Source organism: Thyridium curvatum (assembly GCF_004353045.1).
Source record: "Thyridium curvatum strain D216 chromosome Unknown NODE_42_length_358865_cov_86.645117, whole genome shotgun sequence".
Taxonomy (NCBI): Eukaryota; Fungi; Ascomycota; class Sordariomycetes; order Thyridiales; family Thyridiaceae; genus Thyridium; species Thyridium curvatum.
The window spans coordinates 1-265,097 of record NW_022156797.1 but is presented as its reverse complement, the minus strand read 5'-3'; the positions used below and the strand labels follow the sequence as shown (position 1 = coordinate 265,097).

At 55.8% G+C, this 265,097-nt stretch overlaps 86 protein-coding genes across 86 annotated transcripts in view; 39 read left to right on the top strand and 47 right to left on the bottom strand.

The window, feature by feature from the left end:
- The window catches only part of E0L32_007118 (uncharacterized protein), a gene marked incomplete at both ends in the record, with an annotated part of 2,501 nt that extends 1,492 nt beyond the window's left edge, over positions 1–1,009 (bottom strand). Inside the window, one exon of the mRNA XM_031141827.1 lies at positions 584–1,009. Within this exon, the coding sequence (XP_030993943.1) occupies positions 584–1,009 (426 nt within the window). The remainder of the gene's footprint in view (positions 1–583) is intronic.
- Positions 1,010–2,754: 1,745 nt separating this feature from the next.
- Positions 2,755–6,520, bottom strand: E0L32_007117 (uncharacterized protein; the record flags this gene model as incomplete). The annotated part of the gene is made up of 5 exons (XM_031141826.1): positions 2,755–3,927; positions 4,194–4,313; positions 4,370–5,685; positions 5,984–5,993; positions 6,044–6,520. 5 exons carry the CDS (start codon positions 6,518–6,520, stop codon positions 2,755–2,757), a joined length of 3,096 nt encoding a protein of 1,031 aa, XP_030993942.1.
- Positions 6,521–12,947: 6,427 nt separating this feature from the next.
- Positions 12,948–14,583, bottom strand: E0L32_007116 (uncharacterized protein; the record flags this gene model as incomplete). Its single annotated transcript, XM_031141825.1, has 4 exons — positions 12,948–13,064; positions 13,137–13,551; positions 13,638–13,988; positions 14,072–14,583. The coding sequence occupies 4 exons, from the start codon at positions 14,581–14,583 to the stop codon at positions 12,948–12,950; spliced, it is 1,395 nt and encodes a 464-aa protein (XP_030993941.1).
- A 1,516-nt stretch (positions 14,584–16,099) lies between these two features.
- On the bottom strand, positions 16,100–17,041 carry E0L32_007115 (uncharacterized protein; the record flags this gene model as incomplete). Its single annotated transcript, XM_031141823.1, has 1 exon — positions 16,100–17,041. One exon carries the CDS (start codon positions 17,039–17,041, stop codon positions 16,100–16,102), a length of 942 nt encoding a protein of 313 aa, XP_030993940.1.
- Positions 17,042–19,774: 2,733 nt separating this feature from the next.
- E0L32_007114 (uncharacterized protein) lies at positions 19,775–20,531 on the bottom strand (the record flags this gene model as incomplete). Its single annotated transcript, XM_031141822.1, has 4 exons — positions 19,775–20,131; positions 20,268–20,342; positions 20,400–20,438; positions 20,508–20,531. The coding sequence occupies 4 exons, from the start codon at positions 20,529–20,531 to the stop codon at positions 19,775–19,777; spliced, it is 495 nt and encodes a 164-aa protein (XP_030993939.1).
- A 1,014-nt stretch (positions 20,532–21,545) lies between these two features.
- E0L32_007113 (uncharacterized protein) lies at positions 21,546–22,037 on the top strand (the record flags this gene model as incomplete). Its single annotated transcript, XM_031141821.1, has 1 exon — positions 21,546–22,037. The coding sequence occupies one exon, from the start codon at positions 21,546–21,548 to the stop codon at positions 22,035–22,037; it is 492 nt and encodes a 163-aa protein (XP_030993938.1).
- A 604-nt stretch (positions 22,038–22,641) lies between these two features.
- E0L32_007112 (uncharacterized protein) lies at positions 22,642–23,445 on the bottom strand (the record flags this gene model as incomplete). The annotated part of the gene is made up of 1 exon (XM_031141820.1): positions 22,642–23,445. The coding sequence occupies one exon, from the start codon at positions 23,443–23,445 to the stop codon at positions 22,642–22,644; it is 804 nt and encodes a 267-aa protein (XP_030993937.1).
- A 3,860-nt stretch (positions 23,446–27,305) lies between these two features.
- E0L32_007111 (uncharacterized protein) lies at positions 27,306–29,153 on the top strand (the record flags this gene model as incomplete). Its single annotated transcript, XM_031141819.1, has 1 exon — positions 27,306–29,153. The coding sequence occupies one exon, from the start codon at positions 27,306–27,308 to the stop codon at positions 29,151–29,153; it is 1,848 nt and encodes a 615-aa protein (XP_030993936.1).
- An 817-nt stretch (positions 29,154–29,970) lies between these two features.
- Positions 29,971–30,598, bottom strand: E0L32_007110 (uncharacterized protein; the record flags this gene model as incomplete). Its single annotated transcript, XM_031141818.1, has 2 exons — positions 29,971–30,307; positions 30,408–30,598. 2 exons carry the CDS (start codon positions 30,596–30,598, stop codon positions 29,971–29,973), a joined length of 528 nt encoding a protein of 175 aa, XP_030993935.1.
- Positions 30,599–31,537: 939 nt separating this feature from the next.
- On the top strand, positions 31,538–32,139 carry E0L32_007109 (uncharacterized protein; the record flags this gene model as incomplete). Its single annotated transcript, XM_031141817.1, has 3 exons — positions 31,538–31,636; positions 31,718–32,078; positions 32,132–32,139. The coding sequence occupies 3 exons, from the start codon at positions 31,538–31,540 to the stop codon at positions 32,137–32,139; spliced, it is 468 nt and encodes a 155-aa protein (XP_030993934.1).
- Positions 32,140–32,216: 77 nt separating this feature from the next.
- Positions 32,217–32,654, bottom strand: E0L32_007108 (uncharacterized protein; the record flags this gene model as incomplete). The annotated part of the gene is made up of 1 exon (XM_031141816.1): positions 32,217–32,654. The coding sequence occupies one exon, from the start codon at positions 32,652–32,654 to the stop codon at positions 32,217–32,219; it is 438 nt and encodes a 145-aa protein (XP_030993933.1).
- Positions 32,655–33,539: 885 nt separating this feature from the next.
- On the bottom strand, positions 33,540–34,292 carry E0L32_007107 (uncharacterized protein; the record flags this gene model as incomplete). The annotated part of the gene is made up of 1 exon (XM_031141815.1): positions 33,540–34,292. The coding sequence occupies one exon, from the start codon at positions 34,290–34,292 to the stop codon at positions 33,540–33,542; it is 753 nt and encodes a 250-aa protein (XP_030993932.1).
- Positions 34,293–34,884: 592 nt separating this feature from the next.
- Positions 34,885–39,102, top strand: E0L32_007106 (uncharacterized protein; the record flags this gene model as incomplete). Its single annotated transcript, XM_031141814.1, has 5 exons — positions 34,885–34,945; positions 35,221–35,576; positions 35,682–35,849; positions 35,930–38,908; positions 38,977–39,102. 5 exons carry the CDS (start codon positions 34,885–34,887, stop codon positions 39,100–39,102), a joined length of 3,690 nt encoding a protein of 1,229 aa, XP_030993931.1.
- Positions 39,103–39,892: 790 nt separating this feature from the next.
- On the bottom strand, positions 39,893–41,212 carry E0L32_007105 (uncharacterized protein; the record flags this gene model as incomplete). The annotated part of the gene is made up of 4 exons (XM_031141812.1): positions 39,893–40,033; positions 40,103–40,444; positions 40,527–41,007; positions 41,163–41,212. 4 exons carry the CDS (start codon positions 41,210–41,212, stop codon positions 39,893–39,895), a joined length of 1,014 nt encoding a protein of 337 aa, XP_030993930.1.
- A 1,332-nt stretch (positions 41,213–42,544) lies between these two features.
- Positions 42,545–47,797, top strand: E0L32_007104 (uncharacterized protein; the record flags this gene model as incomplete). The annotated part of the gene is made up of 5 exons (XM_031141811.1): positions 42,545–42,668; positions 42,733–42,753; positions 42,811–42,848; positions 42,913–45,545; positions 46,927–47,797. 5 exons carry the CDS (start codon positions 42,545–42,547, stop codon positions 47,795–47,797), a joined length of 3,687 nt encoding a protein of 1,228 aa, XP_030993929.1.
- Positions 47,798–48,712: 915 nt separating this feature from the next.
- Positions 48,713–53,011, bottom strand: E0L32_007103 (uncharacterized protein; the record flags this gene model as incomplete). Its single annotated transcript, XM_031141810.1, has 5 exons — positions 48,713–50,145; positions 50,880–51,413; positions 51,569–52,443; positions 52,511–52,660; positions 52,713–53,011. 5 exons carry the CDS (start codon positions 53,009–53,011, stop codon positions 48,713–48,715), a joined length of 3,291 nt encoding a protein of 1,096 aa, XP_030993928.1.
- Positions 53,012–57,513: 4,502 nt separating this feature from the next.
- E0L32_007102 (uncharacterized protein) lies at positions 57,514–58,589 on the bottom strand (the record flags this gene model as incomplete). The annotated part of the gene is made up of 3 exons (XM_031141809.1): positions 57,514–58,143; positions 58,204–58,308; positions 58,380–58,589. 3 exons carry the CDS (start codon positions 58,587–58,589, stop codon positions 57,514–57,516), a joined length of 945 nt encoding a protein of 314 aa, XP_030993927.1.
- A 287-nt stretch (positions 58,590–58,876) lies between these two features.
- On the bottom strand, positions 58,877–59,503 carry E0L32_007101 (uncharacterized protein; the record flags this gene model as incomplete). The annotated part of the gene is made up of 1 exon (XM_031141808.1): positions 58,877–59,503. One exon carries the CDS (start codon positions 59,501–59,503, stop codon positions 58,877–58,879), a length of 627 nt encoding a protein of 208 aa, XP_030993926.1.
- An 854-nt stretch (positions 59,504–60,357) lies between these two features.
- E0L32_007100 (uncharacterized protein) lies at positions 60,358–62,655 on the bottom strand (the record flags this gene model as incomplete). Its single annotated transcript, XM_031141807.1, has 5 exons — positions 60,358–61,666; positions 61,730–61,836; positions 61,897–62,060; positions 62,119–62,411; positions 62,471–62,655. The coding sequence occupies 5 exons, from the start codon at positions 62,653–62,655 to the stop codon at positions 60,358–60,360; spliced, it is 2,058 nt and encodes a 685-aa protein (XP_030993925.1).
- A 6,206-nt stretch (positions 62,656–68,861) lies between these two features.
- E0L32_007099 (uncharacterized protein) lies at positions 68,862–69,532 on the top strand (the record flags this gene model as incomplete). The annotated part of the gene is made up of 2 exons (XM_031141806.1): positions 68,862–68,897; positions 68,978–69,532. 2 exons carry the CDS (start codon positions 68,862–68,864, stop codon positions 69,530–69,532), a joined length of 591 nt encoding a protein of 196 aa, XP_030993924.1.
- Positions 69,533–70,236: 704 nt separating this feature from the next.
- Positions 70,237–71,322, bottom strand: E0L32_007098 (uncharacterized protein; the record flags this gene model as incomplete). The annotated part of the gene is made up of 1 exon (XM_031141805.1): positions 70,237–71,322. The coding sequence occupies one exon, from the start codon at positions 71,320–71,322 to the stop codon at positions 70,237–70,239; it is 1,086 nt and encodes a 361-aa protein (XP_030993923.1).
- Positions 71,323–72,214: 892 nt separating this feature from the next.
- Positions 72,215–73,636, top strand: E0L32_007097 (uncharacterized protein; the record flags this gene model as incomplete). Its single annotated transcript, XM_031141804.1, has 2 exons — positions 72,215–72,432; positions 72,499–73,636. 2 exons carry the CDS (start codon positions 72,215–72,217, stop codon positions 73,634–73,636), a joined length of 1,356 nt encoding a protein of 451 aa, XP_030993922.1.
- Positions 73,637–75,065: 1,429 nt separating this feature from the next.
- Positions 75,066–76,815, bottom strand: E0L32_007096 (uncharacterized protein; the record flags this gene model as incomplete). The annotated part of the gene is made up of 3 exons (XM_031141803.1): positions 75,066–75,490; positions 75,563–76,099; positions 76,386–76,815. 3 exons carry the CDS (start codon positions 76,813–76,815, stop codon positions 75,066–75,068), a joined length of 1,392 nt encoding a protein of 463 aa, XP_030993921.1.
- Positions 76,816–80,240: 3,425 nt separating this feature from the next.
- On the bottom strand, positions 80,241–81,901 carry E0L32_007095 (uncharacterized protein; the record flags this gene model as incomplete). The annotated part of the gene is made up of 3 exons (XM_031141801.1): positions 80,241–81,067; positions 81,164–81,338; positions 81,425–81,901. The coding sequence occupies 3 exons, from the start codon at positions 81,899–81,901 to the stop codon at positions 80,241–80,243; spliced, it is 1,479 nt and encodes a 492-aa protein (XP_030993920.1).
- A 2,753-nt stretch (positions 81,902–84,654) lies between these two features.
- On the top strand, positions 84,655–85,820 carry E0L32_007094 (uncharacterized protein; the record flags this gene model as incomplete). The annotated part of the gene is made up of 3 exons (XM_031141800.1): positions 84,655–84,725; positions 84,793–85,665; positions 85,760–85,820. 3 exons carry the CDS (start codon positions 84,655–84,657, stop codon positions 85,818–85,820), a joined length of 1,005 nt encoding a protein of 334 aa, XP_030993919.1.
- Positions 85,821–87,733: 1,913 nt separating this feature from the next.
- E0L32_007093 (uncharacterized protein) lies at positions 87,734–88,415 on the bottom strand (the record flags this gene model as incomplete). The annotated part of the gene is made up of 2 exons (XM_031141799.1): positions 87,734–88,166; positions 88,249–88,415. The coding sequence occupies 2 exons, from the start codon at positions 88,413–88,415 to the stop codon at positions 87,734–87,736; spliced, it is 600 nt and encodes a 199-aa protein (XP_030993918.1).
- Positions 88,416–91,907: 3,492 nt separating this feature from the next.
- Positions 91,908–94,006, bottom strand: E0L32_007092 (uncharacterized protein; the record flags this gene model as incomplete). The annotated part of the gene is made up of 3 exons (XM_031141798.1): positions 91,908–91,968; positions 92,043–93,667; positions 93,752–94,006. 3 exons carry the CDS (start codon positions 94,004–94,006, stop codon positions 91,908–91,910), a joined length of 1,941 nt encoding a protein of 646 aa, XP_030993917.1.
- A 1,006-nt stretch (positions 94,007–95,012) lies between these two features.
- Positions 95,013–95,690, top strand: E0L32_007091 (uncharacterized protein; the record flags this gene model as incomplete). Its single annotated transcript, XM_031141797.1, has 3 exons — positions 95,013–95,019; positions 95,089–95,504; positions 95,559–95,690. 3 exons carry the CDS (start codon positions 95,013–95,015, stop codon positions 95,688–95,690), a joined length of 555 nt encoding a protein of 184 aa, XP_030993916.1.
- Positions 95,691–96,584: 894 nt separating this feature from the next.
- Positions 96,585–97,806, top strand: E0L32_007090 (uncharacterized protein; the record flags this gene model as incomplete). The annotated part of the gene is made up of 2 exons (XM_031141796.1): positions 96,585–96,942; positions 97,037–97,806. 2 exons carry the CDS (start codon positions 96,585–96,587, stop codon positions 97,804–97,806), a joined length of 1,128 nt encoding a protein of 375 aa, XP_030993915.1.
- An 814-nt stretch (positions 97,807–98,620) lies between these two features.
- E0L32_007089 (uncharacterized protein) lies at positions 98,621–102,547 on the bottom strand (the record flags this gene model as incomplete). The annotated part of the gene is made up of 1 exon (XM_031141795.1): positions 98,621–102,547. The coding sequence occupies one exon, from the start codon at positions 102,545–102,547 to the stop codon at positions 98,621–98,623; it is 3,927 nt and encodes a 1,308-aa protein (XP_030993914.1).
- A 2,716-nt stretch (positions 102,548–105,263) lies between these two features.
- E0L32_007088 (uncharacterized protein) lies at positions 105,264–106,086 on the top strand (the record flags this gene model as incomplete). Its single annotated transcript, XM_031141794.1, has 4 exons — positions 105,264–105,266; positions 105,587–105,679; positions 105,795–105,979; positions 106,047–106,086. The coding sequence occupies 4 exons, from the start codon at positions 105,264–105,266 to the stop codon at positions 106,084–106,086; spliced, it is 321 nt and encodes a 106-aa protein (XP_030993913.1).
- Positions 106,087–106,523: 437 nt separating this feature from the next.
- Positions 106,524–108,369, bottom strand: E0L32_007087 (uncharacterized protein; the record flags this gene model as incomplete). The annotated part of the gene is made up of 3 exons (XM_031141793.1): positions 106,524–107,320; positions 107,796–108,039; positions 108,250–108,369. The coding sequence occupies 3 exons, from the start codon at positions 108,367–108,369 to the stop codon at positions 106,524–106,526; spliced, it is 1,161 nt and encodes a 386-aa protein (XP_030993912.1).
- A 1,861-nt stretch (positions 108,370–110,230) lies between these two features.
- On the top strand, positions 110,231–117,409 carry E0L32_007086 (uncharacterized protein; the record flags this gene model as incomplete). Its single annotated transcript, XM_031141792.1, has 3 exons — positions 110,231–110,736; positions 110,791–112,974; positions 113,014–117,409. 3 exons carry the CDS (start codon positions 110,231–110,233, stop codon positions 117,407–117,409), a joined length of 7,086 nt encoding a protein of 2,361 aa, XP_030993911.1.
- A 448-nt stretch (positions 117,410–117,857) lies between these two features.
- E0L32_007085 (uncharacterized protein) lies at positions 117,858–118,634 on the bottom strand (the record flags this gene model as incomplete). The annotated part of the gene is made up of 1 exon (XM_031141789.1): positions 117,858–118,634. One exon carries the CDS (start codon positions 118,632–118,634, stop codon positions 117,858–117,860), a length of 777 nt encoding a protein of 258 aa, XP_030993910.1.
- Positions 118,635–119,421: 787 nt separating this feature from the next.
- Positions 119,422–119,910, top strand: E0L32_007084 (uncharacterized protein; the record flags this gene model as incomplete). Its single annotated transcript, XM_031141788.1, has 1 exon — positions 119,422–119,910. The coding sequence occupies one exon, from the start codon at positions 119,422–119,424 to the stop codon at positions 119,908–119,910; it is 489 nt and encodes a 162-aa protein (XP_030993909.1).
- Positions 119,911–126,395: 6,485 nt separating this feature from the next.
- E0L32_007083 (uncharacterized protein) lies at positions 126,396–127,571 on the top strand (the record flags this gene model as incomplete). The annotated part of the gene is made up of 3 exons (XM_031141787.1): positions 126,396–126,455; positions 126,531–126,990; positions 127,051–127,571. The coding sequence occupies 3 exons, from the start codon at positions 126,396–126,398 to the stop codon at positions 127,569–127,571; spliced, it is 1,041 nt and encodes a 346-aa protein (XP_030993908.1).
- Positions 127,572–127,675: 104 nt separating this feature from the next.
- On the bottom strand, positions 127,676–127,942 carry E0L32_007082 (uncharacterized protein; the record flags this gene model as incomplete). Its single annotated transcript, XM_031141786.1, has 1 exon — positions 127,676–127,942. The coding sequence occupies one exon, from the start codon at positions 127,940–127,942 to the stop codon at positions 127,676–127,678; it is 267 nt and encodes an 88-aa protein (XP_030993907.1).
- A 1,177-nt stretch (positions 127,943–129,119) lies between these two features.
- E0L32_007081 (uncharacterized protein) lies at positions 129,120–130,589 on the top strand (the record flags this gene model as incomplete). Its single annotated transcript, XM_031141785.1, has 1 exon — positions 129,120–130,589. One exon carries the CDS (start codon positions 129,120–129,122, stop codon positions 130,587–130,589), a length of 1,470 nt encoding a protein of 489 aa, XP_030993906.1.
- A 2,700-nt stretch (positions 130,590–133,289) lies between these two features.
- On the top strand, positions 133,290–134,374 carry E0L32_007080 (uncharacterized protein; the record flags this gene model as incomplete). Its single annotated transcript, XM_031141784.1, has 4 exons — positions 133,290–133,338; positions 133,491–133,778; positions 133,859–134,155; positions 134,268–134,374. 4 exons carry the CDS (start codon positions 133,290–133,292, stop codon positions 134,372–134,374), a joined length of 741 nt encoding a protein of 246 aa, XP_030993905.1.
- A 10,250-nt stretch (positions 134,375–144,624) lies between these two features.
- On the top strand, positions 144,625–145,700 carry E0L32_007079 (uncharacterized protein; the record flags this gene model as incomplete). The annotated part of the gene is made up of 3 exons (XM_031141783.1): positions 144,625–145,144; positions 145,236–145,540; positions 145,641–145,700. 3 exons carry the CDS (start codon positions 144,625–144,627, stop codon positions 145,698–145,700), a joined length of 885 nt encoding a protein of 294 aa, XP_030993904.1.
- A 1,454-nt stretch (positions 145,701–147,154) lies between these two features.
- Positions 147,155–149,365, top strand: E0L32_007078 (uncharacterized protein; the record flags this gene model as incomplete). Its single annotated transcript, XM_031141782.1, has 6 exons — positions 147,155–147,472; positions 147,533–147,722; positions 147,779–147,884; positions 147,941–147,967; positions 148,022–148,241; positions 148,331–149,365. The coding sequence occupies 6 exons, from the start codon at positions 147,155–147,157 to the stop codon at positions 149,363–149,365; spliced, it is 1,896 nt and encodes a 631-aa protein (XP_030993903.1).
- A 209-nt stretch (positions 149,366–149,574) lies between these two features.
- On the bottom strand, positions 149,575–152,554 carry E0L32_007077 (uncharacterized protein; the record flags this gene model as incomplete). The annotated part of the gene is made up of 3 exons (XM_031141781.1): positions 149,575–151,440; positions 151,499–152,238; positions 152,311–152,554. The coding sequence occupies 3 exons, from the start codon at positions 152,552–152,554 to the stop codon at positions 149,575–149,577; spliced, it is 2,850 nt and encodes a 949-aa protein (XP_030993902.1).
- Positions 152,555–154,174: 1,620 nt separating this feature from the next.
- Positions 154,175–157,319, bottom strand: E0L32_007076 (uncharacterized protein; the record flags this gene model as incomplete). The annotated part of the gene is made up of 3 exons (XM_031141780.1): positions 154,175–156,740; positions 156,800–157,182; positions 157,236–157,319. The coding sequence occupies 3 exons, from the start codon at positions 157,317–157,319 to the stop codon at positions 154,175–154,177; spliced, it is 3,033 nt and encodes a 1,010-aa protein (XP_030993901.1).
- Positions 157,320–158,609: 1,290 nt separating this feature from the next.
- E0L32_007075 (uncharacterized protein) lies at positions 158,610–159,401 on the bottom strand (the record flags this gene model as incomplete). The annotated part of the gene is made up of 1 exon (XM_031141778.1): positions 158,610–159,401. One exon carries the CDS (start codon positions 159,399–159,401, stop codon positions 158,610–158,612), a length of 792 nt encoding a protein of 263 aa, XP_030993900.1.
- A 1,853-nt stretch (positions 159,402–161,254) lies between these two features.
- Positions 161,255–162,098, top strand: E0L32_007074 (uncharacterized protein; the record flags this gene model as incomplete). The annotated part of the gene is made up of 3 exons (XM_031141777.1): positions 161,255–161,267; positions 161,333–161,792; positions 161,855–162,098. The coding sequence occupies 3 exons, from the start codon at positions 161,255–161,257 to the stop codon at positions 162,096–162,098; spliced, it is 717 nt and encodes a 238-aa protein (XP_030993899.1).
- Positions 162,099–162,822: 724 nt separating this feature from the next.
- On the bottom strand, positions 162,823–164,914 carry E0L32_007073 (uncharacterized protein; the record flags this gene model as incomplete). The annotated part of the gene is made up of 5 exons (XM_031141776.1): positions 162,823–163,634; positions 163,704–163,884; positions 163,937–164,272; positions 164,338–164,619; positions 164,687–164,914. 5 exons carry the CDS (start codon positions 164,912–164,914, stop codon positions 162,823–162,825), a joined length of 1,839 nt encoding a protein of 612 aa, XP_030993898.1.
- Positions 164,915–165,905: 991 nt separating this feature from the next.
- On the top strand, positions 165,906–168,017 carry E0L32_007072 (uncharacterized protein; the record flags this gene model as incomplete). Its single annotated transcript, XM_031141775.1, has 2 exons — positions 165,906–165,959; positions 166,431–168,017. The coding sequence occupies 2 exons, from the start codon at positions 165,906–165,908 to the stop codon at positions 168,015–168,017; spliced, it is 1,641 nt and encodes a 546-aa protein (XP_030993897.1).
- A 59-nt stretch (positions 168,018–168,076) lies between these two features.
- E0L32_007071 (uncharacterized protein) lies at positions 168,077–168,547 on the bottom strand (the record flags this gene model as incomplete). Its single annotated transcript, XM_031141774.1, has 1 exon — positions 168,077–168,547. The coding sequence occupies one exon, from the start codon at positions 168,545–168,547 to the stop codon at positions 168,077–168,079; it is 471 nt and encodes a 156-aa protein (XP_030993896.1).
- Positions 168,548–168,879: 332 nt separating this feature from the next.
- Positions 168,880–169,812, bottom strand: E0L32_007070 (uncharacterized protein; the record flags this gene model as incomplete). Its single annotated transcript, XM_031141773.1, has 3 exons — positions 168,880–169,000; positions 169,053–169,381; positions 169,462–169,812. 3 exons carry the CDS (start codon positions 169,810–169,812, stop codon positions 168,880–168,882), a joined length of 801 nt encoding a protein of 266 aa, XP_030993895.1.
- Positions 169,813–171,133: 1,321 nt separating this feature from the next.
- Positions 171,134–173,572, top strand: E0L32_007069 (uncharacterized protein; the record flags this gene model as incomplete). The annotated part of the gene is made up of 1 exon (XM_031141772.1): positions 171,134–173,572. The coding sequence occupies one exon, from the start codon at positions 171,134–171,136 to the stop codon at positions 173,570–173,572; it is 2,439 nt and encodes an 812-aa protein (XP_030993894.1).
- A 399-nt stretch (positions 173,573–173,971) lies between these two features.
- Positions 173,972–176,114, bottom strand: E0L32_007068 (uncharacterized protein; the record flags this gene model as incomplete). The annotated part of the gene is made up of 5 exons (XM_031141771.1): positions 173,972–174,536; positions 174,596–175,039; positions 175,275–175,473; positions 175,530–175,806; positions 175,860–176,114. 5 exons carry the CDS (start codon positions 176,112–176,114, stop codon positions 173,972–173,974), a joined length of 1,740 nt encoding a protein of 579 aa, XP_030993893.1.
- Positions 176,115–176,883: 769 nt separating this feature from the next.
- E0L32_007067 (uncharacterized protein) lies at positions 176,884–177,864 on the bottom strand (the record flags this gene model as incomplete). Its single annotated transcript, XM_031141770.1, has 2 exons — positions 176,884–177,645; positions 177,787–177,864. The coding sequence occupies 2 exons, from the start codon at positions 177,862–177,864 to the stop codon at positions 176,884–176,886; spliced, it is 840 nt and encodes a 279-aa protein (XP_030993892.1).
- Positions 177,865–178,485: 621 nt separating this feature from the next.
- Positions 178,486–180,203, top strand: E0L32_007066 (uncharacterized protein; the record flags this gene model as incomplete). The annotated part of the gene is made up of 4 exons (XM_031141769.1): positions 178,486–178,701; positions 178,765–179,153; positions 179,219–179,565; positions 179,632–180,203. 4 exons carry the CDS (start codon positions 178,486–178,488, stop codon positions 180,201–180,203), a joined length of 1,524 nt encoding a protein of 507 aa, XP_030993891.1.
- A 388-nt stretch (positions 180,204–180,591) lies between these two features.
- Positions 180,592–181,674, bottom strand: E0L32_007065 (uncharacterized protein; the record flags this gene model as incomplete). Its single annotated transcript, XM_031141767.1, has 1 exon — positions 180,592–181,674. One exon carries the CDS (start codon positions 181,672–181,674, stop codon positions 180,592–180,594), a length of 1,083 nt encoding a protein of 360 aa, XP_030993890.1.
- Positions 181,675–182,211: 537 nt separating this feature from the next.
- Positions 182,212–183,174, bottom strand: E0L32_007064 (uncharacterized protein; the record flags this gene model as incomplete). The annotated part of the gene is made up of 1 exon (XM_031141766.1): positions 182,212–183,174. One exon carries the CDS (start codon positions 183,172–183,174, stop codon positions 182,212–182,214), a length of 963 nt encoding a protein of 320 aa, XP_030993889.1.
- A 582-nt stretch (positions 183,175–183,756) lies between these two features.
- E0L32_007063 (uncharacterized protein) lies at positions 183,757–184,602 on the top strand (the record flags this gene model as incomplete). The annotated part of the gene is made up of 4 exons (XM_031141765.1): positions 183,757–183,803; positions 183,868–184,042; positions 184,094–184,264; positions 184,327–184,602. 4 exons carry the CDS (start codon positions 183,757–183,759, stop codon positions 184,600–184,602), a joined length of 669 nt encoding a protein of 222 aa, XP_030993888.1.
- Positions 184,603–184,844: 242 nt separating this feature from the next.
- E0L32_007062 (uncharacterized protein) lies at positions 184,845–186,118 on the bottom strand (the record flags this gene model as incomplete). The annotated part of the gene is made up of 4 exons (XM_031141764.1): positions 184,845–185,361; positions 185,415–185,768; positions 185,819–185,946; positions 186,098–186,118. The coding sequence occupies 4 exons, from the start codon at positions 186,116–186,118 to the stop codon at positions 184,845–184,847; spliced, it is 1,020 nt and encodes a 339-aa protein (XP_030993887.1).
- A 316-nt stretch (positions 186,119–186,434) lies between these two features.
- On the top strand, positions 186,435–187,231 carry E0L32_007061 (uncharacterized protein; the record flags this gene model as incomplete). Its single annotated transcript, XM_031141763.1, has 3 exons — positions 186,435–186,507; positions 186,567–186,985; positions 187,058–187,231. 3 exons carry the CDS (start codon positions 186,435–186,437, stop codon positions 187,229–187,231), a joined length of 666 nt encoding a protein of 221 aa, XP_030993886.1.
- A 382-nt stretch (positions 187,232–187,613) lies between these two features.
- E0L32_007060 (uncharacterized protein) lies at positions 187,614–190,079 on the top strand (the record flags this gene model as incomplete). The annotated part of the gene is made up of 1 exon (XM_031141762.1): positions 187,614–190,079. The coding sequence occupies one exon, from the start codon at positions 187,614–187,616 to the stop codon at positions 190,077–190,079; it is 2,466 nt and encodes an 821-aa protein (XP_030993885.1).
- A 971-nt stretch (positions 190,080–191,050) lies between these two features.
- On the top strand, positions 191,051–195,155 carry E0L32_007059 (uncharacterized protein; the record flags this gene model as incomplete). Its single annotated transcript, XM_031141761.1, has 8 exons — positions 191,051–191,187; positions 191,243–191,380; positions 191,438–191,742; positions 191,800–192,010; positions 192,075–192,199; positions 192,251–192,392; positions 192,459–192,539; positions 192,596–195,155. 8 exons carry the CDS (start codon positions 191,051–191,053, stop codon positions 195,153–195,155), a joined length of 3,699 nt encoding a protein of 1,232 aa, XP_030993884.1.
- A 444-nt stretch (positions 195,156–195,599) lies between these two features.
- E0L32_007058 (uncharacterized protein) lies at positions 195,600–196,199 on the top strand (the record flags this gene model as incomplete). The annotated part of the gene is made up of 1 exon (XM_031141760.1): positions 195,600–196,199. The coding sequence occupies one exon, from the start codon at positions 195,600–195,602 to the stop codon at positions 196,197–196,199; it is 600 nt and encodes a 199-aa protein (XP_030993883.1).
- A 58-nt stretch (positions 196,200–196,257) lies between these two features.
- Positions 196,258–198,607, bottom strand: E0L32_007057 (uncharacterized protein; the record flags this gene model as incomplete). The annotated part of the gene is made up of 5 exons (XM_031141759.1): positions 196,258–196,283; positions 196,336–196,628; positions 196,676–197,047; positions 197,094–197,732; positions 198,021–198,607. The coding sequence occupies 5 exons, from the start codon at positions 198,605–198,607 to the stop codon at positions 196,258–196,260; spliced, it is 1,917 nt and encodes a 638-aa protein (XP_030993882.1).
- A 1,696-nt stretch (positions 198,608–200,303) lies between these two features.
- E0L32_007056 (uncharacterized protein) lies at positions 200,304–200,816 on the top strand (the record flags this gene model as incomplete). The annotated part of the gene is made up of 1 exon (XM_031141758.1): positions 200,304–200,816. The coding sequence occupies one exon, from the start codon at positions 200,304–200,306 to the stop codon at positions 200,814–200,816; it is 513 nt and encodes a 170-aa protein (XP_030993881.1).
- Positions 200,817–202,093: 1,277 nt separating this feature from the next.
- Positions 202,094–202,645, top strand: E0L32_007055 (uncharacterized protein; the record flags this gene model as incomplete). The annotated part of the gene is made up of 1 exon (XM_031141756.1): positions 202,094–202,645. The coding sequence occupies one exon, from the start codon at positions 202,094–202,096 to the stop codon at positions 202,643–202,645; it is 552 nt and encodes a 183-aa protein (XP_030993880.1).
- A 712-nt stretch (positions 202,646–203,357) lies between these two features.
- E0L32_007054 (uncharacterized protein) lies at positions 203,358–204,883 on the top strand (the record flags this gene model as incomplete). Its single annotated transcript, XM_031141755.1, has 3 exons — positions 203,358–203,918; positions 203,976–204,023; positions 204,083–204,883. The coding sequence occupies 3 exons, from the start codon at positions 203,358–203,360 to the stop codon at positions 204,881–204,883; spliced, it is 1,410 nt and encodes a 469-aa protein (XP_030993879.1).
- Positions 204,884–205,416: 533 nt separating this feature from the next.
- On the top strand, positions 205,417–207,466 carry E0L32_007053 (uncharacterized protein; the record flags this gene model as incomplete). The annotated part of the gene is made up of 2 exons (XM_031141754.1): positions 205,417–205,701; positions 206,438–207,466. 2 exons carry the CDS (start codon positions 205,417–205,419, stop codon positions 207,464–207,466), a joined length of 1,314 nt encoding a protein of 437 aa, XP_030993878.1.
- Positions 207,467–207,616: 150 nt separating this feature from the next.
- Positions 207,617–209,867, bottom strand: E0L32_007052 (uncharacterized protein; the record flags this gene model as incomplete). The annotated part of the gene is made up of 7 exons (XM_031141753.1): positions 207,617–208,238; positions 208,300–208,347; positions 208,434–208,554; positions 208,654–208,679; positions 208,742–209,205; positions 209,276–209,602; positions 209,673–209,867. The coding sequence occupies 7 exons, from the start codon at positions 209,865–209,867 to the stop codon at positions 207,617–207,619; spliced, it is 1,803 nt and encodes a 600-aa protein (XP_030993877.1).
- A 2,327-nt stretch (positions 209,868–212,194) lies between these two features.
- E0L32_007051 (uncharacterized protein) lies at positions 212,195–214,009 on the top strand (the record flags this gene model as incomplete). Its single annotated transcript, XM_031141752.1, has 3 exons — positions 212,195–212,654; positions 212,708–213,036; positions 213,752–214,009. 3 exons carry the CDS (start codon positions 212,195–212,197, stop codon positions 214,007–214,009), a joined length of 1,047 nt encoding a protein of 348 aa, XP_030993876.1.
- Positions 214,010–214,640: 631 nt separating this feature from the next.
- On the bottom strand, positions 214,641–215,063 carry E0L32_007050 (uncharacterized protein; the record flags this gene model as incomplete). Its single annotated transcript, XM_031141751.1, has 1 exon — positions 214,641–215,063. The coding sequence occupies one exon, from the start codon at positions 215,061–215,063 to the stop codon at positions 214,641–214,643; it is 423 nt and encodes a 140-aa protein (XP_030993875.1).
- An 879-nt stretch (positions 215,064–215,942) lies between these two features.
- On the bottom strand, positions 215,943–218,457 carry E0L32_007049 (uncharacterized protein; the record flags this gene model as incomplete). Its single annotated transcript, XM_031141750.1, has 8 exons — positions 215,943–216,279; positions 216,339–216,604; positions 216,659–216,766; positions 216,824–217,407; positions 217,470–217,473; positions 217,540–218,060; positions 218,135–218,317; positions 218,385–218,457. 8 exons carry the CDS (start codon positions 218,455–218,457, stop codon positions 215,943–215,945), a joined length of 2,076 nt encoding a protein of 691 aa, XP_030993874.1.
- A 3,436-nt stretch (positions 218,458–221,893) lies between these two features.
- On the top strand, positions 221,894–223,132 carry E0L32_007048 (uncharacterized protein; the record flags this gene model as incomplete). The annotated part of the gene is made up of 1 exon (XM_031141749.1): positions 221,894–223,132. The coding sequence occupies one exon, from the start codon at positions 221,894–221,896 to the stop codon at positions 223,130–223,132; it is 1,239 nt and encodes a 412-aa protein (XP_030993873.1).
- Positions 223,133–223,442: 310 nt separating this feature from the next.
- Positions 223,443–225,196, bottom strand: E0L32_007047 (uncharacterized protein; the record flags this gene model as incomplete). The annotated part of the gene is made up of 2 exons (XM_031141748.1): positions 223,443–224,816; positions 224,885–225,196. 2 exons carry the CDS (start codon positions 225,194–225,196, stop codon positions 223,443–223,445), a joined length of 1,686 nt encoding a protein of 561 aa, XP_030993872.1.
- Positions 225,197–225,826: 630 nt separating this feature from the next.
- Positions 225,827–227,482, top strand: E0L32_007046 (uncharacterized protein; the record flags this gene model as incomplete). Its single annotated transcript, XM_031141747.1, has 1 exon — positions 225,827–227,482. The coding sequence occupies one exon, from the start codon at positions 225,827–225,829 to the stop codon at positions 227,480–227,482; it is 1,656 nt and encodes a 551-aa protein (XP_030993871.1).
- Positions 227,483–227,706: 224 nt separating this feature from the next.
- On the bottom strand, positions 227,707–228,804 carry E0L32_007045 (uncharacterized protein; the record flags this gene model as incomplete). Its single annotated transcript, XM_031141745.1, has 1 exon — positions 227,707–228,804. One exon carries the CDS (start codon positions 228,802–228,804, stop codon positions 227,707–227,709), a length of 1,098 nt encoding a protein of 365 aa, XP_030993870.1.
- A 4,004-nt stretch (positions 228,805–232,808) lies between these two features.
- On the top strand, positions 232,809–234,676 carry E0L32_007044 (uncharacterized protein; the record flags this gene model as incomplete). The annotated part of the gene is made up of 7 exons (XM_031141744.1): positions 232,809–233,234; positions 233,290–233,408; positions 233,468–233,545; positions 233,604–233,639; positions 233,694–234,054; positions 234,127–234,346; positions 234,411–234,676. The coding sequence occupies 7 exons, from the start codon at positions 232,809–232,811 to the stop codon at positions 234,674–234,676; spliced, it is 1,506 nt and encodes a 501-aa protein (XP_030993869.1).
- A 1,160-nt stretch (positions 234,677–235,836) lies between these two features.
- On the bottom strand, positions 235,837–237,531 carry E0L32_007043 (uncharacterized protein; the record flags this gene model as incomplete). Its single annotated transcript, XM_031141743.1, has 5 exons — positions 235,837–235,954; positions 236,009–236,363; positions 236,422–236,512; positions 236,576–237,344; positions 237,407–237,531. 5 exons carry the CDS (start codon positions 237,529–237,531, stop codon positions 235,837–235,839), a joined length of 1,458 nt encoding a protein of 485 aa, XP_030993868.1.
- Positions 237,532–239,321: 1,790 nt separating this feature from the next.
- E0L32_007042 (uncharacterized protein) lies at positions 239,322–243,160 on the top strand (the record flags this gene model as incomplete). Its single annotated transcript, XM_031141742.1, has 4 exons — positions 239,322–239,366; positions 239,441–242,101; positions 242,164–242,558; positions 242,632–243,160. The coding sequence occupies 4 exons, from the start codon at positions 239,322–239,324 to the stop codon at positions 243,158–243,160; spliced, it is 3,630 nt and encodes a 1,209-aa protein (XP_030993867.1).
- Positions 243,161–243,911: 751 nt separating this feature from the next.
- Positions 243,912–247,185, bottom strand: E0L32_007041 (uncharacterized protein; the record flags this gene model as incomplete). The annotated part of the gene is made up of 7 exons (XM_031141741.1): positions 243,912–244,307; positions 244,372–244,663; positions 244,728–245,133; positions 245,194–245,904; positions 245,962–246,235; positions 246,655–247,021; positions 247,082–247,185. The coding sequence occupies 7 exons, from the start codon at positions 247,183–247,185 to the stop codon at positions 243,912–243,914; spliced, it is 2,550 nt and encodes an 849-aa protein (XP_030993866.1).
- Positions 247,186–247,634: 449 nt separating this feature from the next.
- E0L32_007040 (uncharacterized protein) lies at positions 247,635–249,500 on the top strand (the record flags this gene model as incomplete). Its single annotated transcript, XM_031141740.1, has 2 exons — positions 247,635–247,668; positions 247,729–249,500. The coding sequence occupies 2 exons, from the start codon at positions 247,635–247,637 to the stop codon at positions 249,498–249,500; spliced, it is 1,806 nt and encodes a 601-aa protein (XP_030993865.1).
- Positions 249,501–249,645: 145 nt separating this feature from the next.
- On the bottom strand, positions 249,646–251,629 carry E0L32_007039 (uncharacterized protein; the record flags this gene model as incomplete). The annotated part of the gene is made up of 3 exons (XM_031141739.1): positions 249,646–249,813; positions 249,883–251,499; positions 251,585–251,629. 3 exons carry the CDS (start codon positions 251,627–251,629, stop codon positions 249,646–249,648), a joined length of 1,830 nt encoding a protein of 609 aa, XP_030993864.1.
- A 744-nt stretch (positions 251,630–252,373) lies between these two features.
- On the top strand, positions 252,374–254,081 carry E0L32_007038 (uncharacterized protein; the record flags this gene model as incomplete). Its single annotated transcript, XM_031141738.1, has 2 exons — positions 252,374–253,277; positions 253,390–254,081. The coding sequence occupies 2 exons, from the start codon at positions 252,374–252,376 to the stop codon at positions 254,079–254,081; spliced, it is 1,596 nt and encodes a 531-aa protein (XP_030993863.1).
- Positions 254,082–254,145: 64 nt separating this feature from the next.
- On the bottom strand, positions 254,146–256,565 carry E0L32_007037 (uncharacterized protein; the record flags this gene model as incomplete). The annotated part of the gene is made up of 6 exons (XM_031141737.1): positions 254,146–254,834; positions 254,892–255,237; positions 255,295–255,852; positions 255,907–256,058; positions 256,103–256,116; positions 256,195–256,565. The coding sequence occupies 6 exons, from the start codon at positions 256,563–256,565 to the stop codon at positions 254,146–254,148; spliced, it is 2,130 nt and encodes a 709-aa protein (XP_030993862.1).
- Positions 256,566–256,732: 167 nt separating this feature from the next.
- Positions 256,733–257,934, bottom strand: E0L32_007036 (uncharacterized protein; the record flags this gene model as incomplete). The annotated part of the gene is made up of 4 exons (XM_031141736.1): positions 256,733–256,910; positions 256,999–257,420; positions 257,484–257,762; positions 257,827–257,934. The coding sequence occupies 4 exons, from the start codon at positions 257,932–257,934 to the stop codon at positions 256,733–256,735; spliced, it is 987 nt and encodes a 328-aa protein (XP_030993861.1).
- A 530-nt stretch (positions 257,935–258,464) lies between these two features.
- Positions 258,465–260,842, bottom strand: E0L32_007035 (uncharacterized protein; the record flags this gene model as incomplete). The annotated part of the gene is made up of 5 exons (XM_031141734.1): positions 258,465–259,147; positions 259,216–259,402; positions 259,460–260,065; positions 260,134–260,638; positions 260,691–260,842. 5 exons carry the CDS (start codon positions 260,840–260,842, stop codon positions 258,465–258,467), a joined length of 2,133 nt encoding a protein of 710 aa, XP_030993860.1.
- Positions 260,843–261,392: 550 nt separating this feature from the next.
- On the top strand, positions 261,393–262,821 carry E0L32_007034 (uncharacterized protein; the record flags this gene model as incomplete). The annotated part of the gene is made up of 5 exons (XM_031141733.1): positions 261,393–261,589; positions 261,670–261,797; positions 261,851–262,010; positions 262,075–262,549; positions 262,615–262,821. The coding sequence occupies 5 exons, from the start codon at positions 261,393–261,395 to the stop codon at positions 262,819–262,821; spliced, it is 1,167 nt and encodes a 388-aa protein (XP_030993859.1).
- Positions 262,822–263,076: 255 nt separating this feature from the next.
- On the bottom strand, positions 263,077–264,669 carry E0L32_007033 (uncharacterized protein; the record flags this gene model as incomplete). Its single annotated transcript, XM_031141732.1, has 1 exon — positions 263,077–264,669. The coding sequence occupies one exon, from the start codon at positions 264,667–264,669 to the stop codon at positions 263,077–263,079; it is 1,593 nt and encodes a 530-aa protein (XP_030993858.1).
- Between the last annotated feature and the right edge of the window lie 428 nt (positions 264,670–265,097).

Here is a 265,097-nt window from a genome sequence, read left to right as displayed (position 1 = left end):
TGAATGCAACGGACGGGCTCGCGTAAAACAGCGATAGGGAGAAGCAAGAGTGTTTTTTTTTTCTTTTAGGTTTCAGGGAGGATTTGGGTGATTTGCTCTTCCTCCCAACAAACACAAGATTAAGCTCTTGTGTCAGGTCCGACTCGGCCGTGGTCACTTGAGCGCTTGCTCATCGCTCCTCTCGCTTACGAGGGATAAAGAGCCGGGGGCCACTGCGTTGCGTCATCGTAGCACCCAGATCTTCCCCAATTGACAGGGGACGACCGAGGAGGGAAATGACGGTCAGAGCTCAGATGACCCAGCGATCGCCGTCTGGACCGTGCTGAAGAGTGACAAGTGCGAGTGCCTCATGTGCCAGCATGGGGCCTTAGCTCGATACCAGCGCTGTCCTGGGAAGGGTTGGCGGTAAGAGGGTCGCCGAGAAAAGGTACCAGGGGTTTCCGAGGCAGCGCATGTGCGAAAGCATGGGGAGGTAGATATGCGAGCAAGACACCACAACCTCACCCACACCGACAGTTTTGCGACGGGCAGCAACGAAGGAAGACGCCTGGTCTTGACAGCGGAAGAAAAAGAGGCCACGAACCTTGTAGAGGATCTTGTCTGTGAAGTCGGGAAGGGTGACGGTCTTCTCGAAGTGGTCGCCCTTCTTCTCGAGCTTCTCCGTCTTGGCCCAGTTGTCAAAGGTGCCGGTAACGTACACCTCTTCGGCGGCGTGGGGCCTGTTGGAAAAGGGGACATTCCCCCGCGAGTTAGCATATCTGAACTCAATCGCGACGACGTTTGCCTTGTAGCCATGATGTGATGCTCCATTTGCATCCGCGATCCCCGCCGCCTGCCGAAGGGGGGTGGTCGAGTTCGGGGCACCAGGAGGACTGGACTGCCGAAGAAGCAATTGAGTGCGGCGACTGGCTCCCGTCTCCCTCTCGACCAACCACCACAGGCAGCGGCCAATCCGAATGCGACAGGGAAGAATAGCAGAGACGTACCACTTGAAAGTAAAAGTAGCCATGGTCAGTGGTGTTGATTAAGGGTCCGGGTATCAGGAGCAAAGCGTTTCGTGGGGTATCAGAGGGAGCGATGCGAAAACGAGGTCGATAAAAACTATTCAGGTTTTGCTTGCGCAGCGCAAGGAAGGTCAGCAAAAAATTGAACAGTCGGTATGACCTCAGAGGGCTGGAGCTTCGTGAGGTGTGGTGGGGGGTGGGAGAGAAATCCGCCGCCCGGCTTTCCGTTGAGAGAGATAGTGTCCATGTAGCGCCTGGTAGCCCCTTCAATTACAGCCAGTCCAGGTACCTCTTTCAGGCAGGCAACCAAGCTTGCGAACACGAGCCACTACCTAGGTACCTAGGTAGCTAGGTAGCTAGGTAGCTAGTCAAGCATTGAAAGGTCCATCACTCACCTTGAGAGTCACAAACAATGATACTGATTCAGATTGAAAGAGAACGGTAGAGCAAGGCAGAGGTGTCAAAGGACAAAGATGAGTGAGATGGAGAGAGACAGAGATTGTCAAGTGTCTGGTTCGAGAGGGCCAGTTCTGATTAGAGAATCAGAGAATATGAGCCAGCCCGCTGGCGAGATTGTAGCCTAGGTACCTTCAAATGCGAGAGGCTGGGCTGGCGGGGATCATACAGGAGTCAGCGTGCTTCCCAGGTTCATCAGCATCAGGACAAGCGGGTCCTCGCAGGGCCAGCGCTAAAGTTAATTTCATTCTTGCCTGTGAGGGCCGCTAGAAACAGCCAAAAAGGGCAGCTCGACCTCCACCGGTTTCTACAGCCTTCGCTTCTGCATCGGCCAAATCGGGGCTCGTATCTGAAGTCTCCTTACTCCGTGCAAACGGACGGACGCGGACTCCAAGGGAAATCTCCGATGTGATGTCGTGTGCGACGACGTCAAATTTGAGGCGCATGTCAAACCCGTCCGTCACATGCCTTGTCGTCTTGTCCGCCCGGCTATGGACCTCTGCTGAGACACTCGTGACTCAGGCGCTTGTTTTGAGACACTGAAAATGCCTCCCGTCTTGTTCTCGAAGCTATCGACAAGCTTCCCCAGATACTAAGTTGTCCGTGCCCGTTCATTGCCCAATGGGCCCAGGCGTCGTATGCATGCCCCTGTCTTTAAAAGCACCATTCAGCTGCCTCAGCCCCCGAATAGCGTCTCCCAATCGATCTAAATTCAAGCCTCCTCCAAATTACAGGTGACAAGCTGGACAGTGGTTGCTTGCTTCTTTTCCAAGATGCGACGCGAAAAACGTGCTGGATCGGCTAGTCTCAGGGGCCATGCAGGTGCCCAGAGGCCCTTCATCTACCATGTGGACACCGTCTCGTTGACGATGATCGCCAGTCACTTAGGCACACCAAGCCACACATGATCATGTTCTGCATCAAATCGAGCTGCGTCTTTCATGCGATATTCCTGACCAACCTGCTGAGGTCTTTGAGATGATCTTGTCACGAAGCAATACAGTTTAGTACCATTTAAGGACATCTAAAAGTACACGGATATACTGGAAAGGAGAAAAGAGACTCTCGAGAAATTGTATGAGAAAGAAGGAAGGAAAAGAACAAGTTGATGCCCCAGATTGCTTTCGCCAGCCACCATGTGTTTCCATCATCGTCATGTCATCCATAATGATACAATGTTGTACAAATGCCCTATATGTTACCCATATCCAATTCCTTCCCGAGCATGAACAGAGTCAAAGGAAAAAAGAAAGGAGAAGAAAGAACGTAAAGAAGAGAAATGTATAGGAAGAAACTAGAACCACCTCCAATTGGCCCCCTCTTCAAGCTTCTTCAAGACCCCAACGGCATCAACAAACAGCCGGCTGCGCGCACCCTCGACGCACTCGACCTCCAGACGCCGGCGAATCATCTTGACCACGCCACCGGCAGCCCTCCGGCTCGACTCCCGCGTGGCCCGCGGCAGCTCGTCAGCCCTCGTCCCGGCCACCCTCCGCAGCCAGCCGACGGCCTCGTTCTCGCTTGCGTCACCGTCGTCGCAACGGCCGGGGTACCGACGCCCATAGGCCCAGCAGATCAGCGAGCAGACATAGACGGCCCAGTACTCGGAGAGATCATACAACCAGCCGTTCTGGCCACCGTCGGAGAGAGTTTCATCCGAGTCGCGCTCCAGGAAGGCCACAAGTGCACGAGCGGCGAATCCGACAGCCTTCGCCACGGACATGCTAGTACTGCCGGCCGACCGTTGCTGGGCGCGGCCCTCCGCCCAGATCTTCAGGCGTTTCTTGTGCTCCAGGAACGACGTGGCGGGGAGGATCTTCTGCGAGAATATCCAAGTGTCGCCGCTAACGGCCAGGAGATCATGAAGTGGTGTGTGGTTGAGCGCCAGGTAGGTGTTAGCGATCGGACATCCACCAAACAGATAGGATATCCGGTCCTCGACGTCACTGTTGTCAGCCATGCTCTCGGTGTCATCCGGCCATTGTCCCTCAGGAGTGTTGCTAGCTGAAGCCGCGCCACTAGAAGCTGCCGAGTCTTTGCCCATGACGGTCCGCCTTGGTAGGCGCAAGGATTCGAATGCGAGAATCACAGCTCGATCGAAGATTGGGAGTGCCTGTATGGAGGATGGAGAGAGAACGTCTGGATGGGGAAGGAATCCTGGCTTTCCAGCAAGGGGGTCGGCTCTAAGCATGGCAGCCCACGAGTCGGCAGATGGTGCCCCCCAAAGAGCCGCAGAAGTCGACGCCATTGGGATGGGTGGGGTCGGGCCAGCCTGGAGCAGGTCGAAGCCTCGCAGTAGTGGTTGTTCCTGGTATTTAGAGGTATGGTTGTCAAGGAAGAAGCACATCGAGAGGAGCCGGCGACGGACTTCGGCCTCGATCCACGTGTGCCACCGCTCCTCGTTGGCGATGGGGAGGCCATCCTCGAATGAAGCCTCGTCGAAGAGTGTGTTGTTTTGATCCAGGACCTGTTTCAGACCGCAAGTTGACCATTTAGCAACAGAACCACCACCTGGCTGAGAAGGCGACGAAAGAAATAGTTGAGATAAGAGGGCTCGGCGACTTCAAGGTTGCCACGGGGAGCTGAAAATGCCGAAGAGAAATAAGAAGCTCCGAGGGCAGCCATGGCCAAGCAACTAGAAAAGAGTAGAGACAAAGGAAAAGAAGAAAAGAGAGTTTTGCGCGGCATGTCCGCTTCATGTTAAGATGACGGTAAAGACTTCTGGGAACTCACCCTCGAGTAGAGAGATTCAAACATCTTTGAGGGGCGCGTGACCACCTTTCTACCTCGGAAACGAGCGAAGAACTCGCATAGGATGATTGCTTGCATGGTTTGGGTCGTCCATGCCGAGCACTGGATGGTTCTGGTCAGCAAGCACTAACGAAACTCGAGTCTGTAAGGAGACCTACGCATTTTGCCTCCTGCCAAGCGTGTTCGTGCAGCAGGTTGCCTCTGAGGCGGTCCTCTTTGCTGTCGAGAAATTGGGTCGCGACAGCCGCCATGGCGTAGGACAGCACGGCTTCGGGAGCGGCCTCGAAGGAAGCACGGTGGACGACGGGGTAGATGATGTGGAAGCGGTTCCAGTAGACATTAATGTAGTTGGGGATTGCGTTGCGAATTGTCCGGGGCAGAGGCGAGATTGGCACTGCACTTGCAGCACAACCGCCACCGCCCATGCCGTTGAGCTCGGTGAAGCTGCCGGTACTACCGACAGTGAAGCCCATTGCGCCGCCGATGCCCTGGAATGTATCGTATGCGTTCGCACTTGCGTCCACCGCCAGCACTTTCTGGCGTCCTAGGCCGGCCGGCATGCCTGATCGCCCTATTGGTAGCGCCAATGATGGCGCAACTAAAGTCTCAGCGGACATGGTCGTAGTGGTTATGGGTGATGGACTACGAACTGAAGAAACAGAGGGGTCTTGAAAACGAGGAGAATTGACAGTCATAGAACGGGCACCGCCCACAGGAACATCGAGATAGTCGAAATTTGACGTCTGAGAAAGAGCATGGGGTTGAGGCGTGATGTCAGAAGGGGAGAAAAGATAGGAAGTAGATGAGGCCAGGGGGTCCATAGCACCCGGGTCTGGGCCAGTGGAAGGAGAGTAGCCCAAGAAGCTCTGATGCTGCCAATCGCCCATGGGCGAGGCATGGTTGGGAATCCAAGCATGCCGCAGCTGTCTCGAGTTGTCTGTGGCCGGCGTGGTCGAGTAACTACTATCAGTCGAAGAAGCCCAAGGAGAGATATCGGGGATAGTATGTACTAGATCAGGAGGGTTATCCAACTGCATGTGGGCATCGAGCCCCTGCGTGATCAGAACGAGGGGGACTGCAGGTGTGCGAGGGGTCATCTGGTTGATCATCTGGCCTCCTGCTGAGCTCGATGCCGGCGAGGACGATGTGTAGCGAAAGTTAGGAGCGTAACCTCCATAGCTTGGCTGGTTCTGATCACTGCTAGGGCTCCCGTATCCTCCAGCACTGGGTTCGTGACTGGAGGAAGGCGTACCCGCGGCCCGTCCCGAATCCCGCATGGATGGCGTGTAGGCACCACTGTTGTTCATATAGCTCGGGGCCGCGGTCGTGTATGCCGCGACTGACATTTGGCTCATGGGATCGAGCGGCGGTTGAGTGGACTGCAGAGTTTGCGGCTGCTCGGGCAGAGTCTGCGATGGTTCCCGGGGTCTTTGGCCCCCACGACCCGAAGCCTTGTCACCTTCTTGCGCACTAGCTGTCGCGTTAGCCATCGACGCCCTCTGTGCCGCGACCAGGGACCAAACCTACTGTTTTTGCAAGTGACGCGTTAGCAAGTCTTGTCTGTGGAACGCTCTGTCGCACCCCGGATAGGTACACGCATGCGCCGGCGTTTGGTGGCTCAACTGATGGCGCCTGTGATCTCGTTAGCGTTGCGGCTCTGCGGCCGATCTGGAGAAGGATCGAACCTCAAGTGCTCCGCTCTAGTAAACACCTTGACCAGCCAGTCATGTCAGTATAGAACGCTCGACCTATGCTAGAAACGAAGTGCGTACCTTGGGTGGCCTGCACTGATCACAGGTGTGAACAGGGACACCTTTCTTGGCCCGACTCACTCTTCCGGTGATCGGGGTCAACTTGACCGGAGACTCGCCAGGGGCAGTGTGATGCATGGGTCGGGATGGATAGTTCGAAGAAGTCATGGTTGGACCGCCACCACTGCCTCCCACAGACGACGAGGATGCGTACCCTGCTTGCTCCGCGGACTCGAGACTCGCGGTGCTTCTTCTCCTGCTGTTGGTTGGTCTTGACGATGAGGACGAAGCTGTTGTGGACCTAGATGGTCTGCTAGAGCGTGAACGTCTTGGACCAGGACCCGAAGTGTCTGAACTCGGGTTGATGTCGTTCTGTTGGCCGGGGCTGGTAGCATAGCTGGGATGATGCGTTGGGTCAGATGGCCGTGATCCTGGATGGGAGGCTGAAGCTGGGGTGCCGGCCGGGACCCTGTCCCTTTTATCACCATTATGGCTCGAGCCTGGGCGGTCATCATCGCCATCGACGCCCATAATAAACTGGAGGCTAGCTCTGGCCATGCTGGTGGTCACTCGAAAAAGCTGGTTAGTAATGGCTCTCCTCGAGTACACAGCCCTGCAAGCTGAAGGCTGATAGGATAAATAAAGAGCTACAGGTTTGAGAGATGGAAATAACATGAAGCAGGGTGAGATCTGGAGGGCATGGGTAACGGAGCGCAAGAAGCGAGGCTTGACGGGTTGGTCGAGGTAAACGCGGAGCAGCTCAGCCCTCGAGCCGTGACTTGATGTAGACTTGTCAGAAGATCGAGGGGACGTTGGAGAGGGCTGAGAGATGTCGCCTCGCCAATTTTGAGAACAGCGTCGCCATGGGGGTTGAAAGAGAAAAAAGCCCGTGATAAAGATAGTCTACCTGCGAGCGACTTTACTATATCAAGAATTGGCCAAAGAAAAAGGCACGACCCTAGCCCGGAAAGATGGGGACCAAGTGTTTCTACTGCCTCTATCGAGGCTTGGATTGGGGAATACCACCTCTCTCCCCTTTCCGTCGGGAGGCTGTCGCCATGCCCATGTCATGCCCCTGTCAGCACTGGCTGAGCTGGTGGACGAACAGGGTACACAAGTACATGGGCTGCTCGGGTCGTGCAGAAAAAATGCAAGGTACTCCATACACGGCGCGCCGCCCACGCTCGACTATCCTCTCTTGGGCAACAGGGACCCTCAACGGGGCGCTGGTGAAAACACGGTCGACTTTGAGCACTCCAGGATTGTACTTTGTACACCCCGGTCTTGCATCTCGCTCTTGGCTCGTGGGTTGCAGTGCTTGTCATCGAGGGTTGGCTTTACCGCGCTGGCGGGTGGGACGGACGGACACTAATCCAACGGCTTCCCAGCGCGCGTGCACACCCGGTATGGGGTTGGGACGAACCTCACACACGGCCCTTCTGACCTGCTACCTATTCATCTGGACCAGCCATCTAAAGGGCCTATTAGCTGCGTCGCGTCTCCCAAATTTAGAAAGAACCGTCCGGACTAAGCAACCGACAAGAGCACCAGGGCTCCTCTTCGAGGTCCATATTCAGAACGCGATCTAGCGGACTCCGTGTCGCTCAGACGACTCTGCCCTTTTCGACCCTGTCCAGAGGTCATGTGCCATCTGTTTGCGCAGGACCCCCGATGCTTGTCGCGTCCCCACGGATCCCAGAAGGCGGCATTGATAGTGCATGCCCATTCCGCCCGTAGGAATTCCCCGCTGGTTGAACGGGTTGCTGGGATCTCTCGCACCGTGGTGGTGGTGGGCAACCAGGGACATGCACCGGCCGCTCTTTGGGGTCAGTGAACCACGACGAGCACCTGCCGGCCTGCGATGCCAGAGGAGAGAAAGAGGCGGAGGCGGAGGTAGGTGGGCTAGTCTGACAGGCGGGTGAGTGGTGGGCGCAGCGAAAAGTCGGCAGAGAGCTGGCTGCAGGTCGGCGGCACCAGGGACAAGGATCAGACACTGGTGCTTATGAGGTGCATCTCGCGCTAGAGCAGCCGAAGATTTCAGGACCAGGGGGTGGTTCTTGGGGTCCTGTGTTTCGCGGCACCTCGCCATTCCATTTGGTGAAGCTGATGGCCGACAACAAAGAGGATGCAAGATGCAACATGACGTCCTCGAGGCGAGTGAGACGAGGTCCGAATGCCTTGCAGGCTGCAGTCGGGACAGACTCTTGATCGGGGAAGATTGCCCAGGGAAGGCATGTCCCACCCATACCTGCTTGCTGTCAGAGGGACCTCCTCTATTGATCCTTCCCATCCAAACACGACTTCCTCGAAGGACAAACAGGAAGGGCCTGAATGCTTTTCTAGTCCCGTGACTTGATCCCCTGTGTTATCGATACTGTTTGCGTTGGCTGCCTTATTCTGTTAATATCTTCTCGTCTCGTCTCCGATCCGCCATGTACAGCCTTGAGCAACCCAACTGCCATGATCAAGCAGACTTTGTGAGCATCGATCTCCTCTCCATAGGTAATGTAAGTCATCGTCGCGACCAAAAGGGCAGTTCATGTTCATAGGTACCTCCCAGCAGGCCGTGTGCCCCCACACACCCCTCGCCATCGGATGGTACGACTTGCTCCCACCCCTGTGCCGACAACAATTACAATTTACCAGGCCTGGCCTCTGCCGGAGGATCTCTATTCGCCATGGTCCGTAGGCAGGTAGCTGAGGGTGGGAAGCCAGCGATGCCCTATGGCTGCGGGCCGTGCTGGAGTTTTGGGGTAAGGGGACAGGGGTTGGCTGTTGGTGGTGGAACCTTGAACCTCTTTCGTCGCTTCGTTGGACAGGTAGGCCAGGGTTGCAGGGGGCTTAGGGCATGCCAAATCATCTCTGGTAAGATTCCTATTTTTACACCGTGGTTTGTAATAACGATGAACCGGGCAGACGTACCTACAGAGACTCCGCGTGTTGTTGTTGTCAACCCGGCCGGTCACCTGCAAGACTTGGGCTTCACGTCGGTATTGTCCGTTGTCATGGATTGAGCACAAGTCAAATTGGCTTGCGAGTGCGGGCAATATGACCCAATCTGGTCGATATCAAAAAATGGGCTTGCTGTGGGGGATATTTCTTGCCAGTTGCTGGAGGACGGCACGGAACCAACTGTCACTGGCGGATGCAAGGTAACCCAATCTCGAGACTGCGCCGGTGAAGGATCCAGAGGCCTGGGGGCGGTACCAAGACAAGGTACGGGGATCCTGATCTCGACAAGGGGAGACCATGCATCTCACCTGTCACAACAATACGTACCTACAAGCACCAACTGCAAGATTTTTACAGGGGGTTCGTTCTTATCTCCATACCGGCATCGAGCACGGATCGCTTTTCGCTCCAGGTTCATTTACCTTCGGAGTATTCTTTTCATCTAACATATTTGCAATCTGTTGGCGGACTCCCGGCTTGGAAGGGCCGGCGCGGAGTACGGTATCTCTTCTTGTCAGGTGTACGGAGACGGGAGCTTATATCGATGTCGTTAACAGCCAGAAGCTAAGCATGCCAACAGCAAGGATGTTGGTAGTGTCACCCAACTGTCATGCAAGGTCTTTTTCACCCTCGACGAGGGCGGCCAGGGGCTGACGTTATTTCATCTTGCAGAATCATCAGGCACATAGAGGTGTATGTACGTATGTACATATATTCATACAGGCGATGCAGGCCGGCACCATTTGCCGCTCTTTTCATGGTACGAGAACAGACTGATGTCGTTGGAGACATCGTAGGTTTGTTTTCCCAAGGACCCCGCCCTCTGGTGCCGGCCCGCTAAAGAGGATCCATGAGTGCTCCGCTGCTAGGTACCTAACTAGTGATTTAGTGACTGGGGGGAGCTCCCACACCACCAAAATGACCCTGGCCCAGTGCCAGCCCAGACTGTGGCACCCATCCTTCCCGGCGCTTAACTTAAGTTTTATTTTTAGAACCGCCCTGGTAGGCGGGTGATCCTTCAACGTCTGCCCGTCATCTAAGCCATTCTCTCCAGACTCGACCGACCTTCCTTACCTTGTGCTCGTTCGAACACCACGCATCTTCACCTTCTCCGAACTCTCTCCATCTCCAATGCGGCTTTGTGGTGGGTTCATCTGTCTCGCTAGACCTGTGTTATCCAAAGAGCACCCCGATCGACGACGCCCACCACGACGCAGTCAACAAATAGAAATCCTTGAAGCGATGATCTCTCGACCTACACCACCATTTCGGTAATTAGTGGTGTCTTCTGTTAGCCGCCAGATTCGGTGTGCCAGTCGGATGCCAAATACCGTCTGTAATTCCAAATTGGGAATACTTCTACTCTCAGCTGCGATTTCAAACAGACGAAAGAGGTGTCAGACCGTTGCACTGCATATCGCCAGCTCATCTCCCATGAGACATTCTAGAAATCGTCAGTAGATTCCCTTCCAAAATGGGACGCTTGGCTCGAAACAAGCGCCCGAATAGTCTTGATGCACCTTCCAGTCTGGGGTTAAGCGCTGAGCGGCTGCATGAAACGACGAATACGCGATGAAGAAGAGCAAAACGGCACCATTCTCTCTTCTATCACCAAAAATGGGATCACGCTTCTGATGCTTTGCGCATACCTCGCCCTCGTATTCCCTTAGCGCAACTTGACGAGCTTCTGCTTCACGTGCTATCAATAGGCCTGGTATCGCTGTATCAGGGTCGCTTCGAGAGCGGGAGCCAAAGTGATTGGCCGGGCTTCCACATGCGCGTGATCCTCAGCCTCGCGCAAAGTGCAACTCTCTTCTTACGCCCACGCGCCCAAGCTGCAGTAAGTCGAGGTAGGCGTCATTCCTATTTCTGATTCCATCGCAAGAAGCCCTTCCCTTTCTGGCAAAGGGGAAAATACTGTCTGCCTGACCGACAAGTCGCACCAAACATGAGACAAGTATCTCGCAAGTACCCTGCCTCACCTGCCCATCCATCCCCACGAAGGAAAGAAAGGCCGTAGACGAGCCGGCCAAGCAGGCGCTTCTGGTGCCGCCGACCTCTACCTGGTGGAGGCTGAGCCCCTTTTTGCACTGGCAAACATAGCATTTGTCATGTCCCTGCAGCACTGTTCACCGATCGAGCGATCGATCTCACGCCTCGATCAAGCGCAGGCAAGGTCCTTCGCTTCTCCTGTTCCTCACACCCTCTCGCTATCCTCTTTCGGTCATGCACCACCCCCTTCATCTGGACGGAAGTCCCGTCTGACCCAAGGGGATGCCGTCACGTCACGGTGACGATGGGGGGATGTGCAGCAGTCCCGATGACAATATACAACGTCTTTCCCGAGCAAGACGCATGCATTCCAGCTCTGTGCGAGGCTAGAGGGTGAAACAGGCCTCTCAAGCGCCCTTTGCGCGTGCCGAGCCGGCCGCAGACGCGAGCTGCGGGCCTGCCGGGTGGTGGGAGTGTGAGCGGGCGGGTGTGCTTTCTTGGGGGCCAGGAACCCAAGGCACCTCGACCGGCAAGGACAAGCTTGGCCAAGTGGCCCGGCAGTGTCCCTTTTGCTCCTGTCTCACTCGAAGATTCCTGGAGGGGGATAGATAGGGAGGTCGAGTACCGGTGTTTCATCCTCAGCCCTGCTCAGCCCAGATATGCCCCTGAAATCTGGGGGCCATCGGCCGTTGGAACGACAGCAGCTCGGCAAATTTTTCTGTCTTTCACTTGGTGATGCAGCTCCGTTTGGGGTCCCTTCCGCAAGGTGCCTTGGCACGTGGGGGACTGACGGGCTGCATGTTCGGACGAAATCCCCATGCAGTTCCCCAAGAGGCTGACTGTCGTTGGGGATGTGGGACGATGCACTGACAGCACCACCACCACCACCACCATCTAGCCATGTGTTTTCTTCCCTTGGTCCGAAGTAGGTACGCAGACGCTTCAACTGTCACTCTGGCTTTCGGGGGCGAAAATAAGGACTTGGTCATGTCTTGTTTCACACATGCACTCTCTCTATCTGATACAGCCCTGCAGCACACAAGCAGGAAAGAGAGGGGAAGCGAGGAGAGGGCATCGCCACATGCCCACTCCACGTTTGCGTAGGACCGCAAAGACGCCGAGCGGGGGGGATGGGATGCGGCGCAAGCCTTCCGGCAGCGTGACTTCCGGCGCTGGGGAGGGGGGGGGGAGCAGTCCCTCCCCCATGGGGGCCAGATACGCAGCCGCACTGTCTGCGAGACGAGACGAGACGAAACAAGGCCAGCCTTGCCACATGATCCCCCCCACGATCGTACGTTCCAGATAGATTGCGACTGGGTCACGGAGATGATGGGGTGGCAGTTCCCGCGTGTGGCGAAAACTTCTTGGTCGTCCACGACACGCCAATCATCCAGGCAGGGTGTCGGTGATCATCGTCGGTGCCTGTCACCGGGAAAAGGAAAGGGCAAGGGAGAAGGGGCTGGAGGCTGTGGACTGGGCAGACTGGGCATCCTGAGAACCGAGCACCAGGCAGGACGAGGCAGAAAGAATGGGTGGTGAGCCGTGCGTGCAGCTACGGTGAGGTATCACGGCGGCGCCTCAGCACTGCCCAGGCCAAGCTTCGTGAGATAGATTTCCGCGAATCCAAAAATACTGGCCGATGCGGCGGGCTGTTTCTCCCCCGTCCTTGCGAGCACGGGACAGGTTCAAGCCGACGGCGATATGATGTCCCGGGCAAGAGAGGCATCACAAAGTCGTCATCTTCCTGTTCCCCCCCAGAGGAGAGTGTAATTTTGAGTGTTGCTGTAAACAATTTTGTTGTCTCAAAGTCTATTATCGCAGGTAAAGAAAAAGAGAGCAAAGGCCGTGTATCATCCTTTTTCCCATGCTGTCCCTTCTCCCCCAGGCAGTGCTGTTTGCTGCCCTGCCTCCATTGCTCTTGCGTACCTATACAGAATACAATGCCACCCGCCCGCCTTGCGTGAAACGAACCTTCGGGCATTACCATTACTTGCTCCCACAAACCCGTGGCCATGATGGCTGATGGCACTCAAGGCGCTGTTCACCTCGCTGCAGGCACGGTGTTACGGCCGCGGCGGGTAGACTTGTCGTCTCCCTCCTCCGAGTCGTCGTCACTCGGCGGCCGAGAGTCCTGCTCTGACCGGCGGGACTTGGTCATCTAAAGTTTTTCACAAATTCAAACATTAACATATTAATCTCACAGATGAGATGGAAAAAGGATATGACGTACCCATGACCTGACACCGCCAATGAGACCCAGCGCGTAGCCCGCGACAAAGTCGTTCGTGTTGCCGCCCGCCCTGTCGATGGCCGGCGACCGGGGCGGGAAGACGCCCGACGAGGGCCCGCCGATGGGGCTGGAAGGCGGCATGCCGTCGCCGTTCGGGGCGGCCAGCATGTACGAGCCGGCGTTGCTGCGCTGGGGCGCCGGGCTCTGGGGCCGGCTCGAGGGCCAGAACTGGCGCAGCTCGCGGCTGAGCTCCTGGCCGGTGGTGGTCCAGTTGGAGCGGATGTTGTCGCGCAGGTCCTGGACGTGGCGCTTGAGGTCGAGCTCGTTCTTCTTGAGCCAGCTGACGTTGAGCTCCTGGCGCGAGGTGCCGCGCTTGAGCTGCCGCGAGATGTACTTTTCGTAGTCTCGGACAATCCTGTGGGTTGTGAAGAGATGGCTGGTTAGCAAATGACCCGGAACAAACGAGCAATTTGCAAATGCGCTTGAGATGGGAGATCTTACTTGGTGATGATGCCAGTCGTGCTGACACCCTCTGTCCGCTGGGTGACCAGGAACTTGCCAGCAGCCTTGATGGGCTGGTAGATGTCGTCGCCCTCGTCCGCGCCATAGGGGATGTCGTCGTGGGCCACATAGTCAATCTGGTGCTCGTCGAGAAATTCTGGCGTCACGATCCAGGGGCAGTTCTCGATGACCTCGTCCACCCACTTGACATGCCTGACCGTCTCGGCGCGCTCCTTGCCCGACAAGACCGTCAGGCCCTTTCGCAGATGTGTCTCCTCGTCGCCCGTCACGCCGACAATGAGGTGGACGTCGGGGAACGCCTTTTTAGCCTGCTCGAGCTGGCGCATATGTCTATGTGAAGCAAACTCATGTTAGTCTCTTTGCCCAGATCCGCATAACCTCTGATCCAAAGCATCAAGCGTCCGTCCACTTACCCAAGATGACACAGGTCAAAGACACCATCGGCATACACCCGGACCGGCCGTCCGACGGGCGGGTCATTGGTCTTGTACCCGACGGGGTGCGTCAGCCTGCCGATGGGCGGCGGCGCCATGGCCGAGTCCCTCCTTTCGATGGACGGGTCGCTCGCCGAGGAGCCGACGTCCCTGGGGAGCTTGCGGGCGCCCGCCTTCCTGCCGACGCGCTCGGCGATGTCGACGCTGGCCTCGGTGGTGTCGCTGGGCTCGCCGGGGTCGGCGCCGGCCTCGGCGCCCTGGTGGTGGTGGTGGTTGTTGCCGTTGGGGTCGCGGTCCGAGTTGGCGCGCTGCCGCTTGCTAGGGTGCTGCGCGGCGGGCCTGCTGCTCTCGGGCGCCGTGCTCTCGCCCTCCTCGCCCGAGGCGTCGCGCGATTCCGAGGTCTGGTCGATGCTGTTCTCCATGGCGTCGGCGGAGGAGGCGGCGTTGCGCTTCCGCTTGCCCGCGTTGGAGGCGCTGCTTGGGGAGGACATTGTGGTTGAGGCTGGCTGGGGAGGGAGAGGGAAGTGCGGGAGACTCGGAGGGCTTGTCAGCCAGCGGAAGAGGGCGGCTGCTTGAAAAACCAAGTCACGACAACCCGGAGGGAGAGGTCGATGGGAATTGACGCGAGGACAGGGCCGTTCGCTCTCTGTGTGTGAAACTGTGGACGTCGTGTCGAAGCTCCTTTTAAGCTTTGGGAGGACAGCTAGGAAGGACAAGGTGGGCAGCGCAATGGGCCCAGAAAGATAGCGTGGAGTCAAGCTGGAGAATTGGACTAATAAGGGCGGCCGCTACCGGGACGAGGAACCAAAAAAGGCCAGAAACCGGCTTGTGCGTCTGGTCAAGCTGGTTAGGCGTGATGACGATGTTGCGGAAGATCAAAAAGGAGAGGATGGGAATGAATAGGAGAGGAATGAGACGGCCAAGTGGTTTCATGCAGACCAAGCTATGGAGAAGAATTAGGGACAATAGGAGACAGAGTGTGATGATCTCTCTCCCGTTCACGATAAGATTGCGCTTGAATCCCACTGTGCCTACTTGTACAAGTACAAATGTCCAGGATTCCGGGGGCGTGATTGCCAGATCCCTGCTGTCTAGGAAATTTTTGTTCCCTGTTCGCGTTCATGCGTGCCGGTGGCGTCATTCACTAACTACGCCACGGACACGCTGAGAAGGGGCACTACATGGGCGTGTGTGTGTGTGTGTGTGTGGCTTGACCAGCCAGCCAGTTGCTTCGACTCGTGCTCTCCTCCCTTGGAGAACCAAAGAGTCAATTCCACGCTCAGGGTATATAGGTAGAGATCTCCTCTTGTTATCTTCATTGATGAAAAGGTTGGAGACTTTGGCAGCAATCCCGACCCAAGAGAGCGGCCACCATGAATCCAGATCTCTGCTCCAAGACCGGGCTTGAACATCAGCATTCCTTCGCGATTCTGCAGTGCTCACCGAGGCCACCTGCCTCTTACAGCTTGCTCAAAGCTTTTCGTTATTACAATCGAGGTTGATGAAAAGTCCTCACTTGAGCCTTGAAGCCGATACCCGTAAGGGTTTCGGAGCGTAGAGGCCGACCCTGAACTTCTGGTGGATGGTGACATATCCTCAATCGGCCGCGAAACTGCTCTAATGACGTTTCATTTGCTATCATGATGACTGCTCTTGGTGCAATCATCTATACGGTCTTGAAGATTCTCTTTATACTCATTCTTGTCAATGCCCAAAGACAAGTTGGCCCCTTCCGATTTCCCTTCCCAGATCCATGTTACCACCTTTCCAGTCTCGCAGAAGAAACCCAGGAGCCCGTAGACTCGACTCAAGAAAGTCTGTTCGTCTCGGATGTGTCGCGGAGAAAAGCGCCTCGCTGAAAAAAAGACAAAACACAAACAATGATGTCGACCCCATCTTGTCTCTTACACTCTTCATCTCTACGATCTAGGGCGGGGGGGAAACAAACTCCACAACCGCCAGTCATTATTACATCTTCCCCTAGAATCATCACACACAACAGCTTCCTCATGAACGAGCCGGAGGCGCCACCGCCGCGGGCGCCTGGGGCTTCTGCACCCGCGTCCGGTGCCGGCCGCACCGGTGCGGGTCGCGCGGGCTGCTCATGTAGCAGTCCTTGCTCGCGCCCTCGGGCGCCACGGGGCCGAACCTCTGCCGCACGCTGCAGTACTCGTAGCCGGGGCCCATCCACTCGCGGATGTGCTTGTGCAGCTCGCACCGCGACACGCCGCACTTGCGGCACAGCGCCTGCCCGCGCACCCGCAGCAGCGCCAGCTTTTCCTTGTCCGTCATCTGGTGGTGCTCTTGCGGGACGACGCCCACGCCGCCGACGTGCCGCACGTTGCCCGCCAGGTGCCACGCCCACTCCATGTCGTTGGGCCCGCTGCGCCGCGCCGACAGCGGCACCCTGCCGTGCATGCGCACGTGGATGTCGTAGAAGTGCTTGTTGGCGAGGCCCAGGCACGTGCTGTCGATGGGGTCGAGCCAGTCGAAGATGGCGTAGTGCAGCTCCGGCGGCATGTCCTCGAGCGTGAGCGTCGCCGAGGGCCGGTGCGTGTGCGGCACGGGCTCGTAGTCCATGACCGAGTAGGAGCGGCGCGGCGGCGGCAGCGGCGGCCGCTTGCGTCCCGCCGCCGCCGCCGCCTGCTCCCGCTCGTCCGGCTTGGGCGTGGCCTGCCGCGAGCCGGCGTCCGTGGGCGAGTTCTCGCCCGACGGGTGCTCCTGCACGGTGGGCTGGACGGAGATGCTCGGGTGGTCGCGGGGCGCCGTGGGGATCCTGTAGTCGTAGGTGGTGGACTGGGCGCGCTTCGGCGTGCGGTAGGGCATCCTCCTGGTCGTGAGCTCCCTCGTGAGCTGTGCGTACTCCTCCCGCGTCAGCGCCCTGTTCTCCTGCGAGCCCTGCATTGACCCAGGGCCGTTGTCGCCAGAGATGTGCATGACCTCGATCATGGTGACTGCCTTGGCAGGAAGCAGCGAGTTGGAGTTGGTGGACGACAAGAAGTCGTAGTAGTGTTGGGTGTGCACTTCGAGGTGTTCCACTAAAGGTACTTTTGCCAAGCCTATATGGAGGGAACGCTTCTCCAGTACTGGTGATGTCTAACGCTGGTATCCTCTATGGCAGGTTGTTGTTTCGTGGATTTGTTGGCGGTGTCGTGTGTGCTGTTGGTGGTGGGTGTTCAGGTACCGATGTCAGGTTGACGGGATGATAGTGATAGCGGGAGTATCCTCACTAGCAAGCTCATGAAAGAAGGGGGAAAAGCGGGAAGAGGGGCTATTTAAGCAAGATCGATCTACAGAGCCTGGTTCGTGTACAAGTGTGAGTTCGTGGGGAGGGTGTGTCTTGGAGGTGAATGGCTCTGGCTAAAAGGGCAATCGAAGGCGCAGGCAAGGGCAGGGCAGGGTGTGGTGACGGAGGTTGGCGTGCTTGGTCTCGGCTTGGTGACACGAGAGAGTGCGGAGGGGCTGCAGATCGCTCGGTGGTATGATCGCGGCCCTCCGACTGGGCGGGTTCTTTAGGGAGTTTGTTCTCGAAGCTCAAGGGGTCCAATGGGGTGGACGGGGCCCAGGCGACAGAGAACAAAGGGTGAATCCGGCAATGATCAGCGGATGTCTCGAGACCTCTCTTCTGTTCTGGTTTGGGGGCTTTCAAGATCAAGAAGAATGACCAAGAGCAGACCCGGCGTCGCAGGACAAGAACCGGGCAGTAAGTGGATAGCGAGACTACTTATTCAGGGCCGGGTGGAGCAAAGCAAGGGCTTGGGAAATTTTCTTGACTGACGGCGTCCTCCTACGCCGGACAGAAGAGGCGGAAAAGGCCAGACCAGGACCAGCACAAAGCGCGATGAAAAAGCCGAGCGGAGGGAACGATTCAAGCCAGCCATTAGCTGTGGTGCGGATCGCTAGTCATTGCTGGCTGTCATACGTCGACCACGCGGATATCTCCCAGAGTCCCAGACGGGTCACATTGACAACTCGAGCAGCACACCATTCCCTGATCGGTGGCAGCGCACCCACCCGGCCCTGCCAGTAGAGCGGCACCAGCGGCTGGGCCAGTCCTCTCGTGGTGTGGTGCATCGCGGGAGGGACGGTGGCCTGCTTCTTGTCCTGTCGTCATCCCGCTGTGCGGGCCAAGAAGCGAAGGATACGCAAATGCGTGATCACAAACCCGGGGGAATGGCATAACTTTGCCGGGACACCGTTGCGCAGCTTCCAACGTTGGGCCGTTATCTGGGGCGAGCCCAGGCCCCTCGTAAGGTCAGCTCAATGTTATCAGATCTCTTTCCCTGGTCACTGGAAACGATCCAGTCAATGAAACACGAGCCGCGCAATCACTGTTGCATTACACTGAGAAACCTACATTAGTTTGAATCATGAAGAGAGATCGATCCTGTCATCATATCATCCGCCGCCAGGTACGAATTCCTGACGGTTCGAGATGATAAGATGCAAGTGTGAAAGCATCATAGTGACATGTGCACACCCACCCGCCTTCGACAGTCTGACAGTCCGGCAAGAGAGAACAACTCTCATATCGACATACTTGACTGGCCACTTTCAAAAGGCATATCCTTACCTTTGAGAGCATTCTGAGCTGCTTTTCCGCAGAGCCGTGATCGTTCATGGGTACGGTAAGATCGCAACAGGATGGATTGTGCCTTACCGATGAGATCAGTGGCAAACTCGCTGGCTCGTAGCACGCAAGGGTCCAGTCCCCACCATGACATCGTTGGTTATTCCTGGCAGCTGGCAGCGCCGATGGCCCCACATCAGTCCATTGTTCGCTCTGCCCGGCACTGAGGAGGAACATGAAGAGATTCTGATAAGGACCCACTTATCCTTGCTTTGCGGGCCGGACATGGGCGATCGGGTATCCTCGGGAGTTCGTTTCGGTCATTCACGACACTGCAGAATGATTCCAAGTATGAAGAAGACCGTGAAAGTGATCGAATCTATCTGAAGCTGTGCGCGGTATCCGGAAGGTGGCGTCTCATTAGATCTCTGCAAGACAGCACTAGACCAAGCGGAAGATGAGCTAAGGCAGGTCTGAACCCCCTGACTGCCAAATCGATTGTCCATAGGAGCGTCTCGTAAGCCAAGTATAAGACTTGGCATTGAGCTGTAGCCAGGAGTTCAAGATATGGTGACCTAATTGACGGGCTGGTGATACAAGTAGAAGAACTCGCGCTTCAGTTTCCGGTAGTGGAACCCGTATGACTTCTAGAGTAACGATGTGCCTTGTTGGCATTGATATATCTCCGGGCGAAGTCCTATGAACAATTCTGACTTCAAATTGGAGAAACTCAATAGAAGATGCCAACACGCACGATGCAGGTACCATATACTTGGAGTCATTGTCAAGAGGCATCATGCCTCAGGGCAGGACACCTCAAGGAGGCGTGGTGACTCCTACAGCATTCTGAGGTACGGAGCAAATCCCCGGGCACCACATCAGCATCGATCCAAGTTGGCAGCAACAAATCATAACAATAAGCGCGCATACTCTATTGCATGCTAGCCTATGCTTCGCTGTCTCCGAGATTCGAGATTCATTACCGCTTCATGCTCTCGTGAATTCCATAATGCAGACAAAAACAAATGGTACTATTGTGGTCCCGCGCTGGGCCCCCGGCCAGGCGCCAGCCAGCCAGCCTTTGTGTTGGTACAAGCGCAGCTCGAGAGCGATCACAAGGCGATCCAGATCAGCATAATGATCACGTCCATGCCCTTGCCCTCGCCCCCGTCGTACTTGTACGTCCACATGCCGTCCGTCTTCTCGTTCCAGAAAGCACCCGTCGCGCTGTGCATGCCCCTGCGGCCGACATGGGGCTTGCCGTCGGTCGCGGTCGCGGCAGGCTTCTCACCGTCGGCGCTGGTGCTGACGCTCGCTTCCTCGCTCGAGGTGCCGGTGCCGCGGGACTTGTTGAGCTGGGACGTGGGGACGAGGTGCTGGACGATGGTGCTGTTGACAGCAAACTTGAAGGAGGGGTTGGTGCTACCGGAAGGGGTAGACTCGGAGATGACGGCCTTCAGGATCGAGTTCTGGTAAAAGTCAATCGCAGATTAGCAAACTGACTTGTGTGTTTGGCCGCCGCGAGGATCTCCGGTCTCGGGTCTCCAGTGGAGAGGTGAGGCGGCCTCAGAGAGCTTGGCGGTCAGGGCTGGACAAGTCACTCACAATGATGGTAGCATTCCAGTACTCGGTCTTAGCGTGGTCGTAGAACTCTGCGCTGCCGATTGCACTTTGGCAGGCCTAAAACATCATGTATATGTCAGATCCAGTCAGGGCAGATTGCTCCGGGGGACATACGTCGTTAGCGATCTGCTTGAGGCGGTTGAACGCAACCGGCTGGGACAAATGAGTTAGCACAACGAAGACTTGGGATGAAACGGCGAAGAGCCAGAGCAGGGCGCTTACCGGCGTGACAGCGGGGGAGGCCATGGTGAGTTGACGTTGAGGATGATGTGGTGTAGACACGGGAAAAGGAGAGAGGTCGCGTGAGTTGTCTAAAAGACGCGCTTTAGTAGGTAATTCGTCAGCTACCCAATCTTGAGCCCGATGTTTGGCAGGCTGGCCGAGAGAAAGGGGCGCTAGAGCAAGGCTGACCTACTGCTAAAGACTCCTCTGGCGAATGGAACGATAGACGATGCAATGCGGCTGAAAATGGGGGAGGAAACAGTGATGTCAAAGCCAAAAGTGGATGCCCGATTTGTTTGCGTGTTTTGGATCAAAGGACGGTCACTCAGTCTAGACGCTGGTGGACGGCGGGGCAACCAAATTGGAGCTTTGACCTCGAAGCTGAGGGAGAAATGGGAGCACAATGAGCGGGTCTAACAGGTACCTAGGTGCAGTCGAGGCAGCTGGCTGGTAGGGGATGGGCAGTGGCGTGAGCGAGCAGGCACTGTGGCTTGCCAAGGTCTGCGCTGCGAATGAGCGAGCTGTTTAGCAGAGGAGAGTCGCTCACGTGATCAGTAACACAGTCTTGGCCAATCAAAGCCGCACGTGGGCAGCTCCGTTCTCCTTACTCGTCTCGCGGCAGTTACATGTGACAGGGGTTCTCTTACGTCGAGGACAGGCGCGGAGGGAAAAGCTTCTTTGCTCTGTGGATGATCGAGGTCAATTGGCGTTCATTTGTGCTAGTATCGGATCGTGCGTGGGCTGTAGGGTGAACGCTCATTGATCAATTGCTCGTCTCTTCCCCGCCCGGCGTTCCTCTGGTAGATTGAAAACTTCTTCTACCTGCGACGACGTCAGGTGTGCGAGGATTTCTTTGATTCTTCCAACCGACGACGATAACCTCAAGAGTTTTGTTGTGGCTGGCCTTTGTTCCGGCCTCTCCGAGACCCGTGAAACTCTCCTCTCCTCTATCGCAGAAGCAAGGCTCGACAAGGAGCGTGCAGATAAGAGCAGGTGTCATTGTAAATACCGCTGTCGTCCAGCTGCGTTACCCCCGCCATGTCCAGCCAGCCTCTCCTCCAGACCGCGCCCGGTAAGGAAACCCCTCAAGCTCCGCCTCATTTCATCCCCGGAGAGCCCATTCACCAGCATCTCGAGCAATCCGCCTTTGCTAACAGACCAACTCTAGGCAAGCGCATCGCGCTCCCGACCCGCGTCGAGCCCAAGGTCTTCTTCGCCAACGAGCGGACCTTCCTGTCATGGCTCAACTTCACCGTCATCCTCGGTGCGCTGGCCATCGGCATGCTCAACTTTGGTGACAGGCCCGCCTTCATTTCGGCCTTCCTGTTCACCGGCGTCGCCATGCTCGCCATGATCTACTCGCTGATAACGTATCACTGGCGAGCGAGGTCCATACGCAAGCGCGGCCAGGCCGGCTTCGACGACCGCTTCGGCCCGACCTTCCTCGCCATCATCCTGCTGCTGGCCGTCGTCGTCAACTTCATCCTGAGGATCACCTACGCCTCCAACAACAAGTCGCCGCAGCCTTGAAGCCAGCCGTGTCTGTTTCGGTTGGCTACTGACCTCGTCAAGGGTCTCGTGGTTGCTCGTGCTTCACGTCTTACCTAGGCTGCGAGCCGCGCGCCTGGTGTGTATGCCCTTTTTGGTTGGCTGGAATGATTGGGCAATCGAAGGGGAGGTCTAGGTGGGAAGAGCTGTACTAGTACAGAAGAGGGCTGTATAGCCGTTGCATTTCCTTTTGGAGTTGTCGATTGCATCATATCACTTACGCGTCGGGGTGCATTAAACTGGCGATCAGCATTTTGTATAGGCAAGAGAGAACGGGCTGTGTAAGCTTCCAAGCAGTCAATGTCAACCAATTTTACAGATCAGTTCACCGAGTCACCTGTGTAACCGCTGGTCAGCGATGATGCTCGCTATATGAGGAGTTCGTGTGCATTGCTAGAAGGGTATCTCGGTGTCTATAAGCAAATCTATGGTAGCAAAGACCTCGCTCGCCGGCTCTGAAAATGCATATGCCGTTCTATCCTTGATCAACTGATCACCATCCCCATCCCCATCCCGTAAAGCAAATTCCAGGCGTCCAAACACCAGCCATGCCGCATATTATCGTGAAAACGCACGTATGCCGATCTCAAGCCAGCCCCATCTTCTTACGTCTTTGGTACTCAATCTGCGCTTCATTGCTCTGGCAGGTGAAGATAGCCTTGGCCTGCAGCTCCGGAATCGGCACGCGGGAGAGCATGACGCTCATGTACGGTTTTGCAACGGTGTTCTTGCGCTCCATGACAGCGTCTTTGAATCGAGTTGGCATAGCCTCAAAATCGTCTTCATCGTCATCCTCCTCCTCCTCGTCCTCCTCGTCTTGCTCATCCTTCTCCGCATGTCCACCCTTGCTCGGCCGAGGACCTTTCTTCAAAAGCACAGTCTCCTCCACCACAGAGGGCGGAGGGCCCGCGTCCCTGACCTGTGTCTCGACATCGTACAGCCTGTTATACTGGTACCACTTGTAACCGCCCTCGGCGAGGCGGCGGCGCACGAGCTCCGCAATCGAGATCATCTTGCCCGCGTCGCGGGCGCGCGCGTGCAGCATGACGACGCCCGGGCGCACGGCCATGTCGGACGGGTGGAAGCGGCCGAGGTGGGCGAGCGCCGCCGTCACGCGCTTCTCGATCTTGGACGACGAGATGACCGAGAGCGTCAGGACGTCGTAGCTCGCCCTCAGCTCGCCGAGCACGGCGCTGTGCGGCTCGAGGGGCAGCGTCCGGGCGATCTGGCTCGTGCTCGGGCCCGTGAGCTGCCTCTTGTGACGGCCGTTGTTGGCGGGGGGCGCCTTGCCGCCGCCCTCGGGCTGTGGCTGGTCGTCGTCATTGTCGTGCTTGCGCTTTTTGGAGGGGGTGGAGGATGGCTGGAGGCGCGTGCCGTTGGGGGAGGCCATCCCGTCTTTGGGTTTCTGGTCGATGCGGCTGCTCGGGGATCCGATTGTGCGGGGATCGGTGGTCCGACCGGAGGATGGCGGCAATCTGAGAGAGGGTTTTGGTCGCTACAGAATGCCGAGAGGGAATTGTTCAGATGAAGTCTGGGGGTCTGTTTGCTGTGGGGTGGAATTGGAATCTTTTGTTTGTGGCTTATCGATAAGCGAGAGCGAGCATCGTCACTTCTTGCTCAATTCAAGAGCCCAAACTTTGAGACGTTTGATTATCAGATGTGTTAAAATCTCTCAAAAGGGAATAAGGGCTTCATTATTTGGAGTCTTTCATTGCCACACGTGTGTTCCTGGCCCCTCTCCATCAACTTCGTCGAAAGACTCAAAAAACGCGTTCACTTGTTGTTTAGTTATCCGGAAGACCCTGCGGCACAGTGATTGTATAAACATGTGGTGCGGTTCCCTCGGTATTTTGCTGGCTCGACAAAACCATCGAGATGATACATCCTCCATGGCTAAATCGGACGGTACGGTGGTGGACAATAACATGGCGAACAAGCAAATTTTGGCCCCGGATTTTCCACCTTTTGTCCAACAGCCAAGATCCGGAAGTCCAGGTTACGTCTCGAATACTTTGAAAAATTGAGCAACATCTGAGGGGGCAGAACACATTTGTCGGCATCACGGCAATATCGCATCGGTAAGCCATGTTTCTTGATCACCCTGGCATAGCACCAGAGAATTCAAGTACCACAGCTTGCGAGCACGACGATAGCTTCCCTCTGCTATGGGTTCGTTTCTCCAGATGCCTACTTTCCTACCGAGGATTGGATCACAGTGGCTGGGGGACCTGCAGGTCGAGAGTGGAGTGCAGCAACGGCATGGCCGTCCAAAGTAACTCTTTGGCTTTGGGCTGGTGGCCTCCCCACAAAACTCCAGGGTTTGGCACCCGGTTGGATGGTTCTGGATCCAAGCTGCAGTAGTCTGTTGCGAATTCATGATTCTCCTGAGATATGCATTGACTGGACACTCTAGGCACAGGCTACCGAGGACGTACTTGTAGTCATGATATGATCGCTGCCTGCTCGACCTGGAAACGCGCAGCGGATGACTGGACGCCAGTGCTCCTTTGCTATCGGACGGATCTGCCTGGCATGCAGCTGTTGGTTGGCTGATCAGCTATCTCGGCCATCTATTCTGGAACAACTTGGAAGGCAGCCAAAGACTGGTGCAGAGCCACTACGGCCAATGAGGGCGATCACCAATGGTGATAGGTACGGCAGACCATGAAGTGTGGTATGACCATCCAAATAGATTAGCTGGGACGTAGCTCCGGCTCCTCAACTGGTCTGACATGCAGCGCATTGTGAAAGCGAAGGTAGCTCAGAGCCTGATAGCCGGACTCTGTACAAGTAGAGAAGCCATAGGCCTCATAATCTGGAATGCCTTTGCTCGATCGTACGACAATACGGCGATTCCCCAACTCTCATAACCTGCTGCTTGAGCTTCGCTGGATGATGGTAACCCCTCTTGCCCCTCAAACTAGAACAGAGCTATCTGAAACCAGGCCGATCTTACGAAGTAAGGTTGGAGCTGGCCTGGCCTGGCCTTGGACCGGCTCGCTGACGGGACCCATCCCAGATGACCCAATCACGACGGCGCATCCTCACGTCAGAAGTGGAAGCCGGAGCGAAATAAGGCACGGAACGCACGGATCACCGGGACCCGACCAGGAAAGGGACCAGAAGCCATCTCGAAGAAGCAAGGTGCGCCAAGTTTAGTTGGACGCGCGGTGATGTATTCTCGAGTCCTCAGCTGCTTTGTCGATGCCTTTTCGGCTGCGGTCGGTTACGCACAGGTATCTCCGACCACTGGGCGGATCGCATCTCCCGGCTCACTCAGTCCCTCGCCCGAGTGGATAGGTACCTAGGCAAATGCGATTGCCAAAGCAAGGAGAATCCTGCATCTCGTGCTGAGGGTCCCTCACCTATCAAGCGATGTGAGACATGCATGAAAAAGCGTTACCACCACTGGTCAGGTACCTCGCACAGCAGGTAGGTACTCGGCGCACGTCTTATTATAGCAGCCTTATTAGACCTTGATCAGCACCATGAATGGTTGAGAATTACCCTTTGCACGGCCGGAGGCCCGTGAGTTCAAGAACCGGTAAACAAACAAAGGCACAGAGCTGTTTTTTGCGCGCGAGAGTAGTATTTCACCTGCGGCACGAATGCAAGGGCGTCACCTTCTGCCGTGCGTGGATTTATTTGCTTTTTTTCTGCTGGCTCGAAAGCATCACGGCTTTGCCTCATATGGGTATGGTAGGTACCTCTTGGATTCGAGCTGCGCGCCAGGTAAGACACTTTGCAAAAGACCACACCCTCTCTGCCTCTTGCTTTTGCCAGAGGATTGCCCAGTCCATGACGGGGGGATGGAAGTGCCATGGTTCACGTTCCTAATTCCATTCGGCTTGAACGCTATTACGCCCCGTTTGTTTCTACCCACCCACACTGGCGTCGCCATCCAATGCTCGCTGTGCTTCCAAGGCCATCGCCCATGTCACCACTCATAGCGAGATGCAGTAATTTTGCGCAGCGATTGCAATCAGCCTCATTGTTTGGTACCTACCCGTAGTCCTCCACTAGTCACCCCCCGTCCGTGGACAGCATGAGGAGGGCCCCCCGCCAGCCAGCAGCTTATCCATCCATGATCCATCCCTGGCCAGCCCAGACCACCAACACCTGCTGCACCAACCTTGATCTTTGCTAGGGCCGCCAACGACTCGTACACGCTTTCCCCACTCCCTCCTCAGCACTGACTGCATTTTGCTGCATGCTGGCGACTCTTGCCCGTGTTTTCTCCACCCATTTCTCGATGCTTGCTGTCTTTTTCCAGACAGAGAGAACTGGGGACCTTGTCGCTGCTTGCACACGCTTCACACGGAGACACGCTTCACACGCTCGATGCCCACTCACTCCAGTCACCCACTTGATTTGCCTCCGCCCCCCGAAATCGAGTGATCCCACCCCCCCCCCAACTCCCAAACAAATCTCCCTCACATGCTCCAAGTCTTCGCGCGCTGCTGGTCGCCCCTGTTTTTGGATTCCACCAGCTTCCTCCTCCCCCCCGACAGACTGACAGAGGCAATTTCCACCCTTTGTCCCCTCTGTAAACCTTCCTCTCCATTCCCTCCTTTCGCTCAAACTTCCCCCCCAAAAACCATCACAACACCTCAAACGTCGCAAAACCTCAGTAGCGACGCGCGATTAATCTCTTTGTCGCAACGAATCTTCTTTTTCCACGACTTGCGCGCTCTCCTTTTCGCGCATACTTAATCCTCTTTTAATCGTCGAGGCTTTAACTAGTTCTCGCGCAACCTCTTCTCTTCCACGCGATCCAAATCTGCTGGTCGACTGCGTCGCCCGGTCGCATCGTCGCTTCTCTCACTCTCACGCTCGCACGCACTCTCTCTCTCTCGCAAGCCACGCACGCTCATTCTCCCTCTCGCTCTCGGCGCCCCCTGTGTGTCGCGCGCTCATTCGCTCCCTGCAGCCTGAGCGGTTTTGGTTGGGTTTGACCCAGGCCACCATCACTTCAGCCTGTTGGTCCGCCGCCCACTTTTCGTCACCCGAACGCCCCGACCAGTCAGTCGCAGCTGCGGCTCCACACTTCGCCCAGCGCTAGGCTGTTCTGGTTACGTCAGCCTGCCGAAGGCCGCCCCCCCTTTTTTGCCCCGTCTTACCTGCCTTGGTATCTCGATCTGACTTGGGTCGTGTCACTTGTTGAAAGCATCCTCACCACTTTGACACAACCTACAAAGCTTTGCTGCCGTGAAAGCCTTGTGGTCAAGTCTCACCCTCGAGGGTCTGCTGATGTTCCGCTTCTGGATCTCGGAACCAAGGGGAAGCGACAAGATTGCCGAAGCAGCTCAGCCTATGCCTCAGTTCACCGAGTCCACCGGTGGCGTGTCCAAGCCCAGCCCCAAGCAGCAAGCTAACCATGCCGTGAAGCGGAAGAGGCAGAGCGCTGACGGCGCTGACGAGCGCATCACATCCAAGCGCGCCAAGGTAGAAGCCCATGACAAGTCTTCCTCTGTCGGTGGAGTTGCGTGCAAAGGTCCTCCCGTGCCCAAGGCTGCTGGTGCTGCCTGTGATGTCGACCGCGCAAGGGAAGTCATTCAGTATCAGTTTGGTCTGGAGATCCTGTTGAAACATGACGAAATACGCCTGATCGACCAGGAGCTGGCGAAATGCCAGATCGCGCTCGAGCAGCTCAGGCGCTGTCACTTGATTCCGTATCCGATAAGCTGTCCCACTCCCGAACAGATGCTCGATATCAGCAAGGGCAAAGGCCCTTCTGTACGCAGCCGTCCCGGTCAGTCGGTGCCCAAATGGGCAGCGCCGTTTGGTGTCGTGGATGGTCCGTATGCGCGCCATTATGCCAAGTGGCTCATCCCGGACCCTGCTTTTGATGGTGTGCTTCCCGAGTGGCACGGCTTCTCCCAGGCGCCTTCTGCGGCGCTCGTGCCGGAGGGCAGGACGACGAGGAACAGTCTCAGTGACCCGGTTGCAGTTGGCAAGAACCGCCCCATGCGCGGCACGGGTGCGCAGAAACTGCATGCTCTGTCGAACGGCTACCCGCAGCCCAAGGACAAGGCTGGGCCGTGTATCCTCAAGCGGTCTGATGGTCAAACCGTCAAGCTGGTCTGTATCGATTGCCATCGGGATAACTTCTCGAGCACGCAAGGTTTCATCAACCATTGTCGCATCGCTCACAAGCGAGATTTCAAGAGCCACGAGGAAGCTGCTGTTCATTGCGGCCATCCCATCGAAGCCGATGAGAACCGTGGGACTACGAGTGAAGAGAAGCCTGCTGGCGTTGCTACCGCCTCTGGTCTCGTCCATGCGTTTGCTCACACTGACAAGGAGGACTCGAACAAAATCCTCTCACGCATCCACGCCACGCTCACCGCCTGTTCCGACCGTTCCTTGGACACCTCATCGTCCAAGTCCCGCGTCTCAAAATCGCAACGTCCGACGAGTTCCAAGGGGTCTCGCGCTTTTGTCAGCTCTGACCAGACGCCCTTCTTGTCCAACCTCATGAAGAACAAGAAGTTCAAGGGCAATCTGAAGGAGCAGGTTGAAGATGCCAAAACCAAGATCGACCTGGACGAGCTTTCGCCTGGCGACGAATCAGAGGAGGGAGATCAGAGCGCCGACCTCGCCGACGGCCTACAGTCGCCTCCTGCCTCTGCGGCCAGAACGCCCGCTGTCAAGCGCATGCCTGTCCGGCCTACCATGGCGCCCGCTGCGATGGGGGGGACGCGCCCTGCGAGCAGCAAGGGCGTCGCGTCTCACATGGCTTTCTCCACGCCTGATCTGACTCCCACCGATGAGAAGGAGGACAGCTCTGAGCTCTACGATGACGACATGGACACGGAACACAGTCCCAACACCATTGCCAGCAACAATGCGCCATCGCTTGTTAGTGACGACGGGGAGTACGATGATTCTGATGACGGTTCCTCATCCGAGATCAGCGATAGCGACGCTGGTTCCGTGTCTGACGTGGCCGAGATCAACATCGACGAGGACGATGGTCCTCAAGCCATCCGCCACCATCGTGGTAGCACCTCGACCAAGAAGGATGAACCCAAGCATGTCACCTTTGTCGGTCCTGTCACTACGACTGGCAAGGGCAGGAGAAAGCAGAAGGCCTAGCCCTATTCGACGACCAACGCCACTTTTCTTGCCGCGGCATTTACATACATCTTTAATTGCCTTTGCACATTCACGTACATATATTCACGTCACGAGCGCTTGCTCGGGACCATCGCGTTGCTTGGATTTATCTGCTCTTTCGGGCGCCTTCTGTCTCCAACGAATGGGATCCCTGCCGCTCGCCATCGTCCACCGAAAACGCTAGTTGCTAGCGCTACAGCGAGGGAGAAGACGGAAGGAGTGATGAGGATTCACTTATGGCCATCGACATGTCCAGGACGACGTGTTCGAGGTTGTCATCGGTGTCAAACCAGACTGGGGGGGAAACCACTTGTAAGAATTTGGTGGACAGCGATACCTTTTTGCCTTTGGATTGTTTGGAGTTGGGAAGAAAAGGAGAAAGGCTTGCACCAAGAGGGGGCGGACAATAGAACTGTTTGGCGAGGCCGCTCTTGTTATACCTTTTTTAACTGCACTGCGTGGATTTCCCAGCATGCTGCGTCTTACATTGCGTTGTATCATATGTCGAGAGCAGCACGCGCACGCCCCCAATACTGTACTTATCACGCAAGCAACAACTAGACGAAATGAAACACGAAGAAAATGATGATGGACAGGAGCTGGTCCCGTTTGGTTGTCATCTGGATGAGTGATTTCACAACAACATTGAATTATTATTCTCAGTGAGCATTACAACAGGTAAATAATTGTCATGAAGACTAAAATAGTCTCGTAAGTGTATCTTTTGATCCAGATCACTCAATCCGCCACAACATAATCATTTCATTGTCCCACAGAGAAATGACAAGACTCCTATTTACAGGACAGCGATGGCACCGACAGCAACGGCGGCGATGGCACCGCCGACGTTGAGCACCCGCTCGCGCGCGCCCACGGCGCCGTTCTTCGCCACGGCCGTCGGCGAGCTAGTCGGCGTGCCGCTGCTGCCGGCTCCCTGTTTCGAAGCGGTGGTAGTAGCAGGAGTCGCGGCGGCCGCGCTCTGCTCGGGCCCCTTGGAGCCGCCGGCGGTGCTGGCGGCGCCGGCGGAGACGGCCTTGGTGGAGGAAGGGTACTGCGAGGCGTAGCCGCAGAAGATGGACTGCTGGCCCTCGTTGGTCTGCTTGCGCGGGTCGGAGGGGCAGTTGATGAAGCACCTGTTATTTTCGGTATCTTTTTTTTAGTCACAGGGTCTGAGGATGGATGGGAGGGAGGCGGGGGGTGGCCGGTTAGGGAGGAAAGGAAACCAAGACGCACTGCACGATGGACTGCCAGGCGTGGCACTTGCAGTCCCAGTCGCCGTCGGTGCAGGTGGCCAGGATGGCGTTCTGCTGGTCGAGGCAGGTGTTTACGATGACGTCTGCGCCGTCCGGGCACGAGGCGTCGGCGGCCGCGGCGAGGGGGCAGAGGGAGGAGGCGAGGAGGGCTAGGGCGATGACGGGACGCATTTTTGCTGGCTTTTGTATTGTTGATATTAAAGGTCTTTTTAATGCTGATGAACGAGAGTGAGGGGATCTCGGATATTACAAAAGATTGATTCAGACGGTAATGAAGAGCTATCGGTGGAAAAACGAATGTCGAGCTCGAGATTTCCGTTGGGGAAGAAGGTTCGGGGAACAGTTGAATAGGTTCGAAGCACGAATTATTAGACTCCTGGGGCTAGAGCAAGTAATGAGCAGGTTCGATTGTTTGAGTTCGAGAGGAAACACAAAAACAAAAATACGAAAACAAATGTGACAAGTGAGACAAAAAAGCTTCAACCACCCCCTGCAGCACAGCAACCCCCTTTGTTGAGACACTGGGCAGACACGAAAGCGAGAGATACAAAGTCTAGTAAGAAATCCCGAGGAATGCAGGGTCATGCACCCATGCAGGCCCTGTGGGCATCAGGAGAGGTCACATTTCGGGAGAGGCAGCTGAAGTTGTTGGCTGACGATGCCGGGGCACTTGCACGGGCTAACACCCAGAACGGGAACTGGCGCATTCCGGGGTAACCCCGGCTAGCAAGGGTTGATGGGAGGACCCGGTGGGAAGGCTTGCATTAGCGACATTTGCACACTAATTTGATATCTCGCTTACCGGTTCTCGGCCATTATCTACTACTTCGACTCGGGGGCGGCCATGATGAACAAGTGTACCTACGTACTGTAGGTAGCTGGACACGCTGTTGGCGGCGGGCTTGATGGATGATTGAGTATCTGTATTATAACTTGTCACGTTGTCACGATGTTGGAGATCCTTTGTGGCCGTTTGATACATGTGCGTGCTACGGCACACGGCCCATACGAGCTTCCAGCACGCCGGGGTGTTGTACAAGTACAGCTCCCGGGCTATGTGGGTGGATCATCAGAGAAAATGCTTGGCTCACACACCCCTGAATTGTAACCATGATAAATGCAACGAAAACGCCCCCCGACAATTTCTTTAAGAACGAGACGACACGGCAGACATCCACAGAATCCACAGTCTCTGGATGCCAAAAACAGGTACAGATGTTTCCTTAGTACAAGTACCTAATACAAGTACTCATAAGCATGCCATAAGTATACCAAGCAGTGCAGTCGTAGCCTCGGAGCACTGCACCTCCCAACTCCGCCTCAGAACAGGGGGCCGACCCGGGGATCCTACCGTGCGTCGGAGTCGTCGCCGTCAAACCGCCTCAGGCTCGCCGCCCTCTTCAGCTCCGAGTTCTGCCGCTCCAGGTCCGCGATCTTGGTCTCCATGCCCTCCATGCGCTCCGCCGACGCCAGGCTGAGCTCGTTCACTATCTTGACCAGGCGGGTCAGGCGCAGCACGATGACCAGGGAGGCGATCTGGCCCGCGATGCCGTGCGCCAGCAGGTCCACGACGAAGCTGACGACGATGACGGCCGCGTCGAAGCAGTGGAACCACGAGGAGAAATACCTGCCACCCGTTTGCAAGGGATTAGTAACAAACAGACAGAGGACCCCTCCCCTGAACTTGACCACCACGGCATCCAGTGCAATAGAGTAGTTTTTAATCACAGAAACAAACCAAAAAAAAAAGAGAGAGACATGGGAAGAAAGACTGAAAATGGGCTCTTTCTTACGAGACGCCAAACGCCCACACGCTCACCGCCAGCTCGGCCAGGAAGAGGCAGCTGAACACGAGGCCGCAGATCTTGGTCGCCTCCTGCGTCTCGCCGACCCACGGCTCGTCCTGCCGGCCCCAGTCGCAGGCCACGAGCGAGACGAGTATGTCGACGAGCAGGGCCACGACGTCGAGCGAGACCATGGCCATGATGGCAAAGTGCTTCTCCCGCGACGCCAGCAGCGCCCTGCCGCGGCCGCGCGCCGTCTTCCACCACCACCGCCACTTCGGGCCACCACCGCCACGGCCGCGGCGGCGGTCGTGGGGGAGGCCGCCGTCGTCGTCGTCCTCCTCCTGGTCGCGCGGGTCTGGTGCGTCGGGGGGCCCTCCTTCCCGGTCGGCGAAGAGCGGGGTGCGGCTTGTGCTAGTCACAGGGTCGTCTTCGTCGGCCATGGTGGTGGTGACTGATATGTAGGGTAGAGAAGCGCCCGTTGCTGTCCCTTTTCTGCTTTTGGGCTGTATTTCCCGTTGGCAAGACGATTCGGCTGGTCCTGAGTCCAGAGCCCTCCCTGATGAGAGAATTGGTGATTGGGCCGCTAAGAACGCACTTGCATGTGTGCTAGGCTGCGCAATAGGTACAGATAGGGAGTTTTAACTTATTTCATAAATCTATTGAGGGTAAGGCTGCAGGCAACTCTCTAATGCCGATGATGCCAAGAACGAGACGTATTGAGAGATCTTATCAGGTAACAAGGAATACGGAAAGTGCGCAGAGTTGGAAAGAGGGAGAGAACTAGGGTTGGTCGTTGATGACGACGACAGCCCCTCCTAGAGTAGGACTCTGCGGAACTTGCTGCTAGTCTTCTTTGGTTGTCTTTTGATACAAACCATAGTTGCCTACTGTTATTGCACTCGCGAGCACCAGACAGGGACATGAAAAAAACTCTATTTAGTCAGGGAGACAGTAGAGGCTATAACTACGTACAGAAGAAAGCTCAAATTCGTCGCGGGTATCTTCAACCAGTTCCCTCCTCCGCTACGACATCTCGTGAAATCGCTGGTGCCCACCAGGCCCATGCTAAGCTTCAAAGTCATTGATGGTCGTTATCCCTCCGATGGAAATTGAAAAGAGAACAACAAACACCGCTCCATGCCCAGAGTCCGTCCCAATGTCGCTGATGCAATCGTGCCTTTAAACCGTGCGTCCTCGCAACTCACCACCCCCGTGTCTATGCTGAGTAGTGTCCCGTCTCCATGGCGAAGAGTGATGATCGTCTGTCGCCCCCCCAAAAGAACGCCTCCCGTAATAATGCTGAGTAAATGCCGAAGGCCCCGCTGCTAAGCGTGCTTGTTTCTCTTGCCGCCCCTGTTGCCGAAGAAGTCCTTCCCGTAATGCCCGAGGCTCTCAAAGAACTCCAGCTCGGGAATGTTGAGCTTGCGTTTTTGACCTGCGCCGCGGCCCAGGAGGTTCGACGAGCGAGACAAGTTTCTCTGGCCGGCCGCGTTATGGCGAGGTCTCGGTGGTCTTGCTATCGAAACTGCTGGTGTTGAGGTTGACATCTCGTGAGATCTCGAGTCTGACAGGTCTAGCGTGGCGATGGAGAGGTCTGAAGAGTCTTGCGGGTATTGCATTTGGGATCGGAACTCGAACGTGTCCTGTGAAGGGACAACTATCCCCGCATCCTCGACAGACGGTCTGACCGAGGGCGGTGCAGAGTCGGTTCGCATGGCCGTATAGTTCGCCGCGGGCTGCATGGGGATATTGCTGTCCGCCCGGTGCAGTTCTGGTGACGATGCAGTGTCCACCTTGTCCGCTTCCTCCTCGCCTTCGCTCTCGGCCGTCTGGGAGACGCCATCACGTTCCCGGCGGACCAACCGCTCGGATGCCCAGTTCCTAACCTTCCATCCCTCGCCAGCGGCCGCGCCGATGTTTTCCTTGTCGAGGAAGGCCAGCAGGTCGTCCAGGCAGTCTTGGTAGCCGTCCGCCCGGCCCTTGCCGTGGGCGGCAGCGGCAGCCTTGTACAGTTTGGTGACCTGGAAGGCGGCTTCTTTAAAGCTCCCGAGGAGCTCCTCGGGGAGATCTGTGTTCATACTTGTCGGCGTTTGATGGAAGGAGAGTGTTTGCCAGTTGCTGCGTCAATAGGGTTGAGAGAAAGGAGTGGACGTTGGTCGGGCCAGTTTGGCAGGATGCAGGCGCCGATGCAGATGTCGAGTTGTTTGCTTGCTTTTAGTCGAGGAGGGGTTTTTGGCGAAAACAACCGCCGTTGTATTGTGGGTCGTGCTTGCGGCCCTGACTGAATAAGGCGCTGCAGTTTTGCAGGTGGATACAGTGGACTCCAATGAACGGTACCGCTTTTTATGTCGAATAGTATAGTGGTGAGGAAGAAGCAGCGCTTCGCAGCACAGTCACTGATCTATTCGAAAAGGAGAGCAGGCTCGACTTTACGCGGGGTGAATTGACGCGATGATACGAAATGGGTGGTTTAATAAGGTCAGTGAGACAACCCGGATGGTATGTGGAATGATGGGAACGTGACCACTTTGGCGGCACTGGCGGGTAGCCTATCTTGTTTTGTTAGGGGTCACGTTGCGATGATTGAGCATTGAGAATAGGCCTAGTAGCCGCTAAAGAATAGGGAAGTATCCCCATAAGCAGAAAGCCGTAGAAAACGCAGCCGTAACAATGATGATCAAAGATGAGATTGAATGTGACACTGGCCCTATTGCTTTGCATGAATGGAAGCGTAGGAAGGGAAGGGTCCCTCACTGTCAGAGTTGACGCCTTCGGCTTGAGGCTTTTGGGATTGGGACAACTAACTCAACCAACTGCTTCTAAACTAGATCTCGAGCAATGGTAATTCAATTTTTGAGCCCGCCCCCAGCCCACATCAAGCAGCCTGGACGTCATTGATGGTGGAAGAACGAAGGCGGTGAGGCCTGATGGCAGTAAAACTCCCATCCGTCTCCTTTACACGTGACTCCCTGGGAGGCACTCTTCGCGACTGGCGACTGGCGCTAGTCCCCTTTGGGACGCGAATTCATGAATTTTGGGGTGCTTCGACATTGGAAGCCCACCCTGCCCTCTCTGCAGCACCCTTCTCTCCCTCTGCCACCACTCAAACACCAGGACAGGCTCCCTTCCTTACCATCGTCATCAACGTTCGGGGCCACAACCATCACGAGGACTCTCCTTGCCACAATACGACCTACTCAGACGATATCGCCAAGAGCTCCAGGCGCGTCGCAAACGCGTTAAGTGGCTCGCAGAGCAGCCCTGCCATCATGGCTCCTTCACGATCGAGACTGAGCGGTAACGATACCGACGCGTCAATGCAGGACGCACCAGAGCCTTCTCCGAGGCCGGCTTACGAGATGGTAAGTCCTCTCAGCAAGATATGCACCTGCGTTACATATTTCTCTGGACTGCCGTCCACTTATACAAAGCCAAAAATGGGTTGTCTGACATGTTCATCCTCGTAGGACATGGACGAGACGCCAGACTACACAGACTCGGACACCAATCCGAACACGACCGCCAGCAGTGTCGTTGGCGAGCCCATATCAGATGGCCGCAAGCGTCGCTCCGAGGCAAACCAGCTCAGGCGCAGCATCTTCGGCAGGAAACACGATAGATTGGGAGAATCCAAGGTAGGTCAACTAGAGCACTCTACGCACAGTCGCGTGAAATTCCAATGGCCAGTGGCGCTAATACGACATCCTCTGCCCAGGAAGATGATACCATTCGCCGATTCCGCTATCTTCTCGGCCTGACAGATCTCTTCCGCCACTTCATCGAGACAAACCCAGACCCCAAGATTCGCGACATCATGACTGAGATCGACCGACAAAATGCAGAGGAGGCCAAGGCAAAGAAAGGAGGTGCTCGACAGGGCGGTGCTACTAGCGATAGACGCCGCCGAACTGAGGCCGAAGAAGATGCAGAGCTGCTGAAGGACGAGAAACATGGTGGCTCAGCTGAGACTGTCTTCCGGGAATCGCCATCCTTCATCCAGGGCCAAATGAGAGATTACCAGGTTGCCGGCCTCAACTGGCTCATTTCTCTACACGAGAATGGTATCTCGGGTATTTTGGCCGACGAGATGGGTCTTGGCAAGACTCTGCAGACGATCTCGTTCCTCGGTTACCTTCGCCACATCATGGGCATCACCGGACCCCACCTGGTCACTGTGCCCAAGTCTACACTCGATAACTGGAAGCGAGAGTTTGCCAAGTGGACGCCTGAGGTCAACGTTTTGGTGCTGCAGGGTGCCAAGGAAGAGCGTGCGAACCTCATCAGCGAGCGCCTGGTCGACGAGAACTTTGATGTCTGCATCACGAGTTATGAAATGATCCTTCGCGAGAAGGCTCATCTCAAGAAATTTGCGTGGGAGTACATTATTATCGACGAGGCCCATCGTATCAAGAACGAGGAGTCTTCTCTCGCACAAGTCATCCGACTGTTCAACTCGCGGAACCGTCTCCTGATTACCGGCACGCCTCTTCAGAATAACCTGCACGAGCTCTGGGCGCTGCTCAACTTTCTGCTTCCCGACGTTTTCGGCGACTCTGAGGCCTTCGATCAGTGGTTCTCTGGGCAAGATCGTGACCAGGACACTGTCGTCCAGCAGCTCCATCGTGTTTTGCGACCCTTCTTGCTCCGAAGAGTGAAGAGCGATGTGGAGAAGAGTCTCCTACCCAAGAAAGAGGTCAACGTCTACATTGGCATGTCGGAAATGCAGGTCAAATGGTATCAGAAGATTCTGGAGAAGGATATCGATGCTGTCAACGGTGCTGGCGGAAAGCGCGAGTCGAAGACTCGTCTTTTGAACATCGTCATGCAGCTGCGAAAGTGCTGCAATCACCCGTATCTGTTCGAGGGGGCGGAACCTGGACCTCCCTACACGACCGATGAACACTTGGTGTATAACGCTGGAAAGATGGTCGTTCTGGACAAGCTCCTCAAGCGGCTCCAGACCCAGGGCAGCCGTGTCCTTATCTTTTCTCAGATGAGCCGTCTGCTGGATATCCTTGAGGACTACTGTGTCTTCCGTCAGTACAAGTATTGCCGTATCGATGGTGGTACCGCCCACGAAGACCGTATCGCGGCAATCGACGAGTACAACAAGCCTGGTTCGGAGAAATTTGTCTTCCTTCTGACTACCAGGGCTGGTGGTCTTGGTATCAATCTCACCACTGCCGACATCGTCGTCCTCTACGATAGCGACTGGAACCCTCAGGCCGATTTGCAAGCCATGGACCGTGCTCATCGTATTGGTCAAACCAAGCAGGTCGTTGTCTACCGTTTCGTCACGGACAATGCTATCGAAGAAAAAGTCTTAGAGCGAGCCGCGCAGAAGCTGCGTCTCGATCAGCTGGTTATCCAGCAAGGCCGTGCACAGCAAGCAGCTAAGGCCGCTGCTAACAAGGACGAGCTCTTGTCCATGATCCAGCACGGTGCCGAAAATGTCTTCAAGCAAAAGGGCGCGACTGGTCTCATCGCTGAGAAGGGTACGGATATGACGGATGACGACATCGACAAGATCCTGTCCAGCGGTGAGACACGTACCAAGGAGCTCAATGCCAGGTACGAGAAGCTTGGTATCGACGACCTCCAGAAATTCACTTCCGAGTCTGCCTACGACTGGAACGGAGAGAACTTCGCGGCCAAGAAGAAGGATATCGGTATGACTTGGATCAACCCTGCTAAGCGTGAGCGCAAGGAGCAGACCTACTCGATCGACAAGTACTACCGCCAAGCAATGTATGGTTCCTCGGGAGGTCCAAAGGAGCAGAAGCCCAAGGCGCCACGCGCACCCAAGCAGATCCACATCCAGGATTACCAGTTCTACCCCCCTGCTCTCCGGGATCTTCAGGATCGCGAGACTGCCTACTATCGCAAGGAGATTGGCTATAAGGTGCCACTTGCTGATGGTGACGAAGAGAATCTTTCCGACCGTGAGGCTGAGCGCGCTCTTGACCAGCAGGAAATTGACGAAGCCACACCTCTGACTGAGGAGGAGCAAGAGGAGAAGCAGAAGCTGTCACAGCTGGGCTTCAGCGATTGGAACCGAAGGGATTTCCAGCAGTTTGTCAATGGCTCCGCCAAGTTTGGCCGGACGGATTATGAAGGCATCGCGACTGAGGTCGATAGCAAGACGCCTCAGGAAGTCAAGGCGTACGCCAAGATCTTCTGGGTGCGATACACGGAGCTTGCCGATTACATGAAGGCGATCAAGACCATTGAAGATGGCGAGGAGAAGCTACGAAAGATTGAACACCAGCGGAAGATGCTGCGCAAGAAGATGCAGCAGTACCGCGTGCCTCTTCAGCAGCTCAAGATCAACTACTCTGTGTCGACCACCAACAAGAAGGTCTACACGGAGGAGGAAGATCGCTTCCTTCTTGTCCAGCTTGATAAGCACGGCGTCGACTCGGAGGGCATCTTTGAGACCATCCGCGACGAGATTCGCGACAGCCCGCTGTTCCGCTTCGATTGGTTCTTCCAGAGCCGTACGCCCAACGAGCTCAGCCGTCGGTGTACGACTCTCCTGACCACCATCGTCAAGGAGTTTGAGGATGTCAACACCACCAAGGCAAACGGACATGTCAACGGCCGCGGCAAGCGGGAGCCGGAAGACGAGGAGAACGACGAGGACAGCATTCTGGGCATGGCTCCTCCTAAGAAGAAGTCAAAGAATGGTGTCAAGGTTAGTATACTTGCCCAAAACTACTTGCCCAAAGAAAAGAGAACATTTTGGCTAATTTGATCAAACAGAACAAGGCTTTGGATAATGTCAAGTCCGGCACCGGCAGCAAGGCCACATCGGCTGCGCCCTCTCGCGCCTCCAGCGTAGCGTCCAACCAGTCTACCAAGGCCAAGCCGAAGGGCAAGAAGAAGTAGTCGTGTGCATGCAGTGTCACCCCCCCTACGCGTAGATTAATGTTTGGGAGTTGTCGTTCGATCCTTTTTGCGGCATGACTTTGGGGACTGTCTAGGTCTTGGGATGGCGTTTATCGGCTGGGACTTTGTTCTTGTGCTGGTCTAGGTTGGTGGACCTCAGTAGACTGTGACATGGGGCGGGAGGATATGGGTGGTCTGCCTTGTGTGTCTGCTTTTGATGCTGTGCCAGGAGTTTGATAGACTAGGGAGGGGGCCTTTGATGTGGATGCTTCTCTTCAGGGCCGTGATGCGAAGCACAAGTACCTCAAAAAGTTGCCATTACTTATGTACACATAAAAATGTCACCGCGATAAATCACCCATTCCTACAAGATTACTTTTGGTTCGTTGGAAAGATGTGTGTGACTTTGAACCCTTCTTTTGATGCGTGATGAATTATCTCTATACTCGAGGGTTTTGGAGGTACTTCACTCCAGCCCCCAGAGGCGAGAAGCAAGATCTTTCGGTACCAAATATGCCTTTTTGATCTAGAGTTCCCGTTGTCTTCCTCTGCCATTAAACGCCATAGATTTTGATGCCCTGAAATGCCAGAAAAAGTCACTCATGTCATGACACCATCAACTGCCGGTTGCCCAGCTCTCCCCAGGGAATCCCCTCTCTGCCCCATCCCCATCCCCTTTGCTGAGGACCCAGTCTCGTCTCCAGAGTGCGATCTCCTTCTGGGTATCCATCGGGGTTGAGTGCCGGCTTTTCGCCTACTTCGTCAAGCTGTCTGCGCACACTTGGCTCCTTCATGCCATCCTGTTTGCCCGTTCCCTCTCAACCTCGTACATGAAGTCGAAGTAGCCCTTGTCGAAGAAGTGCACTCTGACGTAACCGTCCTCACCACCACTCGCGTAGCCCCGGCCCGTAGGGTCAGCAGCAACAGTGTTCTAGACTCCTAATTAGTAAACGATTCTCCTGCCGGTAAATTCGGTATGGATTCTTGGGGGTTCCCTTACCAGAGGACCGAAGTGACCCCTGACACGGCCAATCTCCTCCTCAAAGATCTTGTGGTAGAACCTGGCCTCGAAACGACCCTGCCTCGCCGACGTCGTCGTGACATCCATGGCGGCCTGGCCACCTCCGAGGATGACAAACTCCTTCTTGGGGGTGATGGCGGCGCTGTTGAGAGGGGTATCGGCAACGTAGGTCTTGAGGACCTCGAGGTCGCGGGCGGTGATGAGCTTGGCGCTCTTGTCCTTGGAGGCGGTGATGAAGTAGGTCCGGTCTTGCGACCACTGGATGTCGGTGATGGGGGAGCCCAGGTCGTGGATTTGGATGTTGTAGATCAGGTCGCCGGTCTGCATGCAAGGCACTCATGTTAGTATCTGCCCACATCCCAATACACTGCAATCGGCTTCTTCTGCCTGTCCAGTCACGCACCTTTGCGTCGTATTGCGAGACGGAACCGTCCTCGTGGCCGGCAATGATGTACTTGGTCAGGTAGCTCCAGCCGGCGACGGTGGCCTTGGACTCGTCGCAGACGATGGTCATGGCCTTCTCGTCGCTCTGCTCGGCCTCGGGGTCGAGGTTGATGTCGAGGACGACGATGGTGCCGAGGTGGCCCATGCGCTTCTCGGTGACGCCGAGCAGCTTGGTGCCGTCCTCGTTGAACTCGACGCGCTTGACGGCCGTGGGGAACTCCCACGTGTGCAGGCACTTGCCGCTCTTGATGTCCCAGAGGCGGATGGTGTTGTCGGCGGAGCCGCTGGCGATCATGGTGTCGGTCGGGTCGACATCGACGGTCCAGATGGCACCCTGGTGGCCGTGGTAGGTGCCGAGGCGCTCGCCGTTGTGGGAGAACCAGGCGCAGATCTGCTGGTCCTTGGAGGTGGAGAAGATGAGGTCGCCATCGCGGTTGAATCTGCGCGGGCACACGGCACGTTAGTCTCTCTAGGTCTGTTTTCCTGTATGTTGCCCCCTCGTAGTGCTGCAGATGCCTTTGGAGGAGGTTTTCTTCGCGCGACGACGCGGGGGACAATGAAGATGGGAAAGTTGGTAGGCATGTGTTCTACGCACCGAATCTGGGTGAGAGCACGCTCGTGCCCTGCCAACAGAATGGGCCTCATGGTGCCGGATTGTTTGATGCAAGCTCTACTCGTCGAGAACTATGCGGTGCGTGGTCGTCGTGATCCGGCCTTTGTAATCGCGGTCGTGGCTGGGCCGTCGTCGTCGTCGTCCTCTATCTCTGGTCGCAGAATTAAAATTGCAGAGATTGTGCGAGGCCAGAAAGAGCGCGGGGCAAGCGGGCCCCACCAGTCCCAGGCTCGCCCGAGCCAGCCAGCCACACCTGGAATCCTTCTGAGGACAGTCATAGCTTGGGATTTTTTTGGGCCCCCCTGGTACGGTGGGCTGTCTCACCGCCTATGCACGTGACTCACCTTCTGTGGCGAGTGCCTTCCTCGCTCGGCTCTGTGCCGTTGCGTGTGCTTGTGCATGGAGAGTCGACGCCTTTAGGATGAATTGAGATCGCGGCCAGGAAAGAGCCAAGGGAGTGGAAATCTGTGACGATACGAATTCAGTGTACAATATGCAGTTCATGCCGCTTTCCTTTGCATCCATTCACTCTTTCTTTGTTCTGGCATCATTTCTGGTGACTCAACCGCAAGATACCACTTTGGTATAGTCACCAGCAGCAAGCATCACTGTCCACTTCGGCATCCGTTCTTTTTTTTTGCTTTCGCAGTCATCGCCATCCTCATCGACTCGATCTGGGCTTTTCTGGGGACATCATGCAATGATAAGCCTGCATTGTGACCATTCTCTCCACTCCAGCAAGACTTGGTCATCGTCCCAGTCTGAGTCATTGCCAAGGCAGCACTGCTTAGCACCGGCACACGCCCGAGATGCAGAGCCGCTACGGGAGCGTGAGCCGAGTTTGTTGCCGCCCATCGGCTGCTCTTGCTGCTGCGGTTGCTGGTGCCTCTGAGCGCAGCGCCAGACATGCGTGCAGCTTTGCGATAGGGACGCAAGGGCTGCGACAAAGCCTCTGGAGGCCTGCCTCGACTGCTACCAGTGCGACAAAAAAGAAAAGCTCTGGTTGCACCATCATGCTCACCGGCTCAAGCTGTTGTTGTGCTGCGAGACCGGCCCGCCTCGGGAACTCAGGGGCCCAAAAGTTCTCCGGGTCCCGTAGCCGCCCTTGTCAGCTGCCATTTTCAGCGCCCATCCACACCGCCTCAGCCCCGCGGTTCTGCCCGTCAGATCCAACGCCCGTCGCATCGCCCGTTGCCCGAAGTCCCCCGCCGAAAAACTTCGTTGCTTCGTCTTCGTCCCTGCATGCCTGTCCCAAACTGAGGCTATCTTCTCCGCTCAACTTGTCGGAAACCCGTCCCCTGGGTCAATTGCACTGTCGGAACAGTTATCCTGCCACTCGGAGCTTTTCCACGTCAGCAGCCACCATGACGGCCACACGGATTGACGGCACGGCCATTGCCAAGAAGATCCGGGAAGGTCTCCATGCCCAAATCCAGGAGGCGCAGAAGGCCAACCCTAAATTCCAGCCATGCCTGAAGATCATTCAGGGTGAGTAAATGCTGCACAAGCTCCAAAGTCTGCGTGCAGTGTGTGTTAATCAACCTTACTATAGTGGCCGACCGATCGGATTCTAGTATGACAACCCAAACCCGGCTTGTGCCTCGGCATTTTAGACTAACATTCACTTAAGCCACTTATGTGCGGATGAAGCTCAAGGCCGCTCAAGAGGTACCCTATCCCCAGCTTCAAGTAGTTGCTGCCCCGAAAACATAGACGATTGACGCGCGAACAGGCCGGTATCAGCTGTGATCTTATCCACTTGCCCGAGAGCATTACCGAGGCCGAGCTCCTCGATCAGATCGGCCAGCTCAACGACGATCCGTCAGTTCATGGCATCCTTGTCCAGCTTCCGCTGCCGGCTCACCTCTCTGAATACACTGTCACTTCGGCAGTGGCCGACGAGAAGGATGTCGACGGCTTCGGTACCCACAACATCGGCGAACTCGCCAAGCGCGGAGGCCGCCCATCCTTCGTCCCATGCACCCCTAAAGGAGTTATGGTCCTTTTGAAGGAAGCAGGAGTTGATCTGCGAGGCAAGAACGCTGTGGTTATGGGCCGGAGCGACATCGTCGGCAGCCCGGTCAGCTATCTCCTCAAGAATGCCGATGCTACGGTGACCGTATGCCACTCTCGCACCACAGATCTTGATGTCCATCTCAAGAATGCCGACGTTGTTGTTGCCGCCATCGGGCAGCCTGCCTTCATCCGTGGCGAGTGGCTGAAGCCTGGTGTCGTTGTGATCGATGTTGGCACCAACTACATTCCGGACTCGACGAGGAAGTCCGGCCAACGTCTCGTCGGAGACGTTGACTACGAATCTGCCTCACAGGTAGCATCCTTCATCACGCCTGTTCCTGGAGGTGTTGGTCCCATGACCGTCGCCATGCTTCTGCAGAACGTCGTTGATTCAACGAATCAATACTTTGAGCGGCAAAGGAATCGTCACATCATCCCCAGTCCCATCAAGTTGCAAGTACCCGTGCCCTCGGACATTGCCGTCTCAAGAGCCCAGGTTCCCAAGCAGATCACCCGCATTGCCCGCGAAATCGGCATCGCTGGTGCTGAGATCGAGCCCTACGGCGCATACAAGGCAAAGGTTCACCTTAGCCTGCTCAAGCGTCTAGAACACAGGCGAAATGGCCGCTATGTCGTGGTCACTGGTATCACTCCCACCCCGTTGGGTGAGGGCAAGTCCACCACGACTATGGGCCTTGCCCAGGCTCTAGGCGCTCACCTAGGCCGTCTCACCTTTGCAAACGTCAGACAACCCAGCCAAGGGCCGACTTTTGGCATCAAGGGTGGTGCTGCTGGCGGTGGCTACAGTCAGGTCATCCCTATGGACGAGTTCAACATGCACCTCACGGGAGACATCCACGCTATCACGGCTGCCAACAATCTGCTCGCTGCTGCCATCGAGACGCGCATGTTCCACGAGAACACTCAGAAAGATGGCCCTCTGTACAGACGGCTAGTGCCTGCAAAGAATGGGCAGCGTGTGTTTGCTCCTGTAATGTTCCGCCGCCTGAAGAAGCTCGGCATTGACAAGACGAACCCGGATGATCTGACCGAGGACGAGATCCACCGATTCGCCCGCCTGGACATCGACCCGGAAACCATTACCTGGCGAAGAGTATTGGATGTTAATGACAGACACCTGCGAGGCATCACTGTTGGTGTTGCTCCTACTGAGAAGGGGCAGATCCGCCAGACGGGGTTCGATATCTCGGTTGCCAGTGAGTGTATGGCCATTCTGGCTTTGAGCACAGACCTGGCAGATATGCGAGAGAGGCTTGGAAGGATGGTTGTTGCTACCTCCAGAAACGGCGACCCTGTCACTTGTGACGATATTGGAGCCGGCGGCGCGCTGACTGCCTTGATGAAGGACGCCATCAAGCCCAACCTCATGCAGTCCCTGGAGGGGACTCCTGTCTTTGTCCATGCCGGGCCTTTTGCCAACATCAGCATTGGAAACAGCTCTATCCTCGCGGATAAGATGGCTCTAAAGCTGACTGGTACCGAGCCTGATGAGGACCACTCATCCAAGGCTGGGTTCGTTGTCACTGAAGCTGGCTTCGACTTCACGATGGGTGGCGAGCGTTTCTTCAACATCAAGTGCCGTACTTCGGGACTCTCCCCCGATGTCGTGGTCATCGTTGCCACCGTCCGCGCCCTGAAGGTGCACGGTGGTGGTCCACCCATCGCCCCGGGTGCACCGCTCAGCCCGGTGTACAAGGAGGAGAACGTCGACATTCTCCGTGCCGGCTGCGTCAACCTGCGCAAGCAGATCGCCAACGCCAAGAGCTATGGCATCCCGGTTGTTGTGGCCATCAACAAGTTCGCTACTGACACCGAGGCCGAGATCGCAGTCATCCGAGAGGAGGCTATCGCTGCAGGTGCTGAGGATGCCATCCTAGCGAATCATTGGGCCGAGGGTGGCAAGGGCGCTGTTGAGCTGGCCAAGGGTGTCATCGCTGCCAGCGAGAAGCCCAAGGAACTCAAGCTACTGTACAAGACCGAGGGCAACACTGTCAAGGAGCGCATCGAGGCCATCGCGCGGGAGATGTACGGTGCCGCTGCCGTGGAGCTGAGCCCCCTTGCCGAACGCAAGGTCGAGACCTACACCAACCAGGGCTTCGGACACCTGCCGATCTGCATCGCCAAGACGCAGTACTCGCTGTCTCACGACCCGGAGCTCAAGGGCGCGCCGACGGGCTTCACGGTGCCCATTCGCGACGTCCGCATGGCGGCCGGCGCTGGCTACCTGTACGCCTTGGCGGCTGATATCCAGACCATTCCCGGCTTGCCCACGGCGCCTGGCTACCTGAACGTGGACGTCGATCTTGAGACCGGCGAGATTGATGGCCTGTTCTGAACCCTCCCAATTTACGAGATTCTCTCATGGGAGTACGTCTATGAGAAGAGATGACAGAGTTAGTAGAAGACGGAGCAGACGTATCACATGACTGTATGTGACAAGACTTTTTCTTTTAAAGCTAGATGGCTATGAACTAGACCAGAGAGAGGACGGGATGGGATAGATGTCAAGATCTGTTCCTTCAACAAACGGCGCTGAGGTTGGTTGGCACTTAACTTTTGCCAAACATGGGGGGACATATCGGATCTACCAAGATTCCTATTTTAGATATAATTAATGCCGAGAGCTGAGCAACATCATTATCGATTAAACTGAACGAATACTGTGAACATGTTATCCTTTTTGTCTCCTTGCTCCAAATAGCACCGTGCTTCCAAGCCCGCCGCTTATACGTTGATCGACGTCCAAGTTGAGTTGCCGTTGTTGCAGGCGAACAGGGATTCCCCAGGTTTTGTTACTTTCCGTGCCGTACACGGCAGATGATTAATACAGTAGAAGGACCTTTTTTGTCCCGTTCCCCATCTACCGTCCCGCTGCTACTTTCTGTTCCATATTCCGCGTGTCCTGTCAGACGTGCGTCTTGCGTCGGACATTTTTTTTTCTAGCCCTCTTCCCGCCCCCGGTGTGGTGGTCGATCCTCCACGGGACTCATATAAGTCAGACATACGAGGTCCACATGCCCATTGGTCGCTTATCTATTTTTTGTTAAAGGATCGCAACCGGCTGGTTCGGAATAGAGGACCGCTGCTTGCCATAGGGCTCTGCCAAGCGCGAGGACTAATAACGGGCACAGGGATTCGCAGACCGCAGTACACGCTGAATCACGATAATCGTAGAATAGCCGGAGAACGATGTTTTAATTTATTGAGGCGGCGCCATGAGCTAAGCGTCCGATACCAGTGAGTGTCACGAAACGATCTCCAAATCCACTGGTGGTTCCCAGCAAAAGTGTCCGCTTATTGTGGTGGGTGTCGAGGGACCAGCGAGGAGACACCCGACAGCCAACTCAACTCTCATAGAGGACCAGCCGGATATGGATCTTGGCCGTCGCACTCCCACGCGCAAAACGGCGAGGGCACACCTGATTCCCTGTGTTTTTCTTGGGGAAGAATGGGGGATGTCATTTCGGGCACAAATACCGTGCATGCACTGTGGTCAGGCGCCAGCTCACACTCGAGTGTAACTAATTGGTGGGTGATTATGAGAAGAGACAGATTAACGACAAGTGAGCCCCCATTTCCAGCCCTCGATTACCCCCCCCCCCCCCCCCCCCCCCCCAAATTGTCTCCGCCCTTATCGATGCTCATAGAAGCAAGCTGTGGAGGAGTCGAGTCGTTCGGTGCATGCACAGCCTGGACCCCATCTACTCAGCCTAGGTAGCACTGGGTTTACGTTCAAGCTGAACCAATATATCGCCGTAAAGAAGGTCCGCCCTGGCCGAGATCGCAACCTGGCCAACGAACGAACTATTTTCGACATCCTTGAGCGCCACCCTCCGTCGCCGTATATTGTCCGGAGCCTCTACCGCACCGAGGACGCGATCTTCTTGGAGTATGCCACGAACGGGGATCCTGCATCCCTTCTCAGGGAAGAACAGCAAAGAGACGAGTCATCCCGGCGAGTGATGGGGGTTACGAGGAGACAACCCCTAGAGCGTTGCTTCCGTTGGATGAAGCAGCTGGGCGCTGCTGCCGCTTGGCTTGAAGAGCTTGGTCTGGCCCACTGCGACATTCGTCCTGGGAACATGCTCTTGTATCCCGCCGGACACGTGAAGCTGGCAGACTTTGACCGTACGCTCAAGACGGGAGAGGATATGTTGTCTGGAACGGAGCCATTCGCCAGACTTCTCGGCGACGAGGGCGGCGCAGATCGCGGGACGTATGGAAAGGCTGGCTGCCGGACGGAACAGTTCGCCATCGGATCGGTCTTCTACTCATTGACTCGCGGCTACGACCCGTTTGAGGACCAGTGGTGGGGTCGGGATCACGGCCCGATTCGTATGCAGAAGCTACAGAGGATGGAATTTCCCCGGATAGGCCACTTGGGGTGTGATGGCGTCATATGGAGTTGCTGGCATGGCCGATACAAGTCCATCGCAGAACTTGCTGCTGACGTTGCCGCTGTGGATGGAGATGCCTGGAGGGTCACTGGCGAGGAGGATCCTCTTTGGATCAAGGCAAGAATTCACGAGTCCGAGACCATTGCCCAAAGCGGGATGCTGGAGGAGTTGATGACCTGCTAGTTACTCCGTATGTTGTCTAGATGGGAATAAGGCAACAAGCACCGAGTGGTGCACCCTGACGCGGAGATCGTAGCGAGTCCTTCGTGCGCTTGGGGTGCTACGGGGTAGCGATGCCACAATATTGCTCGAGCCAGTTAGTGCCAGCTTCTCTACGACCGCCTAAGCATAGAAGTGGTTGTGCTGGAGTTCTCGAGGTTGGAGACCAGCGAGCCGCGGAATCGTGCGTAGGGTTCTAAAAGGCTCCAATGAGAGGACCAAGTCCCCCGGTCTCCTGTTTGGATACTCTGCAGGTGTCTCTCTGGTTACCACGGGGAGAAGAACGGAGAACCGATCCCTGGATCCTGGGTAAATACACATTCACATGTCCCGGCACAGGGATGTGACCAATACCATAAAAAGCGTGGGAAATTACCCGAATGCGAAATAGCATGTGACCTTGTATTGATTGCAGTTCTCTGTTCTGACGCCCTGTCTCTTTCTATTGTACACCTCCTTCGATCTCCCCGTCATTTTGTATCCCGTCGCGCCAGCTCTTGCTGGCTCACTCGCTCTCATGCATGGAGAACGAAGATCTCGGTAGTTAAGTAGACGCAACGCAAGGAAAATATCAAACGGTCCATCTGTCGAGAATCAAGACCAACTGTGGTGATGATACACGGAAGATAGAAAAAAGAAAGCCACACAAAACATAAAAACAAATAAACAGGACCCTCCGCCCCTCCAAGTGACGACGATATCCTGCAGTTTTGCCAAGACCGAGAAATGAACTTGCCAGGCTTGGCTCAACCGACACAGGCAGGCGTCGATAACAGAAGGGGCAGTGTAAGATGTCTTCAGGAAACCGGGGTCGGGAAGACGGCAAGAGGCCATCATGTCCAGGCCGTAGTCAAAGTTGGGAGTAGTAGATGGGCCCTATCACTCCAGAAGAGAGATGCGCCTCTTCTTGGCCCTGGTCTCCAAGTGAATGGGATCGTCGTCACTGCCATACCGTTCCTCCCTCTGCGACTTTGGCCTCGAGGAGGTCGACTCGGTGTAAGCCGGAGAAACCACGCGGCCCGGCGGAGGAGGCCGCGGTGCGCGAGTGCGCTCGTCGTCGCGGTAGCCCTGGTAGTGCAGCTCGTGTCGCGAGTAGCTACTGGAGGACTGGTGATGGACGAATCCAGTCCTCCCTGGGACGAAGTGCGCAGGGCGGTGAGTCGACTCGGGCAGAGCATACTCCCTCTGGGCGGCGGTGACGCGGTCCACTGCGTAGTATCGTGGCGCTTCATCATGGGAGACAAATCCTCCCCTGGGCGCGTACATCCTCGGCTCCTCGCGATAGACCTCTCGCGGACGGCCGGAGGGGAGCGCCTGATACTCCCGTACCGAGTAGTTTTCAGCCATCATCCTAGGTCTGCCATCGTACGATCGACCCGAATCTTCCTCGGGCACCGGGTGGTGGCGAGCAAGAGCTTGAGAAACCGAGCGGGGTCGGTACGGAATGAGGGACTGTTGCGCCGAACCAGCCGTGTCGTTCTCGCCACGAGTGTCGCCACCCCTGGCGACCGATGGCTCCCGTGCGTGCTCAACCCTGCCAGGCAGCCTCGGGGAAGCACGGCCGCGAGGGCGGTCTTGACCTGCGCCCAGAGGAGGGTCGAAGTAGAAACCGGCCGAAGACGGCGGCTCGCGTCCGGATGGGAGCTCGCCCTCGTCCCTCTTCTCCTCCTCGGCATGACGCTGCTTGGCTCCTGCAGTATGCGGATCTTGTAGGTCGATGTACTCTTCGGCGTTCATGTCGCCACCTTGTCCGTCCGGCAAGATGGGGCTGCCATCTTTGTTGTCTTGAGAACGATCGGCGTGGACACCCTCGTCAGCTGTGTCGAGATCCTGACCCAAGGGGGCTAAAAGCTTGGCACCATCATGGTCATCCTCATAAGCATCATCATCGCCCTGCTGCTGGCGGTCCAGTTCGTTCAGAGCCTGTTGCTTCTCGCAATGCTCAGTCCACTCCTCCCTGGAGTTGAACAGGAGGAACTCCATACGTCTGATTTCGCTGAGGTGCGACTGGATGCGCCCATCCCAGTTCTTGACGCAATGGGATCGCATGCTCCGCTGGTCATAGACGAATTTCAGCTCGTCCCGCTCCATCTCAAGTCTTGCTCTCTTGCGAGAGAAGGACATCTTCATGCTCCTATACTCTTGATAGTCCATGATGGGCTTGCGGGTAGGGAGAGCCTTGTTTGTGTTCGGAGCCTGAGAGTGGAGGAGGACTGGTTGGGGACTTGCTGAGTTGCAGAATAGTTTTTGAGAAGTGCCTCCTCGAGACACATGAGGGTGAGGTAAAGAAATGCTGAGATCCTCAACCTGGTCTGCTTGACAGAATTCTCAAATTGACTTGAGATTTTTGTCAGAGCGTGTTGATCTAGAATGGGATGGAGTTGCGACCAGGGCAACGACCAACAATGGCGGTCGTACCTTCCCAGGAGAAAAAGAAAAAGCCCACAGGTTACCCCTGTTCAGCCTACTCTAGATATTCCGACTAGATGAGATGAATCACGGACCACGCTTAATCAAGCCTTTCCTTCAAGGCTTCCATATTCATTAAGGTATCTACCTGGCGCGCTTATCTGACAAGAACTCGCGTAGATTTCTGCTTTTTTTAATAGGTGTTCCCCCATTGCCTTTTCGAAAGGAAGAGCAGCCCGTTCATGATGTGGACTCTCCCCCCTACTTGAAGTCAAAAAGAAGAGAAGAGAGGTTCATAGACATCCTCCCTCTGCGTTCCTTTCCCATCATTCTACCGCACCACAGCTGTCGGTCGAGGCGCATTTCCGGCCAGGTCTTCCATGTCCGGAGCTCGCACCCCCTGTATATCGTAAGCCCGAGCACGATGCACCGTATCCAGTAAGTAGTAAAAAGAGTGTGTTTATCATCAATAGAAGCAGGGGAACCGGTAAAAAGAAAAGAAAAAGAAAGAAGTGTATTCAAAGTCCAGAGGAGCGAATGTTTGCACCCCAGAGTAATGAACGCCGTCCCATATGCAGTCTCAAGCCCGGATTCCCCATGTACATCGCCCCACGACCGGCAGGTTCCGATCACCAACCGAACTGCTCGCAGTGCAGCTCTACGCCGGGTCCGTTTAGCCGGATGGCGCTGGCGGTCGAGTTGCGCGCCACCCGCAAAAGGCTGTCGGGTCCGCACGCCGCGACCAGCACCCGCCTGTTCTTGTCTGTCGACGAGATGGCTGCGCTGATGAGGGTCGAGATGTCGGGCCGACCGGAGCTGACGGTGTGGTGTAGCCCCGGACGGTGCGGGCGGTTTCCGCCCTCCTCGTGCCTGGCGTGTGAATGGTGGTGCTCTTCTGCCGCCTTTTCCGGGTCCGTCGAGGTGCCGTGCGCATCGATGTGGGATGCGGCCTCGAGAACGGCCTTTTCAATGTCGGAAGGCGAGTTCTCGGTCAGAATCTCGGACGATTGGGACGAAACGGTCCGAAGCCGGATTGGTGGAAGTGGGCCGTGGCTCTCGGCCGAACTCGATGACCCAGGCGCCCGGGTTACATAGAGTGCGACCGAAACCTTGGGAGAGTGGGCGTGTGTCCGCAAGGTGTTGAGATGTTCCGAGAACCACGTGAGATTCTCTGCGTCACTGTGTTAGCCATTGTTCAAGACAGAGAGCGACATCCGAGGATTGCGGCGCCAATTAATTTATTTCTGACGTGGCGGTTTCTTGTACCACGATCTTGGCTGGTGGCTATGCGTGCCCAAAGGGGCCGAACAGGGATCGATGACTTACCATGGGTTTTGAAAGCCCACAGGAACACAATTTCCTTGGTTGCTGAAGGGCTCATTCTCTGCAGGAGATTGACGGCTAGACCAAATGTGTAGCTCGCTCCGCTCCCACCGGCGATCAAGATGATCTTGTCGTACTGCATCGGATCGGGGAAGGTACCATACGGTCCCTCCACTGAGGCGCGGAGCTTGACTCCGGGATGGGCCACAGCGCGAGCGTGTAGGTCGCGCGTGAAGCCATCGTAGGAGTTGACGACAAATTCGAGGGGGTTCGTCGAGATGATGGTGAACGGATGCGTCTCAAGCATACGGACACCCGGGATCCAGACGAGACAGTGCTTGCCGGGGACAGCCAGCGCGGGGGGCTTCGTCAAGACAATGCGCGTGCCGCCGTTGGGGAGCGGAGTGAGGGTGGCGTAGTTGTTGATGCTGTACAACAGGACCCGAGTGAGGCGGATCAGGCGGTCGGTAGCCCACATCCCACCAATAACGCAAAGAATGATCGGTGTCTTGGACTTCCATTCTGGTCGATGAAAGGCAACGGCAACGACCGAGCCCACGAACGAAAGCCAGTGGACAATGTAGAAGGCCTCGTACCATACCCTCCGGAGCCAGATAGCCGAAAGAAAGATGCTCAGAAAGGCAAATCCGGCGACGATACCAGCAATAACCGTCTCCTCCCGCATGACATGCCACTTGTTGGTACTGCCAAAGTAAGCAGTATAGGTCACTCCATGAACAACTAGCAACAAGAAAGTGGCGACGCCCGCAATCTGGTGAAGGCTATTCAAGCGCTCATAGGAGTAAGCCGTCAGGAAGGCCAAAGGGGTGTTCTTCAGAGCCAAGAATACGACAAAGGCATAATTGGCCGAGAGAACCCTGTTCGGCCAGTTAGTCAAGCCGAGATGATTGACTTGCTCAGACGAAGCAGGCTCATTTCACTCACCAGCCAAACCTCGCAGCGACGCTGCCGGGACTCCAGTCGACATTGGTGAAGAGGGCTGCGCAGTTGATGCCCACGTATGCGGCTACCAGGAGCCCATGGCCAGCTGAGTTGAAACCCGGAACTTTGCGGACAAGTACGTTTCTGATGGGTCTAATCGGGTATCAGCCAAATGTCTTGGTCTCCAACAATGCGAGAGGCTCACCTCGTGATGGCTACAACCGGCTTGGTGAGCAGCCGAGGCACTGGCGACACCCTCGACCGCTGCATCCTGACCACGATCAACCGAGTCCAGTGGATGATGACGAAGAGCGCAATGAGACCGCATAGTCCCTCGGCAACCGTGATTGTAGCGTCCACGCTGACCTTCTGTCTCTTGGCGAAGAATTCCGTAGATGGTTTCCAGGCACGACCTGGGCCGGCGCCGCCTGCTTGACCACCTGCCTGACCACCTGTCGAGCCATGCTCCCCTGTCACCGTCGGAGCTGCACCACCCCAAGCCATATTGAGGTCAAAAGGCAGATAGACCAGGATCCTAAAAGATTGTACGAAGCCTTGAAGAAGAGCCGATATCAGGTGTACCGTCCTTGGCGAGAGGAAAGAGAGGAAGTAGTCAAGGGAAGCGGGATGGATGCCCAACAGGGTAAAAGACTTATATACATGAATAGCTCCTGTTGAGCACTTACATGGTGAAGTGGGACTGGAGGCTGGTCTTGGTATGCCCTAGATTCTGTCATGGTCCTCAGTAAGTATCAGAGCCAGGGTTTGGTCTAGGATCATTGACATGAGTGTGACCTTGGTTGGAAAGGGCCAAGGGCAGGGACTCGTTGTAGTTGAATGATCAACGATAGATATGCCGTGGCCGTTAAGTTCAACCGGACAGGATCAAGGTTGCGAGTGAGGTCGCCCCTCCACCACAGACACTGCTTTGCAACTCATCCGATAGATTGAATGACAAGTACCAACGTCCCCTCAGCCTTTGCAGGCTGAGTAGTTGATTGCATTGCCATCAGATAAATCAAAACAGGACAGTAGACCAATGACACCCCCCTTTCGGGAGTGCTTCCCATCGTAACCGCAGAATTTTCCATCCACACGGACAAAGGCATGTGCGGTGCCCAGCGTGGCCACCACTTGGGAGAGCGCCGTGGAACGGGCTCGCGTCCCTACGATACTGCGGGCGCCCGATGTGACCTCTGCGGCCGGCGCTGGAACGTGCAAGCCGGGGCGTCTTAGACAAGCGATCCCACTCGGTGGGAAGGGCGGTATGAAACAATCTAGTCTCTGCGGCTTTGGTCAGCTTGACAAAGCAGTCAACGCGGCGCGCGGCTTCGTCTCCTGTATACGAAGTCCGTCCGTGGTGGTCTTGTGCCAGGCTAGGTGCATGCCCGGGGGCGCCGCAACAATGGATGATCCGGGCATTGATCTTGGTAGGATGGTGGTGGGCCCAATATGGATAAACTGGCAAATATGGCCGAGAACCAAACAACGATCATCTGCCCATTGACAACGCTGGGTGCACTGGGGTATTTCGGCATCCGAGTGAAAGGGCTTCCCCCACAGACGCAAGCAATATGCTACTCTGGGCCTCTGGCGCCTGCAAGCCCTGGTCCGGCTCACTGCGCTGTGGGGGAGAAGATGAAGCTTGTTGATGGTCACATTGACAGTGCTGGGCATGTCGAGACAGCGCAAACATGCAGAAGCAATCAAAGTAGCTCCGCTGACAAGCAAGCCCAGTGACCAGCTACGTTGAAGCGAGACAGGCCTAAAGCAGACCGAGGACTACTCTTCTTCTTCTAGGTACACTTCTCGGGGCGGGTTCGAAAACAGCAGGAACACCCGTCCTGCGTAAGAGTTGTCTCACGCACCAAGAACTGGCGTCTCTGAGACTACTTGTCCTGGGACGCTGAGACTAGGTTTGGCCACATGCCGTTGCCACAGCTGATTCGGAAAATAACCCTAGTATCCAAGCACAGCTGTGGCGCTCGGCGCGCGGCTTCTTCCAGGTTTCAAATTGAGAAACCTTGGCCTCATTAGGTGGGACGAGACCATTCTGCAAAGAGATCCCAGTGTGTAATCAACCGCTTCCAGGGCTTGTAGCAAATCAGCGAGCGTAGAGAGCCTCGCAGGTGGTTGGCGGTATGGGGTTGCAAACCCCAAGTACGAAGATCTCGATGCAGTTGTAGGTAAGGTTCTGCCCTTGTTTTCGGATGGTTCAGCCGGCATCTCTACCAACTCCGCAACGAGCCTCTCAGAACACGAGACTGGTCAAGGAAAACACAACATGTGGAACAAGCGGCATTGGAGTGGGTGCGGTTCGTAGATCGAGAGAGGTTAGCTTCAAAACCAGGAACAGGTAGGGGAATGTCCCGTGCAGATGAAGCTATGTTAGGTCCTTCGTGAGAAGAAATAGGCAATTGCGACGTGTGTAGATCTTAAGACGGCATAACAGATCTCGTCGAGGCAAGTCTAGCAAGACGCGAGCGACGGGTGTCTTGCAGAAAGTTGGGCCGACCCTTGGCGATGATGAGCTTCACAGACTGCTGCATTGACAAGGACCAGGATACTGCCTTCCAACCAGGCGCCCTACGGAGACGGGTTGGGGTGAAAGGGCAGAAAGGTGCTCGAGGGTATGATTGGGGACAAGGAGCCGGAGACATGGCAGATGTAGAATGACCAGAAAGAGAGCCGAGCGGAGACCAAAAGAGAGACCGTGCAGCAAGCACTAGGACGAAATTGGAAGCATGGAGAGCAAAGCAGAACGATGGTCATGAGGAGGAAGTAGATTGCTGCTGCGTAAGCGAGAACTAGCGGGCAGAAGGGGAGAAGCAGCGTGACGCAAGGCGACATGGCAATGCTCTGGCGAAGAAAACTTCCCCAGACTCGGTAGACCAGGTAGGGGAGATGCAGGCTGCCGGCTTCGAGACCCTCAATCCGGAACGGGAAACCACGCAGGGTTCTGGCCCGAGGGCGGGAGGCCTACTTCCTTGAGTGGGTGGTCCGGTAGATTGAGATGTGGACAGCGCGCGACAGAACTGGGGGGAGCCATCGACTGGATGGGTTACTGCCGGCTCGTGACATTGCTACTCTATCATAAAGCATAGAGTACCTAGAGAAAGAGCTGCTTGTCAGGTGAGGCAAGGAAGACAGAATGGTAGTACGCATCAGAGAACAGAGAGAAGAGAACGAAGCTCGTCTCGCGGGCCACACGCGTGTGCTGATGGTTCCTGGCGGCAAGACGTCCCGAGCAACGTGGTGAGTCTGGTCGATCTGGTAGATCAGCATGATCGTGTAGCATCCGCTTCAGGAACGCGGGCCTGAAAGTGGTCGGCGTTGGGAGCAGGACTCAGTGACACCTGTCCGTGTGGTGGTGCAACAGATCGAGAGAACGTCTGTGCGGTCGACTCGGGCGGCACGCTCAGCGGCGCTGAGACCCGCCTCAGCACTCTTCTTCGCCTGGCACGATGATGTAGTTAGGTATGTGCATCAGTGTGTGTGCGTGTGTGTGGTAGGGGTAATGCCTCTGCATCCGAAAAGAGGAAAAGACTGGACTCGGATTCAACGAGCACCACCAGCTTACGGACCAGGCGGTGTCTGCGTCCGCTAGCGTCTCATGACCAGAAGTCGCGTCCTCTCTGCTCTGGGGAGCTCGTCGTGTGTAAGATATCAGTCATCATCATCAACTGACCGATGGCTACTGCTGTGTCTGCCCGTGCAATTTAGTCAATCCTTAAGCGAATGCAGCATCCATGGATGGGTGCGAGAGGGAAACATGTGTTGCACAAGTAAAGAGGAAGCGAACCTTCCAGTCCACTTAGTTAGCAACTTGACCTAGAAAGTACAGACAGCGGCAGCGACGCACGCTGTACGCACCTTGGCACTTACCTGATTAACTCGATCCAGGGCGTGAAGCAGTGGAGCAGTCTCCAGCTGTTGCTAAACCCGTTTTGGTGCCGCGACGATACCTTAATCTGACCTCTTTCACGGGCTTCGTCCCGCCGTCCGCGCATCGACTTGCATCCATCACAGCCATTACTTGCTACCTCAGAACCCCCCAATTCATCCACCTATCTCGATACCCTCTCAACGAACAGATTGACGTGCACCGTACCCGTGAACCCCAACCTCCGACTCAGTCTTGGATCTGAATGGGGATTCGACAACGATTGAGGTGTGGAAATCAATGTCCGGACCCTTGATTGGCTGCTCGGTCCGTGACAAAACCAGAATTCCCTCCCTTGTTCTCCCCGCTGTCTTCATTTACGCGTCGGAGTGCCCCATCTGCCTCAATATAACGGCGAACGAACGCCCTTTCCTGCCCACCATCAAAGGTCCTATCCCACTTGTCTCCCGACCCCCGATAGGAAGAGAGTGTCATGGCGTGCATGGTCAGTGATATTGTGGCTTCAAGTCGAGAGCTTCTGGAAAACCTCTGCTCGGAGATTGACCTGGTGGTATCTTGGTTCCACGATCCATGCTTCACTTAGGTAGTTATGATGCGGCGAACTTTGCTCACCCCCTGTGTAATGGTCTAGACCGGTCTATCAACCTTATGCCATGTTCTATCGGGAGCTTGCCGCCAGGTCTCTACGATTGGCAAAGGGTGAGACTGAATGCCAGCTCGTGACGATATGGGAATCATTCCAGAGATCGAAACCCAGTCAACAAGATGGAGACTGATACCAAAATGACATCCGTGATCTAAGTGAAATAAAACCACTAGCATAACTGCCGAGTTGTTGTTCACCCTGGATCCCAGTATAACCTTGAGCAAAGCGGCGTCATCACAGGAGCAATGCTGCCTGTCTGGTTATTTTGCCAGGGCCTCCTTTCCACCGAACTAGCATGGCACGACTGGGCTCCCAGCCCAACACACCAGAGCCATTCACTTTCAGTCGTCAGGCCATATTGGCCACACAGCAATCTATCGTTCACGTCGCATCAGAATGAATGGCGCGCGACTCGAGCATACTTCGTGAAATTACTTGCCCCTGGCTTCCCCCTAGCTAGAGACGAGTAGATTGACCGCCTCCACGTCTTGAGGATCGTGGTTCTGACTGCACAGCGATACCTGCGTGCGTCAACTCGTCGTGTAGATAGCCCAAGAGCTGCTTTGAAGGAGCGGATGCTGGGCCGACGCCTATGCCGAGCTCGTCGGCGAGGTATACCGCCTCTGCAAACTCCTCGGTCACGCCTTGGGTCTTGAAGAGGACCAGGGCTCGTAGGACATGGAGTCGCCCGAAGGGAGAAAGGGGCAGGCGGTGCTGCTCGAACCTCTCCATGTACTCTTTGTGCAGAGTTTTCAACTTCTCCGCTCTCCTCAGCTTTTCCTTGTCCGGATCGTCTCGCCCCAGTGCCCTCATACATTTCTCTTGAGCGGTGTTCTTCTTGTCCATGAAGGAGAAGAATAGCTCCAGTTTCTTCATCTCCGGCTTGGAGAGGGATTTGGCCTTTCCTATACCGTCGGCAGCCCTTTTCTTGACCAGCTCAAAGAGCTCCGGCGACTCTTCAAGGTATGTCCGCATGGTCTCCCAGTTGTCCTCAGCGCCGCGCTCATTCTTTGGGCCCAGTGAGGTCTTTCCCCTGGACGACAAGTCCTCTTCCAACTCCTTTATTTCGAGCCTCAGCGTAAGGATCTACCCTTCACGTCAGCAATCCCCAACGAATAAGTACAACAGGGAGAAGTACGACTGTACCTCCATCTCGCTCTTTGCTTTGGCGAGGGCATTTTGGCAGCTTGTTTTCTGTCCCTGGAGATATTCGATCTCGGCCTGAAGGCTGTTATCGTGTTCTTCGAGAGTCTAGTTCCGCCCAAGCACCTCGATTAGTATACATGATCGTTATTGTCAATAATTATGGGATTTTACTGTACCTGATACCCGTCTTGACTTGCTCTCAAAGCAGCCTCCGTATCCAGATGTTTCTTCTCGAGTGACGCAATGTCTTTCCGGAGGCTCTGAATCAAGGTTCCGTGCTCCTGGCAACGCCGAGGCGAAGAAGGTACCAGGCCCAATTCATCGAGTACATCTTCATCCTGGTAAGTCCTCAAATTCAGATTCTCAACATTAGCTGGTCCGCCCATCTTCTGGTGCGTTAGGTACACAGCAGCAATCGGAGGCCACGAGAATGGATATTATTTTTGGGTTTCCTGATACCAGGCCGTGGGTCAGTAAGAGCACGAGAAATTCTATCTCAAATCATTTTAAGCACAATTCTAATATTTTATTCCAACTTTTGTAGTCCCAGACAAAGAGTCCGGACCGAATGTCAAAGTTGTGTCAACAAAGAGACGTATCTACCGGTTCCGCCGTTTGCATCTAGCCAACATCAAGAATGTGACAAAGGAAAAAAAATATTTACTGAAGAGAATTACGAAGACGAATACTTCATTGACGCGATACTTCCCTGAATGCGTCTCAGCTTCGGTTTGACGCTGTCAGCCTGGCTCAGCGTTGGGCAATCGTCAACGTGACCATCACTAGACTCTTCATCTGCCAACTGGAGCCAGATATCACTCTCGCTTCCATCAACACTGGCGTTGCTGGCACCGGCTACACACCCTCCTCCCATTCCACAACAGAGTACTGCCGGAGGAGGATCCCGACTGGACGTTCTTCCCATCTTGTCCAGACACTCCCTCGTCCGGACCTCGACGAGCTCCTGCGCCGGGCGGTGGCTCGCCGCGCGCACATAGCACTCGTGCGCGCTCTTCCACTGCTGCAGGTTGTAGAAGCAATGCCCCCGGTAGAGGTACACCTTGGCCAGGAGCTCGGGCCGGCCCAGCAGCTCGACGGCCTCGAGGACTTTGTGGCTCCGGGCCAGGGCAGCTTCGTAGGCGTGGGTGTCGACGGCAGCGGGTCGGCCGCGAGGACTCGTCTTCGCAGTGCCGGCGACACCCAGGGCGTGGATCTTGAGAAGATTCAGGTTGACCAGGCGAGTGATGTACTCATTGTCCGCCTTGGACAGGGACGCGCAGGGTTCGAATATCTTGGTCATACTGATCCGCTGTGTGGGGTGACGACGAGGACTTTATGCCCTGAACTCTGTGACTAGAACTTTCTCGTGAAGCTCTTATTTATATTCTGATCTTATCAAATTCGATACAAAGGATGCATTCTCATTGTTGGTTCGACTGTGAGCGCACAAAGGCGGACATTGTTGCCAAACATGATTGAGAACACAAAACCAGTTCATCTAGCTCGACTGAGGGAATGAGCTACCGCGAGCTTACTATCACCAAAGCATCCTCTATAGTTGCTCTTGCCCTTACTTCCAATATCAAACAAGATGAAATCTTTCCTTCAGCTTGGAGCGCTCCGCCTCGTTCGTAGCCTTGCCGTACCCGCCACCATCGAACGTCATAACAATCGCGCGGTTCTCTTTGTTTCTGGACGCCGAGGCCTTGCCGTCCACGTTGATCGCCCGCACCGAAGATGAGGTCGATAGCCCACTGGCTGGTATCGGCGTTTGTTCGCCAGGGTCCCCGTCTTGAGGCTCGAGCGGTAGCAGACTGGCTCAGGAGAAAACTCACTGGTCACAAGGCGCAGTAAGTTTGACAGTCGTCACTTGCGCGCTCACAATAACGCGCTGACCATGGAAGTACCTGCAAGCGATGCAGTCTTATTCCGAAACGACAGTAACCTATCTCTCCCCCGGTGGGTATCTTGCAAATGAGATATACGAACCCGCCTCTCAGCCAAACCTAAATCAACGCTTCACGGCGCTGAGTCCTCCCGAGGCCTGAGATGCAAAGGTGCCTCTTTCGAAGAACGATTGACGGTAAACAAAAAACAATGCTAGGTCCCTCCACGGTCAGAGGTGACCAGGAAAAGCAAACAACCCCCCCTCCTTCACTTGGGCAGCGCCAGCAGCGCAAACGTCCCGCCCATGACGGGCCTCGCCACGAAGGTCGGCCCGCCCTGCGGGTACCCGCCCGTCTGCGCGTCGTACAGGTCCGTCAGCGCCCTGCCGGTCGTCGTCTCGCCGATCCACGTCGCCATCTTGGAGATGAACATGGCGCGCGTCTCCGGGCCGGCGATGGCGGCGCAGTACATCTCCCAGTCGGCCTTGGTCCAGCCCGCGTGGCGCGTATCCAGCGCCGCGCCGTATTTCAGCGCGACAGTTAGGTAGAAGTCGCTCTGCATGTCATAGACCTCCTGGCCGACGAAGTTGAGTCCCAGGAGCCGGTCGGCGTAGAGGTTGTACAGCAGGCCGTGGCTTGCGCCGTCGCCGTACGAGAGCGTCGTGTGCGGCGGGGTCGCGGCCTTGTTGATGCCCAGGTCCTTCCACTGGCGCAGGTAGTCGTCGGCGATGGAGCCGAACTTGTCCTCGTTGCCGGTCAGCTTGGCGATCTCGCCCATGGCCTTGAGGCCGATGATGCCCTTGAGCGCGAGGTTGGTCTGGTTCGCCAGCGTGCCGGCAAAGTCGTCGGTCGACAGCTGGTTGGCCGGGATGAGCGAGTCGTTGACGAGGAAGTTGGCCCACTGCTCGAGCTTGGGCCAGTGCGCCGACAGGTAGCCGTTGTCGCCCGTGTGCTGGGCGTAGGCGAGCGACATGATGACCATGTTGCCGCACTCCTCGAGCGGCATCGGCTCATCGTTGCCGCCCGGGTAGCCGATGGCGTTGGGGAAGGTGCCCAGGTCGTGGATGGCCCACGCGTTCGGATAGTGGCCGCTCTCCTGGTTCTCATAAAGAGGGTCCAGCAGCAGCTTGCCCATTGTCGCGTTGAGATACAGCAGGATGGGGAAGGCCGGGAAGATCACATCCACGGTCTGGATATCGCTGTTGGAGCTGATCTCCTTGAGGAAGATGTAGTTCTGCTTCGATCCCTGGGCGACCTGCAAAGCCCCAAAAGTCTGACGCACGCTCAAAGTCGTGATGGTGGCATAGTCATCGCCAGCTGCAGCCTTGGAGTCGTCGTGGATCTGAGCGTCGAGATGCTCGGCATACGAGAGGGCATTGCTCCAGTCCTTGTGGAAAGCAACAAGCGAGTCGACATCGCTTCCGTAGGCGGAAGTCCACAGTCCCTTGAGACCAGCAGGGCCATCGGTGGCGCCCTGAAAGTTGATAACCTGGTCTTGGGCTACGCCGAGGGTGAACAAGACCTCCTTTTCGGTTCCTGATACATCTCCTAGGTCTTTTGAGAGTCCGAAAACGGGCCTAGGCACGGAGTCAGTCTCGACAAATGAGCTATCAAGTGCCATCCTAGCTGTTAGAACCTACCAGTTGTCGTTGACGGCTCGGAACTTGTCATCCTGGCCGTCGTCGAGTTTACCAGTCTGAGCAAACTGACCCCTGACATCGACATCACTTCCGCTCTTGTGGGTGAACTGCAGAAGGGTATTATTAGCCGGGGTATTGACGTGACACACGGAGATCGAAACACTTACCCCATCGCCGTCGGCCGTGGCAAAGTACCAGTTACCCCAGTTGGCCTGCTCGTGAGATTCAGAGAAGACCGCTGGCTGTGCCTGGACAATCTTGTGGTATGCCACGCCATTGGAAGTCTCAAAGTCCCAGTTGATCAATTTTGAAGCGTCACCACTCGTGAGTTCTAAAGCTGTGTCAGACCAAGCCAACACGATGCCCTGTTCTGCCCCGGGCCTACTTACCTCCACTGATGTCCATGTAGACCTGAACCTTGTGCGAGCTGCCGTCGGCCGACTTGACCTTGACGTCTATATAGGAAAACTGAAGAGATTGCTTCACGAGGTCATCTGGGTAGACGGGCGACATGAACGTCACCGTCATGGTTATCTTGCCGCCGACATCAAAGGTAAAGATGCTCTTGGTCGAGGTGTACTGGAACGACGTCTGAGATACCAGGGTGCCTCCTCCTGCACCCATCCAGTTGAAGGAGCTCCCGTCAACATTGATTAGACCTTGCCAGCCTATTATTTGGGCCCTGTAATGATAATGTGTAAGTTTCCTCACAGGAACGAGATTCAGTTGCAGCCGACTTACGTCCAAAACCTCGGCCAAGACCCCGGAAGATTGCCTCCGGAATCGCCATTCAGCCACACATTGAGGTATGGCGATTTGACAGCCAAGGGAATGGCTGGAGGCCTTGCGGGGGTAAAAGTAGAGGCGGCTTGCACCAGCGAGCTGGCGGTCGCCATCAATATGGCGCCGAGCTTGTCCCAACGCATGATATCAGGTTCTCCCTAGTACAACTTTGGTAGCAATAATGGCAAGAAGTGAGGCCAGTGTGGAGAGAAGAAGAACGAGTTAAACCAGGGCTTCTTGGTGAGCTGGTTAGAGTACGATAAAGAGAACCAAAGTGTATTGATAAGAACCAGGGTACGCCTTGGAGTTTAAATCACCAACGGTCCACGCCTGACCTGGTTTCAACCAAAGACTCACGAGGACACCGGCAAGCTCCCGGAGTGGAAGGTAAGAAGGCAGTTGAAGGGGTGTGTCTGTGGTGCGACCAAAGGTAGCGTGGTAGTGAACACAGCAGTGACCAGAGATGTCGACTCGAGACGAACTCGGCGCTTTAATAGGCGGACGGAGTGAGGTCTTGTGGACGGCTTGGATGGTTGGCACTGACCTTCCACAAAAGGATCTCACCAGGCCACATGGACTTGGGCACCATGGGTTGCCTTCGATCAGTTCCTGTTACAGGAGCCAAGACCCGGCGTAGCGGTGGCCATGCACGGCCGACGATCTAGTTCACTTGTATGCAGGTAGGAGGAAAGATCGTGGGTCTGGGCGGATTGGATGGTGCAACATCCATGAAGATCTACGCACAGAGGTAAAGGAAATGAGAAAAGTACAAGTATGGGATCCTTACACCTGCTGCGGCTTGGTCGGACCGCACCCATGTCATGGGAATCCTGGGAGAGAACGAGAGAATTTGAGAAGGTAGATACCTAGAGAGCGAATTCGCAACGGTATGTTGTGCTCAGCCCTACCAAATGAATGTCACAAGCGACAGGGACCCTTGGAGGAGGGTTGGAAGAATGCTGGACCTAGAACCGGTGACGCGAGATGCCCGCGAGTCTCAGTAGTATTAGGTGTATCACATAAATCATGTCACCTGAAAACAATGGATACTTGCCCTGGGTAGGGGAACAAACTGAGAGCCTGCCAACATGGGTCACAAGTTGTGAGCTGTCATGTCACTGTTCGTGATTTGGACGAAGCCAGCCGAATAATAAGTCGTTTCAATAAGAGCCAGGAGGCCCTTGAAAAGGCCAGGCTGGTTGGGCCGGGCCATTCCAAGGCGGCGATCCAACGCCGCCTGTGATCTAGGACAGCTTGTGCTTGAAATAACGGATGACACGCAGCAGCGCAGCACCCAAGGCAGCAAGGAAGCGGAGGTTCACGGATGGTTCCTCTTGGGCCTCGGTCGTGGCCGTTGACTCGAGGCGTGTGCTGTTGAATGCCCAAGTAGGCAGCGGAGATTGGGCGGTACACCTGCGCATGAAAGCGGAACATGGAGTCGATAGGGCGGTCAGTCATGCTGGCCGGCATTAGAGAAGAGCTTGGGAGGATCGACGATAGCCTAGACGGCTTTGGGCATGTGTTTGCAGGCTCGCGTGAGCCATGGTTGCTTCGGCCCTACCTTAGCTTCGCTGCAGCTCACGCGCAGAGAGGCCATGGCGAGTTGAGCTATGCAGGAACAAGTAAAGCAAGATGGAGCACACCAAGATCCTGCGCTTCCCCAGATGACGGGATGACGGAGAATGGCCAAAAGGCTAACAGCCGGAGGTGGAGGGTGGGCGATCAGACCTCAAGGTTTGGCACTCGGAACATTTTTGGGGGCGGATGGGTGCACCATGAGATCTCGCCTGCGGGCACAAGCACCTGTCAAAGCAAGCCATCAAGCCACACCCGCCTTGGCTTCTGAGTCAAACCCGCCCTGTGGACCTGTTTTGTGCCCTGGAAGAGGCCGCTAACAAAGGCCCGAGCCCTGGCACCCGTGCCCTGTACAACAAGTGCCGGGGTGCCGAGTATCCACCAGTGGGACGCTCCATCCATCCATCAACTAACTCCTTCGTACGGAGTAAAATCACTACAAACGAATGTACCAAAGTCGGGGTTACGAGCATCAGGGAGGATCCGCGTTCAGCCTTGGTCAACCCATTAGGTAGGATCCAAGTTGCCGTGTCTTGCTTCTCAACGATGAAGCCGTCTGCACCTGATAACTGCTGGACCATCAACTAAGGTGCCGATCGAGGGAACAAAAGCCAAGTGAAGAGAGCAAGCACAGCACATGTCCCCATCGGCTGCTCCCATCACACAGGCCGAGGTGAACGTTAGCTGCAGGCAAGTCAGGAGCCCAAGTACAACTCGAGTCGCGGGCATTAACGGGCGTGCTATTATGACGACAATGTAGCCATGTCGACCAACTACCTGCCTGACCTGCCTGGCCTGCCTGCTGACCTGCTCATTAAACCACAGGGACAACTGGCACCGTGAGTTTATGCATAAACATGTTGCCACGATCAAGGCACTAATTCCCAACTACAAGTACTTGTTCCACTCAGATACGCTGACTCGTACCTTGTTTTGTTTTTGTAACCAGGGTTCCTAAAAACAAAAGGCCCAAAGCACGTCCCTACGCGGCGGCGTTCAACTGGCCGAGATGAGTGGTACGAGGTTCGATCGCGCGCGCTTTGCCAACTTCCAGTATAATAGGTAAGTAATACACCAGGTCCCAGGGAGTCATCGTCGATGGGCAAACACAACCTAGAAGCGACTCTCGCATCAGTCACCAAGCCAAGAAGTCGACCAGCGTGCTAAGTCAGGGGCTGAGCCTCGTGTCTGTCCAATCTGCGCATCCGGTAACATCACGACTTGCTTTGCCCAGCTCAATGCGATGTAACAATGAAGTTCGACAAGACAGACTGGACAGCGGGAGACCTATCGCTGGGCGCCAGCACCGCAGTCCTGAGACGCAAATGTCAGTATCCATCCGCTCTTGCATCTTCTCTTTTCATTCCCTCTCGCCAAGATGTTGCGTCCGGGCCATCAGCATTAGGCCGTCACGGGTCCAGCTTCACGGGGTGCAACGCTGCAGTCGGATGACGTCGTTTTTAAATTAAGACATCCATCCCACCACATCTCTCCCCCCCCGCAATTCCGCGCCGGGCTCGACACCACACGGCGACATCCGGTCCTTTTCTTTCTGTCATGCCATTCCTACCTCGGCCGACGAGGACGGGACCACGTGCCGCAGGACATACACAACCCGGGCCGTCCTTCAGTGACACAGTCATCTTGGCGGAGACCTCTTCTAGGAAGGTAGGGTCTCAGCCAAGCCCGGTGCGACAAGCAAGACTATTACATGCGTTGATTACCTGAGCACGGCAGTTGGGCTCGGCCAGACGATATCCAAGACTTTGCAGAGGCCTTTTGAGGTGAGCAGGAGAGCAACTGGCCAAACGATGAAGAAGGCAAGGCGACGTCTCCGAACCGCGGCCTGTAAGCAATCCCATGAAGACCGGACCTGGCTCACGGAAGAGACAGCGCGATGCCCTACACTTTTGGTTCCAATCAACTTTCATTAATCTTGTCGTTCTTATGGCGTGCTTTTTGAATAAGCCGCCTGCTCCTGATATCTCCTGGCGAACCACTTGCACAGCATGTTGACGTCTAAGATCTTGTTCATGTGGACAGCGCTCAATATTGACCGAAGATGATTGTCCCGGCAGTGTATCCCAGGCCTGATACGGGCTTGGCAACGACTCGTCGTAGACCCTGAACTACGGGAGAGAAAGCCATCATGATCGAAGCACAGCCATTTGCCAGTCGGGAACAACACGCTCCTTATGCCCGCTAAGGGGGAATGTACCCGGCCCTTCATGGCCCTGTGATCTACCCCGGCCTTCCTGATCAAACCACTTTCACACGTTCACGAGATGTGATTGTAGGTCTGGTCCAATGTTTGAATATTCGCGTGAGAACCATGGACACAAAGACTTCTTCTTGCACCTCCACCCCTCTCCACGGGGACCCAGGAACTGGCCAGTGTGACGTAGCGTAAGTCTTCCTCTTTGCCTCGACATCCCAGGCCGGTCATTGGCAAAGACTATATACTTACATTGTGATAGACACGGCCGTTGCCATACAAAACATGGCAAAATGTTCAGGAGAGCGCTCGTGTCACAGCAGCGGGAGGTGACTGTTCGTCCGCGCTGAAGAATTCACTTGTGGCCGAACAGGCCGCAGCTCCTTCAGACAGACCATTACGTCTGCCATCGCATGTACCCGGGCGATGCAGCCAGCATTACCTTTGGCGCGAGGCTACTGTCGCTGATCGGCTTGGATGACTCCCAGGAACTATGGGCTCGCATTGAGCGTCAGCCTTACCCTATGGCTTCATCAAAGCAATCGAAGATCTAGCCTGGTGCGGGAGAGAGCACCGCAGCTGCGTTTGGTGGACGATCTAGTACCTCGAGTGCCTGTGTAGGTCCAGACTTGGGTTTCCCGTGCTGTTTCGAGACGAGGACATACCTTTGTCCAGTTGATCAGATGAGGACTAGCAGGGAGATTGTGTGTCGCCTATCACACTGATCGCGCAGCTGAAGCTGTCCAGGACTGTCAGTTTTATCTTCAGGGACCTGTCTGTGCAGATGAAGCATTCTAGCCAGTCATTCCCGGAGAACGTTCACGTCGGATTTCCACGGTTGGGGCGCTGGAACCTGAGGTTGCAGTCCAGCTTGAAGGATGATAGCGTCCATGAGGAAGCCGATTCGATTGATGCTGCCGGCCAGCAGTCCACTGACACCGAGACGAATCTGCCGCCTACGACTACACACATGAATAACCAAATTGGTGTGGCCAGCCCTGCATGGTGGATGCCATTGGCATCGAAGATGACTTGTTCTGAGGGAAGGCAGTTCCTGTGGCACGGCTTGGATTTCGTCATATTGTGTCCATGACTTTCCTCTGGAACAATGAAGGCTATTTCGACCAAGACTTTACACACGTCCAACCCTTACAGGTGCCATTAGCCTTACTTACCACGGAGTAAATTAAAGACTCATAGACTCATCAGGAGCTACAACGAATCGTCGACCGATCATGACAAGCTGGTCGGTCCCTCGACGATTAGGTAGCAATAGTGCTGTTAATCCTTAAAGGGGTTTAGCTAGCAGCTGGCCCGTCCATCCTTTAGAGCCATTCCTAAGCAAAAGATCGCCAGTGTAGGTGAAACAAACCCTGACCTGAAAAGGCCCTGGAGCCAAAAAATGGTCATGTGAGTGCTTTCACCTTCGAGAAGGCAATGGCCCGCCCATCTCCAAGGGCGGGGTTGGAATGTGCTATCACTGCCGGCCTCTTGTGGATATCGGGATCTGCTGCCAGAGCGGAGGATGCTCTGCAGCTTGTTATCTCCCGATGCTGAGCTCATGGGACTGTCATACTTCGTACACACGGACGGCTGGAACGGGAGGAGCAAAAGATAGCTTGGGATGGGAAGACAAAGAAGGTTCGCTCGGAGACAGAGGCCAAGCAATGGGAATGGTTGGCAGGTCTCTCTTCGGTTTCTGAAGGTGTTAGACCAACTCAGGTCATTGGACAGGGTGACACTCCCGCTTTAGTGGGAAACGGCGCTGGTTGTGACTGGCTCGAGCTTGGGTTGAGCCCCGGGTATTTTGCTCTCGTCTCGGGAGCTCATCGAAGCTGATTGATCGGTTGATGAGCTTGAGAGTATGTAATAAGAGAGAGAGAGGGACTGACTGGGTAGAGCAAGGATGATTAGTAGCTGAGGAGTCATCCATCCATGTTCCCATCCTTTCCCCATCATTCATCCCATCTGTACCCTGACAACCGCATGAACATTAATATCCAGGCTAAGGTAAACAACCCACTACCTACCAAGGAAAACCCAATCTAGACGCTCGAAGGCAAGATAAAAGTTTCGCATCTCGTGTGTTTACTGAAACGAAATATCTGTCTATTCCCGCAGCGTTCTCCAAACAAGCTGCAGCCATCAGCCCAGAATTCGAAGTAAACATTCTGCATCGCTACACAGCATTCAAGAAAGAGCACCCCTACATCTCCTCCATTTAAATCCCAGAGGTCCCCACTAAATGTGCGGTCATCCACGGCAGCAGCCACCCCGCTCTGGATTCTAGGCCGACCTGCCCAAGGACCACTCACTACACCACCTGCAGCAACCTCGATCCCCAAACCATCCATCCCACCACCACTAAATAGCGACGCCCAAAAGTACCATCACGACTCGCCGATTGCAAACGCTCCTCCGCCTCATTGCAACTCACTCTTCACCTTGAACCCAGGCGTATTCGATCATCGATACGGAGACACAGTCCTTTGCCTCTTTGTCAGGCTGCAATCGTACCTCCTACCGACCCCAGTCGACCAGACTGCGAACCCAGCCAAGATGAACCCCCACCAGAAGAACAAGGTTGACATCAACGTATGTGTGGTTTTCGCTCCCTCAGCATGATCCCCCTTCAAGATTGTTTCCTCTCTGTTCTATATCTGTCCTCCTCTTAGAAGCAAACCCGAGGCATTTGCTACCGCATCCCCCTTCCACCCCAAACCCCGCCCAAGGACCAAAACCCATCGCTGACCTTCTCTCCCTTGGCCCAACCGAAACAGTCCCTCTCCCCCGAGGAGCAGCGCCTCTTCCGCCTCTACGGAAAGCTCCCCTCGCGCTCCGACCACTTCGCCAAGCACCTCAAGGAGCGCAAGTACTTTGACAGCGGCGACTACGCCCTCTCCAAGGCCGGCAAGGCCGACTCGGTCGACACGGGCGCCGTCGGCTCCCAGCACCCCGTCCCCGAGAACATCCCGCACCTGTCGTCCCCCGTCGGCAGCAACGGCGGCGGCGCCATCGGCGGCGCCGTGCCCGGCAGCGCCAACGCCCAGCACAACTTCCTGCAGGCGCACCAGCACCACCCGCAGGGCAGCATGCAGGCCGGCAGCCCCGTCAAGGAGAGCAGCTTCCTGCACCGCGAGACGAGCGCCGACGAGGTCGAGTACGAGGCGCAGCAGCAGCAGGGCGGCGGCGGCGGAGCGCAGAGCGAGGGTATTCCCATTCGGCGATAGTGGTTGCGCATGGCGATGAGGGCTCGGGAGGATGGAACACAAACTACATCGTACCTGAGTCCACTTTTGTAGGCTGTTGGTTGCCCTCGCTCGGCACTTCTGTTGTCTTTTTTTGGTGCCGTTATCGAAGCGATTCGCTTGTCGAACTCGTGACACCGGCCTTTCTTTCTATCTTGTTATGAGTCTACGAAACATCTACCTCTACTGCGGGCGTTGGGAACTTTTTGACTTCCAAGGAATTAAGAGAGAGGAAAGAGAGAGGGAGAGTGAAGGATCGATCAGAGATTGGGCCGAGCTAGAGAGTCTGCCATTTCCTTTCATCGTCTGTTATTCTGCCGTTTCTTGCCGGTAGTCTACCGCGAGGGAGATTGGGCTGGTCCGTCATCCGCATTCCTATAACTTGAAAAAAGAACACAAACAATCTGGAAAGACGGCAAGTCTCGATGGTGTATGTTGTCCCGAATACAGTCTGTCGTGGGATTGAGTCACGAGCTTATGTACTCTATGTCTTACAAATGTAGTTTCGACTGGAACTGATTGAAATTCTGTGCTTTTGTATACCGCCCGATCCTGTACCTTGACCCTACGGAATTCCATCGACTGGACCTGCCTCTTAGACCTTGTCGAAGACATCTTTTGTGAACCGATAACTCCTGTACCAGTAGACGAACAAATTGCTTGCTGCCCTACCCTCCCGTCATGCCCTATAGCTCAAGACCCTTCTTGGCCATCGCTAGCGCGCCGTCAAAGGTCTTGTTGCCTCCGATGAAGCCAGCAGCATGCACAAAGACGCACCCGGGGATCCCCGAAATCTCGTCGAGCTTCTCGTCGCGGAAGCCCCTCCACGCCTCGGGGAGCGGCTTCCTGCTCTGGAACGAGTCCTTGGTCACGGGCACGCACTGCACGCGCCACTTGGAGTCGGGAGCCGTGCCCTCCGGGTACAGCACGTAGACGACGACCTCGGACCCGGGCCCGGCCTCGCCCTCGAGGGTGTACAGGTGGTCCTTCCAGGGCACGGACTGGCCCTCGAACACCATGATGCGGCCGCGCTCGTCGTGCCGCCCCCGCTGCGCAAAGGCCTCGGCGACGATGGACCGCGCGGGCAGCCACGACTGGGTGTAGTAGTCGAGGTCGCGGTCGAACTCCTCGCCGATGCGGGCGCTGGCGGCCTCGAAGCGCGCGTCCTCGGCGGCCTGGGCGGCGGCCGGGTCCGCGGGCCGGGGGTCGTTCCAGTTGGGGTTCAGGCGGCCCACCATGGCGCCGAGGGTGAAGCCGCCGTCGGAGAAGGCCTTGGCCAGGCCCGCGGCGGAGACGGCGGCGGGGTCGTAGGCGGAGACGCCGTTGTCGTGGGCGTCGAGGGCCTCGACGAAGTTCTCGTAGATCTTGCGGTAGAGCACGTCGACCTCGGCGTCGTCTCCCGCCTGCTGCTGCTGCTGCTGCTCGCGGCCGAGCCGGCGCGCGATGATCTCGCGGCCAAAGTGCATGTACACGAGGCCCGCGGAGGACAGCTTGGTCTGGCGGCCGGGGAAAGTGGTGGCGAAGGTGCGCTGGTGGTGGTCGAAGCGGTTGGCCTCGGGGGCGTAGACGCCGCCGACGTCGACGACGGTGTGGCAGGCGTCGAGGCGGGCCGGGTCGCGGGTGCGGACGAGGGCGGCGCCCGCGTAGGTCGGGACGTGCCGGCGCAGCATGTGGACGGCGAGGGCCTCGTCGGCGTGGAAGTGGCCGTTGTGGGTGCCGATGGTGACCGGGGCGTCGCCGGTCTTGAGGCGTTTTGCTGCGTTCTCGGCCATCTTGGAGAGGGTGCGGAGCATTCAAAGATGGGGAGAGGTGAGGGTTGAGGTGAGGTGCGAGAGGATGAGAGGGTGGAAGGAGGGAGGAGGGGGCAAAAGTTCGCTCTTCTCCCTTTTTTTGGTGTAGATCTTCTTCTTGGATGAGTCTGATCTAGAGTAAGATGTCGATAGATCAGGCTTCCGTCGGATCTTTTAAGAGTTCGTAACTATGAGCTCGTTGCGAACAAGCGAGGTATGAGAGAGCTTGAAAGAGAGTGGATGAATGACATGCAAGTGCAGGTGAGCTATGAGATTTCAATCAATCAATCACAGGCGCCCAATTACAGGCCAGGCCACAGGAGCTGGAGCTTGATGAGCTAGCAGCCTAGCGACCACATGTGCACTGTACAATGGGGCGCCATACTTGACATTAGTGCTGAAACGAGGACGGTACCGCATCAACATTCGCCCGTATTCCACCCGACTGTGCTGCACCAGACAGTGCTGTTCAAGGTTTGAATCGCCGAAAGCAGCACTGAGCCAGCACAGGGCCGCACGTTTGTTTGCTGGACTCGAAGGTGCCCGGCTCATTCACTCCACCCACCCATCCATCCCATCCCAGCAGGCCAGCCAGCCGAACCCGTGAACTCTTCGCGCGTCGCCGGTTGTGCCAGAATGCGCTATTGTCAGGATCATGGCTGACTGAAAGAGACGCACCAGCCCTGCCCAATTCTCTCAATTCTTTCCCACGCATCTACACTTTCCTTCTCGACTTACCCACTCCCCCATCCCACGCTCCCTTTTCTCCCATCCACAGCGTTCCTTCCCATTGCCTCTCCCCCTCGCATCGTTATCACCCCGAAACGCCAATTATCACGATAGCCTCATAAAGGGAGGGCCAACCCGCACAAAAATGGACGACGACGCAGCCTCAGTGCACGACGTCAAGATGGAGGATGCGGGTGGCGACGACGGCAAGGTGATCGACAGCAAGCCGGGCTACAAGTCATGGAAGAAGAAGTATCGCAAGATGCGAATCACATTCGACCAGAAGATGCACGATGGAGAGGAGCTGCACAGACAGGAGCAAAAAGCTATCGAAACATCCAAGAGGATAGCAGTCGAGATCGAGTGAGTCCCACCTGCATTTGGCTTTCTCTACACAGATTCAATTTGACTAACGATCGATCCCATCAGTCGCCTTCTCGACCTCCTCCTCGACCTCAACAACTCGGCCCAGATCCCGACAGACAGGCGCTTCGACGTCAGCCTGGACATGCCCGCCGACGAGGACATCCCCCATCTCGACATCGACGACCCCAAGAACAAGCGCTACGTCGGCGAGAAGCCCGCCAAGTCGCTGGCCGAGCTCCTCAAGGAGGTCCCGCACCTCGACTACGCCGCCACGGCCGAGCGCTACCCAGAGCTCGTCGCCGACCTCCAGCCGCTCGAGGACTCGCCCGCCATCGACCCGTCGCAGGCGCAGCACCCGCCCTCGTTCCTCTCGGCCGACGATCTAGACAACTACATCTACGAAGTCGACTCGCGCCTGCCCCGCTCGGGCTCCCCCCTGCCGTCCCTCGCCCCTGCAGCCCATGCCAACGGCCACCACAACGGGACCAACGGCGTCCTCGCCAACGGCGGCTCCTTCGCCGCGGCCGTGGGCGCCGGCAAGGACCCGGCCTCGTCGAGCCGCGACTTCATGCTGCGCAACCCGACTAGTGTGTACAACTGGCTGCGCAAGCACGAGCCCAAGACCTTTCTGCAGGACGGCGAGACGACGCCCGCCGACCGCGACGACGACGCCCACTCGACGTCGCACCACCATCACCAGTCTACCACGACTAGCAGCGGGCGCGGCCGCAAGTCGACCGGCGCGCGCGGCGACCACCACCACGAGGGCGGCGGGCGCCGGTCCATCGGGGCCCGGGCTTCGAAGCGGGCGTCGGCGGCGCACGGCGGCCGCGGGAAGCGCCACTCGATGGACGAGAGCATGGACTACCTCGACGACGACACCGCTCATCACCATAGCGACAGTGGTGGTGGTGGCGGCGGTGGCGGGGGCAGGGGAGGCGGTGCGGCCAAGCGCAAGCGCAACCTCGACGACGACGCCGGGTACCGGCCCAAGGGCGGCGCGAGCCGGCCGCTTAAGCGGAGCAAGCGCCGGAGCGAGGGCGCTGTCGAGACCGCCTCGGGCCGGGCACCGTCCAACAAGCCGCGTGCGGGGCGCAAGAGTGACGGCGGGGCGGTGCTGTCTGCGTCCAAGGGGGCTACCCCTGAGGACGGGCGGGAGGAGGGGACTCGAGGCGGGGAAGGAGAGGATGTTGAGGCTTGAGAGGTCTCACAGCAGATGTATTAAGGCTGCGTAGGGGGGTTGTCTTCGCAGCGTAAGATGAGCGTCTGAGAGAGCATCCTGCGTCTTAGGTTGAGATGCCAACCAGTCAGCGCCACAACTGGGTTGGGCCCATTGTGTATCGCTGAAGCTGAAGCTGAAGCTGGGGCTGTCGTGATATATGGCGTCTTGAAGGGGGCGTTCCACGCGGATAGAGGAAGGGATGGGCAACAGGACTCTTTTTTTTCCTTTCCCCATTTTCCATAATCGTACCGGGAGGCAAGCAATTAAGGTGTACATTATCTATACAAAGAATGGCTTGGCTTGATGGCCAGCCCATTGGCCGAGACCAGACAAGGGCGGCGGCAGGAAGCGGGAGGAGCCAAAGGCGTTGGTTTGGTTTGGTTTGGTCGGGCAAAGTCATATTCCAAAAGCTATATCGTTTCTTCAGATCTCATTTTTTCAGTCACCCTCGTTTTCGAAGTTTGTGATACCAGTGATGCTCCAAGTCTACTACTGTGCTAGGGCTCCAACGCACTCGATCTGATATTGAAACTTTTGTATCTATGTGCAGGGCGGGGAAGGGGAAAGAGAATTGTATCTGAGCATGCAAGTTCCTCCTCTCCTATGTGCAACCATCCAAAAAAGTCGGCCTGTCTTTTGATCCCTTCGATTCTCTCTTAAATCTCCCGTCTTTACATGTACCGTACCCTCTTGGCTTTCCTCCAGGCTAGTCTTTATCTCTAGATGCTTTCTTTTCTGTCTTGTCCAAGAAAAAAAAAATGATATCAAGCAGAGATCCTCGCCTCGAAGAAATGCACCACAAAACAAAGTTACACACTCTTTGCAACGACATGTCTATCAAGTGTATATGCAGAGAGGGGAGCAACGAAAGACGTAAGAAAGAAAGATGATGAGAGGAGAAAAAAGAAGAGTAGATGCAGGCTATGCAAAAAAAAGAAGAAAATGCTGATCCAAAAGGATGATTGCCCATCCAGAAAGATATATCTGATCTAGTATAATGCTCTTCTCGTTTTTTCTCTTCCTTCGTCTCTCTTGATCTCTCCGATCTCGCGCGGACCAACTTGGGGTGCGGGATCATCTTGGAGAGAGTGAGAGAGAGAGGGGTTGGTCGTGGTGGTGGTGCAGGTTGTCTCGTCTCTGTCCCTCCCCCCGCCCTTTATCTCATCGGATGCACGTTGTTGACCCCAACATTCTTCCATTCACACACTCATCAACTTCCCCTCCCAATCCCACGGGGGATAAAGCCGTTGCATCCTACTTCCCCTCGGCGACTTTTTCCCCCTTCTTTTTCCCCTTCTTCACATTCTGATTTCTTTTTCTTCCCCATTCTTTTCCAAACACTGGGGGGGATTTCAATTGCCCTTTCCAAGAATCTCGCTTCATCTCCAAAAAAAAAAACGCAAGTCTTTTACAACTTCTCCTTGAGCGCGTTCTTCATGCGGCGCTCCACGGCGTTGAGGTACTCGGTCGTGGTGACGTAGTCCTCGCGCGCCGTCTTGCCGCACGCCAGCGCCAGGTCCTTGGTCATGATGCCGTCGACGTCGACCGTGTCGATGCACGCCTTCTCGAGCGCCTCGGCAAAGGCCACGACCTCGGGCGTCTCATCGAGCTTGCCGCGCTGGATCAGTCCCCGGGTCCACGCGAAGATGGAGGCGATGGGGTTGGTCGACGTCTCGCGGCCCTTCTGGTGCTCGCGGTAGTGCCGGGTCACGGTGCCGTGGGCGGCCTCGGACTCGAACGTCTTGCCGTCAGGGGTGATGAGCACCGACGTCATGAGGCCGAGGGAGCCGAAGCCCTGGGCGACGATGTCGGACTGGACGTCACCATCGTAGTCTGCGTTATGTCACTGTCAGCATTCTGGAAACCAAGGTAGGCTATCACGAGAAAAAAAAAAGAAAAACTCACTTTTGAGGGCCATGATGTAGCCGCCGGAGCTCTTGATCATCTGGGCGACCATGTCGTCGATGAGGCGGTGCTCGTACCAGATGTTCTTCTTCTCAAACTCGGCCTTGTACTGGGTGTCGTACAGCTCCTGGAAGATGTCCTTGAAGCGGCCGTCGTAGCGCTTGAGGATGGTGTTCTTGGTGCTCATGTAGAGCGGCAGCTCCTTGTCGAGCGCCAGCTTGAACGAGGCGTGGGCGAAGCCGGTGATGGACTCGTCCGTGTTGTACTGGGACTGGGCGACGCCGCCGCCGTTCTTGAACTCGAAGACCTCGACCTCCTGGGGCTCGCCGCCCTTGGGGGTGAAGGTCATGGTCAGCTTGCCGGGGCCCTTGCAGACCATGTCCTTGGCGCGGTACTGGTCACCAAATGCGTGACGGCCGATGATGATGGGCTTCTTCCAGCCCTGGACGAGGCGGGGAATGCGGTCGATGACGATGGGCTCACGGAAGACGGTACCGCCGAGGGCGTTGCGGATGGTGCCATTGGGCGAGAGCCACACTGTGGTGAGACAAGAAAAAGATCTGGTCAGCTGGTGGTTCTTTCTTTTTCTTCATTTATTTCTCTCTCGAGGTCTCGTTATGAGGACGATGTTGCACCCCGCCACTGTTGCGGTGTATTTGCCGTGCCATGATTTTTCCTGGGGCAATGTGGCGGCTGTCTTCTCCCCGCAACGTCGCGCAGTTGTGCGGGGAGGGGATCGGCAGGCGCACAATGCTTTGGGGTCATGCATGGCGTATGCAACAGCGGGAGGGCAAGTGTCAGTGGTGGTGTGGGTGTGGCTTACTCTGCTTCAGCTTGAACTCCTCGACACGGGCCTCATCGGGAGTGATGGTGGCGCACTTGACACCGACCTGGTACTTCTTGATGGCCTCGGCGGCGTCAATGGTGACCTGGTCGTTGGTCTCGTCACGGTACTCGAGGCCGAGGTCGTAGTACTTGAGGTCGATGTCGAGGTAGGGGAAGATGAGCTTGTCCTTGATGTCCTTCCAGATGACGCGGGTCATCTCGTCGCCGTCGAGCTCGACGACGGGGTTCTTGACCTTGATCTTAGCCTGGGTGGCCATGTTGCGCGACGACAGTGAGGGCTGGCGGAGGTAGACCGATGTCGGCAGGACGAATCTCGGAGCGACGGTAGGGCGGAGGACGGGGGCAGCACGGCGGGTGATAAAGGGAGCAGCGGACCGGAAGGCAGAGGCGGCGACGGCGGGAGACATGATGAGAAAAGGACCCCGAGGGATTGGATCGGTGAAGCAGCGGTTTTGAGTTATAAAGGGGAGGGGGGGTTTTCTCGACTGCGATTTCTCAGCCACAGGAAAAACGAAAGCCGAGGGAGAGACCGGCTAGGCTTTTGGGACTAGGGATGCGGGCGGACAGGGCCAGAGTGTGTGTGCGACGCGCGACAGCGGCAGGCTTCGGCCAAGTTCCGAGCGGAATGGGAGGACGATGTTCGGGATCGGGGGGATCTTTTCTCGAGCTTTTGCCCCCCTAGCTAGTGGGAATTCCTTGGACGAGTCGGTAGCTTCGTGGGTCTCGAGGTAGGTATGGAGTAGTGTAGTGCGGTATAATCGTGTGTGGACTTTTGTGTGTGTAGTTTGCGTGCTTGGAGGAGTACCAAGGCTTGCAAGGACGGGTGTGCGAGGGCGGAGGAGACGACGTGTGGGTCGGGGGCTCTCAAAGTCGCGCGGATCGTGTCGGCGGCGTCGGGGCGGTGGCGTATCACAGCTGCAGGAACGAGGATCTGGGGGAGACAAGAGATGGAGACACCAGGTAGTTAGGTGTAACAAATACCCTGTACTAATTTGTATTGTTTGTAAGACGTTGCAGAATTGCAGATGCTTTTCAAGAGGAGAGAATACAGAGTCAAAGGTTCAGAGAGCACGGATAGAGAAGAAAATGTCTCAAGACAGAGGAGGAGTCGTCACAGCAGCAGCAGAAGAAGACAACATGTGTGCAGAACCACAGTGCAGGTGGTCACGGGCAGCAACAACGCGGAGAAGGCGGCAGCGGGCCAAATCAGAATGAGGGGAAATCGCGGATAACCTGGCGATCTGGCTGGCTGGTTCAATGTTGCTGGATTTGAGCTTGATGAGTGGTTGGTGGTGAGCCAGTTTCGACTGACTGATGTCTGTGTCTGTGTGTGGTGGTAGCCTTGGTACCTACACCGTAGTTAGTTGCCGCATTGGAACATTTGATCCCAGCATCCCAGCAAAACCCAAGACGAAGGGCATTGCGGATGCGGAAGGTGCCTGCCCAAACCTCAAACCTGCGCACGGCGCCCCGGAGCTTGGCTCGACCCGATCGTAGTTACGATGCGGCCGTGGTTCCAGGCGCAATGAAACCCCGAGAAGGGGCCTCTGGGGTCCTCTGTTGGGACAATGGCCGCGCTGTGATTGGCCGCTGCGACAGCACCCAGACGAAACACGGCCGCCTGCAACTACCGCTGGTCGGATCGGACTGCAGAACAATACCCGCCAAGATGGGCAACCTAATAAGCCCTTGGCCACCATCAATCACTGATGTTTGCTCGGACCGCAAACGGGGGTTTCGATCTCAATGCTGTGTCCCGCTTTGATATAACTTGTACATGTATCAAGTCCGGCATATCCTCCCTTCAGGATCTGGCCTTACTCATGTTTGATCTGGAAGCCCCTCAGTTTCCCATGGATCTCTGCCGGCCACACAGCGAGTCTGGTAAGACCTTTTCCGGCTCCCAAGGGCAGCCCTGTAGCGGGTAATTAGCAGGGACGACAGGCGGCTTGACAGGGAGCCCAGGTGGGCCGCCATGGCGCGATGAGGGGGTGCGGGCTTCTCCACAATGCCTTGGGCTGCCCTGCGTTGGCGGGGTTCAGTGCCTGGGTATGGTAACCTGGGAAGCCGACCGTAGCCAAGTACGCCGGATCATCACGCAACCACTCACCAGCCAGGGAAATGCGCAACGACACACCTCTTTGGGCAAATCAGAGGGCCAGAATTACACCTCACTCTTTTGTGTTGTCGTCCAGCCTACATCAACTGAGAGGGAGAGAGCACGATTGCACTGCCAAGGCGTCACCGGGGGAGTCCCACAGGCCTGTCTCCCACGAGAACCAAGGATAAATAAGTTGTGGCGTCATTGAACGAAGCATAAAAAACAGCTCCAGCGAGGGCCCTGGTTCCTTCTTCGGTGTCTCCTTGCGGACCATCAAAAGTCCTCCCGTGCATTAGCTCCGTGTGGTCTTTCATACCCGACATAAACATACCCTTGACGTTCTTTGTTCGCGAACCAAGCCCAGACGGGCATCAAGTCGTTAGCAATCCCACGCAAGCTCGCACGACAGCAACAGCCAAGCGCTGGAAGGTGGCGCCCCCCACGGTCCACACCGGGCCTCTTCGGGATGTCCATCAAATGAGACTTGTCGAGTTAAAGGGTCTCTTGGTCCTGGCCGAACCATCCGTTCCTCTGGGAGGTCCAAACTCGGCATCTTACGGGGTCCTTAAGTGCCCGTCGTGAGTCTTTATGTAATCCATCCCTCGCAAAACTGCCTCGAACCCTCACTCCGGTGGCCTTGTCTATGAATACCTACACCCTGCTGTCCTGTCTCCATCGACTAACCCCTTGGGCACTTGGGTGGGCGAGAGGGGAGCCAGCTCCGGACTGCTCTGCGGCAGACACCCGGAAGGTTGCTTCCCGCGTTCCGTGGTGCGGCAGGAGCCTTGATATTTCGAGTCTTTCGTGGTCTCAAAATCGATCAGGTACATGATATCTGGTATCCCGAACTCACACGTATAGACTGGAAGAATCGTCCCTATCTCCCCGATCACGTCGCTGAGATAGTCCTCAGTCCTCGCTACGCGGTTTTGTGGTCGGCAGACAAACTCCGCAGCTGCTCCACACGATGTCGGCATTTACGACCACTTTACACAAATTTTCGTTATTAATCGGGCTTACGTTTAGCATTGTGACATACATTTAGCATCATGACATACATCACCGTCCAAGGCCATTCCACTCATCTTCCAAAGGCCAAGTAGCTATCGTTCTTGTTTAATAGGACAGGCGGCGTCTCAGTGGTGGACTGCAAAGTTGCCCGCCGCGTACCGGCGCTCTGCGGGTAAGCGATGAATCAGTAGCAGCTCCGACGTACGGAGCCGGCTGCCGCCGCGAGCCACGACAACAACAGCCAATCGTCGTACTCCCACTCTCTATTCAAGGCTTAACAAGTCAGAACGAAGATCCTCCGCCACCTTCGCAAACCATACATCTTCAAAAGACTCTTTTATTCCGCTGCGTAGAACAGTTGAGCCTGAATTTGTGTTAGTGCTCCCTTTGGTGTGATCTATGTTTTGAAGTGTAAAGGTATCTCATTGATGGTATCAAACTGGGGTTCCAAGCATAGAGTGCATGCCCGGCACACACCTTCCTGTCTCCGGATATCGAGGAGGCAGACTCCTAGAGTCTGCCACTGCATCACATGATGTCTGGCCCCTTCCACGCAAACCATATGGTAATAGATCATCCATCGCTTTCAGAATACGAACGAGTAAAAGACAGTTGGTCGTTTCGAAGCCAAAATACTTTGCACCCAACGCCCATTCCCTCTCGGACCTTGGCCCCGAAGAGCCCTCCTAGGAGCCGCCGACCCGGCCCAGTCTGCCGAGTCTACCAAAGCGAGTCCGGATCGACCACGTTGTTGGTCTGCTGGTGATACTGCTGATGCTGCGGCTGGAGCTGCAACGGCTTCGGCCGCGCCGGTAGGCCCACCGCTGCCGCTACTCCCCTACTGCCTCCGGCGGCGGCTGTCTGGTTGCTCGACCTGTTCGACCGCGTTCCTTCCGACCGGGGGGATATCTCCCCGGGCAGCACGTACGGCACCGTCTGCGAGGGTGGTATCTCGTAAGGCGGCGTCTTCTGGGAGTATTGGTACGTCGGCGCCAGCGGCTGCGCGGACCTCGGCGTCGTCCGCGCGCTCGCGCTCGCGCTCACGCTTCTCGATAGCGTCGCCCCGATGTTGGGCTTGTAGTGCGGCGGGTACTCCTCCTCCTCCGCCTGCCGCTGTTCCCCGTACTGCTTGTTGCTATGCCGCCACGACTTCCTCTCCTTCTTTTTCTTCATCTCGTGCGACGACGACGCCGCCGCCGCCGCGGGGTGCTGGTCGTAGGTCCCGCAGTACCGCGGCGAGGAGGCATGCAGCGGCACGGAGCCGTCGGCAGCGGCGTTAACGTCACCGCCGCCGTGGTAATAGTAGCCATCGTCGTCACAGATGCTGCTGCTGCTGTACTCGGGGGAGGTCTCGGCCCAGGCGCGGCGGCCAAATGCGGCGCCCGGGTGGGCGAGAGAGAGCACGAGGCTGGCGATGAGGACAAGGGCGCCGTCCAGCACGACAGTCATAACCTCTGACTGGGCAAGGAGGGAGTCGAGGCCGCCCGCGAACTGGACGATGCGGCAGATGGTGCGGATGAGGAGCAGGGCTGTGGCGATTTGCAGGCCTGTAGAGAAGCAGGTCAGCGTGTTGAAGAAGCTCTCTGAGGGGTAAGAAAAGGCTACTGGTTCCCCCCTCATTGTTGGTTCTGCCTTCTACTTACACAGCCCAAAGATTTTAAAGTGCGTCGAGAGGAAGACGGCCGAGTGCCGGGGCTCGATCAGGTGGCGCTCCCGCGTGATGCGCAGGATGAACCAGTAGTAGAGGACAAAGAAGAGGATGAGGCTGCCGAGTTGGATGCCCAGGCCGGCGATGAGGACGTGGACGCCTTGTGTTATCTGTCACGCAATCGGGTTCTGGGTCAGTAGATGTCTAGAATCTGGCATATTTGCTCTGCCAAACACGGCAGGGGCAGGTCACATACTTCTCCTTTACTCGCGCCATTCGCAGCAAACGAGCACCCAACGGCCTGGAACGCGAGGGTAAACGCGTTGAAGGCGAGGAACAGGAACCCGAGGTACAGAGGCCTCGACACCAGGCTCAGCTCCCGGCCATAGAGGACGAGGACGTGCGGTAGCACGAGGTATATCGCGCCGCTGATGAAAGTCGGCCCCATGACGAGCCCGACTAACGAGACGGCAAAGTACTGGCGGCTGGCCTGGTCGGTCCGCAGCATGATGCGGCCGACGTAGCCCATGACCTCGCAGAGCAGGCCGAGCACGAACGTGACGGCGTAGAGGGGCGTGCGGTACCGCACGCCCAGGACGACCTGCACGGGGACCAGCACGGCCGAGGCGGCCAGCATGACGGCGCTGCCCTCGAGGCTCGGCGGCGAGGACAGGAAGCCGCCTGCCACGGGGCAGGTCGCCGCCGTGCAGTCTCCCGGGTTGAGGCTGGTCATGGTGGCTGTCAAAATACTGAACTTCGTTGCCCGGTCAAAGTCGTGGAAGTGCCTTGAACGGGCAGAGGCCTGTCGACAGAGGGCGTTTCGGTCTCTACATCTGAAGACTCAAAAGCCTTGGCCCCTGGAATAGCGAGATGACCGGAGGAGGTGCTTGGCGAGGAAAGGTGGAAGAGTAACGATGAGAGGAAGGACGACGAAGTAGAGTTCGGCAGATGGTAGTGTGCCGTGGCTGGCAGTTATAGCTTGGCATCCGGGAGTGAGTGCTTTTGTCGAGTGCAGGACCAACGACACAGTACGACCCAGGGCTCTGGTTCAACCTTGCATATCGTAGTTAGGCGCCCAGGATATAGTGCTATTGCTGCGGAGTGCAGGGAAAGCAATATGCGTGTAGCATTCTAGGTCGAACCCCAGTTGCCGTCACTTTATCCAGCATTCAGTTGGGAACTCGTGAGGGATAAGACCGGCTGCAGGCGAGCAGCAAAGCAGGAGTGTGCAGCGTCACAAGGAGGACGAGAAGGCCGTGGTGTGGGAAACCCCCAACGGAGGGTCTGCTCTACACCCTCTTCTTGTGGGTGGCTTGAATTTTGTTCCCTCATCTCGACAATGGCCAAGGTCCATTCTGATAGGGCAGGCAGACCAGGCTCCGATGTGGTGCAACGCTCCCTCACCGTGCTCCCGTGGCCCCCATCAGAGCATCGACTCGGATAGGATGCGGCGTGAACCCTACGGAGTATGTGGGTGTGGACTCGGCCGAACCCTCCATCTCAAGCAAACAGGCAGGTGGTGGGCAAATGGGCCTCTGGAGTACGGGCCGGGCAGCAAGAGCACCCTCTCACTCCTCGAGTCGGGGGGGTTCAGCAACTTGACTGGCCTCAGGAGCTAAGCACACCGTTGCAACGGAGGATCCGATGCTCTGGTACTCCCGCCAACGGCCCCGGGCGTCTCGAGGCCCTCGCCAATCACGACGCGAGTTCTGTGCCCTTGTCTGACTTTAGCCAAGCAAACTCCGCCCACCTTTTACTCAATCTGCGAGCATATGCAGCAAGTAATCAATCCACGGCCCTCTGCTCGTTGGTCCAAGACGCGAGGCAAGGGTGTGATTTTGTCCAATGGTGGATCTGCCGCAGCTTATTTCGTTTTCTGCTGTACAAAGTACCCCCCTGATCTGGGGAAACACGAAGGCCTTCACGGTGGCGGGCCACCCCCAGAGTTTTGGGGGCCAGGCCATAAAGCATATCTTTCGTGCAGCCAACAGCAGCTGGGTGTCCATTTCGGGACGCACAACTCTTCTGTTGTCACGCGTTCGTTCTGTGGAGGGCGGCCGTCTAGGGCGGCCCAGAGCAAACAAACATGTTTGCAGCGATCATCAGCCCTCCCGCCGGCGGGTCTTCCGGGGAAGCCAAGCTTGCCAACCGCGAATCCTCAATGCTACTCGTGAAGCATATGAGGAAGTTTGGACTGCAGATCTGCGAAGCTGCTCGATCCAGGCCTTGACGGATTGTTCCTTGGCCATGACTGGCATGATCCTAGATCCAGTGGCAGAAGATGTCCGTTCGACTGATTGGTCCGAGTTGACACCAATTCTGCCAACGGCTGGCCTGCATGGGCGCTTATTAGAGTGGCCTCATTTTCGATCAGCGCAGGGAAGAGGAGATAGCGGAAGATCGGATGCTGCGGGCCTGGTGTGTGCTGGAGGGCTGCGCCGCGATGCTGTTGGCTGCAGAGCGCAGATCGGAAGATACTAGGTACCCCAGCCCTCCATCTCGAGGCCTAATCAGGCAGCCAGCTCTCGAGATGTACGGAGTTACGTGCATTTCCATTTCGCATTCGGCTAGGGGCGGATGGTGGAGGGTTGAGTTGAAACAGAGTGGGAGTCCTCTCTCGGAAGAGGGTCCAGATGTTTGCATGTGCTCTTTCCCGGATATCGATAGTAGAGCTTCGTGTTGGACTGGCGCAGGAAGTATCCCATCACGGCAGGTGCTACCCCACAACACTCATGATACCTAACAAAGTTGATAACACGAACGACCAAAGACTTTGGTCTTGATTCAGGAACAGTCTTTGCCGGCGAGTGGCCATCAGGGATAGAAAAGTCATGCTGGACGAGGGAGGGTACGGGATTCTGGACACTAACCTGTGCTGACCATTCGGCAACCCTCACCTTTCACAGCACAAACACACAGTGCACTACCTCGGTTTCTCTCAAAGGGCTTTATGCATTGTAACAGCTGCACTGAATGAGACTTTGAAGTGTTCCTGACCATGATGACCTGCTCCCCTTTCCTCCACAGACATCTGTGCCAGTCTTCTCAAACCAGCAGGTGGTTGAGGATTGACGAACAGGGGGCACGGACGCTAACCCGTAGGCCGTAGGGCTAAACACGCTAATAAGAAGCCGACCCGCTGTTCTCCAGGGCTGTTTCTCGTCCGTCACATCCACTGTAACGAGATTTGGGGGCCGTTCGGCGGCTAATTTTTGTGACAGTTTTCCCACTAGGCGGCCTGCTCCCGTCTCGAGCGGGCGTGCGCGCGTGACGTCAAGGAAGAATGAACTCGCGGATCCTGCCGAGGACTGTCAAGCTTCCACTACGCCTGGCCACCACGTGAAAGTCTGGGTTTTCTTAATCAACGAGTAGGAGGGCAGGCAGTATTGAGATTGGCGCTCAGCATCCCATAGGTCTCGGCAGTTGCACCTCAGCCGGCGCACATGGATGTGGGTGAGAGATGAAGACTCTCGTGCCTGGGTCACCATGGCGCCACTCCTCCTCGTCGCTGCTGCTACTGGCAAACAGACCCCAGCCATTCCCCTCACCATGGCCAGGTAGCCCCCCCTCGCGCCGCCAAGCAGCAACAGCACGGCACATTGCCGTCTCGGCACCGCACCGGAGCACTTCCGGCACCGGCGGTGACAAGGGCGGGAGCCAAGACCCGCGCATCCGGGACCTCGGCCGCGAGATCGCCGACGAGTACGCCCAGATCCGCAAGCACTACGACGCGCCCCGGCACCCCATCGTCCTGGCCCACGGGCTCCTGGGCTTCTCGGAGCTGCGCCTGGCCGGCGACTACCTGCCCGCCATCCAGTACTGGCACGGCATCCAGGCCGCCCTCGAGGCCCAGGGCGCCAGGGTCATCACGGCCTCGGTCCCGCCCTCGGGCACCATCGAGCAGCGCGCCGCCAAGCTGAGCGACGACATCGCCGCCGCCGCCGCCGCCGAGGACGATACCGTATCCTCGGGCGTCAACATCGTGGCGCACAGCATGGGCGGCCTCGACGCGCGGTACATGGCCTCGCGCCTGCGGCCGCGGGGCGTGCGCGTCCGCTCCGTCGTCACCGTCGCCACGCCGCACCACGGCAGCGCCTTCGCCGACTACCTCATCGACGAGATGCTGGGCCCCGCCAACCTGCGGCGCGCCTACGCCCTGTGGGAGCGCACGACGGGCTTCGGCACCGGCGCCTTCGCGCAGCTCACGCGCCGGTACATGGAGCGCGAGTTCAACCCGGCCACGCCCGACGACCCGGCCGTGCGGTACTTCTCCTACGGCGCTATGGTGCGCGGCCGCCCGCCGCTCTTCAGCCCGTTCCGCCAGTCGCACCGCGTCATCGAGCAGCTCGAGGGCCCCAACGACGGGCTCGTCAGCGTCCAGAGCAGCAAGTGGGGCGCGTACAAGGGCACGCTCGTCGACGTGAGCCACCTGGACCTGATCAACTGGAGTAACAGGCTTAGGTGGGCTGTCAAGAAGTGGATGGGTCAAGATAAGATGTGAGTATTTTTCTTTTCTTTTTTTGCTACTGACACGGCTGCACGGGCTGGCGGGAAAGGATACTGATGAGTCTTTGCTGCTGCTGCTGCCCAGGTTCAACGCCATTGCCTTCTATCTTGATATTGCAGACATGCTTGCCAAGGAAGGGCTGTGAAGAGACACACCATAGCTGGGCACGGGCAATGTGTACATTCTAAACAAGGGTGGACCTCGATCGCAAAAGCAAAGGGGGGAGCTGTATTCTAGCACTGTACTCTTGACATAGTCAGCGGGCACATAGACGAGGAGGTTTGATGTATGATACACTGCAGGATGGGCTCCGTACGAGACATGGGAGCCGCGGGCGGTATTGCTCACGTTCACTGGATAGGAGCGCTTCGAAACGATTGGGGCTTGAAGTATCTAGAATGCTGCCAATAGAACCAGGCATCTATTACTGACTGCATAGGTCGGCCCGTCCGGGAGCGGCCGGACCTCAACATCAAAGGCACTGCCTCCACTTCACGGATTGCCTGGATTTCCCGCAGTACAATGTACAGAGCGATGGTCTCGTAGTTTACAAAGTTGCGCACTCTGATTTCAGTTCCAAGACGCACTAGAAAGCCTCAACTCAGAAGAACAGCTCAGGTGCTCGGTATCGGATGATAGTGCAGGATGAAAAGAGCCTCACCAGGCAGCAAGGTTGCCGTGTAATCAGGTCTGGACGAGAAGGAGGGGCGACAAGTGCAAGAGGCAAGCCAGCAAAACCACACGATGACGGCAGACCAAGCAGCTGCCCAAAGATCGAGCAGGCAAGGCTGAGCTCCACGATCCCACCCACACCACCACCACCACCACCACCCGCGGGCCTGCATACCCGTTCCCACCGCAGCAGCATGGCATGCATGCTGCTGCCCTGCTGCTGCCTACGGGCTAGGCCAGCCGTATTTCACTCTTTCCCGTGCTATGCGAGGCTTTCTCTCTCTGCGGCATTTGCACAGTCATAAAATGTCATTATTTGGGTATCTAAGATATCAATGTTGAGAAAACGAACGAACAGGACTGGGCGAGGCAGTCTTCCCTGCCGTCCCGCAATCCCATAACGTACCACACCACTTTCCCAGGTCCAAGGAAGAAAAGCCCTGCAGCTTGCTTGCTTGCTTCCTGGCTTGCATGCAGACTCCTCGGACCCGTTTCCCGCTCACACACATACACACACACACACACACACACACACACACACATGTCCCTCCCGCCTGTAGTCTAAACGCCCTGCGCCACATGCCATGCACACTTTCCGTAAGCGGAAGGGGGGGGTGATGCAAAAGTCCTCCCCGGAACGTTGTCTATGTGATAGAAAGAAATGGAGAGAGAGGAAAGGACGAATAAAGAGAACGGACGCAAAAGATTGAGCCTCCAATTCCACCACCCCAGCACAGGCTGCCCCTACCACGGGGAGAGGAGAAAAAAAAGAAGAACGCCGATCTGAGTGCGCCTGCGTGTGTGCCTGCGTACCGCAAGCCACTCCCGAGTCCCATGCACCCAGACAATAAGCGCCGCGAAATGGAAGACCCAAAAAGCAGTAAGCCAAACATCCTGGTTTCCTTTTTAATCAAGAAGAACGAGTGAGATGAGATGAGATGGGAGCGAGGGAGACGTGGTATAGCGTCAAAGGAGGAAAGCAAAAGCGTGCGATAGAGTGATGTCGGGAGGGGTTTGAGGCCTCCTCAGCCTGGTCGGAAAAGGCACAATGAGGCTCAACCAATTGGCTGGCCCAACTGACAGCGTCTCGGAGGGCAGCGGCATTTCGTAATTCGAGCAATCAGAACAGGTATTCCAACACCATCCGTACAGATCGTAAGGCCGTTTCCGGACACTGCTCTCTAAAATGTTACCCCCTGAGCAGTGTCAATGAGCGAAGCGAGCAGGTAGGTATCTCCAGTTGATACCGGGAGCAAGCTCGAAGAAGAGAGGAGAGCAGACGACACCTCGGACAGATGCCCGTGAGGCTTGTTGGCCCCCCTTCTGAAAAGAGAGAAGACGACCGAAAGATCGAAGGTATGCCGCGACAAGTGACGTCTCCAGAGCCTAAGCTCTCAAGCGGAGCTCGATCCGCGCCCTCTCGCACGGCTGCTGGCACTGCGGGCACTCCCAGCCGCACTCGTCGACGTAGACCCGCGCGAGGCACTTGCTGTTGCTGCAGCGCCACCAGCCCCGGTCGACGCGGCACCCGTCCGGAAGGCCGCTCTTGTTGCGCTTCATGAGGTCCTCCTTGTGGTAGTCGCGCAGGTGGTCGCGGTAGTGGTCGAGCCGGTGGAAGGGCTTCTGGTGCCGCTGGCACTTGGGGTAGTCGCAGCGGTGCTCCTTCTGCGAGCAGCCGTGCACCTGCTGCATGTGCCGGTCGAGGTCGGCGCTGCGCGCGAAGCTCTTGATGCAGTCCTTGAAGAGGCAGGCGTACTTCTTCTCCTTCTCGGCGCCGCCGCCGCGCCTTTTCTTGGACGGGCCCTGCTCCTCCTCGGACCTGTGGTTGGCGGGCAGCACCGTGTTAGCTCTTTGGTATTCCCCTGTCTTTGTGGAGAATAGAAAAAAGACTTTCGACCTACCCCTGATATTCGGTGTAGGGAGACTGTTGCATGTCTCCCCCTGAGTAAAAGTCAGAAGCGGAAGTCCCGGTACTGGCACCAGAACCTGAGCGTTGCATAGTAGTGGGATAGTAGTAGCGACCATCGGGCGACACCGGGCCGTAGTGTTGGTAGTGCTGGTAGCTCATGGCGAAGAATGCTCACTCCTTATTATATATATGCTTGATTATCTGAGGTAGTATCACCGTTCTGTATGCCGGTGCATTGTATTTTTATATGAGAAGGATGGGGTGGGTGCCAGACGAAGCTGCTATCTGAAGACACAGTTCATAGACGAGGAGTGTCGAGCAGTTCGAGAGATAGGTTCATTCAGATATATATCCTTGTGAGCTGGTGTTGTTGATGTCTGGGAGTCGTCTGAGTGGGCACGACGGGGTGGAGGATGTGTGTCAGGATGGATGTGTATTGCTCAAGTTATAGTCTGCGTTGATTTCAGAATCGATACACCGAATCAAGGTGAGGCGAGCAATGGGTGTGCTCAAATTTAAGACGGTGAGGGGGCTTTGTAAAAGGGTGCCATGCGTGGACCACAACAACACGCTGTCAACCACTCGGGTTTGAAGCAGAGATAGATCGTGCAGATTGAGGGTCATGGCTGAGCAATGAGGCACGAAGCACGAAGCGAACAGAACGAGGGCAAACACCTGAAGTTGCTACTCGATTATATGGGGAAGCCATGGCTGCCTCGAGATCGCCGTTGACGTGCGTTACAAGCAAGTGCAGACGTGGCTGGCATTAACTTCCATGAACATTTGTTTTGCACGTTGTAAGGGGTTTACCAAGCCACCGGCGGCACACCCCGAACTAAGACCACCTGTAGTGGAAACACGTTTAAGTAGTTTCGGTGTAGTAGCGAGGGTATAAACAAGACGCAGACCAATCAGGTCCTAGAGCGGAGGCGCAGGAGGTGTATGAGGGTAGTATTCCGACAAGATCGTGGCTACTGAGGCCGGAATCTGGAACGCTTCCGCGCCTATCGTCAAAAACGAGGCACCCATAGAAAGAAAGAATGTTGTCAACTATGATTGTGTCAAGGATCACATGAAGACAGAGGTCGAGGCGCGGTAGTGAGCCTCGTGGTCCACCCTGGAGAGAGACGCCGTGGCCGATGCTGTGCCTGGGGGTGCTAGTTCGACAACGATCCTAGCCAAGATGCGGACAGCCCCGAACTGCGTCCACTAGGGGTGTTTCAATGTTTGAGAGGTTCAGTCTCAAGTAATCGAGCCAGGGATGAGGGTCCGATACAATGCTGTAGGTCCCATCTGATGTGCCGAAGCCGGCTGGCAAGGACTCTGCAAGCGCCCTCGTCGTGGGGCAGCGCAGCTTAGTAGCAGAGAGTTCTGAAAAGAACAATGTACTTATTCAAGAGATGGCAGATACATCGTCAAGTGGAGGGCGCGCGAGTGAGCTGTATGTCGCTGAGGCTGATGGCCGTGGTATCTGGCACAGCCGCAGCCTGATGGACTTGCTGGCCGACCGCCGGCCACTTGGCCCGCGTGTCTGGCAGAGGTCCCTCTTATGACTCAGCCTCTTGTCGAGTGTAACTGCTTCCCCGATTTCCAAGAAGGGCTTGGATTGCTTTTGGGATTTGATACGTCCATGCCATAGGGCAGTGTTGCGGGGTGGTTTGCGCCTTGAGAAATGCCCAAGCCGCAGCCTCAGTGTTGCCTAACTGCGACTTGTCAGTCGTGACCAACCACAGCAATCATCGCTTTCAGAGCGGAAAGAATCGCGATGAACAATGAATGACCTAGAAACTCGATTCTCACAATTGGGGACCCCGGGCTCCTGCTCGGCCTATCTCGCAACGACTCCGGATGGGGCTGGAGGACTCGCGCGTGCCGCGGTAGGGCCGCGCATTGCGTCCTTTTCCCTGCTGCATAGATGGACATCTTTTTTTGACGCTTGCTTCTTTTCCTAGTTTTGCATAACATCATCTCTATCGCCGAATTTTCTCCATTGAATGCGAAAGTGCGAATGGTGGTAAGCCATCATCTGGAGGGCCGTTAGAACGCATGTTCGGGGATGGTGGAACGGGGAAGTTGAACGACCGTTCGTCGTTGTTCCTCTCTGCAAAAACACTCGTTGTTCCCCCTTGTCACTGTACACACACGTGGAAGGAACCGTCGATCACTACTTCCCTCTGTCCTGTCAGTTCGTCACAGCGCACGAGTGGCGCAGGCCTGGACCATTTCCCCGTCCAGTGCAGGGGACCTGCCTGTTCGACTTCTCGGTGGTCATCTTTCTTGATACCATCGTGATCATCTTTTCTCCCCTCTTCTCTTTCAAAAGTAATAGCACATTTGAAGCTCCGGCACCTCATCATGCCGCTCGCCTTGTTTCCAAAGATGAGCACTCGCCCCTTTTTTTCGGTAACAAGACGGGGCGAGCAAGCGAGCAGCAAGACAGCGTAGCTCGAGCACACCCGCACGCATAACCCCTCACCTGCGCCCTTCCATTCAGAGAGCTCGGTCAAGGCCCGGTCGAAGATCCCTCACCCCTCGACCCCTGCATCTGAGGCTTCTGCTTCTTCCTATTATTTCCTCTTTTCGCCAGGGCGGACGACGACCTGTAAACGTGTGTCATCGTGATTGAACCGGCCTCTTGAACCGCTCCCATGGTAGCGGATGAACGGAGATCGTCGCCGGCAAGGGTGTGTGTGTGTGAGATCTAGACCGAAATGTCCCTTGGAGCAGAGACCCCTCCCATTAGACATACATAACTCTGGTGTCGTACAGGGGCGAAGTAGGATCGAGGGAGTGCTATAGAAAAATCAAGATTCTAGAAAAAAAAAGGAGCAAGTCAGCCCGGGCGCGGCAGAAAAGAGAGCACGCAATAGGCAACCGGGCAGACTGTGGCTTTCATATATTGCTGAATCTTTGGGCATCAAGTCGCCAACCACGACCGAAAGGCATCAATGCATGCATCTCGCAGACCACACGAGTTACACTTTCTGCTCGTGGGAGATAATACCAAGAGCGGGAGCGCTTTGAGGTGTGGGGGGTGCTGCCACGTATTCCTGCTCGGAAGCGATCGCAGCTCATCCGTTGCGCGAATATGCGACTGCCCAATTGCTTTGGCACAAGATGGGTGCCAGGGAAAGCTGCACTTTCTTGAAGCCGAGTGCTAGACTAAAGTAATGGGTGGCAACCAATAGCTTCGGACGGACATCGACACCGATGGACACAAGATGCTGCAGTCATGTGAAGCATGTGAAGGACGAGGCTTCATCGATGGAGGCAGCTGAAGATGGAGACACGCAGAGACGCCCTGCTGCCCAGACCGTTCTCTATTGTAGACGGCTCAGAATAAAGTAGAGCTAATATCACAAACACACACACCCACACACAGGACATCTGACATCTGACATCTGACGACGAATGCAGACCCAACCATTTCAACCATTTCAACAGGGCCAGCCCGCTTCCCCCCGGGGAATTGCCCTTTCCCACAATGCCCAGAGAAAGGAGGCATGACCGTAAAAAGACAACGAAAAAAACCAGGCGAGATCGATTGGATGGCATCTAGCCGAACATGGAGGGAAAGTGAGGCCAGACACCTAACAAGACGACGAAAAAGGGAGTAAGAATGACGTGGGAGGCCCGAGCGAGACACAACGTCTAGACGTCGTCCTCGAGGAACTTGTAGGCAAACTTGAAGTCTGCCTTCCTCCGATTCATCCTGCATGGTGCTGTCAGTAATGCGTTCTCGTGCAATGCTAGGGTCCTTCGGTGTTTTATAACAGGTGCACTTACCATGTGCTCTCGTAGTCAAAGAACCGGTAGGTGCCTTGCTCAAACTCCTCCGTGATGCTCTTGGGCTCCTCGTGGCGCTGGAACCACGTCTGGTACTGCTTGTGGAACCGCCAGCTCTGGTCCTTGAGCGCCTTGGCCGCGAGATACTGCTGGTAGGTGCCCTGCTTGTAGTAAAAGACGTAGAACAGCGTGTCCGGCTCGATGCGGTTGTACAGACGCGGGTCGTCAAAGATGCTGAGGGGCTCCTGGGGGTACTGAGAGGACGATTGAAACTTGACATCCGGCTGGTAACCCCGCGGCGCCTCAGAGTCTGTCGTGTCTGGCGCGGTGGCCTGCGAGTGAGCGAGCATGAGAAGGGACGCCGCCGAGTTCGCCGGCGCGGCACGCTTCTTGCCCGCCTCGAAAGACTCGACGAGATCTTGCAGAGATGCCGGGAGGTGGTAAATCGACTCCTCCTCTTGTTCTGCTACCGCAGCCGGTGCCGCCTTGACGCCGTTTGCCATGCCGTTGGCGTGGCCTGCTGATGATGATGATGCTATTAGCCGAGGTTCATTCTGTTCATTCGAAGACGACTCGGCATTACCTTTTGAGGAACCCGCCATCTCCGCCGGCGTGGACGCTGCTGCTGCGGCTGCGGCTGCGGCAGCTGCCTTGCCCAGTGCTTTACTGGACTTGCCCTCGGCCTTGGTACTCGTTGGTGCGGCTGTGGGTTGAGTTGTCTGCGGCGCGACCTGAGCAGGCTGTATGGAAGCTATGCTCGGAGAATTCGCTGCGCTCGTCCTGACTTGTGCAGGTGTTGCTGATGGCGGTGGCGGTAACGGTGCAATCCCGACGCTGTTCTTATCACTCGCAGCCGCGGCGGCAGCGGCAGAGGCATACTTGAGACCCTCAGCAGGTCGCGCGGGTAGCGCTGCCGGTTTCATAGCGGAATTGCTTGATGCCCCATTGCCGATCGTAGGCAGCGGAGTATGTAGTGTTGCGAGTGTTGGTAAGGGCGATTTGAGTTGCGCCGATGGCCTCCTCCCCGATGACGCTGCCACGGCCTCGGTCGCTGGTGTTCGCGCTTTCCCACTCGTGACGTTCGGCGCCCTGACTTCCGGTTCTATCGTCTCCTCCTGCACTGATTGCGTGTCTTGTGATGATCCCTTGTCGCCGTCCTGGTTCATGCCGTAGGCATCCTCCTCGTCATGCAGCGCCAGGTCGTCGTACATGGTGTCATCCTCCATGAAGTCGTCGTTCATGTTGTCGGTGACATAGTACCGTATACTCTCCTCGAGCTCGTTGACCTGCTCGACCTCGACACCGCCGTTCTCGAGAGATCTCCGAATCAGCTCCAACTTCCCTTGATGCCACTTATGCCGCTCGATGGAGGCCTCGATCTCGGCTATCCGCTCTGCCTTGGCCGCCTGGCCCTTGCCCTTCTTCATGGTGGCTTGTATCGACTCGCTCTCGGCCTCGAGGGCCTCGATCTGTTGCTCCAGCTCGTCGACCTGACTACTCAGGAACTCGCCGCATTCTACCTTGGCCTGCTCTTTGGGGTCCAGCTTCGCCGCTGCAGACAAGCCTTCCTTAGAGTAGGCCTTGGTCTTCATCGCCTTCTCGACCGCTTTGAACTTCTCCATTTGCTATTTTGAAACGTCAGTACTTTTCTGGTAGACCAGAGCCCGCGTGCGTGTGCCCCTTGGGAGAGAGAGAGAGAGAGGCCGAACCGTTTCGATGAGCCTCCGGTGATCCAATAGAGGAGCCTTGTCCTTGATATCGTTACTTGCTGCCCATGTCTTGATCTGGTCACGAAGCCTCTGCAGCTTCTTGATCTCGCGCTTGAGGTTGTCCTCGAGCTTCTCCTTTTGCGCCGGGTTATTTGACTGTTCGATCTTCTCGTAGATGCCCTCGAACTCTGCGACGCCTTCCGCCACCTTCTTGAAGCACTTGTCCACCTCCTGCTGCAATTTCCTTGCCGCCATGGTGCCGGTCGATGACTGCGACGATGGGTTTTGAGATTGATCAGAGGCTGGGTGTGGAGGGGGAGGGGGATGAGGGAGAGCTCGTGATGGTCGTCGGCTGGCTGGTCCTTAAGCTTTTCACAAGCTCAATGTCAGTACTCGGTGAAGTTTGCTTGGCGGCGGGCTGGGAGTCGTACAAATGGGGGCCGGCACCGAAAATACAGGCACTGGTGTTGAGAACGCCCAGCGCGGGTGGTTTGGCTGTTTGGGGGGGTGCAGGATGACAGCGCAGCTGCTGGGTATCCGACTGGATGAGGCTGTTTGGTGTTCTGAATCGCCAACAAGCAATCAAAGGCATCACACAGGTGCAGTAGGGCGGTTGCAGGGGCCTGGCTTAGTGGAATGGGCCCCCACTTGTATCCTCAGGCTGGCCTTGTTAGGGGTTGAGGACCTGGGGATGCTCGCTAACAATGAGATTGGGGATATCTGAGGAATTTGTGAGAAGAAAGTCAATTGAGGGACTTCATTGACTTTATCTTTTGCCTTTAATTTCCAACAAGGAGCTGATCACAGGGCGTTTTCCCTCTTGGAGAGACTGACAGCACTATCTGGACGAGCCGGGAGTGACATGTGGGTGGGAGGCTGCATGGGCCAAACACGGCTGCATCTGGTGTGCGGTTCCACCAGGCCAGCTGAATTGGACAAAAACGCCAGTTCATCAGAGCAAAAGTCTGCGCCTCTCCATCAGGTCCCCACTTTGACCTCATTGCTTTTGATAACGTCTTCCGAGGCTGCACTAACAAGTCCTCGCCCGGGCCAGGCTGCTAGCTGTTAGCACACACACACCTCCCCTTTGTGCCGTTTGCTTGTTTTGCATGCAGGCTATGACTGAAGCCGCTTTTGGGGCTGTAGAAAAAGCAACCCGGGAGGGACAATAGGCCGGTTCTGGCCCTTGTAGTTGCATTGAATAAGCAACTTGCCACTTGTGCGCAAACAACGAGGAGAAGCGACCCCGGGCCGAGTCACAATGAAGGGTGAGTCTCCCAAATGGCAAGCCCCGGGATGCTGAGTTCCCTATCGCTGACATGAGACATGCTTTTCAGCGATCCTCCAGCGTGTTCTTTCCGCCTCGGTCACGGTGGACAAGGAGGTAGTGTCATCCATAGGCAAAGGCATTCTCGTGTTTGCTGCTGTTGCTCCGGGTGATACAGAGAAAGAGGCCGACAGTCTAGCAAACAAGGTGGTCAAGATGAGACTCTGGGACGATGAGGCCGGTGGCCGGTGGAAGCACAGTGTCCAGGACATCGAGGGAGAAGTTCTCTGTGTATCACAGTTTACTCTGCTAGCCTCAACGAAGAAGGGCAGCAAGCCAGACTTCCACGGTGCTCAGGGCGGTCCCGAAGCCAAGAGGCTGTATCATTACTTTTTGCAAAAAGTGCGGGATGGCTACAATGCAGACAAGGTCAAGGATGGCGTGTTTCAGGCCATGATGGAGGTCGCCCTCGTAAATGACGGTCCGGTAAGTGCTTGAGCATAACACACCTAAGATTGGCTCAGTTCTTTTTCTTCCAAGACTGACAAGGCAACCAAGGTCACGCTGGAACTCAATGCAAACCCTCCGCCTACAGTCAAAGGCCCCGAGAAGAAGGCCGAGAAGAAACCTGCTGCCAAGACAGATGGCCCAAGTGCCGATGGCACACAGTAGCCTCGTCGAGCGGGATGGATGGGAATGCTGGACATCACATGAGACGATGTAATGTTACGAGTAGTTTCTGCGAGGAGTAGGCAAGTAGGTAACGATGATATGTGGGAAGGGATGCAGATATGACTAGACATAGAAACAGACAAATAGAGAAGTGAAGCCTACACTCGGTACTGGCCGGGAGTCTTCGTCGTCGCTAGGTATCTCCCAGACACTACTGTTGACGAGGCACCGTTTCCTGAAATAGATTCATGATCGATTTGTTATCTAAAAACCTTTGCATATTCAATCAAGTGAAGAATTGCCAGGTAACAAGATCGAAGCTTGCGTAGCTGTCTGGACCAAAGATGTCCAGCTTCGACCTGATCTTTCTTGGCAGTCGAAAGGTACCTATGGTCTCATCGTCTTGTCAATGGAGTGAAAGCACGTAGGTAGGTACCTTACCCCACGCCGGGACGCCGGGAATGGAAGCTGACTGTCCCTCTGAAGACAGCTCCAATCCACTGTAGCTAGTGGCTTGTCCTCGGGGAGTCTTGCCCCACCAGAGGTGGAAGCCAAACAATGGCATAGAAGATTCCCGAAGATTGCCTGGCCCTCAGACAAGCTGCCCATAACTGCAACCGATCCAGGTCTGTTGACCATATTCTTAGAAGCCATTCACCTGTATTGTCAGATCAATTGCAGACTCTCTTCTGTTCAGCAGCGTGACTTTTCTTTTCGGCGCCAAGCGACCAACTCGCGCAAAAAGCACACAGCCCTGACTGACTCCTACCCCTCCTTCATTGTCACCCGAGCCTGATTCACCATTTCGAGAGCTCTCTCTCTCTCTCTTTGCAGCTCTCCGCTCTCAGCGCACTCGCAAAAGACAAAACCAACCTCCCCACACCTCAGATCAGCATGGCGACCGAAGAGGCCAAGAAGAGCCGCACCCGCGTCTTCTTCGACATCACGATCGGCGGCAAGAACGCCGGCCGCATCGCCTTTGAGCTCTACGACGACATCGTCCCCAAGACGGCCGAGAACTTCCGCTGCCTGTGCACCGGCGAGAAGGGCCTCGGCAAGTCGGGCAAGCCCCTGCACTACAAGGGGTCGCTCTTCCATCGTGTGATTAAGCAGTTCATGATCCAGGGCGGCGACTTTACCGAGGGCAATGGCACCGGCGGCGAGTCCATCTACGGCACCAAGTTCGAGGACGAGAACTTCCAGCTCAAGCACGACAAGCCTTTCCTGCTGAGCATGGCCAACGCCGGACCCGGTAAGCTAGCTCCCTCGTATAATCACTCGATTCGCTGCATCGATTTCTTTCTCCTGGGGTCGACCGCGAAGCTAACTCCGCAATTCGTCCGCAGGCACCAATGGCTCCCAGTTCTTCGTCACGACCGTCAAGACCCCCCACCTCGACGGCAAGCACGTCGTCTTCGGCGAGGTCATCTCGGGCAAGTCCATCGTGCGCCAGATCGAGAACCTGCCCACCCAGTCCGGCGACAAGCCCGCCAAGGACGCCGTCATCGCCGACTGCGGCGAGCTCACCGGCGACGACATCCCCGGCGACGCGCCCAAGGCGCCCGACGCCCTCGGCGACGCCTACGAGGACTACCCCGAGGACGAGGCCGACGGCGACAAGGAGCTCTCGGCCGAGAGGGTCCTCAAGATCGCCACCGACTGCAAGGACTTTGGCAACAAGGCCTTCAAGGCCGGCGAGTTCGAGCGCGCGCTCGACAAGTACAGCAAGGGCCTGCGCTACCTCAACGAGGACCCGGACCTCGACGCCGCCCCCGAGGGCACAAAGGCCAAGATGGACGCCGTCCGCTTCACCCTCAACAGCAACTCGGCCCTCATGAACATCAAGCTCCGGCACTGGGGCGACGCCCGCGCCGCCGCCTGCAACGCCCTCGAGGTCGCCGGCATCACCGACGCCGAGCGCGCAAAGGCCCTCTACCGCCGCGCCCTGACGAGCATCCAGATGAAGGACGAGGACGAGGCCCTCAACGACCTCGAGGAGGCCAACAAGCTGGTCCCCGGCGACGCCGCCATCACCAAGGAGCTGACGGCCGTCAAGAGCGCGGCGGCTAAGAGGCGCCAGAAGGAGAAGGCTGCCTACAGCAAGTTCTTCTCTTGAAGCTCCCATCGGCATGGAGAGCAACTTGTGAGCGTTTGATGGATGACGAGAGACCGGGTTTTTCGATCGGGCAGAAGAAGCATGATGACGACGACTACGGCATGGTTCACGGGCTTTTCTTATGGCCCATTCATTTGTACAGGAAGCCGGCGTCACCGGAACGGACAAAAAAGGACCAAGGCGTAGATACCTAGAGAAATTGCACTAGATACACCTCAAGACAAAGACTGCGGTGTACGTTTCTCATTCCAATAGCTCATCGAGGGCTTCTATGCTACCCTTCAAGCTGTATATTTCATATCTCTCTGTCTGTCTCTGCGCGTGTCTCCTCGAGAACACACACGTGTGGAAGTGAAAAAGAATAAAACCAAGCTCCCAGACAACGAATGCGTCCGGTATGGGAATCTTGGGGAACCTGTTCTCCCTTGCTTTTCCTCCCCTCCCCGTCTGATGCAAGAATGCCTGTCTCCTCCAACGAATACGGAAGTTCATGAATCTTTTTGCCGAATCGTGTCCTGTCTTTTGAGCGAAGGGATATAATAGTCGACAAAACGCCGTATGCTTTTGTTTCGTGCTAAACAGCCAGGCAAGAAGGACGAAAAGAAATGTGTGTGTGAGAGAAAGGGAGCAAGAAGCGAAAAGCTAGAAGAGAGAGAAGGAAAGATAAGAAAAACACAAGACTAGAGCCGCCGCCGAATTCTTTCGCCCATAAAAGAACCTGTCTCGAGATAGAGGTGAGATGAGAGAGGAAAAGGAAAATAAAGAAATCCCGTATCAACACCAGTAGCCAGTCGCGCTGCCTCGCCCTGCCGTCTCAGCTAAACCTCGACGTGGCATCGCTCCCGCTCATGCTCCCACTGCCCCACGACTCGCCAAATCCAAACCCAGGCGCCTTCTCCTTATCCTTGCCGTTGTTGTTGATATTGCCGGGCGCGAACCGCCCTCCCGCCGGGCTGGAGCCTTCGGGACTCCTGTCCCGCCCCTTGCGCGTGATGAACCCGCTCAGGAACTTGCGCGCGTGCTTGCCGTTGCGCAGGCTGCGCATCGTCCCGCCCACGTCCGACGACCCGCTGACCTGCCGCTGCGAGGACGGCCCGGCGCCGGGGTACACGCTGGTGCCCCTCACGCCGGTGCGGTGCTGCAGGCCCTCGGTGCTGAATTCGCTGCCCGACGAGCCGGGAGGGCGCATCATGCCGTCAAAGTCGGCGCCGACGCCGGCGTTGCTGGCACCCGTCCACGCAGCCGTCGAGGTCATCGTGTCGGACAGCGAGGCGTAGTCGAGCAGCTCCGCGAGCTCGCTGCTCATCTGGGACGCGCCGTCCTCGGCGGACGCGGCCGCCGCAGCGCGGCTTTCCTGCAGATGCTCGGCGCAATGCTCGGTACGGTGGTGCAGGTCGGCACAGAGGCCGTGAAACTCGAGCAGCGGACCCTCGTAGAGGTGCGTCTCGGTAGAGCCGGGCGGGTGCGACTCGACCCACATGCGCACAAGGGCGGCGTAATTGCGCGGGTAGTCGACGAGGTACGGCAGGCTGGGGAAACCTTCGCCGGCGATGGGGTCGAGGCGCTTGAGCACCGTGTTGGGCGCCGAGTAGGCCGGCACGTGGGCCGGGGTAGCTCGCTCAGCAGGGATGGCGCAGACGGCGTCGATGAAGTCGCGGACCGACTTGCGCTGGGCGTTGATGAAGCGATTCATGGGCTCCATCCAAGCCTCCTTCTTGCCGATGGCCGAGAGGTTCGCCAGCGCCTGCAGGGTTTTAGCGATGAGGGTTAGAGTGCGCTGGGCCCGCGGGCGTGGGTGGTCACGCAGCAGGCCGAAGAGCTTGGGATTCAAAATGGCTGGGCAGATGAAGCGCAGGAAGAGGAAGCCCGAGACGCTGGTGTAGGCGACGGTGCGAAGGAAGTCGCCGTACCGGTCCTCGGCGACGGCGCGGACGTACTTGAGGATCTGGCGGAGCTCGGGCGGTAGGCGCGCGGCCGACTTGATGATGCAGTCCCAGATCTCCTCCGTGAACTGCATCAACAGCTCGAGGTGCTTGGGTAGATCCTCGATAGCTGACAGCTTGGCGGGGTCTAGCTCGCAGTCGGGATTGATCTGGTTGATCTCGAATATCTTGGCTGCCAGAACTTGCTCTAAATATTCCTTGCCGAGGCGTCGCATGTGGCATTCGAGGGCTTGTGTGAGTAAGGAGTTGCCTCGGAAGAGCAAGTTTGCCTCTCCTGCCAATGACTTGCCCATGTCGCGCACGATTGTCTCGCGCTCGGTTGAAGAGTCAATGGATTCACTAGATTTCAGGCGTTTTGAGAATCGCAGTTTCAGGCTCTGCTGGTTGCCAATACCATCAATCTCTTCCTCCACGAGGGCCATGATCCATTCACTGGCCTTTCCGGAAGCCTGATAGATGTTGAGGAAGACTTCGGCAACTCGCCGCGTATTTGAAGGGAGGAAGGCAGCGATCTGTGCAGTCAGCTGAGAGCCGGAATGATGCAGAAGGTCTGCTATAGGTTGATAGTCTTTAGAGAGCAGGACGACGAGTTCCTCTTGATGTATCCGCAGCAGCAGAGAGCCGACGGCGCGCTGCCTCTCGTCATAGATCTGATGCCATTGCTCGTGGTCTTTGCCATTCTCCATTTGAGAAAGCGCTACGTCTACCGAGCCATATGGGAGCTCCTTCACTCCGTATCTCGGAAGGTTCGATGACGAACGGAGCGACTGGCCTAGGGTGTCGAGGTTGCCATCGACCCGTTTGACTACCACTGAGAGGTATGGTAGGGTGGAAGGTAAGTCGACGAAATCGTAGTCCTCTCGCCAGAAAGGGTTCTTTGTATCGGCTTTGACTGTAGTTCTAGCGCGTACCTCGCCGTCGAGCAGAACTTCTGCAAGGTAGTGGCCGACGAGAGAAGGGTCGTTGTCCTTGAAGTGGCGCTCTCCAGAGTTGGCCCCGTCCATCGTCTGGCTCCTCATTTTGGCTTCTGTGAGCCTCAAATTCAGACTCTTTTCTATCCGGAACATTTCAGCGGGCGCATCCGTATCGATGTCGAGGACCTCGTGGAGCGGTTCGTCCTTGGCAGGATCGATGCCGTAGAGCTCGGGAATGGTGAAAGCTCTCAGGAGCACAAACCAGACCTCAAATGCAACCCTGGTGTCAAGGGCTATATATACAGGACGAAAGACGGAGATCTGGGTTGCGGTCGATGCGTATGTGGGGAAGATGGCAATGCAGTATTGCTCTTCCAGTACAGATCTGTCGAGCTGCTGAATGGCGCAGCGCGACAACTGAGAAAGCCCTATGACGCAGAGAACAGAAACGTCGTTGATCGTCATGAGTCGGAGCTCTCCATTTCCTTGGAGCATGCAGGAGACTCTCCTCCAGGATGTCTGAGGAGAACGGAGATCTCGAGTCGATGCCCTCTTCATGATGGCTCGTGGCGTTGCAGCGAGACCTTTGTCCCAGAACATCATCTTTTCCATCTTGATGATGGAGCCATCCTTTGATTTCGCTGCAGATCCTCTCTTCCAAGGGTCATGCGACTCAACGACTGGCATATTTGACTTTTTACCACCACCGGCACCTCTGGCATTTCCAGGGCGGAGTTGCTGCCAGCCAAGCAAAGCGGCGAGCCACAGATCTAGTTCGTTTGTCACAAAGGGACGTAACACAATCTCCAAGGCGAGCTCTGTGCTTGATATCTCAAGAATCACACCTTCATCTTCTGACCTCATGATTGGCATGACTCGGCAGCCTCGAAGGTCTGGGACAATCGCGATATGGAAAGGCCCGTTTTCGCCAGACTCAAACATCAGACTTCCCCGCTCCTCGTCGATATATGCGACACCGGGGTACCATGGCCCTTGCGAATCTGTCTGGTATTCGATCTCACCCCTCATGCGTCCGCACAAAGTCTTCATTGCCAGGAGCATCTTCGGCGCATCTTGCGTGGGCACAGGGACTGGCAGCGAGTCGACGGACGGAGGTCCATTGATTATCGGCGAAGTAGGCCGTGATATCTCTGGGCGTTTCGTCAATCTTCGCGTGCTGTACTTCTTCTCCTTCGAAGCCGAGCGGCCTTGCAAGTCAGATGCCCTCATGGTCGAGGCAGAGTAGCCGTACGCGATCTCGGGCGGGGGTGAATGTAGTGACACGGTCCGCATCTCTTCGACTGGCAGCGACCCGCCCGACGAGAACGACCCCATCCTATGGCGTGCATCGGCGCTCACGGCCGGGGCAAGCTGCTGCCGGAAAACAGTGGCGCCGTCCATTGTGTGTGTTCGTGGCCGAGTCGATGCTTGCGTCTGACGGGGCGGAGGGCTCGACGAAGTGCTGTCGTAGGATCCGGCGCCGGCAACAGGGTCGTTGAACACTATGCCTTGCCTCCTGCTGCTCCCTCCTGCAGAGAGACTGCCGCCGCCCGGTATTGATCTCGGCGAGCTCTGAGGTGACGCAGATTCGAACGGCCGAGCGCCGCTGCGGCCGCCCCGCGCAGCTCCTACTGACCCATCTCGTATGCTCGACTCGTCGTCGGTCGGCTCCGGCGTCACAGACCGGATTGTGTTTTGTTTCATTGTGTTTGATCGGAAGCTGGAGAACAGGTTCCCGGCGGAGGACCTCCGCTCAAGCTTGATGCCTGGAGCCGCGGGCGACTCGGTTGTGGTGGGAGGAGAGATCGTGGGTGCGACAACGGCAGGAGATCTTGCTGGCAACGGCGGCGGATCGTCATCGTTGTGGGGGGAGTGTGCTTCCATTTCGGGCGGGAGCATGCTCTTGAGCCCTTGTCGTATCCCCATTCGCCACGATGCACATCGGGACCACTAGGAAGGATTGGCTTAGTGAAGCTGGGGAGATGCCTCAAGGGGTGCAACAGCTCTTGTCGGATGCGAGGCCTGCACCGACGTATGAGCTTCTCGACAAGAAGGTGTTCAATCCTTGGTTCTTATGGCGTGGACAACAGGTCGGGCAAGAAGCCCTCAAAAAGCGTCCATCTGGTTGCCCCGGGACTAGTTATCGTACGGTGGCCGCGAGCAGCAGCGACTAGAGCAAGGGTTCGGTTTCTGAGAGGCACCAGGAGTGCTGTGCGACCAGGTCTCGTTGAGAGAAGGGTAAGCTTGACTCGGGCATAAAAGTATATGGACAAACGTCACAGCGTCGCAAGCTGAATTGCACAAGATGCTTCTAGAGGCGGACAAGGTTTCCGGACAGCTGGAGATTGATCTTTAATTAGGGCCCAGGGAAGCGTGGGAAGGTAGCATCCGATTCCTCTGAAGTCGTCTGCCTCTTTTTCACCAGGGCGCAGGGGGAGTCAACTCGCACGCAGGCACGCAGGCAAGACCGGTCACAGTTGGAGAGGGATCGACACGGCGTGCGATCTCAGTGGCGGCCGGCGTCCTTGCGTGCATGCGGGGGGTTTTTTGCCTTTGCTCGGTTTGAGGAGAGCTGGGATCGGCTCGAGATCCACTGCGAATTTCGGGACCCTCCTCTGGCCTCTCTGGCTAGCTAACTTAATTAGCGAGCGAGGGAAGCTGCGGGGGAAGGGCACCTGGCTATCTCGAAAATGGGACGAGATGTGAGCGAGCGAGCGAAGCAGCTAAGGTAGCCAGCCAGCCAGCACAGGCAAGCATATGCAAACAAAGGATGGAGGAGGAGCTGCCTCGCTTGACTTTCTACAGTAGCTGCAGGACTTCTCGGCGTATCCCGACCACAAAAGCGATGATGCAGAGATCTCTGCCTGGTTTGTACCTGGGTAATGTAGTTACGTAGGTACCCCAATCTTACATGGAGGTAGGTACCTACTTTGTACTTGAACCTGAAGATCTCACAAGGAGATGATTGACAACTACCCCCAATTGATTTACGCACACAGATCTGGGTTGCAAGAAGAAATCATAATACGGGCATCTCCTCGCTAGAGCCAATATTAATGTCCCGGGCCCAGCTCACGATGTCTCACAGGAGCCCTGCATCCACAGGGGTTCATTCTGGCTGACCTTGGGTCAGGATCAGGGACAGCGACCAGGGTCGCATCCAGGAACGAGGAGGCCTTTGCTGGTCGATGGCTGAGCCGGGCGCGGGAAGTGCGGCAAATCCAAACACACTATCCGTACCTGGTCTGATCTGGCCAGCAGACCAGGACGTACGTACTCCGTACGTAAGTTCAATGACTGGACCTTCTGGGGTCGAACCTGGGAGGATGGAACGTCTAGAAGCTGTCCAGGTGAGCATGGGCTCCCAATTGACTCATTACGAGTGTACGAAGTTTGCCAGTGGCTGGCCGGAGACAGCAATACAGAGAGGTCCTTGGGGCTTAATAGGTAGGCCTTAACTGCTAGCAATCCGAAACACTGTGATATCCGTTGCTCGTTACTTCGTCGGCATCCAAGTCAGCACTAAAACCCCATCTGACCAGCCACTGAGTGCTGTTTCAGCTTCAGTAGCTCAGAAATTGAACCACTGTATTTTCCCATCGAGTCGACAGGACGACTGCCACGTTTCATCCCTCGCGACGCTGGTGATCAGTCTTCCCTTGCACGGCTTTTTGCGCGCCAATACGCTTGCGGTTCGCGCAACGACGAGGAAGATGCTCCTCACCTTGGCCGGCGCGGCACAGGAGGGTGGCTTTCCCTGCTCACTGGTGGACCAGCTCCGTAAAATCACATCACCAAAATGAACCTTGTCCCGAATCGCTCCTGTTCGCCAGGTTCGTACAAGCATGCGACTGTTTTCTTTTTGCGCTCCAAGAATCAGGTCCGGCGGTGCTGAGCAATCAATCACGATTACGATATGTGTACATGGGTTGTGTCTGATGCTCATTTGCGGTCTAAGATTGATGATACTGACCAAAATAAGAGCTCCTCCAGCGCCATTGCTCAACACTCATAATCATCTTGAGGGTCAAAGATGTCTCATCAATGCGTTCTTTTTTGCTTTTTGCCTTGCTCCTTTTCTTCTTTCTCGCCAGTGACCTTCAGCTTGTTTGCATATGGCGGTCTGAGAGCAAAGAAAGGCAAGAAAAAGCCTTCAGTCTTGAATGTGCCAATCAGCCATGGGGAGAGCTTCATCCCCACCGCTCGTTTCAGTAGCTCTTAACATCCCGTGTTACTGGACGGGGATAACCCTGCATCCAGGGCCGCGATCATACCCACCCAACCGGAGGTTTTTGGCATCTTGGTGGTCAGCAAGTGCACTGCTTTGGGATGCTTGGGGAAGCTCTCACGTGACAGCTGGGTGCCGGCTGTGTGGCTCGTGCAAACTTGATGTGGCTCGTGATTCTTGACGCCACACCCAATCTCCTCTCACGAAATTTCGTACGGGCCACCCCACCAGAGTTCTGCTTTTCGCCTAGCGCCGACCCTACCGACGCACAACTCGATTTGACCCAAATCCACGAACTTTTTACCACAAATTCTCACGACTCCTCCACTTACCAACCAGCCACATATCACGACTCGGGATAACACCGTCAAGATGGTACGTATGCAATTCATTGATGTCTTTCGGGGGTAGATGGATGCTCTCAATGTGACCGAAAACACGATGCGAGGAATTTGACGTTGGACATGGGCGGCTCGACTGGGAGAAACCTATCGACAAGATTCGGACATTCAACAATCCACAACGAAGGGTCGAAACGAAGCGATGATGCAGACGTCAGCTTGCGAAAATCCTATTCGAACATCATTCCACGACCCACGACCTTTCCCCGTCGAGCTGGAGCGGAGATATATGGCGCAGGGCAATGACGCATCAGGATCTCGAGATACAGAAGGCTGACAGTTGGCGGCAAACAGGTCAACATTCCCAAGACCCGTAAGACCTACTGCAAGGGCAAGGAGTGCCGCAAGCACACCCAGCACAAGGTTACCCAGTACAAGGCTGGCAAGGTGCGTGATGTGCCCTCCCACCCCTCTCGGCGATAGTTCGACTTTGAACTTTCCCCGGAGTCGGCTAGGAGCAGAGGAAGCAAGTCGAGGGCGCAATTGCTGACGGAGATCACAGGCCTCCCTTTTCGCCCAGGGAAAGCGCCGTTACGACCGCAAGCAGTCCGGTTACGGTGGTCAGACGAAGCCCGTCTTCCACAAGAAGGCCAAGACCACCAAGAAGGTCGTTCTGCGGTTGGAGTGCGTTTCATGCAAGACCAAGTGCCAGCTAGCACTCAAGCGCTGCAAGCACTTCGAGCTCGGGTATGTCGAGTCTTCCCCGGACGAAGTCGACCGCTGCGGACGAATGCTAACCTCGATGACTTCACAGTGGTGACAAGAAGACGAAGGGTGCTGCTCTGGTGTTCTAATTGCATTGTTTCTACGCTCATAAGGGTTCACGATTTTCTTGCACGGCACGCGGGTCACACGGCTGGAAACATTGGCGATGGGGAAAAGGAGTCAATCCTCAGTTTCGAGGAGCAGTATCTAGGGCACAAATAGAATCCCTATTGGACTGCGGTCAGAAATATCCGACCTGTTACGACCGTTCCTGTGGACATATATTGCGACTATCGAAGCTTGTGAAGAATCTTGTTGAGTGTTTGGGGCTTCGGGGCGTGCATTCTATCTCGAGGGTGTGGAAGCTCTGCCTTTCGCTATGCAGATGTGCCCCGGCGTGTGTGATGTGACATGAGATGAAGCACTCTTGATCATAAAGCAGTGGTATTATCTTTCGAGCTTGCATCCTCTAGTAATCTAGTCTATAAGCTGTGTCCTGGTATCTTGCACATGCCTTTAGCGTTCTTTAGAAGCCCTCGCCCAACATGATGGACCGACCACCTCCGTACCACAGAGGCCCGACCCGGAAATCAAGTCCTCTCTCCTGACCTACGATCCACTCGCCCAGGAATTCGCCGTCCTTGCGATCCCACACTTCTCTTTCCAGCCAGGCATTGATCTCGTCGATCTTGTTGATCCACCGCTGCCGGGCCTCGGGCGACGCGTGGTCGTCTTGCGTCAGGAACCGGCACAGCGTGATGTGCGCGCTCGGCACCACGTACCGCGACACGATGTCCACGCCGGCCTCGCGGACCTGGCCGAACAGGTCGCGCCGCAGGTGGTGGTACGTGTACCCGTCGTCCCGGGACGCGCGGTCGTCGGGCTGCGGCAGCACGGGCCGCGGCGAGAGGACCTCCTCGCCGGCGGCGGGCAGGAAGGAGACGGCGATGGCGGCGAGGTCGTACGAGAGCATGGGCTTGACGAGGCGCGCGCGGTGGGCGTAGGGCCAGGCCGTCAGCGCCGGGGCGCTGGGCCGCAGGGTCGCCAGCAGGGCGGCGATCTCGTCGGGCGTGCGCGAGTGGTCGACCTCGAGGGCCGTGAGGTGCATGCGGTGGGTGGGCATGAGCCATAGGCCTGGATAGGGAGGGTTGGTGTTAGCAGACGTACGCACGTGAAATGAGGTTTCTCTCAAAGCGGAAGGCTCGACTGTGCGCATCTCGTAAGGGCTGGGGTTCTTCTTCGGTATCTGTGTGCGTTCGGACGGAAGGGGATGGTTCGACTTGCAGCCGTCCATGAGGCTGCTGCCTCGGGGGTCCTGCCGATCTGGGCTGAAAGCCTTGCCACTACCCTTCTATTCAAAGGACTTTTCTTCTCATCCTCCTCAAACTCTTTTCCTTTCCCTTCTTCTTTTTTCTTCTACCACACTCCCATTCTTCCACTTCTTACACTGCCTCTTCTCTTCCTCCAAAACAGTGGCCCTCACTGAAGGCTCGCGAAGAATCCGGGCACGACTTGTGCCTTGGGCCATTGAACTTTACAGACTCGTGGCAAAACCATTCCAAGCCGACATAAGTTCAACATGGAGCCTGCGCATCACTCAGGGGGCTGTTGCGCCAGCCTCTTCAAGGGGTCGACTTTCCGCTGGCTGCCACCTCGGCATGAGCAGCTTTGGCATGCTGCCTCCGCAGCCTTCCGCCAGCCAACACGCCTTGGCTTATCTCTGCAGTTTACAGAGTATCTCTGACTTCAGAGAGTAGACAAGATCAACGAATCTGACCAAGGTTCTCGCTCAACTTACTTGGAGCCAGTTCCTTCAGCATCGCCTGAAGGTGGCTGGCAAGCTTCATGATGTGTTCTGGCGGTCTTGCCCACAGCACCATGCAATTACGAGGATCTGCGAAGCCTGGGAAGAGCTTCGGATTCTCCAGTCTGAAAAGGAACGGGTCTATGATGACCTCCTTGAACTCCGAGGTGAGAAATTTCTCTTTTTGTTGCGCGTTCCTCGTCACCCGATGGGTTGAGTAGAGGGTCTGGATCTCGGCCTTCAATTAAATGTCAGTACACGGGTCCTTTCATTCCGCACGAGCGCTTTTTATTCTGCCGTGAGCAACCCTCAGCTCTGCTCAGTGCTGCTCAGACTGCCTGCAAGCGCAGCCCCTTAGAGTCTCGTTCTGGTCTGCCAAAAGTGGCCTGAACTGCTGAACTGAGATCACAAGGTGTTGAGTGACAGCCAGAATAAAAAGAGGACTTACCGCATCATTATGGCAAGTGTCTATGAGAGCGTGGTAGGGATTCTCGCCGGGCTTGAGCACCACTCCGGACAGGTCTTCGAGCTTGTTTTTTGCGTCTGTCGACTCGAGTTTAGAATCCATCTTATGGTGCCGGTCCCGGACCCTCTCACAGTGTCCAAGTTGACTGAGAGGATTGGAAAGGCAATTCCCGCAGCTCTCAAATGTTGCACAGGTCGGTGTGTGCGGTGCTGAAGTATGGAGTACATCACCTGCTTCGAAATTGAATTCAGCCCGCACGATGTCAGACTGTCGAACGGTGGTTCCGCCACACTCTCTCCACTCCTTCCCCACACATGGCTGGAACCTGACACACTCGTCATAAAGCACATGGCTAAGACCCATGCAACAACTATACACAACCCACAGAAAGTCCAGAACCTGAGGTGGTATTGTCTTCCATAATGCTTTCCCCGTACTTCAAAAGCCCTGCACGAAATTGAGTGACCAATAGCCCATTTCACTTCAACACGGTTATTGGGGGAGGCATGACTGGTACGAGTGTACTTGGCTGTCCTAGTCCGTCATACTTCGGAATTGTTCGACTCGTGAAGTTGACAGTTGAACTATCCTTCTCGGGCTGCTTGGTTTGAGCAGCGTTTTGCTTAATGGGCGAAGATTTCGGTCTTACTGAAGAGAAAGGAGTTTCCAAGTCGCGACACTGTCTCCCTGTATAGTACCATCGTCAGCCACATTCCACACTATTCGCGGCTTTCCTTCTAAGGAACCTCACAACTCTCTATTCCTCCATCAACTATCCTTTACCCCGATATGTATTGCTGCCAGTTGTGGTCTTTCGTGGAGTCGCCTTCAAGTGTATCGCTATGAACTCCCCTTCCAGACCCATAGGAGTAAATGCTTCCGACACACACTGCTTAGGGTTTACAGGAGTATCTGCCTTCTGAGAGCGTCGATGCTATAATACTGCGTCTATTCCGATTTCAGGGTCGTTGGATCCGGCAGGAAGAAACTTGTGTGTGTGTGTACAACTGGGTCCTTGACTCACCTAACTGCAACTTTGAGCTCCGCAGAAATTCGAAAGGGATGCATCTTGGTGTCTTCCAGAGGAGCATCCATGGGGAAGATCTCTTCCTTGTTTGCCGGGTTCTTCCTCAGCGTGATGTTCCTCTACATTCACACCATCAAGAGAAAGGGCCATTGAATTAGCCACCTCTGGCTTTCACTGCTCAGCAGCTGACAGATCCATTCTCACTTCTCAAAGTCAGATCGATTCTGGCAGACTGAGGCCTGAGATGCTTTGGAGCCTGCTCATGGTCAGCCCAGGCTTGATCATGAAGTACTAACCTGTCTCCTATCTTCATGGGGAATGTGAAAGGTACATACCAAAAGGAGCCCCTGATATCTGGCCTCCGACAGCCTGAGACTGGGTCAGGGTGCCTCTGGAACGGTACCTTCCGGCATTTTCCAAGAGATCGGACCCGCTTCCGGCCCCACTTTCGGCGGCATCCTGACCACACCCGGTCCGGTCAGACTGTCGACGACTAAGCGGATGCACTGACCGCGGATCACGTCGCCGACGACATCCTAGCCCTCGAAAAGCCCTAATCTTTTTGGCGAGTCCACGAGTCCTGCCACTTGATCGCGGGGTTTGTTTATTTTCCTCGTTTCTCGTCCTCGCGCCTTTCCATCTCTTTCTTCCTCTCTGCTTCCACAACCACATCCTTTCTCCCTCTCCGCTTCCACAACCACCACCCCTTCCTCGACGCTCGCCGAGATTATTTGCTTGCATCATACTGTAACATCGCCACATCATCAAACCCTGCTGGATTGCAATTCTTGTATAGTTTGCCATCGGGCAAACTTGGCTGGGTTCGCCATCATCACTACGGTCCTCATCATATCGTCAGTACCCAACTCTCCCAAAGTCCCCGTTCCCATATATGCACAGTCGCCCTAACCAACCCTCAGGTAGCAAGACTCAGCCATGTCGTCAAGCAGCGGCCCGCAGCCAGACTCAGCCATGTCGTCAAGCAACGGCCCGCAGCCAGACTCAGCCATGTCGTCAAGCAGCGGCCCGCAGCCAGGACAGCCAGGCCGGTCTGCGGCTCAAGCCGCCAAGCTCAACTACTATAAGCTCGGCGACACGAGCAAAATCCTGAATGCCGATTTACCGGAGGCCAATGACATAGAGACTCTGTATCGAGAGATGGGTTCTTGTGTGCTCTCCAAATGTGAAGAGCTCGAAATCCTGAAGGAGGATTGCATGGAGCTACGTGTTGCTACCATGTACTCCGGAACCGACGCGCCCATGTTCGGTCTCGAGGCTTTGCAAGATGCCCTCAAGGAAGAGGGCAAATCTTTGTTCAAGCTCACACAAGTCTGGGCTTGCGAAAACAACCCCCAGAAACAGGCTTTCCTGTTTCGAAACAGGGACAAGCCAACGATCTTTGCCGATGCTGTTGATCTGAGCGACCCTGCCGCGACAGAAGCGTAAGTAGACTCCTCTTCGAATATTTCTGATTCACGGTCTAATTTGGTTCCTAGCATGACGGCTGCTGGACATTACGCACCCATTGACAAATACTACGATGTTCTTGTGCTAGGCAGCCCGTGCATCGACTTCTCGTCTTTGAACGCTTCAAAGCCCGAGAATAAGAAAATTCTCGCATCTCTCCTGGAGGAGCATGACATCAACCTGGAGCCTCCTCCTCATGATCAGAGATGGCTAGCACATGACAACATGCCTGCCTTCCTGAAGGATGGAGTCATGTCCAAGATTGGAGAATCACAGAAGCTGATCTTCGCAGCTTTGTCTGTTATTCTCCACCACCGCCCTACCGTCGTCATCATGGAGAACGTCCATGGTGTGCCTTTCGAGACAACCACTATCTATCTTGCTCTGATTGGATACCGGGCGAAGTTTGATTCCTTTGACTCCAAGGATTACGGCCTGCCTCAGACAAGGCTGCGAAAGTATCTCGTGGCCGTTCCTGACGAGTTATACGAGGACCACGCCACAGAGTTGCTGTCCATGGCTTTCAAACTTGCCGAATACCTGAAGCGTCCAGCTTCGTCTCCCGTCGACAAATTCCTGCTTGAAGTTGACGACCCGCGCGTCATCCGGTACAAGGCAGAGTCTGACCGAAAGTTTGAGAGCTTTCTGTCCCGAGACGGCGACTGGTGCTTGTCTGTGGATCGGCACCGAAAGTTTCAGGCTGAATGCAATTTGCCGAGGACTCACAAGTACACGATGCTCGAGCTGAAGGGCCAGCGCGTGTGCTCTGTGACCCCACGCGATAGATCGTGGAGGGCCTGGGTGTATGGCCAGCCAGGTCGCGTCCTCGACTTTCTGGACATCGCTTACCAGGTTGGCCTTGAGCTGGATTTTGACATGTCATACAAAGTCGGCACCCTTGAGCTCAGCCAGAATGTCGATAGGGGCAAGTTGATGCAGGTCGGCATCATCGGATGCTGCACGCCCAGTGGCATGATGTTTTGCACGAGCCAGGGCCGACCGATACTCGGAATTGAGGCTCTCCTTCTGCAAGGCATTCCCATCAACAAGCTCACCTTGTCGACGGAATCCAATCCTTTCCTGCAGGAGCTTGCGGGAAATGCCATGACGACCACTGTTGTAACCGCTATCATCATGGCAACCCTCATGGCCGAACGCCGTGTTTGCCCGAGGGGGTTCAATATCTTCCCGGCACCCGCCAACGGCATTCTGCCTCCGGTGATAGTTCCTTTAGAGCACACTTATTGCAACAACCGGAAGCTGATTTCCGGCATCGCTCACAAGGCCAGGGAGTCTCCGGCATGGTCGACCTCGAATTATGTCAGGACGTCTGTGGAAGCCGTGATTGACATCCTTATCCGGGGCAAGCGGTACTGCTATTGCAATGGGCCTTTCCTGACCAAAGACCACCATTGCTCAATCCTCAAGTGCTCTGCATGTGGCGGCACAGCCTGCGATACGACGGCTGGCAATCCTTTGCACGTGATGCAAAAGTGGTCGCCAGGACACGGAAAACCAGACTTTCACTTGCTTTCCAAGTCTGAGACCCTTCAGCGCCTCCGGAGCATCTTTCCTGGACGACTGCTCTTGCTCAACTTCCCTCAGCTGAAAGAATTGACGTTCTATCTGAAGGAATGCAAAGTGACCGAGGAGATCACCTTGGTCTACATGGCCAAGACTATGTGCCTTCGGGCAGTCATCAAAATGCATTGTGTTGCCTGGTACTTGTTTCCCCTACCTGACCAGGAGGCGGGTGCAAAGTTTGGTTATGGAGCTCTGGAGCAGCCCATTGGCAAAGTTGAGCTTGACATGGCCTCGGACCATGTGATTCCAGAGTATACGGACCAGTTCTGCATCTGGATACCCACGGAGAACAACGAGATCGAGCTGGTTGTTACTCGGAGCAATGATGGGCTCAAGATCGCCTTTGACAACATGGATTGTGGAGATGAGTTCTCCTACATCCGGTCTCTGGTCGAGGGAAGCTATTATAGGCTGCCACACTGCGGCACCGCCGAGGACTCTTTGTTCATTCACGAGGGCGAAGAGGTATTTCTTTTCAAGGAGTGCTCCCGTCTCGGGCCCGTTGAAGATGACCACTTTGTCTTTGCTCATGGCAAATCTCAGCTTGAGGACTTTGAGTATCGCGATGTGATCCTCCACTGCAGACCCGACTTCAAACCCCACAAACAGTTTGACTTTCAGACTAAGCGGTACGTTGGGTATATCACTGGCTTCTAGGAGAAGGCCAGACACCAAGTGGTCCTAATACCTGATCAAGCTCTGGCGGAGCATGAGAAGCTCTATGTCGGACACTCAACTTCGATTACCGAGGGTCTGGGAACCTGTGACGAGCGCAGTGCAAAGTTGGTGGCAATGATGCAAATCCCCGTCGTGGACTGTACCACGGAAGGCTCCGCCATCACTCGACTCATGGTCGAGCACAAGCTCGCCTGCGGTCCGTCTCTGAGCAGAGACCAGCTCTGGCATACGATTCACCGTTCGGAGCTCTCTGAGTTTGTCAGGAGCATGAACTTTGCGTTCAATACCCCATTCGCCTTTGATAATCAGGGGCGGCAGGTCTGGGACATCCCGCTGATGTATGATGATCTCTGCTCAACGTGCATCGTGCCTTCACCCGGAGTACACCTACTTCTCAACGCAGCAGGCAAGATTTTCCTCAACGAGGATCCAGACGAGGCAAAGGTCTATGACGAGACTCTGAAAGGTCTACCTTGTCCGTTGGTCGTCCAGGCACAGATTCACCTTCCTGGAAAAGACAAACCCCAGGAGATCACCAATCAACATGATAGAAACGTGTGCTTTTTGCCGACTGGTGTGACCGAACAGATATCTGTCCAGTTTAAGCATGATTTTCTTCTTTTCATTCGGATGCTCACCTATCCCCGAACCTTGGCGCATCGGGCCATGGCTCACCTGTTCTCGGAACTCCGTCACCGGAAGATGACGCGCGAGGCTATGGCGCAGGGAACCGCGCTGACTTATCGCTTTGAGAATGGCTTTGTCCCGGCACCGAGGCCGGACTTTCGCCCGCTTAGGGATTCACTTCGATCCGCCAATGCCGGCTTCAATGTCGGAATCGACGTTGCGTACATGATATCCGATCGGCACTTGACTCTGCGACATATGCTTCTTCCCTTGGTCGATGACCAAGGACAGGCAGTCGTGTGGATGTACAATCGGGAGCTCAGCCCAATGCCTTTCCCCGAGAAGGAGGTTGAAGAATCTGTTGTGGAGCCTTTGCACCTCAGATTGTCGGGGACTGCGACCCACAGCCATGACACGTCGAGGCTGAATAGCCGTGGAGGCGTTGCTGCACACCATATCGGCTATGGCAAGACAATTCTAGTCCTGGCTCTTCTGGATTTGCAATGGACCTGGGACCGCACCTTGTCCATGGCAGAGCGGAGCCACCTTCCCCTCCTCAACTTGCATGCAACTCTTGTCATCGCGCCCGCCGCCATCGTGCAACAATGGGGAACTGAGGCACGGAAGTTCCTAGGAGACAAATACGTGATTCTGCGATGGGAAAAGATCAAGGACATCCCGACTAATGTGACGGACTCACGCCTCCGGAAGGCTGACATGATCATTGTGAGCGATGCGATCTTCACGCCACCGAAGACGAACAGGGGCAAGACTTTGCCGTACCATAGTCGCCTGCAACTTGTTTCCGGACAGCCTTTTGTACCTGAAGCGAACTCTGAGCGCGAGTATGAGAAATGGTACCATGATGCCCTTGAGAATCTCTCTCGCGCCATGGAACACTACCAGGGCGGCGATCGCTCCGAGGAGGACATGTCTGCCTTTGTCCAGGATCTGCGTCGTAAGAAGTGGAACGACAACGTCAAAATGCTCAACAAACTCCACAAGAAAGAAGGGAACATGCCCGCGGAGCCCAAAGAGAAGTTCTTCCAGAGCTTCTGCCTTGAAATGTGCAGCTTTGCTCGCATTGTCTACGAGGAGTTCTCTTACGCCAACCCCGCGATCGCTTGCCTGGTGAAGGGATTGACGGCCAGCTCGAAGTGGCTTCTCTCGGGCACACCGCCCTTGGACTCCCTGCAGAGCGTGCACAAGACTGTAGCCATGCTGGGCGCTCACATCGCGCGGCCCGAGCCATGCGTGGTTGAGGGGCTCCCCAAGATGGCCCAGGGACCAGTTCTTGAGCCCATGACCAACGCCGAGAAGTTCCGCTCGTTCAAGGAGCTGAAGTCTATCGACTTCTCGCTCGAGCGTCTCGACCAAGCCCGCCTCGGCATTTCTCACTTCTACCGGTCGAACCGGTACTTCCACCAGCTGCCGACGCGCGAGACCGAGATCCGTGTCGTCATGTCCCTCGCCGAGGCCACCGCATACGGCGAGCTCGAATACAATCTCAGCTATACGGGCAACAACTTTGACGCGCTGCCCGAGAACCTTCGCATGTCACTTGCCGGCAACATCGGGTTCATGGAGGATGGCAAGGTCTTGTCGAGGAGGGCTCTGTCGGAGCGCGCCTCGAGCCACCTCGGTGATATTTTCGTCAACGATCCCGACTTGAGCGGTCATGTCGGAACCGAGTTCGAGCTCGTGCACCACCTCTTCAAGAAGCAGTTGAAGCAACTTGCTCATCTGGCACGCCTGATGAAGTGCGACTTTGACAAGCTGATGTATCTGTCCTATCGCCTGGAGAACAATAAGGACCTGTTGGGGGGGGACGTTCGTGGCTGTGCCGACAAGACAAAGGACGCCATCGAGTGCGTCAAGATGTTCATTGGGGACTTGCTTCAGCAGGACAACATTGACGAGTACGGCGGTTCGCAGATCAAGGAGCTGATGCTCCGTATCTTCACCGGCACCGATCCCCAAACCAATTTCGGACCTGAGCATGTCGCTCTAGCAAAATGGACGTTCGAGGCGTGGCTGATGGCCAATGAGGGCTTCGCCCTGTATACGCCTTTTGACTTTTTCTTCATGGAAGAGATCCTCGACAACCAGACTGCCGCTCAGAATCTCACGGACAATGACTGGCGGACCCTCGCTCGGGAGCTCGCTTTCATTAGAGAGCGCCAGCCCCTGGGCACCGCCCAGGGCAGTGTGGCGAATGACATGTTCCTGCTGCATTTCAGGCCGATGACACAGCAGGGTCGAGCCACCGGACAAGATCGCGCCGCCCTGTACGACTCCATGGACATTGCGTCCGTGAAGGAGGCTGTCCGTGGCTTCATCCGGAACCTGCCGCGCGCGGGTTGGAACTCAGACGTCACCGAAGACGAGATCGAGGGAATGAGGGCAGCAGATCTTCGCATCCTGTGCCGCAAGAAGGGCCTCACCGTCGGGGCGCAGACCACTGCAAAGCTGAAAGAGCTCCTCATTAAAGATGCTCGAGAAGAAGCATCTCCCAAGGACTATGACGAGAACCGGAAGAAGGAGGGCGTCAAGGAGGAATTCCCAAAGCACGAGAAGATCACTGTTCGCAGCACCAAGCTCGACAAGGTTGCCAATGTCGTGCTCTACCTCAAGCACACCATCATTGAGCATAGCAACCAGCTCTCCGAGGCTGCTCAGCGAGCACGATACCTCGCCAAGTTGCTGGAGCTCAACAAGCACCTGGACCCTCAGCAGTTCACATCCCACAAGTGCGACAAGTGCGCCAACGTCTACCCTGACAATGAACTCTCGCTTTCACCGATGTGCGGACATTGCGTCTGCAACAATTGCTGCGCGGGCGTCGTCGATCGCTGCCCGTACGAACAGTGCAACACTCACTGGCTGGGCGTCCGGCCCAAGGTGCTGAGCGACCTGCGAGATCCGAGCTGCCACTACTCCGGCGCGCTGAGCCTGGGCCAGCAGAGCTCCAAGATGTCCGCCGTGATGGCCAAGATTCTTTCCATCCCGAAGGAAGAGAAGATCGTCATCTTCATTCCGTTCGAGGCCATGCGCGCGCAGGTCGTCGGCGCGCTCCAGAGCCGAGAGGCTGACATCGGCCCCATCACTGGCGTCGATCCGGCGAACATTGGAAACGACATCGAGGCTTTCAAGAACGCGACGACTGGAAACCATACCCAGGCTGGAAACGACCCCGAGGCTTGCGAGGAGGCGGACGAAGAGCTCCGCGCGATCGTCCTCTTGGTCGACAGCGCAGACTCTGCCGGCAGCAATCTCACCAACGCCAACCACGTCATGTTCGTCGCGCCGCCGATCCGCAAGGACGAGGACGGCTTCAACATGATCATGGAACAGGCCAAGGGCCGGTGCATCCGGCGCGGGCAGGACAAGACGGTGCACGTCTACCACTTCTACACGGCCGACACGATCGACGAGAAGATCCACAAGGCGCACTACCCGGACATGGAGGCGGAGCCGCCCGCGAGCGCCGGGGTGCCCGTGGCCCCGATGCTGCCCGGCGGCTACGGCTACGCGGCGCACGACTTCGAGAGGGACCTGCGCGAGATCGACGTCTACGTCGAGGGTCGCCCCGCGGGATCGCGGCCTCCCCTCGAGGGCACGTACGACGCGGCGCTCGGGTTCCTGGACCGAGCGGAGCGTGCGGAGCGAGATAGACTTGACGAGGAGACTGAGGACGAGGATGGTGATGCCATGCAGGTTGATGGCGAGAATGTTGACGACATGATGGATGTGGATTAGAAGGAGGGCATCTACGGTTGAAAGAAGCCACCATGCTTCCTTGGTCTCGATGCGGCTTGACTTCCTTCATGGCCCGGAGAAAATGGTGAAAAGTTACTGCTTTCTTTGTATTTATATTCTCTCTCCACTCGATGCGCAGATTTTCAGGGAAAAGCGAGCTTCAAGATCTTCTAGGTCTTCCAGACCTTTTAGAGCTACGAGATTCGCGTAACCACTACTACTACTACTAGGGACTATCATCGGCGTTCACAATTGATTTTTCATTGACCACATATCCCTTCATTCTATCGTGATGAAATGACCATGATTGACTTCGTGACGGGTAGACACAAGGACGAAGTGCAGTCGAGGTACAGACTTGACGTTAATGCATATCTTGATCCATGGATCGAGGTAATATTCATTGCTTTTCTCCTCTCATTCGATTCTCCTCGTGGGTACAAGACCTCTACAACCTCGGCCCCAGCGCTATCTGACCAGTCAACGCCCTCGGCACCTCGACGACCACCGCCCCGCGCCCTCGGCCGTCAAACACAACCTCCTGGCAGTCCTCGTCGCCCACGCCGTTGGCGAACTGCGTGACGACAAAGTCCAGCGCCGTCCCCTCCCGCCCGAGCGCCACCATGGGCGCGTGCCACGTCCCGGCGCTGTACGTCACGGCCTGCGCCCCCGTAGCCACGAACGCCTTGAGCCGCTGCACGTCCGGCAGGCCCCTGCCCGGCAGGCCCTCGCCGTCCTGGGGCACAGGCAGACCCGCGTCCGCCTCGCCGGGCGGCCCGCTCGGCGCCACGACGACGAGGTACCGCGCCGAGGCGGCGGCGTCGTCGGCGCCCAGCGGGCAGAACATCTGCGTCGTGAAGGGGTGCCGCTCGAGGACGGCGACGGGGAATTGGTTTCCCGCCGGCCCGGAGAGCCGGCGGGCGGCGCACTGGAAGATGCTGGTCTGCGGGAGGGACGGCCTGCGGCTGCGGGCCTGGGCGTAGAGGTCCCGCGGCTGGGAGACCTGGGGGTACTTGATCGCTGTGCCCTGGTTGGCTACGACTGGAGGGTGTGCCAGCGGTGGTGATATCGCCGCGCGGAGGGACTCGGTCGTGTGGCTTGGGGAGGGGAGGATGTCTGGCCTGGGGTTCTGGACGACGTCGCCGAAGGGGCGGAAGGCGGCGGGCGTGAGGGGCTCCGCGACGACGGTGAAGTTGAGATCCCGTACGGAGACGGAGAGAGGCATGTTTTTAAGGGTGTTTTGTGTGCTGGGGGTGGTAGAGTTGCGTATGATGGAGGAGGCTCGAGATGAGGTTGAGGTATGCATATAGAGATAAGAATCTAGTGGAGACGGTGGCATGCATTTTGTGGAGATGGCTAGCTACAAGGAGAGTAGAGATGCTATCTTTGCGTGTGTGATTGTTTACATCCTTTCGGTCCGCTCAACTTCTCTTTTTAGCGACTCTTTTTCTCGTATTTGGATTTCAGATGGGCGCTTCTCAGCGGGTGACACCACGTTCACAAGCTCGCGATGCGTATGATCCGGCTCGACTGTGCCGCCAAGCCGCAGCGCGCTCAGGTCGTTGGGCTGACGGAATTGATTCTGATAGTTGATGACCCGCCGCTGGTGTAACATTAGCCTGTCAAAATCTGGATATGGACAGGGGGTCTGCAGGAGTTCAAGCCAAACAGGGCTGGCTGCTTGTTGGGCTGCCGTTGCGGAAAAATTGGCAAGTTGGCTGCCTATTCTCGTCAGTCACTCTCCTCGTCAACAATCAATTCAAAAGGGGCACATGCTTCTGCAGCAGTGGTGGACAATCAAACAAATCAAACACCATCAATCACCAGAGTACTGGGCGTCATATACCCTTCCATGAACCGTCTCGTTTCCTCATAAGTGTTCGCCTCCGCGAAGGAGGAAGCCATCCACAAACACACACACGGAAGACATCCATCCAAACCCCTCACCCGCAAAAGGACTGCTCCTCGTCAGGACCGACACGCTTGCGACGCACCGTAGAGGGCAAACAGCCATGGCCTCGAGGCGGGTCCTGCCAGACAACCTCGCAGGCCACGCTGCCGCGCATCCGCACCACCAGCAGCACGCCCGCCAGTTCGTCGGCCAGCCCCGCGAGAACTCGGTCCCCTTCTGGATCATCACGACCGTCATCATCGTCGGCGTCTGCATCTTTGCCATCGCCGCCGCCGCCTGCTGCTGGCACATGGGCCGCGACCAGGGCCGCATCGAGCGCGACCGGCGCGCCATGTGGCCCTTCGTCTGGGGCCGCGGCGGCGGCGGCGCTCCCCCTCCCGGCATGCCCCTGCAGCAACAGCCTCGAGGCCCGCCTCCGAACCCGGAGATAGCGGGGTACTACTCGCCTGCGGGGCCGCCGCCTGCGCAGGCCGGACCGAGGAGCGCGGAGGAGCAGGAGGCGAGGCAGCAGGTGAGGGGCTTCTATGAGCCGACGCCGCTGACCCAGGCACCGGAAGGAGGCGTCATGTCTGCGCCTAGGGTGGCATGATTGGGGTCTAGGTTGTGATGAAGGTTCATGGTTTACGACTGCTTTTGGTTTTGTATGTTGATTGTCTTTGAGCGGGCATGCCAGTTCTGATTGTGAGGATGGATTTCTTTACTTTGAGCATCAATATACCCCCTTGCATGATACAAGGTTTCCAATACTGCACTTTGTGCAGTCTGGCCACATCCACATCTCTTGTGACCTTAATTTAGGTAGTGTTGAAGACTGAGCCTGTAAACTTGAAATATATGTTGACATCCGGAAAAGCAGTATATGGTACTTGGCCTCGTTCTTTCTCGTCAAACAGGAAGCCACGAAAGAGGTTTTGCGACTCTACCAACTGGAGTATTCCTCGGCTAGATTTGTCGTTCCGTTGACTGAAAATAGATTCGAAACATCAACTTTCTTCTGTCCATTCGAGGGGACATGGAACGATCCGAATCAAGACGTCCAGACTCAAGAATCGGCTCTGCGGGCCCACCACTCAGTTATAGAGGTCAAGTATAAGCAGCAAATACTCCTGATCCATATGAGATACCATCGATATATTTAGATCCTGTGGTAACGTATCCATGCTTGCGTCCTGTGGCTTTCGATGCATCAAGCCAGGTAGAAAACGTTGCAATTGTTCACGAGATTCCAAGCTCCCTCCTGGGAACTACGTTACAATATCTCGTCCAACGTAGCCTTCTGCTTCAACACAGCACAATGTATGGGAACCCAACGAGCAGCAGGCTCTGCCATTAACTACGCCAAGCCATGCTAGGCCTCAAGATGGCTATTCATGCCACTCAACTACCTAAAATAAGCTCGTCTCCTCGCTTATTTTACTTTCCAACACCTCACAAGACCTCTCTAAATATACATCAACTCTCAAAAAAAAAAAAAAAAACAGCCAAAAATATTTCATACCTATGAAACAAGCCTTCCATCTGGCCTGATCTTGGAAGACTCTTCTCGGCCTCATTACACATCATCGCAACACCACATCACTGCCGGCAGCATCTAGACCGCCCTCATCTCGCCTTTCTCACACTCTATGATCTCCTCCCGTCTTTGACCACAGAAATAACGGAGAGAAGTTGCCGGTCCTCTGAGGTGCCCAGCATTCACGGAACCCACCTCCGCACGGGGCTCGCAAATGGACAAGATACGAACGCACACACCCGGGATCTGGACGCGAGGGCCCCAATGTCTCTGGACCTCCGGCGACCCACACCTGGCAGTCTTGTTATTTTCGTGCGTTGACAGCTGGTCTAGATGGGCCCAGGTCTGGTAGGGAGGAGAAAAATAAACGAGAAGAAATGGGACCCCCCCCCCGATCCCACTCTTCCTCTCCCCTCCAGTACAGGTCGTGCTGCGAAGAGACAAGAGACAAGAGACAGAGACAGTGGACGCCCGCTTCTTACCCCAAAGAGCTAAAAGTGTGCCTAGACTGCCCGCCGCGCCGACACAGCGCCGGACGTGGGCTCTTGCCAAGAAAGACACCAAAGAGAGAGGGAAGAGAGTACCTACCTAGGTAGTCCAGGTGGGCCTTCGTCCCGAGCTTGTGACCTTTTTTCCAGGAGGTTTGAATGGGGACTGTCTCTTCTCTCCTCTCTGCTGAGAGTCTGCGACAGTTGCATTCCAGTGCCTACCTAGTGCTGTACGGCACAGGCATGTGCTGTCCCCTGGACCAAGGACGTCTGGAATGCGTGCTAAATCGAGATGAAGGAAGACAAGGTACAGAAAGGTTCACTGGAATGTAGGCCAGAGGGGCCAAAATGCACGAGGCTGGCCCTGGCAGAGGCATGACGGGTAGGCGAGGGGCGCCCACTTCCCTCTTCCCCCCTAGAGCCAGAGAATGTGCGTTCCCGTGGAATTCTTCTTTGTTTGTCCCTGGCCTCTGGCATGGTGGCCAATCTCCATCTACATTTGCCCGCATACCTACCTACCTACCTAGGTACGTGCCTGGGTTCCTCATGCTTCATGCAAGGTACCCGGGATTCCTCTCTCTATTTACAGCACGAAATGCGCATATCTCGTTCTAAGTGGGATCGTGCCACGGGAGCAGCCATGCCCGCATGCATTCTTGTTCTATTGAAATGCTGGGTCCCAGAGTCCTGGGAAGGGGTTTCCCTGTCATGCTGACTGCGGGGAAAAGGAGACAACACATACGGTAGCCAGCGCTCGCTGCATTAGCCTGAGGGCCGCCGAAGAGCAGGAAGAGCAGGAAGAGTCAGGGCACCGGGGTGTAGGCAGTGGTGGGCGAACTCTTTCTCACCCGCCGAGAACAAGACTTGACAGAGGCACTGGCCCTCGGTTTGATCTCTGCCGCGAGGAGGGAGGAGAGGACTGCATGAGCAGCACCCACCACCCCGTCCTTCCTCTTGCTGTGCGGTGGTCTCACACGTGCTTTTTCCCTCGATGGGCAAAAATCGTATGACCGCGCGGGGACTCTCGCTTACAACGATCCAAACAGAGACAGGTCTCCCGGGGGAAAGAAGGTTGCATGTCCACCTGTCACAGCGGCAGTCGTTCGTCGCCAATGGGACTTCGTCAACGTGACGCCACTACGACGCCACGAAAAGAGGGAGGTTGGTAAGGCCGTAGAGAGAGGGAAGAAAGGTGACAAGTGATGAAAGAGGCGTCCACGATAGGGTTCGTGGCGTCCGCGCGGACAGGCTGTCAAGACCCCGGCTGCTGTCCTCGTCCTTCGCTGAAGAAAGCGGGAGTGGAGAAGGGAAAAAGAGTCCAGCATGTAGCTAGATGCTCGGTGCCCCATTTGGTTTTGCGCAAGAGCGCAGCGAATTGTTCTCACAGTGGCCAAAGACCGGGCTACAGAGAAGGCCCGCGGCGGCTTCCAGGATGGAGGCATCGGGAGGAAGGCCCCATTGTCCTATCTGTCGACTGAGGAGGAGTCGGCACCACGGCCGGGTGACAATGGGGTGGTCTGTCTGCTTAGTTCGGGCAAAGCCGTGGGTCTTTGTCACCATTGTGCTTTGCTGACTGACAGTGGAGGAACTGCAAGCTGAGGGAGAAAGGATGCATGCTACCTACAGGAGATGGATGACGGTTAGCGTTCATTCCACAGTACGGCGGGAGTCGAAGACAAGAAAGATGGATCTGCAGCCCCGGCCGGATCGTCTTGAGAGTTCTCCAAATCTGAGACAGAAATTGCTGCAGACACACCCTTTTGCCCACTTTGGGCAAGGCGCCAGGGTCAGGTGGTTCTGCAGCACTGCAAGGTACAGGGACATCGACATCGACCTTGGGCCTGGTGGGCTTCCCGGAGCAAACAAAGACATCGAGGGGCCAAAGAAGGTTTCGAGACGGCAGCTTCCACGATACCCGGTCTGGACAGCCTGATCAGAGACATCGCCATAGGCCAGAGTGGCTGGGATCGTCGAGATGGTTGCTCGAAAAGGAAGAGGCGACAGGATCTAGTATCACGTTTTATGTCAACGATGGCTCTCAAGCCGTCACTGATGGATGGATCTGGGGTCCCGCCATGGGCACATAGAGGTCGATGGACAAACTGGTCCGGATTCACCCTCTTCCAGTCTTGGCAGGTCGACTGAGAGCATTCTGTTCGTCCACGTCCCGTCTTGGGAAAGTTAGAACCCGGAGACACATCACATCAACTCGATAGGCTCGAGACCAAGGCACAGTCGCAATCTCGCTGGTGTCTCTCATCGTATCGTAGCTGCAGTTAAGCGTGCGTCTCGCTAAGTGAAGATACCCAGCGGCACATGGGTGCCTTCAGTGGCGACCCTCACGTCAGATCGTCAAAACGGCGTCTTCGACAGCGGGACGATGTCGTTGGTTGTTAGAAGACCTCTGTTTTGTAAGCCAGGTCGCCGTTCAACGTTCTAGGCGTCGATGGGCAGGCATAGATTTAGAATCGGCAGTCCTGCTTGTGTGATACAAATTATTCAGACAATTGTCGTTCCCTTGAATGTGTTTGGTCTTGATCCTCGGAAATAAGAGCACATTTCGGGAGTCGCAGACTACCAAACACTCCCCGCGCAAGATACAGGCTACCAGTGCCGCCCTGCTAGTGGCCAGTCGCACACTCGCCGCTGTTCTGCACGCGCATTTCTCAGGCTGTTTCGCACTAGGAGAAAGCCGAGCCGTGCTGGAGACCAGCTCTCGTGATGTTCCCAAGATGCGTGGCTTGCATGATGGGAAACACAAGGACAAAGGTTTTGAGTGCCGTGATCTTCAGCCGAAGAAATGGATGTCTGCCGCCTCACCGGAACCACATGTCTGCCGGACCGGGGTTGTACTGGAAACAGAATGGTCTCGGAGTCGTGCCTGGCGGCTCCCGCCGTTGACGTGGAGGGCGTTTTGGCGTGGACGGCGCGGATTAGTGATCGATCGGCTGGAGCAAACATCTGCCGCCATGTTGACCAGACCAGGCTATGCCTTTGAGTGAGAGTGCACGCTGCGGCTGCACCCCGATGGGAATGGCAAGTGCATCAAGCTGCATTAGTGATTACTGGTAGTATTGTTTGGGAATTTTGGTGAAGTTTGTGCTAATGATGCCCGCGGAGATGCGGGAAAGAGACGAAGGTCTAGAACTCTTTGAGAGGTAAGCGCGATGTATGTCAGCATGTATAAGAAGCATAAGTGGAGAGTACTCCGTATCGTAGAGGTAATTGAACCCCTGAGGCGCGTGGGAGATGTGGCTTGCGTCGCGCGCACGTGTGGTAGCCCGAGGGTTGTCTCGATCCCAAGCTGGTATTTCGATCTGTCAGAATGGGTCTCGAAGAAGTGGCACTCGCCATCGCGGCCATGAGCCAGGGAGATGCCGAGAATTCAACCTCTCACGGTGTGTGCCGAGCGAAAGGTCAGAATACTCCGTAACTACAGCTGGCCCGGGAGTTTGGTAACTGGTCCTGGTGTGCTGACTTGCCAAGAGGAATCCTGCCGGAGGAGGGTTACTGCTTATGGTAGGTTGAGCCAGTGGTGTAGTGGAAAAGGACGTGTGAGGCAAGGGCTCTTGTTCAAAGAACCGTAAAAGGATCAAATATTCACGGGCGTGCCGATAGAGGGCCAACACGAGATCAGATCACGAGATCAGACGGGATCAAATCTGATATTGCACAGCCTCTCTGCCGCATCACCGCTGTTTGGCTCACCGCTCGTCCCTTGATGCGGTTGTGTGTGTGTGTGTACGTAGGCGTGAGTGGAGCTGCTGGTTGGCCATAAAGCCAAGCCGTTGGTGATGCGAATTGGCACGGAATGGATGATCTGCAGGGTCCAATGAGGTGGATGACCATCTTCAGCTGAAGCTGTTGTTGTCGATGTGAACAAGGTTCAGTTCAGCAGCACTGGAGGTCCAAGGGAAGACAGAAGGGGCGTATGGTGTGGCCCGCCCTGCTGGAAACCTTGTAACCCTCAGCTGGACCGGGAGCAATGGATCAACGACTTACAGCGGGCATTGGCCACTTCAGGGGGCCTTTCACAGCCTGTAGTGGTCTGCAACCAACGCCTGAAAAATTTTCACCGGTCCAGTGGCGGTACCGGACACCCACTACGGAGTACACCCAAAAACGGTGGACATTCTGCAGTTGGCGGGCTCGGGCGCCCTTTCCGTTTGGCCGGCTTACCCTCCAACTCGGCGAACATCAAATCTGGAACCGCATCTGCATTCAATCTAAGTAGTGTCACCTAGGCGGTCGGCTATTTCACCCGCGGAGAAATCACCAGCACGAAGAGGAGCCTTGTTTCTCTTCCGTGTTTGTGTATTCCTAGGTGCTGCTTCTTCAGCTTGTCCCGTAGGCCGCAAGCTGCTCCCATCCTATCAGCCTGTTAGCCCAAAGACATGCATTGCATGGAAAGGGAGACGAGAGCCAACAAACAAGCAACGGCACCATCCAAGGCGGCGTGAAGCTGTTTGACCTTCCAAACTGGTTCCTTGCGGGGAATACGCCGAACAAAAGGCCCCGGACGGGGTGTCGTTAACACATTACGACATTACGACCTTGTGGTGTCTTTCTTGGCTTCTCCGTCCCCTGGTGCCGACGCAACCTCATTTGCTTGCCCGTAAACAAGTATCGGTACAGTGACAAAGTACAGGAACACGCTCTTGTTCGACCAATCCATCAACCTGGTTCTAGTTATGTACGGCGTTTGGTTTGCAGATAGATAAACATAGATTAACGAGATTAGCGAGATGCATCACAAGACATCTCGCTGTCCGGATTGGCCAGTCGTCGCAATCGTACAAGCCCAGGACCCGCTCACTGATGTTCCCCTCTTTTGCCCCGCATGTGCTCTTCCATAACGTGGTGTCAACATCATCAAACATCAATACAGCTTGCCATCAAGCTGTTGCTCGCTGGACGACCCCTTGCCGCAAAGGTTAGTTACCTCTGAGCGTGTGCGATACTGCTTGAGCATCTTCAAGACCAAGCTCAATACCGGCGAGAACGATCTCAGTGCGACAAGACGTCACCAGTCACTTAACGACGAACCTGCAAAACGTTTGATCACCAAATATCATGGCCCCCATTGGAGTCGCTCTCATTGGCGGGGGAATATTTGTCAAGGAAGAGCACCTGGTATGTGGCCCAAGATCAGCTATGCTTTCAACTAGGTGGTACAGCACGAGCTAAGACGCAACACTACCCTTTCAGCCTGGGGTTTTAGCGTGCGAGACCTTGGCCCTGAAGGCCATCTACTCGAGGTCGCTCAAGTCTGCCCAGGACACAGCCTCGCTGGTCCCAAGCTCGCACCCGCCTGTTGATCTGTATTCTGAGGACTCTGGGGAGGGCAAATCCTACGATGATGTTCTGAAGCGTACCGACGTCGCGGCAGTCATTATCGCCCTGCCCATTCGCAACCAACCAGAGTACATCAAGAAGGCTCTCGCTGCTGGCAAGCACGTCTTGTCAGAGAAGCCAGCCGCTCCGGACTCGGCTGCCGCGGTGGAGCTCATCAAGTGGTACCATGGCATCTCCGCTGAGAAGCGCGTCACTTGGGCCGTCGCTGAGCAGTTCCGGTACCTGGACAAGTATGTCTGGGCTGGCCAGGAAGCCCGTAAGCTCGGCAAGGTGACTGGCTTCGTGGTCAAAGTCTTTTACATGATGAAGCCTGGTATTCTCTCCTTGATTCGGTCCTTTCCATCATTGTCATGTTGCTGACTCTGCGCTCTAGACAACAAATATGTCGGCACCGACTGGCGTCGCAACCCGACCCACGACTATGGGTTTGTCTTGGACGCTGGCGTGCACTGGGTCGCTGCCATGCGGTTGATGCTTGGCGACGAGACGGTAGAGTCCGTCATGGGATTCTCCCACACCGGAACCCAGCATCTACCTCCGCCGGACTCTCTCCATGGCGTCCTTAGACTGAAATCCGGCGCGGCGGGCTCGTTCTTGTGCTCGGTGGGCTCCACATTCGCAGCCCAAGACTACACCGTTATCTGTGAGAAGGGAAGCGTGACAGTCTCCCGGGACCGAGTCACCCTCGTGAGTGGCACCGACAGGGAGGATAAGGATTTTGAGTTTCGGAGCGCCGTGCCCATAGAGATTCGCGCCTGGGCGGATGCCATGGCGGCCGGCAAGCCCGACCCACGCCAGAGTCCAGAGGAGGCTCTCGCGGACCTAGAGCTCCTGGAGGGGTTGCTCAAGAGTGCCGAAAAAGAGGGAGAGCGACGCTACTTGAAGCACCAGTAGGACTCCGCCCTTCCTCAGCAAGGCAATCACAAGTGGACAGCAGCGGCGACAACGAAGGTCTTGCGCCATAATCTGGGGTGCAGGACGCCGGCCTTGCCGCGATATCATAGCTTGCTAGGGCTAGATGCAACTAGAATCCGCTCTAATCCTGTTCGTAAGACACTGTTCATGCTGGCGACTGGCCGTCCAGTAGCTCGCTCCACAAAGACGTGGACGAACTCGCCCACAGCTCTGACCTCTTCCACCCCTCGCTCGAAGAGACCGATCTCATACGTGACGCTCGATTTGCCGAGCTTATTCACCCGCAGTCCTAGCTCAGCGACTGCTGGATAGCTGATGGAACCAAAGTAGTCGTTCTGAGTGTGTGCCATCATGGGATGCTGTGGTGAATTCTGAGGGTCCAGCCCGCAGTTCTCAATGAGATAAGCGTTCACGACAGAGTCATACCTTTCGAGAGAGGACATTTAGCCAAGGGGTGTTCTCTCCTCTCAGACTTCTGCTTCCTGAGGGCCGCTACTTACAGAAAGTTGTAGATTGAGTTGTTCATGTGATGATACATGTCGTTATCGGCCCTAGCAAGTTGTGATATCAGCACCGTCCTTTTTTTCCAGCGGCCAGATCTCTTAGGTCATAGATTTTGGACCAAGTCGATCTTGGCGGGCCTGGAAGCTTACCACCGCGTGCGATAGTCGAGGACGTAGGGATAGTCGCCCCGGGTCCTGGCCTTGAGCGTCGCGTAGTTCGCCATGGGTCACTGTCGCCTCGGCCGATAGCCTCTGGGGCGGGAGGGGTTGACCAGAGGCTAGAAAGAAGGGTTTACAGATCAAAGGGGGTGTGGGCGGTGAGACAGGTGTCTCGAGAATAGCCCTTGTTCTTCCTCAAAGAGAGATCGATTTGTCAAAAGACGGATGAAGTGGCAGGCAGGTCACACTTTGCGCCAGGCTCTTGTCAACTCTGCGATCCCGTTAAATGCGGTGCTAACGTTGACATCGTAGATGCTGGCAGGGCGCTAAGAAGACCGAGTCCCGAGGCTTCCTGGCCGGCCTAGTGTCGGAATAAACTTCGGTTAGCTCTCAGCGTTGCCAAAACAGTCCTAGATTGGGCCTCCAGGTCCCCTCAAGCCATTTACGTAGCGCCTGTTCCAGGGGCCCAATGCTGTAAGGTACCCCAGCATTCCTTCCAAATCAAGCTGCCGGGGCCTGTGCTCGCCGGGGTTCTGCCTTCTTTCTCCGCCCTCCTTAGCGCCAAATGATCCGCCCTGGCGCCTTGTCACATTCCCCAAAGGCAATTTTCAGGTGCAAAAAAAGTGAACCCCAATGCAAACCCAAAATACACACAACCACTGTCCTTAAGCGTTTCTTTGTCTTTTGTCGCAAAAGGACCCCTCTTTCTCGGCTAGAGGACCGAGAGAACTGACGAAGCTCTCGATTTGGAAAGGTGCCACTCGTTTACCCCAACCTCACGCTGGAATTGGCATTCGTCCCGCGCCTGCTTGCCCGACTAGCAGGCAAGCGCATCGCGCCTCTCCCGGTCAGGCTCCTCTCAACAATGAGTGCTGAGGCCAACCCACTGGGCGAACTGCCAGTCGGGGCGTTCGAGGAGCTGTCGATAGAGACGGTGGACAAGCCTCCGAAAGAAACTGCTCCCATCCGAAAGCCGCAGACCAAGCCACGCCAAAAGTCCTACAAGCACCCATGGCTCACCTTGACCACCCCTTGCGGTGACCCCTGGCCGAGACCGTACTTCTTTGAGGGTGGCCTGCGGCGTGTCGAGCCGTATTACTATACCTACAATACCTGGGTCAAGGAGAGGTGGCGTGGCCGGGTCCTGATCGATGTGTTCGAGAGTGAATTCCGGGACAGGCCCTTGGCGTACTACAGATCGGCCATGGAGAGGGGCCTGGTGCTCGTCAACGGCAAGGTCGTTGGGCCCGATCATGTACTGAAGAACGGCGAGATGGTGTCTCATACTCTGCATCGTCATGAACCGCCAGTGACTCAAGATCCCGTGGGCATCATCTACGAGGATAACGAGATGGTCGTTATCAACAAGCCCGCCGGTGTTCCCGTCCATCCCGCAGGCCGCTACAACTTTAATTCCGTCGTGGAGATCATGAAGTCTGAGCGAGGGCCGGAATGGATTCCTTACCCTTGCAATCGACTGGACCGCTTGACCAGCGGCATCATGTTCATTGCCAAAACCCCAAAGGCGGCCGAGCGTCTCAGCACCCAGATCCAGTCGCGATCCGTGAGGAAGGAGTATGTGGCCCGTGTCATCGGAAAGTTTCCGGATGGCGAGGTTGTTTGCAATCAACCTATTTTACAGATATCGCCCAAGCTAGGGCTCAACCGCGTGAGAGCTAATGGCAGGCATGCCAGAACCGTATTCAAGAGGCTTGCGTACTATCCCCCGGAAGCGTCAGGCTCCGGAGAAGGCGGCCCAACGGCAGAAGCGCTCTCCGAGGCGGAGCGCGCTGGGCAGCCGTGGAAAGCCAAGCAGGGCTACTCAATTGTGCGCTGTATGCCAGTGACGGGTAGAACGCACCAGCTCAGGGTGCATCTCCAGCACCTGGGCCATCCGATTGAGAACGACCCAATCTATGCCAACCAGAGGGTGTGGGGCATCGACCTTGGGCGGGACGATCCTGATGCTAGCAAAAACACTGACGACGACATCATGACCAGGCTGGCGCGCATGGGCAAGGAAGAGGTTGCGGACGCCGTGGCCTATTACGACGAGATGGTCGACAAATACCACGAAAAGAAGGCGGAGAAAATGTCCGGCGCACTCTGCGAGCTGTGCGACGCACCGCTCTACACAGATCCTGGCGAGCACGAGCTGGCGCTTTGGCTTCACAGCCTGCGGTATGAGGATGCGGACGGGAAGTGGTCCTACACCAGTCCGCTGCCAAAGTGGGCTCTTCCACCCCAAGGCACGAGTGGGCCTGTGGAAGTTGGTGGTATGGAAGAGCTGGTCGAAGCTGTCAAAAACGAGGAGGGCCCAGAGGTGGCATCGTGATCGAACAAAGGAGCAGCGAATTCCAGTCCGACAACTGCCGACAATGGACCTTGGCCAGAGACATTCCACAAGCCTCAGTGTGGCGTTGGAATGTGAATGACACGCCAGTCGTCAGGCGCAACCGGGCTGAGAAAAACGACGAGGCTGGGGAAGTGTGGCTGCTCATACGATCAAGCCTCGTCCGTCGAGCCACCGAGAGTGGACCTTACATTCCAGTCAAAATAGATCTGTCATCAGTCACTCTCAGTTTCGCGGGCCGTTTTCCGCTCATTCTCTTATCGCCTGCTGACTCGAGGCGAGTGACAGTTGAGTTGATGGGCAAAGCCACAACGTTGAGTGGCTGTCGATGCTGAGGCTAATCCACAGCCCGAGCAAACCTAACCTTGGATCCTAAGGCTATCCCTCGATCTCCAGCTTCCTATGGGGCCTCAAGCTGGCCGCACCTAGCTAAGATCTGAACGATCCGCTCGCTTGATGGGCCACTCCACTCCTTGGCGGGCAGATCAGTGGCTCTTTGGCTTGGATTAAGCGGATGCCCCTCAGTCTTGCACCACGATCTCTACCTACCTACGTCTCTGTATGCGAGGGGAGTTCACAGACTACGTGCGAAGTGAGGAGGATAGTCTGGGATCAACACATCCGCCGCCGTTCAAGCCTGGCGATCACTTGGTGGTAAGACACTCTTATCTCATCTTGAAGCATCGAAGCATCGCATTTCAAGGCGCAAACGGGATCGTCCTTTCGGCTTCTCCAGCTAAACACGTCATGGTCATGAGATTAGCATTGATGATAACCGCAAATTTAGACATCTCTTCCAAATCCAGTAATCAACTGTCTGCTTCTGTGCAAATGCTGCCCATTGCGTTTTACCACTTTCGCACAGGACTGCAGAATGCGTGCCTGGCGCGCTAACCCAAAAGAACGCAATGTGAGACATCTGCAGCGCCGTGATAGGTACATGTGGACACGGCAGCATTCCAGAGCCTTCAGGTTCCAGCAAACTTTTGCGGTCGAGCCACTAGGTAGGGTACGTCCTTCACCCTTCTCGCTAAAGAGGCAATGCTGCTGAACTGCTCCAACAATACACATCGCTTTCAGGCCATCGGGATAGTTTCGGCTCGAGGGAAGAGTCGGCATCATCATCATCAGCTAGCTTGAGAACCTTCTACCACCGTGAGACCCTTGGATTCTCGGGGTGGCTGGGGCTTTTCGAACGGCTCAACAGGCCCCCTAGAGCGGGGAGGCTGCCGCTCAGTTCTTCTCACACCTAGAGCAGCGCGGAGAATTTTCAGGTGTGTAGTGATGACAGCGTCCTCGTGTTGCCTCGGCCGCCGTGTCCGGTGGGAGCCTGGAACGCAGGCAAAGAAGGCCGCCGCTCGCTGCAGCCCGTTCGTCCCCGTTAGGGCCTGGCCTGCTTACGAAAGGGTGTACCCTTCATTCGTTAGGAATCTGCTTACGAGAGGGTGTACCCTCCACGCTCGCTGAGGAAGACGGCACTACTGCACAGTTCTGTTGATACTGCCGTTGTACGCTATGCCTCTCCTGATATTTAGCCCAGATGGGCTCGCCCAAAGTACATTCTCCATCGCCTCTGTTTCCCGCTAAACCTATCGATCGCACAGAGGGTAGAGTTGAGGGCTTGCTCCCTTTCGCTCGGCGTTATCCAGGTCAAGTCGAGGTATTCTTGCTAGCACGCCGTGCAGCAGCCCGACCTCAGTCCTAGCAGGCGGTCTGGGTCGTGTACTTGGGCTCTGGAGGGGAGCCGTGCTAGCACTGATTCGCAGCTAGTGAGAACTCTAATTCCAGAGAATCCTTGCCGGGCCCAAGGCCGAATGGCACACCAAGGACCGGGGCCTGTGATTGGGCCGTCATGTCTCGACCAGATCAAAAAGTCAATCGGGGGCCAGCACTGTCTAGACGTCACTTGGCAGCCCGCAGCAGCAGACCCTGCTGTACAGTGACTTCTTGCATCCGCGCCAGACCAGGCCACTACCTAGAGGGGGTCTTGGATCGTAGAGGAGGGTGTGTGAGTGGTCTGGTCCCTCGCCGTCTCCATTCTGGCTTCCAACGGAGATATCCCGGCTCCTGCGGTGCGGTGGGTCTTGGTCGACTAAGACACACCCCCCCTCCACTACCTCATCCCCAGCCACCCTAAAGACACACCTTTCTTCGGGATCTCGACTTTGTACACTTCAAAGTGGTTTAGCAGCCTTGCCCGGCTCTCGTTGTCAGGTGCCATGCCGGGGGCCCTCTTAGGTACTCTCGTCTCTCTCTCTCTCTCTCTACCTCTCGATCCTTAGACGCAGTCGGTAGCTAGTCTATCTCACTGGAATGCAGTACCTGACGGCCACCCCTGCACACATCCACTTCCTCTGCGAGAAGACGTAGTCCTGCCGGCAGGGTCTAGTTGGTAGTCAGGTTATGGGGCAAAGATCCATAGATCTCATATAAGGTCCCCACGACCCTGCCCAGGACTCCGTCTTGTGGATAAAATGATCAAGATCATCGCCTCCTCGACATCCAAGGAAGAATCATCATCACTACTCTCTTCATCAACTTTCCTCTCTTGCCTCTCTTCTCCTCTCTCTCTCTCTCATACACACAAACACAGCCAGCCATTCTTCCTGTGCTATGGCCCTTACCTCCCATCTTTACCTGAATAACCACTTCTTACACACAACACCCCTCGCCACCAAGACCATGCCTTCGTCACCTTCAAACGAGCCCACCAAGACCACCAAGCGGAAAGGTATGTGATTTCTCTCTCCTCTTGACCCCTCCTCCTCCTAGCAAGCCCACTTTTGGACCCTTGCGTCCTCCACCACCACCATACAAGCTCACTCTCACGGGCCCTCACTCACCCTTCGATATCCCACATGCTGACTGAACAACCTCCCCTAGGCACCCGCAGCGTCTCGACCCTCACGCCCACGCAGCTGGCCAGGAAACGCGCCAATGACCGCGAGGCGCAACGCGCCATCAGGGCGCGCACCAAGGAGCACATCGAGAAGCTCGAGCGCGAGCTGGAGGAGCTCAAGTCGGGCGGCGCGCAGAGCCGCGACGACGTCGTCAACAACCTGCTCAAGAAGAACCGCGCGCTGGAGAAGGAGATCCAGTTCCTGAGCGACAAGCTGCGCGAGGTCGGCGCTGGCATGCCCCCCACCACGTCCCAGCACTACCCTCCTCCCGGTAAGATAAGACAGAATCCTCCTCCCCGTGGTCGACCGATCTTGAGTGATGGGTGGCTGACATGAAGGCCCTTGGTGAAGAGAACATGGCCGGCGCACCCAGCTCCGGCGTCTCGAGCCGGGCCTCGTCGTTCGGCCAGAACTCTGGCGACTTCAGCAACGGCGTCTCGTACATCCCCACCTCGGAGCCCCGCGAGCCGTGGTCCGCCGTCCTGCCCGTGTCCGTGCCGTCGACCGTGTCGAGCCCTTCGTCGACGGGCAACGACGAGTACCGCTACATCCCGACGACGGTCGGCCCGCTCCTGGACACGTCGTGCATGCCCACGTCGATGCCCTTTGTCAAGGGCCACGACAGCGAGTTTGACGACATCGACAGTGGTAAGTCTTTTTCTCTCCCTTGACGTTTGCTCTCTCTCCCCCGGTATCGTGTTTGGTCCTGCCATGGTTCCGTTCCCAACGCTAACCGAGAACCGCGTTTCGCCAACAACAGACTCTGGGTACGCCCCTGGCCTCCCTTCGACCATGCCTGGGCACTACGTCGCGCAGCAGTCGTGGCCCATGTACCCGGTCTACTACCCGCAGTCGCCTGCGCTCTGAACCGGGCGCGCGGTCTACACGGCATCACTACTAAGAGGTCCGCATCACTGAAAAAAAGAAGGGCAGCGCCCACCATCCCGCCCCGAGCCAGCCGACGCCCTTGTGCGACCGCCACACGCACAGCCGCCACGTCACTGCGAACAACGAGTGCAGTGGTCGTGTGAGAAAGGTGGTTCGACGTCGGCGGCTCGCCGTGTCTTTGCGTGCGGGGACGAGATAGAGAGAGGAAAGAGACATTCGCGAGACGCGGGAGGCAGGGACGCCGATCGCGCGCTTACACCCACCCGTTTGCCTGTCTCGTTCTCTCCTGCATCGATGTTTGTCACGTCTGCTCCCGGTCCAAACCACCCGGGCCCAGACTGCAGAAGAGACATGCAGATCCTCCCTCGCACAAACGGAGACGGCGCGTGCGTGCCACAAACACGCGTCCGAGGCGGGAAAAAAAAGGTCATTGCATCGCATCACGCAAAGCAAAGCGCCACCGCTGCAGAGCGGCAGGGGAATAAGACCTCGGGCTGGTCTTGTATCCTTCCCGCGGTCGCACAGAGACAGACAGAGGCATGCACATGCCGTCTCTTCTGGTCAGTCCAACTCCGCGGAAAGTCGGGGAAACAAAACGACACAGCTGGTGTTGCTTTTTTTTGGGATGCCCCTCGCCCTCCAACCACCAGAGACCTCTACTCTTTACCGAAGCCGACTTTGCTTTTTTTTTTATCTGCAACTTTCTCGTTTTTCAGCTTCTTCCGCCTCGCAAAACTCGCCTTGCTCCAATTCCGCGCACTTCGTTTTTTTACAGCCACTCATTTTCATCTGCAAAGCACCTCACTCAGCCTGCTGTCGTTGTATCGGATTTCTTCATTATTCTGGGAAAGAGGAGTTTCTATCATATCCACCATCACATTTGTTTTGCAGGCGCTTATATGGGAGGGAGGGCAAAGCATTCCATTTTTTGGTGTGGAAACAGACACACTAGCCTGCCCTTGGACAGGGCCATCCTGGCTTTACTGCTTGTTTTTGTTGTTTTTCTCTTTTTCTCTGCATTTTCATAATCAACAACTGTTCTATACCTCGGGAGGGGAGTAGAGGGAATCACTCCAATATCGCGCGCGCGTTGTGTGTTTGCGTTTTTTTTTTTTTTTTTTTTTGGCTTTGATTAGAGGAAGCCGCATTAGATCAAGGGTCGGATTACACCATTTTGGCGCTTTTAGAACAGCAGACAAACACAAAAGGAGCATGTACCAACAAGGGGAAAACCTTCAAGGGTCTTCTTTATCCATATCCGTTTGGTGTGCGGTGTCATCTTGCTTCTTTTGGAATGGGGGGGGGGGTTCATTCAACTTTGTTGTTTGTTGTTTTTTTTATGTGCATCACAAAGAGATACCAGACTTGCAGAACCCAGTGGGTAAAGTCGGGCGGGATTTGTCTACAACAGTTGAGAGATATTTCCTTTTAATTAGGTTGGGCTACCCGCCTAGAATTCCAATTCTTCTTCATCATACCTTACCGCTACTAGCTACTTCCTCCGTGGAGTGTGTGAAATGACCGGTTATTACATTGTGTGCCTTTACCGAGTGCAAAAGACGCCATTCCAATGCCAGTTGGGCGAACAATAGGGACAGACAGGGATGGGGCAGCCAGATCGGTGCCATTGCCACGTGCCTTTTGCATTGCCCTTCATTGTTCCCCAAATCTCCCTTCGAGTTCCATTTCCGGGCGCCCATTCTTTCCAACTACCTACTCCCTACCTAGCTTCGTTCGTACGTACGTAACCTTGAACGCAACGCTGCCACCGCACAGACACGTGAAAAAGGTGAACTCGGGGGGGGGCAATTGTGATCGAGCGTGTTCAACTCCATTTCTCGCGTGACCCCACACCCCCCCCAATCATACATGTTTGCGCAGCGCAGGAGATCCGAAACCCCCCCGGGGCAAGACACACGAGACAAAACTGGCTCACGGCGGCGGCGCGCGCGGGGGAGGGGGGGGCGAAGAGTGAGGCTGGTGATACGGAACCTGCATCTACCTATTCGGGTCCTTGCGTGAGGAAATGGCGGAAAGGGGAGGGGAGGGGAGGGGTCGCACAGCCGCCACCATGTTTCGAGGGATGGGATGGGACGCCGCCGGGGGAAGGAGGCGAAGAATCTCCTCTCCCTCAAAGAAACGACTCCAAAAAAAAAACAAAAGCCCAAGCCTCAACTAAGAGTGTGGACCGGGTGTTGGTGTTCAACTAGGTAGGTGTTAGCTAACACAAAGATGCGTGTGGGCTGCAGGCCGGGCCTGCAACTGGGACGGTGGGGAAAACTTGGAGGAGCAGGCCAAAACCGGCATGTTCCGTACCCAAACGCTACGTACAAGTACGTTTCTTGTTGTCCTTGCCCACATGCAGCAGCACTTGCAGCACCACCAGCATACACCCAACTCCCTGTGCTTCTTCGCACAGCCCAAGCTAGCTATTGAAGTTGTGGTGAAAAAGTGTGCAGGTCATGGTGGTCTCGTTGCTTTCCATTACCCCGCAGTCTAGTGCAATCAGCGATGCACTCTGTTCGCTGTCCGTTGGCGCTAATTACTGCAATCCGAAATGGGGGTTGATTAGAGTTGAGTTGGGAGAAGTGGGAAAAGCGAATCGAGCCTCACAGGCTTTCTGTCGTAGGGCCTTGGCTGATGCCTTCTTTTCTGTTTCTGGGATGGGGAGGGCGGATGCTTGCACCCATCCCCGGGAAAGGGTATATCTACCTCTCTCTCTCGTTGTCCCGAGTCCCAAGGACCAAGGAAGGGGGAGGGGTGGGAGAATCCGGAGAGAAAGTTTTCCATCCCAGGTCGTGCCCAGACAACTTATTCACAACTTACTCTGGTCGACAACGGCGAGATGGTCCATGTCGTTGCAGAGGGGGGTGGGGACCCGGATGCTTGGTTTCCGCCCCAGTGCCCCCAGGTGTAAAACCGCCCGGGCAGCACATTTCTGGTCGACAACGGGCGACATGGCCTGCGGCTGCGTTTCACTTTGAAAACGAGACGACAGAGAGCGAGTAAGGACCAGAGCAATCCCCACAACTGGCTGTGATAGTCAAGGTGTAGATACTACTCCGTAGGTTGCCAAGTGCCAGCGTGTCATGGCCTGCTCTCACCTCACCTTGATCCTGTCCCGGTCAACGCCATACGACAGCGGCACGTGCACCCCACACCGGCAGTTCTCCGAGTCTCACCGAGCCATGTCCGTTGCACATGTCAAAAGACAAAATAGAAGAAGGCTCCTACCATGTCGGTGATGATATAAGCCATCCTTGGAAAGAAAGAGCATGATGCAGCCATGGTGTGTATGACAAGCAAGAAAGGACACGCCGCGTGGAGGCAAGGTAGTAGCGAAACGACAATCCCGCATGATATGATGGGGGTTAGCGCACTAGGTACACTAGGTACCGGTGCTACGTCGTCATGACTTCAACGTTAGTAAGGGTCCTAGAAAATAACTTCAATATTCCACTTGTCAGCGGTGGTGCACTGAAACTGGACAGCGACAGCGTGTTGCAGATTGCTTTGCATAGGGAGGGAATTCGTCATGACACATCATATTTTCCATAGCAGTGAAAGGCAACCGTAACGCGACTTAGATTGTGGTTGGATGTCCTTCGTCAAAGCGCGGCGTCGGTGACCGCAATTTCGAGATGGGTGGTGGCTCACAAAGTGCACCAGGGCCGCCGCGTGCCGCCGGACCACCGGCCGGACGCTGTTGGGACTGGGGATCCTCGCGATTGTCATCCTGCGATTTGATGGAAAAAAGGACAGCAAAGAGATTGCGCATCACATGAGCAGCAGGGTGGTGTGGGCGGAATTGCTTGAGTGCAATGGAAGCATGCAGGGAAGAGAAAGAAGGCTGCCGATCCTCTGCCCGTCTTATCGATGCAGTTGCTTGCTACTTGCCCCAAACAGGTCAAACCAGGGTGGTGATTGGTTGCAAGCTCGGCGACCAGACGTCCGAACGGGGAGTTCCTGTCGTCCAGAAACACCCCTCGCCAGAAACCTGGACAGCTCGGCTGTCGAGACGACATATGCTGGCGCACAAATGCAGGTCGGTTATAGAGCGGAACATGTTCGCATCCATCTGGCGACTGCCGGCGTGTGCAGTGCGGAATACTCGTACATGTAGGTAGGTGTGTTTTGGTACGGTCAATGGAACATCCCGGAAGGGCTGGATGTTGCAAGCAAGGGAAGACCGGGATGCTGAAAGCTCTCTTGAAACGCCCTGGGCGGCTGAGCAGGGGGGGAAAGGCGGCACGCCGTCGCCATTTCCCCCGCAATGCCAAGTTCGTAGATGTAAGATAAAGTTGGCAACGGAGGCGCAAGACAAGAAAGGAGAGCAAAAGGCGCGCGAATCGGTGCGCCGTGTTTGACGATCCCCTAATATGGCGGCATGCCTGTTTGGGCATGCCCTGGCCACACCGTGACATCGCCAGCTGGCGGTATGCATCCGCGCTGTGCGAACGGACACAGAAGCACTAGCCAGCTAGCCAGAGACCCATTCCCGTCTAAAGTGGTAATTTGGCGAAAAGGGTGTACGCCGCAAACGACCAAGGCACGCGAGCTGCATCCCAAAGAGTTCTGGAAGGTGCATTGTTGATACAGGGGGATACAGGGGTGATGCTGGAGTTCTCGTGGGGCGCGCGGCTTTTCCAGAGCGGTCAATTTTAGCTGGTCTTAGTGCATGCGGCCGGCTGTAACTTCGGACCCCCCCTCCCCCACTCAGATGCAGATGAAGCAGAGGATGCAGCTTCTTGATGCCTGCCGGAAGCCTCTGAATGCCTGCCGGGCGGCTGGATGCCTTGCCCTGGGAAGGGATGGTTGATCTTGCTCATCTTGTCTGCAAAAACCCGCGAATAGGAAACGTTGACGCGCATGCGTGCCTGTGTGCTGGGCATGACGAAAGCGCCAAGACGTCGGATTTGCATGCATCTTGTAGATTGAAGGAAAACTCTTCCCCCTGGCAACACAGGACGTTACATTGAAGATGGAAAAGGACGCGATTTCGTAAGCTCTTTTTTCCTCACTGAGAGGGTCTCGGACTCTTGGTGGATTTCACCTCATGTACGGGTATTCCTCATCCAAACGGTTCGAGACTTTAGAGCTTCAACTTGAGGCGCTTCCTGTTACTAGTGGTTCTCCAACGACCGGGGGGGTTCACGGGCATGATATTTAGCGAAGGCCAGAGGATGCGTGGCGTTGGCGCCGAACCAGTTGATGCTGTGAAGACGGGTTTCGCGGGCATCGTTGTTGGCTGGTCTTGTGGAATGGCCTCGATGCTGAACGCCAGCTTGTGAAGCAGGTATGAGCCTCCATCGCCATCGTTCTTTGAAGCTCTAGGGAAAGGGGAGCCCGCTAGCCAAGGCTGGTCGAACGAACGGCCGCCGACATGACGCCCCATGGGTCAAGTGAGGGCATCTCTGCAGTCGACGGCGCCGTGACGGCGCGAGGTAGCGGCTTCAGGAGTGCTCGAAGGTGGTTCACATCGCGGCCGTTTCAAGGTCGGCTGGTGAGCTCGGCATTTTTTGCTTTAACGACACGCCCACTCCATGTCATCAAATATCTCGTTCCAAGATTCGAATGCATCAAATCAGAAAGGTGGGTGGCCTGCATCTGCATCAGGGAAATCATCAACGGCAACGAAACGAGGGCGGAAGGAGGCCCGTGGCCCGGCATCGTTTGCGGAGACGACAGGGCGCCGGTCGCCATCTTCCAAGGGTGGGCGCTCGTCTGTCGTTTCAAATCCTGCACAGCCTTATCGCTCAGCAATAGAGGACAGAAAGAGGTAGTGCTTACCAGTTGGAGACGCCCGCACACCCTCAGGATAGCTCGGAGCACACATGGACATCCCGCTCCTGGTGGTTTTTGAGATGCTAAATAGATTCACTCGGGTCCAGGTCCAGGTCCAGCTCCGGGCGTGTGTCGGCGCATCGGCCGACATGGACAAGGGGCCATTCCGTAGTGGGTAGGGAAGGGAAGGGAAGGGGGCCGCTAGCCTGGTCCCCGGATCCCTGCAAGCACATGGCCGACGACGTAAATGGGGTGTCGGTGTAGAAAGAGGCCGCGCTTCTCACCGTGTGCGCCGAACCCTTGACCTTGGATGCCTACTGTGCGGTCAGGCCGACACCCGTAGGTTTGTCTCGGCTCCTAGCGAATCATCCGAAAAGGATGGTGGTCCGCCTCTCCCCGAGGAGAGAAGCTTTTCTTCTTTGCTCACCTCGTCACTGTTGAGGACTTTGGCCAGCCAGCCTGTGGAAGGCCTAGCGTCGCGGGTGCGTGTGCTAGTACGGAGTAGGTGAGGGAGACAACAGCCAAGCCAACCACAGCTTGTAGCGCGAGGGTGAGAGGGTGTGATAAGTGTCGAAATTGAGCGAGAAAGCCGTCTGCATGCCAGACAATTTGGAGGAATATCTGCATGCAACAAAGCAGGGACAGATGCGGATATGACATTTGATGCATGTGAGGTACTTTTACAAGCATTAAGCGCTAAAGTGCCTGCCTGCCGATCTGCCATTACCTATTACTCTACGGTCGTACATTGCCCTTCCCTCGTTCTTTCCTCTTTGAGGTCGCTCTTTCCTTTCATCAAACAGGGAGTACACACCACCACACCTTCCAGAAGAGCGGCGTCCTCCACCATGCGGACTCCAGCCCGATTCAGCTGGACAGCCGTCTCAATCGAGGGGCCTCCTACGAATGAATGGCAACATTGAACGCTCCTCAGCCATCAACCCTCGTGTCTCGCCATCACACCCCTCCCCCTTCGCATCCCCCTTCGTATCCACGTGGCATGTCGCCTGCCACGTTCTCAACACGTTTGTGGCGAGAAAGCAACACCTCTTGCCCTCATGTGGTGTCTCGGGTTTCAAAGCCCACGAAGATGACGCTGCTACGATACCCGTTCCCCGTTGATCGGCAGCGCCGTCCCCTCCCGTCCGCAGAACAAACGAAGCTGGTGCGTCAGACGCCCTCGAGTCGCGGGCCATTATGCTTAAAGGAGTTATCTGCATGCAATCACATCCGATGCATTGCCAAGGTGCGGTGACAAAGATCAACCATGTGCACGGCCATTCAAGAAGAAAAGGGGAGCAGGAGAGTAAGGATCAGCCATGGGCACGAGACGCTGTCTTTCCAAGTCATTACAATGATATGGATGCGGCGCGCTACTTGTTCCACGTCTATCAAGCCTGCACCGAAGCTTTTTGGGATGTGATTACCTGCTGTGCAGCCTCGATCGATTTCGTACTCGGTCTTCGCTGCAAATTAGAGTTCAGCCGCTTCGAGAGATCACCACTAGCCTCAGCCATGGAACTTTTCTCGAAGCCTGTCGCCGTTCGGTACCGGTTCCAAGCTCCTTCGGTCTGACCTCACCATTATACTGCACCCCAGTCTTAATCAGATTGGATGACCGAAGAGGGTGGTGGGTGGCTGGCTGAACAGCGCCTGTGTGCCACCCACACCCGGGGAAAAAGCTTCTAACCTGCCGATCGCCAAATTGCTCGGCTACCGCATCCGATCGGCTGTGTACCGGTGAACATGCCGTATGAGGTACCACCTTCCGCACCTTTCCCCCGTGCTCCGTCCCGGGCATACGGAGGCGCTGCCATGCACCATTTGCACACCGACTTTTTGCTCGAAAGGCACGCTTTGACTTTGATGTCGTACCCTCACTGGGTCCGATATTCTCCGCGAAACGCAGACGGATGACGTGAGAGAAAGCAGTACGCAATGATAACGACCCAGCTTTCCTTCTTTTGACATCATTGGCCGCAACCTGTCTATCTCTGGTTCAAGCAAGTGCTTGTATTTGGTGCGCAGTGCGTCAACGCGTCCTGTTCGCGCAGCACAGAAGTGAAGTTTCCATACTGAATCAAGGATCACGATGATGTATCAGTGCAGATCTATCGTGATCTTCAACTTCTCGAGGGGGATTTGCAGTGTTAAAAGGACAATACGAGATTTGATTTACCGCGTCTCGAGCTTCTAGAAGGATTCCACGCATGGGTGTGTGGGTTGAAAGGAGAGATTTGCACAAGACGTACAGGTACGGAGAGGACAATCCCAGATACAAGCAGCGCGATCATTTGCCAAAAGTAGCATGGCTAGGCACACTCATTATCCTTGCAAGCTCATGGCGATAACGTGCCGCGAAAGAGGGTTGCAGGCAAAAGATCAAACTTAATCGGGTTCAAGAACAACACCCTCACCAACCAAAGGGAAGACGATCACAATACAAAAGCAGAGGGGATGGAGGCAACCTATCCGCTCGCGCTTGCACTTGCATATATGCCCACCCCTTCCTTTGCTTCGCGCCATCGGTCGGCTCTGCTGGCACGTGGTGTGAATATTCTAGAGGATTTCCCTTTTGGGTGAATATGATACTATGGCTTGCTTGAGAGTCTCTAGAGCCGATGCACTGTGTCGACTTTTGCCCACTGCATCAACCCGACAACTGGGTCAATCAAATATTGACTTTCATTAGAACGAGACCGTTCCCCTTCACCATTTGCCTTAGGGCGACGAAGCGCAAGCTTAGTGCAACTCTGGAACCTTAGCTTTAGCAACCCCCCAGAATTGACTAGCGGGAGAAGTCTAATCTGGGGGCGGGTAGAGAGAGAGAGAGAGAGAGAGAGAGAGAGAGAGAGAGAGAGAGAGAGAGAGCGGGAGCGGGATGAGCTTCGGCAAATGCCCAGCTTGACGATGGGCTTGTTTCAGGCCTCAAGTAGCGGGTTGGGGCTTGAGAGCGGCTATGTCGATTGCCGCTATCCGGATAGATAGTGTATGATACTGAGTTGTCTCCTTTCAGACAGGCTTACCCGTGTCTTGTGGGTTTGTTCCTCGAGGACCTATCAGTCTCGGATTGTCAACTTGTAACAGTGAAGATGAGCGCAATATGGCCCTTGCGAATCTCCTATTGTTGGAACTTGTGATACTCTTCTTCTAGCTGTTGCGACAAGAGTAGCGTTTGATTGAAGCGACTCGACTTGGACCACAGAAGCAATTATCAAATAGTTTTTCGCAAGTATCAGTCATGGTAGGGGCTTCCCGAGGGGGTTGAACCCTCGTATGATCAGCTCCCGTGGACAGACCACATGTCTTTGCTTGTGCTTATGCTAGCCTCGCCGCTGTCAAGATCAGGCCTGCACCTTTCCTTGTATTGCATTAAGCTTACAACTCCCGAAGACCGTCTAATACAAGCACTTGAACTGCTCAAGCCTGTGCACATCTTGCATAGATGCAACTGTGGCTAGGCGAGATGTAACGCATTAGTCCTCTAAGACTGCCAGGCTCTCAGAATGTAACAGGAATACCAGCAACGATTGAAGCCGACGCGTGGATGGGTATGAGAAGTTGAACCGACTGCCCGGTCTGGTATCTGGGCGATCCAATCGTCTCAACTTTGCTTCAACTCATGAACGTCGGATTTTGAAATGGTTCCTTACATGAACTGAGCCGCAAACGAGCATTAGACAAGTATTTGTTAGCCTATTTCCCCGAAGTCGCCCGAGCAAAACACCAGCGTGGGCGATTGTTTGGTGGACGATGGCCCGTCTTGATGCAACACGACCTGGCAACGACCCGAGTTCAAGCGCTGTCCATCCCCAGGCCGCTCACCCCCGCGTGTCAAATGGAACGTGTTATTGCCCCGAGATCGAGTATAAGTGGCGCCCCCGTGTCCTGGTCCGAATGGCCCAGAGTTGCATGAATCTGGACCAGCAGGGCCAATCACGAGGGCGAACCCCTCCATGCCCAGCATGACCCCGGGAGGCGCATGTGAGCGGGGGGCGCGAGCGAGAGCAAATCATTCGCCAGGAGGGGGCGAATGCCAGCACTTTATCTCCTTCCCATCCCAGGCTTTGCTTGTCGCAGCGTTGCTTGCACTTCAGGGGATGGGCCAGCGCCAGAGCCAAAACACCCTTTCCGTTATGATAGAATGCTACCACAGCCTGAACAGGGGTATCATCCCGAGGCCGCCACACACATGCTTTGGCAGGCGATGCATGTGGGTGGCGTCGCGCTGCCTTCTGTGCGAATGACAGCTCCTCGTGGGCTCTAGACATGCTCGTATAAAATGAAGACTCAGGGAACCGTGGGATAAGAGGAGATCGCCCTGCTTTCACTGCGCCCTGGTCGACACTAGAGCTGTTGCTGTACGCTTGTATGTGCTGCTCGGCTGCTTGAAACCGACTCTGGAAACTCAGCCTTCGATCGCCCGTCCCGCCCAGCAGCAAGCCATGTCTCTCCGCAGCTACGTCTCGGCCGCCCTGCTCCTCGCCGGCGCGGCGCTGGGCCAGAGGAGCTGCAACGGCTCGCCCGAGCTCTGCGGCCGCAAGTACAGCAACGTCACCTTTGTCGGCGCGCACGACAGCGCCTTTGTCGGCTTCCTGCCCGTGCACAACCAGTACCTGCCCCTGGACCGGCAGATGGCGCTGGGCGTGCGCTTCCTGCAGTCGCAGACGCGCAAGAAGGACGGCGGCATCGAGATGTGCCACACGTCGTGCATCGAGCTCGACGCCGGCTCCTTTGCCGACTACGTCAAGCCCGTCAAGACTTTCTTGGACGCCAACCCCAACGAGGTCATCACCATGCTCGTGACGAACCCGGAGAGCATCGCCGTGGAGAAGTACGGCGACGCGTTCAAGGCTGCGGGTCTGGACGGGTATGCGTTCACGCCGGACAGCAAGCTGGCGATGGGGGACTGGCCTACGCTGGAGCAGATGATTGATTCCGGGAAGAGGCTTGTTGTTTTTATGGGTGCGTCGCGAAAATGATATATTCAATTGTGCTCTCTTTGAGGGAGGACAGTCTTTGGTTCTTTCAGAAATACTGACAGCAAGGGATGCAGACTACCACTCGGACACAAGCAAGGTCCCGTACATCCTGGACGAGTTTGCCTACTACTTCGAGACGCCCTGGGGCTGGACCGACCCGGCCTTTGCGCAGTGCGATCTCGATAGGCCCGACGGCGCGAGCCCGGACGGGCGCATGTACATTGTCAACCACATGCTCAACGTTGAGCTGGACATCCTTGGCTTCAAGATCCTGATCCCGGACCAGGAGCACGCGGAGCAGACGAACTCTGTCATGTCCATCATCGCGCAGTCGGACCTGTGCATTGCGAAATATGGGCGCACGCCCAATGTCGTCCTGGTGAGTTCACAGATCTTCTTCGGAATTTGATTGGGGGAGGATAGTAGAGGTGTAGGTGTTGGACTTTTACGACGAGAGCTTACTGACCTGACTTGAATAGCTTGACTGGGTCAACAGGGGAGACGCTATGGGCTCGCAGCGTATGCTGAACAACCTGTAGTAGATATGCATCTGGGAATGCATCCGGTAAGTCTATGGAACAATATGGGCGGCCAACAAATCTGGATATGCCTTTTATATTTCAACATGTATATTATATTGCGTGGCGTCGTGAATATAAGAAGTTGGATACGTAGTCAAACAAGCTTGCATAGCAGCACGCTTCACAGATCGTTAGTGCTACGTGGCTAAACTGTGTCATAATCGGATTTTTCGAGGCTCTTTGAGAGACACGCGACGGAGGACAATGAACCGATGCCTATGTATGGCTCCATGATGCGTAGTCTTGTCCATTACTATCAGATGAACGGCTGTCATTCGCTTGGCAGATCAGCATGTAATGTTCAACGTCTTGCACTAGTTCAGAGTCCGTTGAACACAAAGATACTCTAAAGCTTCCGAGTGTTTGAACCAATGCCGGATTTTGGGCACAAGCAACTCCTGGTTTCTCTGCTGCATCTCTATCTGTCAAATACTGAACTGCGAAACATGAAGCTCCCCCAAACTTCTTACATACCCCCAAGAACAGTGCAAATAACTACACTACTTCCAAATGCCGCATCCGTCTAAATGACAAGAGGACTGCGGGCGGTGACCTTGATCCAACCAAAAGGTGAGGAGCAAAAAGGCAGAAAAAGGAGACCGAAAAAAAAACCCAAAAAAAATAGCGACAATGGCATCATCGGGAATCGAACGCAGACTAATTGCACCAGGATATACTCACTGAAATGCCGCCGTTTCTACAATCCGACTCCCTAACCACTGTGGCATATTGCCACAAGTCGCTATTGTTTAGGAGTATAATTATTCTTTACTATAAGGCCTTGGCACTTCCAACTTAAAATCCTCCACTGATCACGTCTCGTAGCTCAATGGGTCTCCCTCGATCTCACACCACTGAAGAAACTCTTAACCTTTACCCGTTTCATCAATTGCACAAGCACTCAGTTGGTTGGTGCAAGACGGATAGCATTTCTTCCCACGCGAGTCAACAACACCCGGCCGGAAGCTACTCCGAGTGGGCTTGGGCTCCGTCCCGCCTGCCAAGACTCGATCCAACGGGACCGCCATCTCCAAGTCCGTCGGACCCCGGATCCGCATCCTCGGCTATCGGTGGCGTCAGCGCTGCCAAAAGTGGGGCGGCGACCGACTCCATTCGTTGCTGATTGATGCACATCTTCACCGCGAGTCTTTGTTTTTCTTTCTCCACCCCATTTGCATTGCTTTCTGGCTACCTAGGTACTTCGCGGATGTGAAGCAGCCAAGTCTCGTCTCTGTGTTATGTGCATCTCTTAGCTGACTGCAACCGCCTTCGTGCTGTAACTTCCCTCGACACGCCCGGTCTTCAAAATCGCCACTTCGACCTGGTCCCGCCACCGGCGTTCGTCCCCGCTTCCTCGGACTAGATAACTCCGAGCGCATCGGAACGCCCTGTTTTGTAAGGTTTATAACGCCATGGACGTTGAATATGATTCGGAAAATGACTCGGAAAAGACCGATGTGGAACCGAGCCAGCCGGCCTCGCTGAGACGGGCGGGAGAGGCCAGCCGGCTGGTCTATGATGTCGACGAGATCCCGGGATACCACGCCGACGGGCCAGATGATGACGACCCATTGCCAATGGCAGCGTCGCATGTGGCGCACCGCCGGGGATCAGGGGCTTCAGAGCGGCCACGGGAGGTCGTGGCCTGGCGCGATCTGCCGCGGAAGAAGCAGCTGCTGGTGATTGTGCTCGCTCGACTGAGCGAGCCGCTGGTCCAGACATCTATCCAGGTATGTTCATCATTCGTCAAGTACTCATTGAGGATCCCCCTCTGACATTCCTTCTCTCAGTCCTACATGTTCTACCAGCTCAAATGGTTCGACGAGACCCTGCCGGACTCGGTCATCGCCGGCCAGGCCGGTGTCTTGCACGCAAGCTTTACCGCTGCGCAGTTCTTTACCGCCATGCTCTGGGGACGCCTGGCAGACTCGAGCCGCGTTGGTCGCAAGTCTGTGATTCTAATTGGGTTATCTGGAACGAGTAAGGTCTTGTGTCTGCTGTTTGTCGAAAGGTGCCATGTGCTCACTGGTGTATAGTGATCTCGTGTCTGGGCTTCGGCTTCTCGACGTCATTCTGGCAAGCGTTGATTTTCCGATCCTTTGGTGGGATCACGAATGGAAACGTGGGAGTCATGAGGACTATGTAAGTCACTTGCTAGCCGCGTTTACATCGTAATATATCGTACTGACTAATCCCAGGATCAGCGAGACAATCCGCGAGAAGAAGTATTTCTAACCACCGCTCTTAACATTGTTCAGCCAACTAACGATTCCTCACAGGTACCAATCCAGAGCCTTCCTCTTACTCCCCATGACCTTCAACATCGGAGTCATCATCGGCCCTATCCTAGGCGGCATCCTGTCCGACCCGGCCGGGAGCTACCCCAGCGTCTTTGGCAAAGTCGACTTCTTCCTCAAGTTCCCCTACGCCGCGCCAAACCTGCTCAGCGCATTCTTCCTCCTCTCCGCCTGCCTTGCCGTCTGGCTCTGCCTTGAAGAGGTAAGAAGCACACATCATGCCCATCTGATACCCCACCATCCATCACAAGTCCCCACAGCTAACCTCTCGTCATCACCGCACGCAAACAGACCCTCGACGCCCGAAGAGATAAGGGCGACATAGGCCTCGAGCTAGGCACGAGACTTGCCTCCCTCCTCGCCCGCCTCTTCCGCCGCGGCCGACACCCCACGGGGCCCCACGCGTCGGTATCCTACACCCCGATCGCCTCCCGCGACGCGAGCACAGAAGTCGAGCTCTCGCCCGCCACCACCACGGCCCACCACCCCTTGCCCCTCTCGAAACACCGCCGCCCGCGCTACACCCAGCGCCTGCCCTTCGCCCGCATCTTCACCCCCAACGTCGTCGCCACCTTCGCCTCGCTCTTCCTCCTCGGCTTCCACGTCGGCACCTTCAACTCGCTCTGGTTCGTCTTCCTCTCCACGCCCGTCTACGACCCGGCCGCGCCGGCCGCCCTGCCCCGCGCCCTCCCCTTCGTCTTCACGGGCGGGCTCGGCCTGCCGCCCCGCTCCGTCGGCCTCGCCATGGCCATCCTCGGCGCCCTCGGCATCGCGCTCCAGCTCCTCGTCTACCCGACCCTGTCGGCGCGCCTCGGCACCGTGCGCTCCCTGCGGCTCTTCCTCGCCTGTTTTCCCGTCACGTACTTCCTCGTGCCCTACCTAGGCCTCGTCCCCAGCGACGCGGCCCACCCGCCCCCCGGCCCCGCGGGCGGCGCCCTCGTCTGGCTCGCCATCGCGGGCGTCCTCTTCTGCCAGGTCCTCGCCCGCACCTTCGCCATGCCCGCGCAGACCATCCTCGTCAACAACTGCACGCCGCACCCGTCGGTGCTGGGCACCGTGCACGGCCTCGCGCAGAGCGTGGCGTCGTTTGCGCGCACCGTCGGCCCCGTCCTGTGCGGGTTCCTGTACGGGCTCGGCCTCGAGAGGGGCGTCATCGGCGCCGTGTGGTGGGGGCTGAGCGGCGTCGCCGTGTGCGGGCTGGTGGCGAGCTGGTGGGTGCGGGAGGGGGATGGGCATGAGATTTGGCTTGAGGGGGATTATGAGGGGGAGGAGGAGGAGGAGGAAGAAGAGGGTGGGCATGGTGTCGTGGTCGGTGGTAGAGTGTAAGGTGAATGAGAGTCTGGGTTCTTCGTTACATGACTTATGGGAACATGAGGTATTAGATACAATCATAAGGAGAGCGAGCATTCAATAGATCTCATATAGAAGCAGAATATCTAGATTATATATATACATATGAAACGAAGAGACAGACGTTTTTGGTCCACTCGTGCCTTTTTCTTCGTGTCAGCACATGCAGTTGCGTCGCACCACGCTCACTGCTGCTCGTCAATCTCGATCCTGAACCCCTGCGTCAAGTCCTTCTCAACCAAGAAGCTAACAGCACCAGACTCGCCATGCTCGACCTTGACGCCAGCATCGCCCTTGACGCTGATGCGCTTCTGCTTCTTCTGCTCCCCCCTCTTCTTACACCCGCCCGCGTTGCCCAGGCCCAGGAACGTAATCTTGCTCACCCTGACCGGCTGGTCATACCCAAACGTGCCGTCGGCCGTGAAGACGCCGTCCTTGAACGAGAAGTTGACAAACGTCGTCTTGCCCCCCTGGTCGATGGTCACGCCGTCGTCGACGTACAGCTCGCCCTTGGCGGACCCATCCTTGCCCAGCGGCACGACCAGCTCGAACCCTTCCTTGCGCAGGTCCGTCGTCGTCATGGCCGACTTGGCGCGCAGCGGCACGATGACGCCGCCGCGCAGGAAAAGCGGGATCTGCGTCACGTTCTGGCCGGAGACGGCGACCGTCGCGCCGCGGCCCCGGACCTTCTTGTGCGTGTACCAGTCGTAGAAGACGTCGTCGGGCAGGTACACGTCGACGCTCGTGGCGTTCTCCTCGAGCACAGGGGCGACGAGCAGGCCCGGCCCGTAGAGGAACTGGTAGTCCAGCCCGAACGTCTTCTCGTCCTGAGGGTAGTGGTAGAACATGGGGACGACGGCCGGAGTGCCATCCTTGGATTGGAGGTGCATCTGCGTGTAGAGGTAGTCGAGCAGGCGGTAGCGGATCTCGATGGCCCTGCGGGCCGACTCGGCGACCGAGTCCCAGCGGTAGAACTCCTGGTCGATCGAGTCAAGGCTGTTGTGGTTGCGGTAGAAGGGCTGGAAGGCGCCGAGGGAGGCCCAGCGGGCGCAGAGCTCCTCGGTAGTGTTGTCGCCGAAGCCGCAGACATCTGAGCCAGTCATGGGGACCTGGTAGATGGCCGTGAAGCCGAGCATCATGCGGATGGACCAGCGGTAATGACGCCAGGTGGACAGGTTGTCGCCGGTCCAGTGGCCGACCTTCGACCCGGCACCGGCAAAGGTAGAACGGGTAATAATCAGGGGTCGGAGGCCTGGTCGGCGATGGAGCATAGCGTCGTAGGACTGGGTCGACATCATCGAGCCGTAGAGATTGTGGGTGTCGTACATGGTCAGGCCGTTCTGGTGGATGACATCAGTGTTGACAGTGTGGTTTGAGATGCCGCCCTTGTCGGCGTTCCATTCAGGCTTGTAGGCGACCGCGTTATGGATGGGGTATTTGGGGTAGAGGAGGTCACGGCCCGGGAGACCCTGCTGGTTTCCGGAAGATTGCCGGGGCGAGAGAACCAGGTGGTCATATGAGGGAGGCCACTTAGACGAGCCCCTGACTTCGAGATCCGTGCTGTGCTCGCTGCGCTTGCACTCGGTGCCCTCCGGCTGCAGGCTGCAGGGCCATCCGGGAAGCGGTCTCGGCGGCGTCCGGACTGGAGGAGCCGGAGGCGGGTATCCAATGGCCGACTTGTCGGGGTCATCGCAAGGGAAATTGCAAGGGAAGTTGGAAGGCTCGTTCATGTCAATCCACAGAGCGTCAATGTCAACACCATCATTGGCAGAGAAGAAGGTGGCGAACTCGTTGATCCAGTAGTCGCTGACGTTCTTGGAGAACCAGTCAGGGAAAGCCGTGACACCAGGCCAGACGACGCCTTTCCAGATCGACCCATTGTTGCGCAGGAGGAAGATGTTGTCCTCGACACCCCTGTGGAAAGGAGGATAGTCCTGGTAGGCGACGGCGGGATCGACCATCACAATGTAGTGCTGGTTGCTCTTGTGGACATGGTCCACAAAGTCGCGGATCGTGTTCAGGGGGAATCGCTCAGGATCGAGCGAGAAGACCTGGAAAAGGTCGTCAAGTTAGTATTTCCCTTCCTCGCTCCTTGGGATGGACACTTACCCTCCGGCGGTCCATGTAGTCAATGTCATTCCAGATCGTCTCGAGCGGGATGCCGGCCTTGCTGTAGTTGTAAACAACCTCGGCCGTGTTGAACACATCCCGGTACCCATAACGGCAGTTGTGGAAGCCCAGGCCCCAGTAGGGGTGCATTGCGGGCAGGCCGACGATCTCGGCATACTGGCGCGAGACGTCCTGGGGCGACGGGCCGGCGACAAAGTAAAAGTCGAAAACGCCACCAAGGGTGTTGTACTCGAGGTACTGCCCGGACTCGGCCGTCTTGTTGATCATGATGTCCATGCCGTTCGAGTTGAGGAAGAAGACGCCGTGGGTGCCGCTCCCCTTGCGGTGCTCAAAGTAGACCGGGTGGTTGCCGTACAGGTTAGCGCCCTGGGGCGTGCCGTAGGCATCCTGGGACCAGAGCGTGCGGATGTAGTCTGTCGTGTTGAGCCTGAAGGGGTCGGTGTGCTCGCCGAGGCCGTAGAGGTTGGGGTTCTCGGGCAGCTTGGTCCTCAGGCGGAGGTACTGCGACTCGAAGACCAGGTTCGCCGCCGAGGTATCGAAGAGCACCTCGCCCGAGCTGGCGCGAGAGACCTTGAAGGAGAACGGGCTCTCTTTGAAGTCAAACTTGAGCTTGGAGCTGTCCGGCTTGACTCCGGCAGCTTGGGGGCGCGGGAACACAGAGGCCGGAACCTGGTACACGTCGTTGGCAGCATCCTGGATTTTGACATGTAGACGGTTGTCTAAAGCAAACGAAACTTAAATCAGTCTGCTGTTCGCGCTTGGAAACGCAGGGACAGGCATTGGGATCATACCGGTCTCATAAGTCACAGTCAAAGTGAGATTCTGCAAGTCATCGCCGTAGGCATTGCAGGCCGCGCCGGCGAGGGCCAGGTCGGCCGTCAAGCCCGTATCGCTCGTCTTGACATTGGACGCCTTGTAGCCGGGGCAATTGGCCAGGCGCGAGTCGCTGGGGTAGTCTCGGGCGGGCAGCAGGGCCGAGGCAGAAGCCGCGCCGGCGGCGCAGAGCCATGTCCCGAGGGCTGCAAACTTGGTCATCTTGCACACGCTCACGATGCGAGGGGAGGGTTCGGACCGGTGCGGGCGTGTTGCAGGGCAAGAGAAACAAGGAAGAGAGGAGACGGAGGAGAGAAGTCCCTTTTTAAGGTTGAAAAAAAAGAGAAATGGGAGCGTTTTCATGTCATCGCAGGATGCCTGCCCACACCATCTCGTCTTGGCAGGTGCAGGTGCAGGTGGTGATCACAGCTTCCCCAAGAACCACCACATGCAAGACGCAATTTTAGGTTCCCACCTGGCCGGCGGCAGGACCATGGTTCCAAGGTCCAAAAGCCCCAAGATCCAAGACCTCGATCATTCTTCTTATCACCCAATCCGGACGTCATTTCGCCGCACTTGACTTGGCCATCAAGACCTACCTCGAAGGGGAAGCAAAAGCCTCTCCAAGACGGGCCGTTTGTACAATGCAGCTAAACATTCCGCTGCCATGGCCCCGAGAGCTCCCTGATCCCCCGGCTCCTCCACAACCTCGTCCCAACTCCGCCCTCAGCTCTGCCCATGGTCGGAGTTTGTAGCGGACTCGGGGAGCAAGGACAAGGACAAGGGTGCAGATGGCCCGGAACCCTTGTCGATCTCCCAGGCACAGCGGCTCGATGAGCTCTCTGGGCTCTACACCCTCCGGGTCGTCACTACTACCAAGCTTGAGGAGGCAGTTGATTGCGGTTGTGCGGGGGTGGAGGATGTGGATGTGGTGCTATGGGCCAGTTCAGCAGCGACCGTTACGGCCCGACTACGGCAGTACAGAGAGACCGGGGGCCTGCCGGGGGCATTGCAAGTGGTTTTACCCCGCTAAAACCCCGGGACTAGGGCTGCTGTGATCGCTTGGCTTTAAGCTAAATCGGCTGTTCAACTACCTAGGTAGCAGAGGCGCGCTTCGAGAGACACCATCCGTGCGACTTTGGGTGATTTGTTCGTCTTCTTTCCCAATCCCTACCTTGATTCACTCTGTCGCCGGATTCTTGCGGACTCTGCAGCAATACTGCAGATCTCCAGCCGGGATCCGAAGTCATAGAATGGTAGGGAGGGAACACAAAGTCGGAGATGCAGTCAACGTGATGTAACTGTGCTCTGCGCGTGCTTTAAACCCCAAATTGAACCTGGCTCGCCTGGTAGACCAAATCTCCGACTCGCCCGATTCACACTCCGCCCACCGTCGCGGCTCGGGGCCCTCAACTGTCCCAGATCTCGCCCTCCGCCCTTGCACCCCACCACATCGTGGCAAGACTTCGAAATGTCGTCGACTTAAACCCCTTGGCATCATAAACCCCACAAGAGACACCGGCGCGGCTCTGACGCCGGTCACATTGTGCAAGCAAGGCTGGAGGTAGCCTCAGCGTCAACAGTCTCGCCCTGCCAACTTCCCGTCCGCCGTCCTGAAACCCACCCGAGTTACGAGCGAACCCAGCACACAGACACTCTCCGTAGATATGTATAAGCGTACGTATATATATATATATATTCTCATAGTACCGTCATAGTGCCAGCAATGACCCCGTCTACGCCATGCCGTGCCATGCTCGCGCTGGCTCAAAGAAATGTGCAAATGAAGCTAAACATGCCGTACGTCGTTGCCAAAACCACCGTGTGTCAAACCCCTCTTTTTCATCCGTCCACGTCCATCTTGTCCTGGTCCTGATCTTCGTCCTGATTTTGCCCTGGCCCCTGCTCCTTTTCCTGCACTCCAGCAGCCTCGTCAGATCCCTGCTCCTCTTTCTTCTCTGGGGCCGCCGTGACATCTTCGGACTTTGCTCGCGGCGGGGCCTCGGGCGCCTGTACCTCGGCCTTTTCCACCGCCTCGATCCTTGCGCTGTCATCTTGGCCATGAGGCTGCTCCACTTCCAGCGCGGTCGCTGCTGCGGCGGGCGGTGGAGCCGACGCATCTGACGCCTCGCGCTCCTTTTCGTCTTCCTGGGTCGTCTTAGTGGGCTCCTCTGCCGCCGCCGCCGCCGTACCCATTGCAGCAGCAGCAGCCGCCGTACCCACTACAGCAGCAGCAGCCGCCGCCGCCGTGGCAGCCTGCGCCATGGTGACGGGCGAAGTGCTGCTCTCGAGCGTCCCTTCCCGCTCGTCCTCCTCCCGCTCATCTCCCCTCTCCTGATGCTGCTGCTGCTGCTGCTGCTGCTGCAGTTGCTGCGTCTGCGCCCGCGGCGACGGCGTCGCCTGCTCCGGCTCCGGCGGCGGCATGTGCAGATGCATCTCCGACGACGTCTCCGACATGAACGTCAGGTGCGCGAGCTCCTTGTCCCCGCTGCTGCCGGCCTGGTGCACGAGCCGGTAGCTGCCGTCGCCGTTGTCCTCGATGATGTCCTCCTCGAGCGCCCACTCCGCCAGCAGCGGGTCCATCGCCAGCGGCTGCACCTCCCCATTCTCCATGTGCCGCCCCACGTGCTCCGTCCACTCCTCCCACGAGCCCGCGCCCTCGAACGCGCTCTGGCAGCCCGGCCGCGGGCACGCCGACCGCGGCGGCGGCTGCCGCCGCGTCACGAGGCACGTCTCCTGCATGCGCTTGACGTAGATCTCCCAGTCCGTCTGCAGCTTGCTGTCGCCCTTGGCGATCGACTTCTTGATGGCGAACGGCGCGTGCATCCGCCGCAGGTGCTGCGTGAACAGGTCCTTGCGGTTGAACTCGTTGCCCTTGCCCTCGACCGCCGACTTGGGGCACTCCGAGCACCGGTAGAACTGCAGGCAGAGGTGCTGCGAGGCGATGTGCCTCTTCCACTCGTTCTTGGAGCCAAACGTGCTAGTGCAGCCGGCGAAGGAGAAGGCACAGGGGAAGGGCCGGGTGTGAGCTGCTGCCACGTGTTTCCTCAGAGAGGAATAGTCCTTGAAGGGCGCATGACTGCACATAAGACACCTCGTCTCCTTGTTCGGTGTCGACTTCTGGAGCGACTTTCTGGGCCTGGGCTTGAGCGTCACCGTAGGGAAGTCAGGCGGATAGTGACCACCGCTGTTGATTGAAGTATTGGGATCCTGTGGCGACCCCATCAGCTCCTGCCTCGCCTCCGGGGTCTGGTTTGCGAGATGAGCCGCCACGTGATTCCCACTTGCCGCCTCGCTGTTAAGAGTTCGGATATGGCTCAGCGCCTTGAGCTGCTCGGCGGCCTCCTTCATCTCTGCAGAGTCCTCCCCATCGTCCTTTGATGCCATCGGTGGTGGTACCTTGCCAGGGTGAGGCAGGCCAACAGGTGCTGAAGCCCTGACACGTGCGTCCGGTCGAGCGGCGAGGTCGGCCCTCGTAGGAGTCGCAGGGTAGTGCTGCGCGGACGCCATTTCGTACCGGTGCGCATTGGCCTTGTTGATAGCGGCCGCCTCCCGGGCCTCGAGTAAGATCCGGCCGTCTGCCACATCCTTGGCCGTCGCCGCGGTGGGCGCCGATCCCAGTAATCTGTGGTATAGGTGGGTCATGTTGTGGGAGCTGATGTAGCCCAGGAAGCAGCAGACCTTATCATGCTGCACGACATTCCATACCGAGTGTGGCATCGATATCAGCAGCATAGTAGGTGGGCCAAGAAACATGCCCTCTACCGTGATCTTGGATGCCATCGAGGGCATGTTGCTGACCCATTGATTGAAAAAGGCCATGTCGGGGCTTGCCTCTCCCACAAAGGTGGTACATACGAGGACCCGAGCTTCGTCAAAGGTGAGATCGACAACGGTGCTAGGATTGATGAGATGGTCCTCACGGCTCAGCTTCGAACCGTCTCCATCAGCTTCTCCTGTGACAGAGCCCGAGGGGGGCGCGGTTCCAGGAGGGAGCGGTGCCAGACTGAGGTTTTGCTCTTTTCCAGGAGTCAGCATGAACTGGACTGGTATGCGTTCCTGACCTGCGGGTGATCTGCTGGCTCCATTCGTCATGGGCACCTGCGTTGCTGAATGCCTGCGGTGTAGAAGGATCTCCTCGTAAAGTCGGTGTACACTAAACGGTCGTCCTGTACTAAGCTTGTGGAGCGATTCAACCAAGTATGAGGTGAATGAGCGGCTACCAGCTTCTCTGGAACTCTGATCAGGGCTATAAGCTGCGATGGCCTGCTTCTTGCCATGGCTGCCAGCCTTGGGCGCATCCCAGACAGCGCAGCTGTCCAGGAGCAGGAGGATGTCTGATTGTGCATCCTCAAACAGGCATCGCACACCGTCCCACTTGAGTTTGGCCGCATCCTCTCGAGCATTGCTGCGATTCTCGTGTTAGATCACCGGGTTTGACCGCCAAGTCGCTTGTACCCGACTTACCAAGCCCAGTAGAGCTGGCTATCCGCTCCCACAAAACCGTACCCAGCATAGTAGATAATCAGGAGGTGGTCCGGCCGAGCGTTCTCGAGAAAAGATGCCATTTGCACGCCCAGTTTGATGCTGGGGTTCGGTACCGTAGGGATCTGCCATTTGTCGGTGTGGTAGTGATACCTCTCCCTCAACACGGTCTCTAGGCTCATGAGGTCGGCGTCGACTGCTGTATCTTCCTCCCACCGCAAGAGCAGCACTGAAACATTTGTATAGGGCGACTTCTGAGTCTGGCGGTATATAAGCATCGCAGCATCCTGGAGATGCCGGGCAAAGGCCTCGAAATCATGTCGTTCCGGAGCTTCAGGGGGAGGATATTGTGGTGCAGATTGGGCCTAATCATTCCGTTAGCATGACCTCGAGCCCAATCAAATCGTCTCGAAGCTACCTGTTCTGGAGAGAAGGCTGGCGGGTGCGCAGGCGGATCGGACACCTTGGGAGCCAGCCTTCGGCGCTTGCTGGGGGGATCCATAGTGGACTTGGGATTATATGCTATTCACAACGACGCTTGTGGATCCTCGATATCCGGATAGAAGACATCTGAAGGTCTTCGGCAGAGGCGTAAATACGGAAATTGGAGAGACCCGGACGGAAAGAGAGGAGGGAGGGAGAGGAGGGGTGTGGGCGTCTTGGGGACGCACAATGGGACAAGGTAAGGCTGTGTTGAAGATGGGCGGAGCCAGAGACACTCGGCTACGAGTTAGCCTTGTGCGTGTTACTGGACAGAACGCTGGCCACAGCACACGGAGTGCCAGCAGGTTCGCCGTGGCGTGGTCCGAGCTCTTGCGTCAGGTTTCGTGCTATTTGGGGGTGGTTTGGGCCTTGGCTGGGCTCACTCAGGCCCACGGTGGCCGCCCCAAACCCGCTGCAATTGGCTGGCCTGGGCCGGTCCTCTGCCTGGCCGGTGCGCTAGTCCTGCAACCTCAGCAGCACAACCCGGGTGGGTGTAGGGGTTGTGATAGGGCGGACACGGCTGGATTGCCCACTGAAAAGGCCGCCAGAGGGTGGGGGATGGGCTGTCTCGGGCTGTCCTGTGTGCGCTCCCCTCCACCAGAAACGATCACGTGCGCTGCTGGACACGCCGGCCAGCAAAACATGCAGCCGGGCCTAGGACAAAGCAGCAGAGCAGAGCCAATCGGTGCGCCGTGGCTGCCAAAGGGTTCTTGACGAGGTCAACTTATTGGCTGGGCGAATAGGGCAGACACTAGATGCAAAAAGTGCGTTTTAGGGGAGCACTGGAGAGACGGGCTGGGGGGCCACCATCAACACATCCATCGTCGCAGTCTCGAGGGGCGCAGCGCTCTCTCACTGGCGACGGGCATCGGGAAGCGAAGAGGTGGGCTGGATTAGGCTGCGCACCAGCAAGCCCTGGCAGGTCTGATTGGAACAAACCGGCTGCTAAAGATGCAAGTTATGCCAATGCCACGTTGGCTGGCGTGTCCACAAGCTTCTTCAAGACTCCTGCAGGTGAAGCCTCACTGATGGCCATCGGCTCGGAGTGACTGTACCTAATGTAGGACTGCAAACTGTAGTTCACGCTCCTCAAACAGGAAAGGTCTGGGGCGGAAAGGATGCCCGACCGAGTTACATTCAGAGTCTCGGCTTAGTCCATCCCAATTCCACCCCAACTCGTCCCAACATCGTCGCTGACTGCAATGGCATGCCATTAATCATGGACTGAAGCTGCGCCAGGCTTTTGCTTGCATAGTTGACGATGACTGATGATGGAGCTCGCTGAACAAGCAAAGGTTTTATATTTAGGTTAGATTATTGAGCTCAAAACCAAGCCCACAGCAACGACAGATAACCACCACCCGCTCTGACGGCCATGTCTCCCTGCTGCACTCCTTCCAGACCCTGTCGAGGCCACAGTCGACTGTGATGTGCTGGGTGCCTGGGCGCTGGTGACGCTCGCGCCAGTGTTTGCCTGAGTAGATCCCGTCGATGGCGCATCGCGCACGCTGTCGCTGCTCGATGCCGGGGTTGACGGCCTGGTTGCTTTCGCAGGGACAGACATGACGACCGGCGTAGGCGGGCACCTGGCCGAGGACAGGAGAGCCGCGAGCGCAGAGTTGATGACCTCGGGCCTGTTGGTGTTGAACAGCTCCATGCTGCCCAGCTTCTCCTCGCCGGCCGTGTTGACCGCGACGACGGACCGCGCCAGCACCTCGCACGAGTCGAGCGTCGTCGTCGCCGTCGTCCCGCCGTGCGTGTACGCGCAGGCCGCCGACACGTCGATGGCGTCCCGGCAGCCAGCGCAGCCGCCCAGCTCGCAGCGCCACCGCGTGCCGGTGACGGACCCGCCAAAGATGGAGCCGCGGGTGTGGGTGAGCTCGGCCGGGTAGATGCTGGCCGCGCGGCAGGCGTCGTTGCCCGGGTTCTGGTCGCGGGCGCAGTCGAGGCGCCATGTGGCGACGGGGATCGTCTCGGCGCCCGAGCGCACCCACTCGCTGGCGGCGACGACGGAGGCCTCCAGGCTGGCCGGGTGCGCGCCGGCGAAGTTGAACATGGCGGTGACCATGGGGTCGGCGCGCGTGGCCGGTTGTGCTTCCATGGCGCGGGACAGGCAGGCAGGCAGGCAGGCAGGCAGGCTGCAGCGAGGGCGGTGCGAAGTGGTGATGACTTCCTCGTACCGTTGCAGGTGCAATTGGTGGCTCGAGGGCGGGTTGGTGATCTTACCATAAAGCGCAATCCAAAGTCCCTCGCTGCTTATTTCAACCCTTGTTATCAAGGCAGCAGAGAGGCCAATAGGTCCTGCGCCGCAGCGCAACTTCTTTCTTGCCAGGGGCCATCACAGAAGAGCTCTCATATGCTGAGAGCTGCAGGGTTGAAGGCTTGGCAGAGTCGTAGTGCTGATTACGGACTTCGTCCGTGGGAGGTTTCAACACCGTACAAATTGTAGTAGGTACTTACCTACATGTATGCAGACGGCAGACCCCTTTTGCAGAGGGACACCTCGCCCTCAATGGATGACTGTGCAAGGGACTGCAAAATTGATATGAACAGACACATTCAAGCGCGCGATGAAGTCGTGTGGTAGCAAACGACGAGCCATGGTAGAGCGCAAAGAAAGGAATGCAACCGAACATTTGGATCTTCGTCTCTGCGTTCATCTGGAACATACTGTAAAGCAGAGGCAGCGCGATCTGGTCTAATCGCTTGTGAGCCTATCCGTCATGAATCTCGCGACTGAATCGTCTTTTCCCAAGCTTGCAAGCTTCGTTTGCTTGTCCGTTTGGTGGTGTGGGTGGTGTGGAGGACGGCCGACGCAGTGCATGACGTCGGCGCAACCGATGGATGTGGAGTGAGCAGACAGACCCTCTTGGAGCTCTGCGGACTGTCTTGGCTGCTGTTCTTTTGGGCTGCAGTGCCAATATATGGATGGGACTGACTTTACACCTGTTGATAGCTCCAACGGGCCAGCTGACTGAGCTCAGTTGTCTTCCATGTCTCGGCGCAAACGAGCAGTTGAATAGACCCACTGGAAAAGCAAGATTACGCTGTTCCAGTGGCTTCTTCGGCTCAGGTTCCAGCCAGCTCCAGCTGGACAGGTGGTGACAGTGCAAGCGGCAGTGGGTCCTCCGGGCCACTCTCAGTGAGTTGGGAATCCCCGGCTAAGCCCAAGTGGTCGCTAGCCTCGACCTTCTTTGCTGCTTGGCCTGAGAAACCCCGGCAACTGGTCTCTTTTTGAGTTGCTGGGTGTCGTCATTCAAGGCCCACTCCATGTGAAAAGGGAAGAAAGACAGCACTGAGATGCAGTATTACCCGCGCCCCGGCTCTTGCGTGTGTGTTGGGTTTGTTGCTCTCTGCCGGGATGCCCACACTCACTCCACCACCAATGTTCGCATGACATCGTCATTGGTATTTCTTCTGCCTGCGTCCCTACACCCAAAAACCCTTCTCTCTCTCCTCCCCTACCTTACCTGCTCGTCCTAGTTCCTGGTACGGCACGATTGGCATCCTGTGTGTTGCATCCATCTTAATGTATAATATCCCTCCCTGCGCATAACAAACACAGCTCCTCTCCCCTCGACATCCGGTCTATCCCGGTCGAATCAGTCCATCGTCGATTCGTTTCGTTTCGTTTCGTTTCGAGAAGAAACAACAGCTACCCCGCGCCCTCAGAATTGGGCTTCAACCCATTTCGACACCTTCCTGCCTGTCACACGACGGGGCTTGACTGGTATGTAGATTGCCGCTACCCATGACAATTCCATCCGGCTTCTAGCTCGTCTGTACGCCGTCACTACGCCTGGCTGGCCGCATTCCCGTCATGCAAGATCTCTAACCTTTTTCTGTCCACAGGTCTTTGTCGGAGACAGTGTTTCGAGCTCGGATTGAAACTTGCCCGGTTACCGCAGCTTTTGAATTCGCCTTGCGATCACTGAGCAGACCTCAACTGTCACCATGGCTGCCGGAAGTAAGTCTCGTCGCTCGCATTTCTTGCTGCGCCTGGCCGACACTATACTGACTCGCTCTCCTCAGATGCGCCCCTGGGGCTTGCGTCCCTCGTCCTCCTCGCCGGGTCGATTGTCATGATCTTCTTCGTCATCCTGGCCGGTGTCAAGGATACCGCGCCCTTGAACAAGACCTACTTCCTCCAGGCCGACACCTCGGGCATCAGCGGCGCCCGCGCCGTGTCCCAATGGACCTATTTCTACGTATGCGGCCCTGACAACACCGACTGCAGCAAGGCCTACGCTGCGATGCCCTTCCGCACCCCCTGGGCCGACGATGCTTCGGGTGTGCCTGACGGGCTGAACTCGAACTACTACTACCTCATGTGGAGGTTCGGCTGGGTCTTCTACCTCATCGCCCTGTTCTTCGACGTCTGCGCCTTCTTCGCCGGCTTCCTGGCCTGCTGTGGCCGCCTCGGCGCTGCTCTGTCTGGACTTATTGCCCTCACTGCGCTGGTCTTCTATTCCGTCGCTGTCTCTCTCATGACGTAAGTGCTTCAATCCTGGTTGGGCATTTGAATCGATCTGCTAAACTGACTTGAATTCGCAGCGCGACCTTTGTCAAGGCCCGAAACGCGTTCAAAGACAACGGCCACGACGCCAAGATTGGTACCTATGCCTTCGGCTTCAGCTGGGGTGCTTGGGGTTGCATCTTCATCGCTGTCATCCTCTTCTTCATCGGTGTCCGCGGAAACCACGACGGTGGCCGACGCGGCTGGAGGAGACGCCGTAGTGTGCGCAGCCACGCCTCGTACGATGTCGGTGGCCGCCGTGTCAAGGACGACTACTCTTAGTGGAGCAGTCGCTTCCGGGGTCTCTGGCCCCGCAAGGGATAGATAGGGAAGGCAGAGTTTCTCGTACATGCTTATTATTTCAGCTATGCTGAGAAGGGGGTCGTTTGCCGTTACGGAGACTGTGCGATATGAAGGGTGAAGGAAGTGGTGGCGGCGGTGGTTCTGTTGTCAGTGGATGGTGCCGTCTGCATTTAATCTCTTCAAGTTTCTCTGCAGATAACTTTGCCAAACGAGACCGAAATTGAATGGAATTGAACTGAAAGATTTATGCCTGCCTTTCTTGATGATATCCGAATGGGGCATTTTTACTCTTTGATTGAGATACAGCGACAAGGCTGCTCTGCTATCTGAATGAGTGTTGAACCCTTTTATTCTCTCTTCCTCTTCTCATCTTCTTTCCCTCTCATAACCTGTTTCTCTTTTCCTTCCCACCTAAGTACCTTTCTGCATAGCATCGGGGCAGGCCCTCGATTGGGTCTCCTCTTTTCTTCAGGGCGAACCTTACAATCGACAGGACTCATCACTTTGTTAGCGACCACGTCACGCAGAAATCTCCCCCATCCACTTCCAATGAAATGATCGCTACAACTTCTAGATCTTTTCTGCTGATAACTACATTACTTAAGTAAGAGGAGTTGTCTCTATCGACTCTATAATATGATAACAAATCGTCCCATTCCCATGCATTCTTTTTGCATGCTGTCTCATGTTCAAGGCCCTAGGTTCACACAGACTCCTTGCTCTTCTCCTCTTGGTGGGGATGATGGCCATCCACAGTGGACTGCTTCTCCCCAATACTGCTATCACGAGTGTCGCTCACGCGGGCCTCCTCCGTGCTCGCAGTAGCAGGAGCCACAACTGCCTCCTCCTCCCTCGGCGCCTGCTTCTTCTCCACCTCCTGCCTCGTCGACCGCCACTCCATGGCCAGGGCACCAAGGATGGTGAGGCACGTCAGCACGAGGGCCATGCGGAAGACCTGCCGCAGCGCCTCGTTGTACGCGCGCAGCACGGCGGGCCGCACGGCGTCGGGCAGGTCCGTCAGCGACGTGGCGCCGCTGTCGGCGATGGTCTTGGGGTCGAAGGACCCGCCGCCGCCGCCCAGGGCCGCCGGCAGCCGGCGCAGCAGCTCGCCCTGCAGGACGTTCTGCCCGACGGAGAGGAAGACGGCGCCCGCGAGCGTCTGCGTGAAGAAGACGAGCGTCGTGCCGATGGGCACGTCGGGCCGCGGCAGCACCGTCTGCGCCGCGACGTTGGGCGCCTGCGTCATGAGGCCCAGGCCGAGGCCGTAGAGGACCTGGTAGCCGGCCAGCCGCGCGAGCGGGGTCGTCACGGAGAGGGTGTTGAGGAGGCCCGCGCCGACGCTCGCGAGGCACGTCCCCGCGATGAGGAAGGGCGTGTAGTAGCCTATCCGGCGGACGGCGGCGCCCGAGGCGATGTTGGCCGCGACCATGGAGAGGACCAGGGGGAGGAGGTGGATGCCCGAGTCCACGGCCGAGAGGCCCTGGATGGCTTGGAACCAGACTGGGAGGTAGTAGACTACACAAATGGAGGCGTTAGCAGGTTAAGATCCTGGGTATCGCCCAGGGAGCTGAGAGAGATGCCTACCGAAGAGCATCATATGCGGGCCGAGGCAGAGGGTGCAGAAGAAGCCTGCCAGGATGCTGCGCTGCTTGAAGATCCTGGGGGCGATCGTGGCGGTCTTTGGGAGAAGGATCTGCACCATGATGAAGCCGATGATGAGGACGCCTGCGAGTACGAGGAGGGCGATGATGCGGCCGTCGCTCCACTGTGCGAGAATGAGTATTCATATGCGATGTGCCGCCATGATCAGAACATACCGCATAAGTCAGGCCACCCCATTGTAGCGCCAGAAGAAGGCAGATGGTGCCCGGAACAATGAGTCCCGTGCCATAAACGTCGAGCTGGGCAAGCTTGGCCTTGAGCGGGATCTGGGTCTCCTTGCGCTCTGGGATCTTGAGCAGGAAGAAGATGACGACCATGGCCACGCCGCCGAGCGGGAGGTTGATGTAGAAACACCACCGCCAGGTGACCTTGGATGTAAAGACGCCACCGAGTAGCGGCCCTACCACGGACGCAATCCCAAACACGCCCCCCATCATTCCTTGATACAGCGGCCGCTTGTGCAGCGGGACCGAGTAGACGATGGTCATCATCTGCGGGATGAAGTTTTCTGGTTAGCACAAAGAGGTTTGTAGATATCAGAACCCAAAGGACTCACCAATCCGGACAGGATCCCGGCCGCGCCGAGGCCTGAAATAGCACGGCCAATAATGAACGCTATAGAGTTGGGCGCGGCGCCGGATATAGCCGAACCGATCTCAAAGAGGACAATGGTGGCGAGTAGAGTCACCTTGACGCTGAAGAATTTGTACACCTTGCCGAACAGAAGTTGGAACGAAGAGCTGGTAAGTAAGAACGCGGAGCCGTACCAGCCTATGTCAGTGACGGAGTGAAAGTCGTCGGTGATCCGCGGGATAGCTGTCGTTATGATGAGACGGTCCTGTGTTTTCCCGGTCGATTAGTGTGTGCTATGAGGTGAGGGCTCCTGTACTCTGGGAGATACTGACCAGAGCGACCAAGAACATGCTGACATAGACCGAGGTGAGTAGAACAAAGAGCTTCACTCCAGAGGGGTAGACATCGCCGCTTGATTCCTTTCTTGCGAGCGGAGCGGTTTGTGTATCCTCTTTGCCTGGGGCGCCATTGGCAGTCTGTGGGTCCGTCTCCGTCGTTGCTTTACTCTCTGTTATAGAACCAGGAGTTCTCGCAATGGCCTTGCTCTTCTTGAATAACATATCTGCTGGGCAGTTGGCCTCGGAGGTACTGAATCAAGGTGGGAGAGAATGTCGTGTTCAAAATTGGGCTGCTTATCGGAGTGGATTGAAAGAAAAGGAAAGGAGAAGACTATACAGATTAAATAATGAATGAATCAACCGACACCAAGACTCTTATACCAGAAAGATATATGTAATATTTATTTTGTTGAGATGGATAGATCTCATCTCTCGGATACCTGAGTCTCGGGACCCGAGCCCGAACATGTTCGGGAGGAGCCACCACAACACCACAACACCACGGATCCACGCCCACCCCTAGATTGCGCCTTGTAACGATAACAGATCAATATTTCGTTTGCTTCATAGGAGGATTTTCAGTTTCGTCTCTGTTTTCTGAAATGGACGAAGAAAAGGAAGGATAGGGGATAAGAGAGTAAGAAAAGAGAAAACGGTAGAGTGGGTTCTGGTACAGAGCATATCGACATCGTACGGACTGGACAACATCAGCTGTTGAAGACCAAAGGGAATAATTCTTTTGGTTCCGCAGCCCGCTGGTATTGACTTCAAGTTGATGACATCGACACGACTTTCCTACTATTCCCGGTGGCACAAATCAATTGACATGGACGCCGCCAACGTCAGTCACGGCCAGCTTATTTTCCGAGACGAATCGCGCTATTCCCCTTATGGATCCGAAGCGGCCGAGACTACCCTTTCCCTCTTCTTTCTCTTTTCATCGCCTGTCATCAATGGGACGGTCCCCTTCTTGTTGCATCACCCCGGCGGGAGGAGATTTAACCCCTCGGAAGACAATCTGTAGATGGTCAAGAGAGCCAAAGTCAGCAGATTGGATATTTCCTTTGGCCAAGGTAGAAGGCTGACCACCGTATCAGCACAGCTAAAGGCCACAATACTCATCCCGAACTCTCACTCTATTATCTCACTCTGTTATACACATCTTCCAGATGCCACAATCTGATCCTCCGACAATGTGTCCACGACATACATGATGACGTCACTTTCAACGAGTTCTGGTGGCGAGCCAAAGAGGCACGCCTGTACGGTATGTGCGCGGCGCAAGGTCAAGTGCGACAAGACAGAACCGTGCTCGAATTGTCTCAAGGCTGGGGCGCGGTGCGTGTATGAGCCTTGCGCTCCGCCGAAGCCTCGAAAGAGGGCCGCTGACGAGGAGCTGCTGGCTCGGATATCTCGTTATGAAGCCCTGATGCGCAGGCACAACATTGACTACTCAGAAGCGGCCCACACCTGGATTGCATCCGGCCCGCAGGGAAGAGTCAAAGAGATGAGCTCAGAGGCTGCGATATCGCCTGCCGTTAGCTTCAGTCCAAGCCAGCCGACCCTGTATTCACAGACGACTACTCCGGCGAAATCAGATTTGTGCGTTGGCAATCCTGTGGACAGCATCGATAATCAACTAACACGAATGTGTAGAAATTTGTGGGATGATCTTCCCTCTGAGGCAAGCGAATCATCCCTCATATTCTCTGCCTACTGGTGCTGACAATGCCCGTAGCTCAAAAACCCACCGGAGAAAGCTCTGAGGGTCAAGCCTGATCCCCTAGTATATCCTTCACCACCACTCCAGCTATTCTACACCGCGCCTCAAGGCCCACTTCACGAGCTACACCCAGAGCCGAGACACATTTACCGCTACTGGCAGATCTTTGTTGACTCGATCAACCCGCTAATTAAGATCGTCCATGTGCCAACCCTACAGCAGCGTATCATGGATGCCAGCTGGGACCTTGTCAACATTCCTCGGCCGCTCAAGGCTACCATGTTTGCGATCTATACACTCGCAGTCACATCTCTCACTGCAGATGCCTGCCTCACCTCTTTTGGAGAGGAGAAAGACCAGCTTCTGCACAGATACAGAACCGCAACAGTGCACGCTCTGATTGAAGCCGACTTCCTCACCTCGCGTGACCTTGAGGTCTTGCAAGCATTCATGCTGTTTCTTTATGCAGATCCCGAGTCGGAGATCACTTCTACGCTCACTGCTGCCGCAGTCAGGGTGGGCAAAAAGATGGGCCTACATCGCGAGAAGGTCGATCCCAAGATCACCGTTTTCGAGCAAGAGATGAGGATACGTGTCTGGTGGCAGTTGAACGGTCTCAATAGCCGGAGCATTGCTGTCTATGTTCCCGAGTCCCAGCCGCCGCCTCCATCAGAGTTTGGCAACATTCGTCTACCTCTGAATGTCAACGATGCAGACCTTCACCCAGACATGGCTGAATTCCCTCGCGAACATGATAGTCCAACCGAGATGATATTTGTCCTGGTCAAATTGCAAGTGTATCACTGGCTGCGGTCCTCGAAAACAGCCCCAAAAATGTTTGAGAGCATCATCTATGCCCCGGACCGAAAGAACATCACACCGAGGATGGAAAATGACGCCATCACTGAGCTAGAACACCAATACTACGGGAGGTTCTTGCGAAATTCGGACTCAAACATACCTCTTCACAAACTGGCCCAGGGTTTGGCTGGCCTTGCTCTGGCGCGCTTGAGATTCAAAATCTACGGCCCACGATTACGGACAACGTCCATCGAAAAGGAAGTGCCTATAACACCGGAGGAAGGCGAGATGCTATTCGATGCGGCAGTGCGTATGCTGGACCTCATCGAAATCGGAACTCGGAGTAAATTCTCTGCGCACCTATTCACTCACCTAATCTCCAAATCCCACGTCGCCAAGTCACAGATGAATGCATATATCTATGTTCTCAGTGACTTGCGTAGGCGAGCCTGGGGAGAAAAGGTGGCGTCTGCCTGGAACTTGATCGGGGACCTATACCACAATCATCCCGAGCTGCTTACTGAGGTCGATAATACGTTCGTCCACGCTCTTGGCGATTTGACACTGGAAGCGTGGAGCACGCGGATCGCGGAGCTGCTCAAGGATCCTAACGTCCATGAAGCCGACGTCACGCCGTCATTCATCGATGCTCTTCGGGAGCAGAGGCAAGGGCCCCACGAATACGCAGAAGCCGGCGACATTCCGTCGTTCCCGGACGGTTCCCAGCTGCTTGACAATTTCGACTTGACTGATATCAACGACCTCAACTGGACGACTTGGAACGACTTTATGCGCTTGTAGGCCGGGCTGGCAGAATCAACACATTCATTCGATACCAATTTTGTACAAACTATTTGGGGCTATGCGGATACCGGCTTTACAGGATAGATGACCTCGAACCTCTCGCACATCACCATGCTGTCGTCGCCAAACTCGTGCCCGTTCTCCTGCCGCCCGTAGAACTCGACGTGGCCCCGCCGGTACGCCTCGTAGTCGCCCTCGGCCTCCGCCAGGGCAAAGTCCTCGGCCACGTCGCGGAACCTGCATCGCACAAGGGACAGCGTGCGCATGACGGCCAGCGGCCGGCCGCGGCCGTCGAGGATGACGGACAGGTCGCCGACGCCCCAGTGCAGGGGTTCCGGGACGGGCCACGACGTCGTGGCCGTCTTTTCCCCGGCGATGGCGAGCCGCCCGAGCTTGTCGGTCGCGGCGGGGTCGTCGCCGCCGAAGCGGAAGACGTCCTTGGGGGGCGGGAGGTCGGTGCCCAGGGCCGCGGAGGCCTGCTGCATGAAGGCGACGATGTCGGGCCGCGCGGGGTCGACGGCGGACATTGTGTGCACGAAGGGAGGGTGGGGATACTGGTGGCTTGTTACTGCTCGGACTTTTTGAGGTGGTGATGCCCTGTCTGGCGGAGTTCTCCCGAGGGGGTTTCAATGTTCGCTATATATGTGGGTGTAATTGATCCCGCGATGTTCACGGAAGTGCACACTGTCTTGGCGCAGCGGGTTGTGTTGCCGGCTGAGTCACCCGGCGATTGTGACTTACACCGCCGCCGCTTGAGATAATAGAGCACATTCCGCAGGAACACCATAATGAATGCGGAAGGTCTTATATGTATGTACAACTCTCTGGTCCTGAAAAGAACTCTGCACTAATGCAAAGTTTATATAACCCATTTTTCATAATCCGCAAAGTACTTGTCCTGTATTCTGCCAGCGTAGTCAAGAATGATCGGGAACCTCTGGATAGTTTCTTGCGAGGCGGGCCTTGACCACATATCGATCCTCGAAATTAGCAGCGACCCAAGGTTCAAAAGGCAGTGGCGGCAAGACTTACATGGCACACATGGTAACAGCGACGATGAAGCCGAACAGTGTCGTGTCGGCCTCTGTTGGGGCATCGCCGCCGAACACCCAGAAGCATTCGTTGCCAGAAACAGGGCTCTCGGCTTTGGCCTCGATCAACGTGTCGGCGACTCCCTGCCAGATCTCGTCGCGGAATAGCGAAATCTCCTCTGCCGAGTGGCGCCCGACGCCCTGGCCGCGAAGGCGGGCCATCGTGTCTCGGTAGATCATGATGCCTACGCCCACCCGCATGGGCCAAGGCAGAGACGCGAGGATGTGGTCTCGCATTACGTAGTAGTTCTGCTCCCATAGTTCGTAGTTCTGTTCCCCAGAGCCCAGAGTTCCGGGTTAACATACACGAAGCACAGTAAATCATGAAGCGCATGTTCTGGGCGACTCACGTGGATGAAGTAGAGTTTGTCCTCGAGAAGTGTGCGCAGGGCTAGGTCCTGGGCCCTTTCCGCACCCGAGAGGCGAGCGTTGAGATCCGGTATGACGCCCTCCTCCGTCAGGCGACGGGAGATGAGCGCCGAGTCGCCCATCTTGAAGGAAGTCTCGCCGGCCTTGTACGACATATACGGGAGCTTTCCCTTCGGCGCATCGCTGAGGCTGCCGGCTTCGGCAGCGTAGGGCACACCGGCCAAACGCAGGCGTAGCTCCAGCTTGGTGACGAAAGGGGACCAGACGTGCTTCCCGCGGTCAAGCCAGCCTCTAAAGACTATAATCTCGGGGTCGGAAGGTACTCTTGCCATCGCGCTTCTTCGAACTAGGGCCACAACGGCTTTTGGAGTTTGTTTGGTTGGTTTGATCAACTTTTATCAACCCAAGGACTTCGATGGCGTGGTGTACTACATACTTTCCAAGTTCTACATACACAACGGCATTCACGGTTATATCCTCAACCGGGTTGGATTCCTTCAATCCAGCGCAGTTCACTCATTTCTAAGCAACCACGAAAAGTGATGCTCGGTGTTTGACATCGTGAAAATGTCCGGATCCACTTGACTGGTCCGGTGGGAACGAAATGGGCCGGCTTAGAAATCAGCATTCATATCATAGAAACACATCCTGACCCTGATTTCAGAGGTCTATGAGCTTGCAACTGGGATAGTGATGAAATCGAGATTGACAAGATATTGCACCACCCGGGAAGCTCAAGCGATATGTCAACCAGCCACGTCCCAAGCCATGTGGCTGAAAGGAGACAAGCAAGAAGCTTGCAAGATGTTGTGGGCCTGGCCAGTTCCCGGCACCTAGGATCGCCCCGCTCCCCATCGCATCCGCCTCCGTGTGAGATGCCCGGTTCCCAAGCTAGAGAGAGCTTTGTTCGTACAGAATGGGAGGGAGCCCAACACCCAAGTGGCAAAAGGTTCAGTACAGAATGCTCAATTTTTACCGAAATTGTGGGATCTGAAAACACCAGCTGTAGGTAGCAACCCAGAGCAGAGGCAAAGCGTCGAGTCATGCCGTACATCGTCGCATGATTGGATAGACCGTATATTTGATGCACAGGAGCAATTCTCCACCAAAGCAATCACACTTCAATCGACAAAATGTGTAATTCTGCACTGCATTTCCAGCGCGGATGTGAGATTCGCAGAACCATTGCGTAGAAGTCATAGGGCGAAGCACATACATGTGACTCAGATGACGCATCGAACAGTCTGCATAAAATATTGAATGCTGAAAAGTAAGCTCGATCGAATTTTGACATATCAAGCATGGCCCGGAAATATTTCCCATCCTTTTGGTTTCAGTCCTTGAGCCTCTCTCCGTTTTAGTGAGTCAGGCCGGGCTATCCCTGCTGAAAGCGCGCCGTCATTGTACGCTGACCTGGCTCTGATTGGACGTTTTGGCATTCACCTCGATTCGCCCCAGCACTGCCCCCACGCATTCGCGCTGAGATCCATAAGTGTGCTTCCAGTTAGAAACCGTTAAAAAACCGACATCATATATCATGTCTCTTGAGAAGCTGCCGAATCTGCACAATGGACCTCACGATATCCTCATCATCTGTCCAATCTTGCTATTCTCAACCCAGACAGGGTTCGATTTTGGCTGACAACCTTCACAATGATTCACAACATACTATCCGACAGCACACTTAACTACACTACTTCCATAGCCTCCATCCTTTCCATCTCTTACGATATCGTAAGGGAACTCGAACGGAGCGGGAAGCCCGAGGAGAGGCGGCAATCTCACCGGAGGGCATGGATCGCGTTTCCGCTGCTCATATGCTCCTGTCTCGCTGAAGCATTGCTAATCGTTGCCCTGGATGGGAACCCCATAGCGAGACAATCATGGATCTTCCACCTGGTCTTGTCCGCATTTGCCTGGGGGGTTGTTTGGAGCTGGCAGCAGTCACATCAACTGGCCTCGAGAGCGATATTCGCAGCTTGCCTGACGGAAGTTCCCTTGTTCGCTCTGGCCCAGGCAAAGTCCCGCCGTTTGACGCCCACCCTGCAGCTTGCCTGCCAAGGAACCAGGGTTCTCCTTATTGCCGTTCTGCTTGCAGATGAACTTTTGGGCCTTTCAAGTGGCCAAGAGGACCAGGCAGGATCAGATAAAATCGCCGAGGCGGCGGATGAAAAGATGGAGGCGGAGGACACGGACTCTAGCTCCGGGGACGAGGACGAGGAGGAAGATGCCGAGATGGAGCGGCAGCGTGCGGAGCAACTTGCTGAAGCCGGAGGCTGGTGCGCATACCTCAAGCGGTTTTCGATATTCCTGCCGCTGATCCTGCCAAAGCACGATCGCAAGGTGCAGCTCTGCCTGGTCATGGCTTTCGCCTCGCTGGTCGCAAGCCGCGCGATCATCGTTCTTATTCCCACCCAGCTGGGCAGCATCACCGACCAGCTGCTCGCGGGCCAACTCCCCTACAGATCTCTGGGAATATGGCTGACGCTGAACCTGCTCAGCGACGAGCAGGGCCTGCTGTGCATCGTCAAAGAGCTCGTCAAGATCCCCATCAAGCAGTTCTCCTACCGCCAGGTGACCAACAAGGCCTTCAACCACGTCATGTCGCTCTCGATGGACTTCCACGCCGAGCGGGACTCGGCGGAGACGATGAAGGCGATAGAGCAGGGCGAGCCCATCACCGCCCTCCTCGAGTCTCTTGTGTACACCATTATCCCCGCCGTTCTCGATGTCACCATCGGACTGGGCGTTTTGGCGTCCAGGTTCAATCCGCTGATTGGCTTGGCAATGGGAATCGCCGCTGCTGGATTCGTCGCCATTGAGGCCGTCTCGTCGAGCTGGAACATCGATCCCCGTCGGCACTCGAACAAGGCGAAGCGCCACGAGACGCGGGCGATGCACCAGGCCATTCAGGGCTGGCAGACGGTCACCTATTTCAACATGTTCCATTTTGAGAGCAACCGCTTCAAGCAAGCTGTCGAAGAACAGCTCAGGGCGAGCCGAGACTGGCAGTGGCGAGACGCCGTCATCAAGACCTCGCTGGTTGCGCTCGTGCCCTTTACCTTTTCCATCATAGCCTCGCTTATCATTTACGAGATTTCTCAGGGCCGAGCGTCCCCCGGCGACTTCATCTTCTTTGTGGACTACTGGCAGTTCATCATCTGGCCCATCAAGTTCATCGCCGAGGACTACGGCGAGATGAAGTCCAAGCTTGTTGACGCCGAGCGACTGCTCAGTCTGTTGACGACGAAGTCTTCGATCACGGAGAAGGAGGGAGCCAAGGACCTCGGCAGTGTCAAAGGTCACATCTCCTTTGAGAAGGTGGGCTTTCACTATGACGACCGGAAGCAGACCCTTCGGGACATCTCGTTCTCGGTCAAGCCCGGGCAGACGGTAGCGCTGGTGGGCGAGACCGGAGCGGGCAAGTCCACCATCTCCAAGCTGCTGCTCCGATTCCACGACGTCACCGAGGGCCGGATCACGGTCGACGGCGAGGACATCCGGGACGTCACCCTGGACTCCCTGCGCGACGCCCTGGGCGTCGTGCCCCAGGACCCGCTGCTGTTCAACACGACGGTCATGGACAACGTCCGCTACGCGCGCCCGTCCGCCTCGGACGACGAGGTCCACGCCGCGTGCCGCGCCGCGGCCATACACGACCGGATCACGACCTTCCCCGACGGCTACCTGACGAAAGTGGGCGAGCAAGGGGTCAAGCTGTCCGGCGGCGAGGTCCAGCGGCTCGCCATCGCGCGCGCCTTCCTCAAGGACCCGACCATCCTGGTCCTCGACGAGGCCACGAGCGCCGTGGACACCAACACCGAGGCCGTCATCCAGAGGTCCGTGGGCCGGCTGCGGAAGGGCCGGTCGAGCATCGTCATCGCGCACCGCCTGTCGACGACGGCGTCGGCCGACCTGGTCCTCGTGATCCACGACGGGCGCATCGCCGAGCGGGGCACGCACGACGAGCTGCTGGCGCAGGGGGGCAGGTATGCGGCGCTCTGGCAGAAGCAGGTGCAGCGAGGCGGTGGAGGAGAAGACAAGGTAGCCGCCGGCGGAGAAGACGCAGACAGCGAGGCGGAGGAGTCATAGCGTGCCCGAGGGGTGTTGTCCAGTGGGTAGGATGTCCCGGGTAGATATACATATGCATGATGATGGTTGTATCAGTAAGGTAATTATGACTGACGGGGGGCGCTTTAAAGAGTTATGAGCAAAGCTGTTGCTATGTAAACAACCATGTTTTATTTCATATTAGAATCACGGCTAGAGCATTAGAGGATAGATTGCACTGATAGAGACAGTAGACCGCGAAGTTATAGAGCTTTAGGGATGGCTGTTGGTTGGCCAGCGGCTGCGTCCTAGCTGTCTATATATAGGAGGTGCTGAGATTAGTACATGTGGTGGTGTAGCGAGAGCTTCAAAAAGGAGAAATTACAGCCTTGGGAACTCGAGTCAGACGGCAAGGCCAGCACTGTGAAAGGTTCAAACGTCCTATGACGGCATGTACCACTCCCCCGTGACGTTGTCCAAGTGGTTCTCAGGAAAGCTGTCCAGCAGTGAAAAGGGATCGACGTCCATGCCGACGAATTGCGGATCGCCAGAGAAGTCGACTTGCATGTCACGGTATGGGAAGGCCGGCAGATAGTTCCTCCCCATCAGTATGTCCCCTGACGGCATCGCGGTCGTGTCCGCTCTGTTTTGCTTAACTGAGCTTGGGCTCGTGTAGGTGTCCTTGGAGTTGAGACTGCTGGTAATGATATCGAGGCTCCTGTCCACGAGTGGGCATGTCGTCTTGCCTTCCCTCAGGGCGCGCAGGTACGTCTGCAACCTCCCATCTGCGGCCAGGTCGCCTGCCTTGGCGTCGGGGACAATTACCGAGGCGCCGGTGTAGATGCAGTACACCATGAGGTAGGTCAGTCGGGTAAATCCAAAGGTCTTCTCCAGAAGCAGGAGGAGCTTCTCGATGTTGTCGGACGCCTGGCGGCAGGCTGTTCGGTGGATCGCTTCCGAATAGAATGGACGATGAAGCAGAATGATGGTGGTATAATATAGGAGACTATGGATACAGTTCAGGATAATTCAGGGACACCTCCGGAACGGATTGGGCAGTCTTACTTCTGTGTCAAGATGTGTGGTGGAGGGCAGACCTGTGGCAGATGATCGGGGTTGTACTTGAGATGAGCAGGCGATTTTCTCCTCCACTCATCGAGCTTGTCTCGGATGCTTCTAAGTGAGCCGTCAATGTCGGGGCTACCGCGCCTAGAATAGAGTTGGAGAATGATGTCGTTGAGGATAATGGCAAGTCTACAAGAGTTCTCGAAGCAGGAAATTGCGTGTGACTGCATGGGAGGATAGTCTCGTTCGCACACCCGACTAGGGTCTTCATCGCCTCCGAAATACGGCGACCATAGCTCGTGTTCCGCAAAGTCGTCCACTTCCCCGCACCGAGTTAGCATAGGAAACCACTCGTTGAGAGATAAATACTTACGAAGCTCCAATGCGGGATCATATGGAGGGTCTATGAGCGCAGGCAATCGGCCTAGATAAAGACTGATAGCTCTGAAACCGTGTGTTAGCCTGCTTGTTTCCTGTGTGAGAACATGTGAAAACCGGTGAGGTGTCGTACTTGTCCCAGAAATAGCAACTCCAGAAGAGCCGTCTCCGAATCTCCATGTCCTCTGCTGACAACTGACCCAGGCTTAAGAGCTTCCCATGGTTGTGGTGCAACCCTAGATCTGTGCTCATCCTGAATGCCATTCCGCTGTACAACCACGCTTGTGATATCGACCCGTACGCCATCTCTCTTGCGCTCAACTGTAAAAGAGCTTGTACTGTCGGTATTGAACTCGGCTTCTGAATCTCCTGTCCGAGAAGAAGCCTGGCCCTGCCAATCAAGGCCTCGCCGATCTTGGCATCATGAAAGCGAGAGGCGTGGGCACACAAAACAGTTAGAAGAAATGGAGAGTAGTATTTTCCGTTTTCCGCCATGTCACCTGGAGAAGAGTGTTAACATGTGGGACAAGGGAAAGAGAGCGGCTGGAAGCCTTACGCATGAACGCCGGTCTGTACACCCACATGAACATGGGCGCGACCCAGGTCCAGTGGACCCGAAGGGTCTTTGAGAGTACGGCTCGCGGTATGTCGTTGTCGATAGCTGCATTGCCTACAGCGAACTCTTCCCAAGCTCGGGACTCGATGGCTTTCGAGGTCAGCAGGGTTCGTACGTCCGACTTGGCCGGCTCCGCGCTGTATGGTTCTGGTCCAGAGAACTCAGACTCGAGCGTCGGAGCCACGTGCACCGCAGAGGTGACACCATAGTAACAGAGCTGATGACCTGTAAGCAAAGCTAGGCGCGAAGGACGCCCCATAACCTTCTTACCTTGCCGTTTTCATCGAGACTCAGCTCAGACAGCATCTCCTTGGGTGTCGGTTCCTTGGAAGGGCTCCTCACAGCCAGTGGCGGGCTGGGCCCGTTGTGAGATCTATCAACTATCGCATCATTAGCCCCTTCCTGGACGCCGAGGACAGTCTGGTCGTTGCTGAACGACGTCCGCGCGTCGTGCAGGCTTCGCTCATCCAGAGACCTGCGCAGCTCCTCGATGGTCTGCTCAGCGTCCTGGAGACGCTTGGCCATCGCCACAATCTGCGACATGGGTGGGGGCTTCTCATAACGGCATGCATCCTTATAGACCTCGCATGTCTTGCACTGGGGCTGTGCCCCGTCGCAGCGTGTCTGTGGGGATGGATGAAAGAGCCCAGGTCAGTGTACTGAACACGTTCATGCAGGGTCACCTCGAAAAGCATCAGGCCCAGATGGCTTGGGATTCGGTCATCTTACCTTTCGTGCGCGACAGTTGGCACATGTGAGACCCCGTTGAGCTCGGGGATTGCCCGCGCGGCTTTTCCCCGGGCCGGAAGAGGCGGAGCTCGTCTTCCGAGACCTGGCTGCCGGTGTACTCATGTTTCGGTCGGCGCTCCGCTGATAATTGTTCGTTATGTTGCCAGCGAATGGCCCTGCAGTGGCATGTATATGTCCAGATTGCTCACGTAATGTCAAAAACTTCTAGTCAACGATGTCGAGCGCGCGCCCCCGCCTGGGGCGGAGATCTACCTAGGTAGTTGGAGGTGTGGAACTGGGCCGGGGCAGCAATGATCGGGGACACATTAGCTTTGAAAGTGGCGACACTCAATCCTTGCTCCGACTTGAGTAAGTTGGCTGGGCTCGTTCCAAATTTGTAATCATTTGGTTATTGGAGGATCGAGGTACATGGCGAAAAAGAACCAATATTGGTTTTGTTCACGAGTAGGTGGTCAAGGAGGATTTTGATTAACGGCTTGACGAAGCAGAGGGTTACGTATACAGATTCCAGTTATCTTTGACCTTGATTTTGAGAAATTCAGTCCTAGTCATCGGCACCGTACTGCCACAGCTTCCTAGGGTTGTCCACCCAGATTTTCCTAACCAGGTCCTCTCCGTTTGTCGAAGCTTTCTGGCACCAAGCTTTGCACCTGGCAATCCAAGCTTGGTCGTCTATCTGTCTGTAGTCCTGCATTTTGTTTCTATCTCCTCCAGGGTTGGCAGATACGCCGCCACTGTGAGGCCAATCGCTTGCCCACACCACCCTGTCTGGAGCAGTCTGCAGTATGCTGATGACATACTCATCCAGGCCAGGCACGCCCTCGAATCTATAGGTTCCACTCAGTTTCGTCCACACTAGACCTGACCTGAGCAAGCCCATGAACTCTTCGTATCCCTCCTGCTTCTGCACGAGACCTTTGGAAGGATTCGGGTCTGCAATATGGTCGAGAATGACCGGCAAGCCTATCTTGGGCACGATATCCACCAGCTGCGGAACCTGATCGAGCGCCACAAACAACTGGATCGCCCAGTTGTACGGTCTGATACGGCGCGCATATTTCTGCAATAGCTCAGCGAGATCATTCGTATCAATTCTTGTACATGTTGTCTTTAGGTTGATTCGGACTCCACGAACTCCGGCCTCGTGTAGTTGACGGAGTTCTTCTTCTGTCACGGTCTCCGGATCGATGCAGGCCACCGCCCTGCCTCTGCCTCCCAAGCGTAGGAGTGCATCTAATATTGACGAGTTGTCGTTCTTGTAAACCGAAAAGGCAACGATACAGCTGTGGGCGACCCCTTGCGTAGACTGAAACCTTAGGAGGTCATTCAAATCTGCTTTCTTCGGTCGGTATGGGTGGGAAGGATGTAGAGGGAAGGTTTCCTAGGCAGTGTGTACCTATTGTTAGTGCCTGGAACTCTTGACAGAAAAGAGTGGTGGGGGCCCTACCTCGTCGACGACGTGGACGTGGCTGTCCCATGCTCCTGGCGGAAGCTCTGTATCAAGCTCTAGTGGTACAGATCCCATCTTCCAGTCAGGCAAAAGACACTTCAAAGAGGCCGGCAGTGATGAAATGAGTTGCCAAGGACGAGAATGCAGCCCCCAGGAAAAAGTTCATTAATGGCCCAGGCAGGAGCGGCTGAACTAGTCAGGAGTAGATATTCCCAATTTTGCGGGGTGATCGTACCAGGGTGCCAGAGCCAAAGTTACATGGCAAATATTCGTTGCAGGTTCTGATTTGTGGTTCGGCGAAATTCCTCTGAGCTGTGTCGCTTGGTTTCCGTGATGATGGGGTGGTTCAAAGTTCCCGGCGAATTTCCCGGAGTTTGGCCGCGGTGCTCTGCCGGGAGTAGCCCGGTTAGTTTGGGAGACCATGATGGCTCCATTTCCTAGTAACACTTCTCCATCTTCCCCACACACCAAATCCCCAGAAACTTGGGGGAGGTAATCTGTTTCCGGAAGTTGTCCTGGTAATCAATCATCAAATCATTACCTCTTGGCCTGCAAGCGTCGGCAGACACTTATTAACTCGGCCATGGACCCTTCAACCCGTTCCGTCTCCAGGTAATCTCACCTCGAACTCCTACTCAAACCATTGCAGTCCATTTCTCCCTGGTATCCAGCCTCTGTTCATAAAAGGTAGCCAGCATGGGAACAGACAACGATATCACTCATCTCGAAGATCCCTCTCCTCATGGGGATGGCAACTATGCCCCCGACGAGGTCCAGAAGGAGATCACACACCTCCAGGACCCCGAATGGGTGGCGGCCCAGAAACGATACATGCGCAAGTTGAACCTCATCATCCTTCCGACAATCTCTCTTCTTTACTTCTTTGAGTATCTAGACCGTGGTAATGTCGCGGTATGTTATATTCGGCCATTACGTCCAAGCTGCCCGTAGCTGATCGTAACAACCACCGAGTAGAATGCGAAACTGTACGGCCTCGACTCAGGACACGATTCGGCCCAAGGAGGCGTCGCTCCTGGCTTGCAAAAGCTGACCTCGAGACAATGGCAACTGGTTGTCATGATATTCTACGTTGGCCTGGTTCTCTGCCAAGTTCCAGGTTGCATTGGATACCGCATCTTCCCTCCTTCGAAGTGGATCGCGTTCGGAGTCTGCGGTTGGGCCATCGCAAGCATGCTACAATGTGTTGCTTTCAATCTCAGCGGCTTGCTGGCTTGCCGCGTCTTTATCGGTGTTTTTGAGGGATTCTTCGGCACTGGTATTGTCTACTACCTCTCGCTCTGGTATCACCGTGCCGAACTGGGAGTAAGAGTGTTCTGGTTTCTTGGCCCTACTGCCATCGCTGGGTAAGTTGCCGTATTTCCTTGCACATGATGGACTAGATATGCTAACATGCCTGTGTTCCCTTCAGTGCTTTTGGTGGCCTCATTGCCTATGGTATTGGTCACATCAAGAGTTCAACCCCAAACTGGAAGTGGCTGTTTCTCATTGAAGCACTGCCCTGCTTTTGCCTGGGTTTGTTCTGCCTCTACTGGCTGCTAGATCGCCCTCTCAAGAACTCGCGCTTCTCGGGGAAAGACCAAGAAATTGCCGAAGCACGCTATCATAGCGAGTCCTTTGACAAGACTGGAAAGATCCAGAAGAAGCACCTTATATGGGTCTTCACAGACTGGCGCCTCTATGTACAGGCTGCCATTTATGTCCCCACAGCGGCCCTTCTGTCATCAATCTCCGGCTTCTTGCCGACCATTATATCGAGTATGTTCTCCTATCTCAGGAATTCGCCCCCCATTCTGAATGAAGACTAACGCTGGTGCTCATCAGACCTTGGCTACAAGGAGCCAACAACCGCGAATTTGATGACAGTGCCTCCCTACGCCTGTTCCTTTGTGATCATGTTTCTCGCCTCATGGCTCTCGGATCGCTACCGCACGCGTGGCATTCCCATCGTCATACTCATGTCCATCGGCACTATTGCCTACGCCCTGCTCGCAACGCTGCCCGAGGCCCAACTACGGGGCAAGTACGCCTGCGTCTGCATCGCCGTCGCCTGCGTGTACGCAACCTACCCGCCCACCCATGCCTGGGCCGCCAACAACTTTGGCAACGAGACCAAGCGAGCCGTGGGCATGGGCTACTACACTGCCATCGGAAACTTGGGCTCCATCGCCGGCACATTTGTGTATCCTGCCACCGACGCGCCGCAGTTCAAGAAGGGGCACTTCATCTGCATGGGTCTCTGCATTGCCACGGCGTTATTGTCAGCGGGCAACTCTGCGGTGCTGGCGTGGCTGAACCGATACAGGGATAGAAAGTATGGTAAGCCTGTGCCTGGAGCTTCGATTGATGTGACGGAGCTGGCGGACAACAGCCCTCAATTTCGGTTCATGACTTGAGCGCTCTTAAGCAGTAGGGGGGAAAGAGTTCCAGCATACTCTCACCCCAGCGATGGTTGACACAATACTCATCAAAAGCCCAAATCAATATTTAGATAGATCAACAATGCAAAACTCGGGCGTACATAGTGGCCTGATACACTCTCATCTTGAATGATTGATTACCGCTCCATTGATGAGACGACTATTTACCTGGCTTTCGAGCGTAAATTTTGCTACTCTACTAAACAGAATCAGGTCTAGAAAACTCTGCTTCGAAACGACACGATAGGGAGGATACAACTCTGTATATATCATGATGAACATGAGAGCTTGACGTACACTCTTTCACGCTACATCAAAGGTTTGAAATTCCTTTCAAACACACATACTACTGTTGTATATACCTCTAGTTTGCTACCATCTCCTCTAACCTTACAGTCACTCCACTAACCTCTGCAAAGGAATTGAGCGCATCCACCTCTCCTCTGGTATATGGAATACCTTCATTGCTCCGTCTTACCTCCATCGCTGCCTCTATCTCGCCGCTGGTGAAGATCCTGTCAACCCCTGCAGCCTTTTCACATTCTCTGACTCTCCGCAAAAGCGTGTCCATTCTTTCTCGGAGCTCCTCCATACCACCCCCCAAGAAAATATCGGGGCGGAATACCAAGAACCAATGACCTACATCCTGGGGTTCCTTGAGATTCTTGTACTGGTCATTGACTCTGCCCGCAAAAGCAGCACCAGAGAGCACTCCTCCAAAGATGTCCATCATCATTGCCAGCCCGGACCCTTTCGGCCCTCCTATCGGGAGTACAACTCCACCCGCCAAAGCGGCTTCGGGATCTGTCGTCGAGCGGCCCTCTGCATCCAGAGCCCAGCCTTCTGGTATGGACTCCCCGCGGCGCGCTGCCTTGCGGATCTTGCCTCGCGCCACGACGCTGGGTGACATGTCGAGAACAAAGTCGCCTTCCTTGCCGCCAGGAACAGCAACGGCGAACGGAGACGTGCCGAGGAGGGATTCCCGAGCGCCCCAGGGCGGCATGCTGGCGCTCGCATTGGTGAAGGCAAACGCAGCGAGGCCCTGGCGAGCAGCGCGCAGGAGGTACGTTGCCGCCATGCCGTAATGATTGCTATGGCGCACAGCCACAACTCCCATGCCGTAAGTGCGAGCCATGTCCGCGGCCTTGTCAACGGCCATGCAGCCGGCCACGAAGCCAAACGTGTTTTGTGCGTCGAGCAACGCCATCACCGGTGTCTTTGTATCGAAGGAGAGCGTTGGGTTGGGGTTCAAGACTCCCGCCTTGATACGCTCAATGTAGCCAGCCAATCTGTTGATTCCATGGGTGTCAACGCCCCGTAGATCGGCCAGCACAAGGGCCTCGGCGATCAAATTGGCTCGATCTTGAGGAACGTCATATTTGCAAAGGACCGCAGCCACCAAAGAATGAGCAGACGTTGGGCTCACGTTTACTGTGTTGGAAGACATGGAGTCTACTAAACCGCTTTAACACGTGATGGGAGGTGCTAATATGTGTGGTAAGATAGGGTGCTGCAGATGTGGGTGTTAAAAGAAGCTCCGGATGTTGTAGGCAGCCTCCACCAATGTTATCTCTCCAACTTTCGTATGACCCTCGTCCTTTTGAACTAGACTGATCCAATCACCCCGCAAAGTACGGGGCGCTGCTTCGCAGTCATATGGCCAAGTGTCGGTGCAGACTGGTAGGCCTGATATGTGGACCGGGGAAAGTCCACGGGCAAACTCCGGTATTAACCGCCGACGGACCTCTCCCGCATTCATGAGACGGAATTCCCGTGCAAAGAAACCACCAAGGCAGTTTTGCTTTGGATAAAGCAAAGGATAGCGTGTAAACGTGACGCAGGTGAGAAAATACGAAAATCACGATGTGGTTGACAAACTAATACATTGTATCATGAGATCTAAGAACGAAGCAGATAGACATAGTAATACATATTATTAATCTAATTCAGAAGAACTCCTCGCTTTTCATCTTTTTGGAACTACTCAAACAAGCTTTCCAGGTACATCTGCCTTGCCCTCCAAGACTGCCAGCAGAGTCTTGACCACCGCAATGCCGCTGTTGCTTTGGTTTTCCCTCGTTGATGCACCGATGTGAGGCGTCATGATGACATTATCCATCGCGAGTAGTCCATCTCCGTAGGCCTCTAGCGTGGGAGGCTCGACCTCCATAGCATCCAGTACTGCACCCCAGAGCCGCCCCTTCTTGAGCTCCTCCAGTAGTGCCTTCTCGTCAACGACCCCTCCCCTCGCCGCGTTGACCAAGATGGCATTGTCCTTCATGGCCGCCAGCTCCTTGGCGCCAATCATGCCCCTCGTAGACGGCAGCAGCGGTACGTGAAGCGTGACCACGTCCGATACCTCCAGCAGCTCCGGCAGCGTCGCCACCCGCCGGTGCGGCAGGTCCGACCACGCGTCCGCCGGCGCGACAGGGTCGTACCCGACGACGCTGGCCTCGCACGCGCCGATCCACTTGCGTGCCGCCACACGACCGATGTTGCCCATGCCCACGACGCCGACCGTCTTGCGGAACAGGCTGAGGCCCAGCGTCTCGCTGCGCCTGACGGCCTCGCCCGCGCGCACGCGGCGGTCGACCTCGGCCACGCGGCGCGCGAGGGAGAAGGCCAGGGCCAGGGAGAACTCGGCGACGGCCTCGCTGTTGAGGGCGGGCGTGTTGTGCACGGCGACCCCGGCGCGGCGCGCGGCGTCGAGGTCGATGTTGTCGACGCCGACGCCCTGCTTCACGACGATGCGGAGCTTCGCGGCGGCCGCGAAGTCGTCGGCCGTCAGGCGCGTCTCGGAGCGCAGGATGACGCCGTCGGCGTCGCGGTGCCAGGAGGCCCGGCGCGGGTCAGACGGGAGGACGAGGTCGACCCATTCTGTGGACTGGAGGAGGGCCACGGCGTCCTCGTGGTAGGGGTCGAGGACGAAGACGACTGGCTTTGCCATGGCGGAGTGAGTTTTGGTGGTGTCTGGTTGCTTTCTAGGGCTAGGGATGAGGCGTTTGGGAGCTGGCTGCTGAGGAGAAGATAGCCCAGTATCCCATATTGAATATTTCACTCCCCGGTTTTGACGATGTCTCCATCACTTTGACGGGACTAGTCTGTCCGTGTGAAGTGTGGACCTCTCACAACGATGTTCGGATGAAAGCCTCGGAAAGCCGCCGGTCGTAAATACGTCAGACGTCAGACGTCAGACGGCGGGGTGTCTCGCCTAACCCGCAATCCTGGGCCGGTTCCGGAGCTAGGGGAGAAGCTTCTGGTTTTAGCGCTGTAAAGTAGTGGAGTGCCCGATTGGGGGCTGCGTGGCCGAGCTTGAGCTTCACATCATCTTATCAAGCCTCGGATAATTACGGTCCTGTTTCTCATCGTTACTCTCTTGACACTGCAGTATCACATGGCATTTTCATTCGCAACTTGCACGAGAAGAACACAGACTTCTTTATTACAGGCACTGCATAGGTCGAGCTGCGGACCGAACATCTCGAGCATGCCTCAATTGCGACCCTCACAACAGCAACAGCTGCGCACCATGGCGTCACAGGACCCTATCATCAAAGCATTGCAAGACTATACGACGTATGCGCGCCCATGATCCAATTGATTTCTTTCCTACATCTAGGTATTGACCCAGGATGCACAGGTGCGATGTGTCGGACGCACTGTGCAAGCTCAAGTTCCGCAATGGCGGCTTCCTCTCTGGCCTGACCATGTGGTCTCCTCAGCGACAGGACGGGCCGACCAAGATTGTAGGCCCGGCTTACACTGTCAAGTACGTGAGGCTCGACGACCCGTCGCCGAAGCACCCCACGCATTATGTGAGTATCGTGTCTCGGGATACGTGGTATGGTCTCTCACACGCCACCTAGATCGACTCGGTCCCCGAGGGATCTGTCGTCTTTGTCTCGTGCCCGCCCAAGGTGCCGAATGCCGTGTACGGTGGCCTCATGTCGACGCGTGCCCAGGCAAGCAAGGCCGTGGGTTCAGTCATTGATGGACGGTTCAGAGATCTTCAGGAACACCGAGACCTGGACTTTCCTGTGAGTTGAATCCCGATAGCACTTCCGATCTTGCGAATACTAAGCGGCTGAATTCACGTCAGATCTTCGCTCGTGACGTCGGCACGGCACCTCCTTACGAACTCGTCAAGGTCGTGGGGGTGAATGTTCCTGTCAAGCTTCAGAGCGAGGACCAGGACATTACTATCAACCCTGGTGACTACATCATTGCAGACATGAACGGCGTTGTGGTGCTTCCCAAGGAATACGCCGTGCTGGCATTGCCGTTGATGAAGAAGCAGGTCGATGCAGACTCCCAGATGGCAGTTGCAATCAAGGAGGGCATGTCCTTCTCGGAAGCTAGCAAGAAGTTTCGTTGATAATCCCTCCATGGACGGAGTGGACAACTCTCTTTGGTCATATTGGCCATTCAGATCTTCTCCTGGTCTTACTAGGCTCCTGCAAATGGCTGTGGCAATAGAATAACGGAATCCGATGGTATTTTAGCGCTTCTCGGAGTGCATTGCCCCAAACACTAATGCTACCTATATATCGGTTCGTGAGTGCGAACCGGAGTGCAAGATCGCTGTCTGTATAATTCCGACCCAAAGCCTGCATAATCTTAGCCTTCATACCACAAATGCCGTAGTTCTGTCAAGGCTATGTAGACAGCCTCGTCCGTCCGGATAGTCCTGCTACCCTGGTCAGGAAGCACATTGATCCATTGGTCAAACAGCTCCTTTGTCTTTCCACCGCCAATGCCAATATCGCTCAATTCCGGGTCGTTCATCGCGGCGTACTCCAAGCCACGAGGTCCGCCAAACACAATCAGAAGATGGTTGAACTTTGCCTTGCGCGTTGGAGGGAAGGCTTTCGAGGCCGGTACGCCTCGCTCCGACGTGCCAATGCTCATGTCGTAACCATCCTCCCATGGGCTTTCCGTGAAAACATTCGACAGACAGGAGGCCTTCCTGACGTTGAAGCCCCAGTGGTACCCAGCATCCGTACGGGGTGCCGTGGGATGAACCGGTTCAGCTCCCTCGAAGGACTGATTCGGGAAGTTCAAAGTCAACCTCGTCTTTGGCGGTATGGAATCTTTGATGGTGATCGGTTGCCGGAGACCAATATCCACGAGCGTTCTTGAGAGACCGTTAGTACAAAAATGGATTGAATCGAGACAAGGGAGACCTACCCGCTGCCGCTTTCTGGTCTTCCTGCCACCGTCATGCCTTCCATGTACGGCAACTGTTCATCTCTATGGGGATGATGTGGCATATCCAGACTTGGCAGAAGACCTTGCAGCCTCAAGTTAGGGTGGAGAGGGAAAAGACCTTTACGCATGAAAGGGGGAGTCTCCATGTACGAGAATAGATGCTCCATGAAATGGCAGGGGTCTGTGTCGCCAGTGTAGCTGTCATAGTCGACGGCGGGAAGGCGCGAGTTCACGGGGCTATCATCGAAGACGACCACCTCGTCAATGGCAAAGACAGCAAGCGCTCTGGCGATACGGGATGGAGGGCCGATCCGCTGCTCAGCAGTGACACAGCTATGAAGCGATTAGATGGTGTGCACGGTGACTGCTTGGAGGGAACATACTCAGCGATGACGCTTGTGGGGACAGCGACAGAAACCGTCCATTCTCTACCTCCTAGGGGCTGAAATCTAGCAGAGGGCTTGAAAGTGTCGAGCGGCCCATTGCCTAGCCCATCTCCAAGTTTCCGCTTCTGTGTAGAGTTACTCGGGTTAGCAAGTCGAATATGTCAAGACAAATGAGAGGCGGTCTGGGAAGACACTCTGAAATGCACACAGAAAGATGTAAACAAAGAGCTACAGCGAGAATTAAAGGGTGTGATATGCGGAGGCAGAATCACTTACTTTTGTCCTGTGATCCGACATACTGGCTTCGGAGTGTCAATACCCTGGTATCTCAATATTGAAGCTTGGAATGAGAGGAAGCTGGTTTTTAGCTTAAATTTCGTAGATCCATCCTAACTTTTTCGAAGCGGGGCGTGAAAAACCGGCAGAACTTCCAAGTGGGAAGACACCGCCTGCTTCTTTTGGCCCGCTAGTCTTGCCAGCTTGCCGTAATCCGATTCCCACGCATTGCGTTATCAGCACCGCCTTCACTCGAGCTGACAACTTGGAACTTCCAGGAACCGAACTGCCTAGCTCCTCAATTGATTACGAGGAAAACACCCGGCAATTCTCAAATATGACTGTCAATATCGGGTCTGCTGGCGAATGGAGCCGCATCATCAAGTCGAGCACAGTTGTTGTCGCCGACTGTAAGTTCTCCCTCGCCACTGCTGCCTGCCCCTCTTGCTGATGAAGCCGACGACGACAGTCTATGCCGACTGGTGCGGGCCCTGCAAGCAGATTGCGCCGGCGTTCGAATCCCTCTCGACCAAGTTCTCCAAGCCGGGAAAGATCACCTTTGTCAAGGTTAATACCGACAACCAGCAAGACATCACCAAGCAGTACCGCGTCAGCGCCATGCCAACATTCCTTATCCTCCACAATGGCGCCGTTATCGAGACGGTCCAGGGGGCCAATCCGATGGCCTTGAACAATGCTGTTGAGAAAGCCGTCAAGCTTGCGGGGACCTCGGTCCCAGGCGCAGGGTTCGCAACTCCTGGCCGAACTCTAGGCGGCGCCCCCCGTGGCTCTCGTCAATCCCTTGGCCGGCCTGTTGCATGGGATCTGAACAACCTAATCAACACTATCGTCACATTCTTTGGACTCTACGTCACATCACTTATTTCTGTATGTTATTGCGCTCCAATGAAGAAGTTGACTGGCTCTTTGTTCTGTTCACACGCTGACCTCTTTGCGCAGTTGGACCCCTACCAGTCGGCACAGAACTCACGATACAATATCAAAAACCCTCCTCCTTCTGCTGCACCTGGCGGACGTGCCGGAAGTAGCTTCGGGAGCGGTGGCCAACGAGTAGGCGGTCCGGCAGCGCCCAGATCATCCTTCCGGACACTCGCAGATCTTGGTTCAGAGTGAGATGTCCTGTGACATGGCTGTGCGTGCTGTTCTAGCGGGAGTTGGGCATATTTGACTTGTTGTTTTAGCTGTACATATTTGGAGAAACTATGATATCCTTCTCTTTGAACTCCAATGTGTCCAGTAGCATCGTAAAACCGCAACTTGCGAGCATTCATTACCATTTGCTCCAGACCTAATCACGTGCGTCCCTCAAAGCTCACATGGAAGCTTCATCAATCCACAGTAGCCAATCATAGCGATGCCATATCAGCAAATACCGCTAGTGGCCTACAACTTACAGGGGACTCCATAATAATTTTTAGCAGTCGCAACGCCCCCCGACGGGCTCTAGATCTTTCATCACCAACCTGCAAACTTTTTGCGCAGCAGCCAATCGACCATGCTTGCTGCGAGACGAGCCAGCAACGCTTGCCCGCAGTGCCGGCAGCAGCTGCAGCTCTTGTTTGAACATGGATTCTCCTCTCCGACTCCGACACTCCTCGCCCGCCGGCGCATGTTCCCGGCAAGCTTGGTGCTTGCTCCGTCTGGCGCCAGACACCGCGCAGCATTTGCTACGAGCAGGATCGTACGACAGGACGGCCGCGTTGAGACAACACCGAAAAGGGGGGACGAAGACGTAGAAGCGATTGTGCGGCAAGCCAAAGAAATGTTTGGTGACACGCTGCCTGCTGGCTACCTGTCGCAGGAGGAGTTCAAGCTCTACACTCGGTTGTACGGCGAGCCTCTCCGTTCCACGACTGCCGAAGACGTTGGCCTGCCCGCTAGAGATGAAGGTGATAACAAGAATACCGCGCAAATGAATACACTGTTCAGAGAGGGTGAGCATGGGGGATTGGAAGAAGTCCTGTACACCCTCGACACCGCGCGGACGGCAACGGAAGAGGTGGATCTATCTCTAGAGATCGACGTTGGAGAGCTGAGACCCCCGACGGCAGCACAGATCGACTACCTGAATGCACACGCGAAGAGCAAGAGAGAGTACGATGCGTTGCTGAAACTGCAACGTGATTTCGAAGCAGCCAGTCTGAGACCGCTCGAGGAAGAAGAGATCGAGGAGGAGCCCGAAGAAGAACCTGAAGAGGAGGAAGACGAAGATTTCGAGGACGAGCCGGGCGCCGTTTTTCACACTGTTGGAGAGACTGGCGGCAGGCTACATAATCTTACACGCGAAGGTCTATTCGGAACCAACCCGAGCACGGTCCATCTACCGAAAGACGACATGGTCCTGCCGATTACCGAGCTGCTTGGCCGAACCGATACGAAGCACATAAGACAGACTGCTGAGAAGGTCTTTGGTGGGCCTGGACTCCCATACTCGGTGGCGACACCTCAATCTAAGAAGAACCTCCCGCAGAAGGGCATCGCCATGCAAGCCACCCAACACAGGATGTCGGAGATTGAGGCCGATGCATATATCGCCACGGTGTTCCCAGGAGTATATTCCTCTGCGATGAGCGCGCTGGTGGAGGTACGCAAGAGACTTGGCTCCGAGTGGATTCGAGGCTTGCTTGCCAGGCGAGATGGCCATGCGCCCCGAGTACTGGACGTCGGCGCTGGCGGCGCAGGTCTCGCGGCCTGGAACGATGTCTTCAAAGCTGAGTGGGATGCGCTGCGGGAGCGGGGGGAGGTGCAGACGGTCTTGCCCCCCGAGGGCAAGAAAGCTGAGAAGACGGTCATTGTTGGCTCTGATAACCTGAGGCACCGCGTCTCTCGATTCCTACATAACACGACCTTTCTGCCACGGCTCCCCGATTACTTGCATTCGGCAGAGAACGTCGATCGACTTCTTGATGCACCCGCTACTCCTCAGCCGAGGAAAACATACGACATCATCATTGCTTCACATCTGCTCATGCCTCTTGACAAGGACTTCAAGCGCAAGGACCTCATCGACAATCTTTGGGCTCAGCTCAATCCCGAAGGCGGTCTGCTGATTGTGCTAGAGAAGGGACATCCTCGCGGGTTTGAGGCGGTTGCAGATGCTCGTATGCGCATACTTGAAGAGTACATCTCGCCCCACGGGTTGGAGGAAGCCGCCAATGCTATAGAGCAGGACAGCGGCCGGATTCGCGAGCCCGGCATGGTTGTCGCGCCGTGCACGAACCAGCAGAAATGTCCCATGTATCTCAACCCCGGTCTCACCCCAGGCAGAAAGGACTTCTGCCACTTCAGTCAACGGTTCATCCGTCCGCCATTCTTGCAGAAGATTCTCGGCGCTACGCATCGCAACCACGAGGACGTGAGATTCAGCTACGTTGCAGTAAGGCGCGGCGAACAGCTTCCGACGCCCCAGGACGCTGCCGAGCCTCCAGCGCGTGAGCTGGTCCAGGGAGCCGAGGCGACTGACCGCGCATTCACGGGCTACGAGGGAACCGAGGATCTTCCCCATCCGTTGTCTCTACCTCGCAGCATCTTGCCTCCGCTCAAACGGCACGGGCACGTCACCTTTGATCTCTGCACACCTGCCGGTCACATCGAGCGCTGGACCGTGCCTCGATCGTTCAGCAAGAAAGCTTACCATGACGCCCGCAAGGCCAGCTGGGGCGACCTGTGGGCCCTGGGCGCCAAGACCCGAGTCCGGCGCGACATTCGCCTGGGCAGAGGCGGCAAGACGGGCGCGATCCCGCTCGACGGCGGCGTGCGGGCGGCCAATGCTGTGGCCGAGGCGGGGAAGAAGGCGAAGCCCAGGGTCATCGAGCTGCACGCCGGCCCCGACGGTATCCACGGTGCCTCGGAGAAGTTCCCGCGCGGGAGAGCCCCGAGGGAGAGGCGGTCCAAGAGGGGCAGGAGGCAGCAGATCAAGGATTTGTTGCAGGAGCTCAAAGAGAATGAATTCACGGCGTGAGGGCTCGCCCCGCACTGTATCACTGATTTGTAAGAACACTTGTACAAAAAGGAAATTGTATCATACAACACGATGTCACTCATTGTGAATTAGGCTGGACACGATAGATAACGAGCACCCAGATAGGAGCAGTGTATTTCTATTCTTCCGTACTACTTTACTTTGATTACTGATTCTCCGTGTTGTTTCGGCCGGAACCTCGCAAAGTCTCGGCAGCACGCCCCTCCTGCTCCAAATCAAAGCGAACAAAGATCGAATTTATCGCGGCCATGCCTGCGGTCCAGAACCACTACAGACTCTCGCTATCCCCTTCGAGGCATCAGCTGTGGACGTGGTCAATAGTGTGCTGGGGCTGAAGCCTCAAACGGATCTAGCCGCTTCGATAGGGCAGGCACTAGTCTTCTTGGGCCTCCCGATCCAGCACATTCACGGCCGCCGCCATCGTTCGTTTATGCATCTTTCTCATATAGAGACAGCGCTTGGAGCACATGGCTAGACCCTTGTGGCGTTTGGCAGCGCCTCGGGGGCCTTTGGAGGACGTCCAATCCCGTGCTGAAATCCCAAGTTTGATGTACGCTTGGGACTGAAAAGACCGCCAGCAGCGATGTCCCTACTCTCAATATGGCCTAAAGCCTGTCGTCTGGTCTCTGCCGAGGCTTGCTGAACGGAAAAATAGCCGTTGATGGAGTTCGTGCTGTGAGCCTGTCAATCGACGCTCTGAACAGAAGAGCTCTTGGACGGCTAGCTCGTGGTTCAATAGTCTCATGCGGGAGAGTTTGACAGCGCTCCTTATGCACACCGGTTGCGGAGCCGCCGGTGCAGTCCCTCATGTCCGATGCCATGGGATTCTTGAAAAGGGGATTAGAGCCCTTTGAGAGTAGAAGGCTCAGCATCGTCTTTTTCATTTCCTATCTCACTGGGTCTTGACTTGTTGTCCTTCAGGTTGACAGGTCAAACTAAACGACCTTGAAATGGAGCGCATAAAGATATCGGGTCTGTTGGGACTCAGCGCCTTGGTCGCTCTCCAGACCTCGGTGGTTCAAGCCATTCCCTTCGACGGCCAGATCCGCTCCATCGCCGACGTTGGCGACTATGTCTATCAGGGATGGTGAGCAGGATACACAAACCAGCACCATTGTTTCGTTACTGACCTCATTGCGTAGCTGGGCTGAGCCTTCCAGCGGCAGGGCGCTGGAGATGGTCACCACGGACAAGCAAATGACGCTCGAGCTCTGCGCCGGGCTGTGCGCGGCGTCTGCGAAACCAAAGTACTTTGGTGTAGAGTACGGCAAGGAGTGTTGGTGCGTCACATCTCACTGCCTCTTTGAATGCAGGGCCTAGCTAATATCGCTCCGCAGGTGCGGAAATACCCTCGCCCCCAACGCAACCCGAGCCACCGACGAATCGCAGTGCTCCACCAAGTGTCCCGGCAACGACGCCGAACGCTGCGGTGCCGGCTCGCGCCTCAGTCTGTTCATGAACAGCAAAGTTGTACTGCCAGCGGCCCCAGCTGTCAAGGCCGCCGAGGGGTATACCTACCAAGGCTGTTACACCGACGCCGGGTCTGCCCGTGCTCTGGCCAGAGTCTCCAAGGGCAATGCCATGACCGTGGAGAAGTGCACAGCCATTTGTGCTGGGAGCAAGTACATGGGCTTGGAATATGGTACGTGCAGTCTACATTCTCAGCTAGTTTCTTTTCAGGGGCTGATGCTCTGATTAGGCCGCGAGTGCTGGTGCGGACAGGATCTCGATGCCTCCAGCGTCCCGGCTGCGAAGGAGTCCGAGTGTAGCTCCGCGTGTTCGGGAGACAGCACTGCCTTGTGCGGAGCCGGCAAGCGTCTCAACCTTTACAAGCTGACCTCGTCGCCCACGAGCTCGGCCGCCCCGAGTGCACCCACCGACCGCGTTGGCGACTATGTGGCTCAGGGATGGTAGGCTCTCAGCTCGCGGACCTCATCCTCGGAAGATCACGAGAAGTGCTGACTGTTCCTCCAGCTACACCGACAATGACAAGCGCGGGAGGGCACTCACGAAGCTGGCTGCTTCTGACGACATGACTGTCGAAAACTGTCTGCAACTCGCTTCCGCCAAGGGTCTCAAGTACTTCGGACTCGAATACGGTGCGTACCCAACCCCCTGACTGTGTAGTGATAACTCTAACAATACTCTAGGTCGCGAATGCTGGGCAGGTAATGTGCTGCTGTACTCGACGCAAACAGACGAGTCGTCGTGCCGTTCTCCTTGCAAGGGTAACGTCAACCAGAGGTGCGGCAGCGGCGGCCATCTGAGTCTTTACCTGTACAGTCCGTCTTCGTATGTGATATCTGCCTTTTCGCCTTGTCCTAACTGATAATGGAGGCTAATGTGGTCTATGTCTAGTTCCGGCCCTGTCACGTATGAACTAGAAAAGGCAAACGTCACCAATGCTTCCATCGTTCAAGAGAACGGGAAGTCTGTCATGTAAGCTTGCTGTGCCTCATGAATGAGTCAAGTCAAGGATCTGATCGGATGGATAGCAACATGTCACCGCCAGCAAACGGAGAGGCAACGGTCCAACTACCAGCACAGCAATTACCCGACACCGAGGTCATATTTCAAGTTTCCATCCGCACAGAAGGAAGCAGCGTCCAACGCAGAGCTGTTCTAACCCAGTGCACTCTCCAAATGTTCCTGGGTGGAGTCATGATCTACAACAGCCAGATCTGGACGACAGACGGCAACTACGTCGTCGTAAGCAGCCAGCCAACCAGTGGTGGTGGCACATCTAGCCTCGTCATCATTGAGCACTGCGCTGCTGATGCCGCCACCGTCACCATCGGCGATGTAGTGGTGACTCCTTCTCAGCCTCAATCCACAACTTCTTCGCTGCCTAGCACCGCTCCTCGAAGCTCCTCTTTGACGTCGACCTATTCCCCTGCCGCGACCACGCCGGTTTCTAGTTCGAGTGACACTGGTATTCCCGGGACTACTTCATCGTCTGCCTTGACAAGCGAAGAGTCCACAGCATTCCCTTCTTCGACCATCATCCCTTCAACAGCCACTCCGACGCCAACAAGTACGAATGAGCCTACGACTTCCAGTGTACCGCCCGTGATTCAGTCACCCACGACCAGTTCTCCGCCTGATACGACAGTCTATGAGTACTACGCTCCCTTGTACACTTCAGGCCTTTGCTCTCTTCCCGACAGTCAACCCGCTAGCTGCACTTTGTCTGGTGCCCCGGTGGCGACACGGGACCTATTGGTCGTGGCAACAGATGTCCCCTCTTCTAGCAATGGCGACTGGAGTGCAGCCTACGAGGTGTGCGCAGACTTTTGTGATTGGTACTATGGCTGCCAGACATTTGCGCTCGAACGCCCCGAGGATACGAGCAAGGATTCTACCTGTTATCTCTACTCGGCCGGCATTTCCGAGTATGGGCTGTCCTTTGACCCTCAATATCGAAACGTCGTCTGGTTTCAGAAAGGCTGCTACCAGTGTAAATGGTCTCGGATGGTGCCCAAGGGAATCTGGACGTGGCCATCCACGACGTCAACATCACCGCCGACGTTGGGGACGGCGTCGACAAGTACCTTTGCATCCACCACGCAGACCACAACTCCTATAACGAGCGGCCCTCAGACATTAACGACACCAACGCGTGTCGTGCCGAGTGTCACTAATGATCCCGCAATTACCCCCTTCGTACCGACTGATAGGCCTGTTTGTTCAAGCCTGCCCTTAAACCCTTCGAAGCAATGCAACAAGTCCGGAGCACCAATCCCTACCATTGGCATGATGGCGATTGCAAATGGAATTCCCGCTCCAGCCCAGAATGGCAACCAAGACAGCTCCATTGGAATCTGCGCCCAAGTCTGCCAGAACATGGACGGGTGCGGGAGCTTCGCCGTAGATCGGGTTCTCTGGCCCGGCAACCAAATCGACTGGAGCTGCTACTTCTACAGGAGCCCTGTATCTTCATTTTACAGCCAGTACGACCAAGACTATGCGCGTGTGGTATGGTTTGACAACGACTGCTATCAGTGCTTTGTTCCAAGCACCTCTGGGTCAACCACCAGACCTGCCACTGCAACCACAACAAGAGGCAGCACTCGCGTGCCGATGACCACGCCGCCCATCATCGTCAACGACGGTATCACTATCTTCTCGGCCCCACCGCTGCAGACCACCTGCTACAGGGGCCAGGGCCAGTACCAGACCAACCGCTGCACCGAGTCGGGTTACGCCACCACCACCCAGTCGCTGCTGGCTGTGGCAACCGGCATCGCGCCCCCCGAGCCGAGCCAATACTACAACATGGAGGTCTGGTACCAGCGCTGCGCGAGCATCTGCCGCGGCCTCGACAACTGCCAGGGCTACGCCCTGGACCGCGGCACGTGGCCCAACTCGCAGGCCGACTGGAGTTGCTATTTCTACGGCATGAACATCGCGTGGTATCTGAGCGACAAACAGAGCTCGTCCCAGTACAGCGCGGTCGTCTGGATGGCGGAGAGCTGCTTCGACTGCCCCAAGCCTGGACCGATATTCCCCGAGCTGCCCTCGTCGACGTCCATCCCGAGCAGTACCGCTCCCACAACCGAAAGTACCACGGCGTCGACAACGGAGGTTCCAACATCTATCTTCACCCAGGGGACTCCGACATCTATCTTTACCCAGAGAGATCCGACATCCATTTTCACCCAAGGGTCAGAGGTTCCAACGTCGATATTCACCCAGGGGTCAGACACCACATCTATCCCAAGCAGCACGACGACGTTGACAACAGGGTCTCCGACTGCTACGCCCGCAGTCTGCAAGCGCGCTACGAATCCGGATCCTAGCCTCTCTTGCAACATCCGTGGCTTCAGCACACCTCTATCATTTATACGGGTATTTAATGGCAAGACCCAGGCCGAGTGCGCGAGCATCTGCCAGAACGGTGGCCTTGGGTGCCACAGCTTCTTGTGGAACTCGCCTGTCGACGACTGTATGCTCTACAGGAGGGAAGTATGGGATGAAATTGGGGATGCCCCTACTGCGGGAAGGGCATACAAGGATGTGGTGATGGATGATTTTGGTTGCTGGGAGTGCTCTTAGATGGCCGTGATTCCTTCGTGTTGACTACATCGGGTGGTTTCCCACGCCGTGTGCAAACAGTTCGTTTCAGCGATGCAAGTCTATCATTCTAGGCAAAGCACTTGTGGGAAACTCGTGTCCATCAATGATGTACCACATTCACATTCCCACAGTGCGTGGTTTCGCCTGCTCAGAATAATCTCCACCGGGCTAAGAGGGACTCCACATGCGACCATGCATGCGACTGTGCATACGTCTTGATCTTGGCATTCTTACACCCGAGTCTGCGACTTTGCATGCGACTCTACATGGGAAGCTGGGTCGTCCCAATGGATGTTGAGGGACGGGGATAGAGAGAAAATATAAAATGAAGAGCTCAACCATCACTGGGATCGCATTCTTTTGTCTTCTGCTCAAACTACTCTCTTCGCAACATTCCCCGGCAAAACTGTGTCTCAGATTACCATGAAGATCGCCATCATCATCGGGTCTACCAGGCCCAGTCGTATTGGGCCGCAGCTTGCCGGATGGCTCCTGACTCTGCTGAAGACAGACCAGGAGCTACATGACGCCGAATTTTCCATTGTCGACCTTGCCTCCTTCCCGCTCCCGATGTTCCAAGAGCCTGCTCATCCCATGATGGTCCAGGACTTGGCTCAGTTCACCAGCCCGGCTGCTGTGTCGTGGAACCAAGAGATTGCCAAGCACGACGCTTACATTGTCGTCTCGCCAGAGTACCACTCTGGGATCCCAGGCACCTTGAAGAACGCCATCGACCATCTCTACCATGCGTGGATCGGCAAGCCGGTCATGATCTTGACGTATGGCATCTTTGGTGGTGCGCAGGCGAACTCGCAGCTGCGTCAAGTTCTAGGGTTCGGGTGTCGAATGAAGGTTGCCACTATCTGCCCGACACTCGAGTTTCCTGGTCGCGATGAGGGGGAAAACAACACAAGTCCTGCTCTGTTTCAGGCACTTGCAGGCACGCTGGGTGCCGATACTTTGGAGTCCTGGGAGGGAAAGAAGCAGGATATTCTTTCTGGCTGCCATGAGCTATTGGGTTGAAGGGAGACCGATGTGCCAGCACGTGCATGTGTTTGACGGATGAAACGACCTGGGGTAATCACCGAAGCTCGGCCAGGAGCTCGCCTTCACACCTTGTTAGTTATTTAATCAAACACATATAGACTTCAGCACTCACCAGCAATCTTCCAGCCAGTGCTATAGCTCTCCAAAGTCGTGATGACAACTCCGACAGCACGTTCTGCCTCCTCACCAACCTTCTCTCCCCAGTTGTAGCTCAAGTGCTTGTACGTTCTCGCAGCAAGGTAGAAGCAGTGCAGCTCCCATGGCGAGATGATGGTGGAAAACTTGTACTGAAATGCCGGCACGAGGTTCAGCCTGTCGAAAACCATTCTGAGAGCGGAGGTGACATGATCCAAACAGTCACCCTCCAAGGCCGGCTCGACCCGTTGATGCAATATTAGGATAGAGCTTGCTTGTCAGCATGGCTTGGACGTGTAAATGAAATAGCTACTAACCTCACGCATAGTCCTAGAATTGAACAATTTACATCCGCACCTCGACAGCGATCCTCATGAAGGGCACAAGCTAGAGTGCTGATCTTCAGTCCGAGTTGTCTAATTTCCTGACTGGACGACGGGGTAACAGAGCTTTTCATCGACATCTCGAGAAGGAAAGCAGCTTGAACAAGACGGTTGAGTAATGTTGGAACTGGTGATACGGAATCATTAGCGAAGCCCTCTATCCTCGCGTTACTACAGCTCTCGCAAGCTTCAGACAAAACTGTGAGACGTTGCTGCTCATCGACCAGTGCAAGTCCTGGGCACGGTGCTGGGCAGAAAAGTACAACTGTACCATCTTGCCAGTTATCATGCACGGAACGAACGAGCCTGTCTAAAAGTCAGTCATGGACAAGGATGACACGAACGATCTCACCTTTCTAAGATGAAGAGACAGCAGGCCTCCCTATCTCCGTCCTTTCCAGTAGAGATCGTCGTCACCTCTGACAGGCATTGCCATCGAAACAGCTCTATGGACTTTGCAATGGCAGCGGCCGAGGCCAGTGATCCTATCGCTGCGACATGGTTGGCCTGCAAGTGCTCAAAGAGGGCCAACAAGATCTTCGACCGGAGGACATCCAGATTGTTCACTCCTCTTGCGAGCAGTGCTGCTTGAGAGGCTGTCACTGATATATATAGTTCGTTGCTCCCTAGAATATCGGTCTCATCTAGACCGGGTCTTGACACTCGACCTAAGAGCATACAGGCGAGCATCAAGACGCAGAAAGCCTCGTTATGCCAAGACTCGGCATCCTGACAACGGGTGATCAAAGATGGGCCCTCAACGACGGGGAGCCACTTATTGAAGCTTTGTAGATAGCACTCAAGTCCTCCGATGATTTCATCGCGTAGAGACTGGGCAAGGCGAACAGCAAGACCATCATCGAAACGAAGCTCGAGCAGGTTGAGCGGAACGCGTGTATGGCTTCCCTCACAGTGGATGGCGTCCGGAAGGGATATTGCGGACTGCTGCTGGTGGGATGGCGGTACATCATAACTGCATTTCAATCCAACGCTACAGTGTGTCAACATTCGGTACCAGTCGGAGGAGGGCGTGAGTGAAGGCCTCACCGCATGCAACGGCCACAGCTTGGGCTCTGTAGGTCGCACCCCTTTCTTCTGGTGATACACTGTTGGCAGCGTTTGGCCTTCATGCTGAATGGGCTTGTGGCGAGATCTTGTTTGCGGCAGTCTTCTGCTTGTGGCAGTGGTCCCATAGACGGCCCACTGTGCTGATATGATATTTTGAGCTCGTCTTAGTTTCACCCCCTATTGGTTGGAGGGTTACTGATCCTCGACACACTAGACGTTTCTCATCTTCATGATTGCCGCGTCCTTGGCGGTGAGACCTCGAACCACCTCTATGTAATGCTCACCAGAGCCATAGCGAGTATTTGGGTCGATAGACTCATCTAAGTGATTCGCAGCATCGAGATTTCGTGCTTCTTTATGTATTCCAAGTCTTACAAGGCAGCTCCTGCATGCTTTATAAGCATTTCCCAAAAATCCCGCCAATTTTCCCATCTGCATTGCGGTATTTTGTCGCTCATTTAGCGCTTTTTGTCGGGCATTGTGGGTCATTCCCGACTTGCGGAGGAGAGGTTCTTCGTGTTCAAGCAGATCTCTCTCCCACTTGCGCAAAAACTGCTCGTGCTCGAATGCCGTAAAGGGATCAGTATCCTGCTCGTGGGTGGAGAGCTCTTCTTCGAGAGCAAATGACTCAGAGGACTTCTCTCCTGTATCGTTTCCAGAGGATGAATGGCTCCTCGCATCGTCATCACCGGGCCTTTGCGAGTCGGCGAGCACCTTTCTGGTGCTCGGCTTGTGTTGAAAGATAGACCTTACGCGGTCACGCACCGCAACAGGCATTCCGCTTATTGTTTTCCACATGACGTTTGGGTATATTGGGCTTTATTCCGGTCGTCAAATAATTCGTGTTCAGTTGGGTTGCCCTGGGTGCTAGTGTCAGGCAAGGATGAGGTTTGAAAATGGCGAGAAGTTTGAGACAGGTAGCGACGATTGTGAGATGAGGACAACTGCCCATGTATCTTGATGGTAGAACTTTTGGTTCCTTGGAGTACCTCTACCATGAATTGAAAAATAAAGTGCCTTTTAAAGTTCATGGCTACCAACCCAGAAGTCGCCTTCTGCACCTCTGTTCCACCCACCCAAAATGGAATTCTGGCATCAGGCAGCTCGCTACCGTCTCTTCGTCCGGCCCCTCAAACACATCGGCCAAGGTTTCTGCGTGAATGTCTGGGCATCTCCAGCGGACAAGGACAACAATAACAACCAGAATAGCAAAATCCTGGCGTTAAAACACGAAGACAGAGATCCGGGTTGCTCTCTCCACAAGGAATAACGCATTCACAAACATGTCCTCGCTGCCATAGAGACATCCCCTGTCCTTTTAAAAATTTCCCATAGTCTCATGCCTGGCACATTAGGTCTGAAGCCCAAAAGGGAATCTGGAAAGGTTCGTATCTGACGTCGACTTTGTCGGAAGTCGACGCCAGATATGAATCTCACTCAAGTCTTATTCGAGTAAGCAGGACCTCAGCCACTGCTCATGCTCTAGCTCCTGAGTAGTTGCGTAAGCTATCTGAGCGCCCCTGTGGACCTCTTGTACGCCCACCTGAGCTTTCGAACCGACTTCGGACGGTCATACTAAGGGCTCTTCATGTGGACTGTCCGGGAGGTTCTATAACTGACCGAGCCCATTACATATTATATCTTAAAGCAAAGGAGAGCAGAGCGTAACGATTTGTAGTCTCTTCCGTGGTAATATACAAATAAGATATAAGATCTGATCATGTCAGACGTACATAAAAGATATTCGGTAGATCACAAAATCAAGACCAAGGTTTGACTGTAGCTATAGCAAAACCGGAGCCAAGTCAAAGTGTGGGCCAGTTTCTCCCGCATCTTAGAGGCCTGAGCCTGCCCATATGCCACTATGAGTCGATTTTCTCGGGAGGTTTCTTCTCTTCCTCTAACGTCTTAGCGACGAGGGCAACCGCCTCTGGAGTGTCTTCTTCCTGTTGATCGTAGTATGCCCCCTTATTCAATGGAATCTTGCGCTTGGTTGGCTTGAAATTCTCGAACTCTTGAAGGATATTGTCTTTGGCCTTCTCGCATTCAGAACGTGCTGCCAGTAGTTTCAGTGAAAGGAATAAGTCGATTTGGTCGTGGGTCCAGAATCGACAGCCTCTACCATCGGAGTCGAACTCGTACTTGTCACGTCCGCGTCGGGTTATTGCATTAATAAACTGCCCGACAGAAATGTTGACTGGGACAGTCAAGGTGTCAAGATATTGTGTCTGGCGTGAATAGTCATAAGGGAGGTCTGAGATGACGATATAGGCTTTGGAGCCGCCTTTCAATGTTGGCGAGGCAAATCTAAATAAGGCGGTGAGCTGTGGCAGTAGCAGCTCTACACAGTGGGTAAGAGAAGAGACCTAAGACAACCAATTCCAACACAGTACACACAACGCAGTTTTTTACAACAGTGTTGCACAATTACCCAGCCATGATTTTTACAACAGCCTTGGCCCACATCTCAAACTTGCGATCTCCTTTGGCCACCATGACAAGCTCTACAGATGCATCTTCAATCTCCAAAGATGAATTGATTCTCATCTTTCGCACCGGACCGGTTATCTATGAGTATGGAGGTAGCAAAGTTGTTCGTGTGTCCGACACGCTTGTCCTCAAGGCCGGCAGAGGGATGACACCTGGCGAAGCCAAAACACAAGAATTTGCGTATGAGCAGGGGGTTCGCGTCCCTCAAGTACATCGAATACTCAAAGCCCCTCTTCCTGTTGGCTACGAGGACAGTGAAGAAGACTGCTGGTTGATGCTGATGGACTTCATACCCGGAGAGCTCCTTGAGCAGGCCTGGCCGTCACTGACCCAAGAACAACGGCTCGGCTTAACCAAAACCATCGCCCAGCTCATCCGGCGCCTACAGTCCGTAACTCTAAACGATTTACCGCCAGGGCCAGTCGGCGCCGATGACGATGACGTGTATCAGGGTCCCTACTTCACACACTATGGCGCGGGACCGTTCTCATCTGTTGCAGACATGGAGGCCTGGTAAAACCACAAACTCGATGTTTGTATCAACCTGAACCAGCTTGCTGCCGACTCCCCTCGGTTCAAGATGGAAAACTTGGTATTGACTCACCAGGATATTGTGCCCCGAAACATCATCATCGAGGAAGGGACTGGGGAACTGGTCCTCATTGATTGGGCGATGAGTGGGCTCTACCCGCCAGGTTTCGAACAGGCCGCGTTGGCAAGGCAAGGCCCGGGCAAGTGGGATGTGGAGTTTTGTGAGCTGGTTCTGGCGAACTTGCCAGAGGAAAGCTTAGCGCTGTTCGGACAGATGGGCAAGATCATGTATGCGCTTACCACCGGGGCGTTTCTGTGATCGTGGGATGTTTTCCGTCGTCTGGCATGGGAAGGACAAGATCCTTAAGCCTGGCCCTAGGACACAAGCTTGCAAGCCCTAGGACATAAACTCCGTCCTAGAACACAACCCGTCCCAGGATACAAGCTAGTCCCAGGACACAGCGGTCCTAGAACACAAGCCCAGTCCCGGGTCTGCATCTTTAGTGCCGTTGCCTGGGACTGACTGATGTCTAGAGGATGTCCAAATTCGGCGTAACGAAACCCAACAAAGTAGGCTCAGGCGAGGCTTAGGTACGGCTTAGGTGCGGCTTAGGTGCGGCTCAGCCGGGACTGGAGTTTGCTCAGGTCTGAAGACTAGAAAGAAATTTGAAAGGGTTCATATCTGATGTTGACTTTACTGGAAATTGGTGACATTGTTGCCTGCAGTAGTACTCCGTAGCTAGTTCATCAGATGTGGCCGCCAAGAAGCTGAAGCCGGTACTACTGTGATGCGCTAATTGGCACACTGTGACCAGGTAGCTCTGTGACTTGGCAATACAACACCGGACAATATTTCCAAGGCCACGCCATAGGGCTATCTCTGCTGTATCGTAGGAGATCAAGTAAAACAGGACAAATTGAATAGCAGGAGTGACGCTTCTGTTTCTATGTAATCTTAAGTACAGAATACTTCTCAGATGCTGTGGTACGGTTGTATGTTAAACTCCTTGCCTTATCTCCGGACCTTTGCTGTCGGCACATTGAATTCGGAGCGGATGTTGAAAGCCTGAGCGGGTTGAAGAGCACCCGGCGCCATTTCCCCTCACCTCGGCCTATCCAACACGACCCGCTCCAGAACATTAGAGACATCAAGCGCCAAGCACTTGGAATTCCTCTCTTTATTGTGGCAGCAACACAATTGTATGGTGGTACACACTTCTCAAAAGCTTGAAGCTGATCAGATTGTTGAAGTACATCTCTACCATGACGGATAAAGCCTCGACACCGAGACTGCCCAACCCAAGGCGAGTCATCACCGATACCAACCCGGACACCGGCCTAGCCGGCTTCAGCACCGCGCAGGACGAGAGTCTCGGCGTCACCAACGACCTCGGCGGCTCGCTCTTCCGCCTCGGCTACGTCGCCGACCGGGCGCCCCAGGCCCTCGACGGCGCCGACCTCGCCGCTTACGGCGACCACCTGCAGACCAAGCCGCCGCTCTTCAACCCGGGCGACGGCGCCACGGTCTGGTACGTCGACACGGCGCCGGGGGGCACGAGCCCGATGCACCGCACCGTCAGCCTCGACGTCGTGGTCCTGCTCGAGGGCGAGATCGAGCTGACGCTCGACTCGGGCGAGAAGCGCCTGCTGCGGCCGGGTGACATGACCGTCCAGCGGGCCACGATGCACGCATGGCGGAATCCGAGTGCGGACAAGTGGGCGCGCATGGTGGCCGTCATGGCGGAGAGCCAGCCGGTCAAGCTCAGTGATGGGAGGGAGTTGGGGACGCACTTCCCTCCGCGGGAGGGTAAGTAGTCTTTCAGCAAAACAGGCATATAGGCATGTAATTCAAAGGCCGAACTTCTAGGCTCTCTTCTTCTCGGAGGAAATGTTTCAATCGTTGTCCAAGAAAAGCCCGGGTTTCAGATCTAGATGTTTCACACAGGAACGGAAATGGTTAAAAGGGCATTCGGATGAGATTGACACCGGGTTGCCAGCGCACATACCCTTTCTCTTCGAAATAGCCGTGCCGGATTCCGAACTACCACCCCTGAATATCGATCTCGGCAATCGTACTCGTCTCAGACCCCGTACCCTGACCACCTTGCTCTATGTTGTCTGTGGCTCTATGATTGGGACGCCTGTTCCTTCCACATCGGTAGATTCTTTGACATGTTCCCGAGTCCACGGCGCTCAAGTGCAAAACTGGCTGGTCGTCATTGAGGTAAAGGTAAAATTACGACAACAGGGGCATGCACGGATTATTATCGTGTCTCATGTCGTCTCTCCGTCTGAACTTTGAGCTTGCATGAAACCCCAGACGGCTGTCATCCCGTGATGGTGTTACAGAGTTGGCGATCATCATGGACGACCCTGTCATGTCAGCAGGAGTGGTGATGGCTCCCCAGGAAAGCCCCTTGAATAAAAGCCACCATGGCGCACAGAATCGAAGAAAGAGGGATGTCCTCTGTAGCTCATCACGCGTCCTGCCACCAGTGTTATTACTTTCCCTGTCATTCCTTTAACAATGTATTCTTTCAACATGGCAGCTGTGCTGCCTCTTCTGTTAGCCCTCGCTGCAGCGCAGCAGATCGGCCAGATCCCCGAGGTGCACCCAAAACTACCGACGCAGTTCTGCACCAGATCGGGAGGCTGCGTCACCCGCCAGACCAAGCTCGTCACCGACGCCCTGTCGCGGCCCTTTCACGCCGTCGGAAACCCGTCCGTCAGCTGTGCCTCGGCGCGGGACAACAAGACGCTATGCCCGGACGTCGAGACGTGCACCAGGAACTGTGTGCTCGAGGGTGTCGACTACACCCAGCTCGGCGTGCTGACCAAAGGCAGCGCGGTCACGCTGCGGCAGTATCTCTTCGACGGCCAGGCTTACACGTCTGTCAGCCCTCGCCTGTATCTGCTGGCTGAGGACGACAAGAACTACGAGCTGCTCAAGCTGACCAACCAGGAGCTGACATACGATGTGGACCTGTCGCAGCTGGGCTGCGGCATGAACGGCGCGCTGTACCTGTCCGAGATGGAGGCTGACGGATCGAGGAGTGACCTGAACCCAGCTGGGGCCCAGTATGGAACGGTAGGAAGCGATGCATCTGTATCCAAGGAGCGATGCCGACTAACATATTTCTTAAAGGGATACTGCGATGCGCAATGCTACAACGTCACATGGATCAATGGCCTGGTCAGTGAACTCAAGCTCCGTAAGGGTCGGAACTTAGGACTAATACCCGTCATGCACAGCCGAACCTCAACAACTCGGGCTCCTGCTGCAACGAGATGGACATCTGGGAGGCCAACAGCCGTGCGACCGTTCTGACACCCCACACGTGCAACCAGCCGGGCTCGTTCCTGTGCGCCGGTGACGCATGCGGCCGCGGCGCGCCGGCCGTGTGCGACAAGTCCGGCTGCGGCATCAACCCCTACGCCACGGGCTCCAAGGACTTCTACGCGCCCGACCGCACCGCCAGCGTCGACACGAGCCGCCCCTTCACCGTCGTCACGCAGTTCATCACGGCTGACAACACCTCCGCAGCGCCCCTGACCGAGATCCGCCGCCTCTACGTGCAGGGCGGCCGGGTCATCGAGAACGCGCGCGTCCGGGTCGGCGGGCGGGACGCGCCGGGCGTGCTGACGCAGGACTTTTGCACCGAGCGCAACGCGTCCGACTTCAACCGGCTCGGCGGCGTCCGGGGCATGGGCGAGTCTCTGGCGCGGGGTATGGTGCTCATCTTCAGCATCTGGAACTCGGAGGGCGACTTCATGACCTGGCTTGACTCCAACAGCTCCGGCCCCTGCAACGCGACCGAGGGCAACCCGGCCCTCATCGTCAAGAACAACCCGGAGGTGTCGGTGACCTTTTCCAACATCAAGTGGGGAGAGATTGGCACGACGTTCAATGCGTCGAGTGGCAGCAGGGCAGAGGCAGCAGATCTGGTCAGCGCCATCAAGGCCGGGACGCAGAGCTCGGCCGCGGATCGGACGCTTTTGAGCAGCGCGTTGGTCGGCTTGGCGATTCTGTGGTTTGGCCTTGCATTGTCCTAGACTGGATGCGCCCCAACCAGGGTGGCGTGTAGTCTGGAGCTCCAGGGTTGGCTAAGGTGGCGTGCAGTGTACCGTATCCGAGGGGATGGGATATGAGCTCAACGTAACTAACAGACTCAATACCGTAAAAGCCCGATCGCATGACCAAAATCAGCTTGCGCCTGGGACCAAAAGCGGCCGTGTGAGCAAATACTGTACATAATTCAAGGATAATTCTGCGGGTGGCATGACTAAAGACGAGCCAGCAGCTGACCGAAGAAGATCGTCACAATTTCGAAAGTAGGAGTCAGCAGGTCTGTAATTTGTCATTTAGCAGTCTATGTTGCAGCGGAGGCAGTGCTGTGCCCGGACAGCCCCGACGCGACCCGTTCCCTGCCCGGGTGGCGCCGCATCAGACCACCCACATAAATATCCATGGATAGATGGGCATCAGCCAATGCTGTCACTCACTATCCACAAAATAGACTCATCAGCCAGCTCGCATTCAACCAGACATTATCGAAACCAAGAATAACAACAAACAGTTCACCAAAATGAACCGCGAAACTCCCCCACGACTATCCTCCTCATCATCACACCGGAGCCATGGCTTCGACCTGGGCGAGGACATCGACGCCATCATAGGCGTCACCGCAACTGCCTATGCCGGAGAGCAGGTTTACGAGGCGTCCAAGTCAAAGAAGCACCAGACCAGCCACCTCATAAAGGCGGGACTCAGCGGCCTGGTTGCGCTCGGTGCTTTCAAGATGTTTCGCCGCGAGCACAACGAGAAGCATCATCCTGCCAAGCAGACGCACCGCAACCAAGTGTCTGAGGTGGTACGGTACAGAGATGATCGCTAGACGGCCTAGCATGGAGAAAGCTCCCAGAAACATAACTCAACAAGACTCTTGGGTCGTCGCAGGCATCACCGCTCATGGGAACACAACGAGACGCATACAAGGCACACTAGCTTTGGTCAAGCAGCTTTCAGATAAAAAAATGTACCCGGATAAGGGTTAGAGCACACTTGCCAGCGTCAATGCCGTCGATATGGACTGCTCTGGCGCGTTGAACTATATGTTCATATAGGGTATCTGACAGCTGAGTCTTCACTTCGGAGGAATGCACCATTATTCCAATCACCGTATCGGACTGGTCTCTTTCGGATGGTCCGGTGTAATAGTATTCAACTTTATTACATCACAGCGAATAAAGGACTTGAAAGAGTACTGCTGGTGCAGATGGTGGAGCGAGTGCATTGAGGAGCAGACTGGAGAACCAAAGAATTCAACCAGAATCGCTGCCCAGTGCCAAGGAGTAGTGCCTAGGCGGCAACGGTTCCTGTAAAATAGCATTGAGGTAGACTATCCTCATGAGCATTTTGAGAGGCTTTTTCGAGCCCTCGTTCACGTGTCGACTTTTCAAGCATGATTGATTTAAGTTCAAGTGCCTTTTCTGTCCCCATTTGACCCTACAATCCACAACTTCCTGTACTAAATCAGCCTGGATCCGACAATCTCTCGATACTCCCCCAAGAAGAAGCACAGCGAACAACTGCTCGAGTCTCCATAGATCATGAGTCCACTACCACCGCCCTGCGCTCTTGCGCCGCCGTTGGCCGACCTTAGCCTGGCATCATCACATCTCCCTCCTTGCCACAACTCGATTGGACTCAACGCCTTACACTCTCCGTTTGCACGATTGTCAAACCATTTCCGGTTGCCGAAGAGAACAACTCCGGAATATATCGTGATTCCCAAGAGCTTCCCCGAAGAAGTCTCAGACGATTCATTGCCTTTCGACGCCGAAGGCACAAACCTCGCCGCTTATTGTATGAGCATCTGTGCCAAAGACCACCTCAACATCTCATTTGAAGAGGGACCCGGCAACTTCATCGTGTGCCCGCCATGCGATGCCTTCTTCACCGACCTGCATCGGTCTACGAAGGACAATACGCCTCTCGCCAAAGGGGGAAAGGAGGGAGATGCACCCCAGCGGTACCCGGTGCGCTCCAGGGCCAAAGTGGAGATCTACCGCGGTGCTACATCGGAGTACTGCCAGGAACGTTGTGCAACAGGCCTTCCTGTCCGAGAGGTCAAGCAAGCCTCGATCATCATCTGCCCGGCCTGCGATGAAGCCGTGGCTGCTTCCGAAACCTCCGACCTGGTGACCTCTGCACCCTCCGCCGCATTGCCGACAGCGACTACGCCGCCGTTCGACAAACCAGATGTCTCGCTCAGGGAGGTCATAACCACCCATCCGTGGTGCTACCAGGTGATATCGCTACTGCCAGCGGCCGAGACCAACGACGAGCGCGAACTGATCGAAACCGAGGTGGCCACGCTGTTCGAGGACTACGATGGGATCATCTCGTACAACCTCACGTGGCTGACGCACGCACCTGACAGAGAGATTGAGAACTCGGTCACCATGTCGGAGCGGTTCGTCATCGAGCACGCTTGCAGGATGTACATCGACAGCTGCATGGCTCAGTTCCCCCCACCGCTGGGTATGTCCGCGGCGATGTGTCTCAATGAAGGATTTGCGCACAACTCTAGGGCTAAGCTTACGTTCCAAGTCAGTGCTAGCGGGAAAGAATAATGGCAGGTAGATGCGATTATTAATAAGAGCACAAGCTTGGCCCATGCATACAGAACAAGATTGAGATCAAATAGTATTATAAAATGATGATAGGATATCCAGTTCTTCTCCATTAATCTGTCCAGGTACACAACTCAGTGCACTTTCTTATTAAGCCTGACCAGGCTGGTGTTTCTCATCGTAGATCTTCTTGTCCTTGTGCTGAGGTGCTGCCGTCTTGGTTGTGTACTTACGAGTATCGACAGAGGGGATGAACACGGCAGCGATGCACCCGAGAAGTCCAAAACCCAGAGCAACCTGGTACGACAGATGAGCACCCTCAAGATACGCCTTCTTGTTACCTAACACAGCGGCACCCTGGATATCTGGAGTAATGCCTCGGACAGCCTTGTAGGCCGCAGGGGTGCCGGCCTTTGCGGCAGCAATGAGTTCCATCAAGACGTCCGGGGCCAGGTTGAAGCTCGCTACCGCGCTGGTGATCTGTGCGGGAAGGGCCTCGGCATACTTGTTGTTGGTGACGTTGCTGAAGATGGCAGTGGCTATTGCTCCAGCTAGGAGGCGGGAGGTTCCAGCGAGACCGGCAGCAGTCCCAATATCCTCTTGGTAGATGATGCCGAAGCCGACGAGCACCATGCCGTTGAGGAGATTGACGCTGGTGCAGAAGGAGACAATGACGGTCAGGACCACAGCTTGAGCGCTGCTAGTGAGGGTGATAGTGGAAAGAGCGCCGACACAAGCGGTCTGTACCGCGACAGCACCGAAGACTTGCCACCTGCGAGTTGGTTAGTGTGGGCCAAGTCCAGGATTGGCATTGATTGTTACCAACAACTCACCTCTGATGACCTATCTTTTTGGACCAGGCAACAAAGAACCCTCCCAGCCTTTTTGTGTAATTAGTAAATAGCATTCTCTAGAGCCAAGAGCTTTATTTTTGCAGCTGAAAATAGAGGAGGGCTCTGGTACTCACACACTACCCAAGGGCAACACCTCTGCAAACAAACCCTTGGAGATCTCATCAGAAGCATACAGCATTTGGGAGAGACGAGTCCAAAGAGTGGCATTGGAGTAATATTGCATTCCTCCGATGGCTTCAGTCTTGAATTAGAGACATATCTTGTGTGATTTGAGGATCAGGGACTAAGCTTAGGAGGCTCTGGGCTGAGAAGGCAGGGAGAATGGGGACATACCCATGACAGCAATAGGTACAGTGAAGCTAAGGGCCGATCGTGTTAGAATCTCGTTTGATATCATGTCAGGACATTGATGAGGGCTTACTGTCGTACGGCTCTGAAAAGGCGTGGTGGGAAGAGGGCAGACGCCAGGTTGGCCCTAGTCTCGTAGAAACCCAGGCCTATGAGGGTCATGAAGCCTATGACGATTGGAGCAATGGCAGTAGCACTCTTCCAGGGGTACAGGCTACCGCCCCAGCTAAAACCGACGATAAACAGCGTGCAACCAGCGATGAAGAGGAAGAGCCCGACCCAGTCAAACTCCTTGGCTAGCTGGAGGCGTGTCTTTCCGTGCTCAGCTTGCTTGTCTTTAAAAGTCGGAGGATGGTAGAACAGAACGAGGAATAACAAGTTAATAGTCTGGAAACCGATCATGACGTAGTAGCAGATCCGCCAGTTGCCACTATACTTGATGATTACCCACGCAACAAGCGGCATGATCTGGGCGACGAACGAGGACGCGTCGAAGAGACCGATGGTCACCATGCGATATTTTGCTGGCACGATTTCCTATGTAGCGTATCTATCAGTCATATCTTTCGGAAGAGACACCAGAGGGAACATGGGATATCAACCCTACCTGAACAGCACCAAAGGCCATCTCGAGAAAACCTGACCCCGCTCCAAAGATCGCACCGCCGCCAATCATTTGGTTGATGCTCTGACCAGTAGCTGAAATGATGCTCCCGACAATGAGGAGTGCTGCTCCGGAAATAAAGAAGTAGCGGCGACCAAAGATATCACTCAAACGACCTCCCACCGTCACGAACATGGCTCCCCCAAGATTCCAAGAGATAGTGATCCAGGTGTATCGAGGGTCCGGCCCGAGCTCGGTGTTAATGAAACTCAGGATTGCTGGAGGAATCAACAGAGTGAATATGTATGCGTTATAGCACATGGCCATGGACTGTGAATTTGGATTCTTTTTAGCATGCGGGCTCTCAGGCAGCAGGTTAGATTCTCCGTTACGGACTTACTGTTGCTGCCATGAATGTACGCCAAGTCATGCCGATATCCTCACCAGTGGTCTGCAGATGTCGAACGATGGCCTCATTGACATCACTATCAGATGCGCTCGTGGGAATTCGCTCAATGCTGGCATTGGTGCTGGTGGTAGAGTCATCTTGGGCTCTATGGACCTGGCGAACGGCTGCTTTGTCTTGACTAGTCATGGTGATGCGATGGAAGTTGAGTGGAAGCGAGATCCCAAAGGCAAGAGTATTGGGTAAGGAGAAGTCCGAGGCAACCCCCGAACAACCCGTCAAAGGAAGCAGAAGATGAACCCTTTATAAGATAGATTGTTCAAACCAAGCCTGTTCATGGGACACCAGACTCTAGAGAAACAAGATAAGATCAGTGCGAGTCTTCGCATTTATATTATTATCTAGAACAGCATGGATAGGATACAGCTCACCCGGAGAGGGTCAGGACAAATCACGAGTAGCAGATTCGAGACCATTATCTGCTGGGCAAGGGCGCTTCCCCAAAAGTACGGCTCCACACTCCATGATATCTGTGGTCGATGGGCTGGGCTCAACGAAACGCGGAGGGCGCGGGGAAGGCTTCCGCCATGGCCCACTCAGATGGGGCTGGATCCGACTCTGTATGCGTATTCGGTGACAAGGTTACTATCAAGACGCATGCCCCTCAGTCAAAGTGGTGTTGGACGACCTATTTCATCCTGGTCGGAAAATGACTTCCATCATATCCTAGCTTCTGATGCCACCACCCATTTCCAGGGGTCTCGGATCCTTGGTGTTAGAATGATTACAATGAGCCAAGGGGGTGTCGGGTGTGTTACCCTCCAATGTAAAATATGCTTCTATCACACAACATTCTTGTACTCACGAACCGCCATCCGCCAGCGCTCAAACATGGTTTCCAGAACAGACGTGGTAAAGGCATGCGCCACCAAGGGAGAGCCCGACTAAGAGATGCGCTTCATACTTGATAGACGGCACAGTCACTAGGAACCCTAGTCCAATACCACCGGGTCTTTGGGTCACGAAATTGGATCACCACGGCTCGATGTTTTGATAGCTTCTGGTGTAACTCAAACTTCGCCCTGCCGGGACTTTCATCCGCTAATCAGGTGGTACAATGCCGGCCTACTTGTCCACTTAGATTAACTTCGCTGTGTAATACCCTACGATCTTGACTCTTACAATAAGGCGAGTCCGGTAGAGGGGACCTTGACTTGCTCGAGCCATGCCAACCTTGATGGAAAAGTGGCTTTTGCTTGTACGAGGCGGATATGTTTATCACACCTCGAGTGTTTCCTGCAGATATCACACTATGACTTGGTGCTGAGCTGCACCGGCCGCATCCCGATGATTCGACAATGCTGTTTGATGATGCACCACCCTCTGCACAGCCTGAGCGGTCTTCCTCACTACAGGGGCTATTTGATGAGCTAGATGATAAGCTTCCAGTTCTTCCCCTCTCGAATAGTGTCATTGAGAGGCCATCTCAAGTGCGGCCTACTCTCCAGACGTTTGATAAGAGACCCTAAGGCAGCTGCTATCAGCACCAGAAAGCGCCGCCGTCAGCTTTCTCCTGATTCTTCGTCTAGGCATGACAGTCATCTATCAGATCCATTTCGTTCCTCTCCGCAATGGATGTCAACTCCTGATGTTAGGTAAGGCAAGGACCTACATCCTGGACCCCAAAACACTAAAAATCGTGAGATTTCTCATGCCCAATGCTGCACCGTGGATAGGGTCATCTTTAGATTGGTTGGTGGATATCGCTGCCGGGTTGATGTGCATAAATGCGGGTGTAGGCAGCAGGCCAGATCCGGCGACCCCAGACCCAATGGCCACACTTTCGCCCACACCCGCAAGCCAGCGAAGCATACTAGGCTCACAATTCGACCAACTTCACAATGCCGACTGTCAAATGGCCACCGAAAGCATATTGGCGTGACTTTTAGCGCCGTGGCTTGGTGGCAACAGCGCCTCAGCCGCACCCTACCCGGCCCCCGCTATCCGTTAGGCAGATTGTACCACACACGAGCTGAACAAATGGTGGTGGTTTAAAATGTCAACAGATGGTCACAACATGCTTGCGGCCTTTTCTACATTTCCTAGTCGTCATGCTATGAACTGTCTGTGATCCAGTGTGGTGTTTGTGACGGATCTCGGTCATAATGGCCCTCATTCAGATCACGGGGCGCATGCCCGTTCTGCCACTGTCGCAACCGCCGAACTGCAACAAGTGTGGGAGTACCTGTGTGCGGGAGCCGCGAGGGCGCCGCTTCTGCTATTGCTGTGCTTGCTCTGGCAACACCACCACAAAGACGTGGAAGACATGGGATGACTTGCAGGGGGTCCACGAAGGCAACCCTGTCTGCGACTGCGGGTTTGTTGAGCCTCAACACCACATGGAGACGTGTCTAAAAACATTACACAGGTATTACTCGCGACAAGATACCAGACGGACCGGGCAGACTTTCGAGACATGTGCGATCGGGTCTTGCAGCATGACGAAACATCGAAAGATGCAGTCACCGCAACGCCAGAGGCAGGCCAGGTACACGCCGAAGACAAACGGAGCGACTTCGCCTCCACAGGGTTCAAGACAATCTATGTCACCGGGGTACCAAAGCTCCCAGCAGTCTCCCTCATACTACTCAAGTTCCAGGCGGCAAGCGGCCGTGGTGTTAGACTCGGTAGCAGTTGAGCCCGAGTTTCCATCCACCGTCCGGAAGCTCTTCACGTCAAAGGACAGCACAACTCAGCTTGAGCGGCCCAAACCAGCCGTCGACGAGGAGTTTGTGCGGCTGCTCGATCACCTGCTCCAGGCCGCTCAGACTACAAAGTTCCCAAGTGCCATCAGCTTGGATATGACCGATTTATCCAGGGCACTCGACGACATTGACCGAACGACGTCAGCCCCGCCACCTTTCAAGATCCGCTCCGAGACCGAGTTCGAGAAGCACTCCAAGGTTGGCGCTGCAGGTGAATTCTTCGTATGTAGCATTGCGGTCTCTCATTTTTAACTAGCTACGTAGCACGAGACGCTGACTTCCTGGCCAAGATCTTTTCGTTCTTTCATCGAATTCTAGGCGAACAACTCTATTTGTCTGACTGGCAAAGCAACATGCGGAATCTGATCAAGCAGCATGCGTCATACGAGCACTGGCCTGACTGGAACGGGGCTGAGACCTCGGACTTTGTCTTCCCCGACGACAAGGGTACGCTGACAGCCCGGCTGATTGAGCAAGGCTTCTTGGACAGACAGCAATGGGATGGCCAGAAGCCCGAGTACTACATCGAAGTTAAGTCTACGCTGAGCCAGAGAAACAGAGAGTTTTATATGAGTTCCAATCAGTATAAAAGAGTAGGGCGCCCCTGACACAACCTTCTGAGCTCTCGTGCAGTATTAGTTAGCTAACTAAATATCCACACACAGATGCAGGAAATGTCAAATCCACTGCCAAATACTTCGTTAAGAGCTCGTATTTACCTTATCGCTCGGGTGTCTAATATGCAAGAGAATAATGTGGATCTGCGCTTCTACGTGGACCCGGAAGCGCTGCGCAGTAGCAGTAAACTGCGTTTCAGACAGGTCTGGGTGGTGGAAGATGTAGAGGCGTAAGAGAGCATACGCTTATGTAGCAGGTGGCTTGTTCTCGATGATACTAGCGATAGCATGCGAGGCACATTTCCTTCCTTTTGATATAATTAGCGAATAGTTACATCTATTCAAGTTATGCCATATGCTTCTTGACACACAACACATACGTCCATCATCCCCGACATGCCGCTTCTCAATTCTCACCCCAATGGTCACATATAGCAGACCTTCCGGATCAAACTTGCCCTTGATCCGCAGCAGCTCAAGGGAATTGGCATCTTAGAAAGCCTCCTAAAAGTCCCTTTGCTGAAAGCTAGCCTCGCTCATGTAGTCCCTGGCCCCCGGGTCACTGCCTCAATAACGGCCAAATCTCCTCGTTGATGCGGTTCTGCCTTGCCATCATGTCGGCATATGGCTCCTCGAAGCTCCGGGGCAGCACTAGCGATGCATGAACAATGGAGCTACGCTGTTGGGGCAGGATACCGTCGTGGCCGCCGCCAAACGTGGAGACACTGATGTCTACCCCGATGAAGGTCACGCCCATCCCCTTAACTGCGGAAAGGCGGATTTTTCGTACCAAAGTGGCACCTTCAAGGATCTTGTCAAATCGGAAGCTCTGCAATGCCCGGAGTGGCAAATAAACCACTTCTATGTACAAGAGCTTGTTAACCCTGTAGATGATCTATTCAATGATCTACGTATTATCACCAACGAGGCCTTGAATCACAAGGATTAGCCAGGGTTTGGCCAGGGTCTTGTTGGGATCTGGCTGGGGTTCAGTGTTGATCTTTATGTAGATACCTGTACTTTGAGAGGTACTAAAAATCCGCCTTTCCGCAGTTAAGGGGATACCGATGAGCTTGCGCACCGTGGAGCCAAGGCGGGACAGCACGTCGCGAGGTACTTTGTCCAACAGCCTTGGACCCACTACACTCCGCTTGAGGCGGCTCCGTCCAAGCTCCACCCCGGTCCGGTCCGCTCTCGCTTGTGTTCAGACCAGCACCCGTGACACTCTGAGACCGCCTAAAAGATTGCCGGGTAAATAATTGGATTCATTTCTCAGTTAGACTTGAGCAATGAAGAGAAATGTTATAATGATTTGCTATACACAAAGGTCCTCATAACATGGCTGGCATGCATTGCAGAGGGATATCTAGCGAGAGGAGGAGTGCACAGTGATCCGTCGAAAAAAAAACAAAGGGATATCATCATCGCCTCGTGGCCACAAAAGAAAAGACAGACTTTAACCCCCGGGTCGGCCCCAACCGCTCGGCCACCCGCTCCGCTGCAGTATTAACAGGCGAACAGCTCACCACCGATACGTCGTGCCGAGGGCCCATCCGATCCCACAGCATACACAATCCCGCCTAAGCAGCGTACATCAAGAACCCAGACACGACCAAGAGCCACGTCCCGAGCATCTTAGCCGACACCTCGACCCGACCCGAGCCCGCGACGCGGTACCCCGAGATCCTGGGCTCGGTGCGGTTCATACCCGCCTGGCTGCCGCCAAAGGTGGCCCTGAAGTTGTCGATGGCGTGCTCGGGGCTCTTGTCGCCGTCGACGTAGTACCGCTGCGCTATCTCGCACCACAGGTAGCACCCCTGGGCGACGTGGACCTCGCTCGGCCAGCAGGTCGCGTTGAAGGCCGGCACGTCCTGCGGCGAGCGGCCGGGTGTCGCGGCGACGGTGAGGTTCGCGGGGATCTCGGGCAGTCCGGCCCAGTCGGGCATGGAGTTGGGTGGGCCGCAGCTGGGTCCGTCTCGACCGCGGAGGTACGTGACAGACATTATGTGTAGATTTTGGGAAAAGATTGTGCTTCGGTATTGAGCGTGCGGGGAGGTTTGCCGCTGTGTAGCGCAAGATTGTGGCCGTGTTTGTAGTTGTCTCGTCGATTTGAGGTGCTTCAGTATATCATGTAGGTATGAGAGAGAGATGATTGAAAGGGTTGAGTCGTTCAGGTGGGCTGACGCGACCTTATTATCCTCTGATCTCATTGTTGATCTTTGCCTGATTGTTTCATGGAGCGCCGTGCCTCACACTGCGCCTTGCTGTGCCGCAAACCCGATTTGCCTGTGTTCGGCGGACCCGAAAAGCACCACTGTGGGCCCGATAGGCCGAAGCATCGAGATGAGGTCAGTGAACCTTCAATCAAGCTGATATTCTAACCCCAGATTTTCAATGAGAAGATCCCCATGCACTGTCCCGGCCCTTGCAGGGGTAGCGCCAAGCTTTGATATTCACCAATCCGGCCAAGTGAGGGTCAGATTAGTTGACGGACTGCTAACAGAAGTACTTGTCTACCCATCAAGCCCATCGGATTTAGGTAGTGGGATAGCCCTTCTGAGTTCCAGGGCAAGGATGTGACAAGGATATTGATTGTTAAGATCGAGGTAGCTTCTGATGCACTTCCGTCAACTATTCAGACGCCCACTTGCCGGCTTTGAAGGGAGACCTCACACTGCTTTGCGCCCAACTGCCTGGCATGAGTTCAGTTCAAGCGATCACTTCCAAGCCGGACCCTATCCCTGGTTGGGTATGAAAAAGCTTAGTACTCAATTATTATCTGATCCTATCTGGATGTCTACACATATAGGCTGCTGATTGATTGGCATGGGTGAACCTGGCCTGTCCAATAACGACGACCAAGATCGGGTATAAAATATAAATCACTGGCTGGAAACCTTGGTTCCAGCGACATCTCCCTTGACTTCCTTCTCCTGCGGCGTGACGTCACCGGGCGTAGCAACGTGAGAGCGCCCTTCGCCCTGGATCATCGTCGTCCTGGCGTGGTGGCGGCCGGTGCCCTTCGTGATGTCCAGCCAGACAAACTTGACGGTCCGCACGAGCGTTCTCCGCCCCTCGAATACGGGGAACAGGCCGACGGCGAAGAGCGAGCAGAAGATCCAGATGATGCCGACGCTGACCCAGCCCGTGAAGAAGGGCTTGGAGAAGATGTAGCCGGAGCCAAACATGGGCATGGGCCACAGGACGAGGAAGGCAAGACTATGAGGCTTGTTAAGAGCAGATTCGAATGCAGAGAACACCCGGACCGATAGACTTACGTCATGACGACGGTGACCGTCTTGCTTATCTTGCCTGCGCGCATGAGCTTCTTCTGCTCCACCTCGAACTCGGCAACGGTCTCCTCGTGTCCGCCGGGTACCGTCTCGAGATCGACACCGGCAGTGGCAGCCAGCTCGTGGTCGTCGCCCTTGCGAATATCCATCATGGATTTCCAGTCGTACTTGTCGACGCCAAAGATGAGGGTGAAGATGGGGATAAACACGATGGGCGACAGCAGGGCGGCGACATTGCCAGCCAGCATGGGCTACAGGGTTGGTCAGTAATCTTCGCGGCGTATTATCGATTTACAGGTACATACGTTGTTGGAACCGGTGCACTCGATGCCGAGGTTTCCGCATTCCTTCTTTGCAGTTACGAGCCAGGCAATCAGGGCGACGATAAGGCCAAAGATGGGGGAAAGCGATGCCTGCGTTGCCCTCAATTAGTCACGGTTTTTGCACCCACCCGAACGGTGTCTACTCACAGCCCACTTGTTCTGGCCAGCCCATGTCAGCGCCAGCGTGGCCGGCAGCACAGCCGCCGAGATGATGACGCCCATCATGAGGTACAGGTAGCCCATGCTGATGCCGGCGTACCAGAGGCCGACGGAGAAGGACGCGATGAAGAGCGCGTAGGCCACGATGATGAAGTGGCTCATCCAGATGAGGCGGCGGCCCGAGGCGTCGGGCTTGACGTACGTGCGGTACAGGTCGTAGGTGAAGATGGACGAGACGGCGATGAGCTCGGAGGAGGTCGCCGAGGTGACGGCCATGAAGACGATCAGGAGAGTAGCCACGGCGCCGCCCTTACCGAGCAGGGCCACGGCCGCGTAGGGCAGGACCAGGCCGGCGCTGACATCGGCATCCGACATGCGGTCCGGGTAGGTGGGGAAGCGCGGGTTGGACTCGAGCGCGAGGGCCGAGAGACCCATGGTCGTGGCCGTGAGCCAGGGGATGGCGAACCAACTAAGACCTCCGAGGATGTAGCCGGGCAGGGCATGGACTGGGGAGGCGGCAATGGCCTTGTTGTAGTAGCCGTTGTCGAGGAATACGGTGCCGAAGTTACCGACTGTACGTCTAAGTTAGCAAACTATCAGATATTCAGTGCACTCGGAGAGAGAGTGTATTTACCGATCTGCATAGTGCGTTAGCGTCGAATGTCTACTCATACTTGCTCCGGGGAAAGTGGTGCAAGACTTACGTTAATGACGAAGAAGATAGCACCCTCCTTTGAGCGCATCGTGAGGTAGCTGCCATCCTTGTTACCCTCAACGGGATGCATCCCAGCGGCCTCTACAAGTAGGTCGTACACAGCGGATGGGGAACCAAGGACGTCAGAGCTGGCGTAAGCCGTCAGGGCGAAGATGATGATAATGATGAGGAGAATCAGCGTGTGGATCCAGTCTGTCAGGAAGGTAGCCTTGAGACCACCAACAACAGTGTAGGCCACGACAAAGGTCGGGAGAAGGTAGATCGCCGCAATGGTGTGCACTCCGGTCAAAGCATGGACAGTCGAGCTTCCGCCGACGATCAACATGAGCGATACAAGGATGTTGGTCGCGAGGCCAAAGACGGAGAACACGATATGCGCGACGGTGCCATATCGGGCGCGAATGACTTCCAGGAAGGTATGCGCATTCGGGGCCCGTCTCTTGAGTTCGATAGCCAGGGTCGCAAAGAGCAGGATCTGCACGGTGGCTCCGGAGGCGTACCAGAAGGGGCCTGGTCGCATAGTCGCGCGGGTCAGTACTCACTTGACTTGGCCGGCAAATACATTGATGCTACGCCAGACTTACCAGAGACACCATAGCGGTAGCAGACACCAGTAGACTGTAGTAGCGTAGCCGCCCAGGTCCATGATGAGACGACGGCCGAGCCAACCAGGCCCGACTTGACTGTCCGGCCGGCAGTGTTGAACATCTCGGACGTTTGCAATTCAGAGTTGTAGCGCTTGAGTATGAATGTGATACAGATCATACCTATGAGTATGGAACATCAGCTATGTTTCACTGTGTGACGCCCATTTCTCCCAAGTCAATGGCTTACCCAGCGCAAAGGCGATTCCCAAACCGACGAGGATGCCATAGCCGACCCCCTGGCCGAGGGCTGCGGTGCTCATTGTCGTTGGATGGTGTATTCAGAAATGGGAACTATGCTATAGAGGTCTGACACAACAACGAGGTTTCAGAGCCACCCAACGATGGTGATTGCAAGGATCGAGCGGTGTTTGAAATGAGCAATGTGCTACCGAGGAGTTGCGAATGGAAGCATATTATTTATTAAATAGAATCATCGTACAGCGCATGCGAGAGCCATGTGCATGTCGGTGACATGGACTACGGTAACGAATCACAAGCCGGCCTGGACCAAGGGAGTCTTATCGGAGCAGGCAATGCCAATGATACATAAGACAGGCTATCGGGACGCTCCGGGAGCAAGCCTCCCCCACAGAGGCTTGAGGGCACGCGGACTTGGCACGGATGTGTTCTGCTCGTTGTTCTCTGATGGATCAAGATTAACTTTGAATAGTAAGAGGAATTAGGTCATTGCTCTGGACACGCGCCTTCACCTGGCACAGATGGCAATGCCCGGGGACTGATAAGACCCCAGGCGGGGTGGCAGATCCGTCGGCGCTAGTTCGTACGAGTTTGACATGATTCCGCGGAGAGACGAGATAAGAGGGCAGCTCGCTTGTGATAAGGCCAGTGAGAGAGACGACGGCCACACGACACCTGGCTGGCTCTGGCCTGTTCTTCTGCCCCAGGCTCAGGCTCGGCAGTAGTTTAGCATGGCGTGAACGGTTTAGGGCCATAGATAAGCATTTAAGGGCTGCCGACGGCGCAGTGGGTCCTGTGGGTTGACAGGTCGAAGGGAAAAGCTTGAGCATGTGAGTGTGGTGAGTTTGGTGAGGGCGTAGGGCAGGCTTAGGACAGGTTTCTGAGAGGCTTTTGAGGGCTGGAGATAAGAAAAAGCATTACACAACCACCGTGCGGATCTGATATCTAGCGGATCGTCACAGCTTCGAAAGCTACGGCTCTTGTCCAATGAGACTGTTCGAATTGGCAGAGATAACAAGTGCAAAGTGGGGGTTTTCCAAACCAATAGGAACGCCGTCGCGTGAGCGACGTGTTTGACAGTTCTGAAACTCTGCTATTACATAAAGCAGTCGATATGACACTAACAACTCGTAGTAGGAATTCCATCAGTTCCTGGTAGAAAGATATCACTCACAGAACTTCAGCTCAGAATGTTTATTCCCATGTCGATTTCCTTGTTTCTAATTTAAGGATCAATTCTTTCGGACCCATCTTGAATGAATAATCAGTATTATGTCACTCAGGCAAAGTTCATAGCAGGTAATACAGGTCCGAGACACGGTTTTTATTCTCAAGATCAGCTTAACGACGAGAAGTCGTAAGCGGGCGGGATGATTCACTTCAACTCATCAGCACAAACATGCGCAACTGGTGGAAAATCCACCAGCGAGCTGTCAGCTTCCACGCGCACAATTGCCGACTTGTGTTGCCGGCGTTTTTAACAGGTTCAACAAGCGAGTGAGACGTTTTGTAACACGCCTTTTTCTCTTTTCTAGAAACAACCACATGTTCCACGTCGCATCGAGGCGATTGAGCGCCTTCACTCAGCGCCTGCATATGCACCTGCAGCTCGCCTCAGCTGGCCCGCCGCCTCTCCCAAATCTCTGTCTCAAAGTGCATCCCGGTCTGACCCGGGACTCTGGATATCAAGATCGGCCAGCTCCGTGTCATTGTGGGGGTGACCAATGCGCACTCTTGGCAACGGCCAATGAGTACCAGAATGGGTCATCTTCTTCGAATGTTCGCCGCTATGTGGGCTTTTGCGCAGTGCGTGCAGCAGGCCATACGGCGGCGGCGGCGGCGGCAATTGGAGAAGAGAAGTGTCATTCTTTCGGTGATGACTCAACCATTCTATGATTGGTACAACTGGTGCAACCCTCGCAACGTGAATGCATTATACATAGCACGTGCCTTGACAAAGCAGCACTAGCAGGGGATGACTACTTCAGTCTCCAACGAATATATCACATCAGCAACCCAAGTCTCGATATTGCCTGTTCCGTAAGGCATATACATGATTGACAGGGGTACTGTGACGTCACAGCGATCCGTAGGGCTGAATAAGCCAGAGCTATCGTATCCTCAAACGAAACAACTTTGTGGCCTCGGGGTCTAGTCGATTTGACAGATCCCTATATGCGAGACGGTGTTGCCGGTAACCCAATGGGGGGACGGGGGATTTGTCACAAGACGACCAGAAGGTCTCCTCCACCTCAGCAATGACATGCACCTAACCAGGCAGCGACCAAAAAGGACACACCAGAGGTGCTCGATGACATCGAGAGACTGGAAAAATGAAAACCGAGTGAAAACAGGTCATATAATGTATCACACAAAGCCCGTCAGAAGAAAAATGCCTCGTATTTGTCTGTTCTAGTTGACACGCGTCTAAATAGAACCATATATCAGTTGACATATAGGTGGGTGTGTGTGGCATATGTTCACGCTAACAGTTGCCCACCCTACTGTTCAGCCCTATGAGCCAACATGGGGTCAAAAGCGACGAACCAGAAGTCAAAGGAAAACAAAGCCATTAGGTACAAGTCCCAGCCCAGTGGTCTGACATGCTCCCCGAGAGTCCCCGCCCAGCGAACTCCAACGGACAGCGCGGCCGTTCGGATCTTATGCGAATGGGCTTAGCCTACGTACCCCGTTCGTCCTCCCTACCCCCCAGATGCCGCTTATGGTCTTGGAGTAACTGAGGCTCAGCGGCGACAAACGGGGTGAGGTATGACGACTCAGCTGCACCAACGCACTCCGTGCCTCAGAGTAAGCGAAGCCTACCAAATCGCGAGCCACCCCCCGGGACCGCGCCCATCGCCATCATCGCCAGTTGGGCCCCCCTCCCCACATACATACAAAAACCCATCCCCATCCGGAGCTAGTCCCGGTTGCTTTCGGTGGGGCGGAGTCGAGCACGCACAACCTAACGGCCGATGATTGCGGGCCGACCGTTAAAGCCACCAGTCACTTGAGTTGTTGCCCTGATAGTTCATCAATCCGGGCTTGGCCTATGAGGGGCGCGCCAGCTGACGCTCTTCATGCATTTGCCTTTCCGTGCTACCTACCGAAGAGACCGGGGCGCTGCAATACGAACAGCCTGGAACCCTCTCGTCTAGACTCCGCCGCTTCCGTACCTCACTCCGACGATGAGGGCTCCTGTCCCTCCTTCGCCCCTTCGCGGCTTCGCGGAAAGTGGCGCATGGTAGAAAGGCTATGAGTAAGATCTATCGGTGTATATCCAGTGATGCCCTTGGGGGTGAATTAAAACAATTCGTTGTTTAATAAATCTGAGCCTCTTATCGAGTATAAGTATATAAGGGAACCGTGAAGGTGTAGGAGATATCTAATCAGTAGCATATCCGAGTCTCTGGTATATTAGCACCATCCTCAAAAGAGAATATCTATCACAGGCCCTCCATAGCCTCATCCAACAAAGTCAAAGAACGAGTCCTCAAGATGCGCCTATCAGAGTTCGGTCGAAGCATTCGCCTCGGTGGCGTTACAGTTCACGAGCTGCAGAAGGTCATCGAATTGGACTCCAGCGCCTCAAGGCCATCCCATGACGACACCAGCACATCAGTCCCATGCGAGGCCATCAAGCCAATAGAACGACAGATGGTCATCATCGTACCCTGTAAGAACGAGCCCATCCACGTCATCGAGGGTGTGCTGTCCGGCATCCCCAGCGGCTGCCTCATCGTCTTGGTGTCCAACAGCGACAGAGATCCGGAGGATCTATACGAGCAGGAGGTACAAGCTCTCCGCGACTTCTGCGCCACGGCCCACCGGCCGGCTCTGGCAATACACCAGCGCGACCCAGGTGTCGCCGCTGCCTTTTCGGCCGCCGGCATGCCGCATATAGTCGACAAGGTCGACGGCCTGGTGTACAACGGCAAGGGAGAGGCGATGCTCATGGGCATGTCGCTTGCGGCGCTTACCGGGCGGCGTTTCGTGGGATTCGTAGACGCCGACAACTACGTCCCCGGCTCGGTCCACGAGTACTGCCGGGTATATGCCGCCGGCTTACACCTCGCCACATCCTGCGGCAGCAGGCTGGCCTCGGAGGAGGCGATGGTGCGCATCTCGTGGGCGTCCAAGCCCAAGCTCCGTGACGGCAAGATCCGCTTCGACCGACGGGGCCGCTGCTCTCGCATCACAAACGAGTGGTTCAACAAGTTCCTGGCGTACAACGTCGGGTATTCCTCGTCGGCGCCGGGAATCATCGCCACGGGCAACGCCGGCGAGCACGCCATGACTATCGGTCTCGGCCTCAAGCTCAGGTTCGCGCGGGGCTATGCCGTCGAGCCCTTCCAGTTCGTGGACATGTTTGAGCGCTTCGGCGGCAACTCTGACCGGAGGTCGGGGAGGATATCCCGGACCGTCAGCAACGGAGGCGGCTCACAGGTTCGCGTTCTGCAGATCGAGACGCGCAATCCGCATTTCCACGACGACAAGGGCGAAGAGCACGTGCAAAAGATGTGGACGCAGGCCCTGGACGTGCTTTACCACTCCTCATTGACGCCGCGATCTCTTCGCGATGCCATGGGCCAGTTCATGGTCGAGCACGGTGCCCTCAAGCCCGGGCAAGAACCAGCTCGCGAGAGGGTATACCCGCCAGTAGGCACTCTTGACTTTGCTACTCTCTACCAGACTCTTTGTGAGAAGGCAAAGACCTTTCAAGTCGTTGAGAACTGATTTCCTCGTCCTTGCGGGAGGCGCTTCCTGGTGAAGAGTCTCCCGTTCCTGCTCACCGAGATTGAACAGCGGCAAATTTTCAAAGCCGCATTTCTCTTTCCTGTACTAACAGAATTCTTTTTGTCATTTATAGCATATGTTAAGATCGCGTTGCGCAAGCAAAGTACGGACTGGGCAGCCTGTACCTTAGCATTTTGTGGTGGTGTTGGTGCATTTGCTTTCATGTGGGTGGCAAACTGCTTCCGCTCACATTATCACCTTATTTGTTTGTCGCTCATTCCATTCTCAGGTTTACAGAATGTTATCATCCTTATGAGAGTTCAATTTGACCAGGATATGTGAACTTCTTCTTATAAATGTCACATCCAAAAGTTCCCCTCGCTAATTTCCTTTCTTGTGCATACGGGTGAGGCATTCGCCAATTTCTGTGAGCAAAGCTGCGAGGTCTTCTTGGGTTGTATCGCATTCTCGCTCGATGATCTATCTGCCTTGCATTCTGATCTCTCGGCTCAAACGAAGCCTTGAAGGCAAGCGGTCTCATGACCAGACCATCCGTCGAGTTCAGTGCCTCAACAACCGTCTCTTCCATCTGCTCGTCGAGGCCGGCCTTGACCTTGAATGCCCACAACACCCGCGCCATTGAGATCCACAGGATGTTTCGCGCAAAATGCCTGCCAGGGCAGGTACGCCTCCCGTAGCCAAATCCGACAACCGGGAGGTCCCTGATTTGGCCGGTCTCGGCCGTGTCTGGAGCGACCCAGCGCTCTGGCATAAAGTCCTCTACGTCCGGCCCAAAGACAGCCTCTTCGCGTGTGATAGCCCAGTGGTTGGCTATGACAATGGAGCCAGCAGGGATCCTGTATCCTTCGTACGTGCTCTCCACCTTGGTGAAGTGAGGAACGCCACCTGCGCCGACCGGGCGCCATCTCATCATCTCCTCCAGAATGGCGGTTATGTACCACAGCTTCTGCTTGTCGTCGAAAGAGGGCAGTCTGTCCCGGCCAACAACCTCGTCCAGTTGTCTCTGTGCCTTGGCAACAAAGCCCCTGTCTTGAGTAATGCAGGCAATCACAAACCACATCATCGTTTCAACGGTACCGTCTAGAGCGGCCAACACTAGGGTTCCGAACTCAGCCGCAAGTTCGTCATACGGTAGAGGGAGCTGTTCGTCGTGAATCGTCTTATGCAGTTGCTTTGAGAATGTCCAGCCGGGCTCCTTGAGACCCCTGTCCAGACTTCTGATGTGCATCTCTCGTCTGCGCTGGAAGTGAGACTCTGCCATTTTCTTCCATGGCGCCATTGGGCCGGGTAGGATATTCAATGCAGGGAAGGTGTCGACCAGAAACCTGCCTACCTGGACAAACTCGGAGAACTCGTCGTTCAGGTGCGTGGCACCAAGGAGATCAGGATCCTCGGCATTCATAATGCGGTGGCCGTAGAACAAAGCAAAGATCGTGCTGGCTGTTGATCGCTCAAAGTAGTTGTGCACATCCGCCCCCTTGCCAGATGCGTTCTTCAAAAGGTCAAAGAGGAGTTGCTTCGACTCCAGGGCCTGGATAACACGATACTTTGCCGACACACCCTGGTTGAGAACCGTATTTTCGAGTCTCTGACGGAGTCTGAAACGCTCATGATAGTCCATGAGGAGCACATTGAGGTTCTTCAATGCCAGCTCCTGGGCCACCTATTTGCAATTCACGTTACATTAGCTGCTATTCCTCCTGTAATATAAACGCGGCGACGGTTACGTACAAACATCTTGGGGCGGTCCGAGAATGTGGCGCCGCGCTTCGACAGAAGTTCGTGGGCCGCCCGCGATGTGGACAGTACAATGAGTGGCTGTCCAAGCATATTCATGTAGAATATCGGACCGTATTCTCTGCCCCATTTGGTGAACTGAAACCAGGCATGGGACTTGGGTGCTTGATGGGCGTTGCCAATGAGTGGAAGTGGTTTAGGCCCTGGCGGCAGAGGCAATGACGAGCTCGGCACAAGTTGCCGGACGGCATATAGGCAAACAAACGCAATGATTGCTGCGACAAGAGCAGACGTGATGAATGACATCGTGGCAGATGGTTGAAGTCAGTCAAACTATGGGCTGTCGAGAGTTTCACTGGTCAGCTTTGGTAACCAGGAGGACTAGATGATATGTTTTATATATTTGGTTCAGTTGATCTACAAGGAAGAGTCATGAGCTGCCACAGAGTTGATATCACTGGAATTCCCGAGATGTTGACTGGCCATTAATGTCTGGGCATCATCTCGGGTTGATCGCGATGCCCCGTCAGCACTAGATAATAGATATGATCCAGTTAGGAAAAGCAAGTAAGAAACAAAAGAAGCAAACTTTTAGCGATAGTCTAAGCAATACACTCGGTGAGCTGTGGGTAAGGTCAATCCACTGCACGCTTACAATCCTGGTTATTCGAGTCTGAAGTGGTAAAGTCATTGAAAGCTTGCAGAGATACGAAATACGACTGCCAAGCTACGGCAGGAGAGACTGGCGCAGACGCAGGCCCGAGATCAGCGTCGTAATCCTAACCCCACATCATCCAACCCGATTTTCGGACACCCCGCCATCATGCCCACGCACTTGGATCAAGTGATGGATTGACAGCTCAACAATCACGCCGGACTGTTCCGCCTGTCCAAAGCGCATTTGCAGACAGGGCTCGGCCAAGGTGTACCGCCAAGATGCCGGCATGCGCCCAGCTCTCGACGGAGCTGTGGCTCGAAATCGTCCGTTATGTCTGGGATCCTCCCCCAGTGTCGAGCAGCCCTTGGGAGTGCGACGCATCGAACAAGTGGTACATTGTCGAGGCGTATCAGAGATATGAACACCACCAGTCAGGCCGCCAGGATCTAGTGCGACTATCCCTCGTCTCCCGCCGGCTGGCTGCCATAGCCAGGAGTCACCTGTGGCACTTCGTGGCCCTCACCACGGGCAAGTCTATCAGTGACTTGAGCGACACGCTGGGCAGGTGGCCGGATCTTGGGCATTACATCCGCCACCTGTATTGTCTCGAAGATCTCCAGGGTACGTCGCCGGATAGGGACGAGCACAAGGAGCCTATTGGCGCTTACAGCCCCGACTTCATACCGCCCGAAGACAAGTTGATCATGGAAAAGTGCTTCAACACTATCCTCTCGTTTACGCCGAACCTGGAGACACTGATGTTCCTGTTTCCCGACAGTGAAACATTTCTTGAGTGTACACTACCGGTGCTGTGGAAAGGCGTGCTGAAACGCCCCGTCTTTGACCACACGTGGACAGAGGTCGAAGATGACGACCGCACTTATCCGAGTTTCTCCAAGCTCAAGACCCTCCAAGTCTGCCGCGATGTCCACGAGCAGAATTACCGCGACAGCTACCGGCACGGCGTATTCGCGTGCAACATCGTCCCCCTCTTGCACAAGCTGCCGCACTTGCAGACCCTCGAAGTCCTCGCCGACGACGGTTCCATCTGGTTCCAACATCTCAACGAAGCGGGGGCCCAGGCCCTCGGACCGCCAGCGGCGCCAGCCCTCTATCTCCTCGAGTTCCCAACTCTGCTCCACGTTCGCCTTCTCCATACCTGCTCTATCGAAACCCACATCTCTCAACTGTGCTGGGCCTGCGTCAACCTCGAGACCTTGGTCATTTACTTCGAAGATGCTTTCCCCCCAGAAATGGACAATGCCCAAAGTCAAGATCCAGAGGTCAATCAAGAAAGCCGCCCACCGTCCCTCGTCAAGGCCATCGCCGCTCGCTCAAACACCCTGCAGCACCTTGAGATCATCTCTCCGCCATGTGGGAACTTCCTGTCGCGCACACACAATGAGGAAAGACGGCTGAGCTGCCTCCCGCAAATGACCCGTCTGAAGCACCTGACCCTCGACTGGCGGGGCCTCTTTGGCCCATACGACACGATCGACGCCGCGGTCGCCGAGCTCGGCGGGCTGGACGGCTTGCTCCCGCCGCGGCTGGAGAGCTTCGACCTCGTGTGCTACTGGAACGACATCCTTGCCCACGACGAGAACCCCGACGTCCAGAGGAAAGAGGTCGACACCACGATCACCTTGCTCAGGCAGCTGCACGAGCAGCAGCGCGTGGGCGCGCGCGACGCCGCCGCTTCGAAGCGGCCGCTGCGGCGGGTGCGCTTGTCCACGGCGCGCGAGAACTACAACCCCCTACCTGAGATCGCGGCAGCGGGGATGCCGGAAGAGGGCGAGGCCGAGGCCTGGTTCGCGCCGGAGTGGGAGTTTGGCTGGTTCAGCGTGCCGGAGCGGTTCGACGCGGCTGCGCTGAACATTAGTGACACGGCGAGTGAGAGTGGCAGGACCCAGAGGAGGCTAGCGATGACTCAGTGATCACGGTTGACAATTGCAGACAGGCTCGGTCACTGATTCTGGACGAAATGCCGCAAAATTGAAGTCATATTTCTCATCTCCAACGGGAAATGTGCTATGCTGCCATTTGTGAAAAACTAACTCCAACATCTCCACTCTACATCCTACAGACCGCAGAAACCAAAGACGAAACAACCCTTGTATCACGAAAGGAAAACACCGCACATCGTCTACACGTCACCCATCTAGGCGTGGCCGACGAGGCCTGCCTTGGGCGCGCCATCAGGGTTGATGTCGGCGCCGGCGAAGCCGAGAGCCGAGTTCCACGCGTTGGCGACGCTGGCGTCCTTCTTGCCGCTGGCCGTGACCTGGGCCTCGGCCTTTGTGGCGGCGTCCTTGGCGGCCTGGTTGGCGCCGCAGACGTTGGTCAGCTGGTCCTTGATGCGGCGGGCGATGATGGCCGGGTTCAGCGCCTCCTGCTGGCCCTTGTTGACGAGCGGGTCGACGGCCTGGAAGGTGAACTCGGTGTCCTTGCGGCCGTTGAGCCCGGGCTCGAACTTCATGGTCGGCACGCACTTGCCAAAGTCGAGGCCGGCGATGCTCGAGGCGACGAAGCCCGGAAAATTTCCGGTCACGGCGTTGGTCACTGCGCCGGTGCCAGCAGCATTGCCGCCTGTTTTTCCAGAATTGGCATTGCCAGTATTGTTTTTGGCTGCGTTACCAGCGTTTCCTCCGCACGTTACGGGGACCGCCTGCTTGCCGCCTGCATTCTGCTGACCGCCAGTATTCTGCTTGCCGCCTGCATTGGCATTGCCGCCTGCCTTGGCACCGTCCGAGCCAACAGAAGTGAAATTGGAAAAGCCGTTTGCCTTCATCACGTCCGCGACGCTCATGCCGTTTGCAGCGAAGGGCGTTGTCTTGGACTTTTCGGCGTTTGCGTTCTCGACGGCTGAGCCGACGACGGCCGGGTCGACGAGCGGGACGACGCCGCGCAGCTGGGCGGTGGCGGGCAGGGAGGCGTCGGAGCAGATGTTGGGCACGCTCACGGCGAAGGGGTTGAAGTTCTGCTCGGCCGCGACGAGCCCGCGAGCGGCGGCGATGGCTCGGTCGCTAGTGCCGAGGGCTGCGACGATGGCGTCGGCCTGCTTCAGCTTGGCGCAGGGGTTGGCGGCGGCGAGCAGGAACTGGATGGAGGCGCCGGCCAGGGTGGCGGCCTGGCCCGGGTTGCCGAGGTCGGAGAGGGCGCTGATGGCCTGGATGGCGCCGTTGCCCTGCTCCTGGCCGAAGCGGGCCTCGACGGCGACCGAGGCCGCGAGGAGGAGGGTGGAGGTACGCATGTACATCTTTGCTTGTCTTGGTTGATTTCTTAGACGGTGGGGTGGGAAAAGAGAGAGCTTTGTCCTGTGAGCCTAAAAGAGAATGAAGGAGAGGCCGTTGTGGTATCGAGAAGAGAAATGGTTGATTTCAAGGTACAGATAAAAACGGGCAGTTCACAGAACTGGTAAAGAACGAAAGTGCAAAAGACTGAATGTCAAGAAACAGACAAGCGGAAGAATGAATGAAGCGGATGAGGAACGAAGGAGGGAAGACGTCACCAAGAGGCGGGAGGGGGCACATGTATTTATCTTGGGAGGCGCTGGGGTAGGTAGCTACGTCCGACCATGCCGAGCCCAGATCAGGCCCCTACCCAGGATACGGTCGCAGTTCGGCTCCTTCCCGCAATAGGCTCGTGGTGACGATGGGGCCACGATCCCTGGGCGAGGGCTCCTGGTCTCATCGCTCGAGGTCGGTCTTGGTGTTGAAACTGGCCGGTGCGTTTTGGAGGGACCGGGGTCGAAGCTCAATCCTCCATGTGGGTGGGTGCGTGGCGGCGACGCTAACCGCTGTCGCCCATGTCATCATCGTGAAGTAGCCTCAACTGCGTGCATGGGCAAGGCCATCGGATTGGGCGCAGGAATGAAAACCACTGCGCCTTTGCCTGGACCGCAGATTGCTGCTCTCTGGTAGCATGGTTTATGATCGCTGCGAATCCTGACCGGGCATCAAGCATAACGATAGAGCGAGGCGGAGTCGTCTCCATGAACATGAGCAATGATCCACGCCCCATTTACCAAAACACCAGACATCAGACCAAAAAGATCAGCCAGGGCCAACCCAGTGCCTGGAGCGTATCACCAGCGCATCCCAGGCACGACATGGCGGGTCTTGAATCGACAGCAGGGAATGTGAAACCCTAAATGATGGAGATCATTGAGGTAGGATTGCCCATCTGATGTTGTTCCTCACTGCGACCAGGGTCCGTGGTGATGCGGGGCAAGGGGCTCAAGGGGCTGAAGCTGAGACCGAACAGGCCTGGACGGTCTCGACCACCTCAACCTGGTTAGCTCGCTGGAGATTCATGCCCTGACGCTTCGAAATTGGGCCAGCCAGGTGCCCGGCGGCTCGGGAACTAGTGCCTGACATCCGTCAAAAGTTAGACTAGCCCAGGAACGTGCCCGCGGCCTTGTTCAAGATCGTTGCCGAATCTGAATCTTCACTAAGAAGGCTTGCCCCCACTCGTCCACGCGAAATGAGCGCCCTCGATGCGAGCGCAGCCGGGCGAGTAGTGAAACCTTTCTTCAACCTCCTACTCCATACTTGGTACGAATACCTACGGGCCAGTCCAATACAGTAGCCAGCACCGAAAGAGCGGCTCCATATAGGCCAGCATGTCCGGGCATTGGCGGAGCCTCCCAGGGGTAATACCTGCTCAGAGCGTAACTTTACCCGATCTCCATCCTCCTCGACTTGGACAAAGATCTGCATCACCATCCCTTGTGGGTATCAGGGTCACCAGGTACAGAATTTGCAGAGGGCAGCTGTCGCCAAGTATCGGCTGGAGCCGAACAAAATGTCGCATTGGGAGATCGGATCACATCCCATCTGAGTGTGTCAATAAGGAGATCCTGGAGGCTTGCTCCACTCATCAAGAGCTGATACTTGTTCTCATTGCGCCGATATCATTAAAGGTCTTCTCCTTGTTTTAATGTTGAAAGGAGACATCGGGCCGTAGGCTGTGTTGTCGATTCTCGGCCGAACTTGCACAAACCTTTATCTTCAAGAACCCTCAGGTGAGAATGTTTGACGAGACAGGTTTTGTCTCAATCCATGTGCTTGTCAAGGATTCAGAGGGTTATGATTACCCACCGTGCGCACCACATCAGACGCTTTTCCCATTCATGTGTTTCACGAATTTCTAGGGCGACAGTTGAATAACAGATGGGCCCTTGATCTCTCACCCTCATCATGATTTCATCATGTCGCCATCTCGTTATTGAGAACAGGATGGTTCAACAAGGTTGAGTACTATACTCTATCATACTCTATATGTCTAGATGAGCTCCGTTCAGATGCATACGTGTCACTCAACCATATTTCAAAATAACCCTACAAAACATCCATCCATAATGTTGCTCTCCAATATGCCAGTCTGCACTCACGATCAATAATGACACTTGCACATGCAGGTCCCATAAGACGGTGCATTTCCAGTATGCTTGCACTACACCAAGTGTTTGGTTAGCCCGCTCAAACAAGTCAAAGCAACATTAATCGTGGCGTCACGGTATCGGAAAGAAACATAGGACCAACATAGGAGGCACTGCAGTCGAGGTAGACGCTGCCATCCCTGCAAGAGATGTAGCAAGAGTCGGTAGTAGTGAGCAGGATATGGCTGCGGCAGCGGCTCCTTCTGGCTCAGCGGCTGGGCCAGCAAGAGCCTCGGCGAAGAGTGCAAAGGCACAGATAATGGAGTATTGCATCTTGAAGGCTTTGGAAAAGGTTTGGGCTGACTTCTGGAGAACTTTGCCACGAGCAGCATCCAACCCTCAACCCAAACAGCGAATGCCCGCAGATTTATGCAACTCACATCCCGACGAACTATCCCCGGTGATGCGTCAAGACGTGCGTCCACTATTCGTCATCACGATCGTAGGCCCGTCTTAAATGTGTCCCGTCGGAGCGGTGACGCATCTTACATTGCCTGGCCCGGGTCGGCGACCTGAAGGAGCCACTCTGGTTTAAGCTTAAGCGAGAGGGTCGCATCGAACGAGCAGCTGAGACGGGGAGCACAAAAGTCAAATTGCCATCCCACGGGCCGCCGAACGCCTTTCCAAGCATCCCCCAGGCCCTCAAGCTTTGAGTGGTGCCCTCCATATAAAAGCTCAAGTCAGGAGTTCACATAGATCAAGCTTATAAAATTGGTCTGAACACAGTATCGACCGAGACAGCAATGGCTCTCATAGCGCCGGATGCGTTGTAGGCGTTGAGGAGTTACAAGGTCTCGTCATCGTAGTATCTCATTCAAGGCCGCTGGCGCTGAGATAGTCCTGGCTAGATTGTGGGCCAACTGTTGGACAATGTGGTCTTGTTCGTGAAATGGCTCGAGGCTCACAGCAGCAAGCTATACCTAATTATTTGCACATAGCGAGAGTGAACTACTGAAACGTCATAGTCCACATGTTAATAGACCAAGTCCTAACCCATCACTTCCTTCGGTGTCATTATCCGAACTCTTGCGTAATACTATGTACTCAGCATATTTTCCCTCGTCGTTCAATTGCAGTGCCCTGCATTACGAATGGATTTCAAATGACGTTAAAGGCTGATCCAGTACCTGCATCTCTGGAACCAGGGTAGTACTTAACGTGATGCATCGCCAGGCAGCAACATTATTAGCATCTCTGATATTCTTGGGAATGAGTTATTATGGATCCAAATCATACCGCGGCAACTGAAGAGACAGGGATGTGATGCACCTCGTAACTGCAAGCCTTTCTTATGACGAACGTTGCAAACTTCACAGAGCCGAAGAATAGCCGATGAGCACGGAGAGAAGCACTTTCGATCTCCAAAAAGAGTCCCCATCGGCGCCATACGTCCGAGTTGAACCAGCGCAGAACCTCATCTGGTAAACGGAGAGCTTCCCAAAGAAATATCGTGTTTGCTAAACGCTAGACGGGCAAGTGGTAAGGTTGCATCTGTGAATGGACTAATGTATGTGTGTATGTATAGCATGCACCGCCCCAAGGACCGGATCACGACCGTTGTAGCCGGCAGTGGACTCTCACCCCACACCCACTGCTGCACAAATCAAGCGGGCCGATACCACAGACCAGGTCCATGCTCCACGCTCGGCATCTACCCCGTTCTGAGGAGTCAATGCTCTTGCTACCTCACGGCAGCTACAGCGGCAACTAGGATGCTACGGGACTTATTTATATTACTTTTCATTTCCTGGGGACGAGCCTGGCATTTGGATCTGTCGATCACAGCCCTTCAGCTCGCCTTTGATGTCCAACTACCCAATATGCTCACCCATTGCTCAGACGCGGTAGCCTACGGGCTCTTGCTCTTGAGCAGCTTTCAAGCAGCCTCCGCTGATGCACCACTTCAGGTTCAGACCAGCAGTGGCTCCCTGACAGGCTTCATCAATTGCACCGCTCCGAGTGTCCGCCAATTCCTTGGTGTTCCCTTCGCCTTACCACCTACGGGAAAGCTGCGCTTCGAGCCCCCTGTCAAAGTGACCGACAATGGGCCTCTTCAGGTCAAGGCCTTCAAGCCTTCATGTATGCAGTCTGTCAGTGGGCCGGTCAACACGTCCGACCCGAACACAGACGTGTATGCCATCATGCCGCAGTTCGGAATCAATGGCGGCATCAGCGAGGACTGTCTGTATCTGAATGTGTACGCGCCGCTCAACCCGACTACGCCGAGCCTCCCGGTCATTGTCTGGGTATGTCAGCCTCATCACTAGAGCAGGATGGGCAGGAGTAATCACTGACTCCAAGCCCGTACCTTTGTTTCAGATCTACGGTGGTGGGTTCACCAACGGTGGTGCCAATGTGCTCTATCAGATACCGGATAAATGGGTGCAGAGGACGCAGGGGCATGTGGTTGTGACTATGAAGTAAGGCGTCTCCAACGGGTTCTTGGGAGTACATATTGCAGAAAGCTAAACGTTCATAGCTATCGGCTGGGCGTTTTTGGGTATCCCAGTGCTCCGGGCCAAATGAAGAACGTCGGGTTGATGGACCAGCGAATGGTGTGAGTATTTCGCGACAGCTGGTGCTTCTTGTGCCAGTATGATTGACAAGAAGACTAGCGTTGAATGGGTTCGGGATAATATTGCTGCATTTGGGTAAGTTGTTCAAGACCAGTTATTGAGTTTCAGTGACACTAATCTGGACCCCAGAGGCGACCCAGCCCGCATTTCCCTCATGGGCCAGTCCGCTGGCTCCGCCTCCGTCAACTTCTACGCCTACTCATACGTGGACGATCCTATTGTGGCTGGCTTCATCGGTCACTCTGGAGCTGCCAGCATCCTCACATCTACTGACGCGTCCGGCTCCAACTTTAACACACTCGCTGACTCTGTGGGCTGTGGCAAGCTCAGCGCGGCCGCTGAATTGCAGTGCATGCAGAATGTTGACGCTGCGAAACTACAGGCAGCAGCAGAGAGCAACCGCTCCCGGAGCTTCTTTCCGTATGCTGACAACATCACGGCTCCTGCCAATCCGGCGGATCGACTCGCCAAAGGGTTGGTCGCGAAAAAGGTACGGCAGAAAGCCCGATGGTGAGGTTTGGCAGTGCAGAGGTGTTGCATATGCTGACTACCATGTTCATAGCCCTTTCTGATGGGCAATACGGACAACGAAGGCGGTGGATTGAGCACGATCGGAGGGATGACCCCGGAGGCGCGGCGGTTTGGGCTTTCGGGCCTGGCTTGTCCTGTGATAGACGAGGCAAACCAACGTTTTCAGCACGGTTATGTTACATACCGCTATCTATACGCGGGGAATTTCTCAAACATATCCCCGCTCCCGTGGATTGGAGCTTGTCACAGCTGTAAGACCACCGAGGGTTGGATCCTGTTAATGTCTATATGGCGCTGACGCAAATCCCAATACAGGCGATTTACCGCTTGCCTTCGGAACGCACTATGAATACGACAACACGCATACTGGACTGAAGTCAACAGATCTCGAGTGGGGAACGAGTTTCGCCATGGAAGGTATGCTAAAGTCTCCCACTCAGACTGGGTCTGTTGCTGCACATTGTGTTGACGTGAATATGCAGGTCTCTGGCTCTCGTTCGCCTCCAACCCGAACGAAAGTCCGAGGTATAAGGATTACACCTGGCCGCAATACAACCCGAACACGACAAGCATTGCGTTGATCGGTTTTAATACCCCGATCCAGCCGATCTCAACTGGGTGGTTCGATGGGAATTGCACTGGTCTATAGGTTGCGCTTGATGATTCTTGAGTGTGTGTCGAGTGTGTATTTTGGAGGAGAGATATACCGTAGCCATTCTGCCGCGACTGAGCCTTGGCCAACCTAGGTTTGAACCAAGTGTTGAGTGGAGTCTCGGCCGAGAGTTGGCCGCCATCGGGCGACGTCTTTTTCGGCGGTGCGATAACGCGGTGTTCTAGTCAATACAATCGGCCGTTCAGGGACGGGCGTACAGGATAAAAACCATGCAAAATAATCCACTGCAGATGTACATATCGGCTTCGTCTTTCTCCCTGTAATTACGATTTGATATTGCCATCATGAGTTTCACCCATATTGTCGCATTCCAGTTTAAAAACGGGTCTTCCCCCGAGGTTGTCAGGGTGTGTTTTTGCACCACAAATCGAAGCCACCGGTTCCAAGAGCTGACTTGTATTAATTCGCAGGAACTGGTCTCTCGGATGTCTGATTTGAAGTCCAGGTGCTTACACCCTCAGACTGGGCAGCCCTATATCCTTTCAGCTCAAGGCGGCCGCGATAATTCTGTTCAAGGCTTGCAGGTAAGTGCATTTTGAAGTGATGAGCATGATTTGCTTCCTGTAAGACTGTTTAGTTAGACTGACCTGTAATTGTGCAATACAGAACGGCTTGACCCACGTTTTCGTGGTTGAGTTCTCCTCCAAGGAAGACCGGGACTATTATGCTCTCAATGATCCCGTACATCTCGAGTTCGTACAGTGGAGCGACGAGGTTGTGGATAAAGTTTGGGCGATCGATTTTGTGAACGGGGTTTGGTGAAGCGCTCTTCTTGATATCGGAAGTCTTCAGTCTACAGTCACACTTGATAATATCAATGACTTTGTTGTCTCGCTGTTATCTTCTTTCGAATTGCAGAGTAATTGTATACACCAGATCGGCATCGACAACCCAATACCACCCAGTCTCATAACTTTTGCCACTTCACAAATGGCACGTTTTCTCTCCCAGACGAAACCACATCGTCTTTCGCAACGAATCTCCCGAATGAGCCTATTCATGTTTGGCAGCAAAAATGACTTTCCAGAACGCAAAATATTTTGCTGTATAGGCATTGACGAGTGGAAATCACAGAACGAGCTTGAAGGAGGGCTCGCGATCATCACCGCTGCCTTCGAACTCGGCATACTTGCCCCTGGCCTTGTCTCTATTGATTTTGGCGCAGTAGAGAACATTGCACAGGATCCTGCATACATGGTCAACATCAATTCCCTCTTTCTTTGGCATTATCAAAACTTACAGGAACCACCCCCCAGTGATCAAGCCCAGCACGATGGTGTGTCCCTTGTGATACTGCGGCCCCTCCTTCTTCGGGTAGACAAATACTGTCACGAAACCCCCGCAGTTGGCGATGGCAAGCTGCAGGCCCGCTGCGGTCGCGCGCTTGTAGTGTCCAGCTGAGTTGTTTGCCAGCCACCCCAGCACCGGCGGAACGCTGCTGTAGAGACCGACAGCCATGAGGAAGATCATGCCGTATTTGACCTTCGGGTCGGTCGTGTTGGCAATGACGGCGTAGCCTATGATCGCGATCGGCAAGGTGACGAGCATCATGATGCCGCGTACTTTGAAGTGGTCTGACACAAAGGCAACGATGACTGCGCGGTTACAAGTTTAGCCAGCTGGTACACATGAGAGTTGTGGACACCAACATACCAGTGACTACCGCAGCTACAGCATACGGGATGACAGACCACAGCTGCGCTTCGTTGGCCGTGTAGCCAAGCGCAGCAATAATAGTAGGCAGCTATGCGTCTTTGTCAGTGGGGAAGTGTAGTCTGGGTGGGCGAGGAGAGAGGTTTAGACCTACGAAGAGACCAAACGAATAAAGTCCTGCCAAGATCCCAAAGTATGCGCAAGCAGTGAGCCAAGTCTGCGGGCTGAAGGCACCTCGTCTCACCTCGCGCCACGAGAACTTCTCGTGCACCTCATGCTCACTGCTGCTGACCCCATTCTCGACGCCACGAAGCCTCCGAATGGCAAGCAGGCGCTCCTCTTCAGACAGGAAGCTCGCGGTACCCAAGTCGTTGGGGAGCATCCAGTAGGCGAAGCCAGCGCAGACAACGGTGAAGAGGCCCTCGATGATGAAGATCCACCTCCACGCTGCCAGTCCGCCGCGCCCGCCAATCTCGGCGAGCCCACGCGCGAGGAGACCGCCAAAGGCGCCAGACAGCGACGCAGCCGTGTAGAACAGCCCGATCCTGAGCGCGAGCTCGCTGCGGGTGTAGAGCGTGGAGAGATACAGCACCATGCCGGGCAGCAAGCCGCCCTCGGCGAGACCGAGCACGGCGCGGACGGCCACGAAGCCGGCAAAGTTCTGGATGAAGCCGAGGCACATGGAGATGATGCCCCAGGCGAAGGTGATAAAGGGAAGCCATATCTTGGGCGTGACGCGCTTGAGCACGAGGTTGCTGGGCACTTCGCTCGCGATGTAGGTGGCGTAGAAGACGGCCAGGCCCTGGTCGTACTGGCGATCGGTCATGTGCACATCCTCCTCCAGCTTGTACAGCCTCGCATTTCCGACATTGGTCCGGTCGAGGAACGAGCACAGGAACAATAGGGCCAGAGGCGGAAGAATTCTTCAAAAGGTCAATGGTCAGTTAGTTCATTGCGATTGCATCCCAATTATGCTTCGGCGAACCTTGTGTCCAGCTTCCAGAGGAGTTTGCGAGTCAAGAGTCTTTCCTCGTGGTCGTCCAGAACCGGCTCTTGTTCGAGGTCTCCCTTCTCGTCGTGCTGTCCTTGCAACTCCGCGGAGGTCTTCATATCTGATGGCAATAGACGGGCGTGTGTAGGTGGGTGGTAGGGTCAAATCAAAACGCACGCCAAATCACGGCACAGAATTCGCTTGGGACATAATGGCAAAAGCTCAAAAGCTTATGGACGGGCACACATTTCGACTCCGACTCCGACTCCTCATCATCGAGGTAGAGGTCTCGTGCGGGGGTACCCGCAGCGACCTCCCTGTTACGGTCAATGAGCTTCTCTTCTGTGGGTATCGGGACTTTTTGTATGCCTTAGTGGACGGCAGTTTTGGACGGGAAGTGCGGGGTGAAGAAGCTTGTGTGGAGGCCAAGCAGCAACGGTGCAGCGGACATGATCGTCATCGTCGCTAGTAGTCTCAGTCTTGGGCAAGGATTGGCTCACGAGCCAATAGGAACAGCAGCGTATCCAGGTAAGCCAGCACGGTGTTGCGGTGCTGTGCGCTGTGTCTCCCAAGGTTGACCTGATGAGCTCAGCTCGGGTGGTCTGTCTCTCCCGTCGGACTGCATGCAACAGTTTGCGCATTGGTCCTCACGGCGTCAACTATCTGGCACTTCCCAAGTACTAGGTGTTGTCCAATGCTCGAACAGCGACGATCTGGGTACGGCAGTTGAAGTCAAGCTTTCGGTCAGACTAGACCAGCATTCTGGGCATCTCAATTGCCAAGATGGCCAGGGAGTGGTCAGTCCTTTATGTCTATTCTCCCGAGCCTGACTAGCAAAGTAAGCTCGGTCGCCAAGAGAATACAAATACACGTGTCAAGCTGCAATACCGAGAAGGGGTTTCACAACATCTGGCACAGCCACCGCCATGTTTGGCATAGATAATGAAACTAGCGGTCGGCCGCCCTGTTTTCTCAAACCCCCTTGGGCACCGGTGATCTGACCACTGGAAGCACCAATCGAAGTCAGCCTAACCTGCTGCTCGATTGCCCGTGACGAGGTCTACATGTTGGCCTGTTCAGGGCCCAACTAATAGTGAGTGCCTTATTATGGCTTTTCTGGCTTCTTGTGGGGTCTGCTCATCCCCATATGCAAGAGAGGAATTTCACATTCACAGCCTTTATTGCAACGCAATAACGCACCCCCAACAAGGTAGCAACAAAGGTAATCGCCGCGCCGCACGCTTGGCCGCTCGTCACCTCAACCCGCCCTGCTTCTGAGGCCAGAGGTTGGATGTTGTTGATATTCTCCCTGAGAGACCTGTGCTGTGCCATCCCCCTTCTCGGATGGTATGTTGTTTGCAGCAAAATTGCTGGAGGCCTCCGCGCCGCCAAGTCGCCAAGCTCGCCTGCCAAGAGGCCAGCAGGTTGTTCCCATTAAACAGGCTCATAGGAATGGATGATGGATGCCAAGATTCTCAAAGCACCGGGCCCTTTTGTAAGATTGCAAGGCATTTCTTTTTTCGTGGCAGGCAATACCTGATCGTCAAAGGTCACTGCGGTCACGCATGTTCTGGCCTTTGTCGCACGTTCCTGGACACGATATTGACCTTTCTTCAATTCCCTTTCCATCCCATGTTATTAGTAAATTACCGACCCTATTCTCTCCTTTGCCTTTCTTCCCAGTGAATCAATCCTTTGTTGTGTGGGCGTCACGCTACGTGTGTCGCGTTTCCACAGCAAACAGGAGGGCGACACCACCACCACCACCACCACCATCAAAACATCACTGCCTTTCTTGGTGATACAAAGCTTGATTCGCCAAGAACTTAGAAAAGCTTGCACATCTCACTCCTGAGCCTCACAGCCTTCTAGAAACTGTCAAGCCTGGCTCTCCACACTTTAGTTCATCATGTCGGACATCGACAAGGATACAGAGAAGGCGTCGGATAAGACTGTAAGTCCTTGATATATCGCTCTATTTAGGAGACATCACTTGCAAGAGCTGACAATCTCACTTCCACATGGCAGCAGGCTGAGCAGGCACCAGTGTCCGCCATCGAGGCACCGAAGGAGGCAAAGACAGACGCCAAGCATGGCAACTTCAAACTTGACCTCGAGGATGCACTTACTCCTGACCCAGGAACCGAGGACATGTTCCACGTCCAGGAAAACAAGTTCGCCTTCTCGCCGGGCCAGCTCTCGAAGCTTCTGAACCCCAAGAGCCCCAATGCCTTCTATGCCATGGGCGGCCTGGCCGGTCTCGAGAAGGGACTGCGCACCAACAGGAAGACGGGCCTCAGCGTCGACGAAAAGACCCTCGATGGCGCCGTCTCGTTCGACGAGGTCGCTCCCGAGGGGACGCCCAAGCACGGCGCTGCGGGCGACGCGGTCCCTTCGCCCAATGCCGATAAGAAGACGGACGTGCCGCCGCCGCCGCCGCACAAGCCCGTTACGCCGGGCTTCGACGACCGCCAGCGCGTCTTCCGCGACAACCGGCTCCCCGAGAAGAAGCCCAAGTCGCTGCTCGAGATCGCCTGGACGACCTACAACGACAAGGTGCTCATTCTGCTGACCATCGCCGCCGTTGTCTCCCTCGCTCTGGGCCTCTACCAGACCTTCGGCACACCTCACGCGCCCGACGAGCCGAAAGTCGAGTGGGTCGAGGCTGTAGCCATCATGGTGGCCATCGTCATCGTCGTGGCCGTCGGCACCGTCAACGACTGGAACATGGAACGCCAATTCAACAAACTCAACAAGAAGAACAACGATCGCATGGTCAAGGTTATACGATCGGGAAAGTCCCTCGAGATCAACGTGTTTGACGTCATGGTCGGAGACGTGATGCACCTAACGACTGGCGATCTCATCCCGGTGGACGGCATCTTCATCGAGGGACACGGGGTCAAGTGCGACGAGTCCTCGGCGACTGGCGAGTCGGATCTGCTGCGCAAGGTTGGAGGCGACGAGCTCTACGCTGCTCTGGAGGGAATCGCACAGGGCAAGACGGACCACCCCAACATCGACAAGCTCGACTGCTTCATCATTTCTGGTAGCAAGGTACAAGAGGGAACAGGAACTTTCCTTGTCACGGCTGTCGGTGTCAATTCGAGCTACGGACGAACAACTATGTCTCTCCGCACTGAGCAGGAAGATACGCCCTTGCAGAAGAAGCTGAACATCCTGGCCGACTGGATTGCCAAGCTCGGCGCTGGCGCCGCTCTGGTTCTGTTCATTGTCCTCTTCATCAAGTTCTGCGCTCAGCTTCCGAAGAATAAGGCCTCGCCATCGGAGAAGGGACAAGAATTCCTGAAACTCTTCATTGTTTCTGTTACCGTCGTTGTCGTCGCCGTGCCCGAGGGTCTTCCGCTAGCTGTCACGTTGGCGTTGTCATTCGCGACGAATCGCATGGTCAAAGACAACAACCTGGTCCGCGTGTTGAAGGCTTGCGAGACAATGGGAAATGCCACGACCGTATGTTCCGACAAGACCGGCACTCTGACGCAAAACAAGATGACCGTGGTGGCTGCAACACTTGGCAAGAGCTCTAGCTTTGGCGGCACTGATGCTCCTCTCGATGATACCAAGGACGAAGCCGGATCTGAAAAGGCACACGCGCCGAACACTGTGCCGAACATGCCCGTGGCTGATTTTGTCAAGGGAATGAGCGATGAGACCAAGAAAGCGATTATCCAGTCGAACGCGGTCAACTCTACTGCTTTCGAGGGTGACCAGGACGGCGAGCAGACATTTATCGGCTCCAAGACTGAAGTTGCGCTCCTGACATTCTGTCGAGATCACCTTGGAGCCGGCCCCGTCCAGGAAGAGCGCGACAACGCCAACGTGGTGCAGGTCGTGCCTTTTGACTCCGCTGTGAAGTATATGGCTACTGTGGTTAAGTTGCCCAATGGCAAGTTCAGAGCTTACGTCAAGGGTGCTTCGGAGATCCTGCTGGGCAAGTGCACGCGCATCGTCTCGGATCCCTCGGCCAGTGAACTGGTTGATACCGAGTTGACCGACGACGACCGAGAGATGCTGCTCCAGACTATCACTTCCTACGCCGGCCAGACCCTCCGCACCATTGCTTCCTCGTATCGCGACTTTGAGTCCTGGCCACCCGCCGACGCTGTGGCTGCCGATGAGCCCAGCATGGCGGACTTCAACAAGCTTCACCAGGACATGACTCTGATCGGCATCTTTGGTATCAAGGATCCCTTGCGTGACACCGTCAAGGAGGCGATTATCGACTGCCAGCGTGCTGGCGTGGTGGTCCGGATGGTCACTGGCGACAACATTCTGACTGGCCGGGCCATTGCCCGCGAATGCGGCATCTACCATCCCGAGAACGGCGGGATCGCCATGGAAGGTCCCGAGTTCCGCCGCAAGACCGATGAGGAACTCAAAGAGCTTGTGCCGAATCTGCAGGTACTCGCCCGCTCGAGTCCCGAGGACAAGCGCATCCTCGTTCGCACTCTCAAGGGCCTTGGCGAGACGGTTGCTGTGACCGGTGACGGCACCAACGACGCGCCTGCCCTCAAATTGGCGGATATCGGATTCTCTATGGGTATCGCCGGTACTGAGGTTGCCAAGGAGGCGTCCGAGATCATTCTCATGGACGACAATTTTGCTTCTATCGTCAAGGGTATGATGTGGGGACGCGCGATCAACGATGCTGTCAAGAAGTTCTTGCAGGTAAGTTCTCTGAGCTTGGCTTGACGACTTGGACTTATCTTGAAACTAACCTCGCATGTTAGTTCCAACTCACGGTCAACGTCACCGCGGTCGTGCTGACTTTCGTCTCCGCCGTCGCCAGTGCCGAGGAAGAGTCGGTGCTGAACGCTGTGCAGCTGCTCTGGGTCAACCTCATCATGGATACCTTCGCTGCCCTGGCACTTGCCACAGACCCTCCGACCCGCTCTGTGCTTGACCGCAAGCCTGACCGAAAGTCTGCACCTCTCATCACCCTGCGCATGCTCAAGATGATCGTTGGCCAGGCCATCTGCCAGCTCGCAATCACCTTTGTCTTGCACTTCGGCGGATGGACTCTGCTCAACTACGACGAGATGCCGGCGGACCAAGAGCCCGGAAAGAGACTCAACACTCTAGTTTTCAACGTCTTTGTATGGCTCCAAATCTTCAACGAGATCAAGTAAGTGAACATTGCCATCTGTATCGCAACACACTCTTGGACGTCTTTACTAATCAAACCCGCGCTGCAACAGTAACCGCCGCCTAGACAACAAGCTCAACATCCTCGAGGGCCTCACCCGCAACTACTTCTTCATCGTCATCAACCTCATCATGATCGGCGGGCAGGTCCTCATCATCTTCGTCGGCGGCGAGGCCTTCAAGATCCACAAGCTCGACGGCAAGGAGTGGGGCCTGTCCATCGGCCTCGGCGCCATCTCGATCCCCTGGGGCGCCGCCATCCGCCTCGTCCCGGACCACTGGGTCGCCGCCTGCCTGCCCTGGTTCGTGCGCAAGCGCTGGGCGCCCGAGACCATCTCCGAGGAGCTGCGCCGCCAGCACGCCGACGAGAAGGGCGTCTGGGTCACCGACAGCGAGGGCGAGAAGGAGTTCCGCCCGGCGCCGCCGCTGCGCGTCATGACCTCGATCCGCGGCCAGAGGGTCCGCGAGAACATCAAGAGGGGCCGCGGGTTCCGCGAGCGCATGCACGACGCCAAGCAGGCGGCCAAGGACAAGTGGCATCAGGGCGCTGGCTCGAAGCTGAGCCTGACCGAGAGGAAGTGAGGATGCCACACGCACGCGTAGCGGGCAGGGCTTTGGTCATCACAATGAGATACTCTATTCGTCACGGGTATAACAACGAGCTGTCCACTATTGAGCCGGACAACTGGTCTCGTTTTTCTTTTTCTTACTTTTCTTTTGGAATGGAATGGTTCTACGATTCTAGAGCACATTAAGGCTTGCAAAGAGTCGCCGTAAATACATTCAATATGACTGATTCTGATTGCGCTTCTAGTTTTGCAACAGTCTACCAAACAGTCCTCTCATTGAATGTCATCCTCCTGAAATGTCATCTACCCTCCATATGGCCTCATTCGCTCGTCTACTTTCTGAGAAAGCCTAGCTTGAAACCCTTACGCATCCTCTTTCCTTTTTATCAGAGTACTGATCGTGCGAATAAATCGATACTGTCTGGAAAAGGGTATGGCGAAGGCGTTGTGGGCGTTTTACAGCGAAGGAACAGCCCAGGTAGCCAGGCACTGAAAGCAGAGGCAGTGCTAGCAGAACTGGCGAGTCTGAATGCAGTATTCCGTTGATCGAGCCAATGACAGAGTTCACACCAATCATCTATGCACACATACGAGGGGTACAGACAGACTGCGCCTCTAAGGCTGACTGCTAAGCAGTGACAGGCTGCATATATACATGCCTGGCAAGGGTATCAGGCATGCATGCATTGAATTCCAAGGACCGTAGTCAATGTCAGGGCATCCTCGACCTCGATATTCCAGTCATTGCGCGACACAGCTCACGTCTAATCCTCTGTAGGAAACGGGAAATTGAACATTGATGGGTGCTCCGCAAGATTGTCCCAGAAGTTGACCTCAAAATCCCAGGGCTCCAACTGAGACTGTGGTATCCAAGAGCTCAAATCCACCGGATGATCAGGCGGCTCCGTGCCCGGCAGTGGGACATAGTGTCGGTCCCGCGCGAATATGCAGTCAAGGAACTTCTTGATGGTATTGGTAGCCCTTGAAAGGAGCGCATAATTTGGTTCCGAAGGTTGAACGATGGTCCCCATGTCGACTTCCGTGACAACAATACCGAGATCGCGAATCACTTTCGCTTCCTGTAGACCTTCAGGCATACCGCCTGGCCGGAGCATGGCGATCATCATGATTCCAATGGCCGGTAGGCCATAATGCGCGAGCTGCGGTGAGGAATTTCAGATTCAGTACGCAGTACGACTATGAGATATGGTGGAAATCACTCACCTTCCACTCAAAGCTGGTTCCTGTTGAACAGACCAAGTGGTTCCTCAACACGATTCCCTCTACAACAAGTGAAAGAATTTCCTGAGACAGGTTTACGAAATCCGCGTCGGGATCTCCCGCTGAGCCCAGGCAGAGCAAGCGGAGCAGAAATAGCACATGGAGGTAGTTGAGCCGCGTGCTGAGGAGAAAGTCTCGCGGGAACGGGCCGATGTTGTAGTCCTTGAGGCTTCCCTCCATTCGGAAATTTTCAGGAAGAGCTTGCCATTGATCGCTGGCTCGTTGCTTGAGGTCACTGGTTGTAACAGGTTGTCAGACCGACATTGGTGTAACGAAGGAGTTGGTTTGGGAGAGCATACTCAACTTTCCGCTGGATATCGTCCCTGGAATCATCGTTGAAGAGCTCGAGAATTTCTTCTTTCAACGACGCACAAAGGGCAGTCCACCTTGTCTCAGCCCATATTGATATTCCCGAGTCCAGTGGCCATGTGTGAGTGCCAGTGATCGGGTCAACCAGAGGCTCCTCGTCAGGCTTGGTTGACAGACTGAGAGCATGCTGCAGCTGACAGAACTTCTTGCCCAGGCGAGGCGGCCGTCCCAGGAAGATGCCCCAGTTTTTGTCGGCTGAGTAGGTGCGAGCGAATGCGGTCCTCCGAATGTTGATCAGGAAGGTAGGCACTTCGGTTGTTGTTCCAACTCTTTCATGGTAGCCCAGCGCAACAATGGAGGTGATTACGTCTCCCAGTTTACGGTAGGAGTGATAGGCTGCATGACGATTAGATGCTGTCCAAGAGAATAGGGCTAGAAATGACTGAGTTGACTTACATTGAACTCCGAAGACAAATGAGTGAGAAATGAAGTTTTCATACTGAAGCACAAGCTGCAGATCGTTGAGCCTATCCATTGAAAGGCAAATTTCGACAGCAACATTGGTGATGTTCAGGGCCAAGCCTAGCAAGGTCTGTCTGCGGTCGCTCGTCAAGTACAGAGAAGGAAATATGTTCACTTCTGACGCAGCTCGTATCACTGCACAGAATAGAAGGCCTACTGTTTCTAAACGCGTGCTGGGCCCCAAAAACTGAGAAGCGTACTGCTCAAGTGTGAAGGAGGGTCCATCAGCCAGCGAGTGGGTCGAGTTCTGAATCAGCGAGCGAGCATCAGCCAGATCTTGAGGCAGAGCCGCTCTCGAGTCATCCCAGGCACTGTAGCAGAGATCGACGAAAGGCTCTGCCAGTGATAAATTGGGGCCGGTTGCCCTCCAGAAAGATATCAAGTCTATGAGGCCTTTCAAAGGGAACTCCTGCAGAAGAGTCTTGATACACTTGGAAACTTTGGCCGCCTGGATCTCGCCCTCGAACTCTAGTGATGAGTCGAAGGCTGGCAGCGAGGTCGCTTCTGCGGTGAGACTCGATACACGAAGAGGGTCCTCTTTGCTGGACAGATGATTAAAGATCGCGACATGACTTGATGCACCGAGATATCCTGGGTTCGGGTAACAGCCCCGGGTCAGCGAGGGGATGGGGCTCGGCGCCACGACTCTGCGCAATTTTTAGCATCGCAAGATAGGGACTTTCAGATCATTAATGCACTTACGATACCGTGGGCTCCGTGCCTGGATCGGAAATCTGTGATGGCGGTCGAAGTCCTCTTCGGGAGAAAGGCCGCGTTCGATAAACACAGGCACTGGTTTTGTTACCAGCTCGGCATCTGCCACAGGCGGGTTTTCCGTGATCGCAAGCCAGCTTGGAGAGCCTACATGGATCGCATGCGGGCTTGCGGGGTCCACGCGGAGGCGCCATGCTCGGCTCGGCGAGGAGCCGGATGCTTCGTCCTTTGATGACCTGCGTTTTGTCACTATCTCAACCTCCTGCAACCGTCGGAATTATGAGTCGGGGTGTGGGGGATATGGGACGGTTCTTATGGACCAGTGTCGGATTAGGTTTTGGGCTAATCCGAGCCTACACGCCGAGCACCAGTGTTGGGGACGAAAGGATGGTATGCTAATCCACTTTCGACATAGCAACAAACCCACTGGGAGGCCACTGGGAGGGAGAAAGTCTGTCGCTGATAATACATTGCAATTTATTGGCTACATAAGTCACTTCACAGATCAGCAAAAAGGCATCTTCTCATGGCATCTGATTCTGGTAACGTCAAACGTAGAGATATGAGCGTGTTTCAAGTCAGCTATCAAACAGAAAGGGGCTGTGGTGCTCCTGGAGTCGCGTTATATGAAATGCGGCCTGCTGGGAGAAAGAACAAAGCAACAAGAGCACCGCCACGAACTTCGGGGTAGTGATGCGTGCCTGGCCCTGGAGAAGTCCAACCGGCACCCTGCCAACCCTGCATTCCCTTCAATTCCGCCTTTCCGTCGAGCTGAACGACGCAGTTGATCTCGCCGTACGGATGGGCGTGGTACTGGCCAGCATATACCTCGTCGCTCTCCATGTACACTGTGGTGATGCTGCAAAACCTGGTTTCAGCGATCGGTAGACAGATCCTCCCGCGTCGATATTTCGGCCCGTCAAGTTCCGTCTGAGCGACCCATCCCTCCTGCAGACCTTGCTTGATGTAAGAGCAAAAGTCTTCGTAGTACTGATTCCCAGGGCCATAGTCTCTGTTGAGTCTCGCCTCTAGGTCTTTACCAGGGGTGCTACGCCGCGTCTCATGAGTTCCTGAGTTCTTCCGGTGCGCGTGCAATGGGCAGGCTTACAAGTCTTGGACTTCTTGCAGGAATTCGCCACATCGGGTGACGAACTTTTGTGCTGTTGGCCACCGGGACAGATCCAGGGCCGATGCTGCATCCGTCTTGCTCATGTTCTGACTTCGTCGAGATGTTTACCCTTTGTCCAGCAAAAAAAGAAGTGCGATGGTCTTGAAGAAGAATGAAGCATTTGTATACAAAGATAGAAGAGATGACTGCGGGCAACTTGACAAGGTTTAGCTGCCGAAGTCATGGAGCGGGGTTCAATGAAACATGCCGAGGTGCTGCCCAGGCGGAATTCGAGACTTGATGAAGCTTAGCGTGACACTTATTCCACCAAGCGCGCTTATCCGAACTTGCACTCCGAGATCATGGAGGGAGTCCTGGAACTGAGCGGAGGGGTGCACAGCTCAACATTCTTCCAACTCGGTGATGTGAAGGAGCACGATTTGTACATAAGGTGCTGTACTTTTAAAGTCGTGAGAGTGTTTCATGGCTTGCTCCCTATCTGTCCTGCTCCCGATCTTATTTTGATTTTCTTCTTACACACGTCAAAGAGAGCATGGGGCATGTCGATCTTGTGATTGTTGGAGCTGGTATGGGCTTCTTTACTGCTTCCTCTCATTTGTGATTTCGATCCTAACTGCTCGTCATAGGCTGGCATGGCCTGATCATGGCCAAGACGTATCTCGAAGTAAACAAAGAAGCCGACGTTCTCATCCTTGACTATGCGGAATCCGTCGGAGGGACATGGGCACACGAAAGACTCTACCCAGGCCTAAAGACTAATAACCTGGTCGGCACCTACGAGTTCAGCGACTTTCCCCTGGTTCCCGAACAATATGGAATTGAAATTGGTCAGCACATCCCGGGACAGGTTGTCTACAAGTATCTTTGTGACTTTTGCGACGCATATGGGTTAAACGATAGAATACGTTTGAGGACAAAGGTCGAGTCTGCCGAAATGTTACCAGACGGGAAATGGGAGATCTCTTATTCAACTGGCCCGACATATGCAGCCGTCCCCGTCTCGAATACGTCGAGCCCCTCGAAACGGGAGGAGGCTCAGCTTACTGCTTCGAAACTCGTCTTGGCAACAGGTCTGACTTCTGAGCCTTTAATTCCCCCTCTTCCCGGGCGAGAGCATTTCAGTGGTCCCATCTTTCACGCCAAAGACTTCAAGGCTCGAGCAACCGAGTTGGAGGGCCTTCGGTCAGTAGTCGTGATTGGAGGCAACAAGTCTGCATGGGACGTCTGCTACAGTGCCTCTGCTCGCTTCGGCGCCCAGGCACACATGGTTATGAGGCGCTCTGGGGGTGGCCCCAGCTGGGTCTGGCCGGCTCGGATGCGCGGGTACATCCCATCCATTTCCGCTGCATCGGCGACTAGACTATTCACCTGGCTCGACCCGAATCCATACGGAAGCTTCGCCTGGCCGATCCGGGCTTTGATCAATCGCACTTGGTTGGGGCGGAAGGTTTCCAGCTTGTTCTGGCGCCATCTGGACACAAAGGTCACCAAGTTCAATACTTACGATGACGACCCAGGAGTGAGCAACCTCAAGCCTTGGTCGTCCACGTTCTGGATGGGCAACTCCTTAAGCATCCATAACTATGAGAGTAGCTGGTTTGACTTGGCCAGAAGTGGCCGCATCGCCGCTCATTGTGCAGAGGTCGTCTCCTTGTCGGACTCTGCTGTGCATCTCTCAGATGGGACCGTGATCCAGGCAGATGCCGTTGTGTGCTGCACTGGCTGGGAGGCGAGACCTAGTCTCCAATTCTTTCCCGAAGGCCTCGCACCTCGGCTTGGACTCCCTGGCTCGCTGAATGGCAACCGTATTGCGGAGATGAAGGCTCGAACTGAGATCCTCCATGCTGCTCCAGTGCTGAGATCTCAGCCGGTCCGCAGACTTCCAGCGACCCTACGCCCGGAAAGTATGAAGTTGCAAAGGCCGCTACCCGAGCTCGATGGCCACAAAGCGGTCAGCACTCCTTATCGACTGTACCGCTTTGTTTTACCGTACGATCCAGCTATCGTACGAATGAAGAATTTTGCAGTCGTCGGCGCCCATATCACGCTGCACACTGCCATTCTAGGTCAGGCACAAGCACTGTGGATTACGGCTTTCTTCCAAGATAAGATTCCTCATCTTGCTCATAAATCTCAAAAGGAAGCCGATTTTGAAGAAATAGAACGGGAGACGTTCTACCACACCGAGTATCAGAGGGTCAGGCGCCCAAAAGAGACGGGCGGGATGGGAGATAGGTGCCCAGATCTTGTCTTTGACAGCATCCCTTACGTTGATCTGCTCCTATCGGATCTCAATATGTCTTATCTGAGGAAGTCCTCGTGGTACAAGGAGGTTACGGAACCATACAGGCTGTGCGACTACAAAGGATTGGTCAAGGAATGGCAAGCACAGGTATGAGGATGTAGATATCTAGAATTAAGATCCTTGATCATAATTCCCTTCTCACTTCAGAGGTTTTCATGTAAAGTCAGAGCGACTCCCAGAAAGCAAATGTAGCTCAGCGATATACATCGCGTGATACCAAGTTCATTGTTGCAATTGATCACTCGGTCGGGTCAATGTTGAGCTCATCGACCGCACGAGAACCCAGCCTAGCCAAAATATTCAACAACCTCACCAGATACGCCTTCGCCCTGGTCTTGATCATCTCGAACTCGGTCTTCTGGCTCAGCTCAAGCAGCGCACTGCCGATCTGACGGAGCTTCTCCATCTATACACAAGGCAACAGCATTAGCATTCATTGAGCGCTCATTTCGCACATAAGACAAAGATTACCTACCAGCGGTTCTCCATTCGTCTGCAGATACTCGAAAGGGATCGAGTCCACCACATCCAAGCAGTCCCTGGCAATCTCCGCCGTCCTCATAGCGATCATCAGCGGCTCGTCGCTGAGACCCAAGATGGTGACCAAACCGTTCTCGGCGCACCGCTTCAGCAGCACCATGCGTAGGCAGTGAAAGGTGACTACCGCGTCGACTCTCAACCGCCAGAAAGACCCGCGCTGGTAGAGAGCTATCGCCGTGTCTGTGGCGCCGTCCGTCAGTATGCTGTCTGGCGACTGCAGCCAGGTCGGAAGGTCGTCTAGGATGCTGGTAAAGGCGACATATGTGCACATGAGGTCCGTCAACGCGACAGCTCTGGCCCGCTCGTCTCGATTCTGGACTGCGCAAGCCTGGATCCCTTCGATGAGATCCGCGGCAGTCGTCCATATCCGGCGGCACAGGTCCGCTCCATGGAGAACACGTTCCTCGAAGGGCGGCGCGCTATACACAGATGTGGGATCGAGAAGCGGGATTCGATCTGGCACTAGGAAAGGGATCTCCGGAGGCAGGTCTGAGATGGAGTGCCGCAGGAGGATAGGCCGATTGTTGAGGACTGCCGCCGAGCGGTTGATCATGTAGAGAGACCAGTAGATGAAGCGCAGCAGCTGGGCCTCCAAGGGATTGGCTGCGTACCGTGCGCGCGAACGCTCGTCGTGCAGCCGCATAGACTGGGCAATGATGATGGCCTGTCCGAGCTCGTGCCATGAATGCATGGTCCTGCCGCTTCCGTGAAGCGCTGCCGAATGGTATATGTGAATGATGATGGAGTAATAATTGGGGTGCTCAATGTCGTAGTCCTCATAAAGCTTGAGGCAGGCGCGAGAGGCTCGGAGGAAGCTTGTCGCGACACTCGCCGGGATCGCGGCCAGGTTCTCTGGCGAGTTGGCGGTGCTTGCACAGAGCCCCGTGATGTGCGTGAAGGCCCTCAGAGACGCCAGGTGCTCCTTTGGAGTGATGTCTGCGGCGAAAGGGTTCATCGAATTGGGAGCTGCGAAGGCAGACCCGGAAAAGAAGCGTGCGGCATTGCGGCGAACGGTGGGTTCGTGATAGATGGGCGCGACAGGAAATGTGAACTGCAGGTGCCTGCTGATACAGTCATCTACGAGCTGTCGAGGAGACTTGTTGGGCACAGCGGCGCAGATGGCAGCCACCAGGCTGCTGTAGATATCGCCGGCGGCGTCTCTGGCATCGGGGATGTGGCTATTTGGCCATGTTGCAATCCCGAGGACGTTGGTGGAAGGTAAGTACCCGGGCGTGTTCACGCTGTCACTACTCGGTGTAGGATTCGAGAAACAAGGCGACCTCAGGGAAGGGGGGTGGATGTCGAAACTCGACCACTCTCCTACCGGCAACTTCGTCTCTTCCACTGACACTCCTGGATTATGGGCAGGTGAGGTCTGGATTGTGCGAGGAGACGATGAGGAGCTATCAACAACATCTTTAGCACGACGTCGCCGGACTGAGTTCGGCTTCGGTCCCCGCTTCTTGGGAAGGATGGAGTAGCTGCAGGTCAAGTTCGATATCCGACAGTTGGAGCACTCGGTAGGCGAGCCGTCACACTGGGGTGGCAATCGCTAGTTAGATGTGTCTCCAATGCAAGCCGTCCCATGGCGAAGGGACAGGGGGGTGTCTGCTGGGACTGGATGCAAGCATGCTCACTTTGATCTTCCGGCGCTTGCAGGAGTCGCAGGCCCTATTGGCCATTGCACGCCGAGTGGTGCTGCCAACTTGGCCGGCCGGGGCCGGATGGTGGGGAGCCCCGGACGGGAGATTGTCGAAATCGGTCGTGGTGAAACTCGATTTCCGGGAACAAGGAACATATCCTCGCTCTTCCCCACAGATCTCTGTACCTCTTTCTTCGGGATCTTATCCAAATGACAACGTGGATTAGCCCACTGCTGACCTGTTTCACCGCGGACTGCGGACCTGCAAGCACAATACTGTGACGATGGCAGTCATGGGCAAATTGACTTTCCGGGATCGGGCGACTTAGTTCGAGAACTAGTTTCTCCGCGGCGAAACTTGAACCCCAGATCGGAGAGGCGCTTAACATTGCCTGATTCAGAGGGGAACCGACCGAGTCTCCACGGACTAAACCTCGTCGCTCAACCTGGAGATCCACCAATGGCTGAAGATTCAACGCCCTGGATCAGCAGACACGAACTGCCCAACGCTGCGCTACCAGTACGAAGAGAAAACAGACCCCAGGGGCTAGGGAGAGATCCGAGATACCCGTCTCGTGGGATACATCCGGCGGCACAGCACGACGATGATAGCCCCCAGGGCCAAACTCAGCGATAGCTACCGCCTCTCCAGCCCCACAGAGGTTCCGTTGATATCGCGACGACCGATAGATCTATCCCGACGGCATTGCTATCTAGGGCCTGCTTCAAACCTCTTAAGTATCTGTGCAAATCCTTCACGGCACACTGCAGTGCCCAGGGCGCCATGTTTCCACCGACTCCGGGGACAGGTAGCTCCCGGGCGGGTCCCTCCGACAGCCCTGCCGGCGGCGGCCGCCTGGGAGATGCAAATGCCTACATGCCACTCTACGGCAGCGGTATAGGTGCCAACCCCTGGGGCGCCGCCGGCGAGACACCTCTGTTCCCCGACGACGGCTCATCACCCTCGACGATCTGGCGCCTCGATGAGTTCGCGCAGGACCCGGGGTATCTGGCCTACCAAGAAGAGCTGCGTGATCTCATCTTCACGACGGCTACGCATGCCGCGCCAACACGGGAGGGTACGCCCGTCGCAACATCGCCGAACGGTGCCAGCAGCAGCAGCGCTGTCGACGCCATCACCTCCTCCATCCCAACAGCGGCCCACGTCAGCGCCAGCAACATCACAACCACCACCCCGCCGACGCAGGAAGAACTCCACCGCCGCACCAACGCCATCCTCTCCCAGGGCCGGCGCCTCGAGTACCTAAAGTCCTACCTGGGCCAGGTCGCCCCCTGGCTCGACATGTTCGACTCGTCGGGCCGGGCCTTCGGCATCGAGGTGCCCGCCCGGGCGCGCGAGTCCCCCGCCCTGCTGTTCGCCATCCTGGCCCTCTCGGCGCGGCAGAAGGAGCGCAAGGAGGCCGGGGGCCAGCGGCAGCGCGCCACGTCCTTCGACAGCCTCGAGCTGTACCAGGAGACCATCCGGCTGCTGACGCCGCTGCTGCAGGCGCGCGACCCGCGCAGCGTGCCCATCTGCACGATCCTGTGCGCCATGGAGATGATGTCCGCCAGCGCGCGCGACTGGCGCAAGCACCTAGAAGGGTGCGCGGCGCTATTCGACGCGTTCGGCGTGCACGGCTTCAGCGGCGGGCTGTTCCAGGCGGTGTTTTGGTGCTATGCTAGGATGGGTGAGTGCATCTCTTTCGTTTACGCAGTTTGGACATCAGAGAGACAAAGCTCGTTTCCACGCATTGATCCGTTATTTCTGTACCCAATAATATCTAACAGTGTTCTCTCTAGATCTCTGCGGCGCCCTCATCTCAGACGGCACCCAGGGCACCCTCGTCCCTCCAGCGAAATGGCTCGCGCCCGGCGCGGACGAGTCCGAGGCCCGCGAGCGCTTCCGCGAGGCCAAGAGCCCGGACGCTCACGCCAACTACGCGGTCTACCTCTGCGCCAAGGTCTGCGGGCTGATCGCCGACCGCACGCGGTTCGTCGAGCTCGGCGACGCCAACGGCTGCAGCAGCCAGGTCTTCACGCGCAGCTGGCAGGCGCTGTGGAACGACCTGCAGGTCTGGCTGGACGACCGCCCTCCGGAGATGCTGCCGGCGTCCGAGATGGAGACCCGGCCGTTCCCGCAGATCCTGTTTGCGCACTGGGCTGCCATCTCATCGACGCAGCTCTACCATACCGCCTGCGTCCTGCTTCTCAATATGATGCCCAGGTCGGTCCAGGCGCCTGCCGGCATCGCCGGGTCGGCGACTTGGCACGCGAGGCGGATCTGCGGCATCTCCCTGACCAACCCGCACGAAGGCTGCCTCAACAACGCCATCCAGCCTCTGTGGGTGGCCGGGCGCCTGCTTAGCCATAGGTCAGAACACGCCACCATCGCCAAGCTGATCCGAAATATCGAGGCCAAGACTGGATGGGGTTCGGCTTGGCGCATAGCTGACCTCGAGGCTGTCTGGGGTTACAAAGTGCATCGAACATGATGCCGTATCCCCAGGAAGAGAGGGAAGATGCGATATAAACCCAATAACCAAGACACGCACCTCTTCATCCTCCACCATCTGGCATGTCCCAGGTCTGTGCCAGCATCCACTTGAACTGCCCGATATTCCAGCCGACGACACGCGACACGGCGTCGAAGCAACGCAGAATCTCTCGTTGCTGGGGCTCATACGTCATGCCCTTGGCGGCAACGTAGAGGCTCGCGACCAGGGTCAGATCCCAGTACTCGCGGCGCTCGTTGCTGAGAGAAATGCCGCAGACACGCTGTGCGTGCCACAGAGGGGACCAGGCTGGCGATCTGCGGGCATCGAGCACAAGTGTTCGGGGCTTGTGTTGCAGCATGAGCATCATCGCCGTGTGGTACAGTTGGTTCCCGAGTATAGCCGCTCCGTTGGTGAATAGCACCGTCGGGAACAACGGCTCCGCGTTATTTGACCCGAGATCGAGCTCGACCATTGGCTGGTATTGGTGCGGCCGATTGGTGTACCAAGTATTGAGATCTTCAGCGATCATCCTCCACTGCTGAGCCAGTGTAAAGCCCGTCCCGTGACCTTGAGGATACACAGGATCCTCCGCGCAGATGTTGACAGCCTGGGCGCAGAGGACGAGCACCCTGTTCACATACTGGAAGACGGTATCTGCTACATGTGGAGAGTCCCATTGTAGCATACCTTGTACCTCAGAAATATGCTCAAGGGGCAGGGTAGTGCCAGACACCAGAGCAATAGTCAGGTCTGTGAAATAGAGGTCAGTAACGACGTCAACAGGTTGGCCTAGTTTCGGATAATTACCTAATCTCAAGTGAAGACAATACAAGTACTGTCCATTCTTCTGTGAAGAATAGTAAGCGGCCAATGAGCCAATGCCTGTTGAGTCTAACAAGGTATGCCAGACTGATGGCGGACTAGACATGAAGCCACGCAGGGTCATCAACAGTGCGGCCACGCAGTTTCCAGAGGCGACTTCCTCTCGTAAAGCTCCCAACAACGACTCGGGAATATCTGAATCATGGTTATGTGATAGCGCATTGAGAGACGTATATGATATGGCCAGAAGTTCTCGTCGGATCGCAGCACATTTCCAAGCCATTCTTGGGACCACTGTGCCGAAGAACTGTCGTAGATCGCAAATGTCCAGCTGACTCCTGGTTAGTTGTTGCGCCTTAGCCTAGCCTGGTGTGGGCAGTACACATACCCAGGGTGCAACATCATATCTGTAGTGCCGTATAAGTCTAAGTGCGTCCTCGCCTGGAACATCTTCCGTGGTTGGCAGCGCTTTTTGAGTTGCCTGTTGGACTGCTCCGTCGTATAAAGTTGCAACTGTGTCAGAGGGTGTGTAGTCAACCGTGAATGCGTTGCTGTTGAACTGTCCGCTTGTGACGGAAGGACTGGTGGCGAAGGGCCCGAGCGGATCGTTGTTGAGGGAGAGCAGGGCCTGGAGGGCAGTGTTGAATCGCTCACTTGGAGGTTTATCCGGGGTGTCGAGGCTTGTGATCTCAGCAACGTCTCTGGGGGACTCTCTGACAGGAGGTTCCGAGTAGTGATCTGGTATCCCAAAAGTCATGCCCATCTCCACTTCCGCCCCTGGCGAGACATCGGTCGTGTTGATAAGCGATTCCATGGTGATGATCTTTCTTCCCTCGTCCACCGTCGCATTCTTGTGGGGTTGTAGCTGGCTGACATCGTCTGCTACCTGTTGACTTGCAGAGCTAGACTTGCTCGCGATATGATGCGATGATGTGGCATCGACAAACTATGGTATGTAAGCTGACTGACGATCGATCCAAGCTCCTCGATTGACACCGACCTGCAGACGGGAGTATCTGGGAGCGGAGGAGGCCCTGGGGCTGAGCGGCGCAGCGGTGACGATGTTCTTGTCGAGGAACGTCAAGCCAGTCGGATACACGCACTCAAGACCACGATCCGCACAGCGACTGCAGCGCGGCTTGGCCTCGTCGCCTGGGAAAGAGCGTCAGCAATGTTGGGCGGCACTGAGTTGGCACACGCTGGTACCGAACTGGATCGAGGTATGCGCAAAAGGAATCAATGCACCGGGCGTGATTACGAAGCGGAAGGGTTGACTGTTCTCACGTACATTTCCTTCGCCGAACGCGGCACAAGCGGCAACCCGTCTTTACTCTCCTCTTTCTGGGCTTGGTCATCGCTGCCGGAGCGCAAGGGGAGCTCGGCTGAGGCTCCTCCATTGCCCCATGCTAAGCCCTTTCGGCTTTGCGATTGCGTGAAGCCTACTGTTTGGCGCTTGGTTTTGCTCGATTGGCAAAACGCAAAGGGGGAAAAATAAACATGAGGTCGATAAGACGAGCCTGTGCAATGCGGTTCCGAGGCACGGCAGGTGGGAGAAAACACGCTTCCGGGAAAGTCTAGGATCACGCGGCCGCCATAGATTGCCAAATGGGGGTCGAACAAGCGCCGACTGTGGGGAAGATCCTGGCCCAGAATCCACATCGTCATCAAGGGCTTTTATCCTGGCCAAGTTGCTAGCTAGATCCATGTGTGGAGTCTACTGACTGTTGCACTGTACTCTTAAGAGATTCTTTTGCCATGATACAGGCAGCACCTCCTCATCATTCCAGTATTATATCTTGTGATCAAGGGAGGAAGTCTACTAGAGTCTAGGCAAAGATGTGTATGGGGTTGTTAGGCAGGTAGAAGCCAGGGTCGTTGAAGCGCAGGCCTCTGTCTAGGTCACTGATGGATTGCAGCTCCTCCTTGGTCATGTCAAAGTCGGTAGACTCGAGGTTGCCGAGCAGGTTTCTTTGTTTGTTTGACTTCGGGATAACAGCAATGTTCCTGTAGCACATAAAACGAGTCATCAGCATCAGCACGCGAAACTCCTTGTACGATAGGTTGAGGATTAACGGATTGGACTAGAACTTACGACTGTGTAGCCCAGCGGAGCAGAACCTGAGCCGGAGTCTTGCCATACTTCTTGGCCAAGCTGACGATGGGCTCGGTCTCAAAGAGCGGGCTGATGTTCTTCGCCTTCTTAGAGAACTCTTCGGGCAGCTCCAGGAAAGACTGCGGGCCGAAGGATGAGTACGCCGTGACGGCGATCTTGTTCTTCTGGGCCATCTCGACCAGGCCGGGCTGGACCAGGTAAGGGTGGTGCTCGATCTGGAGCGAGGACAGAGGGTGGCGTGCGTAGCTGATGACGTCGTAGAGAGCCTGGGCCTGGAAGTTGCTCACGCCGATGCTGCCGGCGATGCCCTCGTCGACCAGCTGCTCCAGAGCTTCCCAGGTCTCGCGAATAGGGACCTGGTCGAGCTCGACAACCTGCCTCGCATCGTCCATCCACCAAGCCTGCAAATGAGCGAATCAGTACTATGTGCGACCTCCTCATGAGAGACCAGCCGCGAAGCTTACCGGATACTGTCGAACAGCAGGGTCGCAATACTTCAGGGCACAAGGGAAGTGAATGAGGTAGAGGTCGATGTAGCCGAGGCCCCAGGTCTCGTTCTGGAACCGTCCCATCTTGAGCGCGTCCTCTTTCCTATGCCAGTTGTTCCAAAGCTTCGTGGTGATGAAAATATCCTCTCGCTTGACGACACCCTCGCTGATAGCCCGACGGATGCCCTCGCCGGCCTCCTTCTCGTTCTGGTAGTCGTAAGCTCCATCAAACAGGCGGTAACCAGTCTTGATGGCCTGCATAAAGTTCACATAACTTAGCATGTTTCTGTGTTTCGGCGGTTCCAAGGGATGCACTCACGTTGTATACAGTCTCGGCAGTTGTCTCCTTGGGGACTTTCCAGAGACCGAACCCAACAAGGGGCATCTCATGGCCGGATGCCAGTCTGATAGTAGCTTGGGGTGCCATTTTCGGTATGAATTTGTGGAATGCAACTGCGATTGTGAAGCTGAAGGATGGCGAATTATCCCAGCATCGACAACTGTTTGATCAAATTCTCGAAATACAATACTTCCAGGCTCGTCTTGCCATATTATACCTCTCCTCCACAGAAAATACGTCTGCCGGCGCTTAGTCCACCCGTTTCAGGAAGGTAGCTCAAGCCGAGAGACTAGAGGTAGTGGTAGCCTGGCCGACCCATGTGCTACCGCTGTGCTCTGGCAAAAACTAAGCGTTCCTTTGTCACTCTGTCAGGACTACGCAAAGAAGTTGCATGGAATATTCCTGATAGCCAGTGCTGAATTCCGTCCTATCAAAATACAATGTGCTTGTTGAAGTCCGAGATGTCACGAGGCCCTGGTTGCCTCTCGTGCTACACCAAATAGAAACCTCATTGACACCAATTCTTGCTTCTAAATGAACGAATAATACCTACCATCTACCATATGCAGCCACCTCTAATGCATATCCAACCCAAATGCACAGTGTTGCCCACATCTCTACAACTCCACAAACTCGCGCCCCAGCAGCTCGTCCTCCTTGACCCTCTCCAGATACCCAAGCACCTTGCCCAGCAGCGAGTCCGCGTCGAAGCCAAAGAACCTGTACGCCGCCTTGCAGGGCAGGCTGTGCCCGAACCGCGTGACGCACGCCGCGGCGTCGGCGTACCGCTCCCACCCGTTGGGCGCGTACGGCTCGACCGCCACCACGCGCGTGCTGTGCCGCCGCAGCGTGGCCCGCCTGTACTCGAGCGGCTGCGCCTCGAAGAGCCGCCAGGAGGGGAAGCTGACGACCCTGGTCCGGACGCCGTGTTCGGCGCGCAGCCGCGCCGCGACCTCGGCGACGTGCGAGAGCTCGGCGCCGACGCCCAGCAGCGTCAGCGTCGCGGCGTCGTCCTCCTCCAGCACGTAGGCGCCCCGCAGCACGCCGTCGCGGGAAGTCCCGGCCAGCTGCGGCAGGCTGTGCCGGCTGGTCGAGATGATGGTCGGCGTGCCCTTGGTCTGGATGGCCGAGATCCAGGCGCCGGCCACCTCCTCCGTGTCGGCGGGCCGGATGTAGTGGATGTTGGGCATGGCGCGGTAGAGGGTGGCGAGCTCGATGGGCTGGTGGGTCGGGCCGTCCTCGCCCATGCCGATGGAGTCGTGTGTGGCGACGTGGATGGCGCGCAGGTGCTGGAGCGCACCTGTGTAAGAGAGGGTCAGTCTTTTGTTTTTTTCGATGCATTCTACCGGTTTGTGGGAAGATACATACCCATCCGCACTGCCGGCGCGGCGTATAGGTAGAACATGAAGAAGGAGGACGTCACAGGGATGATGGTGTCCGGTGCAAAGGCAGCCATTCCGTTTGCTATCGCACCCATTGCATGCTCTCTGATACCGTAGTGGATGTAACGCCCAGTGTAGTCGCCAGGCTCACCCCGAGCGGGGACCAGGTCAGGCTATCGTGTATTAGCATACGACCTCCTCCCAATCTACAACGAGACCAGGGATCTCACCTGCTGAAAGTCCTTGGCTCCGGGCCAATACATGTACACGGAAGGAGAAAGATCAGCGGTGCCGACCATGAAGGTGTCGATGTTCTTGGCGATGCCATTGAACACGACACCAGAAGCCGCACGTGTCGACGTCGGCTTGGAAGGAAAGTCGGTCTTTGCGGGGATCAGCTCCTGCCACCTAGGGTCGATCTCGCCGGCCATGCGGGCCCGGAAGCGCTTGGCCAGCTCTGGGTGCTCCTTGCTGTAGTCGTCGACCAGCTGCTCCCACTCCTCGACAAACTTGTCGCCACGGGCCGGGAGGTTCTTGAAGAAGGCCCTGACCTCGTCGGGGATGACGTAGAACTGCTCCGGGTCGAAGCCGTACGCCCGTTTCATGTTGGCGACATCCTCCTTGCCGAAGGCCGCCCCGTGAGCGACGGCAGTACCTGCGACCTTGCTTCCAAGGCCGATGATGGTTCGGATGTTGATAAACGTCGGCTTGTCTGACCTCTTTGCGGCATCCATGGCGTTGACGATGCCCTGAATATCGTAGCAGCCATCTTCGACGTCGATTACGTTCCAGCCGCAGGCTCGCATCTTGTCGTTGATGTTTTCCGTGTTGGTAAGCTTCATGGGATTGTCAGCTCGCTCCCTTTGAATCTCATTTGTTCCCTCGTATTGAAGAATGCACTCACATCAACAGATCCATCGCACGTAATTTGGTTGTTGTCGTACATAATCGTCAAGTTGTTGAGCTTGTAGTGGCCCGCAAGTGAGATGGCCTCCAGTGCTACGCCCTCTTGCAGGCAGGCATCTCCAATCATGCACCAAGTGTGATTTGACACGACATCAAACCCGGGCTTGTTGAATGTCGCGGCGAGGTGCTTCGTCGCCATGGCCAGACCAGTCGCGTTCGCAACACCCTGACCCAGTGGTCCCGTGGTCACCTCGATGCCCTCGTGCTCGATCTCGGGATGGCCCGGGCAGAAAGCGTCCACCCGCTCCGAATGGTAGGACTTGAGCTGGTCGAAGGTCATCGCCTTGTAGCCAGTGAGATGGAGGAAGCAGTATTGGAAGAGGCAGGTATGTCCGTTGGACAGGACGAATCGGTCTCGGTTAAACCAGTCAGGGCTATGAGGTGCATATCGCATTGTGTATTTCCAGAGCGCGATTCCGATGGCTGCCATGCCGATCGCACCTCTGTTCTCTGCGGTCAGCATTGCATAAGTCTCAAGATATCCGAGGTTCCTACCCTGGATGACCGCCATTGAATTGTTGGCACAGATCTGCTACCAACAAGCGAAAGCTCTTCAGTACAATATCGTGCGAGCTCTCATCCCCGAGTTTGCGGTTCGCAACCGCAATGGTGTTTTTGGACACCGTCTCAATGGCACCGGGAGCCATGTTTCGGCAAAGAAGTGTTGGAGTATTATTCCGAAAGGAAAGTGGTCCAACTGGGATCTCCAGGGAACTACGACCTTCCAACAACTTTTATCGTGATAGCTATTCAAATTATATGAGCAATCCGTACTGAATCGACCAACAAGACGATCATGTATTTAGTGCAAGCATTCAGTAGGGATACAGCGCATTTTGGGCTCTGGGGCCGACGCCGCTGTTCACGGTTCAAAGATCTCGGATTACCCAAAACGGAAATGTTAACCACCTCCACCCGCACTAATCGTCGAGGAAATGCTAAGCGCTGCTTGTTCTAGACCCTGTTGCCCCGGCCTGCATTTACAAGCGCAGGCTCACTCACGCGGCGCCTATCATTTCCCCGAGGCCTATTGTACAGTTGATGAGCACATATCTCGTTGCCGTCCAGAGCGCAGTCTATCGTTCGTATCTCTCATCCTTAAAGCCCAGTACTCCATGATTTGACCACAGCGCCCGCAATACTCATTATAGACTATTCGTTTAAGATCGACGACGGCGTTGTCAGAATTACTAGAAGATGGGCAGTATAGACCACGGCTTTGACGGCCATGTTAACGGCGGCCTGAACGGCGCCGATCACACGTTCGAGCCCAAGCACCCCAACCCGTCATTACAGGTGACCGCGGACCACAAGATCAAGATGGTGGAGGCGCCCGTCCACGAGCCGGGACAAGGAGAGGCGCTCATTCATGTAAAGACGACAGGAATCTGTGGGTGAGTTTCTTCGCCCATATCGATCAACCGTCAGCGTTACAGACTAAGAGCATCCGGATACTGAATGTGTGATGGTACAGCTCGGATATCCATTTCTGGAAGACAGGCCGGATAGGCACTCTCGTGGTGGAAGGCGACTGCATCCTCGGCCACGAAGCCGCCGGCACCGTTCTCAAGTGCGGTCCCGGCGTCACGAATCTCAAACCTGGTATGGAGCCCCATGCTCATCTCAGAAGCAGGAGCTGAATCATATAAACACAGGCGATCGCGTGGCCGTAGAACCCGGCGTTCCGTGCGGCACTTGCTACCTCTGCCTCGAAGGGCGATACAACCTCTGCGACGACGTCCAATTTGCCGGTGTCTACCCCTACGCAGGCACCCTGCAGCGCTACAAAGTGCACCCGGCGAGATGGCTGCACAAGTGAGTCCCCGCTCGTACTTGGGCCACCCCGTACCACAAGAACTAACAAGGGCATGTATATTAGAATCCCAGACAATGTCAGCTTCGCCGAAGCGGCTCTCCTCGAGCCCCTCAGCGTCGTGCTCCACGGCATCGAGAGGGCGGGCCTGTCCCTCGGCCACCCGGCGCTCGTCTGCGGCGCCGGGCCCATAGGGCTGACCGCGCTCGCCGCGGCCCGCGCCTCGGGCGCCCACCCCGTCGTCATCACGGACCTCGAGCCCAAGCGCCTCGCCTTCGCGCGGTCCTACGTGCCGGGCTGCCTGACGTACCGCGCGGACCCGTCCAAGAGCCCCGAGGAGCAGGCCCGGGAGATCAGGGAACTGTTCGGCGCGGCCGAGGACCCTTACTTCGCGCCGAGGACGGTCCTGGAGTGCACTGGCGTGGAGGGCAGCGTCGTCACGGGGTGCTTCGCGGTCAGGAGGGGCGGGACCGTCATGGTCATCGGCGTCGGGAGGCCCGTCATGAATAACCTGCCCTTTATGCACATCTCTCTGGCGGAGGTAAGTGGGGGGGTTCTTGGTCGTTCTGCTAAAAAATGGCTCTATATACTAAGGTTTGCATCTAGATTGACCTCAAGTTCATCAACCGATACAAAGATACCTGGCCAGCTGGTATCTCTTGCCTGAGCGGCGGGATCATCAGTCTCAAGGAGCTCGTGTCCCACGAGTTCCCGCTGGAGAAGGCTATAGAGGCGTTGACGGTCTGCTCTGACCTGAGCAACGGAAGTATCAAGGTGCAGATTGTCGACGACGTAGAGCAGGCATACTCATGATACAATATAGATTGTAAGACCTCCGAATCACTGTATGGAGAATAGCAAGTTTCTCCATTTTGTAATCTAAATTGATCAGTCTACTACGACCAAGTGTAAAGAAACATTCCCTACTAGGGTATTCCCTTTGCATGAGAAAGCCTTCAAGCCCTCAAGACCGCCAAAACCAACGAAGTGGCATATTATCCTTTTCTTAATCAACGCCCAAACCCCTCAAAAGTATCTTACATCATCTAACCAGTCGCCCGACACACTCTAGTCATGCTTCTTGTTCTTCTGGTTCCGGACCGCGCCGTCTATGTAGCCCAAGAAATCTTCGTCCGTCATGTATACGACCTCATCGGTCTGCCACGTGCGGTCCGTCTGGGGCCGCTGCCACCCGTCCGGCAGCGGCGTGCCGTGGACGGTGTGGTTGTACTCCTCGGGCCAGATGCTCGGGGCCGCAAAGTGCGTCAGCCCGCGCATGCGCGCGATGGAGCGGAACCCGCGCATGCTGAAGAAGGGGGGGAAGATCTCGACGACGGCCGCGTCGGGCGGCAGGTACAGGATGTTGGTGATGCCGGCGCCGTGGTGGCCCACGAGCACGTCGGTCGCCTGCATCAGCCTCACCTGGTCTTCGATCGTGATGGTGGCGAAGTCGACGATGTTGATCTGCGACCTCGGGTACGCCCTCTCGAGGGCCTGCCTCTTGGAGTCCATGTCGATGATCCGGCGGGTCTTCTTCCTGTCGATGATGGTGATGGTGGGGTCCTCGTGGATGTCGCCCGCCGGGCGCGGCGCGATGTTCAGGAACCGGAACAGGCGGCGGATGAAGGTGTCGAGGAGGAAGCGGGTCTGGCACGGGTCGTGGTAGTTGGTCTCCAGCAGCGCCGACCAGAAGGGGCTGCTCGAGCCGGCCATGGGGAGGATGACGTTCTTGAAGCACGTGCCGGGCTGCAGGTCGCTGCGCCGGATGGGCGCGTTGCCCGTCACCATCGTCCACCACCGGTCGTACACCTCCTGCCGGTCGTCCTCAAAGACCACGCGCACGTCTGCCGCGTCCCTTTTGCTCAGCCACGGCGTGCCCGTCGCCGGGTTCCTGGCCATCTGCATGATGTCGAGCGAGTGCATGGCTTGCCACGGCTCCATCAGCTTGTGCCACACGTTGGTGTTGCCCTCGCGGCGGACCAGCAGGATCCAGCCGTCGTCTGTCGAGTTGCACTTTTGCTCCCGTTGGCCGTCAAACTCCCACTCCTTCATCTGCTGGCCCAGTCCAGTATCGAACCAGTACACGTCCATCTTATCAACCGGAGGGACATCGGCGAGCGAGTCTTTCCTCTCCGGGTGGAGAAGCATCTCGTTAGTGAAGTTTCTGAGTGTACATTGCAATGAGAATGGCTTCGGTGCTTCGCTCGGAGTGGCGGCATCGGATTCGGAGAGCGTCCTATGGGATTCGATGGGGTTTGGATCGTACAGGACTCCCTGAGCCAGACATGTCGGATCCGACTTGTACTCGCCGCCGCGGCGCGGCGCTAAGAAGCAGTGGAACTTGCTGGGTGAGGATGCCTCGCAGTAGTCCGCCTGTTTGGCAGCGGCGGCCGTCAGGTACGAGGCGCCGAGGAACGTTTCGCAGTCCTTCTGGTCGTCCGAGACGTAGCGATAGTCATCGGGAAAGATCGATTCGCCGACATCCTTCGCTGAAGAGGATTTCGAGGGCGATGAAGGTCTTGAGATCTTGTCCCAGAACGGGTTGTCGCCTACGAACAGACCTCTAGAGTTGCAGGCGTAGATGAGGAGGAGCAAGGTGATGGCAGAGGCAATGAGGAATTTACGATGCCCTCTCGACGGACCAGCCATATTTGCGATCATAATGAAATGCCGAGGTGGTAGGAAAGATTCTACGGCCCCGAGGAAAGAAAGATTCCCTTCTCATCAAAGAGGTAGGACAAGACAAGGAGCAGTCTGAGGGACATTGAGAGTGTTAGGGGGGTAATACCTGCCCACAGCCATGGTTCTCCTTTGGGTTCACGGGGTGTAGAGGGGGGGTAATAGCTGCCCTCAGCCATGGTTCTCCTTTTCACGGGGTGTGCTCGTATGAATCACGGTATACATGCATCAACGTGCCAAAAAAGCATGAGGAGATAAAGGCAACCATGTGGCGCACGCTATGCTGTATCTTTTACGCCCTCATTTTGCGCCCACGTCTGGTAAGCGCCCCGGTTCGTATATTGGGTCGAGACTTTCAGATTGGCCGTCCATGATTGGCGCGTGGGGGGGGGGGGGGGGGGGGGGGTGGG